The following is a 288358-nucleotide window of genomic DNA, read 5'->3' as shown; positions in this document are numbered from 1 at the left end:
TCTGTCCCTATGGCCCTCTTGCAAAGGGATAAGAGAAGACCATTCAGCCCATATTAGCCTGTTGCTACTTGAAAAGGTGGAAATCTAAAGTATTTGCACATTTTGCCAACAGAATCATTCAAAACGAAGAGATATGTCGCTGCAGCTGTATGAAGTGCTACTGAGAGGGCACCTGGAGTATGTGTATTGTGTTGGTTGTGCTTCTGGAACTGAGAAGGGTTAGACCGACATCAGATACAGTTTAATGGCTCCTCGTAATCCACGGGTGGCTGAGTTATTTAATGTCTCGGGTCTGTTACACAGGGACAGGAAGAGGCCATTCAGCCTTTCCGGTCTATTACAGAGGGCCACGAGGAACCCATTCATCTCGAGCCTGTTATGGAGGGGCAGGAAGTGTTTATGTAACTTTCAATTCTGTTAAGTATAAATATTAGTTTTAAATTAGTTTTGGAATAGGAAAGACCTGATGTAAACATTAAGGTTCTAACTTTGAATAAGGCCAACTTTGAAAGGGTTAGGCGAGCCCTGTGAAAGGCACATTGGGATACCCTATTCACAGGTAAAGGGATGGTTGGAAAACGCAAGGCCATCAAAACTTGGTTTCAGAGAGTCCAAAGCCAACGTGTTCCCATTAGTGAGAGGGGCAACGCTGGTGGGTGCAGGGAGTGCTGGAAGGCTAGATATATTGATGCTCTGGTCAAGGTAAGGAAGGAGGCATTTGTCAGACAAACAGAGTTGAGAATCAAGTGACTCCCGAGAGGTGTGTCATGACAGCAAGTGTACAGTCAATGGGGAAACCGGGCCAGAAAAATATGGACAAGAGATGGCTTTAGACTACGGTAAACGAGGCTTTGAAGAAATTATACAAATGCTTTAATGTCAAATGATTAACTAGGGAGAGAATAGGGCCCCTTAAAGATCAGTAAGGCTACCTATGTATGGAACCACAGGAGATTGGAGAGATACAAAACAAGTATTTCTTCTCAGTTGTAAATGTGGAGGAGTTTACAAGAGCGAGAGAATGAAGAAATATATAGTGATACCTTGAAAGTGTCTATATTACAAGGAGATGTTGGACATTTTAAAACACATAAAGGTGAACACATCCCTGGGACCTGATCAGTTGTATCCCAGATGTTTGTGGGAAGCTAAGAAAGAGATTGCTCAGCATTTTGATGATATATTTGTAACATTGATTTCCACAGGTGAGGTGTCAAAAGACTGGAGGGCTGCTAACTTCGTGTCATTATTTAAGAAATTAAGGAAAAAACAGGTAACCATAGATCGGGTGAGCCTGACGTCAATGGTGACTAAATTGTTGGAGGGGATTTCGAGGAAAAAGATCGATATGCATTTGGAAAGACAAGGTCTGAAGAGGGCTTTGTCCATTGGAGATCACATCCCACTGACTGGGTGGAACTTTTTGAGGAAGTGATGAAGATGATTGATGACGGCAGGACAGTGGATGTTGTCTTTATGGAATTCAGTAAGAAAACCAAAATGTTCTACATTATAGACTGGTTAACAAGGTTAGACTGCCTGGGATCCAGGGAGAGCTCGCCTGTTAGATCCAAAATTTTCTTAACTATTGGAAACAGGGAGTGACAGTGGACATTTGTTCTTTAAAATTGGAGACCTGTGACCAGTGGCGTGCCGCAAAGATCAACAGTGGGTCACTTATACAAATCATTTGCATTTGAGTATATGAAGTATGGTCAGTAAGTTTGTAGATAATACCAAATTTGGTGGTGTCGTCGACAGTGAAGAATTATCTCTCAGACTATAATGGGACTTTGCTTAGGTGAACCGAGGAGTGGCAGATGGAGTTTATTTAGTTAAATGTGAGGTGTTGAATTTTGGCAAGACAAATCAATGCAAGACGTATAGGTATGCTCCTGTCGAAAGCTTCCAATCAAGGAGAACTCCATAGAAGTTATCGAATCCCTACAGTGAGGAAACAGCCTATTCTCCCCATGAAGGCCACACCGACACTCTAACAAGTATCCCATTGGACAAACCCCTACTCTATCACTCTGAGCCTGCATTTCCCCTGGCTAATCCACCTCACCTACACATCCTTGGGTACTTTACGCAATTTAGCATGGCCAATCTACCCTTACCTGTATATCTTTATACACTCGGAGGAAAACATATCATCCGGGGTAAATTCATACAGACACAGGGAGAATATGCAAACTCCACACAGGCAGTCATTCAAGGATGGAATTAAACCCAGATCTCTGCGCTCTGAAGCAGCAATGCGAGTCACTGAGCGACTGTGTCACCTTGTGGTGTAAGTTCTCCGTTCCTTGAAAGTGCCATCACAGGTACACAGCGCAGTGAAGAAGGCACTTGGTGATCTTCCCTTTATTGGTGCGTGCTTTGAGTCTAAACATTTCCATGACGTGTTGCATCTGTACAGGACATTGGTTTGGCCACTTTTGTAATATTGCCTTTAATTCTGGTCTCCCTGCTGTCGGAAAGATGTTGTCAAACTTGAAAGGGTGCAGAAGAGACTTAAAATAATGTTGCAGGTGTTGGAGGGTTAGAGTTACAGGGAGAGTTTGAATAGGCTGGAACTATTTTCAAGTGTTAAGGCTGAGGGGTGACGTTAAAGAGTTTTATAAAATTATGAGGGGTATACATAAGATAAACAGTCAACGTCTTTTACCCAGGAAAGGCGAGTCCAAAATTAGAAGTCAAAGGTTTAAGGTGAGAGTGGAAAGATTTAAAAAGGAACATGAGGGACAACATTTTCACACAGAAACTGCTGTGTGTATGGATTGAATAGCCAAAAGAGGTGGTGGAGGCAGGTAGAGTTAACAACATATAAAAAGGCATTTGGATGGATACATGCATGGGAAGTATTTAGAGGGAGATGGGCCAAGTGCTGGCAAGGGGAACGAGATTTATTTAGGATATTTGGTCGGTATGGGCGATCAGACCGAAAGGTATTTTTCCGTGCTGTACATCTCTGAAACTCTATTACCTCTTGAGTGTATAACACAGGAACAGTAGGAGACTATTCAGCTTCTGAATTCTGTCAGGCAACTTGTTTGTTCAATTGCTGAAAGTAAAATACAAAAATATATCATTCAGATTTTGATGGTGTTTTACAAAAACGGGAGAAAGGCTTTTAGTCTAGAGAAGCTGTAAGGAATGTGAAGAGGCCATTCAGGCCCTCGAATCCATTCCACAGGAGCAGTAGGTGAGCACAGAGCTATTGGAGCCTGTTAGTCAGTAGCAGGAGGAGGACATCTACTTTCGCAAACCATGGATCAGAAGGCAGTCACACAGCTGCTCAAGATTGGGACACATAACAGGACGCAGTCATTCAACTGCTTGAGACTGTGACAAGGGACAGGAGGGAGTCACTCAGAGCTCGAAACTGGGGCACAGGGAAATCTGGAGGTTAGTGAGGCCCAGCATCCTGCTATGCAAGGATAGCAGGAGGTGACTCACTCCCCTCCAGTATGGGACACTGGGAAAGAAGGGGAGTTTGCTTGGAACAAACAGAAATATATGAATAGGTTGCATTCGTGGCCCATTCAATCCTGCCCCAACATTCACTAAGACCACGGCTGATCTGATTGTGATTCCCCCATTCCATTTTACGGAGACTTCCCTCTCTGCAGCCTCTGCTCCGTTTCTTGGTCATGTTGCAGACTCAGATGCTGCAACAACATTCACCATCACTCATCCAGAAGGATGGGTCTAACAGGATAAGTCAGGATTTGAGGGGTCCAATGACAAGAATGAAAACACAAAATAAAGGTATGGTCAAATGTTTTGTACTCTCACATTCGCAATCCAACTCGCATAACAAGCCCATCCATTACATATTCAGGATGAAGACCTGTGTAGATCCGGCTAGTGTACAGCTGTATGCAACCCAGCAATGTCCAGAGTGAAACTCTGTGCAGCCCACACCAATGCTTGATCAATAATCCTGGGCTAAATGTCCAGCGTGGGGAGCTGTGCACTCCGCACTGGTTCATTCATATATAAACCCAGGCTGTTGCATTGTGCGGTAAGACTGTTAGATCACTGCCCAGTGTGGGGAAAAATGTAACCAATGCTGGAAGTGACAGGATGTGCAGTTCTCATCCATTTACGGCTCCATATCTGCACTGTACCTTGACAAGGGGTGCTGCGAATGTGAAAATCAATGTGAGGAAGAGACATAAATGGAAACAGTTTAAATAGTTTAATAGTTCTGATTAAGGCGCATATCACTCTAACATTTAAAGTTGAAATAACTGAAATAATATCCAATGAGGTTTTGTGAACGGTGCAAAGAAGTAAGAGAGGGATCGTGATGTTATAATGGTTGCACTATAAGCCTCCAAATAATTAATGGGACTGGCGAGACTTGCAGGAGCAATAGGGTTGACATAATAGTCGATTCTAATTTTCCTAACATAGACTGCTACTTCCAGATGGTTAAGAACTTAGATGGAACATAATTTGTTAAGTGTGTTCAGGAAGGCTTCCACAAGCAATATAGAGAGGTTCCTATTGGGGAAGGGACAAACACGACCTATTGTTGGGAAATAAGGTCGGAGAGGTGTCGGAGGTAAAGTGGGCGAGCATTTTGGGAATAGTGACTAGAGCTGCATTAGTTTTAAAATAGTAATGGTAGGGACAAAATTGGTCCACAGAATCAAGTTCTAAATTGGGGCAAGGCGTATTTTGTTGGAATTAGACAGGGGATTGCAGGGGATGTTTGGAGTAGTTTGTTTCGAGGTAACATGATCCCGGGCAGGTGGGAGTGCATCAAAAGTGAGATAGCTCGAGGTCAAGGTCTATATGTTCCTGTGAGGATGCAGGGAAAGTGAGGCTGGTAGAGAGAACCCTGGATGACAAGAAATATTGAGGCTCTGACCAGTAAGAAAAGGAGACGTGGCTCACGTCCAGGCAGCTGGGACCAAGGGAATCTCTGGAGGTACACAGGGGATACAGGAGTTTACTGAAAAAGGAACTCAGCAAGGCGAAAAGGGGATATGAGATAGCCTTGGCTGAGCAGATTCGGGTGAATCCAAATTCAGTATAGTAAAGAAAACGAATAAGCAGAGAGAGAATAGGACGTCTTAAAATCCAAAATAGGCACGCATGTGTAAAACCTCAAGAGATGGGTGAGGTCCTCAATTCCCCCTCTGTGTTTACCATAAATAAAGATATGAAGACCTGTGACCTTTGGGAGGTTAATTGTCATATCCTGGTACAGTCAATATCACAGTAGAGGTGCTGATGGACGTATTAGAATGCATAAAGTCAGATAAATCTCTTGGTCCTGACCAGATATATCCAAGAGCACTGCAAGAGGCGAGAGAAGACAGGTCAGGGGCCAACGTCCCGGAAGACTGGGCGATAACAAACGTGCTCTTATTCAAGAAGGGCTGCAAAGAAAAGCCTGGGAAAGATAGACCAGTAAGCTTCATATCTGGTTTCGGTAAGCCGCTTGAGAAGGTTCGGAGATATAAGATATGCATGCATTTGGAAAAACAGAGTTTGACTTGGAGCAGTCAGCATAGCTTTGTGCGTGGCAGATCATGACTTACAAATTTTGTTAGAGTTTTTGAGGAAGTGACCAGGAAGGTTGACAAGGGCAGGGTGGTGGACAGAGTCTATATGGATTTCAGTAAGGCCTTTGATAAGGTTCCACATGGTAGGCCGCTCTGGAAAGTTAGATCGCATGGACTCCAATGTAAATTGGCAAATTGTCGACGCAATTGGCTTGACGTTATGAAGCAAATGGCTGTGGTGGAAGGATGCTTGTCGGACTGGAGGCCTGTCAATAGTGAAGTTCCTCAGTGGTCGGGCCTGGGCTCATTGCTGTTTGTTATCTATATCAATGATTTGGACCAGAGTGCACAATGCAAGGTTAGTACGTTTGCAGATGACACGAAATTAGGAGGCATCAATTAAATGAGGAACATTATCAGAAATTGCAGCAGTACCTTGGTCAGCTGAGGAAGTAGGCTGAGAAATAGCAAATGGAGTTTAATATAGATACGTGTGATTTTTGGCAATTTGAAAAGTCCAATCCAGGTAGGAGTTTCATAATGAATGAAAGGGTCTTAAGGAGTGCAGTGGAACAAAACTACTTTTGAGATCAGGTGCACGGTTATCTGAAATTTGTGTCACAGATAGACAGGACAGTGAAGAAGGCTATTGGCACATTGGCCTTCATCAGCACATTGAGTATAGACGTTGCGACGTTATGTTGCAGTTGTACAGGATGTTGGTAAGGCTGCAGTTGAAGTATTGTGTTCAGTTTTGTTCACCTTGCTCTAGAAAGGATATTATTGAACTAGAAAGAGTGTAGAAAAAATTTACAAAGATGTATCCTGGCCTGAAGTCTCTGAGTTATAGGCAGAGGTTGGACAAGTTAGAACTTATTTCTTTGCAGCGTAGGAAACTGAAGGGGTTCTTATAGAAGTGTAACTCTTATAAAATCATGAGAGGCGTTCATGGGGTGAATACTTCAATTTTGTTTCCTAATCGAGGACTAGAGGACATCCATTAACGTTTGGAAAGAAACAAAATATGTTAAAAGGAACCCGAAGGGCAACGTTTTTACACAGAGCTTGTTACGCATATGGACTGAGCTGCCAAGGGAAGTTATTGAGGTGGGTACAATAACAACATTGAAAAGGCATTTAGACAAATACACAGATAGGTAAGGATTAGAGGGATACAGAGCAAGGGCAGGGAAATGGGGTGAGTGTGGATGGACATTTTGGTTGGCATGGACCAGCTGGGCCAAATGGCCAGCCATACTGGCAGTCTCGTGCAGTATGACTGTAAATGAGTGTGTTTTGGAGTGGATGCAGAGTGGGTGAGACTGAAAAAAATGTCATTGAAGGAGAAGTTCACAGGTTTCAGAATGCTGAAATGAAGACTTTTCGATAGTATCATGCAACACGGGTCAGTATTATGAAGAATTAGTGAAAGGAGTATTGCTGTGAGTTCAGGCGATGGAGAGTTTTGGATGAGCATTTGTTCTGCAGCTTTGTAACTGGGAGTGAGGAAAGCAGAGTCTTCACCTCACTGGGCTGAATCTAACAAAAATCTGTCTCAGTGACATTTTCATAAAGTGTGACAGAGGGGTTGCCTGCACGTGGCCGAGCTAGTTTCCTGGTGCTATCTAATCAAACTCATCTCATTAACTACCCAGCCCACTCCACAGTGTCCCTCTCATACATTGCCAGCCCGATTCTCCCACCCATCATGACTGGAAGTACTCACCATCGCCCGGATGCCCCTGGATATTCCGTGATTCCTGACCCTGGGGCCATCGTAAAAGGCCAATGGGCACACGGTTGAGCTTTCTCAGTTTGTAGCTGCCCTGCACAGTTTACCCCGAGCATGGCAGCTAAGGGGAAATTACACCACGGGTTGTCGACAGCAGCATGGAGGTCCTGGTGGATGGACTAGTACAAAAGGCGACCATTCTCTTCCCAGAGGGATCACACTACCAGACCCACCGAGCCTGGTCTGCGCTCGCCACCCAGCTCAGTGCAGTATCTGCGGTCTGAAGAAATGTCCAGCAAAACAGGACAAGCATCCATGACCTTCCCCACTCTGTAGGGATAAGGGTCACCATATCTTCTCTGCTCCCTCACACTCACTGTATATCTGTTGTAGCACCGACCCCGAACAAGGCTCATGCTCCACCACTCTCACTATTGCATGCAGCACCTCCCCTCTCTTCCTCTCTTGCCTTTCTAATTCCCCCCCCCCCCCCCTCCCCCCCCCCCCACATAGTTATAGAATATTCTGGAGAATGCCAATTATGGATTGTTCCAAATAATGTTTCACCTTATTCCCAATTCAGGATAACGGCTGTGACGCAGTGTTTAACAAGTAAGAGGATAGAGTAGAGATGTACGTTTTTCAAATCACACACAATTAAAATCCATCATTAGGATTCAGTACTTCAAATATGCTCCAATATTCAATGCGTTCGGGGGTGATCAGATGGTTTTCTCAGCTCCATGTTCCAGGAACTTTCAGTCATTCAACCACCAGGTTCCTGTTACTGAGCAGATGGTTCTCAGACACTTTTTACTCCGGGTTTCTTCTAGCACGTGTTCAGAAGGCATTTCCCATGGGGACGGACTCTCCTTACTATATATTTCATCTGATTTATAATTTCTTGCAACAGTCAGCATGCTTGCCACAGACCAATCAAAAACATGCACTTATTTTATGGTTATGAAAGGTTTGTGAAGGTTTGTAGCTCAGGTTGAGGTTTAGGGTGAAGGTTTGCTCGCTGAGCTGCAGGTTTGACATCCAGACGTTTCATTACCTGGCTAGGTAACATCATCAGTGGCGACCTTCAAGTGAAGCGAAACTGTTGTCTCCTGCTTTCTATTTATATCTTTCTCCTGGATGGGGTTCCTGGGGTTTGTGGTGATGTCATTTCTGTTCGTTTTCTGACGGGTTGATAGAAGGCATCTAGATCTTAGTGCTTGTTTATAGCGTTGTGGTCGGAGTGCCAGGGCTCTAGGAATTTTCTGGCATGTCTTTGTTTCGCCTGTCCCAGGATAGATGTGTTGTCCCAGTGTGTAGGGCTACGAGGGAGAAAGGGTCGTGTCTTTTTGTGGCTAGCTAGTGTTCGTGTATCCTGGTGGCTAACTTTCTTCCTGTTTGTCCTTCGTAGAGTTTGTGGCAGTCTTTGCATGGAATTTTGTAGATGACGTTGGTTTTGTCCATGGGTTGTACTGGGTCTTTTAAGTATGCTAGTTTTTGTCTGAGAGTGTTGGTGGGTTTGTGTGCTACTAGGATTCCGAGGGGTCTCAGTAATCTGGCTGTCATTTCTGAAACTTATTTGATGTATGGTTAGGTGGTTAGGGTTTCTGGCTGTTATAGTTATTGATATCCAATCACAATTCGTCATTCTGGTTATTTCACTTGTCTCACCTTATTGTATTCAGGCAAAGACAGCTTCCAAACACTTGTCTCATTACAAAAATACAATTTCTAGCAGAGAACATTTTTATCTCAAATATACCTTTTTCCTTGTCATGAAAATTTTTCTTGCCCTTTGTCTGTGACTGATTCTGTGTTACACAGTCTCCCATTCAGTTGCCTGTTTAGTTGGTTTATGATGTAGAGGGAGGCCACCAGCACAGGTTCAATTCCCCACACTGACTGAGGTTACCATGAAGGGGATGCTCTCTCAATCTCACCCCATCACCCGTGTGGGGACCTTCAACATAAACCACCATGAGTGGTCTCTCTAATGAGAGTTCGGGGGTCGGTGCTATAACAGACATACAGTGAGTGTGAGGGAGCAGAGAAGATATGGTGACCCTTATCCCTACAGAGTGGGGAAGGTCATGGATGCTTGTCCTGTTTTGCTGGACATTTCTTCAGACCGCAGATACTGCACTGAGGTGGGTGGCGAGCGCAGACCAAGCTCGGTGGGTCTGGTAGTGTGATCCCTCTGGGAAGAGAATGGTCCCCTTTTGTACTAGTCCATCCACCAGGACCTCCATGCTGCTGTCGACAACCCGTGGTGTAATTTCCCCTTAGCTGCCATGCTCGGGGTAAACTGTGCAGGGTAACTACAAACTGATTAATCTATCAATGTTAGCATTTTAATTTTTTAACATTTTTTTATTGAAAAATATATTTTTATTATTATATTAAACCAATAACAAAACAACTCTAATAACTGAACAAAATTACACCCATGTGCATGTACATAAAAATAAGTTAAAGTCTCTAAACAGACAGAAGAAAAATAAAAATAAACAATAAATAATAAATAAATAATATGGCTCAGTATAACAAAGTGATAGCTCTCGTTCTTCGAGAGCATTAACTGATACACATTCATACGTTCATAATTCATAATATGTGATTCATTAGACAATATCGTCATGGCTATATGAAAGCCCTTTTTAGAGTGGCAGATAAGCCTGTATCGCAGTAATCCAAAAAGGGTTGCCATATCTTATATAAATCTCTGATTTTCGGTGCACCATGCTGGTGAGAAATTCCAAAGGGATATTCTCCATGACGAGCTTACAACCACCCAACAGACCAGTAGGTTTTTCAGACATCCAACACAACAGAACATTCTTCCTCGCACAGGAAGTATGGGGGAGATATTAAACGAGTATTGTGCATCAGTATTTACTGTAGAAGAGGATATGGAAGATATAAAATGTAGGGAAATAGATGGTGATACCTTACAAAATGTCCATATTACAGAGGAGGAAGTGCTGGATGTCTTGAAACGGGTAAAGGTGGATAAATCCCCAGCACCTGATCAGGTGTACCCAGGAACTCTGTGGGAAGCTCGAGAAGTGATTGCTGGGCCTCTCTTTGAGATATTTGCAATATGGATAGTCAGAGGTGAGGTGCCGGAAGACTGGAGGTTGGCTAACATTGTGCCAATGTTTAAGAAGGGTGTTAAGGACAAGCCAGGGAATTATAGACCAATGAGCCTAACGTTGGTGGTGGGCAAGTTGTTGGAGGGAATTTTGAGGTACAGCATGTTCATATATTTGGAAAGGCAAGGACTGATTAGGGATAGTCAACATGGATTTGTGCATGAGATATCGTGTCTCACAAACTTGATTGAGCTTTTTGAGGAAGCAACAAAGAGGATTGATGAGGGCAGAGGCGTAGAAGTGATCTTTATGGACTTCGGCAAGGGTTTTGATAAGGTTCCCATGGTTAGATCTCATGGAGTACAGGGAGAATTAGCCATTTGGATACAGAACTGGCTCAAAGGTAGAAGACAGAGGGTGATGGTGGAGGATTATTTTCAGACTGGGAGCCTGTGACCAGTGCAGTACCACCAGGATCGGTGTTGGATTCATTACTTTTTGTCATTGACATAAATGATTTGGATGCGAGCATAAGAGGTACAGATAGTAAGTTTGCAGATGACACCAAAATTGCAGTGGTAGCGGAGAGCGAAGATGGTCGCCTCAGATTGTCTAAATGGCCAAAAGGCTGAGAAGTGGCAGATGGAGTTTAATTCAGATAAATGCAAGTTGCTGCATTTTGGGAAAGAATATGTTAGCAGGACTTATACACTTAATGGTAAGGTCACAGGGAGTGTTGCTGAACAAAGAGAGCTTGGAGTGCAGATTCATAGCTCCATGAAAGTGATGTCGCAGGTAGATGGGATAGTGAAGAAGGCTTTTTGTATGGCTTCCTTTATTGGGCAGAGTATTGAGTACAGGAGTTGGAAGATCATGTTGCGGCTGTACAGGACACTGGTTAGGCCACTGTTGGAATATTGCGTCCAATTCTGGTCTCCTTCCTATCGGAAAGATATTGCAAAACTTGAATGGGTTCAGATAATATTTCAAGGATGTTGCCAGCGTTAGAGGTTTGAGCGGCTGAACAGACTGGGGCTGTTTTCCCTGGAGTGTCAGAGCCTGAGGGCTGACATTGTAGATATTTACAAAATTATGAAGGACATGGATAGGGTAAATAGTTTAGGTCTCTTCCCTGGGGTCGGGGAGTCAGAACGAGAGGGTATAGGTTTAGGGTGAGAGGGGAAAGATACAATAGAGAACTATGAGCAACTATTTCACACATAGGGTGGTACGTGTATGGAATGAGCTGCCAGGTGATGTCGGGGAGGCTGATACAAGTGCAACATTTAAGAGACATTTGGATGGGTATATGAATAAGAAGGGTTTGAAGGGTTATGGGCCAGGTGCTGGCAGGTGGTACTAGATTGGTTTGGGATATGTGTTCGGCATAGACGGGTTGGACCGAAGGGTCTGTTTCCATGCTGTACATCTCTATGACTCTATGACTTATATTAATCTCTGTTTTCTGGTGCACCATGCTGGTGATAAAGTCCAAAGGGATATTCTCTATGAGGAACTTACAAAGACCCAACAGGCTCGTGGAGTTTTCAAACATTCAACACCACAGAATATTTTTTCCTAGCACTGCAAGTAAGGACTTATTTTTTTTTTCCCATGTGTATCTGCGTAAGATACTCTGGGCAAGCCCAGGAAAAGAGAAACCGGGTCGATTTCCATTTCGGTCCCCAAGACCACTCTATCACACCTAACACAGTGCTCCAATATGTACAAAGCCTGCAGCAGGACCACATGCAATGAGTAAGAGTGCCTGTAGTCATTCTGCATTTAAGATATGCTGTAGGATAATCCCACTTTGAATTTTGAGAGAAAATCTTAGGTAAGATAGAACCTATGAAGAATTTTCAACTGCATGGAATGGGTCCTATTCTAGATCAAAATCCTTTGAGCATTTTCACAAATATCCTCCCATGTCTCCGAAAAATCTAAACCCCCAACGTCCTCGTACAGACGTCACGAAGCTGCACAGTCTTGTCTGAGGGGACACTCCCCAACAAATGTCACAGGGAACTGACAGAGAGGGTATTCTTTACAATGATCACCAGCTTCTCTGCATCGGATCCATAAGTGTCTGTTAAAATTGTGTTTTTTTAATCAAATCGCTAATCTGGAACAAAAACAGAAGAGGTCTCTATTAAGTAGTACATACTTATGAGTTATTTGATCAAATGATATCATTGTTTCTCCCTCAAGTAACACGTGGTGGCTCATTGGTTTGCACTGCTGACTCACTGCACCAGTGTGGCGGGTTTGGTTCCAGCCCTGGGTAATTGGCTGTGTGCAGTTAGTATATTCTTAACTGTGTCTGTGTGGGCTTCCTCCCCCAGTCTAAAGATGTTCAGGTTAGATAAATTGGCCATTGATAAATCATTCATAGTGTTCAGGGATGTATAGGTTTGGGCATTAGTCAGTGTAAATATAGGATGGTAGGGGAATGGGCCTGGGTGGGTCTTCAGAGAGTCGAAGTGGACTTGCTGGGCCCAAGGACTTGTATCCATACTGTAGGGATTCTACTAATTCTAAATCACTCAAGCAAGGCGCACCCCTGGCTGCCCATAGACTAAACCTGGAATCCATTATCCCCGGCTGACAGCCCGGTATATCAATTATAGGGGTAAGAAACATGAGGGCTGTATTGCCCTCGATCTGACGCATTGTCCTTCAAGTTTTAACAGTATTGATGATAATTAGTTTATGACAATACTTCATAAATGTTGTCATTTTATCTAAGAACAACAGACTAATAAGGGTTCACTTTGTCAAATTGATGCTGAGACCTCAGCCGCCCAGGCACTCACGTACGATGAAAAGAGCTTAATTGATTGCTTTTAATCGGGGAGATCGAGCCCCCACAATCTGTGGGGCAGTACCAATTTTGTTAGCTTGATATAGAATCGCTTATGGGGCCAAATAAAAGAGCTAAACCAGCCATAAAGTCTCCTAAATATCTGTCTGGGAAACATCAAAGGAAGCATTTATACAGGGTATAGCAAATGAGGAAGGACATTCATTTTAATAACAGCTATCCGACCTAGCCAGGATATTGGAAATGCCTCCCATATTTGAAGGTCTTGTTTAATTTTGTCAAACAAATGGGCATAGTTCACGTTAAATAAATGATCAAAGACAGATGTAATTAATATACTGAAATAGGGAAACCACCCCCCGAGACCATTTAAAAGGAATCCTGGATTTGGCCTCAGTGTCAGGTATTTCCCTAAGACCTCCCATAGGCCTGGCCTCCAACTTTGTAAAATTAATCTTATTGCCCGGAAAGGCAACAAGCGAATTAATGCATTGTCTCACGTGAACTACCGAAATTGCGGGATTTGACAAAAACATAAGACCCTCATCTGCATACAATGTAATCTTACGTGACTTCTATCCCACTTCTGGGTCAGATGTGTTGGCATCCCTACGGTAGGCCTCCGCCAGTGGCTCAATCCCCAACGTAAACAACAATGGTGAAAGGTGTCAACCTGGTCGGCTGCCTGGAGAAATATTAATATTACTGGTGGCCACACCATTAGTGAGAACCGCAGCCAGAGGATCACGGTAAATGACCCTCACCCACTTGAGAACAACTTTGTGTAGACCAAACCGTTCTAATGTACAGAAGAGATCCGGCCACTCAACCCAATCAAATGCCTTCTCTCATCCAAAGGGATCAATAATCCCTGGACAGATTGTTGGTGACACTCTTGGATCATATTGAGGAAATTCTTAACATTGTAGGAAGATCTGCGGCCCTTTATAAAGTCCGTTTGGTCCTTTTTGGCAACGGAAGGCAGCAAAGTTTCCAGCCTGATGGTACGGGTTCAGATAGTATTTTGAAACCAACATGTAAAAGTGAGATTGGAGGGTAAGAAGCTCAATCTTCCAGGATCTTCATTTCTTCAGCATCAGAGAGATATGAGCCTCTCTTAAGGATGGAGGGAGGGGTTCGTGACTGTAAGAATGACGGAACATGTTAAGCATCAGCCCTGACAATAGGTTTATAAATTATTTATAAATTTCACTAGGACATCCGTCAGGAACGTGCACCTTTACATTCTGAAGCTGCTTCACACCCTCCTGCGCTGACAATGGTGCATTAAGGCACAGCAGTTCTTCAGGGGTTACTCCTGCAAAACCCAGGTTCTTGAAAAATGACTCAATCTTAATCCATCTATCCTCAAAATGTTCAGTCTGAAACAATTCGGAGAAAAATCTCGGACCGGAGGTATTAATATTTTGGAATTGAAAGTAAGGATCCTAGTACCTTCCCTAATTGAGGTAATGGCTTGAGAGGGGCGCTCGTTTTCCTGGCAAGATAGACTAAATACCTGCCTGGCTTATCACCATGTTCAGACCGCCTTTGTTTTGCAAAAGTTCCTTCTTGGCTGTCTGTGTGAGCGTGGAATTCACTGTAGATCGAAGCGTTGTGATCTTCTGCAGGTTAGCCACTGGGGGTCAATCACAGTATGCACTCTCGGCTACCCTCAGCTGTGCCTCAAACCAGCGTTCCTGCTCCCCCTTCTGCTAAACGCTAAGGAATAATCATTGCCTTGGCATAAGCATTAGCAATTTCTCATAGAGTGGATGAGTTACTGGTTGTATCTGAATTAATGGCTGAGAAAGATCTGAAATCATTGCAGTGGGCGGCCCGGTGGCACAGTGGCACAATGGTTAGCACTGCTGCTTCATAGTGCTAGAAACCCGGGTTCAATTCCCGCCTCAGTTGACTGACTGTGTGGAGTTTACACATTCTCCCCGTGTCTGCGTGGGTTTCCTCCGGGTGCTCCGGTTTCCTCCCACAGTCCAAAAATGTGCAGGTAAGGTGAATTGGCCATGCTAAATTGCCCATAGTGTTAGGTGAAGGGGTAAATGTCGGGGAATGGGTCTGGTGGGTTGCGCTTCGGCGGGTCAGTGTGGACTTGTTGGGCCAAATGGCATGTTTCTACACTGTAAGTAATCTAATCTAAATACTCAATGAACTAACTAGTCTTGACAATAAAGGGGTACATTCGCCAATGTATCCAAACGGCTATATTGCTCTTAATCAATAAGCATACTGCTGCATAGTCAGAAATGGTAATATTCCCAATTGTATAGGATGCCACCAAATCTAAGATTTTTGCAGGGATGGGGAATATATCGTGTGGTATTTCTGCGGGTTAAAGAAGAAAATAAAATCTCTACTTGTGATGTAGATCAGCCTCCAGACATCCACCAGCTCGAGTTCTGCACACAAATCCACTAATTGCTTACATTATAACGAGGGTATTGGAGCACCTTTGGACATTCTGTCCACGGTGGGGTCCATAAAACAGTTGAAATCTTCTACAATTATGTGCCACGATGCAAGATATCTGAGTTTGGAAAATGCATCTACCAGGATTTTAAGAGGGTGCGCCGTGGGACGGGGAGGGGGGGGGGGGGTCAATAAACATTTAAAATACTGTATTATTTACCATAGTTCAAGGCTTTGGGGATCATGAGCCTCCCGTGAGAGTCAAATACGAACTAGTTGTTTAAATGGAAGATTCTTTTTATCCATTATGGCTTCTCCCTTCCTCGTAATATTAAAAGAGGAGAAATAATCCCGATCAAGCCCGCCCTGCTGTAATGTCAAGTGTTCCTTGTCATAAAGGTGCATCTCCTGCAATAGGACAACATCCACCCTCTCTTTTTACGACTAGAAAGTACATTTTTCCTCTTTTCTGGCCAATAGCTCCCCTTAATGCTCCAGGTAGACCATTTAAGCACATCATTACCCAGATCACACTGTAGCAACATTTGAACTCGAGAGAGGAAGTACTCGAATTACTGATCATTAATAAACAAAGTCTCATAAATCTTAAAAACTACACAAACTAAGACTACTGCAACTGCCGACTCTCAAAATTTTCCAAACTAAGCATTTTATGTAAATGGCTGGGATGGAGTGGGTTAGGGAACCACTTTGCCCGTGCTGTGATGCAGAGCCCAACAAAGCAGGCCTTCCAGATCGCCACCATCTTGGATTTCCCCTTAACATTTTATCGATATTATCATTTCATTTTGCACTATATTCCTGGATGTTCTGGAGCAGTGTGATTTTGTACAACTGTCAGCATTTCCCCAACACTGCACATTCCTGCCATTTCCCAATAATCCTTGACTCCGTTATTATTTATGAACCTTCTGTCCATGCCTCAAACATATTCAATATCTCTGCCTCCAATAATCTGCGGGGAATAGAATTCCAAACACTCTCACCACTGAGAAAACAAAAAATAACTTCATCTATGCGAGAGATTATTTTTGTCTCCTTACCTGAGAAAGGATATAATTAAATTGGAAGCAGTTCGGAGATGTTTCACTTAATGTATTCCAGGAATGATGGTCTTATATTATGAAGGCTTTAACAGGTTACTCTTGGAATGAGAGGTGATCTTATTGAAACATACAAAACCTGGAGGAGAGTGGATCAGATAGATACCCACTGGGTGTTTGTATCGTCCAAACTTCTTGTTGTTTTTATAGAATCTCTACAGTGTGGAAGCAGGACATCCGTCCATCAAGTCCACACTAACCCTCGGAACAGTATCCCCTCCTGCACCTGCCCCCTACTCTATCCATGTAACCATGCATTTCCCATGGCTAAACTATCCAACCTACACATCTCTGGGCACTATGGGCAATTTACCATGACCAATCCGCTCTAAGCTGCATATCTTTGGACTGTGGGGGGAAACTGGAACACTGGGAGGAAACCCACACAGAGATGGGAAGAATGTTCAAAATCCACACAGAGGTTTTCCCGAGGTTGGAATTGAACGCAGCTACTTGGTGATGGGAGGTAGCAATTCTAACCACAGATCCACCATGCGCATCTATTAGTTCTGTTAGTTACTTGTGGCTGACTAAAGAAATCTGCCTGACTTGTTCCTGTCACTGAACCTCACCCAGTCTGAGACCTTTATCATCGGCCATATCACCAACCTGGTTACATTTAAAATTTGGTGTGAGCAATTGAAGAGTGGGACGAGAAAAGGAAACAATGACATCCTCCAACCTCCGTCAGAGCAGGAATTAGGAGAACTGCACAAAGTGGGATTTCAGTCAAGTGGGATTTTTTTTTCCCAGAAGTTTGGGATGGCTGGATCTTTATATTATACCGAAGCTGGCTTTGTCTGATTTTCCATGGACAGGTGAATCAGGGATAATGGTGCATGGAAACAAACATACAGCTGGGACCACAATGAGATGAGCCATGACCTTACATACTGGTGGAGTCGTGTGAAAGGGCCGAATGCCCCACTTGTGTCCCTCAGCCCTATGTTCTGATGTTCCATTCAGCCCTCGGACCTGCGGAACAGGGGCATATCGAGGCCACTCCGATGGTTAGGTGTAGTTTTTGAAATGTACTTGGAAAATCCAGGCTGGATCAGGAAGTGACCACCACGCCAACCCCCAGTCTCTGTTTCCAGGCTTCTCCTCTCTGTAACGTCTGCTCCAGATGTAGGTCATGTTGCAGATCTAGACACGCTGGGGATACAGCCACGTACCCCACCCAGGGTTAAAACAACAAATCCCCTGCTCTCCCTGAATGCAACATTGTACAACACGATTTCCAGCAAAATAACCCGTTACTGTCCAAAAGCATGACATGTGAAATTAATAAATAGGAACAGGAGTAGGTCAATCGGTCCCTCAAGCTCACTCTGTCAATTGATAGAACTTGGCTGATCTACCCCAGGCCTCAACTCCACTATCTTGCCGACTCCTTGTATCCCTCCATACCTCTCTGGTTAGGGAATTCCAGACATTCACTATCTTCGGAGAGAAGCCATGACTCTCCATCTCAGATTAAAATAGACGTTCCTTATTCGGTATCTGTATAATCGAGTTCGACAGTTTGCTCAAGAATGGAAACACTTCTCAACATCTACCTTCTCCAACCTCTTCTGTGTCTTGCAGGTTTCAGCAGGATCACTCCTCATTCATTTAAACCCCAATGAGTTATCGCCTCACTGTTTTAGAGATTCTAAATAACTCAACCCTTTCATCCCAGGAATCTGCCTAATGTACCAACCAAGTTACTTGCTGCATCAGCATGCTGATTTTATGTTTCATACACAGGAAGACTTCAATGCCTTTACTGTTCCTTTTCAGGAAGTCCTCCCCATTAAATAACAACCTGCCTTTTGATTCTCAGTGTTATCCTCAAACTCAGATGTATATTGCACGCAGCTCCCTCCTTCAGGCTGTCAGCTTAGATTGCAAATAACTGATGCCAGCAGACTGATATTTGTGGTACTCCAGCAGATACACCTTTACCATAAAGATCTATTAATCCTGACTCTCTGATTTCTGTGTTAACCAATCATCATCCCATGTTAATACAGTATCCGATGTCCTGGAGCTTCTGTTTTGTGTAAAACTTTTGTTTTGTAATACCTTGTGGAAAATCTCTGGAAAGCCTGGTGTCTACCAGATCCCCTTTATCAAGTTCGCTTGTTACATTAACAGGCATCTCCAGAAAAACCTTGCATGATTTTACAGGGCAAAATATCATTTCCCTTTCACAAAACCACACTGTCTCTGCGTGAAGCTTTTCTAAATGCCCATATGTTTGCCAAAATGAGTTTTAAATGTTGTAGCTGTCCTTGCATCTCCCACTCTTCCTCTGGAAGCTCATTCCATTCCCCCCACCACACTCCGTGTAAAAACGCTGCCCTTTAGTCCCTTTTAAATCTACCCTCTTTCACCTTAAACCTATTCCCTCTATATTTGGATTCCCCTATTCTGTGGAAAAGACCTTGGCTATTCACCCTATCCATATCTCTCATGATTTTATAAGTTTCAATGTCACTCCTCAACATCCTACACTCAATCTGATGCTAACTTCAAAAAGAATCGTTTAAAGATAAGCACTGCAAAATTGAAACAATATTAAAAATGACAGGTAACCAACACTCAGCCCAAATGTCATACTGTGATTTGTTTTTCTCCATATTACAATACTAAGGCAGCATGAAACGCTTACTAGTGCCAATAAGAAGTCAAGCACCTGAATTCCTTTGTCTAAAGGGGGTAATGATGACGACAGTGAAGACGTATCTGTGGCCAGATTTATATAATACCACATGATCAACATTTTCCCTCCTGGCCTCCGTATGACTTTGTGTGGTTGTGTCTTCTTTATCTTGCATTCAATCGAGAGAACCCCTTTCCCCCATTCACACCTCAAATTCGACCCATGATACAGAATCTTTTCTTTCACCACTGCTAAAAGTGCGTTTATCTTTTGCCACACCCTCTTTTCTCTGTCACCCATCCACCACTTCTGGCAAGGGACTAAAAGACCATTTTGCAATTGTATTCAGTTTTGAAGAATTGTCACACTGGACTGGAAACGCTAACTCTGTTTCTCTTTCTCTGCAGATGTTGACAGGCCTGCTGAGTTTCTCCAGAAATGAATAGGCACAGAAAGATTTTTCAATTAACCAATAATTATGGATACTGGAAATAAAAATAAAAAAAACATTTGTAGAAGGATCACAGGACCTGAAAGTTTAACTCTGCATTCACTCCAGAAAATTCTGCAACATCTTTCGCAATTTCTTCAGCAATTTCTGTTTTTGAACAATTTCCAACGACATATTGTCAAAGATGCCCAAACATCCTGTCCAACATGGAGCGCCGTTCACTGGGAACTGAACAGTAACGCATGGTGACAAGTTCCTTGACTCCTAAACTGCGTAAGGCTGGCATCACTGATACTGCAGAGCTCTGAATCATGGTCAGGGAGAAAAACAGAAGGAAACACATGCACTTCAAATGCAGAAGATGGCATTACTGAAAGGAAAAGATTCAGATTAGTACCTTAAATGGATATTGTTTCTGTAACAAATTGGAGGCGTGACACCCAGGAAAGACTTCCAGCAGAATGAGAATATGAAAATGGAAGTATGTCCGCATCAGAAACCAGAGTAGGTCACTGAGTAAAGGGCTGATGGTGCATGGGTCTCGGTGCGAACTGGGCGGGGAGGGGGGGGGCGGTGAGGGGGTGGGCTGGCAGTCAATAGAATTGAATTGTAGATCTTGCAGCTAAAACTGGGTTATCATTTGATACTGTATATTTCAATGACAATCTGTCACTTCTCCTCCAGGATAGTCCATCCATCTATCATTTCCATCAAGCCGATCCATGGGTCAGTGACGAGTGTGGGTGAACATGGTCGGGTCGGAATCACGTGCACTTAAACCTGATTACAACCCATTAAAGCTACCGCACTTGACTGGTTACACTACAAACAGCAGGACTAACATCTGATACAGAGGGAGAAATGATGCCAAGACTAACAAATCAGATCGAAGCTCTCTCGTCCTGTCAAATCCATGCATAAAAGTCGACGGACCATTAAACAACTTACTGGAGGAGAGGACTCCACAAATATCCCCATCCTAAATAATGGAACAGCCCTGTGCATCAATGTAAAAAATTCAGTATTTGCACCATCATCAGCCAGAAGTGTTGAGTCGATTACCCACCCCACCCTCACTATTATACCCTCAGAATCACTGATGCCCGTCTTCAAAGAATTCAATTCACTGTACATGACATGAAGCAACAGCTAGACACTGTAGATACGACAAAGGCATTTGGCCCTGGCACCATTCCTGCAATAGGACTGAGGACTTTTGCTACAAAACAAGCCGTGTACCTGAGGAAGCTGTTTCATTCCAGCTTCAACTCTGACAACCCCCGGCAATGTGGGTAATTAGCAACTGCAGTCCTCACTTTCTCCTAATGTGGGTAATTACTCAACTATGCCCCATCCCCTAAGAAGGGAATAATTACAATCGGATCAATTACCACGCCCTCAGTCCCATCACGATAGTCAAATTGGTTGGGTTTTTTTGACAGAGCTGTCACACAGCACAGAAATAATCGGTTCAGTGTGGTTTCCGATAGGCCCCCATGTGGAGATGGTGCTGTTGTGGAATTGTCATTGGATTGCTAATCCAGACCAGGCTAATTCTCTGGCAACTGGTGCAAATTAAAAACAATTAATAAAATATCGAGATCTCATACCTGGTGTCAGTAATAGTGATCATGTATTCAATGTCGATTATAGATGTCGATCTCCTTCCCCAGTGTACTTTCAGGAAGTGAATTCCCTGTACTTTCCTGGTCTGGCCTAAAAGTGACTCCAGACACACAGACATGTGATACACTCGTCAATGGTCTCTGAAACGGCCAAGCAAGACACTCAATTGTATCAAACTGCTCCGAGGCCTTAAAGGATAAACCCGGAGAAAACGGCCGGCACCAGCCTCGTTATCAGAAAAAGGAATGGGAAACACAATCCTGTCGACCCTGCAGAGACCTCCTTCCTAACAGCTGAGAGCTTGTGACAACATTTACAGAGCTTTCCCACACACTGCACAGAAGCATTGGGAAAGGAATACGTCATACAACTCATTGAGCTTTCCACATTCTACTTAAAGGCCGAACATCTCCTCAACGCAGTTTTCCCCATACAATATTCATATCCCTGAATATGTTTAAACATTGTGAAACATAAAATGAGAACTGCTGTAGTCCATTCAGCCCATCAGTTTTGCGCCTCCATTCTATGTACAGGCAGTTCACTGATAATGCGTGTTGATTAAATACAATTTGGCTGCAATGCGATTTATTAAACTTTTTCTATAAAGTGAACTGGCATTTACTGTGACGCGATTCCTTGTCGGGCACCAGCTGAACAGCAAATCCTGCCTCAGAAACCCTCTGTCTACAAAAGGTACAATCAATGTGTTCAGCAAAAACAGGAATGCAATCGGCTCTGCAGGCCTTGAAACTGAGCCTGAAACTGGGAATTGTAGTCTATATTTAGAAAGCACTTTATTTCAAACTGTGGGGAGAATCTTGGGGAGAACTGGAATTTTCCATCGGCATCACATGGTCAGTTAGCCCCCGTGCACTTTCTGGTGAAGATTGTGGTGAAAGGTACAGTGCTCCAGTGAGTGACTGTAGTGTAAAAGTGTTACATTTACAGCACTGTTCCATTACAACATGTAATTTAAAGATTTATTTAGACTGTTCTATTGTCTGTTAGATCAAATTTAATTTTTGGTTTTTACTGATATTTTGGGGGGTTCACCATTTACTCTCTTTTTTCCATAGACCCCATTATTAATATTGCACGATTTTGTACAACACTGTGCTGCACAGGAACACAGTTATTGCGTTATTGGAGAACAACCTGGAGTGATAGCTGATTTTCTATCTTCACACCATATTCCTGCTCTCTCCCTATTCCTTTAGTTTCCAGAAATCCTTATTTATATTCAGCCACTTGACTTCCACAGCCTGATCTGGGAGAGAGTACCCCTGGTTTGCCAGTCTTCGAGTGCAGGCAGTTATTATCATCTAAATGCAAAGTGGCCTATCTGTACCGAATATCGTGGCCCCTTGTTTTCGACGTCCCAGCTAGGAGAATTAACATCCCTGCTTCTAATCTGTCTCGCCCTGTCAGAGTGTTATATATTTCACTGACATTTCCATTCATTTTCGTAAACACCATTAAATACAGGTCCAGTTGCCCCAAACTCTGCTCCCACAACAAGTCTGTCATCCCAGAGATCAGTCTGGTCATCCTTTGCTGCTCTCCCTCAATGTCAGGTTGTTCGTCTGTTAGGAAAAGAGACCAAAACTGCACACAATACTGCACAATGTTCGAGATGCGGTCTCACCAATGCCCTGTACAGCTGCAGTAAGATACATAGAACATAGAACATAGAACATAGAAGAATAGAGCGCAGTACAGGCCCTTTGGCCCTCGATGTTGCGCCGATCCAAGCCCACCTAACCTTCACTAGCCCACTATCCTCCATATGCCTATCCAATACCCGCTTAAATGCCCATAAAGAGGGAGAGTTCACCACTGCTACTGGCAGGGCATTCCATGAACTCACGACTCGCTGAGTAAAGAATCTACCCCTAACAGCTGTCCTATACCTACCACCCCTTAATTTAAAGCTATGCCCCCTCGTAATAGCTGACTCCATACGTGGAAAAAGGTTCTCATGGTCAACCCCTTCTAAACCCCTAATCATCTTGTGCACCTCTATCAAGGCACCCCTAAACCTTATTTTCTCCAATGAAAACAGCCCCAAGTGCATCAGCCTTTCCTCATACGATCTTCCTACCATACCAGGCAACATCCTGGTAAACCTCCTCTGCACCCGTTCCAGTGCCTCCACATCCTTCCGATAGTATGGCGACCAAAACTGCACACAATACTCCAGATGCGTCCGCACCAGAATCTTATACAACTGCAACATGACCTCAGGACTCCGGAACTCAATTCCTCTACCAATAAAAGTCAATACGTCATATGCCTTCTTCACCACACTATTTACCTGGTGGCAACTTTCAGAGATCTGTGTACATGGACACCAAGATCTCTCTGCTCATCCACACTACCAAGTATCCGACCATTAGCCCAGTACCCCATCTTTTTGTTACTCTTACCAAAGTGAATCACCTCACACTTACCTACATTGAACTCCATTTGCCACCTTTCTGCCCAGCTCTGCAGCTTATCTATATCCTGCCATAACCTGACACATCCTTCCTCACTGTCAACAACTCCACCGACTTGTGTATCATCTGCAAACTTGCTTACCCAACCTTCTAGCCCCTCCTCCAGGTCATTTATAGAAATGACAAACAGCAAAGGTCCCAAAACAGATCCTTGCGGAACACCGCTAGTAACTGCACTCCAAGATGAACCTTTACCATCAACTACTACCCTCTGTCTTCTTCCAGCCAGCCAATTTCTAATCCAAATCTCCAACTCACCCTCAATGCCATACCTCAGTATTTCTTGCGATAGCCTACCATGGGGAACCTTATCAAATGCCTTACTAAAATCCATATACAGTACATCTACCGCTTTACCCTTTAGTCACCTTCTCGAAGAATTCAATAAGGTTTGTGAGGCACGACCTGCCCTTCACAAAACCATGTTGACTATCCTTGATCACAATATTCCCATCCAGATGTTCATAAATCCTATCCCTTACAATTCTCTCCAAGACTTTGCCCACAACAGAAGTGAGACTCACCAGCCTATAGTTACTAGGGTTATCCCTACTCCCCTTTTTGAACAAGAGAACCACATTTGCTATCCTCCAGTCTTCTGGCACTATTCCTGTAGACAACGAGGACATAAAAATCAAGGCCAATGGCTCTGCAATCTCCTCCATTGCTTCCCAGAGAATCCTAGGATAAATGCCATCAGGCCCGGATTGGACCTATTCCTACCATAGTCATTCCTTTATTCCTGACATACCTATAGAAAACCTTTGGATTTTCCTTAATCCTACCAACTAAGGACTTTTCATGTCCCTCCTTGCTGCTCTTAGCTCTCTCTTCAGATTATTCCTGGCTACCTTATAACACTCAATCGCCCCAATTGAACCTTCACGCCTCATGTTTACATAGGCCGCCCTCTTCTATTTAACAAGGGATTCCAATTCCTAATTAAACCACGGCTCCCTCACACGATCCTTTCCTCCCTGCCTGACAGGTACATACTTATCAAGGACACTCAATAGTTGCTCCTTGAACAAGCTCCACATATCAATTACGCCCTTGCCATGAAGCCGGCATTTACTCCTGTACTCAAATCCTCCTGAAATGAAGGTGAATACAGCATTTATCTTCCTTCCTGATTTCTGCTCCTGCAATATTGCTTTAAGTGATTGGTGTACAGGGAGATCCAGATTCCTTTAAAAGTTATAGTTCCCCACGTGCTGGGCCTACATACAATGGTCAGCGTGCCAATGCCATTCCCAGTATTGACTTCTGGCTTCAGAACTCACTGCCACACATGGACTCGGAGTGCTCTGCAGAAATAAACAAAAATGCAGCTTTAGTTCATTTATAGTGCAACATTTTTCAACCACTCCTTTTTCAAATGAGAGGCTGCCAGTCCATTGTTCCCATCAAAGTACACAACATCTCATCTCCCCCATTACTCTCCACCTGCCACGTATTTGCCCAGTCACTCCACTTGTCTCAACCACCTTGGAACTTTTTTGCATCCTCCTCATCCATTCACAACCTGACATCGTTTAGTGCTGTCATCAGACTTGGGAATATTGCATTTGCGCCCCTCACCCAAAGATATGATGTGTATTGTGAATAGCTGGAGCTCAAGACACGATCCTTACAATATCCTCCAAGCCTTCCATTTAAAAATAAAACATTGTTTTATTCCTACTCACTGTTTCCTGCCAGCTCTCCCATTGTAAATCTATGACCATATATTAGCCCGAGTCCCATAGGATTCGAATTTGCACAAAAGGCTTGGGGCTTTATCAAAAATCTTTCTGATAATCCACTCGCATGGCATTGATACCTCCTACATAAATTTCCTTAAAGCCACTTTCTCAAATATGATTCCCATTTCATAAATCTCTGTTGACTTTGTCTATGCCCATTAATTTCAGTCCAATGCTTTCTCTAAACTGTTTAGTTGCTACTTTCATTCCAGTCCCTTTTCTCACAAGACTAAAGTTCCCTAGTATTGCTAGGAAGTTTGTTTTTTTTTTATTTGTTTTCTTCTGTGAAGGCATAACTAAAGTATTTGCTCCATAGTTCTGCTATTTCCCGGTCCTCAATTATCTGGTATCAGACTGAAAAAAACTGCAACTTTTTTTCTCTTAATTTTGCCATTGACATATTTCCAGAAAATATTACAAGTTGTCTCTTATCAACTTTGTTAAGATAATCTTCAGACACCCATCAATTCCTACCTTAACCTACTAAATGATTGACCTTCCACAGCCATACAATCACAGAAGCACAGACTCTGTCCTTCCAGAAATACAGCACGGTCTACATTCGGCCCACTTTCCGACACAAGACCTTAGCCGTGAATCTTAAAGCATGTGAAGTGCACAACCGTGTCGTTTCTAATGGTTTGAGGTTACCATGACAACTCCACTCTCGAGAAGTGCATTCCAGAACCCAACCACGCTCTGGTTGTAAAACAATTCTCAAATCTTCAGTAAACCGTAAATCCTTCACTTTAAAAGTGTGGCCCTTTGAGTAAAATCAACAGCTGCTGTCTATCCAACCTGTCCATGTACCTCGTAATCCTATCCTTCTGAATCACAGACCTCTCAGCCTTCTCTCCTCCAAACTGAACAACCTGAGGTTATCCAGCCTCTCTCCATAGCTGATATGCTCCATCCCAGGGAATACCTCTGCACCCCTCCGGTACAATCACATCCTTCCTGTAATGTTGTTCCCAGAACTACACACAGTATTCCATCTTGCCCTCACCAAAGTTCCGCATAGTTCTTATAATCTATGCCTCGATGAATAAAGGCTATGTTTACATTCCCCTATCCTTTCCCAGATTGTGTATTAACCTGTGCAGTCACATTCAGCGATGTCTGGAGAAGACCCTCTGAGCTTTCTAATGTGCTGCCATTCATTGAGTACTCCCCTGACTGGATCCTTCTTCCAAAGTGCATCACCTCATAGTTATCAGGGTTACATTCCATCTGCCATTGATCCACCAATCTGACCATTCCATCAGTATCTACCTGTAACATAAGGCCTTCCTCCGACTGCCAAACACCCGGCCAATCTTTGTATCAAATACAAACTTATTTATTACACACCCGACCCCTCGTCCATATTCACAGCTGCATCATTTATGAATACCACAAATAACAAGGATAAAATTCTCTCAACATCAGTTACATCACATGGTGATGCACGTTGATGAAGAAGCAGCGGTTTCGAAAGCTAGTGTTGCCGAATTAACCTGTTAGACTCTGATCTGGTGTTATGCTATTTTTAGATTTGTCCACCGCAGCCCAACACTAGCACCTCCAAATCACAAATAATAAGGGACCCTGCACTGATGCCCGTGATACAGCATTGGACACTAGCCCCCAGTCACACAAACAGCCTTCTACCACTCCCCTCTTTCTCCTATACTAAAGTTGATTTAGATGCAACTTGGCAAGTCTCTAATGAGTCCTACGTGTTCACTGGTTATTCTGTTCCGCTTCACACAGTTGTAGGTTATCTGGGGATTCTCTGTAATCTTGTCCATAAGACCATAAGACATAGAAACGGAAAAAAGGCCATTCAGCACATCGAGTGCACTCCGCCATTCAATCATGGCTGATGGGCATTTCAACTCCACTTACCCGCATTCTCCCCGTAGCCCTTAATCCCTTGTGACATCAAGAATTTATCAATTTCTGCCTTGAAGACATTTAGCGTCCCAGCCTCCACTGCACTCTGCGGCAATGAATTCCACAAGCCCAACACTCTGGCTGAAGAAATGTCTCCGCATTTCTGTTCTGACTTTACCCCCTCTAATTCTAAGGCTGTGTTCACGGGTCCTAGTCTCCTCACCTAACAGAAACAATTTCCTAGCGTCCACCCTCTCCAAGCCATGTATTAGCTTGTAAGTTTCTATTAGATCTCCCCTTAATCTTCTAAGGATCTAAGGATCATCAGCCGTTCCTCATATGTTAGACCTACCATTCCAGGGATCATCCGTGTGAATCTCCGCTGGACATGCTCCAGTGCCAGTATGTCCTTCCTGAGGTGTGGGGACCAAAACTGGACACAGTACTCCAAATGGGGCCTAACCAGAGCTCTATAAATTCTCAGTAGTACAACGGTGCTTCTATATTCCAACCGTCTTGAGTTAATTGACAACATTGTATTCGCTTCCTTAATCACGGACTCAAACTGCATGTTTACCTTTAGAGAATCCTCAACAAGCACTCTCAGATCCGTCTGTACTTTGGCTTTATGAATTTTCTCACCGTTTAGAAAGTAGTCCATGCTTGTATGCTTTTTTCGTTATTTCTTTTGTCCTGCCTTGGCCCTGTGTTAGTCAGTCCCCTCCACGCGCAGAATTTCCTCCTTTTTCCAGTCTTAAATGGTTTGTCCCTTATTCTGCCATTATGTGCCTTGAATGTGGATTAGACAGCCTGATAAATTTCCTGTTTATTTCCAAATTGCCGTATGTTTTGTGAGTTTTATAAAGTTCACAGTGACCCACCGCTGATTCGTTGAAATTCTAGAGAACATAGGCCGAGTTTCCTCATCACGCAACCTTGCCACCTGAGGGATTTGTCTGGATAATGTCCATTACACTTCCTCTGTGGTCAGTATATTCTTTCTCAGATTCGGTCACCAAAACTGTGCACAACACTCCAGGTACAGTCTCACCAACACTCTGTGAAACTGCTTCAACGTATCTTTACATCTATATTCTGACTCCCTTAAAGGAAGGCAAACCAAACTTTAAGTTTCCACTTACATATATTCCTCCAAATACCCTTCACATCATTGCATTTTCGAACTCACTGCGTGAGTTCTTATAGAAAACCTTCTGATAATCTAAAATTTATACCAATTCTACTGGATCCCCATTATCTATGCTGTAAGAATCAACTTCAAACAATTCCAAAGTTTGTCAAGTATGATTTCCCTTTCAGAAATGAATACTGAGTCTCTCAAAGTTTGCTGTTAATGTCGAAATATCCAATATCACATCCTATATAATATATTCCAACAATTTCCCGACAAATGTCAAGTTAATTTGTCAGCATCACTCCACATTATCTCTTCTTCTCTTTGTAGATGCTTGGACCCCTACCATTCATCTATAGTGCTTGGATCACGTTTACTGATGTGCATTTATCAACACCAGCTTCCAGATTCTGCAAAATGTACAGGAAAATAGAACGCAGTCATCGACAACGCAATCAATACTTCTATTTGTGATTTATTTCTGAAGATTTTGGTATGAAGTACATCTGGTTTGTCAAGCTTAGCAATGCTCAATCCAGCTGCATGTTCAATATTGCCTTGTTACTGATATGAATTGACTTCATGTCTTTACTTCCACAAGTCCTATACGATCACTTCGTATTTCTGGGTGATTTTTTTGGATCTTACTCCATTAAGACAGATGTAAAGTAACTGGTCATTTGCTTTGCCATTTCCCTGTTATCCACCATAAACTCGTCTCTCCCGATTGCAAATTTCCACATTTGACAACTTTTTTTTTCTTTTGAAATATAGATTATAGATTTTTGCAGTCTTTGTGTTCCTGTTTGTTTGCATGCATGTTCGCTTTTTGATTTCCTGATCAGTTTCATGGCTCTCCTTTTCTGGATTGCAATTTTCTGAGAATTCTTAGGATTCCATAATGTCTGGAATTCTTCTGAAGTCACTTCCTGTGATTAATATATTCTTTAATTTGTTATGTTAATCATCATTGTGTCACTTACTCACACTTTGGTGTTTTCACCTGAAATAAGTAGACATATCTTTCAGACTATGCAGTATTTCTATAAATCTCCTGGTACTGACCAGATATATTCAGGAACACTGCAGGAGGACAGAGAGGTAATAGTGGGGGCCCTGGTTGGTACTTATGTATCATCAGTTGCCAACGGATGAGGTCCCGGAGGACTGGAGGGTAGAGAATGCTGTGCCCTTATTCAAGAAGAGCTACAAAGAAAAACCTGGGAATTATCGACCAGTAAACCTGACATCTCTAGTTGATAAGTTTCTTGAGAAGATCTGAGAGAGACAATATACATGCATTTGGCAAGGCAGGGTGTGATTATGAGCAGTCAGCATGTCTTTGTGCATGGGAGATCATGGCTCAAACATTTGTGAGAGTGCTTTGGTGAAATGACCAGTAACTTTGACAAGGGCATGGTGGTGTACGTAGTGTATATGGATTTCAGTAAGGCCTTCAGTCAGGTTCCACATGGTAGGCTGCTCTGGAAGTTTAGATCTTATGGAAATGAGTGGGAGCTGGCAAATCAGATCCAAAATTTGCTTGATGTTAGGAAACATAGAATAATAGTGGAAGCATGCTTGTCGGACTGAAGGCCTGTAATGAGTGGAATGCCTCAGGAGTCGGTTGTGGGACTATTACTGTTTGTTTTATGCATGTATATTGTATATATATATTTACAGATAAGTGTCAGTTCTTTCATTTTAGAAGGTCAAATCAGGGTAGGAGTTTCATAGTGAATGATAGGGTCTTAAGGAGTGTATTGAGACAAAGGGACCTTGGAATTCAGGTTCAAGGTTCTCTGAAAGTGGAGTCACAGGTCGATAGGGCAGTGAAAAAGGCATTTGGCACACTGGCCTTCATCAGTCAGAGTAATGAGTATCGAAATTACGGAGTTATGTTGCAGTTATACAGGATGCTGGTGAGGCAATACTGGTAGTATTATGTTCAGTGTTGTTCACTTTGCTATAGGAAGGATATTATTAAACTGGAAATAGTGCAGAAGAAATATACAAGATGATGCCCGGACTCAATGGTTTGAGTTATAGTGAGAGGTTGGGCAAGCTAGGAGTTTTTACTTTAGAGTGTATGAGACTGAGGGAGATCTGATAGAAGTGTATAAGATCATGGGACGCATGGATAGTGTGAATGCACTCAGTCTTTTTTTCCACAGGATTGAGCAACCCACGGACGAGAGGGCATCAAGTTAAGATCCGAGGGGAAAGAGTAAAAGGGAACCTGAGGGGCAATTTCTTTTACACACAGGGTGGTATGCACATGGAATGAACTGCCGGCAGAAGTGGTTGAGGGAGAAACATTCACAAATTTTAAAATGCATTTGGACAAATACACGGATAGGAATGAATAAGAAGGATATGGGGCAAGTGCAGGTAAATGGGGTTAATGTGAATCGACATTTTGTTTGGAATGGACCAGTTTGGGCTGAAGGGCCTTTCTCCGTGCTGTCGGACTCTATGACTCTCACAATCATTGCTTCTCCCATTGAATGTTATATTATACTTCCCCAATTCATTGGAGCGTACTTGACCCTCTAGCTTCTGGGCTTCCATGATGTTTGACCAGAATGTTCAAACATTTGATATTGTATTCAGACGCCGTGTAAAACTGCAACATATTGATGTCACTATTCCTCCCAAGCTGCTTCAGAGCAAGGTTATTAATTAGTCCTCCTGACCACACAACACCAAATCTGAAATAACCTGCTCCCTAGTTTGGTTCACAACATACTGTTCAACCTACCCAATACACACTTACGGAAGTTTTTCTTCACAGTATTAGTAGTCACTGCCTTTTCGGTGCAACTTGAGACCATCCATTATTAATGCAGCACCCACGATTATTTGTTACTCATTCACAGGATGAGGGCGTCGCTGGATAACCAGTATTTATTGCCTATGCCAGAGGGCAGTTAAGAGTCAGCAGCGTTGTCTTGTGTCTGAAGTCACATGCAGGCCACACCAGGTAAGGACAGCAGTATCCTTCCCTCAAGGACATCAGTGAACCACATGTGTTTTTCCAACAAACGACAATGGATTCCTGGTCATCATAAACCCTTGATTCCAGATACATATTGAATTCAAATTCCACGATGGCAGGATTTGAATTCATGTCCCCAGAATATTACCTGGGTCTCTGGGTTAAGAGCCCAGCGATAATATCACTGTGTCATTGCTCCCCCTTGCATATACTTGCATTCCCTATTTCCAGAGCATATGTTGTAAAGTATTCACGTGACAGATTTGGTTTTGATATATAACACACTAATGTTTACTTCACCTTGCTATTTGTAAGATCCACCCAAACTGATTCTGTGGGAAGTGATGGAAAGGGTCTGTGGCGTTATTACCAATAGACTTGGACAAGACGTTCAGGGAGACTCCCCTCAACGCTGAGATAATCTGAAGAATTGGTCAGCAATACAGGACAAGCATCAATATTATTTCCCCCCACTTTGCTAGGATTTGTGTCACCATATTCTTCTGCTCCCTCGCACTCACTGTATATCTGTTATAACACCCACCCCCGAACAAGGCTCACACGCTATCTCCAAATAAGGCTCAAGCACGACCACACTCACTGTTGAATTCAGCACCTTCCCTCCCTCACTTTTTCTGTCACTGACGCAATAGCCCCGCACACTAATACCACTGCATGGATACAACACTGTGGTCAGACTCCCTCCGGACATCTCACCCTTCCCCTATAACAGCATTAACAGCAGGGACACCCATCCCACCCTCATTCCGTCCCTCCTCTTCTCCCATTGCAGGAGAACCATCCTGGAATAGGACATAAAAGGCCAAGCCGGGTGTTAGAGTGCCCGATATCCGTTCCCTCACCCTCTACATCGACATGTCGGGAGGATCCTGGAAAAAGCCAGAGAGGACCAGGACACCTTGTGTGGAGATTCTGAAACATCGACGTCCCACCAACCAAGTAAGCAGCAATGTTCAGTAAAGAGCAATTCTCAATTTAAACTCGCTGGCATTTCCAATCTCATCTCTCTCACTTTTCAGGCTTAGTTAAAAGACTAAAACTAAAAATAATGTTTATTCTCTTCAGCAAAAACGTTAAAAAGAAAAAAATAAACGATATAAGTTCCTTACGAAAAATCTAAAACATGACGTTCATTCAAAATTATGGGCAATGCTCGTAAATACTCGACATCATTTCTCTCACTAAACCTTCTTACCAGTGTTTGTATTCAAGCATCTGCTTCTTTAATTTCAACGGAATATCGTGCCCTGCTATGAAATGCTCATAGTAAATGTCCCTTCCCCTCTGAACTTTTCGTAAACTGTCAATATATTTCCAAATAACTGGATGTTCCACATTAAGTTCGCACTGTCATCTCCTGTGGGCAGCTTCTGCATTATTGTTTGTTCTGTCCTCATTGTTTAAAGTTCTTTCATATAAATTCCACATTCCAACTGGAAAAAGCGGTGGACGCCGAATATTTCCTCTGTGTGAGCTTCTACCTCCATAGTTATCATCAAACCAGTCCAGCAGCGGCTGCAATTCATCTGGAAGCGCATCAGTTAAATGTTCAATAGCTTCATGAATTTTTTCAATGTGAATAAATGCAAGGCCAATTATCATTTTAGCTCTGAAATAAAGCTCGGAGTCAATGTTATACTTACTCAAGTGTCTTTTTAATATTTTTACTGAAGGGAATAAACATTATTTTTATTTTTATTGCTTTGATTAATGCTTTTATCGAAGCCTGAAAAGGAATAAATATGAGCTGCGCTGAAATAGTTCTGCCCTAAATGTGTCTGCGGCAAAATGGGCTGCACCAAACAGGCCGCACCAAACAGAATGAAGTACTCAGTAAATTACACAGCACAGGGGGACGCCATATAACCATCCCAGGCTGTTATGCAGAAGCAGGGGCGCCCTGGGGAGCTGACAGGAAATACAGAGTATAGATCATTACTCATTTTGTGTTTGGAAAGCTGTAACGAGTGGAATTCTTCGGGGATCTGTGTGAGGTCATCAACAAAATACAATCTGTACTAATGAACCGGATGAAGGAGATGGAGCTCAGTTTGCTCATGCACCAGGATATTCATTCAATAAGATGTCAAATGGAGACAGAGCGTCTGCAATGGGATACAGACAGGGGAGGTCAGAGCGTCTGCAATGGGATACAGACAGGGGAGGTCAGAGCGTCTGCAATGGGATACAGAAGGGGGATGGCAGAGCGTCTGCAATGGGATACAGACGGGGGAGGGCAGGGCATCTGCAATGGAATACAGACTGGGGAAGGACAGATGAACTGCAATTGGATACAGACGGGTGGAGGGCAGAGCGTCTGCAATATGATACAGACAGGGGAGGGAAGACTGTCTGCAGTGGGATACAGACCGGGGGTGGGGAAAGCGCCTGCAATGATATACAGACAGCGGAGGGCAGAGCGAGGGCAGTGCGTCCACAATGGGATACAGACAGGGGGAGGGCAGAGCGTCTGCAATGGGATACAGACAGGGGGAGGGATGCACCTCTGCAATGGGATACAGACAGGGGAAGGGCAGATCACCTGCAATGGGATACAGACTGGGGAAGGGCAGAGCGTCTGCAATGGGATACAGACAGGGGGAGGGATGCACCTCTGCAATGGGATACAGACAGGGGAAGGGCAGATCACCTGCAATGGGATACAGACAGGGGAAGGGCAGAGCGTCTGCAATGGGATACAGACAGGGGGAGGGATGCACCTCTGCAATGGGATACAGACAGGGGAAGGGCATCACCTGCAATGGGATACAGACTGGGGAAGGGCAGAGCGTCTGCAATGGGATACAGACAGGGGGAGGGATGCACCTCTGCAATGGGATACAGACAGGGGAAGGGCAGATCACCTGCAATGGGATACAGACAGGGGAAGGGCAGAGCGTCTGCAATGGGATACAGACAGGGGGAGGGATGCACCTCTGCAATGGGATATAGACAGGAGAAGGGCAGATCACCTGCAATGGGATGCAGACGGGGGAAGGACAGATCACCTGCAATGGGATACAGACTGGGGGTGGGCAGAGCGTCTGAAATGGGATACAATCAGGGGACGGCAGAGTATCTGCAATGGGATGCAGACGGGGGGGAGGAGCATCTGCAGTGGGATACAGACAGGGGGAGGGCAGAGCATCTGCAGTGGGATACAGACAGGGGGAGGGCAGAGCATCTGCAATGGGATGCAGACAGGGGAAGGCAAAGCGTCTGCAATGGGATACAGACGGGGGAGGGCAGAACATCTACAATGCGATAGAGACAGCTGATGGCAGTGCGTCTGTAATGGGATACAGACGGGGAAGGGTAGATCATCTGCAATAGGATACGGACAGGAGGAGGGCAGAGCATCGGCAATGGGATACTGATGGGTGAGGGCAGTGCTTCTGCAATGGGATACAGACGGAGGAGGGCAGTGCTTCTGCAATGGGATGCAGACAGTGGGAGTGCAGAACGTCTGCAATGGGACACAGACTGGGGGAGGGCACAGCAACAAGCAATGGCATAAAGACAGAGGATGGCTGTGAGCAAAGCTTCAGCAGAAAAAAAACAGTACAATATATATGTGATGGAAATTTTCTGTTTTGTGGAAAAGACGAAACAGCAGAAATTTATTTAAATGCAAGGAGAATGCAGAACTTAGTGTTACAGAGGGATTAGTGTGTCTTAGTACATGAATCACATCAAATTAATCTGAAGGTGTAGCAAGTGATTTGGAAGGTAAATGTCATGATCCTGTTTCGTGCAAGGGGTGTTGGGTATGATCTTAGCGATGTTTTCTGCATCAGTACAGGGCATTGCTGAGATTACATCTGTTGTATTATGTGTAGTTATAACTGCTTAAACTGAAAAAAAAAACAAAATTGCTTTCGAAACGTCTCAAAGACGTTTCTCTTCACGCATTCTTGGGATGAATGCATTACGTTATGAAGAATTAACAGTTCGGCCTGAAAATGAGGATGTTTTATTGACCATATAGGATCTTGAGAAGAGGGTAGTTGGTGAATACCGGATGGATATTTCTTCTTGTGTGGGAGAATAAAACTGGGGAAATACTTAAAGAATAAGTCAGGTTCAAAGGAAAGGTCATTGGACAGAAAAATTGAACTCCGAATTCTGTTCCTACATGCTGACAGACAGGCTGAGCTTTACCAGCAATTACTGTATATGTTTAAGAATATTCATTTTAACACAGATATTGTGAAGACATGAAACGCTTATTTTTACATTATGCAAGCACATATTAGCACATCTTAAAAACAAGTAGGACTATTTATTGTTAATGAATTGATTCTGCAATACCGCACTAACCTGGAGTCGAGAATGTGATGGAGTCATATAGATCGGACAACGTTCAAGAAGAGCTCATAGAGCCCAGTGTGGGACTGATAACGTTATTGATTTAACTTACAGATGGAAAATGTAGCCTATCTGTAGAAAAACATTCTATTGCGCTCTTTCTGTTTCCCTGTAGCTCATCACAGCAATGTGTGGGAGTGAAAAAGAGCCTAGTCGTCTTTCCCACTAATGGAGGATTCCGGATGAGGATTCATTGGAATCTCCCCATTGCCTGAAGCAAAATAGTTCAACCAAATTCAACTGTTTCATGAAGAAATCCCATTGTCAGAAGGCTGTGCAAGCAGAATAACTGCAGAAGTAATTATCCGACTCAAAAGTGAGGGGAACAGACAGGAGATTCTCGGCTGCAAATGGGAATCCGGAATGGTGTGTAGCCTCCCACATGCCAGCGTCCAAGATGTCTCAGAGCGGCTGCAGAAAGTTTTCACTGGGGGGTGGGGGGGGGGGGGGGTGGCAGTGGGCGGGAAACAGCCAGAAGTCATTGTGCACATTGGTACAAAGGACAGAGTGACACAGGTAGAAATAGTGATGACATCCTGCAGAGTGATTATAGAGAGCGAGGGAAAAGGATAAAAGAGAGTGGTAATATCCAGTTTACTTCCAGTTCTCCATGCTAGTGAGGGTAAGAATAGGAGGATATGGCAGATAGGAGGGTGGCTAAAGAATTAGTGTAGGGGCAGAGATTTTTGTATTACTGGGATCTTTTGTCAGGCAAGGTGACGTGTTCAGGAAGGACGGGTTGTACCTGAGGTGGAAGGGGGCCAATATACTGGCAGGCAGGTTTGCAACTGCTGCAAGGGAGGGTTTCAATTAGATTGGCTGGGGTTGGGGAGTGGTGGGATCCTCAACAGCAGGAAGGCAAATGTGAGGCTGGAAGGTGATACACTAATCAGAAACAGTAAAATAAAGAGACAGGTCAGGCTCGACAACGACAGGGAGCAAGGAATGCCTGTTGGATTAAATTGCAGCTGTTTCAATGCAAGATTACTGACAGGTTAGGCCGATGAACTCAGGGCATGGATCGGTGCGCGCGACTGGGATATTATAGCCATTACTGAAACATGGCTAAGGGAGGGACAGCACTGGCAGCTTAATGTACCAGGGTACGGTGTTTTATGCGGGACAGAGATGGTGGAAAGAGGGGACGGGGAATTTCATTTTGATTAAGGCGAGTATCACAGCAGTAAACAGAGATAAAATAACTGATGGATTATCCTGTGAGGATTTGTCTGGGGAGCTAATAAATAAGAAGGGAATTGTGATAGGATTTGGATTGTACTATAGGTCCCCAAATAATAAACGAGGAATTAGGGGAACAAAAATATGCAGAAAGACTGGGGAGACTTACAGGGCCAATAGGATTGCATTAGTAGGAGATTTTAATTTTCCTAACATAGCCTGGGAATGACAGAGAATTAAGGACTGAGATGGGGTGTATTTATTAAGTGTATTCAGAATATGTTCCTCAAGCAGTAAGTAGAGGGTGCAACTCGGGAAGGGACGAAACGTGACCTATTCTAAGATCTAGGGTAGGACAGGTGACTGAGGTGACAGCGGGGTTGCACTCTGGGACCAGTGACCATAGTTCTATTAATTTTTAAATAGTTACGGAGAAGGACAAAACTGCTCCACATGTTCAAGTTCAAACTTGGGGCAAGGCGAATTTTGATGGAATGAGACAGGAGCTGGTAGGGGTTGGTTGGAGGAGTTTGTTTGCAGGCGAAAGGACCTCCTGCAAGTGGGAGGTCTTTAAAAGTGAAATGTCTACAGTTCAAGGTCTATATGTTGCTGTGAGGGTAAAAGGCAAGGTTGGCAGGCAGAGGGAACCTCGAATGTCAGGAGATATTGAGGCTTTGACCAGCAAAAAGGAGGCGTGGCTCAGGTCCAGGCAGCTGGGATCGAGGGAGTACCAGGAGGTGTACAGGGGATACAGTAGTTTACTGAAGAAGGAAATCAGGAGGGTGAAAGGGGGACACAAGATAGCCTTGGCTGAGAAGATTAGGGTGAATCCAAAGAGGTTCTTTAAGTATATTAAAGTAAAAAGACTAACTAAATGAGAGTATGACCCCTCAAATTCCAGAGCGGACATGCATGTCTAGAACGGTAGGAGATTTGTGAGATTCTCAATGAATATTTTTCCTCTGCCTTTACCGTGGAGAAAATCATGAAGACTTGGGAGGTGAACAAAGGTCGCAATGTTATCTTGGGGTGAGTCAATATCCCAGGAGAAGACATGTTGGATGCATTAGATTGTATGAAGATGGATAAATCTCCTCGTCCTAAACAGGTGCATCCAAGAACACTGCAAGAGGCTACAGAGGAAACTACGGGGACCCTGGTTGATATTTTTGTATCATCGTTAGCAACAGTTTAGGTTCCAGAATATTGGAGATTAGCAAATGTTGTGCCATTATTCAAGAAGGGAAGGAAAGAAAAATCTGGGATCGATAGACCAGGAAATCTAACATCTTTGGTACGTAGGTTACTGATAAGGCTCTGAGGGATGAGATATACATGCATTTGGAAAGATAAGGTTTGATTAGAAATAGTCTTTTTGACAGATTCCTTACAGTAGGGGAACAGGCCATTTGGCCCAACAAGACCACACCGACCCTCCAAACTAACCCACCCAGTCCGATTCTCCTACCCTATAGTTAACCCTGACAAATGCACATAACATTTAGCATGGCCAATTCACCTGACCGAAATATCTTTGGATTGTGGAAGGAAAGTGAAGCACCCAAAGGAAAGCCACACAAACACAGTGATAATGTGCAAACTCCACACAGAGTCACCCGAAGCTGGAACCAAACCCGGATCCATGGCACTAAGAGGCAGCAGTGCTTACCACTGAGCCACCATTCCAACCTTGCTTTTTTCAACACAGTTCAATGACACAGGGACAAAATCTATTCTGCCCTTCACCCATGATGCACGTTCCAATATCACATACCATGGATAATTTATCCTCCACTGAAAATGTCATCTTATTATTATTTATTAATTAGTTTGTTATTATTAATTTTAATAATTATTATTAATAGTTGTTTTTAGACTGGAAAGATTGCATGGCTTTGTGAGTGGGAGATCATGCCGCTCAAATTTGTTTGAGTTCATTGATGAAGTGACCAGGAATGTTGATGAGGGTAGGGTGGTAGACGTAGTCTATATGATTTTCACGGAGGCCTTTGACCAGGTTACCATTGATATGATGGTCTGGAAGGTTAGAATCGCATGGAATCCAGAGGGAGCTGGCAAATTGGACACACAATTGGCTTCATGGTAGTAAGCAGTGGGTAATAGTGGAAGGATGCTCTCGGACCTGAGGCCTGTGACACATGAAATGGCTCAGGGGTCGCTGATGGGCCCATTGATGTTTGTTATCTGTATCAATGATATTCTTGCGAATGAACAAGGCATGATTGTGAAACTTGAAGATGACACTAAACTAGGTGGTATCGTAGACAGTGAGGAAGTATATCAGAACTTGCAGCAGGATCTTGGTCAAACTGGAGAAGTGGGCCGAGGAATATTTTGGCAACGTTAGATCAAGGTAGGAGTTTGATGGTGATTAGTAGGACCTTAAGGAGTGTAGTTGAGCAGAGGGACCATGGAGTTTATGTCCACCGTTCTCTGAAAGTGGGGTCATAGTTGGACATGGTAGCGAAGAAGGCTTTTGCCACATGAGCATGCATCGGTCAGGACATTGAGGAGAGCAGTTGGGAAGTTATGTTGCAATTATACAGGATGTTGGTGAGGCTGCACTTATAGTGCTGTGTTCAGTTTTAGTCACATTGCAATCGGAAGAATATTTTTACTTTGAAATGTGTGCAGACGGAATTTACAAAAATGTTGCCAGGACTCAACAATATGAATTATAGGGAGAGGTTGGACAAGCGAGGACTTTTTTCTTTCGAGAATAGGAGACTGAGAGGGATCTTATAGAAGTTTACATAGATAGGGTGAATGGATCCAGCCTTTTTTTCCTAGAGTTGGGGAAAGGGCATCAGTTTAAGGTGTGAGGGGAAAGAATAAAATGGAAACTGGTGGAAACTGTTTTACACAGAGAGTGGTACACAAAGGGAATGTGCTGCCAACGGAAGTGGTGGAAGCATTTATATTAACGATAATTAAACGACATTTGGGCAAGTACATGGACATGAAAGGACGAGAATGCTATGGGCCAATGTGTTGGGAAATGAGGTTAGTGTGGTTGGATATTTGGGTCAGCATGGACGAGTTTGGGCCAAGGGGCCTCTCTGCCTCTCTCCATGCTTTAGGACTTGATGACTCCACAAATAGAACAGCATTTGGGTCAAACTCTCATTTTTCCTTCGGTCATGTGTTCGAATCATATTTGGACAATGTACTTTCAAGTTAACTTTGCAGATATTTTGCTTTCCAGTTCGGTATCGACAATACGTATGTGTGTCCGTGCGTGTGTGTGTGTGTGTGTCTGTGTGTGTGTGTGTGTCTGTGTGTGTATTTCTCAGTATTTTTCAAAGAAAACTAGCAATGTACATATTTGCAATATCCTCTCGTCATTCCTCTTTTCATTATAGTTTAAGCAACTTTGTTTTGGTCGTAAACGTGTTGTTTTAGCAGATTAAAGAAATCTGCCTGATTTGTTCCTAACACTGACCCTGACACACTCTGAGAACTATATCATTGGCCATATCACCAACATAGTTATAATTATTTTTTGTGGTCAGTATCAGCCAACGTTAGTGTCGAGGAGTTCATTGGACGGGAGTCTGAGGGATAGGATTTACATCTATTTTGAAAGACAAGGAATGATTAGGGATAGTCAATATGGATTTGTGTGATGGAAATCATGTCTAATTAATGTGATTGAGTATTATGAAGAGGTGACAAAGAAGATTGAATAAGACACTGTTGTGTATTGTTTACACAGCCTTCAGCAAGGCATTTAACAAGGTTTCCCATCGTAGACAGATTACTAAAACTAGGTTATATGTAATCTAGGAAAAACTAACCAATTGGATACAAAATTGGATTGAAGGTAATGTATTGTTTTCCAGACTGAAGACCTGTTGCCAGCGGCGTGCTGAAAGAATCAGTGCTGAGCTCACTGCTTTTCATCACGGCTATAAAAAGCTTTGAAGTGCTTTTCGGAGGCTTGGTCAGTAACTTTACAGATAACATCACCAAAGTGGTGCAGTGGACAGTAAAAGAAGATTATCTCAGAATATAACAGGAGCCTTGACCATCAATGAGCCAAGGACTGGCAGATGGAATTTAATTTAGATATTTGTGAGGTTTTGCATTTTGGTAAGTTAAAGCAGGATAGTGCCCTGGGGAATGTTGCTTAACAAAGAGAATTACGGGTGAAGATTCATAGTTCCTTGTAAGTGGAGTTTAGGTCGGTAGAGTGGTGAGGAACGTGGTTCACATGCTTGTCTTAATCGGTCAGAGCATTGAGTAGAGGAGTTACGGGTAGCGTGTTGCGCTTGTACAGGACGTAGATGAGGGCACTTTAAGAATACTGCGTACATGTCAGTTGAATCTGCTAAAGGATGGATATTGTTAAGGTTGAAAGGGTGCAGAAAAGATTTACAAGAATTTTCTGGAACCTGAGGGATTGAGCTACAGGGAGATGATGAACAAGTTGAGGCTTTTTCCCCTGGACTGTCAGAGTTTGAATGGTGCCATGACAGAGGTTTAATAAAGTCCTGAGGGGCATGGATAGTCTAAATGGGCAAGATTTTCTTCCCAGTGTAGGGGCATCCAGAACTAGACGGCATAGTGTGAATGTGACAGGTCAAAGACTTAGAAGGGACCTGAGGGGAAACTTTTTCACACAGAGGCTCGTGGGTGTACTGTCAGAGGAAGTGGTGAAAGCGGGTACAATTACACATTTAAAATGTAACTGGATAGGTACATAAATAGGAATGGATCATGCGATGTGGGCCAAATGCTGGCAAGTGGGTCGAGATCTGATTAGGATGCCAGATTGGCCTGGACAATTTGGACAAAAGGATCTGTTTCTACGCTGTATGACTCTCTTATTCTCACAACAGGATGAGGGAAATTTCAAAAAGGGCCATTCGAATTGGAATTCTCTTCCCCAGAAGTTTGTGGTGCCTCTTTGATTACAAGTATTCACAGCTGAGTTAGTTAAAGATTTGACAGAGAAGTGTTTCATGGATAATGGGACACAGACAGGAAATGAGACTGAGACCACAATCTGATCAGCGACAATCTTAATGCCTGGTGGAGAAGGCTCAAAATCTCTAATGACCCACTCCTGCTCCTCAGTCCCATGTTTCTGTGTTCCATTCAACCCCGCAAATCTGCTAGCAATGGTTTTCCCTCTTTGTAACTTGTGCTTCATTTGTTGATCATGTTGTAGACTCAAATTCACTGTGAACACGGCCCCCAAATCTCACCCAGCAATGGCTCATAAAATCCGCTGGTCTCCCTGATTGCAACATTCCATAAAAGACCTTCCAGGAAAATAACACCCACTAACTTTCCAATAACAGAATGGGAGAACATCAGAAACAGGGGCAGGTCATTCCCATCCCAAGCCTGCCTTGCCCTTCACTAAGATCAATCTGACCTTCTCCAAGTCTCAAATCTTCCTCAATGTCCAAGTCTTCTTGGGCACTTCCATAGAACACAGAACAAAGAACAGGACTGATTTGGAGATGCCGGTGTTGGACTGGGGTGTACAAAGTTAACAATCACACAACACCAGGTTATAGTCCAACAGGTTTCATTGGAAGCACACTAGCTTTCGCAGCGTCGCTCCTTCATCAGGTGGTAGTGGAGGGCTCAATACGAACACAGAATTTATAGCACAAATTTGCAGTGTGATGTAACTGAAATTATACATTGAAAATTTGATTGTTAAGCCTTTCATTTGTTAGAATACCATGATAGTTTCACTTCTTTCATATGTAAATCACAAAACCTTTTTTTAAAAGTTGCTTTCTCAGGTTAACTGTTAACAATGGTGATATCTAGACAATATGGTGAAGATTTTGGCCCCCTGTGTTCTCTGTCTCGGCCATGATGTTTAAATTGATTCTAATCTAAAAAGTGAGATAACGGAGTTTTACATAAATTCATGCAGTTTTTGAGCTCAGAGTTCTACATGAAGGCATGCAGTTAGGACCTTCAGCCCTCGACGTTGTGCTGTTTATCCTACTCTAAGATCAGACTAACCGACATGCTTCCATTCACTTTGTTCCATGTGCCTATCCAAGAGTCTCTTAAGTTTCCCTCAGGTATATGACTCTCCTACAACTGCTGGCAGTGCACTCGACTCACCCACCACTCTCTGTGTAAAGACTCTACCGTTGATATCTCCTCCAAACCTTCCTCCAATTGCCTTAAAATTATGCCACCTAGTCATAGATATTTCTGCCCTGTGAAAATGCTTCTGGCCATTCACTTTCTCTCTGCCTCTCATCATCTTGTACACCTCCAGTGAGAAAAGCCCTCGCTCCCTCATGGTTTCATCATAAGACCTGCCCTCCAGTTCAGGCAACATCCTGGTAAATCTCTTCCTGGTAAATCGCACTTAACGAGTATTAATTATGACCTCTACACTTTTTGGAGTCATTCACGGCACAAGGAAAGATGATTATCATTGGTGGGTATCAATCATCTCAGCCGTGGGACACATCTGCAGGAGATCCTCAGCGTAGCTTCCTCAACCAAGGCATCTCCAGTTTGTCACCACATAATCCCTACAGTGTGGAAGGAGGCTATTCAGCCCATTGAATCTAAACTGAGCAGATTAGATTCCCTACAGTGTGGAAACAGGCACTTCGGTCCAACCAGTCCACACCGACCCTCCGAAGAGTAACCCACCCAGACACATTTCGGTCTGACTCATGCACCTAACATAATTGACAATTTAGCATGGCCAATTTACCTGGACTGTGGGAGGAAACCGGAGCACCCGGAGGAAACTCATGCAGACAAGTGGGGAATGTGCAAACTCCACACAGACAGTTGCCCAAGGCTGGAATCGAACCTGGGACCCTGGTGCTGTGAAGCAGCAGTGTTAGCTACTGAGCCACCGTGCCAGCAGAAGAGGGGGCATTCACTGAAATTTACAAAAAAATTCCAGGACAAGTTGTCCCTCTTCAGCTCTTGAAACAGCCTGTGACCATGTACAGCAAGACGTGGACAACATTCAAGACCATGCTGTTAAAGTCTGGGTAACATTTATGTAAAAGCACAGCACATTTCCACAGTAAAAGGAGGAGTTCAATCAGCACCTCAATTTGGTTTCACAAAAATGTGGGGAAGCCATTCATCCCACCAAAACTACTGGGCAACAGAAGCATAGACCATTCAGTCCCTCCTGCCTGTTGCACAGGAAGACAGGGAGTCTGCTCTCTCCCACATGTCACGTGCATGGGAACAGAAAGAACCATTTCACACCCGGAGTCACTTACAAAGGAACAGGAAGAGGTTATTCAGCTTGTCAAGCCACTAACACAGGAACAGGAAAGTATCAGAAATGCTCCAACATCACAAACAAATGGAGCAAGGGCTGCACAGACAGACTGCTCCAAATTGATCCACATGGCTTAATTACTCATGGTACATATATGTTACTTCAACATGGTTTTCTGGCAGTCGGAATGAAGCCAACATTTTTTAGCCATTCTCCAAGTTATATTCCATCTCCAAGAAGGCAGTCCCATGGTGTCCGTGGAGGTCAGAAACCGGTGGGGAATAACTAACTGTTTCAGAATGATGGCATTTTGGCTGCTCACAGGATTGTGTACAAAGTGATATTCAATGCAGTGTCACAAAGTAACTGTGCATTAAACTGTTTAGAGTTCATTCAGAGTCTGTACCTCTTTGTCAATCGACATGGGGACTCTGCAGATGCATGTAAACTGCCGTGAATCAAACATCCAAAGGAAAGTATGAAATTTTCACCCTATTCAGCTGTTTGGGACATAATGAGTTTCTGTCCAGACCCATCAAGCTTCAACTTCTTATTCTCTCACAGCGCTACAGATTAAGCACATAGTTACTGCACTGTCTCCTCATGGTAACATCATGCCAGTGTTTAGTCTGGTCAAAATACTTTCCACGCTCTCAGTGACAAAGGAATCATTGTTTATAAAGCAGACCAAATCTTTACACAATGCACCAAATACTCTCTGAACAAAACACGATCAGTGGGAAAGATATTCTAACTTTTGTACTTCAATCATTTTGCATGAAGAGCCACATATCTTTTACTTCCTGCCCCTGTATGAATTCTGTCAGTGACTTATGACCAAGGACATCCAGGTCCTTTTCAACAAAAGCACTCGGCAACCTCTCTACCATTTAATAAATATAAATGTACATGATGATATTTGTTGTTCACATCTGAATCATTTTTATACCTTGTGAACAGCTATTGCCCAAACACTGATCCTGCTGCCACCCATCAATTCTTCAGTCCAGAGAAAAACAGTATTCTTCTCGTATCCCCGTTACTCAATTTTTAATCCATGTGGTATATATTCCACCTCTACCTACCCATGGACTCTGACATTCCCCATTCACCTGTATTCAAACATGTCAACGTCTTCTAAAAATACAAATACTCTACTCCCATTGGTTCTCAACTGTCGATGTCACAACAGACAATCTCCATAAACAGGTTTATCAAAAATCATTTCCCTTTCCTGAATCTAGGCCGAATGTACCAAATTATATAATTATTCTCCAAGTTTCTCGTTGTCACATTCCTTATAAAAGGTTCCATTTTTTTTTCTCACAGCTGACATCAAACTATTTAGTTTTCTGTTTTCCCTCTCCATCCTGTTTTAAACAATGAAGTTTACAATAGTTGTTTTCCAGTCTGCAGCATTCTTTCCAGAATCTAACTAGCTTTGAAGAATAACCAGTAATTCTTTCATTAGCTCTGTTTTCATCTCAATCACTCTGGGATGTAGCTCATCAGATGCAGCAACTTATGAAACTTCAATTCAACTAGATTTTCAATAACATACTCTTCATTAATTCTGGTTTCCTGCAGTTTCCCATTTTTACCAGCCACTCTGTTCCCCAATATTTCTGGAAATTAGTTTCTGTACCTTCCTCTGTGGAGATGGAACCAATGCATTCCTCTCATGAGGTAGATGGCTTCAGTTAGCTCGTGAATACATTGGAGGACTGTACTTCAGAGATGGTACAGTCAGAAAAGTTCCAGAATAAATCAGTTTAATTCATCGTGAGTGTCAGCACAGTCCTGTCCCTGGTATGAAACGACAGGTTATAATGAAGGAGGGGATACAGTGACAACCTCACCTTTGAGACAAGCTGGTTTTATACTTTACGCCTGAATGGGTGCAGCTTGGACAAATGTTCCTAGAAATCCCAGAGAGTTTAGAACAGTGCCCTGCTCCTCCCAGTTTACATAGCTTCCCTTCTTTGTAGTCTCAGCTCCATTTGTTTACCATGGACCCAGACACACTGTAAATGCAGTATTCAGAGTGGGGTCCCCAGACCCTCGGGGCTCCCTGAATGATCCCAGTAGCTGACATCACAATCCTGAGAACACCATCCACAGAGCCTTCACTGACTTTCTAGATGACAGCAGCAAGTCAATTCCCCACACCCATAGTGCATCCATTCAATGTTGAAAATGTCTCGGTCTCCTCAGTTTTGCTTCTTGGCTGAGAAAGCTGTTACATCTCCACACTGTCGCACAGTAACAGTTCCTCTCTCCAAAGAAGCAGTTGACAATGGAATATTACGTTTCTCTATATCTCAGCGACTATAAGTATTGCTGATGGAGTTGATCACTACACTCAGAGACGAGAGATAGAGGGAATATAACTCACGGTAAGCAGGGGCGTCCCATAATAAATATGATATTCAGGAATATGTGAAAAGGGGAAATGTTAGAATAACTTCCCATTCTGTTTTCCTTCCAGTCCATCATCAGCAATCCTTTAGCTTGCTTTACCTTTCTCTCTCTCTCTCTCTCTCTCTCTTACACACACACTCTTTCTCTCTCTCTTTCTCTCTCTCTTGCTGGACATCATCTATTCAACACAAACCTCCCGCTAACCCTTCCAACCATCCCTGATACAATATTACTTTTTCCCAGTTGCATTCAGTTTTGATAGGTTCACTGAACTCGAAACGCTATTTGTGTTTCTTCCGACAGACTGCCATACCTGCTGAGATTCTCCAACATTCTTTCAGACGGTGGAGAATTTTATTTCAGATCACCAGCATTCACATTTCCTTGTTGTTGTTACGCGGGATGCCAGCATCACTGGCAAGGGCAGCATTTGTTGTCCATCCTAACTGCCCTTGATCACGCGGCCATTTGTCAAGGCAATATGGAGGCAACCACATTGTTGTGGATCGGAGGTGACACTTAGTTCAGACAAGGCAAAAATGTTAGGTTTCTTTACCAAAGATTATCAATAAAATAAGAAAAGAAATCCTGATGTTTTGTGGTTACCATGAGTGAAATTAGGTTTCATTCCAATTTTTGTCACTGGAATTTAAATTTAGTCATCGACTATGGTAGGATTTCAGACAATGCTTCTGGAGTCATAACCCGTGCCTCTGAATTACAGTCAGTGACATTATTACTCTGATACAGTGATACAGAGTCCCTGTTGTGAAGTAACTGTAGAGACAAGAACAAGTTTGTGGTCAAACTATTTGTAACTGGAAGAGAGGTCAGTAGAGAACTGGAGCGATAAAATCTGTTGTTAACGAAGGGGTAGATGATGGCGAAGTCAGCAACAGAACTCAGGCAGAGCTGGTGATTGGGGATATTATGAAGGTGGGTGTCGGCAGGTTTGATCACAGAGAGAATATGGAGACATAAAACAGTTCACGGTAAAAAGAAGACTCAAGGTTCCGAACAGTCTTATTCCTTCTCAGTTGTTTATGAGTAAGGAGTTTGGAAATGCAGGAGAAGGAAGTGGCATTTGTGACTGAAAGTTTATGTATTTGTTAAATATAATCAACCAGAATAGCAAAACTTTCAGCACCATTTATAGAATCGACAGAGCTAGACTTACCAGGAACACCAATAATGGCGAGGGTGGGATAGTACCCAGCTTGAATAATCAACAGTACGGCTTCTATCCGCAACTCTAACCGTGGCCAATCCCGAGAAAGATAGTAAAGACCCCAGGATAAACTCCTGTCCATTGTTGGAACGTTCCAGTCTAATATTCTCAGATTCTGATCCATTGTTGGAACATTCTAATGTTCTCAGATTCTGATCTCTCTCTCTTTCTCTGTAGCTGCTGATCCCAGTCTTGTTGAGGTTGACTCTGTGCCAAATATTTTGGCATAACAAGGTGAAGTAAGTCCCTAATTATGGAAGAGGGAAATCGTCCAGTGACCCAGTTAGATCCAGGAAGACCGATATTAATCACAGTCACTGAACAAACAGTTCCAGTTAACCCATTTCACGGCAACTCTGATATATCACAATAATGCTTGGTGTGGCTGGGATTTTGATATCGCTGATTATTGGGCTCATGGCACATCTCCAGTTGTAAACATAGAGGTGAGGGAGAGAGAGACAATTCTTTCTCTTCACAAGCTCGATGATTCTGCTGTGTTTTGGTAGTATTGGAATTGCTGGGCTCCCGAGGCCGTCTGTGTCTGATCACCAGGCTTGCTTCATCTTTCCGTTTTATTTATTTATGTTTAACTTTGACTTTTGTCTGTCCAGCATTAAACGGCTTAGGTGGGATTAGGCATTTTTGAGAGACACGTACAGGGCCATAGACGATGTAGATACAGTCCATTCCTTGTGTTCTTGCAGCCGCACCCTGGTGCTGCGGAGTGATCGTCAAACTCTCACAGAATCAGGATTCTTAGTTTTACCTTTTGCCAGTTATTGCTGGAGTCTTAGCAGAATTGGAAGGCAGGAAATCTCTCCCGGGTGCTACACATTGTCTCTGTGATTTCTCTCCGAACTGTCTTTTGATGTTCTTACCTCCTGGATTGGAGAACTGCATGTGAGACAATCTGTTTCCTGCATTTGTTTTTTGACATTTGTGTGCTTATTGGATGATACCATATTGGAGCAATTACTGTATAGTAGTTAAATAAACTATTATTCTGCTAAGTTTTCCAACAGAATTATGTTATTGCAAGCTCCTCTTCCTTTTGTTGTTGTCTTTTATCAACAGTTTTCGAATAAATTGTGCTTTGCTTAATGTCGAATATTTTGACCAAATAAATTCTATCTCAAACACAGTACCTCACATATACCAGCGGAATGGGCCGAGCTGGGGGAGTGATAATCATGTCAGGAATTATATCGGATACTCAATCCACCTCTCAGATCCAGCCCAGACACGTATAAGCCCAGATGAGATACCTGCTCAGCATGAAGCACTGCGTAGACCAGGCTAGTGTACTGCTCAGCAATCCGTCGAGGATTGAACACTACTTAGAGCTCACCAGTTCACGACTTATCTGTCCAACAGTGCACTGATCTATAAACTTGTACTAGATGATCTGTTCAGCACAGGGCGCTGTACAGAACACACAAAGGCATTGTTCTATACACACGGAATGGATATCTGTGCAGCATGGGGAGCTGTGCAGTGAATAGCGGTGAATTTATCTATTAATCTGGAGCAGTTGCCTTCTCAGTATACACAGCTGTGTACACCAATCGCTGCATTGCTGAGTAACACCGTGTTAGATCACTGCCCAGCGTGGGGAAATTTGCAGCTCATGCTGGAAGAGACAGGATATGCAGTTCCCTCCATTTACAGTTCCATATCTACATTGTGGCATGACACAGGGCTGCTGTGGATGTGAAACTCACTGCCAGAGAGAGATGGGAGGAGCTTGGTTAAAAGAGAGGGGGAGATTGAGATAGAATTTCAGAGAAGGATCTGATGGTAGGTTAAAAATTATGAAAGGAAAACGTTTCGATAGCAGCTTGCAATATAGGCCACTGTTTACAGGAATGGTGGGTGAGCAGGATATTGGTGTAAGTTAAGATGATGGAGAGTTTTGGATAAGCATTTGTCCTGTAGCTTTGTAATTGGGAGTAGGGTCAGAAGAGTCTTCGACTCATTGGGCTGAATCTGACAATAGTTTGTCTCAGCGCCATTTTCATTGAGTTTGACAGAAGGATTGTCTGCACGAGGCTGAGCTAGTTTCCTGGTGTTATCATATCGAACTCACCTCATTAACTATCCACCCCACTCCATGGTGTCCCTCTCATTCAATGCCAGCCCGATTCTCCCACCCATCATGTCTGGAGGTACACAGCATCTCCCGGATGCCCCTGGATATTCAGTGATCCCTGGTACTGTTGCCATCATTAAAAGGCCAATGGGCACACGGTTGAGCTTTCTCAGTTTGGAGCTGCCCTGCATAGTTTACCGAGCAAGGTAGATAAGGGGAAAGTACACCACAGGTTGTCGACAGGGCACGGAGGTGCCTGGTGAATAGTCTAGTACAGAGGGGGACAATTCTCTTCCCAGAGAGAGCTGCACCACCAGACCCACCGAGCATGGTCTGAGCACACCACCCAGCTCAGTGCAGTACCTGCGGTCCGAAGAAAAGTCCAGCAATACTGGAAAAGCACCTTCCCCGCTCTGTCAGGATACGGGACACCGTATTCTCTCTACTCTCTCACACAATCTGTGTATCTGTTGGCGCCTTCACCAGAATAAGGCTCCATGACTCTCACCACTGCAATGCAGCACCTTCTGTCTGTCTCTCTCTCTCTCTCCTCAATCCTACGCAATACCTCCACATGATTATAAAATGTTCTTATGAGTACAGTTTCTAGAATTCTCTGGATGATATCATTTGTACAATGTTCCAGATAATTTTAAAAATAATTCAACTTTAGCAAAATGTTCAACCCCCAGTGTGTGACACATCAGAGGAAGGAGCAGAGTTTTACTTTTTTTGTACAATCACTCAGGATGAAAGTGCATCATGAGGACATTAAGCCGCTCAAATATGCTCCACTATTCAGACAAAGGGAGAACCTAAACACTTGAAGACTCACTCTCTTCTTGAAGACAGGCGCCACATTGGAGTTTCGCCAGTTTCACTGGGACACTCCTGTAATCCCGAGAGTTATGGAATATTTCACACAGTGTCACCAGTCACTCTGCAACCACTTCTATTAAAACAAGCTATGAATTGCTGATGAGCTGTTTACCCTGGTCTTTTCTGTTTGAGGAAAAGCCTTGTTCGTTTTGTTGGAGACAGTGCAAAACTTTCATCTGATTACAATTTTGTTTATAATACGGAAACACGTTGTGCATTCCCCTGTGAGGAAAGATGTAAAATACTGTTTTAAATTCTCTGCGTGTTCCCTGAAACCAGTTCCCCAGTCACATCCTCCAGGTGTCCCATATATTCTTTCCTGCCTTTCTTCCAAGGATCACACGCACATCATGAACGTTTTTTTATTCGATATGAGAAAACTCTTGTGGTTAGTTTTTCTTTTCATATTTCTTGCCAGTTTTGGAAATTTTTTTTGTATTTTGTTTTGTACAATCTGCTTCTGGTTCCAAAAGCAAACTTCCCAAATGTGGCCGACGCTAGAACTCACCAATTTGAATTCTTTAGTTTGTGATTGATTAGTATCCTTCACAGCCTTTGTGTATCATGGGGGCGTTCATCTTCACATCTTCATATCATCTTCTTTTTGACCAGAGTCAATAATAGCTGAGCGATATTAAGCAGTACCTGCTTAAATGTTCCCCCACCCACCACACATCTGCTGACCTTCACCTGTGTCTATTTTCACACTCCGTATTTGATCAGATATATTACATAAATCTGCATTTGAAATGCCTGGCTCTTTTCAGTCATTCAGGGGGAATCTACGTATGTGGCTGAGCACATGGAGAGTGACTCCATTCTCTCAGTTTTTCTCGCTCTCTGATTTCTGTTCAATGATGTCACATTCCAGTGGGAAGCTTCCTACATGACATCCTTTTCTCTCAAACGATAAATCCCCTCATTCTGATGGACTGAGCCTTCAGCTGTGACTATCCCGTCTCCCTTACTTCTGCCCTCACTCCATCCCCTCCTTCGCAGAACAATGATAGATCTCCCCTTGCCCTCACTTCCTACTATTCAACCACAATATAATCTCTCAGTGTACCATTACCATGAAGCTGATCTCCGGTTCAGTGATGAGTGTGAGTGAACATGCCACGGTCACAACTATGTGTAGCTAAACCTGATGACAACCCATTCAAGCTACCGCACTTACTGCTTTCATTAACCAACAACAGAACTAACATCTGATAGAGAGGGCGCCATGACCCCAAGACTGTGACCACTTCTTTTAAAACCAGCTGTGAATTACTGCTGGCCTGTCTACTCTTGCTCTTAACTGTTAGAAAAATCCTTTTTTCTTTTGTTAAAGACGGTTCAAGAACTTCCCTCCTATTAGCATTTTGTTTACATCATTGAAATACTTAGTGTGCCTTCCCCGTGTGGAAAGATATAAAACATGGGTGTAAATTATCTGTCTGTTCCCTGTAGCCAATACTTCAGTCACACCCTCCAATTATCTGCAATATACTTTCCTGACGTAATTTCTACCAAAGGTCACACACTCATCTTGACCTTTTTATATGCTCGGAGAAGCTCGTGCTGCTTGTTTTTGTATTTCTTGCCAATTTACTACATCATGTCTTTTCTCCCCTTTTCCTCGCTTTCTAAATTGATACAGTCACATAGCACACAAACAGACCCTTTGCTCCAACTTGTCCATGCTGACCAGATTTTCCAAACTAAACTAGTCCCATCTGTTTGCATTTGGCCCATATGCCTCTAAACTTTTCCCATTCATATGTTTGTCCTCATGAGTTTTTAATGTTGTAGCTGTACTTGCATCTCCCACTCTTCCTCTGACAGCTCATTCCATATACACACATCACCCTCTGTGTGAAAACATTGACCCTTCGTCCATTTCAAATCGTCCCTCTTTCACCTTAAATCTATGCCTTCTATGGTTGAACTCCCCCATCCCGTGGAAAAGACATTGGCTGGTCACTCTATTCATACTTCTCGTGAATTTATAAACTTCTACAATGTCATCCCTCAACCGCCTACACAATACCTGTCATAACTTTACGAACAAGCATTTAAAGATTAGCACAGCACATTTCCACAGTAAAAGGATTCCCTGAAATAAACATTATAAATCTGGCCCTCCACTAATGCTCATCAATAGTATCCTTGAGAGCTTTTGTCAACCACTGGAGGAGAGGACTCCATAAATATCACCATTCTAAATAACGGGACAGCCCTGTACATCAGTGTAAAAGACATGGTTGTATTATCTGCATCATCCTCATCCAGAAGTGTTGAGTTGATGATCCACCTCACCCTCGCCATGCTGCCTGCAGAATCATAGATGCCAGTCTTTATTCAATCTGATTCACTGTATATGACATGAAGAAACAGGTGAACACAGTAGATATGACACAGGCAATGGGCCCTGACCCCATTCCTGCAATAGGACTGAAGACTGGTGCTACACAACATGCCGTGTCCCTGCGGAAGCTGTTTCATTCCAGCACGAACTCTGACATCTCCCTGGCAATGTGGAAAATTACTCAACTATGTCCAATCCCATAACAAGGTATTAACTATAGTCTGACCATTTACCACGCCCTGAGTCCCGTCGCGATAGTTATGTTGGTGGGAGTTATTTTTGGACAGAGCTGTCAAACAGCACAGAAATAACCAGCTCAGTGTGGTTTCAGATAAATCTCCATGAGGAGATAATGTTGTTGTGGAAAAGTCGCTGGTTTACTAATCCAGACCAGGCTAATGCTCTGGCAGCTGGTGGAAGTTATTATTAATAAAATATCGGGATGTAAAACCTGGAGTCATTAACAGTGACATTGAAGCCAATTTCGATTGTAAACACCAATTTCCTTCTTCAATGTCCTTTCAGGAAGTGTATCTCCCGTGCTTTCCTGGTCTGGCCTAAACGTGACTCCAGACACACAGACATGTGAAGCACTCTTCAATGGTCTCGGAAACGGCCAAGCAAGACACTCCATTGTATCAAACTGCTCCGAGGTCTTAAAAAATAAAATGGGACAGAGCACCCGGCACCAGCCTCAGTACTTGAACGGGAAACACTATCCTATTGACCCTGCGGAGACCTCCTTCCTAACATCTGAGAGCTGGTGGCTTTCCCACAGACTGCACAGAAACATTGGGAAAGGAGTAGGTCATTCAACACACTGAGCATCCTCCATTCTAGTTCATGGTGAAAATATCCTCAAATCAGTTTTCCCCACACAGTGTTCATATCCTTTAGTATGTTTAAACATCGGAACATATAAAATAGGAACTACTGTATTCGCTTTGGTCCATAAATTTGGATCCTCCATTCAATATGCAGGCAGTTATCCAATAAGGTGTGTTTATGAAACGCAATTTCGCTGCAAAACATTTAGTGAATTGCGCCCCTTTCTTTATAAAGCGAACTCCCATTCACTGTTATGGGAGTCCGTCTCTGGCACCAGCTGAACAGCAAATCCCAGCCTCAGGATCCCTCTGATTTCCAATTGCACCCTCAGTGTGTTCAGCTAAAGCAGGAATGTAATCTGCTCTGCAAGCCTTGAAACTGAGCCTGAATGTGGGATTTGTGGTCTACATTTAGAAAGAACTTTATTTCAAACCGGGAGGGGAATATCTTGGAGAGAACTGGAATTCCGCATCGGCATCACGTGGTCAGTCAGCTCGCGCGCTTTCTGGTGAAGATCTTGGTGAAAGGTACAGTGCTGTAGTCAGTGACTGTAGTGATAAAGTGTGACATTTACTGTATTAATTCATTACAATATACGTTTAAAGATTTATGTAGCCTGTGCTATTGTTTGTGTTATACTGACTATTATTTTTGTTTTGATTTTTACTGGTAATTTTGAGGGTTCGCACCGAAGCCTCTTTTTCCCATTGGCCCTATTATTTATATTGCTATAATAAGGTGTTCCACAGGAATACAGCTGCCACATTATTGAATAATTGCCTGTAATGATTGCTGACTCTATATCGCCACACAAAACTCCTGCACTCTCCCCATTCCTTCTGTGTCTTGAAATCCTTATTTATATTCAGTACCTCAGCTTTCACAGCCTGATCAGGGAGAGAATTCCCCAGGTTCACCAGTCTCTGAGTGCAGACATTTAGTCACATCTCAACATACTTTGGCCTGTCTGTACCTAACACTGTAACCCCGTGTTTTCGACATCCCGCCCAGGGGAATTCTCATCCCTGCTTCCAATCTGTCTCACACTGTCGGAGTTTTATATCGTTCACCCCTTTTCTTAAACCTCATGGAATGCAAGCACAGTCACCCAAAACGCTGCTCCCACACCAAGCTTGTCATCCCAGTGATCAGTCTGGTCATCCTTCACTGCTCTCCCTCAATGTCAGGTTTGTCCTTCATTAGATACGCAGACCAAAACTGCACACAGTACTGCACAATGGTCGAGATGGAGTGTCACCAAGGCTCTGTACAGCTGCAGTAAGACACCCTTACTCCTGGACTCAAATCCTCCTGAAATGAAGGTCAGCACACCATTTGTTTTCAACAATGTGTGTTCCCTCTGACAGCTGAGCCTACTCTAACCTGACATGGAACCTAACAGCAGGCTGGTAAAATATTGATGTTGCTATACAGGATCTTAGTGAGATGATATCTAGATAAAGTGCACAGATTTAATCTCCTCATTAAGAAAGGGTATTGGAATTAACTCAGAGATTATTCCCTCAACTGATTTCTGCAACGAAGGTGTTAATCATAGAATCCCTGCAGTGAGTAAGCAGGCCATTTGACACATCGACATGCTGATCCTCCAAAAGCCATCCCATACAAACCCCACTCCCCACCCCGCCTCCCAACTCAATCTCTGCAACCTGGCATTTTCCATGACTAATGCATCTAACAGGCACATTTTGGAACTGTGGGAGGAAACTGGAGTACCCGACAGTGACCCTTGCAGGCACAGGGAGAATGTGCAAACTCCACGCAAACAGTGACCGAGACTGAAATTGAACCCAGATATCTGGTGCTGGGAGACAGCTGTGCTAACCACTGAGCTAACCACTGTGGGCAACGCAATTGCCTGCACAATTCAACACTCGAAATGTGGCAAAACAGCAGGGAGATTCCATAAGTCCCCAAACTTGTCATTGAGCAACAGGAGGAGGACAGCCACAGGACATGCAAGACATCGAAACTATAGTGTAGGAAGACCAGGAGGGCATTCAACCCATCGGGTGTATCCCATTCCGCACTGCTCCCACACTGGATCGCTGTTGTGCCTGGAAGACAGTGGAAAAGAGGAGGATTAGACAGAGCAGAGGGTGTTACAGTGTTTGAGGGAGCTATATGGGATGGAACAGGTTATCTGGGGAGCTAGGCAGACCTGCAGTAACTAAAGAACGTTACTGGAAGATACAGAGAGAGTTGTAGACACTGAAGAAGGCAAAGGAAATAGAGAGATGGTAGCTTGTTCATGACGGAGCTTTGTAGAGTCTAAAGGGCTTTTTCTGAACTGGTTACGGTGATGTGTGGACTTCACAAAAGCAAATTGACATCCAGCAAGTGTTGTCTGACCCTGGAGACTTGATGTGACAAACTTGGATGTAAAAGACTTGGATGTGACAGAGTGAGAAGACTTGCAGTAACTTGTGGGAGTACAAACCTTTGGGGCACTGGTGGTTTTCAAGGACCCCCAGGACACGAGGAGATGCAGAAAATGGGAGCATTCCAAATAGTGGGATTGTAGGGGCTGTAAGTCCTGTGATGTGTAAGGAGGAAGATAATGGCCAAATTTAGCACACGTAACCATTGTAATTACAGAGATTTAGGAAGGGAAGCTGTGCTGTCATTGATTACAGTTATATGGAGAGTAACAGAACCTGAAGGGATTACAATTTTAAAAAGGGAGAGATTTTGGGTGATCAGAAGTTTAAACAAGAATAAAGAAATTTTAGTGATCTCTAGCACAGATGGGAATTGAGGAGGTGAGATATTGTGAGGAACTATAAGAGTTATACGTCGGGGAAGATGTCAGATATAAAAGGGAGAGCTGCATTATCTGTCTGCAGTTACAGACGTGAGGAGTGTTGTAGCGCCTGCTGGAAGGGACACAGATAACAACAGTTCCAAGGTTGGTGCAGTGGCTCAGGAAGGCAGCTCACTACCACCTCCTCAGGGACAGCTCCAAATCAACAATAAATGTTGGCTCTGCCAACACAGCTCATGTCAATGAATGAGTGAAGGAAGGAATAAAATATCTACAAGTAGCACTGAGGTCACTGAGGAAGGCTCTTTCAACAGCACTTCCCAAAATCGAAACCACTATACCCTGGAAGGACATGAGCTCCAGGTGCACAGGAACACCAGAATTTCCAAGGCACGTTCCATCCTCCCAGCACTGTGTCTGGCCCTACACACAAAGGCCTGCAGTGGGTCAGCAAGGCAGCTCACCACCACCTTTTCCAGGGAATTACTGATGGGAAGGTAATGGTGAAACTCTGCCGTTTACAGCCAGACAGAAAAATAAATCCAGCAGTGGGTGTGAAATGAAATTTCCATTTCAGAACAATATGCTGAACATGGATAGAGTATTTGTCTGATTGGCACAAGTCAGAGAGTGTGAAGAAAGGGGTCTTTTTCACGATGGCAACTGGTGATGAGGGGAGCTCCGCAGGGGTCAGTGTTGGGACTACACTCTACACGCTATACATTAAGAGTCTGGACAAAGGATGTGAAGGGGTACGAGAAATGGGTTTCCAAGAAAGATCCCAGGGATGAAATTCGTGCCATATAAGGAGTCTCTGGGTCTGCACTTGATGAAGTTTCAGAAGCTGTGGCAGAATCTCATTCAAACTTACAGAATACTGAGGGGCCTGGATGGAGTGGACGGGAAGAAGACATTTCCACGAGAGGAGAGACTGGGGGTTCAGGGCACAGCTTCAGACTGAAGGGACGACCCTTTCGAATAAAGGGTGGCACAGTGGCTCAAGAGGTGGCACAGTGGCACAGTGGTTAGCACTGCTGTTTCACAGCACCAGGGGTCCCAGCTTCAATTCCAGCATCAGGCAGCAGTCTGTGTGGAGTTTGCACATTCTCCCCTTTTCTGCGTGGGTTTCCTCCGGGTGCTCTGGTCTCCTCCCACAGTCCAAAGATGTGCAGGTCAGATGAATTGGTCATGCTACAATGCACATGGAACATAGTGAGAGGGAAATGGGTCTGGGTGAGTTACTGTTCGGCGGGTCAGTGTGGACTGGTTGGGCCCAAGTGTCTTTTCCACGCTGTAGGGAATCATATTAAAAAAAAGAGATGTGAACGAATTTATTCAGCCAGAGGGTGATGGATCTGTGGAACTGACTGCCTCATGGGGTTGTGAGTGCGAAGTGATTTAGTGTATCTAACTCAGAGATAGCTGGGTTGTTTAGGAGTAAGGAGATAAAGGTTATAGGGAATAAGTGAGAGAATGGTGTTGAGAAACAATTCAGCCATAATTGAAAAGTGGAATAGACCCGATGGAACGAATGGCCTAATTCTACTCCTATAAATGATGGTCTTATGGACTTCGCTTTTTCCATAGGTTTCTAAGTGTGCAGTTATCATTTCTGGCATATCATTTACCATATATTCCAACACTTTCCTGATTATTGCTGTCATTTCTTGGTTTCAGATCAACTGCAGAAAGCTACACCACGGAGTAACGTGGGAATCCTTGTGTATAAATCCTAGTAAGTTGGCATACAGGGCCAGCATGACATAGCGAATGTAAATGGAACGCTGGCATTGATTCCAAAGGGAATGAAAAATAAAAATAATGAATGCTTGTAACAACTATAGAGGACTCCAATCAGCCCACAGTGTGAATACTGTGAACAGGTTTGGTCCCCTATCTGGAGGGAAAATGTCCTTGCATTGGAGGCACCAGGCTGGTCTTCAAAATGGACGGATATTGATGAGAAGAGGTGGAGAAGGTTGAACTTGCGGTCGTTAAGATTTAGAACGAGACAAAAGTATTGATAAAACCGAAGATGCTTGTGTTCTTACACATTCTGTCATATTCTGTACTGAGACATTGTTTCCCAGAGCAAGCATCTGTAACCGGAGATAAAGGGGAATACAGACTCAGAGAAGCTAACAGAGAAAAGTTGGGTTGTAGAGACTGGAGGATGTAACAGAGTTCGGTGGTTTGAGATCACTATTGGTGGTTAGAGATCAGATAGGTTGTCGGGCTGAAAGATGTCAAGGTGAGTTACAGGATTATCAGTCCTGAAGGAGTTACGGAGATAGGGAGGAATATAGGGACTACAGATTACACAGATAGGGTGATCATTGGAGCTACAGAGACGCGGGTGGGGGGTTTGTCGGGACTGGAGATTACACAGATAATGGTGGTAATTGGAGCTACAGGAGATACCGAGACTGGAAGGGTTGTCGAGACTGGAGATTACACAAATAGAGGTCGTATTTGCAGCTACAGAAGTTTTCAGAATAAACGGAGGGTTGTAGGCACTGGAGATTAGACAGATTGAATGGTATTTGAAGCTACAGGCGTTTATAAAGAAGGGAGGATTAGACAGACTAGAGATTACACAGATTGGGGTGGTAATTGGAGCTACACGAGTTTATAGAGAAAGGGAGGAATGAACGGACTGGAGATTAGACAAATTGTGTGGTATCTGGAGCTACAGGCTTTTATAGAGAAAGGGAGGATTGGACGGACTGGAGATTACACAGATTGGGGTGGTATTTAGAGCTGCAGGAGTTTATAGAGACCGGGAGGGTTGGACGGACTGGCGATTACACAGATTGGGGTGGTATTTGGAGCCGCAGGAGTTTATAGAGACCGGGAGGATTCTCGGTGCTAGGAATTACACTGACATGGACAGTGGTTGGAGTTGCAGGAGTGAGTGAGATAGGGAGGGGTGAAGGGGCTGGATTAGTTCACACAGCCAGGGAGAAGTGTAGGGATTGGCGGATCCAGAGGTACTGAGGGTTGTAGAGCTGCTGGAGTTCAGAGAGTTAGTGAGGACTGTGAAGGCAGGTTTGCAGCATTCCCATCAGTTACACAGAGATGCGAAGTGCTGTTCTGGAAGAGGTTACAGAAATCAACAGGGTTGCAGACACTGGAAGATATTACAAAGACTGTGCTGTAGTATTTGAGGAGGTTACATCGACAGGATGCATTGAGGAGTTGGAGGCTGCTACAGGTGTTAAACATGTCACAAGGGATCAATAACCTTACATCGATCAGGGGGATTGGAAGCTCTGGAGATAAAGAATGAGAATTGCAGTAACTGAAGAATATCACAGAGATGGGGAGTAACATATGAGTTAGAGGAGTTATACCATGAGATGAGCTGTATTCAATGGAGTCAGGAAAGATACAGGGAGATCTGAAAGGAACACAAGTGATCAAAAGGACAGTGAGGCTTCTCGTTGTAGAATTGGGGTAGTTTACACAGACAGGGAGCATTTTATGGAATGGTGCTATTTACAGAGATTATGAAGTTGTATAGAATTGAGAAACGAACAGAGATATGGAAGGCTGTAGTTAATGATGACATTTGCTGATGTCGGATGCTGACGTTCTGGAAATTATATGACCGGAAAGCTGGATAATCTGTCAGAGCTTACAGAGACAGGAACAGCAATAGAGCTTGGAGACACTAACACAGATAGGGAGCATTGCACACACTGGAGGAGGTTTCTGTGTTAGGGCTGGTTGTAGGGGAGTGTAAGAGCTGGAGAAGGTTATGGAGATAATTAGATTGGTGGGGAGACTGGAGGAGCTTACATTGACAGGGCGGGTGATAGCGACGGGAGGATGTTACATCGATAGTAAGTCTTGTAGAAACTGAGTGGGAGGGTCAGATGCATTGGGGTTCTTTCCACAGATCGGGGGCGTTACAGGGACCTGAGAGGATTGCGCAGATAGGGAGGATTGGAGGATGTCCACATTTTCAGAGTGTTTCAGGACTGAAAAAGGTTACACAGTTAAGCAGGGATGTCAGAGCTGTCCGAGTTCACAGAGATTTGGAGGTTTGAAGGGTGTGGGGTGGGTTATGGATAGAGGGATATATTTAGGGACAGTGATATGGAACGCAGAGGGAGAGTTTAGATTAGATTCCCTACAGCATGGGAATAGGTACTTCGGCCCAACAAGTCCACACCGACCCTCTAAAGAGTAACCCACCCAGACCCACTTCTCTCTGACAATGCACCTAACACTACGGGCAATTTAGAATTGCGAATGCACCTGACCTGCACATCTGTGGACTGTGGGAGGAAACCGGAGCATCCGGAGGAAACCCATGCAGACACAGGGAGAATGTGCAAACTCCACACAGACAATCACCTAACGGTGGAATAGAACGTGGGTCCCTGGCGCTGTGAGGCACCATTGCTCACCACTGAGCCACCGTGCTGCCCCAAATTGCTGAATTACACAAGAGAGAGTGTTTGAGGTGCTGGGAGGGCTGTAGGGAGTGGAGAAGCAAACAGAGATGTGGAGTGCTATTGTGGTTTGTAAAGGGCCTGGAGGTGCTCAGATAAGGAGCTCAGTAGGGTTGGGAGAAGGTTAATCAGGTTGTGTGATGCTATAGGCCAAGAGGCAGGTGTATTATAGGGCCTGCAGAAGGTTCCAGTGATATCATGTTCTCCTCGGGCTTGAAGAAGGTACGCAGGTGGGTATTTTGATCCAGACTGGAGGATTGTACAGTGACGGGGGCACTGTAAGTATTGTGCAAGACTACAGAAATAGGGATTATTGGACAGACTGCAGGATGTGATTATTGAGATTGGGCATGTTATTGACACTGGAGCAATTTACATTCAGGGAGAGTTGTCAGCACTGGAGTAGGTTTGAAATATACAGCGGGAATAAGGGAGGGGTGGAGGTTATAGAAGCAGGAAATTTTCTGGGAATTACAAACATACAAGATACTGTCGCAAGTGAGTTGGACAAAAAGGTATGTTTCCTTGCTGTATGACTCTATTACATGACAAGAGACAGTGTGAGAGGGGGAATACAGAACAGAAAGATCCCAGGATTCAATGCCCATCTCCTTGCGGGAGGTCTGCTTTCCCTTCTGTTGTACTGATCCTCATCAAGAGAGCACAGGCCTGGATTGATAACTGTCAACTTCCTATATTGACGTAGAAAGGCTCAGTACAGCAGAGATGAAAGTAAACAAGAGGGTGAGGATTGAGCCTGGAACCATCATGCTCTGTGTCCGTGCTACAAAACTGTATCTATGTCATATCTTCTGGACCAAAGTTCGATCCCTTAAATACACTCTGCTCTGTTCACTGTGAGTGATCTTACCTCACTGCAGGATTTACTGAAGGCTCCAGATCTCACTCTCCATCTCTCTGGCTGACCAACTGTCTTCAGTGTGGTGATGGACGAAATAGGTATTGGGAATTCTGCTGAGTCAGAAATATCCTGATAACCTACAGGAGACAGAAAAATGAATAGAATGGGAAATCAGACTGATGCAGTGATGGTTAAACATGGAGAATGGCACCAAGTCCCACAGAGATCTGGAAAATCCCAGTCTCCATCCCTGGTCTGTGCTGCTGCATCTCCCTGGAGTGGAGAATTCTGTTGGTTCAGGATCTGGAGTAACTGCAAAAGGTGCAGTCACCGGCATCAATTAAACCCTCACAGTGACATATAACACATGGAGAGAGACTGTGTGATATCACCAGAGTGCAGGAAGTTATCAGGATCAAATCATGGTCAGGAAGAAGGTGCACACGGATCAGTACTCAGGGATGAGTGAGCTATCAGTGGGCCAGGCAATGGCCTCGTGTTACTCTCACTAGACTGTTCATCCAGAATTTAATGCCAGTAGCAGGGATACCCATATGACTACTTAATACCCTTAAAGTAAGGAAATCTGTTATAGGCTGCCGGTCGAGACTACATATGAATCCAGACCCAGAGCAATGCGATTGACTCTCAAATGCCCTCTGTAATGGTCTGGCAAGCCACTCAGCTCTAAGGCTGGTCAGGGTGGGCATGCGTTGCTGGCCAGCCAGAGACAGCGAAATCTCACGAGTGATTTAAATTCAACACTGTTGGGAGCAATGTCCCGGCCAATCATGTCGGTAGGTTTATAGAGGATTCCGGGACAGGGTACAGGTGAAAGGAGCTTTTCAAATCCATAGAGAAAACGTGAAGCCTCGGAACAGCATGGGAATGTGGCTGAAGACAAGCAGAAAAGAACAGGAAGGGACAGAGTTTAACTAAAACTGTACATCAATGAATCGGTTTCCGATAGGACATTGTGGGGAAGAGGAAATTATAATGTTTTTTTTTGGAATGGACAAAGTATCTACAATAAGGTAATAGACTTGGGACACAGAGATAAATGAGATTTAGTCACCAGACAGACGTGGTTACAGGTTGAACAAAAGGTGGAACATAAATATTCAACAGTAAACAACCTTACAGGATCTCAGGCAGAATGGAAAAGCAAGATGGGAACCCTGACACTAATGGATAACAAAGGTCTCAGATTTTGCAGCTGAATCATCCTGAATGCAAATTCTGGGTGCTGTGTGTCAAAAACATAAGCAGGAGAACAGTTTTTATGCTGCCTTGCAGCATTCCATTTCTCATCCCTGCATTAAACAGGAATTCATTACAAATTGTAGCAAAGGTGGTGTGATAATTTTTGGAGACTTCAATCTTTGTATAATCTGGGACAGACACATTGGCAAGAGTGATATTATCTGAGATCCTCCTTGAATGTTTTTGTCTGTGTTTCTTTGAATAACACATTGTGCAAATAGCTAGGGATGTAACTATCTCAGATCGACCGTTGGGTGATGAAGCTGAGTGAATGAGTAATATCACACCGAGATCCTCCAAGAAATTATACTGGAATTCAAAGAGATTATGACATTTTAAAGTGACCATAAAGCACACCTGAACATCAGTAACAAAGTCCATTATATGATTTTGAGAGAGAACTGACCAAGGTAAACAGGGGACACAGACTGAAATGTCAGTCTGTAAATGAACAGTGGAAAACATTTCGAGCCAGAGAGACCTAGAGACGTACAGCACATAAACGGACCCTTCGGTCCAACTCATCCACGCCGACCAGATATCATTTCCTAATCTCGTCCCATCTGCCAGCACTTGGCCCATATCCCACTAAACCCTTTTTATTCACATGCCAACCCAGATGCGTTTTGAATTATGCAATTGTATCAGCCTCCACCACTTCCTCTGGCAGCACATTCCATACATAACCACACTCTGCGTGAAAAGGTTGCCCCTTCGGTCCCTTTTAAATCTTTCATCTCTCACGTTAAAAATACGCCCTCCATTTCTGGTCTCCACTACCCCAGGCAAAAGACCTTGTCTGTATATCCTACCCATGCCCCTCATGATTTTATAAACCTCAAGAATGTCACCCCTCAGCCTCTGACGCTCCAGGGAAAACAGTCCCAGTGATTTCAGCCTCTTTCGATAGCTCAAATCCTCCAACCCTGGCAACATCCTTGCAAAACTTTTCTAAACACTTTCAGGTTTCACAACAACCTTCCAATAGGAAAAAGATCAGAACTGCACGCAATATCCCAGAAGTGCCCTAACCAGTGTGCTGTACAGCTGCAACATGACCTCCAAACTCCTATAAACAATGCCCTGACCAATAAAGGAAAGCATACCAAACACCTTCTTCACTATCCGCTTACCTGGGTAACATTACGGGGGCATGGGCGTGGACATGGATTGGACGGTGTGTGTGTTGGGCGGGGGGCGGTGTTGAACAGGTTTGGGGACGGGCTGAGGGTGATGGAGGATGTCTGGGAGATGGGGGCAGGCAGCGGGTGGAGGGTGGTGTCAGATGGTTTTGGGGGCAGGATTCGCTGTTGGGTCGGTTTGGGGGGGCGACGTTGAGAGGCGGGTGGGGACAGTGTTGGATGGGTTTGGAGGCGTGCAGGGTGTGCTTTTGGGATTTGACAGGGTGTAGGGGCTCGCTCATGGCTTGCTGCTGCCTAGTCACCTGAACAGGGAGCAGACTGGACTGAAAACTCCGAGCCCCAGAGGAAAGGTATTGAATCGATTAACCGAATAAACAATTATCTCGTTCAGATAATCGAGGTTCCTCGGTAAACCATCTGGACTATAGCCTGGTGTTGTGTGAGTTTTACCTTCACCCAATCAACCCCTGCTCGATCCTGCTGAATGGCCCCAATATTGGCTCAGTTCCAGTTTAAGACCTAAATCTGTCAACCTGTCTGATCTTTTTCCACAACTATGTTAAAACAAAGACAGTTGTGGTGACTGGACGCAATGTGCTCTCCGACTGATACTTCAGTCACTTGCCTGACCTCGTTTTCTGAGGAGAGGTCCAGTGTTGCACCCACCTGAGTAGCATAGAGCCATCTACGTCTTGATTGAGGAAACTTTCTTTAACACATTTTACAAATTCCATCAAGTACGGGCCTTTTACACTCTTGGTGATCCAGTCAATCCAGGGGAAGTTAAAATCTCCATCCAATACTACTGTATCATTTTCATAGGTACCTGCAAACTCACTATACATTTGCTCCTCTCGTACCCGCTGGCTATTTGAGGGTCTCGAATACGATCCCAGTAGACTGACCATCCCCTCTTTGTTTCTAGCTTTTAAATTTACCGCACCATTTGATGACTGCTTAAGAGAATTGTCTCGATGCACAGGTGTTATGTCCTTCCTATTCAAAAGGACAACTCCCCCTCCTCACTTACTTGTCCTTCTGTCACTCCTGTAGTTTCTTTATCCTGGAACACTGAGCTGCCAGTCCTGCCCTTCTCTTAGCCATGTTTCTATTATGGCTATAATATCCCAGTCAGACCTCGTGTGATGAAATAAATGCCCTTTAAACCAGATATCTTTCCCTCCCTCGACTGTGCCCCTGGATATCCTGAATAGGTAACTTGCTCTTGATGGCTGATGTATTTCCCCTGACTTTTCGATGGTCCCTCTCTCACTCAGAGTCTCAACTCCCTGCCAAACTTAGTCCTCATGGGTAACACTAGCAAATCTCCTCCCGGGGATACTTGTGCCTCTTTGCTTCAAGTGCAAACCATCCCCTTTGTACAGGTTCCCTCTACCCCAGAAGAGATCCCAATGACCCAAGAACTGAAAACCCTGCCCGCTACACCAGCTCCTCAGCCACACATCCATCCGGCCTACCTTTCTATTTCTATCCTGACTGGCACTTGGCACTGGGAGTAATCTGGAGATCATTAAGGTCAATATCCTGTTTTTTAACTTCTCACCTGACTCCCTGTACTCATTTCACATGACTCTATCCCTTTGTCTACCTCTGTCATGTGGACCGATGTGCACAATGACCTCTGGATGTTTACCCTCCCCCTTCATAATGTTCAATAATGACTCAGAGACATCCTTGACCCTGGTACCTGGGAGGCAGCACACCATCCTGGGATTTCTTCTGGAGCCACATAGTCTCCTGTCTGCCCCCCTCACAACTGAGCCTCCTATAGTGTCACGATCATTACAGAGGATCTGGCAAACAGAAACAGGGAGGAACTCCCTGCAGTTGGGTCCATGTTAGGAAAGTGGAGTATTATAAAGTGATGCAGTGAGAACGCAGGGCCGGTGTGCTCCTTGAAGTGTGAATAGTAAAGGCAGCAAGTCCAGCGAATACTGATCAAGTAATAACGTGAGTTTGATAAAGGAAATACAGTGCAATAAAATCAGGTGAAGACCTTCACAAGTATAGAGAGTGCAAGGGGATTGTGGAAAATGAGGGACAAACAATGGTCATGAAATATATTTGGCAGACACGATTGTGGAAGAGCCACAAGTATTTTATCAGCATCGTGAGAGTAAGAGGATTCCCAGCGAAAGAGGGAGGCCCACGATGTTGTGCCGAACATTTATCCTAGCTTAAGCACCCATCCATGTATCTATCCAATTGCTGCTTAAAGGTCACCAATGATTCTGACTCTGCCACTCCCATAGGCAGCGCATTCCCTGCCCCCACCACTCTCTGGGTAAAGAACCTATCCCTGACATCCCCCCATACCTTCCATCCTTCACCTTAAATTTACGTCCCCTTGTAACACTCTGTTGTACCCGGGGAAAATGTTGCTGACTGTCTACTCTATCTATTCCTCTGATCAGCTTATAAACCTCTATCAAGTCACCCCTCATCCTTCGCCGTTCCAATAAGAAAAGGCCTAGCACTCTCAACCTATCCTCGTACGACCTATTCTCTATTCCAGGCAACATCCTGGTGAATCTCCTCTGCACCCTCTCCAAAGCTTCCACATCTTTCCTAAACTGAGGCGACCAGAACTGCACACAGTACTCTAAATGTGGCCTAACCAAAGTCCTGTACAGTTGCAACATCACCTCACGACTCTTGAATTCAATCCCTCTGCTAATGAACGCTAATACACCATAGGCCTTCTTACAAGCTCTATCCACCTGAGTGGCAACTTTCAAAGACCTATGAACGTAGACCCCAAGATCCCTCTGCTCCTCCACCTTACTAAGAACCCTACCGTTAACTCTGTATTCTGCATTTTTATTTTTCCTTCCAAAATGGACAACCTCACACTTGACAGGGTTGAACTCCATCTGCCACTCCTCAGCCCAGATCTGCATCATATCTAAGTCCATTTGCAGCCGACAACAGCCCTCCTCACTATCCACAACTCCACCAATCTTCGTATCATCTGCAAATTCACTGACCCACCCTTCGACTCGCTCTTCCAAGTCATCAATAAAAATTAAAAACAGCAGATGGCCCAGAACTGATCCCTGCGGAACTTTACTTGTAATTGGGCTCCGGGTTGAATATTTACCATCTACCTCCACTCTCTGACTTCGACCGGTTAGACAGTTTCTAGCCAACTGGCCAAATTTCCCTCTATCCCATGCCTTCTGATTTTCCGCATGAGCCTACCATGGGGAACCTTATCAAATGCCTGACTAAAATCCATGTATACTACATCCACTGCTCTACCCTCATCCACATACTTGGTCACCTCCTCAAAGAATTCAATAAGACTTGTAAGGCAAGACCTACCCCGCACAAATCCGTGCTGGCTGTCCCTAATCAAGCAGTGTCTTTCCAGATACTCATAAATCCTATCCCTCAGTACCCTTTCCATTACTTTGCCTACCACCGAAGTAAGACTAACTGGCCTGTAATTCCCGGGGTTATCCCTATTCCCTTTTTTGAACAGGGGCACAACATTCGCCACTCTCCAGTCCCCTGGTACCACCTCCGTTGACAGTGAAGACGAAAAGATCATTGCCAATTGCTCTGCAATTTCCTCTCTTGCTTCCCACATAATCCTAGGATGTATCCCGTCAGGCCCGTGGGACTTGTCTATCCTCAAGTTGTTCAAAATGTCCAACACATCTTCCTTCCTAACACGTATCTCTTCTAGCTTGCCAGTCCATTTCACACTCTCCTCTTCAACAATATGGTCCCTCTTATTTGTAAATCATGAAGAACAGTACTCATTCAAGACCTCTCCTATCTCTTCTGACTCAATACAGTCTCCCACTACTGTCCTTGATCGGACCTACTCTCGTTCTCGTCATTCTCATGTTTCTCACATACGCATAAAATGCCTTCGGTTTATCCTTGATCCTACCCGCCAAAGATTTTTCATGCCCTCTCTTAGCTGTCCTAATCCCTTTCTTCAGCTCCCTCTGGCTATCCTGTATCCCTCTAACGCTCTGTCTGAACCTTGTTTCCTCAACCTTATGTAAGCCCCCTTCTTCCTCTTTACAAGACATTCAACCTCCCTCGTCAGCCAAGGTTCCCTCACACGACCATCTCTTCCCTGCCTGACAGGTACATACATATCAAGGATACGTCGTATCTGTTCCTTGAAAGAGTTCCACATTTCCACGACATCCTTCCCTGACAGCCTATGCCCCTCTCTTACAGCATCGTATTTACCCTTCCCCCAATTGTAAAACCTACCCTGTTGCACGCACCTATATCTCTCCATAACCAAGGTGAAAGTCACAGAATTGTGGTCACCATCACCAAAATGTTTACACACTAACAAGCCCATCACTTGTCCCGGTTCGTTACCAAGTACCAAATCCAATATGGCCTCCCCTCTTGTCGGACAATCTACATACTGAGTTAGAAAAGCTTCCTGGACACACTGCACAAACACCGCTGCAGGTATCCCAGGCTGCTATGTCATTCAGAGAAGGATATCTGCCCATCCTCACGTGGTCTGAACGACATACCCACAGCAAAGTATTTGCCTCCCAATGACCCTCTTCAAAGGCCAAGCAAGTTACTCAGTTCAAGGGCAGCTAGGACTGGGCAAGAAAGGCTGGTCAGCCAGATCCCATACATGATTTAATAAATAATCCATTCGGATGGTCCCACTGGAACCGTGTTGGGACAAGGGTCCTGGTAGATCATGTCGGTAGGTTTATGGACAGGGCTTTAAACTGACAGGGAGGATGCTGGGACAGGGTTCGGGTAAAAGGAGCTTTCCAAATCCAAAGAGAAAAGGTGAAGCAATGGAACAGCATGGGGATGAGGCTGAAGACAAGCAGAAAGGAACAGGAAGGGACAGAGTTTAACTAAAATTGTACATCAGCGAAAAGATTTGTGACAGAAAATTGTGGGAAAGAGTAAGTTATGTTTTTTTTTAATGGGCAATGTCACTGTAATAAGGTAGATGGATTTGGGACACAGAGATAAAAGAGATTTAGACACCAGGGAGACAGGGTGAACAAAAATATTCAATGGTTCACAATCTTGCGGAAACTCAGGAAAAATGGGTAACACTAAAAGTAATGGATAACAAAGGTATTACAGAGAAAGCATTTGGCTGCAAATCATGAAGTAGAGTCAGTCTGAATGTAAATTACTACTTGCCAAGGACACAAGCAGCAGAACAGTTTTAGCCACTGAACAGTATTCCATTGCTCATCATTGCATTACATCGGGACTTATTGGAATTTTTTAACAAATGCATTGCGATAATTTTGGAAAACTTCAATATTCGTATAATCTGGGACAACACACGGTCAACATTGATATTGGAAGAGGACTTCGGTAATTTTTTATTCAGTGTTTCTTTGAGCAAAACATTGTGCAACTGGCTAGGGACAAAACTGTCGCAGAGCGACCGTGTGATAAACTTAATGAATGAATCATGTCACCGGGAGAGATCCTTCGGGAAATTGTGATAAAGTGCAGTTTAAATAAATATAAAGTTTTAAAGTGATTCACAGAGGACACGCTACAATAAAAACAAAAATAGCCAATTACATGTGTTTGAGGGGAGAAATGAACAAGGTAAACTGGCTAAACAGACTGAGACATGTGTCTGTAAATGGACAGCAGAAAACATTTGAGGGAACAGTGTAAAACACTCAACAGAAGGACATTCCATTGAAACAGTATAAACCTCAGCAAGAAATTCACACTGGTCCCGCACTCAGGACAAAAGGGATCATACTAGATTATGAGGCTGAGAAGATCCCCAAAAAGTTCTTAAAATCCTGAAGTGAGGGAGTGTTTTAGGAGTAAATGTTAAATAGATTGCAAAGGGTTTGCTAGCACGGGGGAAGGCTGTGGGAAGGGAAACCACGGTCAGGGTTTATTGACACAATAGGAACAGGGAGAGGTGAAGGTGCTGGAGGTGGTGAGAGTGTTACAGAGAGTGGTCAGAGTATGAACGGTGTTACAAAGCCAGGACGGATTGCTGCAGCTGGAAGGGTTTGCAGAGGTAGGGAGGGATATATGTATTTTTATTTATTCATTCATGGGATGTGGGTGTCACTGCCTGGAACAACATTCTTTAACCCAACTGCTAATTACCCAGAGGGGAGCTCAGAGTCAGCCAGATTGCTGTGGGTCTGGAGTCAAATGTTGGCCAGACCAGGTTAGAATATTTAATGCCCTTCCTTAAAGGAAGTAAGTGACTAGAGGAGTTCTTCCTCCTGCTCAACAATGTTTTTATGTTGGCCCCACCAATGTCTTTTACAGCCACAACATGAGATCCCAACTCTTACTCTTAATGCTCTCCCCAATGAAGGTAACCATCCCAAAGGCCTGCTTCACTAGACGGTCTACCTGTGAAACCATATTCAAAGAACTGTGTACCTGCATCCCTGGTCTCTGATTGATAACATTACCCAGGGACAGAACATTAACTGTACAAGTCCCACCCTGGTTTGTTTCACCAAAATGGAACACTTCACATTTATCTAATTAAACTCCATCTGCTATTCTTCAGCCCACTATCCCAGCAGTACTGTTCTTCCTGTTGTATCACAGATAACCTTCTTCACTGTCCACTTTACCACCAATTTCAGTGACACCCAAAATCTTGACTTACCAGGAAACCAATACACCCATCCAAACCATTTATCCAAATGACAAACAACAGTGGGCCCACTACACCACTGGTCACATACATCCAGTCAGAAAAACAACATGTCTCCCACCACCCTCTGTCTAAAACCATCAAGCAAATTTTGTATCCAGTTCACTAGCTCCTCCTGAATGCCATATCCTTTTTACACTGATTTGAGCTTATTACCCAGTTCACCACACAGAACGTAGAACAACGAACCCTTCGGCCATGATGCTATGCCAGCCTCTTATCCGACTGTAATATCAAACTCGCCTACATACCCTTCATTTTACTACTATCCATGTGTCTGTCCAAGAGTCTATTAAATGTCCCGAATGTGTCTAATTTTACTACCAACATTGGCAGTCCATCCAACCAGTTACCATTCTCTATCCTCTTATCTGTGTTCCAATCACCTTAAATTTATGCCGCCTTGTAATAGCCATTTATGCCATAGGAGAAAAAGTCTCTCACAATTCACTCTCTCTGTGCCTCTCATCACGTTGTTCACCTCTACCAAGTCACCCCACCCCCTTCTTCACTCCAATGAGAAAAGCCTTAGCTCCCTCAAACTTTCTCCATAAGAAATGCCCTCCATTCCAGGCAGCATCCTGGTAAATCTCCTGTGTACACTCTCTAAAATGTGCACATCCTTCCTGTAAAGATGGGACGAGAACTGAACACAATATTCCAAGTGTGGTCTCACCAGGTCGCTATAAAGATGCAGTAAAACCTCACGGCCCTTGAAATCAATCCCCTTGCTAAGGAAAGCCAACACAACATATGCCTTTTTAGCAACCCTATCAACGTGCGTGGCAACTTTGAGGGATCGATGGACATGGACGCCTTGATCTCTCTGTTCCTCCACGATGCCAAGTATTTTGCCTTTTAACGCTGTATTCTATATTCAGGTTCGACCTTCCAGAATGAATCACTTCACACTTTTCCAGATTGAACTCCATCTGCCACATCTAGTCCAGCCCTGCGTCCTGTCAATGTCCCATTGCAACCTACACAGCCCTCCACATTCCCCACCACCCAACAACCTTCATGTGATTGGCAAACTTACTAACCCACTCTCCAACATTCACATCCAAGTCATTTACAAAAATCACAGAGAGCAGGGTCCCAGAGCTGATTCTTATAGAACACCACTGGTCACTGAGCCCCAGGCTCAATACTGTCCATCTGCTGCCACCCTCTGTATTCTCTGGGCCATCCAATCCTGCATCCAGACAGACAGATTTCCCTGTATCCCAATCATCCTTCTTTTCTGAATGAGCCATCAATGTATTATGTCATATCCTCAAAGAATTCAATAAGGTTTGTGAGGCATGACCTGCCCCTCACAAACCCATGCTGTCTCTAATTTAACTATGGTTTTCCAAGTAGTCATAAATCCTTTCTTTCGAGTCCACGCCAATAATCTGCACGCCACAAACATTAGACCAAATCTGTAATTTCCAGACTTCTACCTCCGTAATATGGTTCAGACGCTACAAATCTTCTCCCCTCTGCCATGTTCCCCAGAAGGGCACTGGAGGGTGGTGGGGATTACAGAGATAGAGAGGGGTATCAGGACAGGAGGATTATGCAGACATTAGGAGGGTTGCAATGCCAAAAGGAGTCTTCAGTAATTGGGAGGTTTCATGGTGATGAAGGCATTTGAGGAGGGAGGGAGGGAGGATTGTAGGGAAATGAGAGGTTTCACGGTTTAGGTGTTTTGTTAGGACTGCAAGAGGTTACTGAGTCGGGGAGCTTTAAGCACTGGAGGTTGTTACATAAACATGGTTTTGGTTGCAATGGCAGGAAGAGGATTCAGGAAGCTGGAGAGTATGGGGTCTGAACGAGGTTACATAAATGGGAAGAGTTGTCAGGAGTGGAGGTGTTCACAGAGACAGCAATGGCCTGATCTGCAGCAGAGGACCCAGATTGGGAGGGATGTGGGGACTGGAGGTGGTTTCACAGGGAAGGAGGACCATAGACCGACAGGAGGTTACAGAAATGTGGAGAGCTGTAGGGCTGATGGGTTCATGGAGTTGGGAATGTTGGGAGGGATAGAGAAGTTTACAGGGATAAGGATGTTTGTAGGACAGGGCTAGATTACACAGACAGGGACTGTTTTAGGGAGCTGAGCAGATGACAGTGATAAAGAGGTTTATATCATCTGGCGGAACACACAGAGATATGGAGGGTCATCATGACTGAAGACGTTTATAGATATAGGAAAGCTTAGGTTCTGGGGGTTATTTAGACATGGAGGCTGTGGAATCTGGATTGGCTTTTGAGAGATTGGGTAGCAAGTTTGGTTGGAGACAGTTTCACAGATAAGGGAGCATAGAACAAACAGAAAGAAGTTCCTGCGGTAGGGAGGGTTTGAGTGGAGAGTGATGTTTACACAAATGGGGGTAGAGCTGGAGAAGGTTATGGAGATGAGTAAATTCAAAGTTTGTGAGAAGATTTGTAGCTCGGGTGCTCGTTGCTGTGGTTCTGTTCGCCGAGCTGGAAGTTTTTGTTGCAAACGTTTCGTCCCCCTGTCAGTGCTTGGGAGCCTCCTGTGAGGCTAGCCACGAAACGACATGACCAGCTATCCCTAGTAGCCACACACGCAGACGACAAGCAACATGAATTCGACTGGGACAACACTACCATTATAGGGCAAGCCAAACAAAGAACAGCCAGGGAATTCCTAGAAGCATGGCACTCATCCACAAACTCCATCAACAAACACATCGACTTGGACCCAATATACCGGCCACTACAGCAGACAGCTGAAACTGACAACCGGAAGCGGCAGGGACAGGCCACTATAATTGCCGGAGGAAACACCACAGAAGCAGTTCACAGGAGGCTCCCAAGCACTGAGGATGTCACCGAGACAGGGGACGAAACGTTTGCAACAAAAACTTCCAGCTCGGCGAACAAAACCACAGCAGAAGATGAGTAAATGTTTGGAGATGCAGGAGGAGCTTACATTGACAGGGTGGGTGATAGTGACGGGAGGATGTTACATTGTTAATGAGTCTTGTAGGAACAGGATCGGGAGAGGCACAGGCATTGGAGAGGGATCTACAGATCGGGAGTGTTGCAGGGACCTGAGAGGATAACACAGATAGGGCTGGTGGTACGGTCTCTAGAGAATGATGGCGTTTTAGGGACTGGAAGAGGTTTGGTAGATAGGGAGTGCTGTAAGAGCTGCAGGAGCTTATGGAGAGTTGAAGAGTTGGAGCAATTTACAGAGGGAGGGTTCTCCGACAGGAGTAGGTCACAGATAGTGAGAGATGTGTGGCCGAAGAAAGTTAAAGAGAGGGGAGTTTTCGGGTCTGGAAGAGGTTACACTGACAGGGACAGTTGAAGAGACTGTAGCAAAAATGCATGGAGAAGGTTACACAGATAGGGAGGCGAGTAGGGACTGAAGGTGAATACATAAACTTGGAGGGTTGTATTGTTAGACAGAGCTTAGAGGGATAGGGACTGGTGTAGGGATTTACACAGATAGGGAAGGTTGTGTTTTTGGTGAAGGTTACACTGATACAGACAATGTTAGGGGGTGTTTCATGGACTACAGAGGAGCTCAGACAGAATGTATTATGGGGAGTGGAGGAGATTACAGACATAGAGATGGCTGTCGGGTTGAAAAGATGTTCTACAGATCCTCAGTGCTGTAAGGCTGAAGGCAGGTTACAGTAATAAGGGTTATCTACACTTAATTACTTTTTGGATATCGAGAAAGTCTCAGAACGGGATTGTCAAAAGTAAGTATAGACAGTCTAGATGAGTTTACAGAGATATAAATGTTTTTGGGGGTTTCAGGATGGAACAGTGATTGGGAGTGCTGTAACGAATGGCAACAGTTATAGAGAGGGTTCTAAAAGCAGGAAGAGGTGACAGTCATATCGATCTTTGTAAGGACTGGAGAAGCTTACATCGCCAAGGAGTGTTTTAGAAACTGTTGGAGATTACACATATAAGGAGAGTATTGAGGATGAGGCAAGGTTCAAGAGACGGGGATGGTTGACAGGACTGGACAATAACCTGAATAGAATCTCCAGTGTGGAAACAGGCCATTCGGCCCAACAAGTCCACACCAAACCTCTAAAGAGCATCATAACCAGACCCATCCCTTTCCCTGTCAAATAAACCCTGCATTCCTCATGGTGAACTCACCTAAACCACACTTGCCTGAATACTACAGTCAATTTATGATGGCCAATCCACATATCGTGCAAATGTTGGACTATGGCAGGAAACCAGAGCACCCGGAAGAAATCCACACAGTCGGGGGGAGAACATGCAAATTCCACACAGACAGTCAGCTAAGTCTGGAATTGAAGCCAGGTTCCAGGCACAGTGAGACTGATTATACAGAGCACTGCAGAGATTGGACTAGGTCACAAAGTTCACAAGGGTTGATTGGAACAGGAGGAAAATATAGTCAGGAACAGGAGAAGCTTACATAGATGGTGTCCATGAGAGGGACTGGAGGAGGTTAACGCAATAGGGAGGGTTGTGCATTCTCTCGACAATTAGAGGTAGGGACGGTTGGGGAGACTGGATGAAGTTAGTCATACTCAGAGTTGTACACACTCTGAGTGATGGCAGATGGAGTTTATTTCTGATCACTGTGAGGTAAGGCACTATGGGAAGTCTCATAAGCGAAGGATATACATCATGAAGGGTAGGTCCTCCGGAGAACTGAGTAACACCGGGACCTTGGTGGGCAAGTCCCTGGATGTCTGAAGGTGTCAGCATAGGTTGACAGGGTGGGGAAGGCACCTGAACTGGAAGCAGGAGGTGATGGGGCGAATTGTTAGAGCTGCTTGAGAGGATATAATCTAATCTGGCAGGGTGTTGCACCTTAAACAGTCATAAGGCCAGAAAGAAGTTTGAGGTTGGTGACCAAGTTAAAGATAGCAACTTCAGCAGACAAGGCACGCAAGAACATAGCAGGAAATGAGAGAGGGGGAACTGATGATTAAACTGCATTTATTTCAATGTAAGGGGCCTGACAGCTGAGGAAGATGAACTCGGGGCATGGATTGGAACATGGGACTGGGATATTATAATTATTACAGAAACACAGCTGAGGGAGGGGCAGGACTGGCAACTCATTGTTTCAAGGTGGAGATGCTACAGGAAGCATCGAAGGGGAGGCAAGAGCGGACGCGTGGTGGTGGGTTTTGATTGCATGAATCATTACATCAGTACTTAGAGAGGATATTCCTGTAGGATCACCCAGTGAAGCTATGTTAGTGGAACTGAGAAACAAGAATGGGTCATCACTCTGACACGATTGTCCTACTGACCCCGAATAATCAGTAGCAGACTGAGGAACAAACATATCAGGAGATCTCAAATATCAATCATAATAATAGGCCTGTTATGGTTGGGGTTTTTAAACTTTCCAAACCTAGACTGGGACTGCCAGTGTTCACTGTTTGCAAGGGAGGAATTTGGTAATTGTGTTCCAGAAAACTCCCAATCAATATGTAAATGGCCTGAAAAGAGAAAGGGGCAAAACCTGACCTCCCCTTGGGAAACAAGGTAGGGAAAGGGACTGAGGTGTGAGTGGGAAAGCATTTTGCCAAAGTGACTCAAATATATTAGTTTGAAAATAGCGATGGAAAAGGACAGGGCTGGTCCACAAGTTCGAGTTATAAAATGGGGCCAAACCAATCTTGATAATATTAGCCAGGAACTCTCAAAGGGTGATTAGGGAGTCTAGGGAAGGCTGGCAAGTGAGAATATTTTAAAAGTGAGATACATTGAGTGATCACCACCAGCATGTTCCTGAAAAGGGGGCACATGTCAGGTATAGCCAGCTGGATCAAGGGAATCCCTGAGGATATACAGGGACTTTAGCAGTACACTTTGGGTAGAAATCAGGAATGCAGAAAGGGTACATGAAATAGCCTCAGCAGAGAATGATAAGGAGAATCCAAAAGTGATTGTAGAAATATATTAAAAGAGTAACTAGAGACAAAATAGTATCCCTTAAAGATTAATGAGACCATTGGTGTGTGGAACCGCAGGATATGGCTAACACCTTAAACATATTTTCTACTCCAGAACTTATTGTGGACAAAGACTGGGGAACTCAGGGAACAAGAGTAATACGTTAGACCACATTTTGAGTTCTCTGCAATTCCAGTATCCCCGCTATAGGAAGGATGTTGTGAAAGTTGAAAGTGTTCAGAAAAGATTAACAAGATGTTGCCAGGATTGTTGCTGAATAAGCTGGGGTTATTTTCCCTGGAGCATCGGAGACTGAGTGGTGACCTGACTGAGGTTTATATAAACATGAGGGGTATGGATTGGGTAAACGGTCAAGGTCTTTTCCCTGGGGTTCGAGAGTCCAAACCGAGAGAGCATAGGTTTAAGGTTGAAGGGGAAAGGTTTAAACGGCACTGAAGGGACAGCTTTTTTATGCACATGGTGATGTACGTATGGAATGAGCTGAGAGAGGAAGTAGCAGATACTGATACTATGACAACATTTAAAAGGTATCTGGATGGGTATATGAATAATAAGGGTTTAGAGGTACATGGGCCAAATGCTGGTTAATGGGATGGATTTATTTAGATCTTCTGGTCAGCATAGATGAGTTGGACTAAAGGGTCTGTTTCCATGCTGCCCATCTCTACGACTTAAAAAGAGTGCATGTTATAGAAGAGGTGGTGCTGGAGACTTTACAACACAAAGTTATGGAAAGCCCCAGGACCTGATTAAGTGTATCACAGGATATTGTGCGATGCTAGGGTAGAAATTGTGGAGCCGCGAGCAAAGATATTTGTACCGTTGACAGCCATGTGTGATGTGCTGGAAAGGCTGGAGGGTGGCATAGTGGGCAGTGAAGGAGGTTTTTTGAGATTACAAAGGGATCTTGATGAAATGGGTGAATGGGCTGAAAAACTGTAGATGGTATTCAATCTGAATAAATGCGAGGTAGTGCACTTGGTAAAACAAACAAGGGTAGAGCTTATACAATTAATGTTCGGGCCTCGGTTAGTGTTTTAGAGCAGAGGGACCTCCGGGTTCAGGTACATAAATCTTGAAGTTTGCATCACAGGATGGATAAGACAGTGCTTCGCATGCCTGACTATTGCTCAGTCCATTGAGTGCAGGATTTGGGACGTCATGTTGAGATTGTGCAGACATTTATTAGGACTCTTCTGCACTACTCTGTTGAGTTCTGGTCGCCCAGTTATAGGGAGGATATTATTAAGCTGCAGGGTGTTCAGCAGAGATTTACCAGGACATTGTTGGATATGGAAGGCTTGAGTTCTGAAAAATGGCTGGATAGGCTGAGTCTTTTTTCACTGGAGCCTGGAGTTTGAAATGTGATGTTATAAAAGTTTATTTTAAAAAATGAGATATAGATCGATTTAATGGTAGTTGCCTTTTCCGTAGGATGGGGGAGTCTCAAGAGGAGGGACCACATTTTTAAGGTTAGAAGAGAAAGATGTTCAAAAAAAAGACATGGGGGCTATTTGTTACCCAGAGGGTGTTTTGATTGTGGAATGATCTTCCTGGGGAAGGGTGGATGTAGTTACAATTACAACGTTTAAAAGACAGAGATTTTAAAGAATATTTTGCATCAGTTTTTACTGTGGAAAAGGATATGGAAGATATAGAATGTAGGGAAATAGATGGTGATAACTTGCAAAATGTCCATATTACAGAGGAGCAAGTGCTGGATGTCTTGAAATGCATAAAGGTGGATAAATTCCCAGGACCTGATCAGGTGTACCCTCGAACTCTGTGGGAAGCTAGAGAAGTGATTACTGGGCCTTTTGTTGAGATATTTGTATCATCGATAGTCACAAGTGAGGTGCCGGAAGACTGGAAGTCGGCTAACATGGTGCCACTGTTTAAGAAGAGTGGTAAGGACAAGCGAGGGAATTATAGAGCAGTGAGCCTGACGTCGGTGGTGGGCAAGTTGTTGGAGGGAATCCTGAGGGACAGGATGTACATGTATTTGAAAAAGCAAGGACTGATTAGAGATAGAGATTTGTGCGTGGGAGATCATGTCTCACAAACTTGATTGAGTTTTTTGAAGAAGTATCAAAGAGGATTGAAGAGGGCTGAGCAGTAGATGTGATCTATATGGACTTCAGTAAGGTGTTCGACAAGGTTTCCCATGGGAGACTGATTAGCAAGATTCGAACTCACGGAATACAGGGAGAACTAGCTATTTGGATACAGAACTGGCTCAAAGGTAGAAGACAGAGGGTGGTGGTGGAAGATTGTTTTTTCGACTGGAGGCCAGTGATCAGTGGAGTGCCACAAGGATTGGGCCTAAGAATGGTGAATTGCTAAGGGTAAGGGAGTCAAAAACTGGAGAGTACAAACGGGACATGAGACAGCAAAGAATTAAAGAGGGAGCTGAGTGGCAACATTATCCACAGAGGATGGTGCACAGACTTCCAGGGGAACATGGGAGAAACAAGAACAATTACAACATGGAAAAGACATTTGGGCAGGTACATGGAGGGGAGAAAGTTTGAAGAGCTAAGGGCCGAACGCAGGCAAATGAGACTCATTCATTATAGGAAATATGGAGAGCATTGATGAGTTGTACCACAGGTTCTGTTTCTGCGCTGTATCACTCTGTATCCAGTTAAAGAGGATTACAGTACCGAAATAAAGCATGTTGTAGACACTGAAGCAATTTACAGCGATAAGGATGGTAGTCTGGAATGCAGTATGTTTCAAATATGTGGAGGACTATCGGGAAGGGAGGTAGTTACAGGGACAGGAACTAATATAGGAGTTAAAAATTACTGAAGACACTGGTGCACAAACCATGCCAAAAGGCACAGAGTTGCAGAGTAGTGAGCATTAGCACAGTGATGGAGGGAGAACACAGAACTGAAAGATCCCAGGCAGCATTCCCAACATCTCGTCGGAGGCCTGCTTGCCCCTCTGTTGTCCTGATGCTCACTAAGACAGCACAGGCCTGGATTGATAACTATGAACACCCCATGCTGTCTCAGTGCAACGTAAATTAAAGTAGAGGTGGTGATTGAGTCTGGGGTGTGTCTGTACTGTACTGTGCTCCCCCTCCAGCACTGTATCTACGTCATGTCCTGTTAGCGATGTTTGGAGCCCTCTCATTGCTCCCTGCTCTGTGCACTGTAAGTGATCTTATCTCACTGCAGATTTTCAAAGACATCTTAGGAAGTGCTCAGCAAAGGCATATTCCAGTGAAAAGGAAGGACTGTAAGAAAAGGTGGTGGACAAAAGATAGGGAATTCTACACCAGTTAGTTTATTCTCTGTAGTTGGAAAGATGCTTGGGTCTATTATCAAGGAAGAAATAGCAGGGAATCTCGATAGAGATTGTCCCATTGGGCAGACAGAGAATGGATTCATGAAGGGTAGGTCATGCTTGACAAATCGTTTGGAACTCTATGAAGACATTTCGAGCAAGGTGGACAACAGGGACCCAGTGGATGAGGTGTACCTGGATTTCCAAAAGGCCTTCATCAAGGTGCCATGCAAGTGACTGTTGCATTATATAAGGGTGCATGGGATAGAGTATTAACATGGATAGAAGATTGGTTGACTAACAGGAAGCAAAGAGTGGGGATAAACAAGCCTTATTCTGGCTGGCAATCAGTAACTAGTAGTGTGCCTCTAGGATCAGTGTTGGGACTGCAATTATTTAGAATTGATACAGATGATTTGGAGTTGGGGACCACATGTCGGGTGTCAAAGTTTGCATATGAGACTAAGATGAGTAGCAGGACAAAGTGTGCGGAGGACTGGGAAACTCTGCAGAGGAACATAGAAACATTGAGTGAGTGGGCAATGGTTTGGCAAGTGGAATATATGTTCATAAATGTAAAGTCATACTCTTTGGTTGGAGAAACATTAATAAAAAGATTATTACTTGAATTTTAAAAAAGTTACATTATTTGCTATGCAGAGGAAACTGAACATCCTTCTGCAGGAGGGTTGTTCACCAGGTATAACAATCAGTTCAGAAGGCAAATGGAATTTTGTCCTTCATGGCTGAAGGGATTGTGTTTAAAAAGAAAAGGTTATGTTCTAGCTATAGTGGATGCTGGTGAGGCCACACCTGGGGTACTGCATGCATTTTTTATCTCCATACGTGCTCAAGGATGTACTGGCACTAGGGGGGAGTGCAGAGGAGGTTAACTATGTTGTTTCCGGAGGTGAGGGGTTTGGTTTAACAGAGACTGAGTATATTGGGCTTATATTCATTGGAATTCAGAAGAATGGAAATATATAAAATAATGAATGGAATGAATAAAATAGACGTAGAGAGGATGTTTCCACTGGCAGGTGAAGCTAGGACAAGAGGGCATCACCACAAGGTTAGAGGCAGCAAATTTAGGACTGAATTGAGAAGGAACGTCTTGACCTCGATGGAGTGCATTGCCCAGGGAAGTAGTTGATGCTAGTTCAATGAACGTTTTTAAAGCTAAGTTAGCTTTTTAAAAAAAGAAATAATTAATTAAGGAATACGGTGAGAACGTGGGTAAATGGTTCTGCAGCCACAAAATGATCAGCCATGATCTTATTGAATGGTAGAGCAGGCTTTAAGGGCAGGACGGCCTTCTCCTTTTCCAAGATCTTTTGTTCTTATGTTATGCATTCCTCCCTCACTCGTGACTTGGTGTTGGATTAGGATGGACAAAATTAAAATTCACAGAATACCAGGTTATAGTCCAACAGGTTTATTTGGAAGTTGAAACTTTATTGCTGGAACAGCACAGCAGGTCAGGCAGCATCCAGGGAACAGGAGATTCGACGTTTCGGGCACAGGCCGAAAATGGAATGAATAAAATAGACGTAGAGAGGATGTTTCCACTGGCAGGTGAAGCTAGGACAAGAGGGCATCACCACAAGGTTAGAGGCAGCAAATTTAGGAGTGAATTGAGAAGGAACGTCTTGACCTCGATGGAGTGCATTGCCCAGGGAAGTAGTTGATGCTAGTTCAATGAACGTTTTTAAAGCTAAGTTAGCTTTTTCAAAAAAGAAATAATTAATTAAGGAATACGGTGAGAACGTGGGTAAATGGTTCTGCAGCCACACAATGATCAGCCATGATCTTATTGAATGGAAGCACTACTTTGCTGGTCCTTCATCAGGTGGTTGTGTGATTTTTAACTTTGTCCCTCACTCTTGTAACTGAGAAACAGCAACAAAAGCCACGAAGCAGTGCGCATGCTCCAGCCAACAGTTGGTGTTGTGGACAATGAAGAAGGTTATCTCAGAGTACAGTGGGATATTGATCAGATGGGCCAATGGGCTGAGGAGTGGTCGAAGAAGTGATTGATGTCCGCGGCGGACCAATGGAAAGGCAGGGAAGGAGCTGGAGGACCTGGCGGGGCAGTTGGTCCTCCGACCAATCAGTGAATGAGGGCGGGACTAGACTATACCACGTGATCATCCTCGCGGTGGGCGCGGATGTTCGGAGTGTGTGTAGGTGGAGGGCTGTCGGTAAGGAAAGAAATAAACAGGAGGAAGCGGGACGGAAATGGTGTTGGTATGGTCTGAGAGATTTTACAATCATTTGGTACACATCGGAAAATACAAGTTTGAAACTTACAGTACCGTTTTTGCAACAAACGGGAATATGCCTCGTTGAGTAATCGGCCCGAGTGAGCGCCGCCATCTTTATTCGGGGCAATGATTCACTGGACACGTGCGCTGCCGCCAGCTTTGTAGGGGGCAAAGTTCAGAGGGATGTATGTACAGCCTTCCCTGGTAAAAAGAGTCAGAGGGCAGGATTTACACAGAGCACATTCAAACCCAGAGAAATGTATGTTTTTCTGGATTTGTTTCGTCATTCATTTAAATGATTTGGATGTGCACAGAGGCCGTATAGTTAGTAAGTTTGCAGGTGACACCAAAATTGGAGCTATTATGGACAATGAAGAAGGTTATCTCAGAGTACAGTGGGATATTGATCAGATGGGCCAATGGGCTGAGGAGTGGCAGATAGGATATAATTTAGATAGATTAGGTTAGGATATCTGGTTGGCATAGGTTGGACCGAAGAAGTCTGTTTCTGTGCTAGACATCTTTGACTGTAGGGTCATAAAAGTGAACTCTGCTCTGGTTCACCTCTGGGTTCTCTGATGTCCACTTGTTCATTATCTCGCTTCCTCAGTCTCTCATGGGTGTATTTTTGCTCTGTATAGTATTTTACTATTGCTTTCACAGCTGTTTTGTAAATGAATTGAAAAATGTAGAGGTGGAAAAACACAGCATGCCAGGCAACATATGAGGAGCAGGAGAATCAACGTTTCAGACATAAGCCCTTCTTCAGCAATGTAAATGAATTGTCCACTTCTGCCTGGCTCCTGACCATATGCTGTTCCATTATCAGGTTATTTTTTCCACAATATCTTTGACAGTCAAGAATTCTTTTTTCCAATAAGCGAGTGTGTTTTCCTTCAATTTCTGAAAGTCAAATTCTGCACCATTTTCATTCCCTGAAACATCAACTGTGTATTTCTCCTTCCATAGAAACCAGTGATCAATGCCAAAGCCTTGTTGCCTGTGGAGAGGGTGATGTTTGACTTCCTTGTACTGCTGCAGTTTGTATGGTGAAGGTGCTCCCACAACGTGGTTGGGTAAGAGACATTACAGATTATTCACTCATCGATATTGAAGAGTAGAAGATATCTGTACAAATCATCATGGTTTTAATTTCACAAAAATATTATTGAGAACTTTTGACATAAGGCTACAGATGGAGAATATTCTGTCCAGTGACCAAAACCACTGCCAAATAAGCAGTTTTTCAAGAATGCCTTAAAGGAAAAAGAAGATCTTAGAGGGTTAGAGTGGGGATTCCAGACCACGTTCCCTTGGAGTCTATAGAAACAGTCACACAGGTGAACTCAAAAATAAACACATCAATTGAGAGTTTGAACTGAAATGAGTTATTGTGATATGAAAGGGTGTGTGGTGCAGGGAGATAGGAATGATTACAGCCAGGAATTAATTCAAAGGTGCGAAAGTAAATTGTTGTTGCTTATAAATGGGAGTCTTTTGATTGATCAGCAAGGTTTGGTACAAGTGAGCACTTCGGCAGTAGAGTTTTCAATATTCTTGAGATTATCGGGAGGGCGAATGTGGGATGCTGGCCAGGAGTGGCTTTAGATAATGAAATCTAGAGTTCACAAAAGGAATGAATGAGAGTTTCAACAAATGAGCTGAGACTGTGGTGAGGTCAGGTGATATCACTGAAGTGGAAATAGTGGTCTTAGAGGGGGTCTGGCCTGTCATCCTCACCTCATTCAGCTGTTTGTCAGTTTGTGAATCAAGTCTGGAACAAGCTCAGGAGCTGAGTGGCCCTGGCAGAACCCAAACTGGGCATCGCTGAGCAGGTTATTGCTGAGCAGGTGCTGGACAGCACTGTTGATGACACCTTCCATCACTTCACTGCTGAGCGAGTGTGGACTGATGGAGGGGAATTGGCGGGTTGGCTCTGTCCTGCGTTTTTGTGTTGGAACATCCCTGAGCAATGTTCCACAAAGTCAGTAGGTGCCAGTGCTGGAGCAGTACTTGCCTTGGTGGGCAGCAGGTTCTGGAGCACAGCCAACAGTATTATTGGCAGGGCCCATCCCTTTACACTGCTTATCCATTTCTTGATCTGATTTGAAATGAGTTTTCTATCAAATCGATTCATATCTGTGATGTCAGGGACCAATGGAGAAGGCTCATCCGCTAGGCACTGCTGGCTGAAAATCGCTGCTAATACTGTCTTCTTATCTGTTGCATGAATGTGTGAGACCCCTCCATCAGTAAGGGTGGGGATATCTGTGATACTTCCTCCAGTGAGTTGTTTAATTGTCCAACACTACTATTAACTAGGTGTGGCAGAACTGCAGAACTCAGATCTAATCTATTGGTTATGGGATCACTTAGTTCTATTTGGTGTTGCTTGTGCTGTTTGGCCATGCAGGTTTGGTAGCTGCACCAGGTTGGCACCTCATTTTTAGGTATGCCTGGTACTGCTCCTGGCATGCCCTCCTGCATTCACCATTGAACCAGGGTTGATTCCCCTGGCTTGATGATAATGGTTGAGTGGGGGATATCAGGCCATGAGTTTCAGATTGGGCTGGAGTACAGTTCTGCTGCTGTTGTTGGCCCACAGTGAGGCGGAAGTTGCAGGGTCAAGAGGGCTGATTGTGTGGTTGTATTTGCTAATGCATTGGTAGATGTAATGTGGTACATCCAGTTTCATTCCTTTGTTGAGACTGTGTAGTGATTAATACAATGAGTGACTTGATGGGTCGCTGTCGGGTTTCTTTCCCTCAAGGATATTGTCAATGGCAGAAAAACATCCCCAATGGTTCCATGGCAAACAGTAGATTCTTCATTCCAGTTATTTTTTTCTTGACTTCAGAGCCACCCTCAATCAATTTGGGATTGAAACCTGAACTTCAGTTATATATTTTAATATTCTTGATAAATGATAAATACGACAGGTTTGTTCACTTATTTTTAGAATCACTATCACAGGTTGTGTTTATTGTTTTGAAAATAAATAAATATCCATTATCCTGCCTCCTCCATCCTCCCCTCCAACAACAAGAGTGAGGAGCACATGGAGTTTCTCTGTCAATAACATTGAGACAATCCGATCAGCTGCCTCTGCTTCTTCGCTCCTTCTCCACTAGCCCACCGAGCCAAACTGCCTCACAAGGGTGCTCCTCATTTTAGTCCTAAACTTGCATTTCCTAGAGTCTCTTGTCAAGCCTTATTAGAGGTCATCTTGACCATTTACCCGAGTGTAGCTAAATCGTGGATATTCCAAATCTCTGTCTCATCCTCCTGCTTGTCACCACCCTTCCCCCCCCCCTTGCAATTCACAGATATTGTTCCATGATCTGTCTGTCTGTCTTTTCTCGTAATGTCCTTCTCTCCCATTTTGCTAAAACCTAATATTTGACCTCACCATCATTGGAAAATCCTGCTCCATGGACAATTATGGGCGGCACGGTGGCACAGTGGTTAGCACTGCTGCCTCACAGTGCCAGAGACCCGGCTTCAATTCCCGCCTCAGGCGACTGACTGTGTGGAGTTTGCACGTTCTCCCCGTGTCTGCGTGGGTTTCCTCCGGGTACTCCGGTTTCCTCCCACAGTCCAAAGATGTGCAGGTGAGATGAATTGGCCATGCTAAATTGTCCGTAATGTTAGGTAAGGGATAAATGTAGGGGTATGGGTGGGTTGCGCTTCGGCGGGGCGGTGTGGACTTGTTGGGCCGAAGGGCCTGTTTCCACACTGTAAGTAATCTAATCTAATCTAATCTCCACTCTCCCTTTCCTTTCTGAATTTATTGTATTTGGTGTCCCTCCAGGATCTATCCTTGGTCCGTCCTGTTTCTCACCTACATACTGCCAGGAGGTAACATCGCCCAAAAGCACTGTGTTAGGTTTCACATGTACACTGACAGTGTCCAGCTCTCCCTTCCCATCATCCGTCTCCATTACTCCACTATTACTCAGTTATCAAACTGCTTACCACGCTTCGATTAGCTGCAATCCACTCCAATGAAACAGTACAATTGTTAAACCCATTGCCTTCAGTTGCTATTCCAAATTCATTTCCCTTACTGCTGTGTCCCTCCCTCTCATTGGGAACTGTCTGAGGCAGAACTACATTCTTCACAATATTGCTTTCATATCTGACCCCAAGGTGACCTTCTGATCAGACATCTACACAATCACAAACACCAGGAATTCCAATCTCTAAAACGTTGCTTGTCTCCTCCTCACCCCAGCTCCATTGCTACTGAAACCCTAACCTGTGTCGGTGTTGTCTTTAACTTGACAAATCTGAAACAGAACCCTTGATTCCGCGACTGACCCAGAATCTGGTTCAAGACTCACCCGTAATGGGACACATCCTCTCCATATTTACCCTGTCAAACCTCGACAGAATCCTGTATGTTTCAAAGAGATCACCTCTCATTCTTCCGAAGTCCAGTGAGTAGATTCCCAACTTATTCAGCCTTTGCTTACAAGATAATTCCTTCAAAACAGGGATCATCCCAATGGATCTCCTCTGAATTGCCTCCAATAAACTGCTCTATTTCATTAACTAAAGCGACCAAATCTGTTCACGTTACTCCAGATGTGGTCTCACTCGCCATTTGTTTAGTTGTCCTAAGGTATATACTCCAAACTCTTATATGGCAAACTCTTTGAAATAAGGGACAGCATTGGGTGGCATGGTGGCACAGTGGTTAGCACTGCTGCCTCACAGCGCCAGAGACCTGGGTTCAATTCCCGACTCAGGCGACTGCCTGTGTGGAGTTTGCACGTTCTCCCAGTGTCTGCGTGGGTTTCCTCCGGGTGCTCCGGTTTCCTCCCACAGTCCAAAGATGTGCAGGTCAGGTGAATTGGCCATGCTAAATTGACCGTAGTGTTAGGTAAAGGGGTAAATGTAGGGGAATGGGTGGGTTGCGCTTCGGCGGGTCGGTGTGAACTTGTTGGGCCGAAGGGCCTGTTTCCACACTGTAAGTAATCTAATGTAAGTAATCTAAATTCCATTCCCCTTCCTGATTTAATGTTGTAACTGTGTGCTAGCTTTCTGTGTTTCCTGCTCATTTTCCCCCAGTCCCTTTGTGGTGCAGCTTTCTACAGTTTGTCCCAAGTTATACTCTATTTGCCAACTTGTTGCCCACGTTTCCTGTGAATATCTCTCTGTAAGCTGTTTATAATCCTTTTGGAACTTTCCTGTTATGCCTTTTCTAGGAGGTTTCCCCCGTCATTATTCGAAACATTTACTGGAAGCACTGGGCAGTGGGAAGCATGCGCAGTTGCTATCTTTCAGGGATACTCTGTTTCATGACTGGGAGGAGCTTGCTGCCCATGGATCAGAATGGAGACATCTTGGCCATCAAGCTGCATGAGCCTTTCACACCCCATGTCTTATTGAGGAGGCACAGCGGCAGAACGGAAGGAAAGGGAAGCAAATCCTGCTCTCCATATCTCACTGAATCTTGGGACATTCTGTCCTATGTTCAGTCACATGAAGTCCCAAGGTGGAACCTCAAAGAAACCCACATAGATTTGCCCTCGACGTGCCTGCTAACCTCCACCAGGGGTAATGTGTACAGTCATCCTGGGCCAGGAGGAGGGGATTGTATGAGTTTCAAACTTGAACTGACAGTGATGGATTTTATAAACTTATATTACAGGCAGGTATTCAGATGGTAATCTTAGTCATTGTAACGCCAAACTCTGACAGAATTACTCCATTCATCAGGCCCTAGATATTCATATTGTGTGAGAGTATTGTGTTCCAGATCAATACCATTTGCTGAATAAACGTTCTCCTTTGAATCAAACCATCTTCTCAATAGATCTTCCCAAATCTTCAGCATGTGTCCTGTAATCCTTGTATAATGAGCTGATGGGTGTAAGGTTTATTATTATAACGTGTAACTTTTGTAAACCGCTTTGTCACAGCTCCCCAACTTTCCTTTGCTACAAGAAGAACAATCTGTTTTTCCAAACCCCTGATTCCCCAATGTCTGTTTGCTCTCTGTAAGGTACACCTGAGGGTTGTGTTGGAACATTCTCCACTTGCCTGCATCAGTGCACCCCCCCCCCCCCCTCAGCAATATTAAAGAAAGTGAACATCCTCCAGGATAAAGCACTGTACCTGAGTGGTTTCCCGGCACGGTGGCACAGTGGTTAGCACTGCTGCCTCACAGCGCCAGAGACCCGGGTTCAATTCCTGCCTCAGGCGACTGACTGTGTGGAGTTTGCACGTTCTCCCCGTGTCTGCGGGGGTTTCCTTCGGGTGCTCCGGTTTCCTCCCACAGTCCAAAGATGTGCAGGTCAGGTGAATTGGCCGTGCTAAATTGCCCGTAGTGTTAGGTATGGGGTAAATGTAGGGGTATGGGTGGGTTGATCTTCGGCGGGTCGGTGTGGACTTGTTGGGCCGAAGGGCCTGTTTCCACACTGTAATATAATCTAATATAATCTAAACCTTCAGTATTCCCTCTCCCCACCCTCGAGGCACAGTGGCATCACTGTGTAAAAGATCAAGTCAGCATTGTCCTCCCAGACCATAGGACTGCTCTCTCATTAGAGAGAGATATCTGGTAGTGGTTAACCTGAATATTACCACAGCGCAGGCAAGGGGAGAGGTTGAAAAGGAGAGTCCATAAATTGTGGATGGTTATTCTTGATGTGTATTAGCAACACACATGTCATGTGAACAATTAATGTTAAAAAAGTCCCACAAATTCTGCAACTAAGATCCCCCATTCCTTGAACCATCCTGGTAAATCTCCTGTGCCCCCTCTCAGGGACCCTGCCATCCTTCACAATGTGTGGGCGATCTGTGGTTCGCACAGACCCAGCTGCTCTGAACTCTGTGGGTGACAGCATAGAGCAACAGTTGCACTAAACCTCTCTGTCTGGAAGAGAGTGAGAGACAGAAATCCCGATGGCATTTAAAATCTATTTAGGAACACACTTGCAAGCCCAAGGCTGACAGGTCTATGGGCTCTGTGCTGGAAAATGGGATTAAAATAGTTAGCTGGGAGATTTCTTTACAGCAGAAACCCAATGGACCACAAAACCATTTTATGTCATGTAGACCACAGACGGGTAATATAGGAATATGACAAGCCACAATAGAAACCAGGTCAGAGAAGGTGATATTAGAATAGATGATACATGATTGATTCATGTTTTTTGGAGGAAAATGTGACAGAGGTTAAGCGGGACATTGTGGAGCTCTGGGTGCAGGAATCTGAAATAAAAATGGGTTATCCTGAAGGCTGGAATTAAAGAAAGGCACATCACAGAGATTTATGAGGGTGGACAAGATTAAAAACAGAGAGGGTGTTGAGACTGGAGGAGATTAGAGATTGGAGGATGTTGCAGAGATTGCGATGTTTTTGATGCAGAGATAGTGATAGTTCTGAGGCTAGAGAGGAATTATAGAGATAAGGATGAGTTGTTAGCTTTCCCAACACTACCTCTTTACTGATAATGATTGTTTCTCTGTCCTCATCTGCCATTGCCTCCATAGGCCTGCGACAATGAGAGTACACAAACAGTATGTTCCTCTTAAGGCCAAGGCTGGGAGGTGTAGAGAATGTTGCATGACCTGCGAAATTGAGGCTCTGGTCAAGAAAATGAAGGAAAGGATATGGCAGGTACATTTCACTGTGTTTGTGTGAATCCCTAGAGGACTATAGGGCAGTAGGAGTATACTCGCGGGAAACCAGGAGGCAAAAAAGGGGACTTGAGATATCTTTGGGAAATAGGTTTAAGGAGAATCCAAAGAAATTCTACAAATACACTAAAGACAAAAGAATAACTAGGCAGAGAATAGCGACCCTCAAAGATCAACAAGATTGTCTATGGAACAGTAGGAGGTGGGAGAGATTCTCAGCTTTTACTGAAAAGGGATATGGAAGTTAGAGAAGTTGGATAAATAAATAGTGATAACTTGGCAAGTGTACATATTACAGAGGAGGAGGTACTGGATGTCTTAAAATGCATAAAGGTGGATAAATGCCTGGAATCTGATCAGGTGAATCCCAGAACTTTGTGGGTAATTAGGGAAGCTTTTGCTGGGCCCCTCGCTGCGATATTTGTATCATCGATCGCCACAGACAAGGTGCTGGAAGACTGGTGCCATTATTTGAGAAGGGTGGTGAGGAAAAGCCAGGGAACTATCGACCGGTGAGCCTGAAGTCAGTGGCAGAGAAGTTGTTGGAAGGGATTCTCAGGGACAGGATTTACATGTCATTGGAAAAGCAAGAAATGATTAGGGAGAGTCAGCATGGCTTTGTGCATTGAAATCATTAACTTAGACTTTAGGAAGACACAAGGTTTCACATAACACACTGGTTAGCAGGTTCAACGCCATAGAATTCTGGCAGAACTAGCTGTTTGGATACGGAATTGGCTGGAAGGTCAAAGAGTCATAGATGGACAGCACAGAAACAGAGACCCGTCGGTCCAACCAGTATATGCTGATCAGATATCCGAATGCAATCTAGTCCTACCTGTCAGCACCCCCGGCCCATATCTTTCCTATTCATATACACATGAAGATGCCTTTTAAATGTTGCAATCGTAATGGCCTGCACCACTTCCTCTGGCAGCTCATTCCATAAACGTACCACCCTCTGTGTGAAAACGTTGCCTCTCAAGTCTCTTTAAAGTCTTTTCCCTCATACCGTAAACCTATGCCCTCTAGTGCTGGGATCCTACACGCCAGGGAAAAGACTTTGTCTATTTATCCTATCTATGCACCTCATGTTTTTATATACATAGATAAGATCACCTCTCAGCTTCCGACGCTGCAGGGAAAACAGCCCCAGTCTATTCAACCTCTATTCAACCCTCAGCCGAGCTCGAATCCTCCAACCCTGGCAACGTTCTTGTAAATCTTTTCTGAACCCTTTCAAGTTTCACAACATCCTTCCAATAGGAGGGAGACCAGATTTGTACGCAGCGTTCCAAACGTGGCCTACCCAATGACCTATATAGCTGCAACATGATCTCATAACTCCTGTACTCAATACTTTGTCCGATAAAGGAAAGCATACCAAATGCCGCCTTCACTATCCTATCTACCTGCACTCCAAGGTCTCTTTGTTCAGTAACACTCCTCAGGACCTTACCATTAAGTGTATAAGTCCTGCTAAGATTTGCTTTCCCAAAATGCCACTCCTCAGCCCATTCACCCATCTGATCAATATCCCATTGTACTCTGAGGTAATCTTTTTCACTGTCCACTACATCTCCAGTTTTGGTGTCATCTCACTAACTATACCTCCTATGTTCACGTCCAAGTCATTGATATAAATGACGAAAGGTAGTGGATCCAGCAGTGATCATTGTAACACTCCACTAGTCACAGGCCTCCAGTCTGAAAAGCAACCCTCCATCACCACCCTCTGTCTTCTGCCTTTGAGCCAGTTCTGTATCCAAATGGTTAGTTCTCCCTGTATGCCATGAGCTCTAATCTTGCTGAGCAGTCAATGTCATAGTGGAGGGCGCTTTTTGGACTGGAAGCCTGCGATGAGCTGTCAGGCTGGGTGCTGTGTCCACTGCTTTTTGCCATTTATGTAAATGATTTCTATGTGAATATAGGAGCTATGCTGAGTAGGTTTACAATAGACACCAAAATTGGAGGTGCAGTGGACAGCAAAGTTACCTGAGAGTACAATGAGACTCCGATCAAATGAGCTGAGGAGTGGCAGATGAAGTTTAATTTAGATATATGTGAGGTTCTGCATTTTGGAAAAGCAAATTAGGGTGGGACTTATACACTTAATGGGAATGTCCTGGGGAGTGTTGCTGAACAAAGACACCTTGGAGTGCAGTTTCATATTTCCTTGAAAATGGAATCATAGATAGGCAGGGTAGTGGAGAAAGTGTTTGGTGTACTTGCCTTTATTGGTCTGTGCATTGAGTACAGGAGTTGTGACGACATTTTGCAGTTGTACAGGACATTCATTCAGCCACTTCTGGAACTCTGCTTTCAGTCCTGGTCTCCCCACTATTGGAATGATATTGTGAATCTTGAAAGGATTCAGAAAAGATGCTAAGATGTTGCCAGGGTTGAGGGATTGAGCTATAGGGAGAGGCTGAATAGACTGAGACTGTTTTCACTGGAGAATCGGATGCTGACAGGTGACCACAAAGGTTGATAAAATCGTTAGGGGCATGGATAGGATAAATAGCCAGGGTCTTATTCCTGTATAGGTGAGTCCAAAACTAGAAAGCACAGACGTGAGGGAAAAGATTGAAAAGGATTATTAGGTGCAAAGTTTCCAGCTGAACGTGATATGTGTATGGAATGAGCTGCCAGAGAAAGTGTGGAGGCTGGTACAGTTACAACATTTAAAAGGCATCTTACTGGTTATGTGATTGGGAAAGGTTTAGAAGGCTATGGGCCAAGTACTGGCATATGGGACGAGATTAATTTAGGATATCTGGTCGGCATGGACAAGTTGGACTGAAGGGTCTGTTTCTGTGCTGTAAATCTCTATGGCACTAATAAATTAAAATTAAGATAGGTTTCTCTTTTATGGAGAGTTAGCAGAAGGTCAGACAATTCTCCTTGGAGCTCAGAAGGTTAATCAGTGATTTCGACCAGGAGTTGATTAGTTTCCAGGGTATTTCATTTACAGAGAGACAGAGTGAGAAATTTTTAACGTCACAATTTTTAGTAACTATTTTCAGGTAACTGGCAAATAATTCAAAGAAAAATGTGAAGATTATTTTACTCACTAAGTTCTGAGCATCTGGGATAGTTTGAAAGACAGCTGGATGCAGATTCAATAGTTATTGTCAAAACAAATTTGAAATTTAACATTTTTAAGGAAAGATTTGGAGGGCTATGTCCAAATGGGAGGTGAGTTGGGACTGACTGGCACCATCTTCAGAGGGAGAGACTACAGCCCCAATGGGCGGAATATCCCCCAGCCCCTGTGCTCTGTGATACTGACCCATTCACTGTGAATGATGAAGCTCATCACAGGGCAGAGCTGTAGAGATGTACAGCATGATAATAAACCCTTTGGTTAAACTGGTCCATGCTGACCAGATATCCCAACCTAATCTAGATTCATTTGCCAACACTTGGCACATATCATTCTGCACCCTTCCTATTCATAAACCCATCCTGATGCCAAATGGTATAATTGTACCAACATCCTTCACTTCCTGACAGAAGATTCCATACACGCACCAACCTCAGTGGGAAAGAAAATTGCCCCTCAAATCCATTTTAAATTCTTCCCCTTTCATCTTAAACCTATGCCCTCTCATTCTGGACTCCCCCACCCCAGGGAAACGACCTTGTCTATTTATCCTACCCATGCCCCTCATAATTTTATGAACCTCTATGAGGTCACTCCTCAGCCTTTGAGGCACCTGGGAGGATCCCACCACTCAGGTCACAATGGGGCCTGGCTGATTGACACAGCTTCAGACCAATAGGAGAGTCGGCGTGGTCCTCCAGCCAATGGGAATGAATGAGGGGTGGGTCCAGCAGGCCAACACATGAGCATCAGCTGTGCAGGGGCAGAGTCACTGTGAGGGGGGACTGAATGTGAAGGAGTGGGAGAGACCAGCAGATACTGGGAGAGAGATGGAGTTAGTGTGGACTAGGAAGGTTGATAAACACTTTCAGTCTGCTGGACCTGAATTAGATACTCCGAGTAAATTAGAACCAAAAGAACTGCGGATGCTGTAAATCACACACAACAACCAGAAGGTACTGGAAAAGCTCAGCAGATCTGCAGCATCTGTGAAGAGAAATCAGTTCGCATTTTCGATCCAGTGACACTTCCTCAGGAACTGACGTTACTGAGAAAAAATGTCGGCTTTTCTGCAGATGGTAGGGGTTAAGGAGTAAATGATAGGTGGGGATGGAGTCCAAAGAGAGAGATAAGAGCAGTTGGACAAAGGAGTGGATAACGATCTGAGGGGGAGAGTGAATAGCTGTTTATGGGGACTGGTAGTGGCTAACCATAGGTAATGTGTAATGGAAGGCTACGTAATAACAAGGCCTGGTATGTGGGGTAGGGGGCAAAGACACTAGGACGTGGAAGAGTTCAGGACCTAAAATTATTAAATTTGATGTTGAAGCCAGAGGATTGCAGGGTCCCCGAATGGAAGATGAGGTGTTGTTCTTCCAGCTTATATTAAAGTGTGGTGCTGGAAAAGCACCGCAGGTCAGGCAGCATCCAAGGAGCAGGAAAGTTGACGTATTGGGCATGTCAGCACTTCATCAGAAATGTGGGTGGTGGAATACGGCTGAGAGATAAATAGGGAGGTGTGTTTGGGGTTGGGGAAAGGGAGCTAGAGAGGCAATAGGTCGTTGTAGATGGGGGTAGTGGTGAGAGGGTGGAATGGATAATTGGAAAGGAAGATGGACAGGTGGGACTGTTCAAGAGGGTTGTGCCGAGTTGGAAGGTTGAATCTGAGATAAGGTGGGGAGGGGAGATGAGGAAACCTTGATGTCGTGTGGTTGAAAGTTCCCAAGATGTTCTTCCTCCAGGTGTCGGGTGGCTCGGATTTTGCGGCGGGGTTGGGGGGTGGTGTGGGCTGGTAGCTGAAGTGGTCGGCCACAGGGCGATGGGGTTGGTTGGTGCATGTGTCCCAGAAATGTTCCCTGAAATATTCCACAATTTGGCATCCTGAGAGCAAAGGACACAATAGATGAGGTGTTCAGGTGGGCAGGGAAATCTATGCTGGATGTGGGAGGATTCTGTGGTGCCTTGGATGGAGGTGAGGGGAAGGTGTGGGCAAAGGTTTTCCACCTCTTGCAGTGGCAAGGGAAGGTGCCTGGAGTGGAGGATGGGTTGGTGGGGAGCGTGATCTAACGTGGAAGTCACAGAGGGGATTGTCTTTGTGGAATGCTGATAGAAGTGGGGAGGGAAATATATCTCAGGTGGTTTGATCTGGTGGTGGAAATAGCAGAGGATGATGCGTTGTATCTGGGAGGAAGGTGAGGATGGTCGGATTCCAACTTTGTTGCATTTGGAGGGATGGGGTTCAAGAGTAGTGGTTTGGGAAGTGGAGGAGATACACTGGAGGCCATTGTTGACCACATCTGAGGGGAAATTTCAGTCCTTGAAATAGGAAGCCATTTGGTATGTTCTGAAGTGTTCTTCCAGCTTGTATCAAGCTTCATTGGAACACTGCAGTAAGCATGAGACAGAGATGTTGGACAGGGAACAGTCTTGTGTGTTAAAGAGCAGGCAACTGGAAGCTCAGGGTCTTTTTTGCGGCACAATGTAGATCATCAGCCACCATTTCCACCACCGCCACGGAGATGCTCGAAGGTTCCTGTCTCCTCCATTAACAGCTTTCCAACTTCCCACTCCTTTGCCTTTCCAAATGTTCCTGTCTTTCTTTGGACTCTGTCCCCACCTATTAGTTACTCTTTAACCCCTAACTCCTGCAGTCCAAAGATGTGTAGGTCAAGTGAGTTAGCCCAGCATAATTTCCCGTAGTGTTCAGGGATGTGCATTAGTCTGGGGAAATGGAGAGTAATAGGATAGGGGAATGGGTCTGGGTGGGATTAACTTCGGAGGGTGGGTGTGGAATTGTTGTGCCGAAGGGCCTGTTTCCTGAAGAGATTCTAATTTTCCCAGCTGTCATCGGTTCTGAGGAAGGGTCCCTGGACCCATGATGACCCTTGGTGTGTGCAGGAGGCGGGAAGGGGAGAGTGCAGCAGAAACCGGATGAAATGTATCAATGTAGACTGGGAGGGTTTAGTTACACTCTGCAGGTCGTTAGTCTGAATTAGAAACTCTTGGTCCCACGTTTGCAACAAAGGGGAAGATGGCTTGGGCCTCAGTCAGTGAGAGGACCTGGGTTATGGCCGCCATCTTTATTTGGGGTAAGGTAACGCAAGGAGCATGCACGTGTCCTCTTCCTGGGTAGGGGCGGGGTGATTTGAAGAGGAACATTTACACATCAAACACATACCAAGAGAAGTGTTTGCCTTCACTATTCATCCTGCACTGACTGTGAGCTTTGTTTTGTGAATTCATTTTATAGGATATTAATTGAGAATAATTGAGACTGGGATCTCAAAAAACATGTTTTTATATTTAGCGGAGTCATCAGGATCTGAATATCATTGGCATTAAACTGTGGAACGAGAAAGGTTTGTCTGTTCTGTCTGTGGGAAATTATCTTCAATATTTTTGTCAAGCCAAAATCAGAAAGATGTTCAAGTCCATGGTTGTATCACCCTTGGGGTATGTGTTCAATTATTGGCCCTGCAGCTGTGGAAGGAGATATTGGCCCGAGAGAGAGCACAGATTTATCCAAATTGCACTTCGTCTTTTTGCAGGAACTGTCAGATTTAGTCTCAATCATCCATTTTATAATGTAAATCTGTAAACTCCCTACTTCCAATTCTCTGCACGTTTCTCTTTGAAATTCTTTGTGGACTCAAATTCCATCACCATTTCAGATGGAACGTTCCAGATTCTGACAACTGTCTATTCATTCAGAAACTGCTGAAGACCATTTAACTCTGGTGTTACAAAGGGCTAAATTGAAAGATGCAATGCTGGTCCTGAGCTCCCATTGAGGTGCATTGGAACAGTACAGGAGGCTGGGGCAGTGTAGGTGTGAACAGACAATGAAAATGGCCGGGCTGCACTAATAGTGCTGCTTGGCTCAAGGAGATTGTTTTGGAGTTGGGTGTAAATAGTGAGATGAGACACGGAGAAGTTGAAGCTGAAACTCAGTTTTAGTTCAGGCCTTTCAGAAATTCACAGTCCCAATGGGAATAGCCAATTTGTCAGTGATACCTGTGGAGTATTTAAGTTTTTAAAGTATGAAATATCAGCTGAAGTAAAGATTTTTTTTGTTATTATAATGGACATGCTTAAAGTGAAAGAAGATTGCTCACTCTTTTAAATTCGCTTAATGGGAGTAACTAGATGAATGTAGAGAGATATTGTGAAAGGGCACCTCAGAGCCGTGGTGTGCTCGTCTTGCACAATGTGGGAAATAAGGGACGCTTCCAGTGTCCCTGACGGCTGTGTGTGCAGGAAGTGCGTCCATCTGCTGGGAAACTGCTTTTCAGAGTTGGAGCTGAGAGTGGACTCACTGTGGAGCATCTGCGATACTGAGAATGTTATGGACAGCACGTTTAGTGAGTCCGTCACACTGCAGGCGAGGGTTACACAGGCAGAAAGGGAATGGATGACCACCAGATCAAGTAAAAGGCTCAGGAAGGGAGTGCAGGAGTTCCCAGTGGTCATCCCCTTCTCAAACAGATACTGTATACTGCTTGGGATTCTGTAAGGGTGGAAATGGGTGGGGTGACTTCTCGGGAAATCAGCAACAGCCAGGTTCATGACACCACACAGAGCTCTGCTGCACAGAGCGGGAGGAAAGAGAGGAAACACGGCTATAGTGACAGGGGATTCAATGGTCAGGGTTAGGGTGGGCACTGCTGCAGCCTTGAAGAAGTCACACCAAGCACTACAATATCAGTGACACGCTGAGTGCTAGAACGTGGGTCAACAATAAATAGGATCTTGATAACCAGTATGAATATGATGGGGTTGGAAAGTTGACGTTTCGGGTCAGGACTATTCATCGAGACTGACAAAGGGTCCTGACCAAATCATCAACCTTTCTGCTCCTCTGATGCTGCCTGACCTGCTGCACTTTTCCAGATCCACATTGTATTGACCCTGACTTCCAGGATCTGCAACCCTCAACTATCTTCACATCCCAGGAGTCAGGCTGATGGCCCACCTTTACTCTCTCACAATAACCAGGATAGCTCTCCTTGGGAAAGGGGAACAAAGGTACACACAGGTGTGGTCTCACCAAGGCCCTTCCAGCAAGGGATCCCTGCTCCTGTACTCAAATCCTCTCACTAGGAAGGTCACACATCATTTACATTCTCACCTGCTTCCCACTCCTGCCTGCTTCTGAGAAGAGGGAATCTCTGAGAAATACAGAATTAAATGGTGTCAGAGTCTCTGGTAGAAAATTGTTGAATACAATGCCTCCATCTTCTCCATACTGGTCATCAAGCACACATGCCTGGTGTGATCATCTAAACACTTCTTCAAGGCTGCAATGTTTCCTGCATCTGTCACCATTTCAGATGCTGCCAGACCTGCTGAGGATCTCCAGCACTTTCTGTTTTCTCTGTTGTAGAGTACTGAAAGGGGGGATTTGTAGTTGAGAAATTCAAATCGAACTTCATGTTCTGGATCCGTGCCGATCTGAATATCATTGACCTTTTCGTCTGGAATGAAAGGTGTGCATTCTGTCTGTGGGCGAATATTTCAAATGTCGGTGTGGCTGGAAAAAAGTACTGAGACAGCGAAGTCCATGTTAGCGTGGGGACTGAGGAGAGAAATTTCATTGGTTTTTGAAAGTCTAAAAAATCATGGCACATTTCCCAGGAACAGTTCAGCCGCAGATTGGTTTTGTATGAGGACAATTTACCATGAAACCAGAAAGACAAAAGGATTCCTGCATCATGAAAAAAGCTGTGAAAATGGGATTGTTGTAACGCAGTGAATTATCGATCATGGATTGTAATCCATTGGCGTTGTCACATCGGTTCCAGTGCCCCGTGGGGAAACACGGGAAATGTGATGAGTGCAGTGTAGGTTTCAGTTATTCAACTGGGAAGGTGCAGAAGAAATTTACAAGGATAATGCCAGGTCTCAGGGGTCTGAGTTACAGGAAGAGGGTGGACAAGCGAGGACCTTTTTGTTTAGAGCAGAGGAAACCGAGGGGGAATATTTTACAGAAGTGTATAAGATCATGAGAGGCCTGGGTAAGGTGAATGCACTCAGTCTTTTTTCCCAGGGAACCAAGGACTGGAGGGCATCAGTTTAAGGTTAGTGGAGAAAGAATCAAAGGGAAGCTGAGGGGCAACTCTTTTACACAGAGGGTGGTATGTATATGGAATGAGCTGCCAGTGGAAGTGGTTGAGGTGGGTACATTAACAACATGTGAAAGCCATTTGGACAAATACATGGATAGAAAAGTGTCAGAAGCAGATGGACCAAGTGCAGGGAAATGGGGTTAGCGTGGATGGGCATTCTGGTCGCCATGGGCCAGTTTGGGCCAAAGCGCCTGTCTCTGCTGTAGGATTCTACAGCCCTAAGTGTATTTGCTATTTCTCCCACTAACTCTGTTGGTATACTGGAATGTATTCCATCAGGGCAAGGAGACTTGTGTACCTTTAGCTCCATTAACTTGCCCAGCTCTAACTCTTTCATGATAATGGTTGTTTTAAAGTCCTCACCTTCCTCAGTTTCCTTATCAATTACTTACATGTTCTTCGTGTTCTCCACTGTAAAGACTGACTGCTGTGTCCTCATATTCATGAACCCTGCTGGATAGGAATAACTAGGCACAGACTCTGTGAGGTCTTCTTTGAGACTTTATTGATGAGTCATGGTAGTTACCTGGATATTTTACGTGCAAAATGCCTTTCGGCAGCATCAGGTCCAATGTACGGCTCCCATTCTTCTACCTTTGTGGTTTGTGACTTTGAATACAGACTGTCTCTCAATATTATCTACATGACAATGGCAGTTCAAAAGGCTAGTTCAGTTCAGCGCTTTGTGGTTAAACCACACATCCGTCCCCCCACGACCCCGTGGCTCCCTCAAGTACCTGACAGTCGCTTCAGTTTCAGAGGGGCTGTCTATCGGGATTCTGATGTGGAGGAGCTGGGGTTGGGGTGGGGTGGACAAAGTTAAAAACCACACATCACCAGGTTATAGTCCAATAGGGTTATTTGGAAGTACAAGCTTTTGGGGTGTGCTGTGATTTTTAACTTGATCAGGATTATCTCTGTGGTAACAGTTAAGTGCTTCAACAATTACAGAGGCCATATGTTCCCAACACAATAGGTTCCCCTCTAGCAGGGTAAACTGCTATTCCGGCCCTGGGATAGCTACTCATCACTTTTTATCCCCAATCCCATCAAGCTGTCTGTTGATCTTTGAAGTTTTCTAATCTCCTAATTTTTTTCTTGGTGTCTTTGCCAATTTGTATGCCTTCTATTTCACTTTAATAGCTTCTCTTATTTCGTTAGACACCCATGGCAGATTACTCCTTTTCCGACAGTCCTTCCTTTTCACTGATATATACTTTTGCTGAGCACTTCGAAAAATTCTTTGATATTCCTCCACTGTCTGTCAACTGTCCCACCGTAAAGTCTTTACTTCCAGTCTACATTAACCAACTCCTGCCTCATCCTATTGTAGTCTCCTTTGTTTAAGCATAGGATCCTGGGATTGGATTTAATCTTCTCGCTTTCCATCTGTGTTCTAAATTCAACCAGACTTATCACAAGTCTTTTATCCGATTACGAGGTGAGGCGATGCTTCTTGGGTGTTTTGGGTTTCATTGTCAGAGACCTTGGCTTTGTAATAAAGTACAGGATAGATATTCACAACGGAGTATTCTGGACGCTGTGAATGTCCTTCACAATCTAAAACCATAAATCACTGTCTCCCCTCAGTTTAAAATTGCAAAATCATTATCTCCTACATGCTTCCTCACTATCTAATCCACCTAACTATTCTGCTTTTTCCGAAAATCTTTGGTGATGGTGGTGAGTTTTGGATTCAGCTTTCCAGTTATTACCGTAAGAAGGGAAGCACTGGGCACAGCAGAGGCAATGCAGCCCTTCGAACCAGCTCCACCATTCAATACCATGAGGATTGAGCTCACCTCAGTCAGCTGGATTTTCCCGCCTGCTCTCCCTCACCCTTCAACTCATTGCAAATTAAAAATCTGTATCTCTTCGTTAAATTTGCTCATGTCCTGGCATCCACCGCATTTTGAATAGCGAATTCCACAGGTTCAAACACATCGAGACAGATACATTCTTCTTCATGAGAATAGAATAGTCCCCAAAATACAGAAACAGGGTATTCACCCATCGAGTCCACACCCTATGATGAGCATTCCATTTAGACCCATCCATTCCCTGTAACCCTGCATTTCCCATTTTTAATTGCCTAACCGGCTCATGCATGGACCCAGTGGGCAATTTGGCATGACTAATCCACCTCGCCTGCACATCTTTGGACTGTAGGAGGAAACTGGAGCACCGAACAAAACCATGCAGACTTGGGGAGAATGTGTAAACTCCACATAGTTGCCTAAGGCTGGAATCAAACCCGGGTCCCTGACGCTGTGAGGTAGCAGTGCTAGCCACTAAGCCACCTCTGCTTAAAATCTGCTGCCCATTATTAACCTCCCCACCCCGCAATTGGCTGAATGTGTATTTCTTACGTCAGAAATCGGGTTGTCTAAACGGATGTCTCAGTAAAACCCAGTGACAACCCACATGTCCTGTGTGTCTGAACGGATATCCTATACACAACACCCTCCAGCCCACACTTTCTTTCACTTTTCAGAGACAGATCTCCAGAGGCTTCATGGGGACTACAACTCCCACAGTCCCTGAGGCAGGGACCACACGTGTGCGGGGAAAACCAGTACTGTACACGGACAGAATGTCGGCGGGTTTTGGAGCATGTGCTTCGGGGTAACTAAAGGAAAGCATTTCGCACTTTGGCTGGCGAAGGGATTCATCTGCTTGTAGTATTGGATTTGTTGGGTCAAAATATGACTACACCCACATGGGACCAAGTTCCATTCCCAACTTGTCATAACACTGGGAATCGACCAATGGGAAACAAAGAAGGATCTGACCCATTCTCCCAAACTGAAGGTTCCTCTTCTGTCCAGGATCTGCCACCTCCCTTTCTGTTCCCTTTTGTTTCATTCTGCTGTTACATTATTGACTTGCAGCAACTGAAGGGAAAGGAAGTGGACCCAGAAAGGGTGCAGAGTCTAACCAGTACGGGAAGTGGTGGCATGGATCTGTTTATCAGTAACTCCATGAGAATGGGGAGGGTGCACTTTAGGGGGTAGCAGAGTCAGAATGTGGGAGAGAGTAAGTGGGCTGGAGGGTTACAGCTTCGGGGGAACAAAGGGGAAAAATATTCCAGAGAAACTAGAATTATCTGTTCTGAATTTCTAATCTGTACCTATTCCTTTATATAGGGTGCTAGATGGTGAAGATTTGCAGACTGAAATCTCAAAATCCTGTGCCAATCGTGATTGAGTTATCCAGAATTTGACAAACCAAAGATGGGGAATTACTCGGCCAAAGTCCTGCAACACTCTACCTCCCAGCATTGTCGGTCTATCTGCAGCAAATGGACTGCAATTGGTTCAAGACAGCAGCTCAGTACCATCTTCTTAAGGGTACCTAGAGATAGGGAATAAATGCTGGCTGAGCCAGTGATGCCCATATCCTAGAAATGGTTTCTATCTCGAGTTGCTGAAACCCGGTTGATGTTACTGCAGGATGATGAGGGGTGTTGAGTGCATCCTCCAGGAGGCAGCACCATCACATTACTCCTGCCTACACCCACACAGTAACACCGCAACATCACTCGAACAAAAGGCAGTGAAGCCAAAGGAGGACTTAGATATAGTTCTTCGAGGCAAAGTCATCAAAGGGGATTGGAACACAGCAGGAACAGGAGACTGAGCTGGATGGTCAGCTGTTTGCCATTGAATGGTGGAGCACAATCGAATGGCCGCCTCCTGCTGCTATATCCCAGGTATGTATATAGCCATGGAGCCTGGGTAGAAAGAAGTAGGCAGGGCAGGGATTCTCCAGGAGATTGCGCGTCCACATCAGTTTTCAGTGAGGGTTGGTTTGATGGATTTTATTTAACATTTGTCTTTTACATTTAAAAAAAAAACAAATTTGCTAACCTTGTCTTAAAGTTTATTCCACAATAAATAAAAGTAAAAGAATTGAAAATATCTGAATATAACAGTTTTTAAAATTTCAAATGCCCTTTAGAAGAAGATCCTGTCTCTTCCCGGACACCATCACTTTCCAGTTACCCAAACTCCAGGGAAATATTCCCTCCCTGTCTGAACCTTTGGTTTGATTTAACTGCTTTTCGGTTCTTGTTCCGTGAGCTGTGAAGCTTTCTTTATTCCCCATTTCTCCGACCCAGACGTGTTATCACATACAGCTGAGCAACCTTGCCACCATCAAAATCATTATTACATCATTTTTCTTTTTGTTAACCTATTACCTATAATCACCAGCAGTAAACCATTTGTGTAACCAATTGAATATTTATAAACAAAGCCCATTATGGGCAAAGCAAACCATTACAAGTGACAGAGTGGGAAGGGACTAAATCAAAGTAGAGTTGGGGGGAGGAGGGGGCAGCGGTGGAGATAAAGCACTGTATCCCCTGTGGTGCCCACCTCTATCTAAAGGCTTCGAGAGCATTGATACACACCACATGCTCCTTCTCCAAGGACACCCTGCCGTGAAGCCTTTATCCTCAATCATAGAATAGAATCCCGACAGTAAGGAAGGAGAACATTGGCCCATCAAACCCCACCGACCATCTGAAGAACATCACGCCCAGAGCACTCCATCACTGTAATACTGCATTTCCTATGGCTGATCTGCCTAGTCTGCACATTCCTGGTCACTGTGGGCAATTTCGCATGACTGATCCACCTAACCTGCACATCTTTGGACTGTGGGAGGAAACCAGAGCACCTGGAGGGGACCCACACTATAATGGGGAGAATGTGGGAACTCCACACAGGCTGTTGACCAAGGCTGGACTCCAACCTTGTACCTGATGCTGTGAAACAGCCGTGCTACAGTCACAATGTAAATCAAAACAGAAGGTCCCTGCTCCTTGTCACATTGGTTTTTGTGGAGACTTACTGCCCAGAGAGACATCCTGAGGTTCAGAAAGTGGCAATGGAAGTTCAGTCAACTCCAGCTCAGTTAATGTGGTAAACAACAACAACATCAATACTCCAACAGTGTCATCATGTACAAGGTCCACTCCTGACTCTGATGGACAGTAACATCAGAATCAGAGTCCTGCAGTCCACACGGAGCAGGGGGATGACCACTTCCCTGTGAGGACTCACTGGTCTCTCAATCGTGTTGAAGACGCAGCAAATCCCTTGTCATACAGAGGGGTGAACAGCTCCTACCCAGTGTGAACCCGCTGGGGTCTCGGAGGCAGGATGAATCACTGAATCCCTTCTCCCACACTGAGCATCTGAATGGTCTCTCCCCTGTGTTGGCTCACTGCGGTCTCAGTGGGCAGGATGAATCGCTGAATCCCTTCTCCCACACAGACCATCTGAATGACCTCTTCTCCCTGTGTGGGCTCACTGGGGACTTCGCAGGTGTTGCATTTGAGTGAATCTCCCCCCACACTGGAAACAAGTGAACGACCTTTTCCCCAGAGTGAGCTCGCTGGTGATTAAGTAGGTCAGAGGACTGAGTGAATGCTTTCCCACACACTGAGCAGGTGAATGGCCTCTCACTGATGGGAATGCACTAATGTCTCCGCAGGTGGGAGGTTTGAATGAATCCTTTCTCACACATGGAGTAGGTGAAGTGTCTAATTCCTCTGTTCCATCTCTGGTGCCTCAGCAGATTGTAAGATCAAGTAAATCCCTTCCCATACGTGGGGCAGGTGAATGGCCTCTCCGCAGTGTGACTGTGTTGGTGAGTGTCCCACTGGGAGGGGTAAGTGAATTCATAATTCTGATTGAGTACGTCCTCCTGTTTCCTCAGTTGTTATTGACAATCTCATTCCCCTCGCACCAGAACCCGTTCCAGTATTACAGAAACAGCAGAATGGTCAGCTGCAGCTGGTCACCTGACTGATCACTGGACACGAACGGTTCACTCTCCACAGATGCTGCCAGAACTACTGAATTTTTCCAGCAATTTCTGATTTTGTTTCTGATGTCCCAGCATTTGCAGATGTTTAGTTTTACAATACTCATCTTGTCTGTTGCAGAGGAGTTTATTGATGAAATTAGAGGGTTTTGAAAGTTGTACGTGAGGTCACACATCAGCTATGATCATCATGAATGGCAGAACAGAGTTGAGGGGCTGAATGGCCTCCTCCTGTTCCAATGCAAGTTATCCATCGGCAGCTTGTGATAACATTTCCCCTCATTGCTCACTTAACCTCCATGTCGAACACACTGTTACTGACTGAACAAACCTCCTGTGTTTGAACTAAACCTGCTCATGTTCAGTGGCTCCCTCTCCTGCCACCCAGATTTAACTCTCATCATGGAATGCTGTCTTGTATTACTGCGGGAATGCTCACAAGGACAAATCCTGGAGTCTGTACCCCCTGGGATCCACAATCACCGTTTATTTCCTTCTTCCTCTCTCATTCTGGCTATTGTACTCTCGGTTTCAATCCTTTCTCCTGTCATGCTATTCAATATGCCCATGTGGGAGGACTAGAGATAGCTGGAAATTAAACAAGGGAAGTGGGGATGAGGCGGAAGCACGAGGAGCGGTGACAGCAAAGACAGCTCTCATTGTATCGGCAGAGTTTCTCCATGACCCAGTGAGTGGTGAGGCAACCGAGATTGTGGGGGAGACAGATTCAATCAGGGATTTGGTAAGACACTCAGACATTGACCTGTCAATCTGATTGTTAACTCAGATAGAGAGAAAGATGCACATTTAGATAGCACCTTTGATGATCTGGGGCAATGAAAAATCCTTCCAACCCAATGATTTCAACCACAAATCTCTGGAAACACAGACACAAAGCTTTCTACTTGTACCAGGCTGTCTCTGAGCCTCCTCTTTTCTTGAGAAAAGCGTTTTGTGCTGTTCAGCCTTTCCTGGTGATTATAACCGCTATGTTCCTGTAAGAATTGTGACTGAATCTTTATTTTCCTGTTCCTTGGGAGTGATGAAAGTAGCAGAAACATTTCCTGACCTGTGAGGAGTTTCGCTTGCAGTATTAATATTTAGAAATCCATTCCCACCCTCACACACACTGTGAAATTGATGTACAACTGAAGGGAAGGAGTGAGTGAGCACCCACAGAATTATATGTATCTGAGTTGAATGAACCTGGCATGAGGAAAATGGGACAACAATCACAACTAGTTGGAATCTCAGAATCCACTGGGTGCAGAAAGAGTCTATTCGGCCCATCGAGTCTGCAATGTCCTGCTCACCCACCCTACCCAGATAACCCTACATTGAACATGCCGAGCCCAACCCATCTAAATTGCACACTGCGCCCATGTTAGCATAGCTAATCCAGTAACGTTACACATCTGTGGGAGGGTCACAAATTCCATCCAAATGCTCGGAATTGTGGATGAAGGCTCACAAATACTTGACTCTGAAACAAATGCACTGCTTTTCAAAATAAAATCTGGGGAAACTGCAATCGGAAAGATTTCTGATTATCTTAGGAGGAAGAGAATTCAAACTCGCGCCATTGACCCAGGGGACGCAGTGAAAGTTACAGAGGTCTGGGAACCAACAGAAATGTAACAGGTTGCGAGCAAGGTGGGGCTGAGACAAGGACAAAAAGACAGTCTGTCAAACGTGGGAAGGCAGGAGAGATTAAACAACAGAAATGGTCGTCCTGCAAGGCCACGGGGAATGGCGTTAGGGCTGGGAAAGAAACCAGGAAACAAGGTATGCAGCTGTCAAAGAAATACATTTATAAAACAGATTATAAAAGCATATTTGGCAGAGATCACAGTCTGAAATTGTGGCTTTCAATGGTGAGTACAAAAAGCTGTAAAGCCTGGGGAGTTCTATTACAGCCAACACATACAGGATGGGACAAGTGGCCTCGACCTGTGCTGTAACTTCCTGATAATTTTTTTTTCTGACATTTGTAGTTCAATACTGATGATGCTATTAACTTTTCAAATTGTACTGGAGTTTAATATTCTGGAGAAAAGTCAAATAAATCACATTGATCAAATTCTACAGATCTTAGTCCATAACCCTGCATGTTCCAGCATTTCAGTTGCATCCATGTCCTGCCGGTGGGACAGGACATACAGGGATAGTGACGGTGGTGTCTAGGACATTGTAAGCTACGATTCTGTGTGTATGACTGTGTTAGGTTGTTGCTTGACTCGTCTGCATTCAAGCTCACACAATAAGATGTTAGCAGGGTGAGACACTACAGTTGGAGCTCCTCTGCTCGCCAGTTCCTTTCCTTTCTGCTTTTTAAAAAATGTCTTTCTCTCTCACTCTCCCCTTTGCAGACTCTGACACAAGTGTCTCAAAATTGAATCATAACAAAACTTTTGAAAAAATATCCCTACAAGAAAATCAATGGAGGAAAATATATTATTCTTGCATCAACTGCATTTTTAAACAAAAACAATCCTGTTCAATAAACGCTCTCTTTTTTTCCTTAAATTCTATCAAGCGAGTTATTATATTTTGTCCCTCAGTTTACCGATCTTAATAAATATCCAATCAATTTCAGAGCAACATGCTGACAAAGTATTGAACCAATTTACCTGTTTAGGTTTTAGCATTAGTTATTAAGTCATTACCATTACAATAATTGCATAATAATTGGTCTGGGTAACAAGTATACTGAGGTTCACAATTTAATTTATTGAATGTTTGAAAAAATGGTACAATATATCTTTTTTTTCAGAATTCTAAGAGTAATTATTAAGGCATTTGCATGATAATAATTATTATATGCTTTAGTTAAGTCTTGCTAACAACTACAGTGAATTTTATGTCTGAATTTAATCCAATCTCTCCTAGTACCTATACAGGAATATAAAAATCAATTTTAATTCCAATCAACACACCTACAAAAGAATCCATTATTTCTGATGCAACACGCACTGTTAAAAGTATGACTTTTGCTCATTTGAATGATCTGTGTAATCCCAGCCTTATAAATTTAGAAAAACCTCATTACTTTTCCCTGCAACAATTCCTGTTCATTTTTGCAGATAGCACAGTCAAATAGCAAGATCAAATTTCTCATTATACTTAAGTATGCGAATAGAATTTTGAAAATATATATTACTAATATATTATTGTTCATTTCAGTCCATAGACTATAGAACAGTATAGCACAGTACAGGCCCTTTGGCCATGATGTTGGTCGGATCTTTTATCCTACTCTAAGATCAAACTAACCAACATGCCCTTCATTTACTGTCATCCATGTGCGTTTCCAAGAGTCGCTTAGATGTCTCTGATGGATCTGAATCTACTACCACCACTGGCAGTGCATTCCACGCACCCATCACTATCTACAAATAAACTATCTCTGACATCTCCCCACGACTTCCCCATTCACCTTAAAATTATGCCACTTTGTGGGGAAAAGTCTTTTATTATCCACTCTATTTATGCCTCTCATCATCTTACACAAAGCTATCAAGTAAACTCTCATCCTCTTTCACTGCAATGAACAAAGCCCCAGCTCCCTCAACCTTTTTTCATAAGACATGCCTTTCAATCCAGAAAGCATCTTGATAAATCCCATCTGCACCCTCTCTCAAGCTTCCGCGTCCGACGTACAATGAGGTGATCAGAACCGAACACAACATTCCAAGTGTAGTCTCACCAGGGATCCATAGAGCTGCAGCATAACCTCGTGGCTCTTAAAATCAATCTCCCTGCTAATGAAAGCCAACACACTATACACCGTCTTAATAACCCTATCACCTTGAATGTCAGTTATGAGGGATCTATGGACGTGGACCCTGCGAAGCCTCTGTTCCTCCACATTGTCAAGAATCCTGCATTTAATTCGAAAATATGCATTAAAATTTGAAGTTCCAAAATGAATAACTTCACACTTTCCCAGGTTGAACTCCATCTGCCATTGCTCTCCATCCTGTCATTGTCCTATAGCAACCTACAAAAGCCCTCCATACTATTCACAACTCCACCAACCCTCGTGTCATTGGCAAACTTCCTAACCCACTCTTCCACTTCCTCATCCAAGTCATTTATTAAAATCACAAAGAGCAGAGGTCCAGAACTGATCGCTTCAGAACACCATTGGTCATCGTGCTCCAAGCTGAAAACTATCTATGTAATCTCACCCTGTCTTCTATGGGCCGGCCAATTTATTATCTAAACAAGCTGGTTTCTCTATATCCCATTCCTCATTACTTTCTAAATGAGCCTACTATGGGGAACCTTATCAAATACATTGCTAAAATCCAGATACACCACATCCACTGCTGTGTCCTTACCAATGGGTTTGTCACATCCTCAAATAATTCAATAAGGTTTGTGAGGCATAATCTGCCGCTCCCAAAGCCATGATGACCATCTCTAAGCAATCTATGAATTTCCAAATAATCATCAATCCTGTCTCTCAGAATCCTCTCCAATAATTTGCCCACAACTGATGTAAGACTGACTCATCAATGATTCCCAGGATTATCTCAATTGCCTTTCTTGAATAAGGGAATAACGTTTGCCACCCTCCAATCATCTGGTATGACTCTATTGGACAGTGAGGATGCAAAGATCATTCCCAAAACACAGTAATCCCTTGCCTCCCTTCCCATAACAACCTAAGTTATATCCTTTCTGGCTCAGGGGACTTATCTATCCCCATGATTTTTCAATATTTTCAGCACATTCTCAGCCTTAACATCGACCTGTTAGACCATATCAGCCTGGTTAACGCTGTCTTCGCAAAGGACAACGTCCCACTCACTCATGAATACTGAAGCAAAGTACTCATTAACGACCTCCCTACCTGCTCTCACTCCTGGCACAAGTTTGCTTCACTATACGGGATATAAATGTGGAATTATGTCTCAGCACTGAATTAATGTAAAGATATTGCAGTGTACAATCACTCGATTACTTTGAATATTGAACTGTATTTTAACTGAGAAAACACAGTTGAATTGATTTGATTATATTTCACTTCATGCTAACATTTATTGTATTTCGAACCACAATAAGAGATTCCTTTTTATGTATATAAAACATACTTAAAATTCATCGCACGTTTATGTGCAGAAAATAGAATTAACATCTGCTTGTTCCTTCCTTTATCGATGGCCGTTCAGTTTGAATTTGTGGAAGTTGTACATTGTTGAAAGGAAGGGAAATTGTCTTCAACTGAATATTCACATTCAATGACTGATGCATTTTTTAAAATCAAAGTACAATGAGCACGCAGTTTTGTCAATTTGTCTTTCAAAGAATTGTCATGAGATTCCTGTTTATTTAAGACCACCATTCCTTTATTCTATTGTTATTGCAAAATATTGTTTAATTTCCAGTCCATAACACACAGAAAGTGTCTAATTAATTCCCATTCAAATTACTACAATAAACAGCTGATTAGTTTTCATTTGAGTAACCACATTAAACATAATATTACAGTCCTGCCCGTCGTGAGTGGGGAAATTATGAAAGGAGCTTGAGTAGCTGCGGTAGTGTCTCTATTACTAGACCCGAGGGAAGGTTTCAAATCACACCTTCAACAGAAATATATCAAGAGCCGCAATGAATGTTAATTAGAAAGTACCTAAGCACAGATTGAATTGCTTATTAATCCAACATCAAATCTGCTTCTATCTTTTATATCAATGATCACAAAATCTGATACTTATTCGTGTCAGGTTACCAAGAAATATATGTACAGGTATTCTCCCACTCTTGGACAGTTCGGTTTCGCCATTTTGCTTTTACAAAATACTTACATTTGTCCCCATTTTCTCTAACTGAAAGGAATCCGGAGAGAATTTTCACTTTTATGGAGAAAGGGGAGATGTTTCCCATATAAATTAATGATTCTTCGATTTATGCATTTTCAGCTTATGAAAAGCTTTACTTTCGGATAGTGTGGATACCTGTAACTAATTTTGTTGCTTATAAATTCCTGGGGAATATTTGAAAATGTTGCAGAATTAAAGATTACAATGTCTAAGTAATGAGATTAATTTTTTGTTGCAAAGGGGCAAGTCCAAACAATTGAAACACATTAAACATTATTCCCTCGTGCTATAAATTTGAAATAAAGTTGATATCATCTTCAGTAAACTAATAAATGCTACCACCTATTACTTGTCAGTCAGCTGGTTAGCTACTTTGTAACTAAATGGTGTGATTCATCTAACTATTACTCTGTCGTTTGATCAAAGTGAATTTGTAATTGTTGTCCAATTTATGAATTGTCAGAAAATTATTTTTATTTTTCCATTCACCTGTTCATTTCGACTGTAAGGTTGAAATGCTTTGACAATATTGGAGTGTGTTCATTTAAAAATAGGTTCTGCACATCTGTCAAATATCTCACTTCTAGCATTATAATTCAAGAATGTTTCCTGGTGGAATTCTACTAAATTCCAAACATTTGTTGACTTCAAATAAGATCTTTCACACCTAATTATCGATCTGTTGTTAATTTTCCAGCTGTTTACATTGACATTTATTCGGAACTCATTCAGAGAGATCAACTGACAATTATAAACTATTTGCAGGATTATTTAATTGAAAGAAAGATACAAACGTGCAAACATTTTTTGGAAGGAATTGCTTTTTCATTCAAATACGTCGGCTGCTCAAGAATTCTATATCGCCTTCCATTGGTTTACTTGTCGAGAATGCAAATTTGTAATTCACGTGAATTTTAATCTGTTCTGTATTTTGAGATTTGTATCTGATGTAAGAAGAAAACGAGGATCAATTAATAAGAGAACTTCAGTGAATAGAAAGCATAGTAAATTAAAATGACAGAGGCAACCTTTCGTATTATCTATGAATATTCAGTCAAATATTTCTAATGTCAAGAGCGTGGTGCCGGAAAAGCACAGCAGGTCAGGCAGCATTTGACGAGAAGCAGAATCGACGTTTTTGGCATAACCCCTTGATAAGGAATCTTTTCTAATGATGGCCTAATGCCGACAGGTCGGTACTCCTGCTCTTTGGATATGCCTCGCCTTTTCCAAAGCCACACTCGTGGCTCTGATCTTCAGCTTCAGCTTTCCTTACTTTCTCCAAATATGTTTAATTAACATGAACTGAAAATGTTAGCATCAGCAGTTAAACAAGAACAAATTAACACATTTGTTTGCAATATTTATAGTGAAAATTGGTTTGAGAACATTCAACAAATCAGATCGAACAACATCTCTTGCCTCTAGAACCCTTGGCCATTCATACTAAAGAATAACCATGCTTTGAACAACCAGTATGGTGTATAACTACTGAACTGAAATACCAGAGGGACAACGATTGCATTTATTGGAAGGAATAATAACCAGATCCTTACTGTGATAGTGGTGATCGATCTCAGGAAAAATAAGATATTCAAAGTTTGTGAGAAGATTTGTAGCTCGGGTGCTCGTTGCTGTGGTTGTGTTCGCCGAGCTGAAAGTTTTTGTTGCAAACGTTTCGTCCCCTGTCTAGGTGACATCCTCAGTGCTTGGGAGCCTCCTGTGAAGCGCTTCTGTGGTGTTTTCTCCGGCATTTATAGTGGCCTGTTCCTGCCGCTTCCGGTTGTCAGTTTCAACTTTCCACTTTAGTGGCCGGTATATTGGATCCAGGTCTATGTGTTTGTTGATGGAGTTTGTGGATGAGTGCCATGCTTCTAGGAATTCCCTGGCTGTGCTTTGTTTCGCTTGCACTATAATGGTAGTGTTGTCCCAGTCAAATTCATGTTGTTTGTCGTCTGCGTGTGTGGCTACTACTGGACTTGTGCCTCACAACACACTTCACATTCAAAAACCAGATATACGAACAAATCAACGGAACACCCATGGGCTCACCGATCTCGAGACTCATAGCAGAAGCAGTAATGCAAAGGTTAGAACAAACAGTCTTACCACAAATTCAACCCAAACTCTTGGTCAGATACGTTGATGACACCTTTGTAATCATTAAAAACACGGATATAGAGAAAACACCCCGGATCATCAACGCCACACTCACAGGAATCCGATTCACGAGAGAGGAAGAAAAGGACAACCAACTCCCCATTCCTAGACGTGAGGGTACAGAGAACACCAAATGGAGAATTCACCACTAAGGTACACAGGAAAGACACACACACAGACCAAGTCCTGAACTATGAAAGCAACCACCCCAATGCACACAAACGAAGTTGCATCAAGACATTATTCAAAAGGGCCACAACACACTGCAGCACACCAGAACTGCAAAAAGAGGAAGAGGAACACGTATACAAGGTATTCACCAAAAACGGATATCCTCGCAATTTCATCAGCAGATGCCTAAGGGAAAGACAACAGAATGAGGACATGCCGCAACCCAAAGGACTAGCCACACTACCATACATCAAGAAGATCTCTGAAATGACAGCCAGAGTACTGCGACCACTAGGACTTATAACAGCACACAAACCAACAGCCACTCTCAGACAACAACTCACCAGAACGAAGGACCCGATACCAAGCATGAACAAAACTAATGTAGTGTACAAAATCCCATGCAAGGACTGCACAAAACACTATATAGGACAAACAGGAAGACAGCTAACACACATGGAGCAGGTGGTGTCTAAATCCTCTGTGCCATCTCTGGTGCCTCAGCAGATTGTAAGATCGAGTAAATCCCTTCCCATACGTGGGGCAGGTGAATGGCCTCTCCGCAGTCTGACTGTGTTGGTGAGTGTCCCACTGGGAGGGGTAAGTGAATTCATAATTCTGATTGAGTACGTCCTCCTGTTTTCTCAGTTGTTATTGACAATCTCATTCCCCTCGCACCAGAACCCGTTCCAGTGTTACAGAAACAGCAGAATGGTCAGCTGCAGCTGGTTACCTGACTGATCACTGGACACGAACGGTTCACTCTCCACAGATGCTGCCAGAACTACTGAATTTTTCCAGCAATTTCTGATTTTGTTTCTGATTTCCCAGCATTTGCAGATGTTTAGTTTTCTAATACTCATCTTGTCTGTTGCAGAGGAGTTTATTGATGAAATTAGAGGGTTTTGAAAGTTGTACGTGAGGTCACACATCAGCTATGATCATCATGAATGGCAGAACAGAGTTGAGGGGCTGAATGGCCTCCTCCTGTTCCAATGCAAGTTATCCAGCGGCAGCTTGTGATAACATTTCCCCTCACTGCTCACTTAACCCCCATGTCGAACACACTGTTACTGACTGAACAAACCTCCTGTGTTTGAACTAAACCTGCTCATGTTCAGTGGCTCCCTCTCCTGCCACCCGGATTTAACTCTCATCATGGAATGCTGTCTTGTATTACTGCGGGAATGCTCACAAGGACAAATCCTGGAGTCTGTACCCCCTGGGATCCACAATCACCGTTTATTTCCTTCTTCCTCTCTCATTCTGGCTGTTGTACTCTCGGTTTCAATCCTTTCTCCTGTCATGCTATTCAACATGCCCATGTGAGAGGACGAGAGGTAGCTGGGATTTAACGAAGGGAAGTGGGGATTAGGCGGAAGCACGAGGAGCGGTGACAGCAAAGACAGTTGTCATTGTATCGGCAGAGTTTCTCCATGACCCAGTGAGTGGTGAGACACCTTAGTTTGTGGGCGGAGACAGATTCAATCAGGGATTTGGTAAGACACTCAGACATTGACCTGTCAATCTGATTGTTAACTCAGATAGAAAGAAAGATGCACATTTAGATAGCACCTTTGATGATCTGGGGCAATGAAACATGCTTCCAACCCAATGATTTCAACCACAAATCTCTGAAAACACAGACACAAAGCTTTCTACTTGTACCAGGCTGTCTCTGAGCCTCCTCCTTTCTTGAGAAAAGCGTTTTGAGCTGTTCAGACTTTCCTGGTGATTATAACCGCTATGTTCCTGTAAGATTTGTGACTGAACCTTTATTTTCCTGTTCCTTGTGAGTGATGAAAGTAGCAGAAACAGTTCCGGACCTGTGAGGGGTTTCGCTTGCTGTATTAATATTTAGAAATCCATTCCCACCCTCACACACACTGTGAAATTGATGTAAAACTGAAGGGAAGGAGTGAGTGAGCACCCACAGAATCATATGTATCTGAGTTGAATGAACCTGGCATGAGGAAAATGGGACAACAATCACAACTAGTTGGTATCTCAGAATCCACTGGGTGCAGAAAGAGTCTATTCGGCTCATCGAGTCTGCAATGACCTGCTCACCCACCCTACCCAGATAACCCTACATTAAACATGGCTAGCCCAACCCACCTAAATTGCACACTGCGCCCATGTTAGCATAGCTAATCCAGTAACGTTACACATCTGTGGGAGGGTCACAAATTACATCCAAATGCTCGGAATTGTGGATGAAGGCTCACAAATACTTGACTCTGAAACCAATGCACTGCTTTTTAAAATAAAATCTGGGAGAAACTGCAACTGGAAAGATTTCTGATTATCGAAGGAGGAAGAGAATTCAAACTCGCGCCATTGACCCTGGGGACGTAGTGAAAGTTACAGACGTCTGGGAACCAACAGAAATGTAACAGGTTGCGAGCAAGGTGGGGCTGAGACAAGGACAAAGAGACAGTCTGTCATACGTGGGAAGGCAGGAGAGATTAAACAGCAGAAATGGTCGTCCCGCAAGGCCACGGGGAATGGCATTAGGGGCTGGGAAAGAAACCAGGGAACAAGGTGTGCAGCTGTCAAAGAAATACATTTATAAAACTGATTATAAAAGCATATTTGGCAGAGATCACAGTCTGAAATTGTTGCTTTCAATGGTGAGTACAAAAAGCTGTAAAGCCTGGGGAGTTCTATTACAGCCAACACATACAGGATGGGCCAAGTGGCCTCGATCTGTGCTGTAACTTCTTGATAATTTTTTTCTGACATTTGTAGTTCAATACTGATGATGCTAATAACTTTTCAAATTGTACTGGAGTTTAATATTCTGGAGAAATGTCAAATAAATCACATTGATCACATTCTGCAGATCTTAGTCCATAACACTGCATGTTCCAGCATTTCAGTTGCATCCATGTCCTGCCGGTGGGACAGGACATACAGGGATAGTGACGGTGGTGTCTAGGACATTGTAAGCTATGATGCTGTGTGTATGACTGTGTCAGGTTGTTGCTTGACTCGTCAGCATTCCAGCTCACGCAATAAGATGTTAGCAGGGTGAGACACTACAGTTGGAGCTCCTCTGCTCGCCAGTTCCTTTCCTTTCTGCTTTTTAAAAATTTCTTTCTCTCTCACTCTCCCCTTTGCAGACTCTGACACAAGTGTCTCAAAATTGAATCATAACAAAACTTTTGAAAAAAATATCCCTACAAGAAAATCAATGGAGGAAAATATATTATTGTTGCATCAACTGCATTTTTAAACAAAAACAATCCTGTTCAATAAACACTCTCATTTTTTTCCTTCAATTCTATCAAGCGAGCTATTATATTTTGTCCCTCAGTTTACCGATCTTAATAAATATCCAATCAATTTCAGAGCAACATGCTGACAAAGTATTGAACCAATTTACCTGTTTAGGTTTTAGCATTAGTTATTAAGTCATTACCATTACAATAATTGCATAATAATTGGTCTGGGTAACAAGTATACTGAGGTTCACAATTTAATTTATTGAATGTTTGAAAAAATGGTACAATATATCTTTTTTTCAGAATTCTAACAGTAATTATTAAGGCATTTGCATGATAATAATTATTATATGCTTTTGTTTAGCCTTGCGAACAACTACAGTGAATTTTATATCTGAATTTAATCCAATCTTTCCTCGTACCTATACAGTAATATAAAAATCAATTTTATTTCCAATCAACACACCTACAAAAGAATCCATTATTTCTGATGCAACACGCACTGTTGAAAATATGACTTTTGCTCATTTGAATGATCTGTGTAATCCCAGCCTTATAAATTTAGAAAAACCTCATTACTTTTCCCTGCAACAATTCCTGTTCATTTTTGCAGATAGCAGTCAAATAGCAAGATCAAATTTCTCTTTATGCTTAAGTATGTGAAGAGAATTTTGAAAATCTATATTGCTAATATATAATTCTTCATTTCAGTCCATAGACTATAGAACAGTATAGCACAGTACAGGCCCTTTGGCCATGATGTTGGTCGGATCTTTTATCCTACTCTAAGATCAAAGTAACCAACATGCCCTTCATTTACTATCATCCATGTGCGTTTCCAAGAGTCGCTTAGATGTCTCTGATGGATCTGAATCCACTACCACCACTGGCAGTGCATTCCACGCACCCACTACTATCTGTAAAGAAACTATCTCTGACATCTCCCCACAACTTCCCCATTCTTCTTAAAATTATTCCACTTTGTGGGGAAATGTCTTTTATTATCCACTCTATTTATGCCTCTCATCATCTTACACAAAGCTATCAAGTAAACTCTCATCCTCTTTCACTGCAATGAACAAAGCCCCAGCTCCCTCAACCTTTTTTCATAAGACATGCCTTCCAATCCAGATAGCATCTTGATAAATCCCATCTGCACCCTCTCTAAAGCTTCCCCGTCCGACGTACAATGAGGTGATCAGAACCGAACACAATATTCCAAGTGTCGTCTCACCAGGGATCCATAGAGCTGCAGCATAACCTCGTGGCTCTTAAATTCAATCTCCCTGCTAATGAAAGCCAACACACCATACACCGCCTTAATAACCCTATCACCTTGGATGTCTGTTATGAGGGATCTATGGACGTGGACTCCGAGAAGCCTCTGTTCCTCCACATTGTAAAGAATCCTGCATTTAATCCGAAAATATGCATTAAAATTTGAAATTCCAAAATGAATAACTTCACACTTTCCCAGGTTGAACTCAGATCTGCCATTTCTCAGCCCAGCTCTGCACCCTGTCAATGTCCTCCAGCAACCTACATAAGCCCTCCGTACTATTCACAACGCCACCAACCGTCGTGTCATTGGCAAACTTCGTAACCCACTCTTCCACTTCCTCATCCAAGTCATTTATTAAAATCACAAAGAGCAGAGGCCCAGAACTGATCGCTTCAGAACACCATTGGTCATCGTGCTCCAAGCTGAAAACTATCTATATAATCTCACCCTGTCTTCTATGGGCCAGCCAATTTATTATCTAAACAAGCTGGTTTCTCTATATCCCATTCCTCAATACTTTCTAAATGAGCCTACCATGGGGAACCTTATCAAATACATTGCTAAAATCCAGATACACCACATCCACTGCTGTGTCCTTACCAATGGGTTTGTCACATCCTCAAATAATTCAATAAGGTTTGTGAGGCATAATCTGCCGCTCCCAAAGCCATGATGACCATCTCTAAGCAATCTATGAATTTCCAAATAATCATCAATCCTGTCTCTCAGAATCCTCTCCAATAATTTGCCCACAACTGATGTAAGACTGACTCATCGATGATTCCCAGGATTATCTCAATTGCCTTTCTTGAATAAGGGAATAACGTTTGCCACCCTCCAATCATCTGGTATGACTCTATTGGACAGTGAGGATGCAAAGATCATTCCCAAAACACAGTAATCCCTTGCCTCCCTTCCCATAACAACCTAAGTTATATCCTTTCTGGCTCAGGGGACTTATCTATCCCCATGATTTTTCAATATTTTCAGCACATTCTCAGCTTTAACATCGACCTATTCGACCATATCAGCCTGTTTCACGCTGTCTTCACAAAGGACAAGGTCCCACTCACTCATGAATACTGAAGCAAAGTACTCATTAACGACCTCCCTACCTGCTCTCACTCCTGGCACAAGTTTGCTTCACTATACGGGATATAAATGTGGAATTATGTCTCAGCACTGAATTAATGTAAAGATATTGCAGTGTACAATCACTCGATTACTTTGAATATTGAACTGTATTTTAACTGAGAAAACACAGTTGAATTGATTTGATTATATTTCACTTCATGCTAACATTTATTGTATTTCGAACCACAATAAGAGATTCCTTTTTATGTATATAAAACATACTTAAAATTCATCGCACGTTTATGTGCAGAAAATAGAATTAACATCTGCTTGTTCCTTCCTTTATCGATGGCCGTTCAGTTTGAATTTGTGGAAGTTGTACATTGTTGAAAGGAAGGGAAATTGTCTTCAACTGAATATTCACATTGAATGACTGATGCATTTTTTAAAATCAAAGTACAATGAGCACGCAGTTTTGTCAATTTTTCTTTCAAAGAATTGTCATGAGATTCTTGTTTATTTAAGACCACCATTCCTTTATTCTATTGTTATTGTAAAATATTGTTTAATTTCCAGTCCATTACACACAGAAAGTGCCTAATTAATTCCCATTCAAATTACTACAATAAACAGCTGATTAGTTTTCATTTGAGTAACCACATTAAACATAATATTACAGTCCTGCCCGTCGTGAGTGGGGAAATTATGAAAGGAGCTTGAGTAGCTGTGGTAGTGTTTCTATGACGAGACCCGAGGGAAGGTTTCAAATCACACCTTCAACAGAAATATATCAAGAGCCGCACTGAATGTTAATTAGAAAGTACCTAAACACAGATTGAATTGCTTATTAATCCAACATTAGGTATGCTTCCATCTATTATATCAATAATCACAAAATCTGATACTTATTCGTGTCAGGTTACCAAGAAATATATGTACAGGTATTCCCCCACTCTTGGAATTTTCGATTTCGCCATTTTTCTTTTACAAAAGACTTGCATTTGTCCCCATTTTCTCTAACTGAAAGGAATCTGAAGAGAATTTTCACTTTTATGGAGAAAGGGGAGATGTTTCCCATATAAATTAGTGCTTCTTCGATTTACGCATTTTCAGCTTATGAAAAGCTTTACTTTCGCATAGTGTGGATACCTGTAACTAATTTTGTTGCTTATAAATTCCTGAAGAATATTTGAAAATGTTGCAGAATTAAAGATTACAATGTCTAAGTAATGAGATTGATTTTTTTTTGTTGCAAAGGGGCAAGTCCAAACAATTGAAACAGATGAAACATTATTCCCTCGTGCTATAAATTTGAAATAAAGTTGATATCTTCTTCAGTAAACTAATAAATACAGTAAACTAATGAGTGCCATGCTTCTAGGAATTCCCTGGCTGTTCTTTGTTTCACTTGCCCTATAATGGTAGTGTTGTCCCAGCCAAATTCATGTTGTTTGTCGTCTGCGTGTGTGGCTACAAGGGATAGCTGGTCGTGTCGTTTCGTGGCTTGTTGATGTTCGTGGATGCGGATCGTTAGCTGTCTTCCTCTTTGTCCTATATAGTGTTTTGTGCAGTCCTTGCATGGCATTTTGTACACTACATTAGTTTTGCTCATGCTGGGTATCGGGTCATTCGTTCTGGTGAGTTGTTGTCTGAGAGTGGCTGTTGGTTTGTGTGCTGTTATAAGTCCTAGTGGTCGCAGTACTCTGGCTGTCATTTCAGAGATCTTCTTGATGTATGGTAGTGTGGCTAGTCCTTTGGGTTGCGGCATGTCCTCGTTCTGTTGTCTTTCCCTTAGGCATCTGCTGATGAAATTGCGAGGATATCCGTTTTTGGCGAATATCTTGTATAGGTGTTCCTCTTCCTCTTTTTGCAGTTCTGGTGTGCTGCAGTGTGTTGTGGCCCTTTTGAATAGTGTCTTGATGCAACTTCGTTTGTGTGTATTGGGGTGGTTGCTTTCATAGTTCAGGACTTGGTCTGTGTGTGTGTCTTTCCTGTGTACCTTAGTGGTGAATTCTCCATTTGGTGTTCTCTGTACCCTCACGTCTAGGAATGGGGAGTTGGTTGTCCTTTTCTTCCTCTCTCGTGAATCGGATTCCTGTGACTGTGGCGTTGATAATCCGGGGTGTTTTCTCTATATCCGTGTTTTTAATGATTACAAAGGTGTCATCAACGTATCTGACCCAGAGTTTGGGTTGAATTTGTCGTAAGACTGTTTGTTCTAACCTTTGCATTACTGCTTCTGCTATGAGTCTCGAGATCGGTGAGCCCATGGGTGTTCCATTGATTTGTTCGTATATCTGGCTTTTGAATGTGAAGTGTGTTGTGAGGCACAATTCCAGTAGTCGCCACACACGCAGACGATAAACAACATGAATTTGACTGGGACAACACTACCATTATAGGGCAAGCGAAACAAAGCACAGCCAGGGTATTCCTAGAAGCATGGCACTCATCCACAAACTCCATCAACAAACACGTTGACCTGGACAGCTGAAAATGGCAACCGTTAGCAGCAGGGACAGGCCAATATAAATGCCGGAGAAAACACCACAGAAGCGCTTCACAGGAAGCTCCCAAGCACTAAAGATGTCACCTAGACAGGGGACGAAACGTTTGCAACAAAAACTTTCAGCTCGGCGAACAGAACCACAGCAACAATAAGATTTTTTCCGTGATTATCCCACTGAACAGTAATTAGATCGTCATGAAGATCTTTGTGTGGCTTTCTGTGCTGTGTTTTGTTTGAACATTGATTTCAGTAACATTGAGATAGTTTACAAGATTGACAATTGACAGTTAAAGATAAGTTTTAAAGGTAACATTTTTAAAAAAAAAATGTCAGTTTTGTTTAATGAAACACAATTCTAAGTTTACGGAATCCCGACTGTGTGGAAGCAGACCATTTGGCCCATCAAGCCTACAATGACCTTTCAAAGAATAATCCACTCAGAACCATTCTGCTCTCAAATTACTGGACATTTACTCCTGACTAATGCACCCAGCCTACACATCGCTGAACAGAACATGGCCAATTTACCTAAACTGCTCATCTTTGGTTTGTGGGAGAAAACCAGAACATGCAAACTCCACACAGACATGTGACCGAGGATGGAATTGAATCCCAATGCATAACGCTGAAAGACAGGACTGCTAACCACTGATCATCTGTTCTCAAACCCCAGCCCCCATGCAAGAAGTGAGATAAGTGAGAGACGTGCAAGGTCAAATTTCAAATGAACACTCTCTGATATTGCCAACGCGTCTTAATCTTACATTCAATATGAATAGGTGAATAGAAAACAAAAAAAAAACTCCCTGACAAATCATGAATGAACAATAATTAGAAAATTAATATAGTCAAAGGACACAACAATATTCAGGAAAATTGCATTGTTTCACAACAAATTTGGGAAAGAGCTAACTAATGAATAACGGCAAGTGGCATTTGTTTATTTTACTGATGAAGCAATTGACTTGCTTTTCATCTTAGTAACACTACAGAATAGAGATTTATGTGTCTAATATGTTTGAATCACGTTCTTTCCAATAAAAAAATCAGTACAATCACATAGACTGCTTCATCTTTAAGACTGCAACACTCTCAAATACTTTCCAGGAATTTAGAACCAACAGAATTAGTTAATTTGGTTTCTTGGGAACTCGAAGAGAATAAACCGCAGATTCTGTGAATTAGTCATTCAATGCGATTATTCAGCTGAAGACAACATCACTTCTTTGCAAAAATTGTCAACTTTGAAAAATTCAAAATGCATTATCATTGTTTAATGAAACAATACAGATATGTTAATTATTTTTCATTTGACTTAACAAAACTCAGGAATTTTACATGATTTTGTTGCATGCAAAATACTTAGATCTTATTGTAATTAAAAATACAATCAGTGTTCGCATCGAAGTGAAGTGTATTGAAATGAATTCAACTATGTTTCCACGGGTAAAATAAGAATTAATATTAACAATGATTGAGAGATTGTACACGACAATATATTTAGTTATTCATATAACGAGCCGAAATTCCACATGTACGGCACGTACTGGATCGAATAATTGTTACGTATGAGCAACAACTGGATTATAAAATTCGATCAATGAATTTAGAAATAATGAGTAATCTCGTTTTGCTATGTGACTGAGGAATATGTGCAAACAAACAGGAATTATTGCAGTGAAAAGTAATTGCTGGTCTGTGAATTTAAAGACTGTGATTATAGTGATCATTCAGGTAAGCAACAATTAGACATTTACAATTAATGTTGGATGGGAAGTCCTTGGATCCATTGTGGGATACTTGACCTGAAAAAAAGTTTCATATTGCAGTGTTGGTACTCAGAAACAATTGGTTAAATTAAAATGTGAATCTCATTTTACTTGTTCAAAAGACTTTCTTAAATAATTGCTCAATTATTGTCATGACAGTGACTTGATAATTAATGTTGTAATATTGGCTGGAATGCTAAATGTCTTCAAGGCAGAAATTGATAAATTCTTGATGTCACAAGGAATGCGGGGAGAATGCAGGTAAGTGGAGTTGAAATGCCCATCAGCCATGATTGAATGGCGGACTGGACTTAATGGGCCGAATGGCCTTACTTCCGCTCCTATGTCTTATGGTCTTGTGGTCTTATGAGCAATTAAAATGATTCAACATTTCAAAAACACTTTGCTGTGATGTTGATTGGATATTTATTAAAATTGGTAAATTGTGGAATAAAATATAGTCACTAGCTTTATGAGTTGAAGAAAAAGTGAGCCATTCAGTGATTATAGAACAATGTTTTCTTTCTTTACTAAAGAATACAGATAACACAAGAAATATGAATTTGCATCAAATGGTTTCTTCACAGAGACATGTTATTTTAATTTAGATAATTAATATTATGATCAGAGTTCAGAAATGTAAATTTGGAAGAAAATTAATAGATAATGAAAGTGAGTATGAAAGTGAACAAATGATGCAATGATATTTGGTATATAAAGAAATTATAATAATTGTGTCATTATTGTCCAATGATGAATAATGTTGGAATAGAAAAGACAAAAAAAAAATCAATATGTTCAAATCAGTTCTTTCCTTACAATGAAACCAATAATCATTTTGCAGAGAGCATGATTTGAAAATAAAACAGTCATTTTATGTGTTATATAAACTGAAGACTACTTCCAGTTTGCAAAAATGGATACTTCCACAAATTCAAAATTTAGGTTTGCTGAATTATGCAACAAAAATGGTTGTAATTTGGAATATCTCTTGCACACAAATTTAAAATAAGTACACTTAAAGATTTTTAGAATGACAAAACGTTTGTTGTATACATGATTGTAATAGTCAATATCTGTGATAAAGTAGAAGCATTGTTTTAAGCAACATCGTCATCTTTAACTACTGAACTGAAATAGAAGATATCAATTGCTCTTGTTGCGTGGAATAGTAAACAAATGCTTGTCATTGGTTTCAGGAGCAATAAGGATCATACTCAGGTTATTCTACTGAACAATAATCAGATGGCGATGAAAGTCTTTGTGAAGCTCTATGTGTATTGTTTAGCGTGAACATTGGTTTCAATAAAATTGAGATATTTACATGAATTAGGAACAGATTGATAATTGGGTGTGAATGAAATGATTAAAAATCAGACAGTTTTTTATATTTACTAGGATTGCTGAGTGAAACTTTCTTAAACCATCATGCAATCAATGGGATAAGTGAGAGTTTGCAAATCCAACTTTCAAATGAACACAACCTGATATTTTCACACCATTTCAATGTCACATTCAATATAAATAGATGACTGGAAAGCTAAAATCAAATCTCACACAATTCATAAACTGACCAGTAATTTAAAAAAATGATAAATAATATCAAGTGGCATTTGTTTATTTTACTGAAGAAGTAATTGATCTTTTCTCATATTTATAGCACTGGGACATAAAATTCTATGTGTTGTTTTAACTAAGATCTACAGAACAAGAGAAAATTAGTGACTATCATGACTTTGTATATTTCAGCTTTATGACTGCAACATTCCTAATATTTTCCGAGGACTATTGATTGAATGGAATTAGTGTCCAGAAGAAAGTGTATAGCAGATACTGTGATTATTGGAATGAACGATGATACCTCCATATAATCTCCTGATATTGTGATTGGATATACAGTAAATGTCAGCATCGAAATAAGTTATAATCAAATCAATTTAAAATTTTTCCATGTTTAAAGTAAAATAAATACAATATTCACAATGATTGAGAGATTGTAATTTGCAATGTCCTTGCAGTATTTATTGTACGGAAGCATAATTCCACATTTGTATCCCTTACTGGATTGCAAAATTATTATAAATAAGATATATTAGCAACAAAGGGATTTTAAAAATCATATTCATGAATTTGAGAATAATGAGATATCTCATCTTGATATTAGACTGAGTAATATATAGAAATGAAGAGTAATATTGCAGGGAAACATATTTGGAGCTCTCTGAATTTGAAAGGGTGAGATAATTGTTATCTTTCAAATGAGCAAAAATCAGATATTTACAAAGAATTTTGCAAGGGATATTATTGGTCGTTTTGTATTTGGATTGGCCTGAACAAATAGGTATTAATATCGTAGCGTTGATAATATGAAATAATGAAAGAAATTTTAAAAATCACTGCATTTTTACAAAGTCTAAGTTAAATTGTTGTGTAATTATGTATTTGATAAATGCCTTTATAATCCTGATAGATAAATAGACTTAATATTTTGAAAGCACTTTGCTTTGATTTTGATTAGATATTCATTAAAATTAAGAAACTGGGTAAGGAAAAAGCCTCCGGGAAAACAAAAGAAGAAAAAAACAATTGAAATGGAGGCGGGGTCCCTTACAACATTCCTCCTGAAAGCCCTTAGGGCAGGATTTTGTGGAATTGGAGAAATAATACTTGTACAAGGGAGAATGATGTTTAAATATTGTTGCTTTGTATGGACTAAGGAATCCATTCTTCGTCCCGATGTCTTCTGGCCAAAGTACAGGTCGGACGAAGACTGGGTTTGTAAATATCTGAATTTATATGTCACTGAATGAGAGAGAGAGAGAATGCAAAGAGCTGTACAGCTGGTAGAAAGTTTAACCCTTTGTGATTTGGTTTGAATGAACATTTGTTTGTTGGTAATTGAATGTTTGCGTTTTATTCCCTGGAGCTTGACTTCCAGGACTGTTTTAAATCTGATTTTTATTATGGTAACTTAACATGATTTCTTTTAAGGTTAAGGATTCTATCGAGATTATGAAGAAAAAAGAATAACTCCTGTTCTTTTTATAGATCATGACTGCCTTACTATCAGTTTCTAACTAATCTCTTTTATCATTACATAAAAGCGATTTATGGAGGACAGTTGAAGTTTCAATTCCACATTAGACTGTAGTAAAAACAAAATTCTATGGTTAATATCTGTGGCCTTGGATTCGGTAATTGTTCATGCATTAGGAGTTTTTTTTTAAACTTGAATAGACAAATTCTTTTAAGGCAGCTCTGATGATTTCACGACCTATATTATTGTAATTGAGCAATGATTGGTCAGGACTACTTAAGAAAACTAATCTTGGATTTAAATTAAGGGACTAAAACTGGTTGATTACAGTGGATTTCAAAATTGGGAACTGTGTGCATTTTACATTTTAAATATTAAATACTGAATAAATGAACATAAATATATCAATCTATTTACAAGTTAGGAACAGGCTTTAAAGTTAGTCAAGCATGAATTGATGAAATGGTGGTTGAAGTTATGGGGAGCTAGAAATATTGCAAGATTTCTTTAAGAGAGAAAAAAGGGAAGAACGTAACGACTTATCCCCTTCGGGAGGTACCAATAGGGGATAAAGAGATTGGGTTTGTGAGTGCCTCCCTCACCAGTGTGGAGGTCAGAACATTTAAAAAGGAAATGAAGTTCCTGGTTGAGGATCCGATGGGGTTGTCTGAATAACTTGATCAATTTATGGGGCCCAGTCTGTCGAAGTGGGCTGAGTTAATGTCTATTTTGAATATCCTATTTACTGGGGAAGAAAGGGGACGTATACGAGGAGCTGCCATTAAAATATGGGACAGGGAACACCCGATTGGAGATGGGGATGCTGGACAGGGAGAGGTGAAGTTTCCCCTCAGAGACCCCCAGTGGGAAAACCAAAACCCGGAACATACAGAAGAAATGAGGGAATTGAAAGATCTGATTCTAAAAGGGAGAAGAGAGGCAGTTCCGAAGTCGCAGTATCTGACGAAAGCCTTTGAAGTTAGACAGGAGAAAGATGAGACTCCCTCAGCTTTCTTGCAAAGATTAAGAGACTCAATGCAGAAATATTCTGGAATGAACCAGGGTCATTTGAAAGTACATTTTGTGACAAAGGCATGGCCCGACATACAGAGAAAGATACAGAAGGTAGAAGGGTGGAGTGAAAAACAATTAGATGAAATGTTAAGAGAGGCACAGAAAGTGTTTGTAGAGAGGGAGGATGAGAGACAAAAACAGAAGGTGAAAATGATGGTAGCTACGGTTGATGAGGTAGTTAAGGAAAAGAATTGAACCAATAGTGAGCAACTGGAGTGGCGGGTGGCAGCATGTCGGACAGAGAGGAAAGGGGACATTGTCTGTGAACGACAATACTCTATTTCCATAAGTTAAACAAGGACTGCAGCCAGTAATTGAGTGATTGATTAGAGATTAAGTAAGATCCCTCATGATCATAAATGGTTTAGAGTAATAGATTTAAAGGATGCCTTTTGGGCTTGACCTCCTCTTTATTTTTCCTCAGAAAACAGGGTCTATTGGCACAGACTTCAGCCCTTGAATTCACCGTTCACCCCATCTGGCCAGGTGATTGGATCTTAGTAAAATCATGGACAGAGACTAAATTTCAGCCGGACTGGGAAGGGCCGTATCAGGCTCTTTTGACTACCGAAACAGCAATAAGGACGGCGGAGAAAGGCTGGACTCATTACACTCGGATCAAACGGCCAGTGGACCCTCCAGTTGAGGAAGAAGTATGGACAGCTGAATCAACGCAAGACCCGCTGAAACTCAGGCTAAAGAGACTTTGAGTAACTGACTATACAGTGGCGGCGCGAGCGCGGGATTATTTCTGTAAGATTGTATATTAAGCCTTTTTGTGCTTCAGCATGATGATTAGAATACTGGGAATGTTTAGAGTTATGATGCTAACCCTCTTAGTATTGGGATTTTGTCAAATATCATTTTCATATGTATTATTAACGGTTCCGGAGTCTGATCATCCACAAGTAATAGATGCTGATGCATGCAGCTTAATAAATTGTGGGGATGTAGATAATCAGACACAGTACCGCAGCTCTGAGATACATCTTAAATCCTATGGGGATGGTACTTGGTATAATGGTCTCGTCACAGTATAGTGGGCTCCTTTCGACCAGCTCGCGATTGTCTCGATAAAAAGTGTAACCCAATATACCTAACAATAAGGAAAACCACATGGCATGAAGCAAGTCTGGGGGTGGGGGGCACCTATGAGATACAATTAAATGAATCATTTCGGATCGAAACGAAAGCAAATGGGAAGGATTTCTTGGGCTGTTATTTTCGAATTAGCATAGGACAGGGTAAACGGGTAGAATTACTGGGTAATAAGATATAACCTTTCACCCCTCCTGATGATCCTAAAGTTGTAAAAATTATAGAGGTAAAGCACTTGAAACAGACCATCGAAATAGAAATTGGGTACTGCGATGCAAATGCCTGGGTTGAATGGGTAAAGTATACTGTAAAACGTCTGAACAAAAGCATTTGCTGTGCATGTGCCTCCGGTAGGCCAGTGGCCCAGGTGGTTCCCTTTCCACTCGGGTGGAAGCGAGACAGGAAGGGCATGGAATGTATGATAGCCATGTCTCAGGATGAAACTGCATGGAGTGATAGGAATTGTACCTCCCTATCTCTGATTTTCCCTCCCTTGGAGAAGAAAGATGCACAAGATCCCCCCCACACACACACATTTTACACCGCAGATGGAAATCACACGTCGTGTGTGCATAGACGAGGTACAAGTCGTTCGAGAGATTTAGGGGAACTGAAATTATGTACAGAGATTAAGAATGTTACCGAAACGGAGAAGGGAAGGAACTACTCAGCACTAAAGGCTCCCCAAGCGGATCTGTGGTGGTACTGTGGAGGCAAAATATTGAGACCCATGCTACCTCCAGATTGGAGAGGGATATGTGTAATTGTACAATTGGCAATTTCATTTACCCTGGCATTTGAGAAGGAAAATATAGTCGGGAAAAAGGGAAGGGGTAAGAGATTACTGTTAGACACTTCTTTCGATGCCAGGATTTATCTTGATTCGGTAGGAGTCCCTAAGGGAGTACCTGATGAATTCAAAGCTCGTAATCAAATTGGAGCAGGCTTTGAGTCAGCTCTCTTTTGGTGGGTAACAATAAATAAAAATGTAGATTGGATAAATTACAGCTTCTATAATCAACAGCGGTTTATAAATTATACAAGAGATGCGGTTAAAGAAATTTCAGAACAGCTTGATGCGACAAGTAGGATGGCATGGGAAAACAAATAGCCCTTGATATGATTTTAGCAGAAAAAGGGTGTGCCTGTGTGATGTTAGAAGGAAGCTGTTGTACCTTTACACCTAATAACACTGCACCTGATGGTTCAATTACTCGGGCCTTAAGGGGAATGACTACCTTAGGAGAGGAACTTGCTGAGAATTCAGGAGTAGACACATCTCTCACGGGGCTGCTTGAATCCTGGTTTGGAAAATGGAAAGGGGTGGTGATTTCTATCCTTACTTCCCTGATAGTAGTAGTCGGGATATTGGTGGCCATTGGCTGTTGTGTCATACCCTGTATACGAGGACTCAGCCAAAGACTGATTTAAACAGCCTTGATGATACAGATGCCCCTAAAAGGGAATCAGACAGAGGAACTTTATTGACTAAATAATGAGGAGATGAGTGAAAACAAGATGGACGAAATCTCCGGAATGATGCTTGCGAATTTCGGGGGCGATGTTTAAAAAAAATTGCAGAAGATAACAAATAATAATTAAAGAAAAAGGGAAAATTGTGGGATGTGGGTGAAATAATGTTACTTCTGCAATTCCATTTACTTATACAAAGTAAATGAACTCACACCAGTGTGTAATTGATTTAGCCAAGAGCTGAGTCAACAAGAATGGAAACTGTATGGAGGAAATACATATTTTTTTTGTATTAGCTAAAATTGTATGCCAGCATGAAACGTGATTGCAAAACAATCGTAGATATTATGGGCAAATAGATAAGATGTTGTGAGGGGATGAAGTTAAGCTAGATACGCCTGTACAAACAGTAGGTATAAACATCTGTTTCCCACTTTTACGGAGACACAGGAACAAACCCCAATTAAAGAGGTCATAGGCCATGACCTCGGGAGAGGCCCAGATGGAGAGAGTAGATACTGAAGAAGAAAGAATATGCCGAACAATCACCTGCAGCGGGATGAGGTCAAATGGCCTTGTGAGGGCAGAAAAAAACATTTTGTCACAGACAAGGCAGGATAAACAGGAGTAATCGGGCCAGTCTTAGGGAAGGGGAGAATGTAAACAGGGGAGGTGCAATGTAAAACAAAAGAAATCAAATGATATAAATATTGTAGTTGAATTGAATTTGGTGTGTATGTCCTCTGCCTCATAGGCACTGAGCATCACACCCACTTGCAAGTGTAAAATAAAGGACACAATTGATTCAGATTTTGTCTCGGACTGCAATTATTGAAGGCTGTGGGCTTTGTTCGTCAGAGTTATAATATCCCAGTCCCCAGAGCCAATCCATGCTTTGAGCTCGTCTGCCTTTCCAGTCAGACCTTGTGTGTCGAAATAAATGTTCTTTAAACCAGAAGACTTTTCCCTCCCTTGACTGTGCCCCTGGATAACCTGGATAGAAAACATGCTTTCGATGGATGATGCATTTTTCCCTTGACTGATCAATGGGCCCTCTCTTCCTCAGGATCCAAATCCCTGCCAAACTACTTTAAACCCTCCGGGGTAAGACAAACAAATCTCCCCCCAGGGATACTGGTGCCTCTCTGGTTCAAGTTCAACCCGCCCCCTTTTTTCAGGTCACCTCTACCCCAGAAGAGATCCCAATGATGCAAGAACTGAAAACCCTGCCCCCTCCACCAGCTCCTCAGCCACGTATCCATCTGACCGATCTTTCTATTTCTACCCTCATTGGCTTGTGGCACTGGGAGTATTCTGGAGATCACAGCCCTTGAGGCATTACTTTGTAACTTCTTTCCGCACTCCTTGTACGTATTTCACAGGATCCCATCCCTTTGACTAACTATGTCATGTGTACCGATGTGAAAATGACCTCTGGGTATTTATCCTGCCACTTCAGAATGTTCTGTAACTGCTCAGAGACATCCTTGACCCTGATACCCGGCAGGCAGCACACCATCCTGGGGTCTCTTTTGCAGCCACACAGTCTCCTGCCTGTCCCCCACTATTGAGTCTCCTATCAGTATCACTATTAATACAGAGGATCTGACAAACAGAGACTGGGTGGACTATCTGCAGTTGGATCTATATTTGGAAAGTGGGAGAATGTTAACGTGATACAGTGAGAATTCAGGGCCAGTGTGCTCCTGACGAAAGAAAACTAAAGGCAGCATATCCAGCGAATACTGATCAAGTGATATTGTGAGTTTGCAAAGAAAATACAGTGCAATAAACTCCAGTGAAGCCATTAGAAAGTATTGGGAGTGCAAGGGGATTCTTGAAAAATGAAGGACAAACAATGGTCATTAAATATCCTTGGTAGAGAGTGTTAAGGAAAAGCCACAAAGTATTTTAGCAGTATAGTTAGAATAAGAGATTTACTGGGGAAAGAGTGGAGCCTGTTAGAATCTAAAAGGACAATCTGTGCACGGAGCCAGAGGAAGTAGGTGAGGTCTTCAACGAATACTTCCCATGTGTATTCACACAGGAGAAAGACATTATCGCTGGGGATGTCAGTTGGGATGGCGAGTTTCTCAAACATGTTAAGATCAATAAGGCGGAAGTATTGAATTTTTTCACATGCATAAAGTTGGAGAAATCCACAGTGGGCAACGAAATGCTTCCCAGGCTGCTATGGGAGGTAAGGGAGGAGATTGCTGGGGCATTGGAGGATATGCTTAATAGTTTGCTGGACACAGATGAAGTGCCGAATGACTGGAGGATCACTAATGTGGTTCCTTTGTTCAGGAAGGGCAGCAGGGATAGGCCAAATAATTACAGAGCAGATAGTCTGACAGCAGGGTCAGGGAAATTATTGGACACAATTCTGAGGGACAGGGTGAAACAACATTTGGAAAGGCAGAAACTGATTAGGGCTACTCATCATGGATTTGGTAGAGTAAGATCCTCTACCAAATTAAGCTGAGCTTTTTGCTTGAATTTACGATTGAGGATTTTGATGAGGGCAGTGCGGAAGATGTGGGTTACATGGAGTTCATTCAGGCGCTTGACAAGGACCCTCACGGATCGCTGTTCCAACAGACCAATGGGATCCAAGGCAATTTGGCTGCCTGGATCCACAAAAGTGGAGGTATGGTTTGTGCTTGAAATTCTTTCACCAGCGGGTGTACTCCAGCGGGAATCTGTGCAGCAACCATTGCTGTTTATTATAGAACGTAGAAAAGTACAGCACAGAACAGGTCCTTAGGCCCACAATATTGTGCCGAGACTTAATCCTAATGTAAAATATAGTAACTTAACCTACGCAACCCTCAACTCACTGCTATCCATGTGCATGGCCAGTAGTTGCTTACATGTCCACAATGACTTCATTTCCACCAGCACCATTCCAGACATTCACAACTCACTGCGTAAAGAACGTACCTCTGATATCTCCTTTATACCTTCCTCCTAATATCTTCACACTATGACTCCTCGTACCAGTCAATCCTGCTTGGGGAAAAGTCTCTGGCCAATTTCCCTATGTATTCCTCTCATTACTTTGTGCAGTATTATGTACATTTATGAGTTGGATGTGAAAGCAGAAGGTATCATTAGTAAGTTTGCAGATGACATGAAAGGTGAGGGTGTTGGTCTCAGGCTACAGTCTGAAGGTTGAGTCTGGGACAGAATTTCAAGACAGCAATTTAAATAGAGGCAAGACAGATCAATTAAAGTACATTTATTTCAAAGTAAAAGGCCTAACAGTTAAGGCAGATGAACTCAGTGCATGGATGGGAACATGGGACTGGGGCACCATAGCATGACAGAAACACAGCTGAGGGAGGGACATGACTGGGAGTTCAATGTTCCAGGGTACAGAACAGGAGGTGATAGAGGAGGAAGAGTGGATTTTTTGATCAGTGAAAACATTACAGCAGGATTTATAGAGGATATTCCTGGGAACGCCCAGTGAAGGTGCAACTGAGAAATGAGAATGGGTCATCAGTTTGATATGACTTTACTACAGGCCCTCAACAGTCGGTAGGAATTTGAGCAGTAAATATGTCGGAAGATCTCAGAGATCTGTAAGAATGATAGGGATGGACTGGTCGGGGATTTTAACTTTCCAAACCTAGACTCGGAGTGCGAGAGTGTTCAGAGCTTGGATGCGAGGAATTTATTAGTCGTGTTTAAGAAAACTGTCTCACTTAGAATGTAGATGGTCGGACTGCAGAAAGGGGTAAAACCTGACCTCCCCTTGGGAAACAAAGAAGGGAAAGGGACTGAGTTATTAGTGGGGCAACACTTTCGCAAAGTGATCACGATTCTACTAGTTTGAAAATAGCGATGGAAAAGGACAAGGTCCACAAGTTAAAGATCAAAACTGGCCTTGCTTCAATTCAGAAGGTATTACTCAAGAACTCTTAACAATTGATTGAGGAGGCTAGTTCCAGGTAAAGGGACGTCAGGCAGGTGGGAAACTTTAAAAGAGAGATAAAATGAGAGGTCAGGGCCTGTTAGTGTGGATTACAATGCTGACACAAGTCAGGAACATTAGATAAGCGGGGGGGGGGGGGGGTATTGAGGCTCTGGGCAACAAAAGGGGGCACATGTCACTTATGGCCAGCTGGATTAAGGGAATCCATTGAAGAACATTGCGGATGGAGTAATACATTTAAGAGGGAAATCAGGATGGCCAAAAGGAGACCATAGGAAGCTTTGGCAGATCAGGCTGAGCAGAATCCAAAGAGATTCAACATGTATGTTAACAACACAAGATTAACGAGGGGCAGAATATGGCTCCTTGAAGATGAATGGGGCCATCCACAGGAGATGGGTGAAATACTAAGCGGAAATGTCACATTTGAACTTACTGTGAAGGAAAACTGGGGACGTTGGGGGGGAAAAATGTGACGTCTTCAAAAGACTCCACATAAAAGAAGGTACTGGAGGTATTAAAATGCATATAAGGGAGACAAGTCCTTGGGAAATAATAAAGTATATCTCAGGATATTGTGGGAACCTCAGGAAGAAATTGAGGAGTCCCATATAGTGATTTCTCTATCACTGATAGCCAGAGATTATCAGTGTCTCCAGAGAGCCTGGAGGGGGGCTAATGTTGTGCCAGTGCTAAGAAAAGGCTACGAGGGAAAGCCAGGGACATCAACACCAATTGGCTTGATGTCAGTGGTGCATTCGTTGTTGGAAGCAGGTCCTCGGGACAGTAGTTATATGTATTTCCAAAGACAAGGATTGATTAGGGATAGTCAGCACAGCTTTAGTGTACTGCGTAGAATTCTGATCAGCCTGATTTAGGAAGCATTTTCTGAAACTGTAAATGCTGCAAGGATTGACGAAGATGTTACTGATACTAGAGGGTGTGACATAAACGGAGAGGCTGGATAAGCTGGAAAGCAACATGGGGGTGAGGACATAAGATTGTTTTGGCAAATAAGGTAAAGGAAAATGCAAAGAGTTTTCTACAGCACAAAAGTACAAAAAACAATTGGACAGACACTGGGGCCCCTCAAAGATCAGTGAGTCCATCGATGTGTGGAACCACAGGAGATGGGCAAGAGCCTAAATGAGCATTTCATGTCAGAACAGACTGTGGACAAAGACTAGGAAACAAGCGAAATAAACAGTGATGGCTTATAAAGAGTCCCTATTACAGAAGAGGTGGTGCTGGAGGTCTTAAAACACAAAGGTAGAGAAAGCTCTCGGTCCTAAACAAGCGTATCCCAGAACATTGTGACAATGTAGTAGCAGGGACACGAGCTGGGATATTTATATCATTGTCTTTCTCATTTCCATTGTGTGTAGGTGGCTGAGGGGTGACTTTACAAAGGTTTAGAAAACCATGAGGGGTACAGGTAAGTTGATTAGCCAACATCTTTATTGCTAGAGCATGTATCAAAAAACTCAGCTAATGTTCAGTGGAGACAGGTTTGAATCCCACGTTCAGAACGGGGGGAATTTTAAATCAATCAATACAAAAAAATGCAACTAACAATTCATGAATAAGTATGAAACCGTTGCTGATGTCCAAAATAATCTTTGTTCATCAAAAAGACACTGGTTCTTTTGAAAATGACATCTGCCTATCCTCACGTGGTCTGCACGACATACCCACAGCAAAGTGTTTGCCTCTTAGTTACCCTCTGAAAGGGCCGAGCAAGTTACTCAGTTCAAGGGCAGCTAGGGCTGGGCAAGAAAGGCTGGTCAGCCAGAGACACCCTGGTAGGTTTATGGACAGAGCTTTAAACTGACAGAGAGGATGCAGCGACAGGATTCAAGTGAAAGGAGCATTCCAAATCCAAAGAGAAAGAGGGAAGCATCAGAACAGCATGAAGACAAGCAGAAAGGAGCAGGGTGGAAAAAGTTTAACTAAAACTGTACATCAGTGAATAGGTTTGTGATAGGAGATTCTGGGAAAGAGTAAATTATGTTTTATTTTGGATTGGACAAAATATTTTCAATATGGTAAATGGATTTGTGACACAGGGATAAATGGGATTTAGGCAGTAGAGAGACATGGTTACAGGACGAACAAAAGGTGGAACGTAAATATTCAATGGTTCACAATCTTGCAGGGTCTAAGGCAGAATGGGAAAGGACAGTTGGGTAATACTGACAGAAATGGGTAACAAAGGCATTACAGAGAAAGCATTTGGCCATAGATCATGAAGTAGAGTCAGTCTGAATGTAAATTCTGGCTACTACTTGCCAAGGACACAAGCAGCAGAACAATTTTTGCCACCGAACAGCATTTCATTGCTCATCACTGCATTAAACAGGAATTCATTGGAATTTTTAACAAAGGCATTGTGATAATTTTGGGAAACTTCAATATTCGCATAATCTGGGACAATCACACTGACAACAGTGATATTCAAAGACGAGAACTATTTTTTCCTCAGATATCACATCGAATATCACATTGTGCAACTGGCAACGGAGGCAGCTATCTCAGAGCGACTGTTGTCTGATGAAGCTAAGTGAATGAATAATGTCACACAGACAGATCCTCTGTGAAACTGGGATAAATTGAAATTTGATTAAGTCTAAAGCTTTAGCGTGAATCACAGAATGGACAAGATACAACTGGAAACAAATTAACCCATTTACATGGGTTTGAGAAGAGAACTGACCAAGGATTAACAGGATGAACAGACTGAAATGTGTATCTGTAAATGAACAGTTGAAAAACACTTGAAGAATGGTGGAAAACACTCAACAAAAGGACATTCCATTTTAATTTCCATCAAAACCTCAACAACGAATTCCTACCTGTCCCTCACTCAGGACAAAATGGATCTTATTAGATTATCAGGCTTAGAAGATCACCAAAAAGTACTAACAATTCTAAAGTGAGAGAGTGTTTATGCAGGAAGTGTTAGAGAGATTGCGAACTGTCTGCTAGCAGGAGGGGTGCAGTGAGAAGGGAAATCATTATCAGGGTTTTATGAGATGATAGGAACAGGGAGAGGTGAAGGTGCTGGAGGTGGTGAGAGTGTTACAGAGAGTGATCAGGGCCTGAACGGTGTTACAAAGCCAGTACGGATTGCTGCAGCTGGAGGGGTTTACAGAGGTATGGAGGGACATATGTATTTTAATTTAATCATTCAAGGGCTGTGGGTGTCACTACCGGAACCAGCATTCTTTGCCCCACTGCTAATTACCCAGAGGGCAGTTCCGAATCAGCCATACTGCTGTGGGTCTGGAGTCACATGACAGCCAGACCCGTTTAGAATGTCAGATCGCCTTCCCTAAAGGATGTAAGTGAACCAGATGTCTTTTTCCTACTGATCAACAATGCTTTTATGGTGGCCTCACCAGTGTCCACCACAACATGACATCCCAACTCCTACTCTCAATGCTCTGACCAATGAAGGTAACCATCCCAAACGCCTGCTTCACCAGCCTGTCTACCTGTGACACCACGCTCAAAGAACTGTGTACCTGCAGCCCTGGGTCACTGACTGACAACACTACCCAGGGCTCGAACATTAACTGTACAAGTCCCTCCATTGTTTGTTTTACCAAAATGGAACACTTCATATTTATCTAATTAAACTCCATCTGCTATCCTTCAGCCCATTATCCCAGCAGTATTGTCCATCCTGTTTTATCACAGTTAACCTTCTTCACTGTCCAGTATATCACCAATTTTAGTGCCACCCACAAACGTATTTACCAGGAAACTAATATTCTCAGCCAAATCAATTATCCAAATGACAAACACCTCCAGTCAGAAAAATAAAATGACTCCAACTGCCCTCTGTCTTATACCATGAGGTAAATTGCATATCCAGTTGACTAGCTCGTCCTGGGTGCCATATCCTTTTTTCTTGATCGGAACGTATTACCCAGTTTTCCATCCGGAAGGAGAACATAAAACAGTACAGTATAAGGCCCTTGGGCCCTCAATGTTATGCCGACCTTTTATCCTCCTCCAAGATCAAACTAACCTGCATACATTTCATTTTACTACCATCCATGTGCCTTTCCAAGAGTCTATTAAATGCCCCTAATGTATCTAACTCTACTAACACCACTGCAGTACATTCGACGCACCCACCACTCTTTGGAGAACCAAACTCTGAAATCTCCCCTAAACCTTCTTCCAGTCACCTTATTATTATACTCCCTTGTGACAGCCATTTCTGCCATGAAAAAAAAAAGTCTTTCACCGTTCACTGTGTCTGTGCCTCTTATTATCTTGTTCACCTCTACCAAGGCGTCCCTCATCCTTCTCCACTCCAATGTGGAAAGCCTTACCTCCCTCAACCTTTATTCATAATACCTGTTCTCCAGTACAGGCAGCATCCTTGTAAATCTTCTTTTTACCATCTCTAAAGCTTCCACATCTTTCCTGTAATGAGAGAACCAGAACTGTATGAAATATCTAAGTGTGGTCTGAGCAGAGCTCTATATAGCTGCAGCATAGCCTCACGGCTCTGAAACTTAATCCCCCAACAAATGAAAGCCAACACAACGTATTCCTTCTCAACAACCCTATAAGCTTGGGTGGCAACTTTGAGGGATCTATGGAGGTGGAACCCAACATCCCACTGTTACTCCACACTGCCAAGAATCCTATTTTTAACCCAATATACTGAATTCAAGTTCGACCTTCCAAAACGAATCACTTCACACTTTTCCAGATTGTACCCTTTCCGCCACCTCTCAGCCCAGCTCCCCATCATGTCAATGCCCCGTTGCAACCAGCAACAGATATCCACACTATCCACTACTCCAACAATCTTTGTGTCATTGGCAAACTTACGAACCCAATCTTCCACTCCCATATCCAAGTCATTTATAAAAATCACAAAGAGCCTGGTTCCGGGAACTGATCCCGGCTGAACACGGCTGGTCACCGAACTCCAGGCTGAATGTTTTCCATCTATCATCACTCTCTGTCTTCTATAGGCCAGGAATTCTGTATCCAGACAGTTAGGTTTCCTTGTATCCTATGCCTCCTTACTTTCTGAATAGCTGGAAGTAATGAGGTGCTGTATGAAAGGATTGAGAAGGGCTGGGGGACTGGAGAAGGTTGCAGTGATATCATGTGCTGGAGACGCTGGATGTTACAGACAGAGTGGGTTGGAGTTGCTGGACAGGATGACAGACATTAGGATATTTGTGGCGTTTTGGGGATAGTGGACACAACACTAAGTGTCAAAGTCATTTTGGAAGGAGATAAGGATAGTGCAGAAGTGAAGGTGCCAAATTTGTAGCAGCCCCCTAATCATTAGAATGTTACTGTGACTGGGGGCTTTGTCATTATCACGAGACAGGAGCTGGCAAACACAGACTGGGAGGAAGTATTTGCAGTTGGGTTCATATTCGGATCAAGGAAGAAATTTAAAGTGATACAGTGAGAATTTAGGGCTAGTGTGCTCCCAGAAGAGAAGAGTGAAATACAACGGCAGTAACTCCAGTGAATACTGGTCAAGCGATATCGTGAGCTGGATAAAGGAAGTACAGTGCGATGAAAACAGGCGAAGCACTTCAAAAGTATAGAGAGTGCAAGGGGTCCTTAAAAATGAGGAGCAAAGAATGGGTTTGAAATACCCTTGGGATATACTGTTAAGAAAAGGCCACAAGGTGTTTTATCAATACAGTTAGAGGAAGAAGATTACTAGTTAAATAGTTGTGCCTGTTAGAAACCAAAGGGATAATCTGTGCATGGAGCCAGAGGAAGTAGATGAGGTCTCCAATGAATACTTCCCATCTGTATTCACACAGGAGAAAGACATTGTAGCTGGAGATTTCAGTTGGGATGCCCAGGTTCTACAACATGTTAAGATCAATAAGGAGCAAGTAATAAATGTCTTCACAGGCATAAAGGTGGAGAAATCCCCAGTGCCCAATGAAATGTATCGCAGGCTGCTATGGGAGGTAAGAGAGGAGATTACTGGGGTCCTAGTGGATATATTTCATACTTTGCTGGCCACAGGTGAAGTGCCGAATGACTGGAGGATCGCTAATGTGGTTTCTTTGTTCAAGAAGGGCAGCAGGGATAGGCCAGGTAATTACATAGCAGATAGTCTGACAGCAGGTGAAGGGAAATTTCTGGAAACAATTCTGAGGATGAATAAACGCTTGAAAAGGCAGGGATCAACTCGGCTGAGTCATCACGGATTTGGCAGAGGAAGATCCTGTCTGAGGAATTCAGTTGCGTTTTCTTTTTAAATGATCTCTCAAAATATTGATGAGGGCAGTGCAGATGATGTGGTTTACGTGGACCTGAATAAGGCCTTTGACAAGGTCCCACATGGAAGGCTGGTCCAAAAGGGAAGAGCCACTGGGATTCAAGGCAAGTTGGTAAATTGGATAAGAAATTCGTGGATAAACCTCTTCGTGTTGAAATTCATTCACCAGTGGCTGTACCACAGGGATCTGTGCAGGAACCATCGCTGGTCAGTCTGTCGAATAATAACTTCGATGTGAAAGCAAAAGTAATCATTAGTAGGTTTGCAGACGACATGAAAGATGAACATGTTGTTCACAGTGAGGTGGCTGGTCTCTCGCTGCAGTCTGATGACGATCAGATGATAATCTCAGCAGAGTTCAGTTCTGATCAATGTGAGGTCATACCCTGTGGGAGGTACGATAAGCGAAGCGCAGACATAATGAATGGTTGGTACTTGCCAACTACTGAGGAACACAGCGACCTGAGTGGACAATCCAAATATCCCTAAAGGTGTCAGCACAGGTGGACTGGGAGTAGAAGGCACCTGAACTGGGAGTGTGTGGGGGACCCACATCCTGGTGGGGTGAATTGTTAGATCTGCTTGAGAGGATATAATCTAATCTGGCAGGATGTTGAACATTAAACAGTCACAAAGTCAGAAAGAAGATTGAGACTGTTGCACAAGTTAAAGACAGCAATTTCAACAGACAAGGCAGGCAAGAACATAGCAGGGAATGGGGAAAACTGATGATTAAACTGCATTTATTTCATTGCAAGGGGCCTGACAGATAAGGAACATGAACTCAGGGCATGGATTGGAACATGGAACTGAGAGATTATAGTTATTACAGAAACACAGCTGAGGGAGGGGCAGGACTGGCAGTTCATTGTTTCAAGGTAGAGATGCTACAGGAAGCATCGAAGGGGAGGCAAGAGAGGACACGTGGTAGTGGGCTTCGATTGCAAGAATCATCACAGCAGTACTGAGAGAGGATATTCCTGTGGGATCGCCCAGTGAAGCTATGTTAGTGGAACTGAGAAATAAGAATGGATCATCACTCTGGACACGATTGTCCTATTGACCCCGAATAATCCGTGGCAGACAGAGAAACAAATATGTCAGGAGATCTCAAATATCGATCACAATAATAGGGCTGTTATGGCAGGGGTTTTTAAACTTTCCAAACTGAGACTGGGACTGCCAGTGTTCAGTGTTTGCAAGGGGAGAATTTGGTAATTGCGTTCCATAAAACTCCCAATCAATATGTAAATAGACTGAAAACAGAAATGGGCAAAACCTGACCTCCACTTGGGAAACAAGGTAGGGAAAGGGACCGAGGTACTTATATTAGTTTGAAAATGGCTACGGAAGAGGGCCATTTTACAATTGAAGTTGTAAAATGGGGCCAGACTAATATTGATCGTATCAGCCAGGAACTTTCAAAAGGTAATTGGAGAGTCTATTTACAGGGAAAGCGAAATCTGGCAAGTGAGAATATATTAAAAATGAGATAAATTGAGCGTTCAGTGCCAGCATGTTCCTATTTGCGTTCAGGTCAATGCTGAATGCATTTTGAAACATTGGTTGAGGATCTGGTCAAGGAAAAGGGGGCACATGTCAGGTATAGCCAGGTAGATCAAGAGAATCCACGAGAATCACAGGGGCTTTGGGAATACACTTTGGGTGGAAATCAGGAATGCAGAAAGGGTACATGAAATAGCCTCGGCAGAGAAGCATAAGGAGAATCCAAAAGTGATTGTATAAATATATTAAGAGAAAAAGAGTAACAAGAGACAAAATAAGGGCCCTGAAAGATCATTGAGGCAATTGATGGTTGGAACTGCAGGATATTTCCTAAGACCCTATTCAACTTTTTCACTCCAGAACTTACTGTGGAGAAAGACTGGGAAACTCAGGGAACAAGAGTAATATGTTAGACCGCAATTGGGGTTCTCTGCAATTCCAGTATCCCTGCTATAGGAATGATGTTGTGAAATTTGAAAGTGCTCAGAAAGTATTTACAAGATGTTGCCAGGATAGTTGCTGAATAAGCTGGGGTTATATTCTCTGGAGCATCAGAGACTGAGGTGTGACCTGACAGACGTTTATATAAACATGGTGAGTATGGATTGCGTAAACATTCAAGGTCTTTTCCCATGGGTTGAGGAGTCCAAAACGAGAGGGCATAGGTTTAAGGTTAGAGGGGAAAGGTTTCAAGGGACTGAAGGGACAGCTTTTTCATGCACATGGTGATACGTGTATGAAATGAACTGAGATAGAAAGTAACATAGACTAATACAATTACAACATTTAAAAGGTATCTGGTTGGGTATGTCAATAACAAGTGTTTTGAGGTACTTGGGCCAAATGCTGGTAAATGGGATGGATGCATTTAGATCTTCTGGTCAGCATAGATCAGTTGAACCGAAGGCTCTGCTTCCATGCTATCCATCTCTATGACTTGAAAATAGTGCATGTTAAAGAAAAGGTGGTGCTGGAGGTTTTAAAACATAAAGGTATGGACAGCCCCAGGACCTCATTATGCGTATCATAGGACATTGTGGGATGTTAGGCAAGAAATTGTGGAGCACCGAGCAAAGATATTTGTACAATTGACAGCCATGTGTGATGTGCTGCAAGACTGGAGGGTGGAATCGTGGACTGTGAAGGAGGTTTGCTAAAATGGATGACAAAGGGATCTTGATAATATGAGTAAATGGGCTGAAAAATCGTGGATGGAATTCAATCTGAATAAATGCGAGATAGAGCACTTGGCAAAACAAACAAGGGTAGAGCTTATGCAATTAATGTTCGGGCCTCGGTTAGTGTTTTAGAGCAGAGAGCCCTCTGGGTTCAGTTACATAATTCTTGAAGTTTGCATCACAGGATGGATAAGACAGTGTTTGGCATCCTTGACTATTGCTCAGTACATTGAGTGTAGGATTTGGGACATCATGTTGAGATTGTATAGACATTGGTGAGGCCTGTTCTGCAATACTCTGTCCAGTTCTTGGCACCCAGTTATAGGGAGGATATTATTAAGCTGCAGGGGGTTCAGAAGAGATTTACCAGAATGTGGCTTGGTATGGAAGTCTTTAGTTCTGAAAAAAAGCCTATCCAGCCAGTCTTTTTTTTTTCACTGGAGCCTGGAGGATGAGAGATGGCCTGATGGAAGTTTATGAAAAAGATGAGGTATATAGATAGAGTTAATGGCAGTTGCCTTTCCCTCAGGTTGGGGGAGTCTCAAGTGGAAGGGCCACAGTTTAAGGTGAGAAGAGGGATATGTTAAAAAATAGACATGGGGGCTAATTGTTGCACAGAGGGTGGTTTGGAAGTGGAATGAACTTCCTGAGGAAGGGGGGAATGTGGGTACAAATGCAGTGTTTGAAACACATTTGATCAAGTACAGGAATAGGGAGGGGTTAGAGGGATATGGGCCAGCAACAGGCAGCTGGGATGTGTTTAGTTTTAGGTCATTTTTGGTACCAACTGAAGGGTCAGTTTCCATGCTGTATGGCTCTATGACAAGAATATAGTTTTAGTCCATTATTTAAGAAAGGCTGCAATGGAAAGCCAGGGAACTAAAGACCAATTAGCCCAATGTCAGTGGTGGGTAAGTTGTGAAAGTGATTCTGCCAGACAGGAGTCACGTTCATTTGGAAAAGCAAAGATTGATGAAAGATAGTCAGCAGGGCATTGTGCATACAAAGTCAGGGCTCACTAACTTGATTGCTTTCGTTGAAGTTGTGACCATACATTGTATACACCAACGTCAGAAGGGTCTTTGATATGGTTTAGCATGATATACTGGTTCGTGAGGTTAGATCACATGGGATCAGGGAGAGCTCGCCAACTGGATACAAAATTGGCTTGACAGTAAGAGCCAGAGGGAGGTGGGAGAGGATTGTTGTTCAGTCTGGAAGCCTGTGACCAGCGGTGTGCTATAAGGATCAAGGCTAGGTCCACTGATGTGAATCATCTTCATAAACGATTTGGTGAGAATATAGGAGCCATTGTTTGTAATTTTATGGATGATCAAATTAATGTTGTAGTGGGCAGTGAAATCGGTTATCAAAGGGGGTCTCGACCAACTGGGGCTTTGGACCAAGGAATGAAAGATGGAGTTGAATTCAGATGTTGGATTTTGTAAAGAGAAACCAGGGAGGACTAACACAGTTAATGGCAGGGCCCTGGGCAGTGTTGTCGAACAGAGAGAGACTAAGAGCTACAGTTACATTGTTCCTTGGAAATGGCAATCACAGGTGGACAGCTTGGAGAAAGCAGCATTTGCTACACTTGCCCTCATTGGCCAGCACTTTGACATATGAGTAGGAGATATTTGCAACATTGTCCTCAATATTTCCCATGGGCAGAGGCTATGGGGTGAATTTATCAAGGTTTACAAAATCTTGCGGGCGCTGAGTAAGGTGAATAGCCAAGGGTAGGTTAGTCCAAAACTAGAGGGTATAAATGGGAGGTGTGAGAGCAAGGATTTAAAGAAGGAGCTGAGGAGCAACATTATCTACAGAGTGTCGTGCATAGACGGAACGAACTTCCAGGGGCACATGGAGAAACAAGAACAATTGCAACATGGAAAAGACATTTGGGCAGGTACATGGAGAGGAGAAGGTTTAAGCGGATATGGGCCAAACAGAGGATGAAGCGATTCGTTCAGTTTGGTAAACCTGGTCAGCACGGACTAGTCGGACCGAAGGTTATGTTTCCCTGCTGCATGCCTCTGTCTCCAGTTATTGGAGGAGGAGACTACTGAGATAAGGCATGTTTTAGACACTGAAGCAAGTTACAGAGACAGGGATGGTAGGCTGGAATGCAGTACATTTCAAATATGTGGAGGGACGAAAGGGGAGGGGGGAGGTTACAGGGACTGGAACTGATGTAGGGGTTACACAAGGTTGAAGACACTGGTCAAGGAGATATGACATAGATACAGTGTTGGAGAGGGAGCGCAGAACAGAATGACCCCAGGCAGCAGTGCCACCCTCTCGTAGGAGGCCTGCTTTCCCCTTTGTTATACTGATGCTCACTAAGCCAGCACAGACCTGGATCGATAACCGTGACACAGTACAAAGTAAGTTACAATAGGAGCGGTGATTGAGCCTGGGGTGTGTCTGTACTGTGCTCCCCCTCCAGCACTGTATCTATATCATGTCTTGTTAGCCGATGTTTGGAACCCTCTCATTGCTCTCTGCTCTGTGCACTGTGAGTGATCTTAACACACTGCAGGATTTATTGAAGGCTCCAGATCTCCCTTCACTTTGTCTCTCTGGCTGACCAAACATCTTCAATGTGGTGATGGACGAAACACCCAGCAACTGGGAAATCTTCTGAGTCATTTACATCCTGAGTACGAATAGGAGACTGAAAGATAGATGCAATACGAAATTAGACAGAAGCAGTGAGGGTTACATAGGGAGAATGATACTGTGACCCACAGAGATCTGGAAAATCCCAGTCTCCATACCTGGCCTGTGCTGCTGTATCCTTATGGAGTGGACAATTCTGTTGGCTCAGGATGTGGAGTAGCTGCAAGAGTGAGAGATGCTGACAGAGGCAGCAATTAGACCCACACAGTGAAGGATACCACATGGAGAGAGACTGAGTGATATCACCAGAGTTCAGGATGATTTTAGCTTCATGAAGCACTTCATGATGGGTCAGTGCTCAGGGTTGAGCAACCGGTGAGCAGGTGAAGTGCTGGCCTGGTATTATTGCTGGAGCATGTATGCCGATCCTCAGCGAATGTTCTGTGGAGGCAGGTTTAAATCCCACCATGAGAAATGGAGAAATTTGAAATCAATACCCAAAACAAATGGTAATTAACAATCCATAAATACATATGAAAACATTGCTGATGTACAAAAAAGCACAAACACTTGTCTTTTAGAGAAGGACATCTGCCCATCCTCATGTGGTCTGCAAGTCATCCCCACAGCAAAGTGTTTGCCTCTCAATGACCCTCTGAAATGGCCAAGCAAGTTACTCAGCTCAAGGGCAGCTGGGGCTGGGCAAGAAAGGCTGGTCAGCCAGGGACACCCACATCCCATACCTGATTTAAAATAATTCATTAGGATGGTCCCACTGGAACTGTGCTGGGACCAGTGTCCTGGCCAATCATGTTGGTAGGTTTATGGACAGGGCTTCAAACTGACAGAGAGGATGCAGGGACAGGGTTCAGGTGAAAGGAGCTTTCCAAATCCACAGAGAAAAAGTGAAGTATGGGAGAAGCATGGGAATGTGACTGAAGACAATCAGAAAGGAACAGGATGGGACAGAGTTTAACTAAAACTGTGCATCAGGGAATCGGTTTGTGAGAGGAAACTATGGGAAAGAGTAAATTATGTTTTTTTTTTTGAATGGATAATGTCTCTTCAATAAGGTAGATTCATTTGTGACACAGAGATAAAAGAGATTTAGAAACCAGAGAGACCGTGGTTACAGGACGAACAAAAGGTGGACATAAATACTCAATGGATTACAACCTTGCGGAAACTCACGCAAAATGGGCAACGCTAACAATAATGGGTAACAAAGGCCTTAGAGAGAAAGCATTTGACCTCAGATCATGAAGTAGAGTCAGTCTGGATGTAAATTCTGGCTACTACTTGCCAAGGACACAAGCAGCAGAACAGTTTTTGCCACCGAACAGCATTTCATTGCTCATCACTGCATTAAACAGGAATTCATTGGAATTTTTTAACAAACACATTATGATAATTTTGGGAAACTTCAATATTCCCATAATCTGGGACAGTCACTCTGACAACAGTGATATTGAAAGTGTAGTTCAGATAACTTTTTTCAGTGTTGCTTTGAATAACAAATTGTGCAACTGGCTAGGAACATAACGATCCAGAGCGATCGTTGTGTGATAAACTTAGTGAATAAGTAATGTCACCTGTAGATATCCTTTGGGAAATTGTGATAAAGTGCAGTTTAAAGAAAAATAAAGTTTTAAAGTGAATCACAGAAAGGACACGCTACAACTAGAAACAAAAACAGCCAATTACATGAGCTTGAGAGGAGAACGGACCAAGTCAAACAGGCTAAACAGACTGAAACATGTGCCTGTAAATGAACAGTGGAAACCATTTGAACGAACACTGTAAATCACTCAACGAAAAAACATTCCACTGAAGCAGACTGCGTGAAATTCCCACCGGCCCCTCACTCAGGACAAAATGTATCATATTAGATTATGAGGATGAGAAGATCATCACAAAGTACTTAAAATCTTAAAATGAGAGCGTGTTGATGGAGTAAGTGTTAAAGGGACTGCAAAGGGTCTGCTAGCAGGGGGAAGGCAATGGGAAGGGGAATCATTGTCAGGGTTTAATGTCACAAAATGAACAGGGAAAGGTGAAGGTGCTGGAGGTGGTAAGAGTGTTACAGAGAGTGGTCAGGGCATGAACGGTGTTACAAAGTCAGTATGAATTGTTGCAGCTGGAGGTGTTTGCAGAGGTAGGGAGGGACATATGTATTTTTATTTATTCATTCATGGGATGTGGGTGTCTTGTTAATTACCCAGAGGACAGCTCAGAGTCAGCCATATTGCAGTGGGTCTGGAGTCACATGTTAGTCAGACCAGGTTAGAATGTCAGATGTCTTCCCTAAAGGAGCAGATGAGTTCTTCCCACTGATCAACAATGCTTTTATGGTGGCCTCACCAATATCTTGTTCAGATACAACATGATGTCCCAACTCCAACTCTTAATGCTCTGGCCAATGAAGGAAACCATCCCAATCGCCTGCTTCACCAGCCTGTCTACTTGCGACACTACTTTCAAAGAACTGTGTACCTGCATCCCTGGGTCACTGATTGACAACACTACCCAGGGCCCAAACATTAACTGTACAATCCCGCCCTGGTTTGTTTCACCAAAATGGAGCACTTCACCTTTATCTAATTAAACTCGATCTGCTATTCTTCAGCCCACTATCCAAGCAGTCCTGTTCATCCTGTTGTATCACAGATAACGTTCATCACTGTCCACTTTACCACCAATTTCAGTGTCACCCAAAAAGCTTACTTAACGGGAAACCAATATTCCCATCCAAAACATTTATCCAAATGACAAACAACAGGGGACCCACTACACCGCTGGTCACATGCCTCCTGTCAGAAAAAACAACATGTCTCCCATCACCCTCTGTCTCCTACCATCAAGCCCAATTTTCTGTCCAGTTGACTAGCTTCTCCTGAATGCCATATCCTTTTACACTGATCTGAGCTTTTTACCCAGTTTAAGATACTACAGGTAGAACACAGAACAGTACAGAACAAGACCCTTCGGCCATGGTGACATGCCAATCCTTTATCCGACCGTAAGATTAAAAAAAGAGTGACAGATAAAGTTTAACTCAGATAAATGGGAGGTGCTCCATTTTAGGAAAGTACATCTTAACAGGACTCAAACACTTAATGGTAAGGTCCAAGGCAATGTTGCTGAACAAAGAGACCTTGGGGTGCAGGTTCATAGCACCTTGAAAGTGGAATCGTAGGCAGATAGGATAGTGAAGAAGGCGTTTGGTATGCTTTCCTTTATTGGTCAGAGTACCGAGTACAGGAGTTGGGAGGTCATGTTGCGACTATACAGCACATTAGTTAGGCCATTGTTGGACTATTGCGTGCAATTCTGATCTCCTTACTATCAGAAAGGTGTTGGGAAACTTGAAAGGGTTCAGAAAAGATTTACAAGAATTTTGCCAGGGTAAGAGGATTTGAGCTACAGGGAGCGTGTCAGAGGCTGAGGGGTGACCTTATAGAGGTTTACAAAATTATGAGGGGCATGGATAGGGTAAATAAACAAAATCTTTTCCATAGGGTGGGGGAGTCCAGAACTAGAGGGCATAGGTTTAGGGTGAGAGGGGAAAGATATGAAAGAGACCTAAGGGGCAACATTTTCATGCAGAGAACGGTACTTGTAAGGAATGAGCTGCCAGAAGAAGTGGTGGAGGCTGGTACAATGGCAACGTTCAAGAGGTATTTGGATGTGTATAGGAATTGGAGGGGTTTGGAGGGATATGGGCCGAGAGCTGGCAAGTGGGACTCGATTGGGTTGGGATATCTGGTCGGCATGGACGGGTTGGACTAAAGTGTCTGTTTCCATGCTGTGCATCTCTATGACTCTAACTTCCATACCCTTCATTTTATTATCATCCATGTGCTCATCCAGAAGTATATAAAATGTCCCTAATGCATCTAATTGTACTGCCACCACTGGCAGTGCATTCCACTCAGCCACACGAGCCTACCTCTGAAATCTCCCCTTAACCACCCGCTAATCACCCGAAAATTATACTCCCTTGTAATATCTATTTATGTCAGGGTAAAAAAATCTCTCTCTATTCGCTCTATCTATGACTCTCATCCCCTTGTTCACCTCTGCCAAGTCACCCCTCACCCTTCTTCACTCCAATGAGAAAGCCTTAGCTTACTCAACCTTTCTTCATAAGACATGCCCTTCAGTACAGGCAGCAACCTGGTAAATGTCCTCTTTACCGTGTCTAAAGCTTCCACATCCTTCCTGTAATGTAAAGACCAGAACTGAACACAATATTCCGAGTGGGGTCTAACCAGGGCTCTATAGAGCTGCAGCATAACCTCACAGCTTTAAAACTCAATTCTCAAACTAATGAAATCCAACACAATATATTCCTTCTTAACAAGTGTATCAGCTTTGGTGGCAACCTTGAGGGATCTATGGACTTGGAACCCAAGATCCTTCTGTTTCTCCTCACGCCTCAGGATCCTACCTTTAACCCTGTATCCTGCATTCAAATTCAATCTGCAAAATGAATGACTCCACACTTTTCCAGATTGAACTCTATCTGCCACTTCCAGCCCAGCTCTACATCCTGTCATTGCCCCATTGCAACCTACAACAGCCCTCCACATTATCCACCACTCCAACATCCTCCTTGTCATTGGCAAACTTATTGACCAACTCTTCCACTCACACATCCAACTTATTCATAAAATCACAAAGAGCAGAGGTCTTGTAACAACTCCCTGCAGAAAACCACAGGTCACTCAGCTCCAGGATGAATTGTTTCTGTCTACCATCACCCTCTGTCTTGTGTGGGCCAGTAATCCCGTATCCAGACAGACAGGTTTCCCTGTATCCCATGTCTCCGTACTTTCTGAATGAGCCATAAGGGTGTTTCATCACATTCTCAAAAGATTCAATAAGACTTGTAAGGCATGAACTGCCCATTACACAACCATACTGACTACCTCTAATCAAACTATAGTTTCCCAAGGAATAATAAATCCTGTCTCTCAGACTCCTCTCCAATAATTTGCACACCACAGACATAAGACTGACAGGTATGAAATTCCCAGGAATATCCCTATTCCCTTTCCTGAACAAGGGACTAATGTTTTCCTGCCTCCAATCATCTGGTAAGATTCCAGTGGACAGTGAGTGTGCAAAGGTCATCACCAGGTGTACAGCAATCCATTCCCTCGCTTCTTGTACTAACTTTGGACGCATCTCGTCTGGTTCAGCGACTTATCTGTCCTTATCTTTTACGAAATTCTCAGCATATCGTCCTTCTTAACATCCACCTGTTCACGTACATCAGCCTGTTTCACGCTGCCCTCACAAACGACAAGACCCTTCTCAGCAGTGAATACTGAGACATAGTATCCATTAAGGACCTCTCATTAAGGAGATCCTTTCTCTCAGAATCTCCTCTAACAACTTCCCCATCACTGGGCTCATGGGGCTGTAATTTCCTGGCTTTTCCCTGCAGCCCTTAAGTGACGGAACAGCATTAGCAACCCTCCAGTCTTCTGACACCTCACTGTGTCTGTTGATAATATAAATATCTTTGTGAGGAACACTGCAATCTCTTCCTTTGCTTCCCACAATATTCTAGCACAGACCTAATGAGCTCCTGAGGATTGATCTACCTTTATTTGTTTTAAGATTCCAGCACTTTCTCTTCTCTGGTGAGGATTCTTTCCATAACATCACTATTTATTTCCCCAAGTTCCTGAGCTTCCATGTCTTTCTCCACAGTAAATATTGTAAAGTCTATTTTGTATTATATCTCACCCACCTCCTCTGGTTCCACACAAGGGTGACCTTATTGATCTTTCTGGGGACCTATTCTCTAACAAGTTGCTCATTAGCCCTTATTGAAATTGTGTAAAGGTTTCTGATAATTCAAATACACGATATCCCCTAAACCACAACGCCCCTCCTACACCCTTACAATTCTGCCATTTATATTCATACCAACAAATTAAATCCAACAGGCTTAAAAACAAATTATTTTATCAAATGTGTTTCTAAGTGGCCAGTTATTGTCTCTTGACATTTCATTTCTAACAATTTCAGTATGCTGGGGCAGATGCTGGGAAGTTAGAAAACTTAAGAGTGCAGCAAAGAAACAGGCTATTCGGCCCACCAGGTCTATGCTGTCCATGATGTTATTCTAAACGAGTCGCATCTGTCTGCACATAGTCCATATCCCTCTATTCTAAACTAGTCCCATCTACCTGCACATGGTCCATATCTCTCTATTCTAAACTAGTCCCATCTACCTGCACATGGTCCATATCCCTCTATTCTAAACTCGTCCCATCTACCTGCACATAGTCCATATTCCGCTATTCTAAACTAGTCCCATCTATCTGCACATGGTCCATATCCCTCTATTCTAAACTAGTCCCATCTACCAGCACATGGTCCATATCCCTCTATTCGAAACGAGTCCCATCTACCTGCACATGGTCCATATCTCTCTATTCTAAACTAGTCCCAACAACCTGCACATGGTCCATATCCCTCTATTCTAGACTAGTCCCATCTACCTGCACATGGTCCATATCCCACTATACTGAACTAGTCCCAACTACCTGCACATGGTCCATATCCTTCTATTCTAAACTAGTCCCATCTACATGCACATGGTCCATATCCCTCTATACTGAACTAGTCCCAACTACCTGCACATGGTCCATATCCCTCAATTCTAAACTAGTCCCATCTACATGCACATGGTCCATATCCCTCGATTCTAAACTAGTCCCATCTACCTGCACATGGTCCATATCCCTCTATTCTAAACTAGTCCCATCTACCTGCACATGGGCTATATCCCTTTATTCTAAACTAGTCCCATCTACCTGCACATGGTCCACATCCCTCTATTCTAAACTAGTCCCATCTACCTGCACATGGTCCATATCCTTCTATTATAAACTAGTCCCATCTACCTGCACATGGTCCATATCCCTCTATTCTAAACTAGTCCCATCTACCTGCACATGGTCCATATCCCTCTATTCTAAACTAAATCCCATCTACCTGCACATGATCCATATCCCTCTATTCTAAACTGGTCCCAACTACCTGCACATGGTCCATATCCCTCTATTCTAGACTAGTCCCACCTACCTGCACATGATACATATACCTCTATTCTAAACTAGTCCCATCTATCTGCACATGGTCCATATCCTTCTATTCTAGACTAGTCCCATCTACCTGCACATGGTGCATATCCCTCTATTCTAGACTAGTCCCATCTACCTGCACATGATCCATATCCCTCTATTCTAAACTAGTCCCATCTACCTGGACATGGTACATATACCTCTATTCTAAGCTAGTCCCATCTGCCTGCACATGGTCCATATCCCTGTATTCTAAACTAGTCCCATCTACCTGCACATGATCCATATCCCGCTATTCTAAACTAGTCCCATCTATCTGCACATGGTCCATATCCCTCTATTCTAAACTAGTCCCATCTGCCTGCACATGGTCCATATCCCTGTATTCTAAACTAGTCCCATCTAGCTGCACATGGTCCATATCTCTCTATTCTAAACTAGTCCCATCTACCTGCACATGATCCATATCCCTCTATTCTAAACTAGTCCCAACTGCCTGCACATGGTCAATATCCCTCTATTCTAGACTAGTCCCACCTACCTGCACATGGTACATATACCTCTATTCTAAACTAGTCCCATCTACCTGCACATGGTCCATATCCCTCTATTCTAAACTAGTCCCATCTACCTGCACATGGTCCATATCCCTCTATTCTAAACTAGTCCCATCTACCTGCACATGATCCATATCCCTCTATTCTAAACTAGTCCCAACTGCCTGCACATGGTCAATATCCCTCTATTCTAGACTAGTCCCACCTACCTGCACATGGTACATATACCTCTATTCTAAACTAGTCCCATCTACCTGCACATGGTCCATATCCTTCTATTCTAGACTAGTCCCATCTACCTGCACATGGTGCATATCCCTCTATTCGAAACTAGTCCCATCTACCTGCACATGGTCCATATCCCTCTATTCTAAACTAGTCCCATCTACCTGCACATGGTCCATATCCCTCTATTCTAAACTAGTCCCATCTACATGCACATGGTCTATATCCCTCGATTCTAAACGAGTCCCATCTGCCTGCACATGGTCCATATCCCTCTATTCTAAACTAGTCCCATCTACCAGCACATGGTCCACATCCCTCTATTCTAAACTAGTCCCATCTTCCTGCACATGGCCCATATCCCTCTATTATAAACTAGCCCCATCTACCTGCACATGGTCTATATCCCTCTATTCTAAACTATTCCCATCTACCTGCACATGGTCCATATCCCTCTATTCTAAACTAGACCCATCTACCTGCACATGGTCCATATCCCTCTATTCTAAACTAGTCCCATCTACCTGCACATGATCCATATCCCTCTATTCTAAACTAGTCCCAACTACCTGCACATGGTCAATATCCCTCTATTCTAGACTAGTCCTACCTACCTGCACATGGTACATATACCTCTATTCTAAACTAGTCCCATCTACCTGCACATGGTCCATATCCTTCTATTCTAGACTAGTCCCATCTACCTGCACATGGTGCATATCCCTCTATTCTAAACTAGTCCCATCTACCTGCACATGGTCCATATCCCTCTATTCTAAACTAGTCCCATCTACCTGCACTTGGTCTATATCCCTCTATTCTAAACTAGTCCCATCTACCTGCACATGGTCATATCCCTCTATTCTAAACTCGTCCCATCTACATGCACATGGTCCATATCCCTCTATTCTAAACCCTTTTCAAATCTTCCACATCCTTCTTATAAGGCGGTGATCAGAACTGTACACACTACTCCAAGTGCGACCGCACTAGTATTTTGTAGAGCTGTAGCATAACCTCATGTTTCCAGAACCGATCCCTCGATTAACAAAAGCTAAAACACAGTATCCATTCTTGACAACCCTGTCAACCTGGGTGGTAACTTTCAAGGATCTGAGTACCTGGACACCGAGATCTCTCTGCTCATCTACACGATCAAGAATCTTACCAATAGCCCAGTACTTTGCATTCCGGTTACTCTGACCAAAGTGAATCACCTCACACTTTTCCGCATTAAACTCCATTTGCCACCGGTCAGCCCAGCTCTGCAGCTTATCAATGTCTCTCTGCAACCTACAAGACCCTTCGTCACTATCCACAACTGCACTAACATAGTGTTGTCTGCAAACATAACAGCATTGTGATCGCTATCACCAACGTGCTCACCTACTTCCAAGTCTAATATCTATCAAGAGAAGAGTAAGGGGACTCGGGAATCAGTATTCCCTCTGGTACTCAACGGTTCTCTGTATTGCATTGAATGGATCCATGAACCCCTCTGACTCTACAGAGAAAGCAAAAATTTTGTGGACATTTTAAATTCCCCGATCGATATTGTTTGTTTTTTGGTTTTTTACATGTTTAGTTTTGGAACGTTTTGAGTGCTTGTCCGTTGTTATATTTTTAGTTTGTGTAGTTTTTAAGCTCGATGAGACTTTGTTTTTTCTGATCAGTAATTCGAGTTCCTCCTCTCTCACATGTTGCTACAGTGTGATCTGGATATTGATGTGCTTAAATGGTGTACCTGGAATATTAAGGGGAGCCATTGCCCAGTCAAGAGGAAAAATTTACTTTCTCGTCTTAAAAGAGAGAGGGTGGATGTTGCCCTGTTCCAGGAGATGACAAGGAACAGTTGACATTACAGCAGGGTGGGTTTGATCGGGTTCATTTCTCGTCTTTTAATACTAGGAGTAGGGGAGAAGCCATACTGGATAAGAAAAATCTTCCATTTAAATTACTAGATTGTATTTGAAACTAACGGGAGGATCATAATCCCCAAAGCTTTGAATTATGGTAAATAATCCAATATTTTGAATGGTAATTGAGACCCCCCAATCCCCCCCCCACAACACCAACCCCCCCCCCCCCCACCCACACACACACACACACACACACACCTGCACCCGGCACACCCTCTTAAAATCCTGGTAGATGCATGATCCAAATTCAGCTATCTTGCAACATGGCACATTATCGGATAAGGAGATTTCAACTGCCTTATGGACCCCATGGTTGACAGAATGTCCAAAGGTCCCCCAATACTCTCGTTGTAATGCAAGCAATTAGTGGATTTGTGTGCAGAACTAGAGCTGGTGGATGTCTGGAGGCAGGTCTATCTCACAAGTAGGGATTGTATTTTCTGTTGTGGTTGTGTTCGCCGAGCTGGAAATTTGTCTTGCAAACCTTTCGTCCTTGTCTAGGTGACATCATCAGTGCTTGGGAGCTTCCTGTGAAGCGCTTCTGTGATGTTTCCTCCGGCATCACAGAAGCGCTTCACAGGAAGCTCCCAAGCACTGATGATGTCACCTAGACAGGGACGAAACTTTTGCAAGACAAATTTCCAGCTCGGCGAACAGAACCACAACAACGAGCACCCGAGCTACAAATCTTCTCACAAACTTTGAATTTTATTTTCTCCTTTAACCCGCAGAAATGCCACACAAGGATTGATCTCTTCCACATCCCTGCATCAATCTTAGATTTGGTGGCATCCTGCACAATTGGGAATATTAGCATTTCTGACCATACTTATTGATTAACATTAAGTGCAATATGACAGATTTGAGATACTGGCGGATGTATCCCTTTATTCTTAAGGTTAGTTAGATCATTGAGTATTTCTCTAATGAATTCAGATCTTTCTTAGCTATTAATTCAGATTTAACCAGTAAGCCATCCATTCTATGGGAAATTGTTCAGGCTTATGCCAGGGCAATAATTATTCCTTAGGATGCGGCAGAAGCTGGAGCAGGAACACTGGCTTGAGACACAGCTGAGGGCAGCCGAGAGGGCATACTTTAATTGACCCACAGTGGCTAAGCTGCAGAGCATCACAATTCTTCGGTCTACAGTGAATTCCACGCTCACACAGACAGCCAAGAAGGTACTTACTTTTGCAAATAAAAGGGTGTTTGGACATAGTGATAAGCCAGGCAAGTATTTAGCCTATCTTGCCAGGAAATCGAGCGCCCCTCTCCAGCCATTACCTCAATTAGGGAAGGTACTGAGATCCTTACCTTCGAATCGAAAAAGATTAATGCAGCCTGTCAGAGATTTTTCTCAGAATTATTTCAGCCTGAACATTTTGAGGATAGCTGGATTAAGATGGAGTCATTTTTCAAGAATCTGGGTCTTCCAGGAGTAACCCCTGAATAAGTGTTGTGTCTTAATGCACCATTGTCAGCGCAGGAGGGTGTGAAGCAGCTTCAGAATGTAAAGGCGCACTATCCTAACGGATTTCCGAGTGAATTTTTAAAATAATTTATAAAGCTATTGTCAGGGTTGATGTATAACACGTTCCACCAAACATACAATCACTAACACCTCCCTCAATCCTTAAGAGAGGCTCATATCTCTCTGATGCTGAAGAAAGGAAGACCCTGGAGGATTGTGCTTCTTACACGCCAATCTCACTTTTAAATGTTTGTCTCAAAAACCTGTCTGAGATCCGTGCATTTAGGCTGGATACTTTGCTGCCTTCCGCTGTCAAAGAAGACCAAACAGGCTTTATAAAGGGCCACAGATCTTCCTACACTGTTAAGAGGTTACACAATATGATCCAAGAGTGTCAACAACAATCTGTCCAGGGATTATTGATTCCTTTAGATGAGCGAAGGCACTTGATTGGGTTGAGTGGCTGGATCTCTCTTCTGTACATTAGAACGGTTTGGCCTACGCAAATTCTTTATCAAGTGGGTGAGGGTCCTTTACCGTGATCCTCTGGCTGCGGTTCTCACAAATGGTGTGCCAACCAGTAACATTAATATTTCTCCAGGCAGCCGACAAGTTTGACACGTTTTGCCATTGTTGTTTACTTTGGTGATTGAGCCACTTGAGGAGGCCATCTGTCGGGATGCCATCGTATCTGACCCAGAAGTGGGATAGACGTCACGTAACATTACATTGTATGCAGATGAGGGTCTTTTTTTGTCAAATCCCGCAATTTCGGTAGTTCATGTGATACAATGCATTAATTCGCTTGTTGCCTTTCTGGGTGATAAGATTAATTTTACAAAGTTGGAGGCCATACCAATGGGAGGTCTTAGGGAAATACCTGATACTGAGGGCAAATCCTGGTTTCCTTTTAAATGGACGCGAGGGTGGTTTCCCTATTTCAGTATATTCATTCCATCTGTCTTTGATCATTTATTTAACGTGAACTGTGTCCATTTGTTTAAAAAAATTAAACAAGACCTTCAAAGATGGGAGGCATTTCCAATATCCTGGCTAGGTCGGATAGCTGTTATTAAAATGAATGTCCTTCCTCATTTCCTAGCACCCGTGCGAATGCTTAGGATACTTAGGAAACATAATGGCGGGTTTAGCTCTTTTATTTGGTACCACACGTGATTCTTTATCAAGCAAACAAAATTGCAGCTGCCCCACTGATTGTTGGGGGTAAATCTCCCCGATTAAAAGCTATCAATTAAGCTCTTTTGTCATCCTATGTTAGTGCCTGGACCGCTGAGGACTCGGCATCAATACGGCTAGACATTGAGCCCTCTCAGATGAAGTGAAACCTTAACAGTCTCCTATTCTTAGATAAAATGACAATATTTATGGAGCATTGTCAAAAACTAATGATTATCAATACTGTTAAAACTTGAAGGACAATGCGTCAGATCGAGGACAATACAGCAAAAACTATGTTTCTTACCCGCTTAATTGGTATACCAGGTTTTCAACCTGGGATAATGGATTCCAGGTTTAAACTGTGGGCAGCAAGGGGGGGGGGGTACCTTGTTTGGGTGATTTAGAATGAGTAGAATCCCGACAGTGTGGAAACAGTTCCTTGGGCCCAGCAAGCCCACTTCGATCCTCTGAAGAGTAACCCACCCAGACCCATTCCCCTACCATCCTATATTTACCCTGACTAATGTCCCAACGTACAGATCCTGGAACACTATGAGCGATTTAGCAATGGCTAATTCATCTAACCTGCACATGTTTGTGACTGTGGGAGAAAACCTACGCAGACACAGTTGAGAATATACTAACTTCACACAGCCAGTCACCCAAGGCTGGAACCAAACCCGTGACCCTGGTGCTGTGAGTCAGTGCAAACCACTGAGCCATCACGTGTTACTTGAGGGAGAAACAATGATATCATTTGATCAAATAACTGGTAAGTATGGACAACCTAGTAGAGACTTCAATTTTTTTTCAAATTAGAGATTTGATTAAAAAAAACTTTTAACACACTCTTTCAGATCCGATAGAGAGAAGCGGTTACTTATTGTTAAGAATACACTCTCTGGCAGCACCCTTTATCATTAGTTGGATAGTGACCCCTCACAAAAGATTGTGCAGCTTCATGACATCTTTGCGAGAGAGTTGGGGATTCAGATCTCTTCGGAGACATGGGAGGATATTTGTGAAAATGCTCAAAGGATTTTGATCGGTAATAGAAACCATTCCATGCAGTTGTAAATTCTTCATAGGGTCTATCTGACACCAGAGTTTCTCTCAAAATTCGAAGTGGGATAATCTTCAGCATGTCCTAAATGCAGAATGAGTACAAACACTCTTACTCATTGTATGTGGTCCTGCTGCAGGCTTCGTATATATTGGAGCACAGTGTTAGGTGTGGTAGAATGAGTCTTGGGGAATGAATTGGAGATGGACCCGATGTCACTTTCCTGGGCATGCCCAGAGCATCTTCCGCAGATGCATATGTGAAAACAAAATCCTTACTTTCTGGATAGGAAAAATAATCTGTTGTGTTGGATGTCTGAAAACTCCCCGGGTCTGTTGGGTCTTTGTGAGCTCATCATGGGAATATCCCTTTGGACTTTCTCACCAGCATGTTGCACCAAAAACAGAGATTAATATAAGTCATAGAGTCATAGAGTCAGAGATGTACAGCATGGAAACAGACTCTTCGGTCCAACCCTTCCATGCCGACCAGATATCCCAAGCCAATCTAGTCCCACCTGCCAGCACCTGGCCCATATCCCTCCAAACCCTTCTTATTCATTCAACCATCTAAATGCCTCTTGAATATTGCACTTGTATCAACCTCCCCGACATCACCTGGCAGTTCAATCCATACACGTACCATTCTCTGTGTGAAATAGTTGCCCGTAGTTCTCTATTATATCTTTCCCCGCTCACCCTAAACCTATATCCTCTCGTTCTGACTCCCCGACCCCAGGGAAAAGACTTTACCTACTTACCCGATCCATGCTCCTCATAATTTTGTAAACCTCGATAATGTCAGCCCTCAGCCTCCGACGCTCCAGGGAAAACAGCCCCAGTCTGTTCAGCCTCTCTCTATAGCTCAAATCCTCCAACACTGGCAACATCCTTGAAATCTTTTCTGAACCCTTTCAAGTTTCACAACATCTTTTCGATAGGAAGGAGACCAGAATTGCACGTAATATTCCAATACTGGCCTAACTAGTGTCCTGTACAGCCGCAACATGATCTTACAACTCCTGCACTCAATATTCTGACCAAAAAAGGAAACACCTTCTACCTATCTACCTGCGACTCCCCTTTCAAGGAGCTATGAACATGAACTGCAAGTTCTCTTTGTTCAGCAACACTCCCCGCGACCTTACCATTAAGTGTATAAGTCCTGCTAAGATTTTCTTTCCCAAAATGCACCACCTCGCATTTATCTGAATTAAACTCCTTCTGCCACTTCTCAACCCATTGGCTATTTGGTCAATGTGAGGTGACCCTCTTCGCTCTCCACTACACCTCCAATTTTGGTGTCATCTGCAAACTTACTAATTGTACCTCTTATGCTCACATCCAAATCATTTATGTCAATGACAAAAAGTAGTGGATCCAGCAGCGATCCTTGTTGCACTGCACTTGTCACAGGCCTCCAGTCTGAAAAACAAACCTCCACCACCACTCTCTGTCTTCTACCTTTGAGCCAGTTCTGTCTCCAAATAGCTAGTCCTCCTGTATTCCATGAGATCTAACCATGTCATTCAATCTCCCATGGGGAACCTTATTAAACCCTTACTGAAGTCCATATAGATCACATCTACCCCTCTGCCCTCATCAATTCTCTTTGTTACTTCCTCAAAAACTCAACCAAGTTTGTGAGGCATGATTTCTCACGCACAAAGCCATGTTGACTATCCGTAATCAGTCCTTGCCTTTCCAAATGCATGCACATCCTGTCCCTCACGATTCGCTCCAACAACATGCCCACCACCAACGTCAGGCTCACTGGTCTATAGCTCCCTGGCTTGTCCTTAACACCCTTCTTGTACAATGGCACAACGTTAGCCAACCTCCAGTCTTCCGGCACCTCACCTGTTACTTTCCATATTACAAATATCTCAGCAAAAATCCCAGCAATCATTTCTCTAGCTTCCCACAGAGTTCTAGGGTACACTTGATCAGGTCCTGGGGACTTATCCACCTTTACCCGTTTTAAGGCATCCAGCACTTCCTCCTCTGTAATATCAACATTTTGCAAGGTCTCGCCATCTATTTCCCTACAGTTTATATCTTCCATATACTTTTCCACAGTAAATATTGATGCACAATACTCCTTTAGTATCTCCCCCATACTTCCTGTGCTAGGAAAAATATTATTTTGTGTTGGATGTCTGAACCCCCCCCCCCCCCCCCCCCCCCCCCCCCCCGGGTCTGTTAGGTGGTTGTAAGCTCGTCATGGAGAATATCCCTTTGGACGTTCTCACCAGTATGGTGCACCAAAAAGCAGAGATTTATATAAGATATGCCAAACGTTTTTGGATTACCGCGATACAGGCTTATCTGCCACTCTAAAAATGGCTTTTATAAAGCCATGACGTTATTGTCTAATGAATCACATATTCAGAATTATGAACGTATGAATGTGTATCAGTTAATGCTCTCGAAGAACGAGAGGTTTCATTTTGTTACGCTGAGCCATATTACTTATTGATTATTTGTTGTTTATTTTTGTTTTTCTTCTGTCCGTTTAGAGACTCTAACTTATTTTGTATATACATGCACGTGGGTGTAATTTTGTTCAGTTATTTGAGTTGTTTTGTTCTTGGTTTAATATAATAATAAAATATATTTTTCAATAAAAAGATTTGCTAAAAAATTAAAATGCTAACATTGCTAGATTAGAGTCCCAAATAACTATCATTAGAGAGACCACTCATGGTGGTTTATGTTGAAGGTCACCACACGGGTGATGGGGTGAGGTTGAGAGAGCATCCCCTTTACGGTAACCTCTGTCAGTGTGGGGAATTGAACCTGCGCTGGTGGCCTCCCTCTGCATCACAAACCAACCATCCAGCCAACTCAGTGGGAGACTGTGTAACTGTTACACACAGAATCAGTCACAGAAAAAGGGCAAGAAAAATTTTAATGTCAAGGAAATAAGTGTATTTGAGATAAAAATGTTCTCTGCTAGAAATTATGTTTTATAATGAGACAAGTGTTCGGAAGTTGTCCTTGGCTGAATACAATAAGGTGAGACCAGTTTAATAACCAGAATGACTAATTGTGATTGGATATCGATAACCATAAAATAAGTGCATGTTTTTGATTGGTCTGTGGAAAGCCTGCTGACTGTTGCATGAATTTATAAATCAGATGAAATATATTGTTAGGAGAGTCCGTCCCCATGGGAAATGCCTTATGAACACATGCTCGAAGAAACCCGGGGTATGAAGTGTCTGAGAACCGTCTGCTCGGTGACAGGAACCTGGGGGTTGAATGACTGAAAGTTCCTCTAACATGGAGCTGAGAAAACCATCAGATCACCCCCGAACGTATTGAATGTTGCAGCATATTTGAAGTACTGAATGGATGGATTTTAATTGTTTGTGATGTGAAAAACGCACATCTCTACTCGATCCTCTTACGTGTTACACACTGGGGCACAGCCGTTTTCCTGAAACTGGGAATAAGTTGGAACAATACCTGGAAAATTCCATAATTGACATTCTCCAGAATATGCTGTAACTATGTGGGGAGGGTGGGGAATTAGAAAGGCAAGAGAGAAAGAGAGGGAAGGTGCTGCATGCAGTAGTGTAAGTGGTGGAGCATGAGCCTTGTTCGGGGGTCAGTGTTCTAACAGATGTACAGTGAGTGTGAGGGAGCAGAGAAAATATGGTGACCCTTATCTTGACAGAATGGGGAAGTTTATTGATGCTTGTCCTGGTTTGCTGGACATTTCTTCAGACCGCAGATACTGCACTGAGCTGGGTGGTGAGCTCAGACCATTCTCGGTCGGTCTGGTAGTGTGGCCCCCTCTGGCAAGAGTATGGTCCCCTTTGTGCTAGCCCATCCACCAGGACCTCCGGGTTGCTGTCGGCAAACCACGGTGTAATTTCCCCTTCGCTGCCATGCTCGGGGAAAACGTGCAGGACAGCTCCAAACTGAGAGGCGCAAACGTGAGCCCATTGGCCTTTTAAAGATGGCACCAGTGTCAGGGATCACGGAATATCCAGGGGCATCCGGACGACTGTGAGTACCTCCAGTCATGATGGGTGGGAGAATCGGGCTGGCATTGTATGAGAGGGACACTATGGAGTGGGATGGGTAGTTAATGAGATGAGTTTGTTAAGATAGCACCATGAAACCAGCTCGGCCTCGTGCAGACAACCCCTCTGTCACACTCAATGAAAATGTCACTGCGACAGTTTTTTGTTAGATCCAGCCCAGTGAGGCGAAGACTCTGCTGTCCTCACTCCCAGTTACAAAGCTGCAGAACAAATGCTCATCCAAAAGTCTCCATCGCCTGAACTCACAGCAATATCTCTTTCACTCATAATTCTTCGAAATACTGACCCGTGTTGCATGATACTATCGGAATGAATTTATTTCAACATTCTAAACCTGGGAACATATCCTTCTATGACAATTTATCTCAGTTTACCCGCCCCCCTACCCTGTCTCCACCCAAACACACACTGATTTACAGTCATATTGCACGAGACTGCCAGTGTAACTGGCCATTTGGCCCAGCTGGTCCATGGCAACCAAAATGTCCATCCAGACTCACCCCATTTCCCGGCCCTTGTTCTGCATCCCTCTCATCCTTTCCTATCTGTGTATTTGTCCAAATGCCTTTTCAATGTTGTTATTGTACCCACCTCAATCACTTTCACTGACAGCTCCGTCCATATGCGTACTACACTCTATGTTAAAAAGTTACCCCTCAGTTTCGTTTTTACATTTTTTATCCTTTCCAAACATTAATGGATGTCCTCTAGTACTCGATTCACCAACCTTAAGAAAGAAAATTGACATATTCGCCACATGCACGCCTCTCATGATTTTATATGGGCTACACTTCTATAAGAACCCCCTGGATTTCCTACGCTGTAAAGAAATAAGTTCTAACCTGTCCAACTTCTGCCTATAACTTAGAGCCTTTAGCCCAGGAAACATCTTTAGAAATGTGTTCTACATTCTTTCTTGTTCAATAATGTCCTCTCTAGAGCAAGGTGAACAAAACTGAACACAATACTCCAATTGCAGCCTAACCAACATCCTGTACAACTATAACATAACGTCCCACCTAACTTCTATACTCAATGCGCTGATGAAGGCCAATGTGCCAACAGCCTTCTTCACTGTCCTGTGTATCTGCGACTCAAATTTCAGACAACCGTGCACCTGATCTCCAACGGCCTTTTGTTCCACTACATGCCTTAAGGCACTATCATTCGTCATTAAACTCCTACCTGGATTTGACTTTCTTAAATGCAAGACGTCATACTTATCTATATTAAACTCCATTTGCTATTTCTCAGCCCACTTCCCCAGCTGATCAAGATACTGCTGCAATTTCTGATAACGTTCCTCACTGTAAACGATGCCTCCTATTTTAGTGTCATCTGCAAACTTACTAACGTTGCGTTGTGCACTCTGGTCCAAATCATAGATATAGATAACAAACAGCAATGGGCCCAGTACCGACCCCTGAGGCACTCCACTAGCCACAGGCCTCCAGTCCGACAAGCATCCGTCCACAATAGTCATTTGCTTCATAACGTCAAGCCAATTGTGTCGCCAATTTGCCAGTTTACATTGGAGTCCATGTAATCCAACCTTCCAGAGCGGCCTACCATGTGGAAACTTATCCAAGGCCTTACTGAAATCCATATAGACTATGTCCACCACCCTGCCCTCGTCAACCTTCCTGGTCACTTCCTCAAAAACTCTATCAAAATTTGTCGGGCATGATCTGCCAGGCACAAAGCTATGCTGACTGTTCCAAGTCAAACTCTGTCTTCCCAAATGCATGCATATCTTATATCTCAGAACCTTCTCAAGTGGTTTCCGGAAAGAGATGTGAAGCTGACGGGTCTTTGCACGCTTTTCTTTGCAGCCCTTCTGAATAAGGGCACGACGTTTGCTACTGCCCAGTCTTCTGGGTCCTTGCCCCTGAACTATCTTCTCTTGCCTCGTGCAGTGCTCTTAGATATATCTAGTCAGGACCAAGAGATTTATCTGACTCTATGCATTCTAATATGTCCAACAGCACCTCTACTGTGATATGAACTGTACCAAGATATCGCAACTAACCTCCCAAAGATCACAGATCTTCATGTCTTTCGTCATGATAAACACAGAGGGGAAATTGAGGACCTCACCCATCTCTTGAAGGTTTACACATGCATGCCCATTTTGGATTTTAAGGCGTCGTATTCTCTCTCTAGTTGTTCTTTTTCTTTACTACACTGAATTTAGATTCATCCTAAACTGCTCAGCCAAGGCTATCTCATACACCACTTTAGCCCTGTTGATTTCCTTCTTCAGTAAACTCCTGTATCCCCTGTGTACCTCCAGAGATTCCCTTGGTTCCAGCTGCCTGTACCTGAGCGACGCCTCCTTTTTTTCTGGTCAGAACCTCAATATCTCTTGTCATCCAGGGTTCTCTCTTCCAGCCTCACATTCCCTTCACCCTCACAGGAACATATCAACCGTAAACTCGAGATATCTCACTTTTGAAGCCCTCCCACTTTCCCGGCATCCTTTTACCTGGAAACACACTACTCCAATCAAACCCTGCAATCCCCTGCCTAATTCCAACAAAATTCGCCTTGCCCCAATTTAGAACTTGAATCTGTGGACCAATTTTGTTCCGACCATACCTATTTTAATATTAATACAGCTCTGGTCACTTTTCCCAAAATGCTCCCCCACTTTACCTCCGTCACCTATCCATCCCTATTTCCCAACAGTAGGTCCAGTTTGTCCCTTCCCAAGTAGGATACTCTATATATTGCTTGTGGAAACTTTCCTGAACACACGTAGCAAATTACGTTCCATATAAGTTCTTAACCCTCTGGAAGTCGCCGTGTATGTTAGGATAATTAAAATCACCGATTATGACAACCCTATTGCTCCTGCAAGTCTCGCCAGTCTCCCTGAATATTTGTTCTTCTAATTCCCATTGATTATTTGAAGGCGTATAGTACAACCACCATAACATCACCATCCCCCTCCTACTTGTTTGCATCAGTTACAAAATCTCATTGGATATTATCTCAGTTATTTCATCTTTAAATACTAGAGTGACATGCGCCTTAATCAGAGCTATTGGTATTTAAATTGTTTCCATTTACATCTCTTCCTTGCAGTGACTCTTACATTCGCAGCACCCCTTGTCAAGGCACAGTGGAAATATGGAGCTGTAAATGAATGGGAGCTGCACATCCTGTCAGTTCCAAAATTGGCTGCAAGTTGCCCCTCACTGAGCTGCGATCTAACACAATGTTACCGAACAATGCAACAGCCTGGGTTTATATATGAATGGACCAGTGAGGACTGCACATTATATATGAATGAACCAGTGCGGACTGCACAGCTCCCCAAGCTGGACACTTAGCCCAGGATTATAGATCCAGCATTGGTGTGGGCTGCACAGAGTTCCACTCTGGACATAGCTGGGTTGCATTCAGCAGTACACTAGCCGGATCTACACAGTGCTCCATCCTGAAAGTATAATGAATGAGCTGGTTATGTGAGTTGAATTGCGAATGTGAGAGAACTAAACATCTGGTAATACCTTTATTTTGTGTTTTCATTCTTGTGATTGAACTCTTCAAATCCTGACTCATCCGGTTTGACCGATCCCTCTGCATGAGTGATGGTGAGTGTTGTTACAGCATCTGTGTCGGCAACATGACCAAAAAATGGAGCAGAGGTTTCAGAGAGGACAGTCTCCGTAAAATGGAATGAGGGGATCACCATCAGATCAGCCGTGATCTTAGTGAATGTTGGGGCAGGATTGAATGGACCACTAATGCAACTTATCATATATTTCTGTTTGTTCCAAGCAAACTCCCCTTCTCTCCCAGTGTCCCATACTGGTGGGGACTGAATCACCTCCTCCTGTTCCTGTGTAACAGGATCCTCTGGCCTCAGTAGCCTCCAGTTGAGTGACTGCCTCCTGTTCCTGTGTCTCAGTCTCGAACAGTTGAGTCTCCTGTTCCTGTGTCCAGTTTCAAGCAGTTGAATGACTCCCTCCTGATCCCAAGTTTGTGAAAACACATGTCATCCTCCTGCTCCTGAGTAACAGGTTCCAATAGCTCTGTGCTCACCTGCTGTTTCTTTGGAATTGAGGTGAGGGACTGAATGGCCTCTTCACATTCTTTTCAGCTTTTCTTGGCTAAAGGCCTTTCTCCTGTTTTTGTAAAACACCATCATATTCTGAATGATGTATTTTTGTATTTGACTCTCAGTAATTGAGCAAACAAGCCGACTGGCAGTATTCAGATGCTGAATAGCCTCCTCCTGTTCCAGTGTTATACACTGAAGAGTCAATAGACTCTCAGAGATGTACAGCAAGGAAAAAGATCGTTCGGTCTGGTCATCCATATCAACCAAATATCCTAAATTAATCTCGTCCGCCTTGCCAGCAGGTGGCCCATCTCCCTCTACACACTTCCCATGCATATATCCATCCAAATGCCTTTTAAATGGTGTAACTGTACCTGACTCCACCACCTCTTTTGGCTGTTCAATCCATACACACAGCAGTCTCTATGTGAAAATGTTGTCCCTCATGTCCCTTTTTAAATCTTTCTCCTCTCACCTTAAACCTTTGTCTTCTAATTTTGGACTCGTCTATCCTGGGAAAAGACATTGACTGTTTGCCTTATCTATGCCCCTCATGATTTTATAAACCTCTTTAAGGTCACCCCTCAGCCTCAACACTTGAAAATAGTCCCAGTCTATTCACACTCTCCCTGCAACTCTAACCCTCTAACACCTGCAATATTCTTTTAAATCTCTACTGCACCCTTTCAAGTTTGACAACGCCTTTCCGACAGCAGGGAGACCAGGATTAAAGGCAATATTACAAAATTGGCCAAACCAATGTCCTGTACATACTTATCATGTCATGCAAATGTTTCGACTCAAAGCACGCACCAATAAAGGGAAGATCACCAAGTGCCTTCTTCACTGCGCTATCTACCTGTGACAGCACTTCCAAGGAACAGAGAACCTGGATCACTAGTCTAGCTTTGCTGCCTCACAGGGCAGCGACCTGGGTTTAATTCCATCCTTGAATAACTGACTGTGTGGAGTTTGTACATTCTCCCCGTGTCTGCGTGAGTTTCCTGCGGGTGCTATGTTTTACTCCGACAGTATAAGGATATACAGGTAAGGGTAGATTGGCCATGCTAATTTGCGCACCGTACCCAGGGTTGTGTTGGGGAGGTGGATTAGCCATGGGAAATGCAGGCTCAGAGGGATAGGGTAGGGGTTTGTCCAGTGGGATACAGTTTAGAGGGACGGTGTGGCTTCCATGGGCCGAAAAGCCTGTTTCCTAACTGTAGGGATTCGATAATTTCTATGGAGTTCTATCATGTCTTACCTTGATTTGTTTTGCCAAAATGCAACACCGCACATGAAACTAAAATATACTCTATCTGCCACTCCTCGGCTCACCTAAACAAGGTCCCATTATAGTCTGAGAGATCATTCTTCACGGTCGACGAAATTTGTTATTATGTACAAACTTACTGACCATACTTCATATACTCAAATGCAAATGATTTGTATAAGTGACAAAGACAGTGGACCCACTATTGATCTTTGCGGCACGCCACTGGTCATAGGTCTCCACGTTTAATTAAGAAATTTCCACTGTCATGTCCTGTCTCCAAAATCCAAGAACATTTTGAATCTAAATGCCGAGCTCTCCCTGTATTCCAGGCAGTCTAACCTTGCTAACCAGTCTACCATGTAGAACATTTTGGTTTTCTTACTGAATTCCATAAAGGCAACATCCACTCTCCTGCCTTCATCAATCACCTTCATCACTTCCTCAACAAATTACACCGAGTCAGTGGACGTGATCTCCAATGTACAAAACCCTCTTCAGCCAATGTCTTTTCAAATGCATACACATCCTTTCCCACAAAATCTCCTCCAACAATTTAGTCACCATTGACGTCAGGCTCAGCGATCTATGGTTACCTTTTTTCCCTTATCTTCTTAAATAATGACACTATGTTAGCAGCCCTTCAGTCTTTTGACACCTCACCTGTGGAAATCAATGATACAAATACATTATCAAAATGCTGAGCAATCTCCTTCCTGACTTCCCACAAACGTTTGGGATTCAACTGATCAGGTCCCAGGGATTTGTTCACCTTTATGTGTTTTAAAATGTCAAACACCTCCTTGTAATATAGACACTTTTCAATGTATCACTATACATTTATTCCTTCTCTCGCTCTTGTAACCTCCTCCTCATTAACTACTGAGGAGAAATGTTTGTTTCGTATCCCTCCAATCTCGTATGGTTCCACACATAGGTAGCCTTACTGACCTTTAAGGGGAGAAAGTGAGGTCTGCAGATGCTGGAGATCAGAGCTGAAAATGTGTTGCTGGAACAGCGCAGCAGGTCAGACAGCATCCAGGGAACAAGAGAATCGACGTTTCGGGCATAAGCCCTTCTTCAGGACTGAAGAAGGGCTTATGCCCGAAACGTCGATTCTCCTGTTCCTTGGATGCTGTCTGACCTACTGCGCTGTTCCAGCAACACATTTTCAGCTCTGACCTTTAAGGGGCCCTGTTCTCTCCCTAGTTAATCTTTTGCCACTGAAGGATTTGTAGAATTTCTTCAATGCCTCGTTAACCCTATTTTTAAAGCCATCTCATGTCCACATTTTTCTGGCCCGATTTCCGCATTGACTATGCACTTGCTGCACTTATACATCTCTCTGGATTTACTTGATCTCAGCTCTGTTTACCTGACCAATGCCTCTTTCCTTACCTTGACCAGAGCATCAATATATCTAGCCATCCAGCACTCCAGGCAACCACCAGCGTTGCCCCTCTCACTAATAGGAACACATTGGCTCTGGACGCTTTGAAATGAGGTTTTGATGGCCTTGCATTTTCCAACCATCCCTTTACCTGTGAATAGCGTATTCCAATTAGCCTTTCACAGGGCTCGCCTAACACTTTCAAAATTGGCCTTGTTCAAAGTTAGAACTTTAATGTTTACATCAAGTCTTCCCTATTCCACAACTAATTTAAAACTAATATTTATGCGTAACAGAACGTTAAAGAAACACTTCCTGCCCCTCTGTAACAGGCTCGAGAGGCTGAATAGGCTCCTCGTGGCTCACTGAAATAGACTGGAAAGGCTGAATGGCTTCCTCCTGTCATTGTGTAACAGACCCGAGACATTAAATGATACAGCAACCCATGGATTATGAACAGCCGTTAAACTGTATCTGATGGAGGTCCATTCCTTCTCAGTTACAGTAACACAACCAACGCAATGCACTCCAGGTGCCTTCTCAGTACCACCTCATACAGCTGCAGCGAAACATCTCTTTGTTTTGAATGATTCTGTTGGCAAAATGTTGTCAAAAATGTATTGCTGGAAAAGCACGAAACATCTATTCTCCTGCTCCTTGGATGTTGCCTGATCCGCTGCGCTTTTCAAGCAGCAAATGTTTCAGCTCTGATCTCCAGCATCTGCAGTCCTCACTTTCTCCTTATTGGCAAAATGTGCCAATGTTCTAGATTTCCACATTTTCAAGTAGCAACAGGCTAATATGGGCTGAATGGCCTTCTCTTATCCCTCTGTAAGAGGTCCATAAGGACAGAATTGCTTCGGCCTGTTGCTGAGCAGCAGTCTCAATGCTCTGTCTCAAGATTATGAAAGGATTTGGTAGCAGGACACTTAAAACCAGGAGTACCCTCACATTGGTCAATAAGGAATCTAGAAACTTGCCTACCTGAGTTTTCTTTATGCAACCGATCTGTTATTTTATAACTGTCTCTTTCATAAACAGAGTGGAACATATATAGACCCCTGCAGTGTTCTGTTAATACTCTCATTTCCAAGTTTAAAAAAAGATTTAAAGATTTATGGTCCATCCCTCAGCAACCCTCATCCATTCCATCCAAACTCAGTAAATGTTCTCTTTTGTAGTTATATGAAAAGTGATGTGTGGAACTGGTTAATTGAGCCTGTGTGCTCAGTCGTGATTTGGATTTGCCGGTGTTGGACGGGGATGTACAAAGTTGAAAATCACACAACACCAGGTTATAGTCCAACAAGTTTAATTGGAATCACACAAGCTTTCGGAGCACCGCTCCTTCATCAGGTGATAGTGGAGGACACACTTCTAAGACACAGAATTTATAGCAAAAATTTACAGTGTGATGTAACTGAAATTATATCTTGAAAAATACCTTGATTGTCTGTTGAGTCTTTCATCTGTTCGAATACCATGATAGTTTCACTTCTTTCATGTGTAAATCACAAAACCTTTGTTAAAAAAAACGTTGCATTCTCAGGTTAGCTGTGACAGTGAGTGTTAGCTAGACAAAATATTTGAAGGTGTTATCCCCCTATGTTCTCTGTCTATGCAATGATGTGTAGATTGGTTCTAATCTGAAAAGTGAGATAACAGAGTTTTACATGAATCCATGCAGTTTTTGAGCTCAGAGTTTTACATAAATTCATGCAGTTTTTGAGCAAAATACAATGTAACTCCGCAAGTACAAATTCAACCCACAAAATATATGTGTGCATGTGGGTCTTTATCGGTTTGTATATGTGTGTCTGTGTCTGTCTGGGTTGGGGGCTTGTGAGTGTGAGAGAGAATGTATATGTGTGTGTAGTGATGTAGAGTGTCTTACGTCTGTGAGGGGGTGCATGTGTGAGTGTGGGAGTGTGTGTGCGTGTCTGGGGTGGGGGTTTTGAGTAACAGTGAGAGAGTGTGTACATGTGTGTGCATGAGTGTAGAGTGGTCTAAGTCTCTGGGAGAGTGCCGTGTGAGTGTGGGAGTGTGCGTGTCTGTAAGGGTGTGTGTGAGTGTCTGTGTACGTGTCTGTGAACATGTGTGTCCGTATGTATGTGTGTGTATAGGAGTGCCTGTGTGTGTGTGTCTAGTGCAATGGTGGTCACCTGTAATGTGACATGAACCCAAGGTCCCGGTTGAGGTCCTCCCTATGTGTATGCAAATTCGCTATCAGCCTCTGCTCGGCCACTTTTCGCTGCTGCCTGTGCTGAAGTCCGCCTTGGAGAATGGTCACCAGAAAGTCCGAGGTTGAAGATCCTGGACCACTGAAGTGTTCCCCAACTGGGAGGGAACACTCCTGTCTGTTGATTGTTGTGCGGTGCCCATTCATCTGTTGTCGTAGCCTTTGCTCGATTACCCAGTGTTTGTTTAGTGACTGTGATTAATGTCAATCTCCATGGATTCTAATTATTCCAGTGGAGGGTTTCCATCTTTAAATGCTAAATCGGCGCCGTTCAATGTGTTATCCCATAACATGAGCGGGACCACCACCGACAGCACTGACAGGGATCAGCAGATTTGGAGAGAGGGGGAGGAGAGATCAGAATCTGAGAACATTAGACTGGCATGTTCCAACAATAGACATGAGTTTATCCGATGATGTTTGGTATCTTCCTGCATCTAATTGGTTGTCACTAATATCACGGATCTATTATGCTCTTCTCAATTTTCAATATTTTTATTATCCTTTCCTGGCTATCTTTGGTGTTCCTGGTAAGTGTCACTGTCCAGATTTTGTTTTCTCTTTATAAACCAGTTATGACTGTATTACAGTTCTTGTCACTATTATTTTCCTGTTGAAACTCTTGATCCACATATTCACTCTACAGGCCCCTACTAACTACAACAAGGAATGTGTTCAATTCCTGTCTCCCTCTCTGCTCTGGCAGTGTTACTCATGGGTCTCTATGTTGACCTACTCAGTTTGAGCGGAGAACTACAATTTATTGTATCATTGCCTTTGTTATTTAAATATTAACAGAATGGAGATCACTCTCCACTGTTCTGGTTACAAACTCCACTTCCTGCCACTGGTTGCATCTCATCCCTGACCAATATCTGCGGCTGAAGCAGACAAGTCACAACTGTGGGTGATCCCTTTGACCATGAGCTGATTCCTGACACCATTCCCTGACCATTTCTAACTTGAAATACTCACCACTCCAGAATATATCTCACTGGTTTAGTCCATCTGCTGTTTGACCCTTGAGCAATGAGGTACAGTCTTAAGGAAGCCAATAATGTGCTGTTGACACTCCCGGTTTCAAACCTGCCGAAGCAAATCTGATTCGAACTCACACCAAACTCCCATCCATTTGTCATTCATGTGTATGCCGATGTATGTTGCTATTGTGTCTTTGACATTCTCAAACACATTATCTCATCTGTCCATCAAACTTCTCTCGTTCTCTCTCTGTCTATTAACAAAACCCTGCTAGTTGTTCTTATTTAAAATAATTTCCTCCATGTGCGTTCCTTCACAAACAATGAGTTTTGCATTCAACTACGCCTATGGCACACACACACACGCACAGTCCCTCAGGTTCTGGTGAACACACACACACGCAGCAAACCTTCCTATTGTAGACAGTAATCTGATACGAGTATAGTTTGCATATGATAGTAAAGTTTGCAATGCTCTCTATGCTGGGCAGATAGTGCAGTTTACTGAGCAACACACTAGCATGATCTGCACAGCTCTCCATGCTGGGCTGTCATGTTGTCCCAGTTTATATTGTTTTGTGGTATTCTGTGAAGCAGATTCAGAACTTGATGGAAACAACCATTCCAGTTGATCTGAAAATGCCTTTATTCGATGTTTTCATTCTTGTCATTTTAATCTCAAAGATCTCACTTCTCCAGTTAGTCCCACTGCCCTGTCTTTTTCCCATATTTCCACAACATCTTTTCAGTTAATTAACTGTCTCTTTCTGTCTTTAATGTGAATCTTTCTGTCCCTCTGTATCTTTCCCTGGCTTTAGCTTTTGGTTCCCTAGTGTATCGGGTGTAATCATTGTGAAGCTGAGAAGCAGTGAAATGGTGTGTGTCAGACTGTTGTTCACTTCCCGCTATGTCCCACGTGATGGTCCATGGACAGGGGTGTTTCAGAAATTATGAGACGCATCCTTGTAACTTGGTCTGTACCTGAATTTGTCCCTCTCAGGTGACTTTGCGATCAGTAGCGCGAGGAAGCCCCTAGAGTAAAGGACCAGGCATCTAAATTGTGTGACAATGCTGACACGTTAAAAAAAGTTATTTTCTCCTTTCTTTAAATAAGAGATCTTAAAGGCCAAACTGCCTGCTGAAAATGGCTCAAGTAAATAACTTACGACACTTTTAGGGTTTTTAATAAATAGTAGTAACAACGGCCTAGTAACTTATCTCCAGCTGCTACTCTCTCTCAAACCTGACTTGATGCTGATTCCTCCTGGATTGGAGAACTGTATGCAAGAATGCATGTCTGAATGTTCTTTTTGGCCAAGGAGTATGTTTACGTGATGTTAGTATATTGGAACAGCTCATCTGTAGAAGGTACTGTATCCATTATTCGGTTAAGGTTTCCATAGTTAAATTATTCTAAATTCCTCGTCATTTTGAATGGATTTTCATTAGAGTGTTTAAATACATTGTGTTTTACTTAATGGTGAGTGGTTTGACTAGTAGCATCACATCTGGAACACCCACTTCACATCTACCATTAAAATAAGAAAAGGTTGGCATCGAAGCTACCCTCTTAAACTCGTTTGAGGCAGTCTGGTTGGTCCATATCGCACTGGGAACTCTTGTCTGGTTCTAAATCGATAATACCAAATTGGGTTTAGAATTACAATCCCTACAGTCTGCAAACAGGCCAATAGACCCAACAAGTCCACACCGACCCTCTGAGGAGTAACCTACCCAGACCTTTACCCTATTATTACACATTTACCCCGACAAAGGCACCCAACCCACACATCCCTGAAAACTATGAACAATTTAGCATGACCAATTTACCTGACATGCACATCTTTGGATTGTGGGAGGAAACCAGAGAATCCTGAATAAGCTCCTGCAGACACTGGAGGTTATGCACCGGGAGGCTATTGCGTTCAAAGGTCGAGTATGGTAGCTGTTTGCGTCTTTTGTTCCAGATGTTGAATTCGGTTGGTTTAAACAGTGTTTTGTGTATAAAGATTCTTTCAGTCATTAAGAGTTTTCTGGGTGTGGAGAAGTGAAGTTGGGGGTTTTACAAAAGGTAATGAAGACAAAGCTGTAGGAATTGACCGACAAGCTGGAGTTGGGGTTGTGTTTGTCTGCGAGAAAATGAGAGATAATTACAGCTATAGCTCGGCAATTACATTTGGTGGAACCGCCATGAGACTCTTTGGAAATGGCTAGAATTCAATTTCAAATGAGGCACTTTGAACATGAGAAGAAATTGAAACGGTTTGAATTATGATGAAAAGTAGAAATAAAAGAAAATGAAAAAAATGAAGAAGAAAGAGAGAAAAGGACAGAAGAAGAGCAGAGAAATTCAACTTAAAAAGTTTGCAGTTAGAGAGGAAAGTTGACATAGAAGGCGGAGATGAAGGTAGACGGTCGGTGGGATGAGGAGAATAGAGAGGTTGAGCAACCCTATTGTAAGAAATGGTCTAATGGGGTTCTGTTGAAATACATCCAGACATTATCTAAATTTGATGAGAAGGATGGAGATGCCTTTGGAATTTCATTTGAGAAAGTGATTAAACAAATGCAGTGCTCAGTGACCATGTGAAGTTAGCTGATCCAAACAAAGCTGGTAGGTATTTGCATCCCTATCGGAGGAGGTATCTGGGGATTATGAGGATGTGAAGAAAGCCATCTGAAGTGCATATGAGCTTGTGCCAGAAGCTGACAGACAGCGTTTCAGGAATCTGAAAAAGGGTCCCTGGTTAAACGCACATTGAGTTTGAAAGGACCAAACAAAGTAATTTTGAAAGGTGGTAAGGGTATTAAAAACACAGCAAACCTATGACACTCTTAGAGAGATTCTTATTTTGGAGAAGTTCAATAATTTACTTCCTGCAGTCGTGAGAACTCGCGTGGAAGAGCAGAGAGTAACAATGGCAAGATTAGAAACCGAAATGGCTGATGATGATGATTAAGTTTAGAAATCAAAGTTTGGTTTCTGTGAGAGATTGAGAAGTATGTGCGATATCTTCTTAAAACATGTACCTGTGAGAGTAAGGTTTATTGGCATAGGCCAGGAGTAGCAGGTAAAAAGATTAGAGCATTAAGTATGTAACTCTTTTATGCTGAGACAGAAGGAGCTATGTCATTCAGAAGGACGATTGGAGAGATGAAAAGTGCTCCATTATGTAACGTGTGGTTGGAGTGTCCAGTGGAAACATCAACAGATTTATTCCACAATGGGGAAGGAGGCCTTGAGCTTGGTGTTGGCGTTACAACATTTCAGCATTTAAATTGCGAATAACATATATGAGACAAATTTTTATCACTGATCGTGACCTCTTCAAGATTTTGGAGACGGTTAGGGAGAAAACTACCAGTCTGTTTCGATTGAGCTTATTATTGCTGCCATTCAATTTGAAATTATACAGTTGACAGGGCGAGAAAACCTCCGTTTTGACACGTTCTGGAGACTTGGATGAAGAAAGACAAAGACATTCTGTGGCAGGAGTAAAATGTCTGAAATCCAAACAAGTTGTGAACATTTGTATGCTCACAGTCAATGTGAAGTAAATGCATTTCAGTCCACTAATAGAAGGCAATTAGGAGGTCTAAAATGAATCCACCTTTGTATATTGATGGATTATTTTATTAAAGATGGAGTTGTGAGAATATCACCACTGTATTTTCTCTTGGTTTTTTTTTAAGAGAGGTTTTAAAGGCAGAGGAGCAGAACTGCTGTCGGAAAACAGACCAAGTACATAACAGAGAAAGCCTTTCGGTTTCATTAAAACGGTCATAACAATGGAAGGGCAGTGGTCAGCTCTCCCAGACCAGGGTTTCTCATTTTGTTTTTAGCTGAAGCATTCAGAAGCTGCTGGAGTTCCCAAAAGGGTTGGAAGTTTTATTACAGGATACCTAGCTGCTTTTTTCTAAGATCTCTGTTGATGTTGTTTCCCCCTGGATTGGAAAACTGCTGTAAGGATCTATATTTGAATATATCTTTGTGCCAAGCGGTGTATACCAAGAAGGTACGGTATCTAATGTTTGTGTAAGTGTTCCAATATATAAGCTATCCCAAAATGTTCTTTCCTTTGATTGTATTTTAACTAAAGCATTTGAATAGATTATATTTTGCTTAATGTTGAGTGGTTTGAGCAGTCACAACATATCTGTAAGGCACACTTCCCATCTATATTCAAAATAAGGAAAGGTTTGTGTCTAAGCGGCCTTCTTAAAACATTCTGGGGGGATCTGGTCTGGTCCACAACATTGGTCCCGAGTGGTTTCTGACTGGCTCCTGTAATTGAAAAGTTAGTGGAGGGGCTGGGGATGGTTTTTCTGGAGGTTGTACTGTGAGCTGCCTCAGACATTCAGGGAGACCTGAGGATTTGTTGACCCAACTCTGTATGGAACATGGGGACTGTAATAACAACATCTGGGTCTGCAACATGAACAACAAATGGAGCAGAGGCTGCAGAGAGGGGAAGCTCTGAAACCACGCAGTGAGTGTGTGTGGGGAAAGGGATCTGCTGTATCCACATTGGGGTTTTCCAGGAACATCTTCCCAAGCTTCACGTCACCCAGGAGCAGAGTGTGAGGGGACCCTGACTGAACAAGGAGCTGGTAACAGAGCGGTGTCACCTCCTTCAACACGACCTGCAGCTTCACACCAGGGGGAGGATGCTGCTGCCAGTGGGGTCACTGTTTTATTCAGCTTCTATGATCCAGAACTTTCCAGGCAGGACTAGGTGACATATCCATCATCTGCCAGTATCTCAACATCAATGTCACCATTCGGTGATGGAGGATATATTTGGTGGATGAGGTAAATAGATTGTTTCTCACACAGCGGGGAGCTGCCGGGTGTATCCAGTACAGTGGGATTCCCGATGGTGTACATAGCACCTGCAGAGTACTCATGTCAATGGGGAGAGGTAGAGGAACGATAGGAGCTCTCTCTCTATTCATGGTACAGTGTACCCATGCACAGTACATCATGTTGGTGAATACCCACTGTCCTGGCAGCAGTCACGGCCTCTTCATTCAGAAGCAGTCAGCCATTCCCATCGTCATCGGGTCTCCACGTGGAAAGAAATGAATATATCTTGGATAAAGGCCGTCCACTTGATGCACGTTTCAAAACACCATTCCCACCACCAATCAACCACATCAAAGTATTCCATGTGTACGGAGAGCAATGGGGTCACTTGGAGTGTCTGGGAGCTGACGATCAGGGATGGAGCAAAACTTCCCATGTCTGAACGGATCTGAGTGAACCCCCCCCCCCCCCCCCCCCCAGTACACAGTTTCATAAAGTCCTGTAATCTCTCTCCATTTCAGTAACATACTGCCTTCCATTATTCCTGTATATGAAATGACAGGTTATATCATGTTAAATTCTACCTGCCAAACTATTATCTATTGTCTTTATCTCTCTGAATCTATTTGCAGACTCTCCACCCTCTCTTGATAATTTAATCTCTTGCTTATCACAGCGACATAACAATTCTTTGAAGAGGTGACAAGTAGGTTAGACCAGGGAAACCCAGTGGATGTGGTCTATCTAGACTTCCAAAAGGCCTTTGATAAGGCTGCTGAGTAAGGTGAGGGCCCATGGTGTTCGAGGTGAGCTACTGGCATGGATTGAGGATTGGCTGTCTGACAGAAGGCAGAGAGTTGGGATAAAAGGTTCTTTTTCGGAATGGCAGCCAGTGACGAGCGGTGTCCCGCAGGGTTCAGTGTTGGGGCCGCAGCTGTTCACGTTATATATTAATGATCTGCATGAAGGTACTGGAGGCATTCTAGCGAAGTTTGCCGATGATACGAAGTTAGATGGACAAGCAGGTAGTACTGAAGAAGTGGGGAGGCTGGAGAAGGATCTGGACAGTTTGGGGAGTGGTCCAGGAAATGGCTGATGGAATTCAATGTGAGCAAATGCGAGGTCTTGCACTTTGGAAAAAAGAATACAAGCATGGACTACTTTCTAAACGGTGAGAAATTTCATAAAGCCAAAGTACAAAGGGATCTGGGATTGCTAGTCGAGGATTCTCTAAAGGTAACCATGCAGGTTGAGTCCATGGTTATGAAATCGAATGCAATGTTGTCAATTATCTCAAGAGGGTTGGAATATAAAAGCAGCGATGTGCTACTGAGACTTTATAAAGCTCTAGTTACGCCCCATTTGGAGTACTGTGTCCAGTTTTGGGCTCCACACCTCAGGAAGGACATACTGGCACTGGAGCGTGTCCAGCGGAGATTCACATGGATGATCTCTGGAATGGTAGGTCTAACATACGAGGAACGGCTGAGGATCATGGGATTGTATTCATTGGAGTTTAGAAGGTTAAGGGGAGATCTAATAGAAACCTACAAGATAATACATGGCTTGGAAAGGGTGGACGTTAGGAAATTGTTTCTGTTAGGTGAGGAGACTGGGACCCGTGAGCACAGCCTCAGAATTGGAGGGGGTCAATTCAGAACAGAAATGCAGAGACAATTCTTCAGCCAGAGAGTAGTGGGCCTGTGGAATTCATTGCCGCACAGTGCAGTGGAGGCCGGGATGCTAAATGTCTTCAAGGCAGAGATTGACAAATTCTTGATGTCACAAAAAATTAAGGGCTACGGGGAGAATGCGGGTAAGTGGAGTTGAAATGCCCACCAGCTATGATTAATGACGGAGTGGACTCGATGGGCAGAATGGCCTTACTTCCACTCCTATGTCTTATGGCCTCATGGTCTTATGGACATCACCAAACTCGGCATCTGTATATCTCTTCCATCCTCCTGATCATTAATATAGACTGTAAATAGTTGAGAACCCAGCGCTGGTCACTGTGTGACCCTACTGGTTACGTTCTCTCTAACTGATTTATCCTGAGTGCCTGCTTCCTGTGTGATACCCAGTCCTCCCCCATTCCTGGGCAACACAGTCGAAGGGTTGAATTAGAACAAGGAGCATCTGTGGGGTATCCAACCCCTCAATGAGGCTGATGTCAACGCGGCCTCTGTTCCACTTTCCTGCCATCTCTCCATTCTCAAACTCTAGTCTCTTGTTGTAGATTGTGCCACATGAAAAAAATCCACTCCACATCTCACTTTCAATTACTTTTAGCATTTTACAGACCGCAATGAGATCTCCTTTCATTGTTATAAACTCGAGAGTATAGGCCAAAACTGCTCAATTACTCTTCATAAGACAAACACATCAAATAAGGAATCAATCTAATGAAGGTCTTCTGAATGGCCTCCAATGGAAAACCTCATTCTGCAGGACACACAAACTGTACTCCAGTTGCAGCCTCACTAATGCCTTGCATAGCTACACCAACACTCCCTACCTTTCTACTCTATCCTTTTATAAATAAACACTGAAATTATGCTTGCATTTCTCATTACTTTCAGTACCTGCAGGCAGGTTTTCTGTGATATACCCCGATCCCTCTGCAAATAAGCACTTTGAACTTTCTCTCCATCTAGATAATAATTTGACTTTCTATTATCCTGGCCAACTTGAATAGCCCTATATTTGTTCACTTTAATTTTCCTTGCTAAATGTTGGCCCATTCTCCCAACCTATCCATATGTTTTAAAATCTCTGACATCATCACTCCGAAGTGATTTCCCACCGATGTTAGTGTCATCTGAAAATGTGGCATCTTATTTTCTCTCACATCAACCGAGTACAGTAATGCTATCGATTGCAAATGCTTGAGGCATGAGTATTGAAATCAATGGCACAAACTGCATTTGCCAAAAGAAAATGACACATTTATTGCATCTGACTCCATTTTGTTGGTTAACCAATCCTCCATCCAAGCTAAGAAATTACTCCTAACCCCATGTTGTCTGACCTTACCACTTACTCTTTGGAGAAGCGACATATCCAATGCCTTCAGGAAGACCAGATATGTTCCATCTCCAGGATTCCCACTATCCACCTTGTTTGTGACATCTTCAAATAACTCAATCAAACAATTCAAACACGATTTAGCCTTCGTAAAACCATGTTGACTCTGACGAATTGTGGTTTGAGTTTGCAAATGTCCTGAACAATGGACTCTAAAAATTTGCTTTAAATTACAATAGTTTATTGTTACACTTTACTCCCTAATGTATGCCATTATTACAAGCTCTTCCCTTTTGAAAACCTTTACGTTTTCTTTGAATTCCTGTTTAATGGTCACAAGGCATTAAGAGATCTGCTCCAATTGCTGAGTAAGAGCCATGTGTGGCTGAATGGACTCATCATCCTGCTGGTGTACAAACTTGATGGGCTGACGTCTTTCTGGTGTTCCCATTTTGCCATCTCCAAGGCCAGAATGACCTCCTCCTGTTGATGCTTTAGATGATTGGGAGATTATGGAATCTTCCTGTTGCTATGTAACATTTTGAGGGGCTGATGGGTCTTCTCATACTTCTCCATAACAGGTGGAAATACTGAACGGTTTCCTCATGTATCCCGGAGATGGGACCGAGGGACTGATTGGTCTTCTCTTGTTCCCATACAACAGACACGTGTCTAAATTACCTCTTCCTTTCTCATGAAAGAAGTCTGAGATAGTTTTTATCCTATCCAATTACCTTGCAATAGGCTCGGTGGATCTGAATGGCCTTCTGTTATCCCAGTGTAACAATCTCCAGTCACTGTGTGACCTCATCCAGTTCCTATGTTACAGACTTGAGGAGGCTGAATGGACTGATCCTGTTGCTGTTTAACAGGATACTGGTGCAGCATGGCCTACTGTTATAGGCTCGAGTGGCTGATTGGCGTCCTTCTGTAAATGTATAGGGGTTGAATAGCCTCGTTCTGTTTTGGTGTAACAGGTTCGAAGGCCTGAATATCCTCCTGTTGTTCTTGTGTAACAGGCTGGTGAACAGAATGGATTCCTCCATTATCTGTGTAATTCACTTCACTTGTTAACTCCTTCTGTCAGCTATGTTCAAATAAGATCATCTTTAACTTTTGTAAACTCCAATGGCTACTGGGTCAACCTGATCATCCTTTTGTTATAAGCTCACACCTTCATTGCAGGAATCAGTTGAGGGAACCATCTCTGAGCTGCTTCCAATATAACAACATCCTTTCTTCATTGAAGACATTAAATCTGTACACACTACTCCAGATGAGATCTCACTAAGACTCTGTACAGCAGCAACAACACTTTACCAGCATGCTGTAAAGTTCCCACCAGGTTGGAGCTGTCTCAGCTCTCTGGGCGAATACAGAGCATTATTGGAAGATCATTGTCCTTCTCTACTCCATCAGCATAACGGAAGATCTGGAGAAGTTAAAGTTGGAGAAGATCATAAATGATGTGAGAGATGTCTATCATTAATCTCCCCAGAGCCCACGTCGCTCAGATTCCACAGAATCTAGTAAGGTGGAGCGCAAAAACAGCATGGAGGAGCAAACAATGATGGGAGTTATATATCAAAGTGAAAACTGCAATACAAATACTGGACGTGTTATAAAACAGGAAATGGGATATTTACATTTGTGGGTACTTCAGTAATAATGTACTGTTTAAATTAGATCTAAACTGTGTTAACCCAATTGAATGCTAATGCTGGGAAAAATGGATTTCATGACCACGTGTGAGATGGTTTACATTAACATTATGTCGGGAAGCGCGGGCGGCACGGTGGCACAGTGGTTAGCACTGCTGCCTCACAGCGCCAGAGACCCGGGTTCAATTCCCGACTCAGGCGACTGACTGTGTGGAGTTTGCACGTTCTCCCCGTGTCTGCGTGGGTTTCCTCCGGGTGCTCCGGTTTCCTCCCACAGTCCAAAGATGTGCAGGTCAGGTGAATTGGCCATGCTAAAAATTGCCCGTAGTGTTAGGTAAGGGGTAAATGTAGGGGTATGGGTGGGTTGCGCTTCGGCGGGGCGGTGTGGACTTGTTGGGCCGAAGGGCCTGTTTCCACACTGTAAGTAATCTAATCGAGATCAGGTTATTTAGGAATTGGTGTTGAGTGATCAGAAGACCTAATTGAACATTTTGCTATAAAGGACCTTTTGGGAATAGTGAAGGTGTGAGGAGAAAGTGGGGGCTACAGATGCTGGAGATCAGAGTCGAAGAGTGCGATGCTGGAAAAGCACAGTCAGGCAGCATACTAAGGGCACATAAACCGATGTTTTGGGAATAAACCCTTCATCAGGAATGAAGCTTATGGGACAAGGGGGCTGAGAGATAAATGAGAATGGGGTGCAGCGGAGGTAGGTAGCTGGGAATGCGGTAGGTAGATGAAGGTGGAGTTGAAAGTGATAGGTGATGAAGGGAAACAGAACTCTTCATCTACTGCATCCATTAAACCCAATGTGATCTTCTCTACATTGGCGAGGCAGGAGGTCAACTTGTAGATCATTTCAGAGAATATCTCTGGGACAGCCACATTGAACAACTCCATCGCCTTGTGGCTGAGCACTTTAACTCCCCTTCCCACTCTGCCAAGGACATGAGGGTCCTAGACCTGCTCCATCGCCAAACCGGAGCCACCAGAAGCCTGGAGGAAGAAATCCTCATCTTCTGCCTTGGGACCCTCCAACCACAGTGGATCATAGTGGATCTCCCCATTTCCCCATTTCCCCTAATCCCATCTTATCCCACTCCAAACTTCCAAGTCAGCACCGCCCTTTTGAACGTTCCTATGTGTCCACCTTCCTTCCAATCAATCTGGTCCACCCTCCTCTCTGACTATCTCTTTCAAATCCACCTTTATCCTCCTATTAGATGAAAGGAGCAGCTTAGAAAAATGCCAAGTGTTGTAGTAAGTCAGTGGATTCAGAGAGATGTAGGACCCAACAAAGGATGACCAAGAAACTGAGAAGAAAATCAAAAAGAGAAAAAGCATGCAAACCAAAGAAAAAGATAATGACTGCTTAAAGGCGTCTATCAATGTATGAAAATAATAATAAAAACAAGGTCAAATGTGGAACAGTTGGTGCGCGTTCAGGATAATATATTGCAGAGAACAGAGAAATAGCAGGGAAAAGAAACAGTTTCTTTGTGTCTATCTTCATGGAAGAATGTCCAGAAATTCTTCCAGAAATACCAAGTGACATGGGACTTGTGTAAGTAAAGTCTAAGATCATTCTTATCAATGTTGGGGTCATCTTTGTAAAGAAAGCTGGATTGAGTATTTATAAATCTGACAGACTAGATAAACTTCATACAAGAATTTCAGGGGAAGCAGCAATAGACATGTTGATTGCAACGCGGATTTTCACTTTATTTTCCGACACATTCCCGAAAGGTATTTAGCCAATCTTGACAAGGCAAAGGTTATAAATATTATCCAACAGTTTAAGAAAGGATGAAGATGGAGAGTGGAGAACTACAGACCAGTAGCTTATTATCCGCAGTCGGGTGTCTGTTGGACTCGATTACAAGGAATATGCTACTAGATATATAGAATGTAATAATATAACTGGGGAGTATGGTAATGTATCGATGAAAGGAAAACCAGAAGTGGAAAACGTTGTTTTCAATGGTTTGAAGATTATTATTGTGGACATAGGCAAAGAAGAACCATTGATAACGTATAGTTGGATATTCATGGGCTTTTTATAAAGGACTCACAAGGTAAGCTCGTGAGAAAAGTTAAAGCAAGAGGTATTGAGAAGAACATATGCAAATGGGAAAGTAGAAATTAGGTTTACATTCATGTGAATGTAATTGGAATATAGAGGATGTAGTGCACCAGTTGAATCGAGTGTTCATGAGACTACACTTAGTGCATTGTGTATCGTTCAGAGTCCCAATCTAAGAAAGAATGTACTGACTACAGAGGAACTGCAAATGGTATCATCCAGAATAATCCCTAAAATGGCAAGATTGTCTGATGTGGAAACTCAGCCTGTGATCTCGAGTTTCAAAACATGAGAGGTGATTGCAGTGAATCTTAGAAACATAGGGGGGACTGAATAACAGAGGGACATGGAGAAAGACATGTCGGCGAGATCAGGGAGAATCCCACGATATTCTATACGGACAAGTAGAACAGAATAATCAGCAGTTAGTGTCCATTAGGAAACAAAGTGGAGGGAGGGAGGGAGAGAGAGAGAGAGCGAGGGGATAGAGAGCGGGAGAGAGAGAGGGAGAGAGAGAGAGAGAGCACGGAGGGGTGGGAAGGTGTTATACAGTGAGTGTGAGGGAGCAGAGCGAACATGGTGAGCCTATTCCTGACAGAACGGGGAAGGTTATTGATGCTTGTTCTGTTTTGCTGGGCATTTCTTCAGACGGCAGATACTGCACTGAGCTGGGTGGTGAGCTCAGACCATGCTCGGTGGGTCTGGTGGTGTGGCCCCCTCTGGGAAGAGAATGGTCCCCCTCTGTACCAGCCCAGCCACCAAGGCCTCCGTGCCCCTGTCGACAAACTGTGGTGTAATTACCCTTTATCTGTCATGCTCGGGGAAAATGTGCAGGGCAGCTCCAAACTGAGAAAGCTCAACCACAAGGCCCTTGGCCTTTTAAAGATGGCACCAGTGTCAGGGACCAAGGAATATCCAGGGGCATCGGGGCGATAGTGTGTACCTCCAGCCATGATGGGTGGAAGAATCGGGCTGGTATTGAATGAGTCGGACACCATGGGGTGGGGTGGGTCGTTAATGAGGTGAGTTTGATACGTTAGCACCAGGAAACTAGCTCAGCCTCGTGCAGACAACCCCTCTGTCACACGCAATGCAAATGGCACTGAGACAGTTTTTTGTTTGATTCAGCCCAGTGAGTCATAGATTCTGTTGAAACCACTCCCATTTACAAAGCTGTAGAACAAATGCTCAAATATCCCATTTTCCCATCTTTCCTGGGAAGACTGGCTCATGTTACAGGATGCTATCGAAGTGTCCACACTTCAGAATTCTGAAACCTGGGAATACATCCTTACATGGCACTGTCTATCAGTATCCCCCATCTCTGTCTATTTCACAAATTCCTTACATGTGACGGTAGTTAAACTGATTCCACCGCCATCTCTCTCTGTGACAGTGATGTTCACAACCACAGAACCCCCTTGTCGGGGCACAATGCATATATGGAGAGGTAAAGGGGTGGGAGCTGTACATCCTGTCACTTCCAGCACAGGATGCAAGAATACCCACGATGGGCAACGATCTAAGACAGTGGTCCCGAGCAATGCACTGGGGTGGGGTACATAGTCCTACAGGCAGGGAGGGTGACTGCTCCTGGTTTACAGATCAATGCACTGGGGTGGTGTACACGGTCCTACATACTGGTTTGGGGAACTGCTCCTGATTTACAGATCAATGCACTGGGGTGGTGTACACGGTCCTACATACTGGGTGGGGAACTGCTCCTGATTTACAGATCAAAACACTGTGGTGGTGTACAAAGTCCAACATGCTGGGAGGGTAACTGCTCCTGGTTTACAGATCAATGCACTGGGGTGGTATACAAAGTCCGACACGCTGGAAGGGTAACTGCTCCTGGTTTACAGATCAATTCACTAGGGTGGTGTACACAGTCCTACATACTGGGTGGGGAACTGCTCTTGATTTACAAATCAATGCACTGGGGTGGGGTAGACAGTCCTACATGCTGGGATGGTATCTGCTCCTGGTTTACAGATCAATGCACTGGGGTGGGGTACGCAGTCCTACATGCTGGGTGGAATAACAACTCCTGGTTTACAGATCAATGCACAGGCGTGGTGTACACAGTCCTACATTCTGGGAGGGCAACTGATCTTGGTTTACAGATCAATGCAGTGGTGTGGTGTACACAGTCCTACATGCGGGGAGGGTAACTGCTCCTGGATTTCAGATCAATGCACTGGGGTGGTGTACACAGTCCTACATGCTGGGATGGGATCTACTCCTGGTTTACAGATCAATGCACTGTGGTGGGGTACACAGTCCTCCATGCAGGGCGGGTAACTGCTCCTGGTTTACAGATCAATGCACTGGGGTGGGGTACACAGTCCTACAAGCTGGGAGGGGAACTGCTCCTGGTTTATAAATCAATGCACTGTGGTGGCCTACATAGTCCTACAAGCTGGGAGGGTAACTGCTCCTGGTTTTCAGATCAATGCACTGGTGTGTTGTCTACAGTCTTACATGCTGCGAGGGTAACTGCTCCTAGTTTACAGATCAACGCACTGGGGCGGTGTACACAGTCTTACATGCTGGGAGGGTAACTGCTCACGGTTTACAGATCAACGCACTGGGGTGGTGTACACAATCCTACATGCTGTGTGGGTAACTGCTTTTGGTCTACAGATTAATGCAATGGGGTGCTGTACACAGTCCTACATGCTGGGTGGGGAACTGCTCCTGATTTACAGATCAAAACACTGGGGTGGTGTACAAAGTCCTACATGCTAGGAGGGTAACTGCTCCTGGTTTACAGATCAATGCACTGTGTTGGTGTACTCAGTCCTACATGCTGGGACGGCAACTGCTCCTGGTTTACAGATCAATGCACTGGGGTAGTGTATGCAGACCTACATGGAGGGAGGGATGCTGCTCCTGGTTTACAGATCAATGCACTGCGTTGTTGTACAAGGTCCTACATGCTGGGACGGTAACTGCTCCTGGTTTACAGAACAATGCACTGGGGTGGGGGACACAGTCCTACAATCTGGAAGGGTAACTGTTCCTGGTTTACAGATCAATGCACTGGGGTTGTGTACACAGTCCTCCATGCTGGGGGATAACTGCTCCTGGTTTACAGATCATTGCACTGGGTTGGTGTACACAGTCCTAGACGGTAGGAGGGTAAATGCTCCAGGTGCGCAGATCAAAGCAGTGGGGTAGGGAACACGGTCCTACATGCGGGTGGCTAACTGCTCCTGGCTTAGAGATCAATGCACTGGGGTGGTGTACACAGTCCTACATGTTGGGAGGGAAACTCTTCCTGGTTTACAGGTCATTCCACTGTGGTAATGTATGCAGACCCACATGCTGGGAGGGTAAATGCTACTGTTTTTCAGATCAATACCCTAAGGGTGTGGTACACTGTCCAACATGCTCGGAAGGTAACTGTTCCTGGTTTACAGATCAATGCACTCGGGTGGTGTACACAGTCCTTCATGCTGGGAGGGTAACTGTTCCTGGTTGACAGATCAATGCACTGTGGTTGTGTACACAGTCCTACGTGCTGGGAGGGTAACTGCTCCTGGTTTACAGATCAATGCACTGGGGTGGTGTATACGTTCCTATATGCTGGGATTGTAACTGCTCCTGGTTTATAGAGCATTGCACTTGGGTAGTGTATGCCGACCTAAATGCAGGGAGGGTGACTGCTCCTGGTTGACAGATCAATGCACTGGGGTGGAGTACACAGTCCTACATACTGGGTGGGGAACTGCTCTGATTTACAGATCAAAACACTGGGGTGGTGTACACAGTCCTACATGCTGGGATGGGATCTGCTCCTGGTTTACTGATCAATGCACTGGGGTGGTGTACACAGTCCTACATGCTGGGAGGGTAACTGCTCCTGTTTACAGATCAATGCACTGGGGTGGTATACACAGTCTGACATGATGGGAGGTTAACTGCTCCTGGTTTACAGATCAATGAACTGGGGTTGTATACACAGTCCTACATACTGGGTTGGGAACTGCTCCTGATTTACAGATCAATGCATTGGGGTGGGTTACACAGTCCTACATGCTGGGCTGGTATTTGCTCCTGGTTTACAGATCAATGCACTGGGGTGGGGTACAGTCCTACCTGCTGGGTGGAATAACTGCTCTTGGATTACAGATCAATGCAGTGGGGTGAGGTACACAGTCCTACATGCTGGGTGGGTAACTGCTCCTGGCTTAGCGATCAATGCACTGGGGTGAGATACACAGTCCTACATGCTGGGATGGTAACTGCTCCTGGTTTACAGGTCAATGCACTGGGGTTGTGTACATTGTCCTACGTGCTGGGAGGGTAACTGCTTCTGGTTTTCAGATCAGTGCACCTGGGTGTTGTACATAGTCCTTCAAGCTGGGAGGTTAACTGTTCCTGGTTTACAGATCAATGCACTGGGGAGTTGTACACAGTCCCTACATGCTGGGAGGGTAACTGCTCCTGGTTTACATATCAATGCACTGGGGAGTTGTACACAGTCCCTACATGCTGGGATGGTAACTGCTCCTGGTTTACAGGTCAGTGCACTGGGGTTGTGTACATTGTCCTACGTGCTGGGAGGATAACTGCTTCTGGTTTACAAATCAATGCACTCGGGTGGTGTATACAGTCCTACATGCTAGGAGGGAAAGTGCTACTGTTTTTCAGATCACTGCACTGTACATAGTCCTTCATGCTGGGAGGGTAACAGTTCCTGGTTTACAGATCAATGCACTGGCGTGGTGTAAACAGTCCTACATGCTGGGAGGGTAACTGCGGCTGGGTTACAGATCAATGCACTGTGATGGTGTACACAGTCCTTCATGCTGGGACACTAACTGCTCCTGGTTTACAGATCAATACACTGGGGAGTTGTACACTGTCCCTACATGCCGGGATGGTAGCTACTCCTGGTTTACAGATCAATGCACTGTGGTGGTGTACACAGTCCTACATGCTGGGAGGGTAACTGTTCCTGGTTTACAGGCCAATGCACTGGGGTGGGGTACACAGTCCTACATGCTTGGATGGTAACTACTCCTGGTTTACAGGTCAATGCACTGGGTTGGTGTACACAGTCCTAGACGGTAGGAGGGTAAATGCTCCAGGTGCGCAGATCAAAGCAGTGGGGTAGGGAACACGGTCCTACATGCGGGTGGCTAACTGCTCCTGGCTTAGAGATCAATGCACTGGGGTGGTGTACACAGTCCTACATGTTGGGAGGGAAACTCTTCCTGGTTTACAGGTCATTCCACTGTGGTAATGTATGCAGACCCACATGCTGGGAGGGTAAATGCTACTGTTTTTCAGATCAATACCCTAAGGGTGTGGTACACTGTCCAACATGCTCGGAAGGTAACTGTTCCTGGTTTACAGATCAATGCACTCGGGTGGTGTACACAGTCCTTCATGCTGGGAGGGTAACTGTTCCTGGTTGACAGATCAATGCACTGTGGTTGTGTACACAGTCCTACGTGCTGGGAGGGTAACTGCTCCTGGTTTACAGATCAATGCACTGGGGTGGTGTATACGTTCCTATATGCTGGGATTGTAACTGCTCCTGGTTTATAGAGCATTGCACTTGGGTAGTGTATGCCGACCTAAATGCAGGGAGGGTGACTGCTCCTGGTTGACAGATCAATGCACTGGGGTGGAGTACACAGTCCTACATACTGGGTGGGGAACTGCTCTGATTTACAGATCAAAACACTGGGGTGGTGTACACAGTCCTACATGCTGGGATGGGATCTGCTCCTGGTTTACTGATCAATGCACTGGGGTGGTGTACACAGTCCTACATGCTGGGAGGGTAACTGCTCCTGTTTACAGATCAATGCACTGGGGTGGTATACACAGTCTGACATGATGGGAGGTTAACTGCTCCTGGTTTACAGATCAATGAACTGGGGTTGTATACACAGTCCTACATACTGGGTTGGGAACTGCTCCTGATTTACAGATCAATGCATTGGGGTGGGTTACACAGTCCTACATGCTGGGCTGGTATTTGCTCCTGGTTTACAGATCAATGCACTGGGGTGGGGTACAGTCCTACCTGCTGGGTGGAATAACTGCTCTTGGATTACAGATCAATGCAGTGGGGTGAGGTACACAGTCCTACATGCTGGGTGGGTAACTGCTCCTGGCTTAGCGATCAATGCACTGGGGTGAGATACACAGTCCTACATGCTGGGATGGTAACTGCTCCTGGTTTACAGGTCAATGCACTGGGGTTGTGTACATTGTCCTACGTGCTGGGAGGGTAACTGCTTCTGGTTTTCAGATCAGTGCACCTGGGTGTTGTACATAGTCCTTCAAGCTGGGAGGTTAACTGTTCCTGGTTTACAGATCAATGCACTGGGGAGTTGTACACAGTCCCTACATGCTGGGAGGGTAACTGCTCCTGGTTTACATATCAATGCACTGGGGAGTTGTACACAGTCCCTACATGCTGGGATGGTAACTGCTCCTGGTTTACAGGTCAGTGCACTGGGGTTGTGTACATTGTCCTACGTGCTGGGAGGATAACTGCTTCTGGTTTACAAATCAATGCACTCGGGTGGTGTATACAGTCCTACATGCTAGGAGGGAAAGTGCTACTGTTTTTCAGATCACTGCACTGTACATAGTCCTTCATGCTGGGAGGGTAACAGTTCCTGGTTTACAGATCAATGCACTGGCGTGGTGTAAACAGTCCTACATGCTGGGAGGGTAACTGCGGCTGGGTTACAGATCAATGCACTGTGATGGTGTACACAGTCCTTCATGCTGGGACACTAACTGCTCCTGGTTTACAGATCAATACACTGGGGAGTTGTACACTGTCCCTACATGCCGGGATGGTAGCTACTCCTGGTTTACAGATCAATGCACTGTGGTGGTGTACACAGTCCTACATGCTGGGAGGGTAACTGTTCCTGGTTTACAGGCCAATGCACTGGGGTGGGGTACACAGTCCTACATGCTTGGATGGTAACTACTCCTGGTTTACAGGTCAATGCACTGGGGTGGGATACACAGTCCTACATTCTTGGAAGTTATCTGCTCCTGGGTTACAAATCAATGCACTGTGGTGGGGTACACAGTCCTACATGCTGGGTGGAGTAACTGTTCTTAGTTTACAGATCAATGCAGTGGGGTGTTGTGCAGAGTGCTACATGCGGGGAGTGTATCTCCTTCTGGTTTTAAGATCAATGCACCGCGTTGTTGTACACAGTCCTACAATCTGGAAGGGTAACTGTTCCTGGTTTACAGATCAATGCACTGGGGCGGTGGACAAAGTCCTCCATGCTGGGGGATAACTGCTCCTGGTTTACAGTTCATTGCACTGGGTTCGTGTACACAGTCCTAGACGGTAGGAGGGTAAATGCTCCAGGTGCACAGATCGGTGCATTGGGGTGGGGAACACAGTCATACGTTCTTGGTGGGGAACTGTTCCTAGTGTACAAATCAATGCAGAGAGGTAATGTACATAATCCGACATGCTGAGAGGGTAACTGCTGCTCGTTTTCATATCAATGCACTAGGTGTTGTATAAAGCCCTTCAAGCTGGGCAGGTAACTGCTCCTGGTTTACAAATCAATGCAAAGGGGTGGGGTACACAGTCCTTCATGATGGGGGGCTCACTGCTGCTGCTTTACAGATCAATGCCCTGGGGTGTTGTACACAGTCCTTCATGCTGGGAGGGTAACTGCTCCTGGTTTACAGATCAATGCACTGGGGTCGTGTACACAGTCCTACATGCTGGGAGGGTAACTGCTCCTGGATTACAGATCAATGCACTGGGGTGGTGTACACACTCCTACATGATGGTAGGCTAACTGATCCTGGTTTACAGATCAATGCACTGGGGTGGAGTACACAGTCCTACATGCTGGGAGCGTAACTTCTCTTAGTTTACAGATCAATGCAGTGGGATGGTGTATACAGTCCAACAAGCTGGGAGGGTAACTGCTCCTGGTTTACAGATCAATGCACTGGGTTGTGTACACAGTCCTACATGCTGGGATGGTAACTGCTCCTGGATTACAGATCAATGCACTGGGGTGGGGTACACAGTCCGACATGCTTGGAAGATATCTGCTGCTGGTTTACAAATCAATGCATTGTGGTGGGGTACACAGTCCAACATGCTGGGTGGAGTAACTGCTCCTAGTTCACAGATCAATGCACTGGGGTGGTGTGCACAGTCCTACATGCGGGGAGGGTGTAACTTCCCCGGTTAACAGATCAATGCACTGGGGTGGTGTACACAGTCCTACATGCTGGGAGTGTATCTCCTTCTGGTTTTAAGATCAATGCACTGCGTTGTTGTACACAGTCCTACATGTTGGGAGGGTAACTGCTCCTTGTTTACAGATCAATGCACTGGGGTGGTGTACACAGTCCTACATGCTGGGCGGGTAACTGCTCCTGGTTTACATATCAATGCACTGTTATGGGGTACATAGTCCGACATGCTGGGAGGGTAACTATTCCAGGTTGACAGCACAATGCACTGGGGTGGTGTACACATTCCTCCATGCTGGGGGATAACTGCTCCTGGTTTACAGTTCATTGCACTGGGTTGGTGTACACAGTCCTAGACTGTAGGAGGGTAAATGCTCCTGGGTTACAGATCAAGGCTCTGGGGAAGTGTACACTGTCCAACGTGCTGCGAGGGTAACTGCTCCTGGTTTAAATATCAATGCAATGTGGTGTGGTACACAGTCCTACATGCTGGGAGGTTACCTATTCCTGACTTACAGATCAATGCACTATGATGGGGTACACAGTCCTACATGCTTGGAAGGTATTCTCTCCTGTTTTACAAATCAATGCACTGTGGTGGGGTACACAGTCCTACATGCTGGGTGGAATAACTGCTCCGGGTTTACAGATCAATGCACTGGGGTGGTGTGCACAGTCCTACATGCGGGGTGGGTGTAACTTCCCCTGGTTAACAGATCAATGCACTGGGGTGGGGTACACAGTCCTACATGCTGGGAGTGTATCTGCTTCTGGTTTTAAGATCAATGCACTGCGTTGATGTACACAGTCCTACATGCAGGGCGGGTAAATGCTCCTGATTTACAGATCAATGCACTAGGCTGGGGTACATAGTCCTACATGCTTGGAAGATATCTGCTGCTGGTTTACAAATCAATGCACTGTGGTGGGGTACACAGTCCTACATGCTGGGTGGAGTAACTGCTCCTAATTTACAGATCAATGCACTTGGGTGGTGTGCACAGTCCTACATGCGGGGAGGGTAACTGCTCCTGGATTACAGATCAATGCACTGGGGTGGTGTACACAGTCCTACATGCTGGGAGGGTAACTGCTCCTGGTTTACAGATCAATGCACTGTTATGGGGTACATAGTCATACATGCTGGGAGGGTAACTAATCCAGGTTAACAGATCAATGCACTGGGGTGGGGTACACAGTCCTACATTCTGGAAGGGTAACTATTCCTGATTTACAGATCAATGCACTGGGGCGGTGTACACAGTCCTCCATGCTGGTGGATAACTGCTCCTGGTTTACAGTTCATTGCACCGGGTTTGTGTACACAGTCGTAGACGGTAGGAGGGTAAATGCTCCAGGTGCACAGATCAGTGCATTGGGGTGAGGAACACAGTCCTACATTCTGGGGAGGTAACTGCTCCAGGGTTACAGATCAATGCACTGGGATGGGGTACACAGTCCTACATTCTTGGTGGGGAACTGTTCCTGGTTTACAGATCAATGCACTGGAATGTTGTACACATTCCTACATGCTCGGGGGGGGAACTGTTCCTGGGTTACAGATCAATGCAGAGACGTAGTGTACACAATCCGACATGCTGAGAGGGTAACTGCTGCTCGTTTTCAGATCAATGCACTGGAGTGGTCGACGCAGTGCTACATGCTGTCGTACATTCTTGGTGGGAATTTGTTCCTGGTTTACAGATCAATGCAGAGAGGTAATGTACACAATCCGAAATGCTGAGAGGTAACTGCTGCTCGTTTTCAGATCAATGCACTGGGGTGTTGTATAAAGCCCTTCAAGCTGGGAGGGTAACTGCTCCTGGTTTTCAGATCAATGCACTGGGGTAGTCTACACAGTCCTTCATGCTGGGAGAGTAACTGCTCCTGGGTTACAGATCATTGCACTGTGGTAATGTATGCAGACCTACATGCTGGGAGGGTAACTGCTATTGTTTTTCAGATCAATGCCCTGGGGTGTTGTACACAGTCCTTCATGCTGGGAGGGTAACTGTTCCTGGTTTACAGATATTTGCAGTGGGGTGGTGTATGAAGACCTACATGCGGGGAGGGCAAGTGCTACTGTTTTTCAGATCACTGCACCTGGTGTTGTACATAGTCCTTCATGCTGGGAGGGTAACTGTTCCTGGTTTACAGATCAATGCACTGGGGTCGTGTACACAGTCCTACATGCTGGGAGGGTAGCTGCTGCTGGGTTAAAGATCAACGCACTGTGATGGTGTACACAGTCCTTCATGATGGGAGGGTAGCTGCACCTAGTTTACAGATCAATGCACTGGGGTGGTGTACACTGTCCTACACGCTGGGAGGGTAACTGCTCCTGGTTTACAGATCAATGCACTGGGGTGGTGTACACTGTCCTACACGCTGGGAGGGTAACTGCTTCTGGATTACAGATCAATGCACTGGGATGTGTACACAGTCCTACATGGTGGGAGGGTAACTGCTCCTGGTTTACAGATCAATGCACTGGGGTGGTGTACACTGTCCTACATGCTGGGAGGGTAACTGCTCCTGGTTTACAGATCAATGCACTGGGTTGTGTACACAGTCCTACATGGTGGGAGGGTAACTGCTCCTGGGTTACAGATCAATGTACTGGGGTGGTGTACACAGTCCTACATGGTGGGAGGGTAACTGCTCCTGGATTACAGGTCAATGCACTGGGGTGGGGTACACAGTCCTACATGCTTGGAAGATATCTGCTGCTGGTTTACAAATCAATGCACTGTGGTGGGGTACACAGTCCTACATGCTGGGTGGAGTAACTGCTCCTAGTTTACAGATCAATGCACTGGGGTAGTGTGCACAGTCCTACATGCGGGGAGGGTGTAACTTCCCCTGGTTAACAGATCAATGCACTGGGGTGGGGTACACAGTCCTACATGCTGGGAGTGTATCTGCTTCTGTTTTTAAGATCAATGCACTGCGTTGTTGTCCACAGTCCTACATGCTGGGAGGGTAACTGCCCCTGATTTACAGATCAATGCACTGGGGTTGTGTACACAGTCCTACATGCTGGGCGGGTAACTGCTCCTGGTTTACAGATTAATGCACTGTTATGGGGTACACAGTCCTACATGCTGGGAGGGTAACTATTCCAGGTTGACAGATCAATGCACTGGGGTGGTGTACACAGTCCTCCAACCTGGGGGATAACTGCTCCTGGTTTACATTTCATTGCACTGGATTGGTGTACATAGTCGTAGACTGTAGGAGGGTAAATGTTCCTGGGTTACAGATCAAGGCACAGTGCTACATGCTGGGTAGGGAACTGGTCCTGATTTACAGATCAAAACACTGGGGTGGGGTACACAGGCCGACATGCTGCGAGAGTAACTGCTCCTTTTTTACAGATCAATTCACTGGGGTGGTGTACGCTGTCCTACATGCTGGGAGGGTAACTGTTCCTGGTTGACAGCTCAATGCACTGGGGTGGGCTACACAGTCCTACATGCTGGGGGATAACTGCTCCTGGTTTACAGTTCAATGCACTGGGGTGGGGAATACAGTCCTAGGCGGTAGGAGGGTAAATGCTCCAGGTGCACAGATCAGTGCATTGGGGTGGGGAACTCAGCCCTACATTCTGGCAGGTAACTGCTCCTGTTTTTCAGATCAATGCACTGGGGTCGTCTACACAGTCCTACATGCTGGGAGGGTCACTGCTCCTGGTTTACAGATCAATGCACTGGGGTGGTGTACACAGTCCTACAAACTGGGAGGGGAACTGCTCCTGGTTTACAGATCAATGCACTGGGTTGTGTACACAGTCCTACATGCGGGGAGGGTGTAACTTCCCCTGGTTAACAGATAAATGCACTGGGGTGGGGTACACAGTCCTACATGCTGGGAGTGTATCTGCTTCTGGTTTTAAGATCAATGCACTGCGTTGTTGTGCACAGTGCTACATGCAGGGCGGGTAACTGCTCCTGGTTTATAGATCAATGCACTGGGTTGGTGTACACAGTACTAGACGGTAGGAGGGTAAATTCCTCCAGGTGCACAGATCAGTGCATTGGGGTGGGGAACACAGTCCTACATTCTGGGTAGGTAACTGCTCCAGGGTTACAGATCATTGCACTGGGATGGGGTACACATTCGTACATTCTTGGTGGGGAACTGTTCCTGGTTTACAGATCATTGCACTGGGATGTTGTACACATTCCCACATTCTCGGGGGGTAACTGTTCTTGGTTTACAGATCAATGCAGAGGGTTAGTGTACACAATCCGACATGCTGAGAGGTTAACTGCTGCTGGTTTTCAGATCAATGCACTGGGGTGTTGTATCAAGTCCTTCAAACTGGGAGGGTAACTGTTCCTGGTTGACAGATCAATGCACTGGGGTGCGGGTACACAGTCCTCCATGCTGGGAGGGTAACTGCTCCTGGTTTAAAGATCAATGCACTGGTGTACACAGTCCGACATGCTGGGAGGGTAACTGCTGCTGGTTTTCAGATCAATGCACTGGGGTCTTGTATACAGTCCTGCAAGCTGGGAGGGTAACTGCTCATAGGTTACAGATCAATGCACTGGGGTGGTGTACACAATCCTACATGCTGGGAGGGTAACTGTTCCTGGTTGACAGCTCAATGCACTGGGGTGGGCTACACAGTCCTACATGCTGGGGGTAACTGCTCCTGTTTTACAGTTCAATGCACTGGGTTGGTGTACACAGTCTTAGGCGGTAGGAGGGTAAATGCTCCAGATGCACAGATCAGTGCATTGGGGTTGGGAACACGGTCCTACATTCTGGGGAGGTAACTGCTCCAGGGTTACAGATCATTGCACTGGGGTGGGGTACACAGTCGTACATTCTTGGTGGGGAATTGTTCCTGGTTTACAGATCAATGCAGAGAGGTAATGTACACAATCCGAAATGCTGAGAGGTAACTGCTGCTCGTTTTCAGATCAATGCACTGGGGTGTTGTATAAAGCCCTTCAAGCTGGGAGGGTAACTGCTCCTGGATTTCAGATCAATGCACTGGGGTAGTCTACACAGTCCTTCATGCTGGGAGAGCAACTGCTCCTGGGTTACAGATCATTGCACTGTGGTAATGTATGCAGACCTACATGCTGGGAGGGTAACTGCTACTGTTTTTCAGATCAATGCCCTGGGGTCTTGTACACAGTCCTTCATGCTGGGAGTGTAACTGTTCCTGGTTTACAGATCAATGCACTCGGGTGGTGTACACAGTCCTACATGCTGGGTGGGTAACTTTTCCTGGTTTACAGATCAATGCACTGGAATGGTACATGCAGTCCGACATGCTGGGAGGGTAACTGTTCCTGGTTTGCAGATCATTGCACTGGGGTAATGTATGAAGACCTACATGCTGGGAGGGGAAGTGCTACTGTTTTTCAGATCACTGCACCTGGGTGTTGTACATCGTCCTTCATGCTGGGAGGGTAACTGTTCCTGGTTTACAGATCAATGCACTGGGGTCGTGTTCACAGTCCTACATGCTGGGAGGGTAGCTGCTACTGGGTTACAGATCAATGCACTGTGATGGTGTACACAGTCCTTCATTCTGGGACGCTAACTACTCCTGGTTTACAGGTCAATGCACTGGGGTGGTGTAAACAGACCCTACACGCTGGGAGGGTAACTGCTCCTGGATTACAGATCAATGCACTGGGGTGCTGTACACACTCCTACATGATGGGAGGGTAACTGCGCCTGGATTACAGATCAATGCACTGGGGTGGTGAAGACAGTGCTACATGCTGGGAGGGTAACTGCTCCTGGTTTACAGATCAATGCACTGGGTTGTGTACACAGTCCGACATGCTGGGATGGTAACTGCTCCTGGATTACAGATCAATGCACTGGGGTGGGGTACACAGTCCGACATGCTTGGAAGATATCTGCTGCTGGTTTACAAATCAATGCACTGTGGTGGGGTACACAGTCCTACATGGTGGGTGGAGTAACTGCTCCTAATTTACAGTTCAATGCACTGGGGTGGTGTGCACAGTCCTACATGCAAGGAGGGTAACTGCTCCTGGATTACAGATCAATGCACTGGGGTGAGGTACACAGTCCTACATGCTGGGTGGAGTAACTGCTTCTAGTTTACAGATCAATGCACTCGGGTGGTGTGCACAGTCCTACACGCGGGGAGGGTGTAACTTCCCCTGGTTAACAGAGCAATGCACTGGGGTGGGGTACACAGTCCTACATGCTGGGAGTGTATCTATTTCTGGTTTTAAGATCAATGCACTGCGTTGTTGTGCACAGTCCTACATGCAGGGCGGGTAACTGCTCCTGGTTTATAGATCAATGCACTGTTATGGGGTACATAGTCCTACATGCTGGGATGGTAACTATTCCAGGTTGACAGATCAATACACTGGGGTGGTGTAAACAGACCCTACACGCTGGGAGGGTAACTGCTCCTGGATTACAGATCAATGCACTGGGGTGGTGTACACAGTCCGACATGCTGGGCGGGTAACTGCTGCTGGTTTTCAGATCAATGCATTGGGGTGTTGTCGACAGTCCTGCAAGCTGGGAGGTTAACTGCTCCTGGTTTACAGATCAATGCACGGGGGTGGTGTACACAGTCCTACATATTGGGTGGGGAACTGGTCCTGATTTTCAGATCAATGCACTGGGATGATGTACACAGTCCTACATGCTGGGAGGGTAACTGTTCCTGGTTGACAGCGCAATGCACTGGGGTGGCCTACACAGTCCTACATGCTGAGGGATAACTGCTCCTGGTTTACAGTTCGATGCACTGGGTTGGGTGTACAGTCCTAGGCGGTAGGAGGGTAAATGCTCCAGGAGTACAGATCAATGCAGTGGGATGGGGAACACAGTGCTATATGCTGGGTGGGTAACTGCTTTTGGCTGAGAGATCAATGCACTGGGGTGTGTACACGAACTTACATTATTGGTGGGGAACTGTTCCTGGTTTACAGATCAATGCACTGGGAAGGTGTATGCAGTCCTACATGCAGGGAGGGTAACCTCTCCTGGTTTACAGGTCAATGCACTGGGATGGTGTACACAGTCCTACATGCTGCGAGGGTAACTGCTCCTGGATTACAGATCAATGCACTGGGGTGGTGTACACAGTACTACATGCTGGGAGGATGACTGCGTCTGGTTTACAGATCATTGCACTGGGGTAGTGTATGCAGACCTACATGCTGGGAGGGTAAATGCTACTCTTTTTCAGATCACAGCATTGTGGTTTTGTACACAGTCCTTCATGCTGGGAGGGTAACTGTTCCTGGTTTACAGATCAATGCATTGTGATGGTGTACACAGTCCTACATGCTGGGAGGGTAGCTGCTGCTGGGTTACAGATCAATGTACTGTGATGGTGTACACAGTCCTACAAGCTGGGACGCGAACTCCTCCTTGTTTACAGATCAATGCACTGGGGTGGTGTACACAGTCCTACATGCTGGGAGGTTAACTGTTCCTGGTTGACAGCTTAATGCACTGGGGTTGGTCTACACAGTCCTACATGCTGGGAGATAACTGCTCCTGGTTTACAGTTCAATGCACTGGGTTGGGGAATACAGTCCTAGGCGGTAGGAGGGTAACTGCTCCTGGTGTACAGATCAATGCACTGGGGTGGTGTACACAGTCCTACATGCTGGGAGGGTGACTGCGCCTGGTTTACAGATCATTGCACTGGGGTAGTGTATGCAGACCTACATGCTGGGAGTGTAAATGCTACTCTTTTTCAGATCACAGCATTGTGGTTTTGTACACAGTCCTTCATGCTGGGAGGGTAACTGTTCCTGGTTTACAGATCAATACACTGGGGTGCTGTACTCAGTCCTACATGCTGGGACGCGAACTCCTCCTTGTTTACAGATCAATGCACTGGGGTGGTGTACACAGTCCTACATGCTGGGAGGGTAACTGTTCCTGGTTGACAGCTTAATGCACTGGGGTTGGTCTACACAGTCCTACATGCTGGGGGATAACTGCTCCTGGTTTACAGTTTAATGCACTGGGTTGGGTATACAGTCCTAGGCGGTAGGAGGGTAAATACTCCAGGAGTACAGATCAATGCAGTGGGATGGGGAACACAGTCCTAAATGCTGGGTGGCTAACTGCTTTTGGCTGAGAGATCAATGCACTGGGGTGGTGTACACCGTCTTACATTATTGGTGGTGAACTGTTCCTGGTTTACAGATCAATGCACTGGGAAGGTGTATGCATGTCCTACATGCTGGGAGGGTAACTGCTCCTGGTTTACAGGTCAATGCACTGGGATGGTGTACATAGTCCTACAAACTGCGAGGGTAACTGCTCCTGGTGTACAGGTCAATGCACTGGGGTGGTGTACACAGTCCTACATGCATGGGAGGGTGACTCCGCCTGGTTTACAGATCATTGCACTGGGGTAGTGTATGCAGTCCTACATGCTGGGAGTGTAAATGCTACTCTTTTACAGAACACAGCACTGTGGTGTTGTAAACAGTCCTTCATGCTTGGAGGGTAACTGTTCCTGGTTTACAGATCAATGCACTGGGGTGGTGTACTCAGTCCTACATGCTGGGAGGGTAGCTGCTGCTGGGTTACAGATCAATGCACTGTGATGGTGTACACAGTCCCACATGCTGGGAGGGTAGCTGCTGCTGGGTTACAGATCAATGCACTGTGATGGTGTACACAGTCCTACATGCTGGGACGCGAACTGCTCCTGGTTTACAGATCAATGCACTTTGTAGTTGTCCACAGTCCTACATGCTGGGACGCGAACTGCTCCTGGTTTACAAGTGAATGCACTGGGGTTGTGTACACAGTCCTATGTGCTGGGAGGGTAACTGCTCCTGGTTTACAGTTCAATGTACTGGGGAGTTTTACACAATCCTACATGCTGGAATGGTAGCTGCTCCTGGTTTGCAGATGAATGCACTGGGATGGTGGACACAGTCCTACATTCTTGGTGGGGAACTCTTCCTGGTTTACAAATCAATGTACCTGGGTGGTGTACACAATCCGACATACTGGGAGTATAACTACTCCTGGTTTACAGATCAATGCATTGTGGTGGTGTACACAGTCCGACATGCTGGGAGTGTAACTGCTGCTGGCATTCACATCAATGCACTGGGGTGGGGTACATAGTCCTACATGCTAGGAGGATACCTGTTCCTGCTTTACAGATCAATGCACTGGGATGGAGTACACAGTTCTACAAGCTGGGAGGGTAAATGTTCCTGGTTTACAGATCAATGCAGTGGGGTGGAGTACACAGTCCTACATGCTGGGAGTGTAGCTGCTGCTGGGTTACAGATCAATGCATTGAGATGGTGTGCACAGTCCTACATGCTGTAAGGGTAACTGCTCCTGGTTTACTGATCAAGGCACTGGGGTGGGGTATACAGTCATAAATGCTTGGTGGATACCTGCTCCTCGTTTACAGTAAAATGCACTGAAGTGGTGTACATAGTCCTACATGCTGGGAGGGTAACTGCTCAAGGTTTACAGATCAATGCACTGGTGTGGTGTACACAGCCCCACATGATGGGGTGGTTCCTGGTCCTGGTTTGCAGATCAATGCACTGGGTTGTGTACATTGCTCTAAATGCTGGGGAGGCTGCTGCTGCTGGGTTACAGATCAATGCACAGTTGTGGTGTACATAGTCCTACATGTTGTGTGGGTAACAGCTCCTGGTTTACAGATCAATGCACTGGGATGGTGTACACAGCCCTACATGCTGGGAGGGTAACTGCTCCTGGTTTGCAGATCAAAGGACTGGGGTGGGTTAGACAATCTTAGACTCTGGGAGGGTAACTGTTCCTGGTTTATAGATTAATGGACTGGGGTGGGTGAGACAATCTTAGACTCTGGGAGGGTAACTGCTTCTGGTTTACAGATCAATGCACTAGCGTGGTGTACACAGTCCGAGATGCTGGGAAGGTAGCTGATCCTGGTTTACACATCAATGCACTGGGGTGGTGTACACAGTCCTACGTGCGGGGAGGGTAACTGCTCCTGGATTACAGATCAATGCACTGGGGAGGTGTACACAGTCCTATATGCTGGGAAAGTAACTGCTGTTGGGTTACAGATCTATGCACTGTGGTGGTGTACACCGTCCTACATGCTGGGAGGGTAACTGTTCCTGGTTTAAAGATCAGTGCACTGGGGTGGGGTACACAGTCCTAAAGGCGAGGAGGGTAACTGCTCCTGGTTTACAGATCAATGCACTCCGTTGGTGTACACAGTCCGAAAGGCTGGGATGGTAAGTTCTCCTGGTTTACAGATCAATGCACTGAGGTGGTGTACTCAGTCCTTCCTGCTGGGAGTGTAACTTCTCCTGGTTTACAGTTCAATGCACTTGGGTGGGGTACACAGTCCTAAATGCTCGGAGGGTACCTGCTCCTGGTTTACAGAGAAATGCATTGATATCGTGTACATCGTCCTACATGCTGGGAGGGTAACTGCTCACGGGTTACATATCAATACACTGGGGTGTTGCACAAAACCCTACTTGCTGAGAGTGTAACTGCTTCTGGTTTACAGATGACTGCACTGGGGTGGTGTACACAGTCCTACATGATGTGAGGGTAACTGCTTCTCGTTTGCAGATGAATGCACTGGGATGGTGTACACCGTCCTACATGCTGGGAGGGTAACTGCTCCTGGTTCACAGATCAATGCACTGGGGTGGGGTACCCAGTCATACATGCTTGGAGGGGAACTGCTCCTGGTTCACAGATCAATGCACTGGGGTGGGGTACCCAGTCATACATGCTGGGAGGGGAACTACTACTGGTTTACAGATCAATGCACTCCGTTGGTGTACACAGTCCTAAAGGCTGGGATGGTAAGTGCTCCTGGTTTACAGATCAATGCACTGAGGTGGCGTACACAGTCCTTCCTGCTGGGAGTGTAACTGCTCCTGGATTACAGTTCAATTCACTGGGGTGGGGTACACAGTCCTAAATGCTTGGAGCGTACCTGCTCCTGGTTTACAGAGAAATGCATTGATATGGTGTACATAGTCCTACATGCTGGGAGGGTAACTGCTCAAGGGTTACATATCAATACACTGGGGTGTTGCACAAAATCCTACATGCTGGGAGTGTAACTGCTCCTGGTTTACAGATGACTGCACTGTGGTGGTGTACACAGTCCTAAATGATGTGAGGATAACTGCTTTTCGTTTGCAGATGAATGCACTGGAGTGGTGTACACCGTCCTACATGCTGGGACGGTAACTTCTCCTTGTTTACAGACCAATGTACTGTCGTGGGGTACACAGTCCAACATGCTGCTCGGGTAACCACTCCTGCTTTAAAGATCAATGCACTTGGTGGGGGTACACAATCCTACTTTCCAGCCGGTTAACTGCTCCTGGTTTACAGATCAATGCACTGGGGTGGAGTGCCTCGTCCTACATGCAGAGGAGGTAACTGCTCCAGGTGTACAGATCAATGCACTGAGGTGATGTACACATCTGTATGTGCTGGGAGGGTAGCTGCTGTTGGGTTATAGATCAATGCACTGGGGTATAGTACATAGTCCTACATACTGGGAGAGTAACTGCTCCTGGGTTACAGATCAATTCACTGGGGTGGTGTACACAGTCCTACCTGCTGGGGGTTAACTGCTCCTGGTTTCCAAATCAATGCACTGGGGTGGTGTACAGAGTCCTTCGTGCTGGGAGGGTAACTGCTCCTCTTTTACGGATTAATTCATGGTGATTACTGCACAGTTCGCTGTGCTGGTCAGAGTAACCGGTTGAGGTTCATCGATAATGCAATGGTGTCGTTTGTGCTGCTCCACATACTGGATGGATAATTCTTTCAGGTTCACACATTAGTGCACTGCTGAATTCTTCACAGCTCCCAGTGCTGGACAGATATCTAGTCTGGGTTTATCGATCAATGCACTTCCGTGGGCTACACAGCTCCCCGTATTCCTGTGTAGCAGTTTTGGAATGCTTATGTTCCCTTCCATTTCCTGTGTAAGCGGTCTGAGAGATTAAAACATCTGCTCCAATCGCTGAGTAACAGACTCCAATGGCCGAATGGCCTCATTCTATTCCTGTGTTATACTCTTGATGGGCTGAATAGCCTGTTTCAGTATCCGTGCAGTTGTGAATGGTGCTGAATATTTTGAAACCATCAGTGAATAGCCCACTTCTGACTTTATGATGGAGGGAAGGCCATTGATGCTGCAGCTGCTGCTAGCCCACAGTGCCTCATGGATGGCCAGTTTCCATGTGCTCAGTCCTTTAGAAGTCTGTCCTACTTCACAGGAGGGAGTGCCACATCACACAGTGAGCAGTCCGCCTAACATGATTTATCTCTCCATCCCGGAGTCTCTCAGCCTCATTCGTGATGAAGGTTTGCTGCCCGAAACGGTGATTTTCCTGCTCCTCGGATGCTGCCTGACCGGCTGTGCTTTTCCAGGAACACACTAATCTTGACTTTGTCAAATATGAGGCTGAGACTTTCCCTCCACCAGGACTGTGTGCTGGCTGCTCCTACAGATACTGTCAGCAACAGATCCATCTGGGACAAGGAGTTTCGTGAGAATGTTTCCCCCAAGTCTGGCTGTTGTGTATTGAAGCCTGTCCTGCTCAGGCATCGGCGGGCCTGTGAGGACACTCCTGGTGATGGACATTGAAGTCCCACACCCAGAGGACGGTCTGCGTCCTTGTCAGCTTCAGTTTTTCCTCTGATTTGTTTTCAACATCGAGGGGAAGTGAGTTATCACCGAGGGGAGGGGTGGGGGGCAGGAGATAACCATCCTCAGGCGATTTCTTTAACCATGATCTGTTACCATGAGATTTCCTGGGTTCTGGAATCAATGTTGGGGAATTGCAGGGTAACTCCTTCCTGAATGTATCCCAGGGTGTCCCCACCGCTGGTGGGTCTGTCCTGCCGGTGGGACGGAATATCCCCAGGGATGGTGATGGGGCTTCATGAAACACTCTGGGTGACACGGTGGCACAGTGGTGAGCACTGTTGCCTCACAGCGCCAGAGACCCGGGTTCAATTCCCGCCTCAGGTGACTGACTGTGTGGAGTTTGCACATTCTCAACGTGTCTGAGTGGGTTTCCTCCGGGTGCTCTGGTTTCCTCCCACAATCCAAAATAAATGTGCAGGTTAGGTGAATTGGCCATGGGAAATTGTCCGTAGTGTTCAGTGAAGGGGTAAATGTAGGTGAATGGGTTTGGGTGGGTTGTGCTTCGGCGGGTCAGTGTGACTTGTCGGGCAAAAGGGTCTGTTTCCACACTGTAAGTAATCAAATCTAAGCTAAATTGCCCATCAGGCCTGATCCGGTGAGTATGACGGTGTCGGACTGTTTCCTGACTAGGAGTGTGGTGCTAGAAAAGCACAGCAGGTCAGGCAGCATCCGAGGAGCAGGGGAATGAACGTTTCAGGCATAATCCCTTCATCAGGAATGAGGCTTGTGGGCTGGGAGCTTAGAGATTCATGGGAGGGGGCTGGGCAGGAGCTGGGGCTGGGTGGGGGGGAAAGGAGCTGGGCTGGTGCAGGAGCTGGGGCTGGGGTGAAGGGAGCTGGGAATGTGATCAGGAGACGGAGATGGGGGAGAGGTGATATGTCAGAGAGGAGGGTGGGGTGGATGGTGGGGAAGTCATGGAGAGGTCAAGGAGTTCTCGGGAACATTCCGTTCCCGACATTCTATAACTGACATTCCCCAGAATGTTCTGTCCCTGACATTCCCCGGAACGTTCTGTCCCTGACACCTGTTTGTGAACGGCCGGACGTCAGTGAATTGAACAAACGATAATATCCCGAGGGAAGAGATCCCGTTCCAGGGAGAAGGAGGCACTGTTCCGAAGGCCCCTCAGGCAGTTAAAAGGGGGAATACGTTTTCCCTGCGTTTACATTTCTTCCACAATTTAGACGAAAATACAGGAATTCCCAAACTCCGTTTGTCTTCAGGAAACTGGGAGAGAATCCTTCAGGACAGCGATGTTTCCACCCTCCGTATTAGGATCTGGGAAGGAGTGACCTGTGTCTGCTCTCGAGTGATCGAGTGTGTGGGAATGTTCTAGAAACCATCTGTCCTGATGGATGTGTCTCTGTGTGTTTGGGGAGGGAGGGTTTCTTGTGGTTTAAGTCACATTTTTGTCAGTAATTCCAACCTTACCATTTGTTATTCCAGCTCCAATTATTTTAATAAATCCCTGAATACAGGGACACATTTGAAAATCTCACTGGGTCCCCGATCAAACGGGTCCCTTTGCCTCCAGACTGATGGATAATGGGTTTGTTTTCCTTCCTCACAGTTAACGTAGTGACCATCTACGTCCTGCTTTATAAAGATTGTGGATTGTCTCCCTGTGTCAGACGTTACCTGGGGGCCATGGCAGCGGCGGATCTCCTGGTCATTATCCTCGACCTGATCCTGAGACACATTCCCATTGTTTATTGGGAACAGTTTTATTTCCTGAGGGTCTCCGTCCCCGTGTGTAATATCCACGCCGTCCTGCTTTATGCAGCCACTGACTGCTCTGTCTGGTTCACCGTCACTTTCACCTTTGATCGGTTTGTGGCTATTTGTTGCCAGAAGCTGAAAAGTAAATATTGCAGTGAGAAGACGGCGGCTGTGGTTCTGGGAGCAGTGACTGTGCTGAGCTGTTTAAAGAACATTTCCTGGTATTTTATGTTCACGGCTTGGTATGACCTGGGGAACCTCCCCTGGTTTTGTTATGTAACAAACGCTGTTCTATTCTCCATTGTCTGGGTCACGATCGAGTTCCTCCACAACATTCTAACCCCGTGTGTCCCATTTCTCCTGATTCTGCTGCTCAATGTTCTCACCGTCAGACACATTTTAGTGACCAGCAGAGCCCGCAGGAGACTCCGTGCTCACACCAATGGGGACGCTCAGTCTGACACTGAAATGAGAAACCGAAAAAAATCCATCATTTTACTGTTTGTCATCTCGGCCAATTTCATCCTGTTATGGTCAACATTAATGCTGTATTCTATATGGTACCGGATGGATGATATTGGGTATACCCCTGTGTATCTCCATCCCTTTGTTCAGGAATTGGGCTTCATGCTGCAGCTCCTCAGTTGCTGCACAAACACCGCGATTTATGCCGTGACCCAGACTAAGTTCAGGCAGCAGCTGAAGAATGTGCTGAAATATCCCTTCACCCAAATCCATCCTTCCATCAAATTCCCTCATTAATCAATCCATCCGGGATTTTCTCTTTTCAGTTCAGTGTTTCGGCGATGGAGCAGAATGTCACTATGGTAACAGACTGAGGGTAGCGCTGGTTTGTCCATCCTTATCCCACAGGGGGGTTACAGGGACACATTTCAATATTTCTCACAACTCAGGGGCCAGTGAGAAAAGGCACCATCCCACTGACTGAATCCATCACTTCCACTTGTAAACAATAAAAATGTTGACTAAAGCGTGCCGAGCAGCAGAGTGACCGATGTTGTTGTGTGTCTTTGTGTTGGAGAAACTGAGCTGGAGAGAGACAGACTCAATAACAAGTCCTAGTCCACAGGGAAGGGGAGGGCACCGCGCCCTGAGCTCAGGAGCTGGGATTAACTTCCTCTGTCCTTACTTTCACCTCTGGGTCTCCCACTGCAACTTGGCTCTCAGCAGAATTCACCTTACTCCCTTTGTCACTCTCTCTCTCCGTATATCCCTCCCACTCTCACACTGCACTGCTATTTCTCTCTCCTTTTCCCATTTACACACTCAATTCCACTGTCGTTGCCTTCCCCAATCTCATTCACTCTCTCTCCATCTTGCGATCATAACCTCGCAATGCTACCATCTTCCTCGAATCCTTCAGTGCTGGGGGAACAGAAGAGGGTTGTCGATCCTCAGGCCGATGTTAGGGAACAGAGATTGGGACGCCATATCAGGCCATTGCCAGGGCAACATTATGGAGCTTGGGCCAAATGCCATTGCTCCGGGACATAGTGGGTGTGAGAACATGAGCCATTACTGGGTAACAGGTGGAGTGGCACCGTAGGCTGTGGCTGAGACTGGTATAACAGGATATCACAAACAGAACACATTGTGTGGGACATAAAACATAGAACATAGAAGAATACAGCGCAGTACAGGCCCTTCGGCCCTCGATGTTGCGCCGATCCAAGCCCACCTAACGTACACTAGCCCACTATCATCCATATGCCTATCCAATGCCCGCTTAAATGCCCATAATGTCTGTTACTCAGGGAATAGAATGGGGATGGGGTCAAAGGCCATTTAGAGGGGATCAACTGGGTCGGTGTTCACAGGCAGGAGCTCAGTTAAGGTGTGAAAGGCGTGTGATGGTGGGAGACTGCGTGGGCATGTGAGTGTGATGGTGGGGGAGTGTGCGAGGGAGTGAACGTGATGGTGGGGGAATGTGTGAGGGAGTGAGTGCGATGCTGAGCGACTGTGTAGGTGAGTGAACGTGACGGTAGGGGAGTGTGTGGGAGAATGGGGGATTATGTGGGGGTGAGCGTGAAGGTGAGGGTGGTGTGGTGCAGTGTGTTGGGGTGAGCGCGAAGGTGAGGGTGGTGTGGTGCAGTGTGTGGGGGTGAGCGTGATGGTGGGGATTGTGTGGGGCAGTGTGTGTGTGTTCTGGAGTGTGTGGGGCTGAGGATGACGGTGAGGGTGGTGTGGGGCAGTGTGTGTGAGAGTGGTGGCGTTTGTGGGGCTGAGGATGACGGTGAGGGTGGTGTGGGGCAGGGTGTGTGATGGTGTTGGAGTGTGTGGGGCTGAGGATGACGGTGAGGGTGGTGTGGGGCAGTGTGTGTGATGGTGTTGGAGTGTGTGGGGTGAGCGTGATGGTGGAAGTCGTGTGGGGCATTGTGTGACGTAGTGAGTGTGAGGGGGTCAGGGTGTTGGTGATGGAGTGAGTGTGAGGGGGTCAGGGTGTTGGTGATGGAGTGAGTGTGAGAGGGTCAGGGTGACGGTGATGGAGTGAGCGTGAGGGGATCAGTGTGACGGTGATTGAGTGAGTGTGAGGGGGTCAGGGTGTTTGTGATGGAATGAGTGTGAGGGGGTCAGGGCGGTGGGGATGGAGTGAGTGTGATGAGATGAGTGTGATGGTGATGGAGTGAGGGTGAGGGAAACAGGGTGAGGATGATGGAGTGAGAGTGAGGGGGTCAGGGTGAGGATGATGGAGTGAGAGTGAGGGGATGAGTGTGACGGTGAAGGAGTGAGAGTGAGGGGATCAGCGTTAGGGTGATGTAGTGAGTGTGACGGGGTCAGTTTGACGGTGATGGAGTGAGTGTGACGGGGTCAGTTTGACGGTGATGGAATGAGTGTGACGGGGTCAGTTTGACGGTGAAGGAGTGAGTGTGTGGGGGTCAGTGTGACAGGGATGGAGTGAGTGTGAGGGCGTCAGGGTGATTGTTATGGAGTGAGTGTGAAGGGGTCATGGTGACGGAGAAGTTGTGAGTGTGAGGGGGTCAGCGTGATGATGATGGAGTGAGTGTGAGGTGGTCAAGATGACGGTGAGTGAGTGAGGGTAAAAGAGTGTCAGCGTGATGGTGATGGCGTGAGTGTTTGGGGGTCAGTGTGACGTTGATGGAGTGAGTATGTGGGAGTCAGGGTGACAGTCATGGAGTGACTATTGGTGTTGTCAGGGTGACGGTGATGGAGTAAGTGTGAGGGGGTCAGGGTGATGGTCATGGAGTGACTGTGAGGGAGTCAGGGTGATAGTGATGGTGATGGAGTGATTGTGATTGTGTCAGGTTGACAGTGATAGAGTGAGTGTGAGGGGGTCAGTTTGACGGTGATGAAGTGAGTCTGAGAGAGTCAGTGTGACCGTTATGGGAGTGAGAGTGAGGGGATCAGGGTGACGATGATGGAGTGAGTGTGAGGGGGTCAGTGTGACGGTGATGCAGTGAGTGTGAGGGGTTCAGGTTGACGGTGATGGAGTGAGTGTGAGGGGGTCAGAGTGATTGTAATGGAGTGAGTGTGAGGGGGTCAGGGTGACGATGATGGAGTGAGTGTGAGGGGGTCAGTGTGACGGTGATGCAGTGAGTGTGAGGGGTTCAGGTTGACGGTGATGGAGTGAGTGTGAGGGGGTCAGAGTGATTGTAATGGAGTGAGTGTGAGGGGGTCAGGGTGACGGTGAAGGAGTGAGTGTGAGTGGGTCAGTGTGACTGTGATGGAGTGAGTGTGAGGACGTCAGTGTGACGGGGATGGAGTGAGTGTGAGGGCGTCAGGGTGATGGTTATGGAGTGAGTGGGAGGGGGTCAGGGTGACGGTGAAGTTGTGAGTGTGAGAGGGTCAGGGTGAAGGTGATGGAGTGAGTGTGAGGGTGTCAGGATCACGGTAATGGAGTGAGTGTGAGGGGGTCAGAGTGATGGTGATGGAGTGAGTGTGAGGGGGTCAGTATGACGGTGATGGAGTGAGTGTGAGGGGACCAGGGTGACGGTGATGGAGTGAGTGTGAGGGGGTCAGTGTGACGGTGAAGTTGTGAGTGTGAGGGGGTCAGGATGACAGTGAAGTTGTGAGTGTGACTGGGATAGGGTGACCGCGAAGGAGTGAGTGTGAGGGTGTCAAGATGTCGGAGAAGGAGTGAGTGTGAGCGGGTCAGGGCGATGGTGATGGAGTGAGTGTGAGGGGGTCAAGATGACGGTGAGTTAGTGAGTGTGAGAGTGTCAGGATGATGGTGATGGCATGAGTGTGAGGAGATCAGGTTGACTGTGATGGAAAGATTGTGAGGGGGTCAGGAGGGTGGTGATGGGGTCAAAGTGATGGAGAAGGAGTGAGTGTGAGCGGGTCAGTGTGACGGTGATGGAGTGAGAACGAGGGGATCAGGGCGACGATGATGGAGTGAATGGGAGGGAGTCAGTTTGACGGTGATGGAGTGAATGTGAGGGGGTCAGTGTGACGGTGATGGAGTGAGTGTGAGGGGGACAATATGACGGAGATTTAGTGAGTGTGAAGGACCAGTTTGACAGTGATGGAGTGAGTGTGAGCGGGTCAGGTTGACGGTGATTCAGTGAGTGTGAGGGGGTCAGGGTGACGGTGATGGAGTGAATGTGAGTGGGTCAGGGTGACGGTGAAGGAGTGAGTGTGAGGGGGTCAGTTTTACAGTGATGGAGTGAGTGTGAGGGGGTCAAAGTGACGGTGAAGGAGTGAGATTCAGGGGGTCAGAGTGAAGGTGATGGAGTGAGAGTGAGGGTTTCAGTATGACGGTGATGGAATGAGTGTGAGGGAGTCAGGGTGACAGTGATGGAGTGAGTGTGAGGGGGTCAGGGTGACGGTGATGGGGTGAGTGTGAGACGGTCAGTTGGACGGTGATGGAGTGAGTGTGAGGGAATCAGGGTGACGGTGATGGAGTGAGTGTGAGGGGATCACTGTGACGGTGATGGAGCGAGTGTGAGGGGATCACTGTGACGGCGATAGAGTGAGTGTGAGGGGGTCAGGGTGACAATGATAGAGTGGGTGTGAGGGGGTCAGTGTGATGGTGATGAAGTGAGTGTGAGGGAGTCAAGGTGACGGTGATGGAGTGAGTGTGAGGGTGTCAGGATGACAGTGATGGAGTGAGTGTGTGGCGGTAAGCGTGAAAGTGATGGAGTGAGTGTGAAGGGGTCTTGGTGACGGTGTTGGAATGATTGTGAGAGGTTAAGGGTGACGGTGATGGAGTGAGTGTGAGGGGGTTAGTGTGACCGTGAAGGAGTGAATGTGAGGTTGACCGTTTGATGGTCATGTAGTGAGTTTGAGGGGATTAGTGTGATGGTGATGGATGAGCGTGAGGAGGTCAGTGTGATTCTGTTGGAGTGAGTGTGAGAGGGTCAGCGTGACGGTGATGGAGTGAGTGTGAGGGGGTCAGGGTGATGATGATGGAGTGAGTGTGAGGGGTGCAGGGTGAATGTGATGGAGTAAGTGTGAAGGGGTCATGCTGACGGTAATGGGATGACTGTGCAAGGTTAATTGAGTGAGTGTGAGGAAGTCAGTGTGATGGTGATGAAGTGAGTGTGAGGGGGTTAGGGCGACGGTGATGGAGCGAAAGTGAGGATGTCAGGGTTTCAGTGATGGAGTGAGTGTGTGGCGGTAAGCGTGAAGGTGATCAAGTGGGTGTGAAGGGGTCTTGGTGATGGAATATTGAGAGAGTTTAAGGGTGACGGTGATGGAGTGAGTGTGAGGGGGTCAGGGTGACTGTGATGGACTGAGTGTGAGGGGATCAGTGTGACAGTGAAGGAGTGAGTGTGAGGGTGTCAGGGTGACGGTGATGGAGTGAGTGTGAGGGGGTCAGGGTGACTGTGATGGACTGAGTGTGAGCGGATCAGTGTGACAGTGAAGGAGTGAGTGTGAGGATGACCTATTGACGGTCGTGGTGTGAGTGTGAGGGGGTCAGTGTGACTGTGATGGAGTGAGTGTGAGGGGTTCAGGATGAAGGTGATGGAGTGAGTGTGAGGGGGTCAGGTTGACGGTGATGGAGTGAGTGTGAGTGGGTCAGGGTGACTGTGATGGAGTGAGTGTGAGGGGGTCAGGGTGACGGTGATGGAGTGACTGTGAGGGGGTCAGGGTGACGGTGATGGAGTGAGTGTGAGGGGGTCAGGGTGACTGTGATGGAGTGAGTGTGAGGGGGTCAGGGTGACGGTGATGGAGTGAGTGTGAGGGGGTCAAAGTGACGGTGATGGAGTGAGTGTGAGTAGGTCAGGGTGACTGGGATGGAGTGAGTGTGAGGGGGTCAGGGTGACGGTGATGGAGTGACTGTGAGGGGGTCAGGTTGACGGTGATGGCCGAGTGTTCGGGTGTCAGTGTGATGGTGATGGAGTGAGTGTGAGGGGGTCAGTGTGATGGTGATTGAGTGAGTGTGAGGGGGTCAGCGTGACGGTGATGGAGTGAGTGTGAGGGGGTCAGGGTGATGATGATGGAGTGAGTGTGAGGGGTGCAGGGTGAATGTGATGGAGTAAGTGTGAAGGGGTCATGCTGACGGTAATGGGATGACTGTGCAAGGTTAAGGGTGACGGTGATGGAGTGAGTGTGAGGGGCTCAGTGTTAGAGTGATGGAGTGAGTGTGAGGGGATCAGTGTGATGGTTCTGGAGTGAGTGTAAGGGGGTCAGGGTGACGGTGATGGAGTGAGAGTGAGAGTTTCAGGATGACGGTGGTGGAGTGAGTGTGAGTGGGTGAGTGTGAGAGTGATGGGGTGAGTGTGAGGGGTCTGGGTGACCGTGATGGAGTGTGTGTGAGGGTGTAAGTGTGACTGTGTTAGAGTGAGTGTGAGGGGATCACTGTGACGGTGATGGAGTGAGTGTGAGGGGCCAGTGTGACTGTGATGACATGAGTGTGAGGTTTTCAGGGTGAAGGTGATGGAGTGAGTCTGATGGGATCAGTGGGATGGTGAAGGATTGAGTGTGAGGTGGTCAGGGTGATGGTGATGGACTGGGAGTGAGGGCTTCAGCGTGACGGTGATGGAGTGAGTGTGTGGCGGTAAGCGTGAAGGTGATGGTTTGAGTGGGAAGGGGTCTTGGTTACGGTGATGGAATGATAGTGAGAGATTAAGGGTGACGGTGATGGACTGAGTGTGAGGGCATCAGTGTGACAGTGAAGGAGTGAGTGTGAGGTTGACCGGTTGACGGTAGTGGAGGGAGTGTGAGGGGATTAGTCTGACGGTGATGGAGTGAGTGTGAGGGGGTCAGTGTGATGGTGATTGAGTGAGTGTGAGGGGGTCAGCGTGATGGTGATGGAGTGAGTGTGAGGGGGTCAGGGTGAAGGTGATGGAGTGAGAGTGAGGGTTTCAGTATGACGGTGATGGAATGAGTGTGAGGGAGTCAGGGTGACAGTGATGGAGTGAGTGTGAGTGGGCCAGTGTGACGGTGATGGTGGGAGTGTGAGGGGCTCAGGGTGATGGTGATAGAGTGATTGTGAATGTATCAGGGTGACAGTGATAGAGTGGGTGTGAGGATTCAGTGTGACGTTGATGGATTAGTGTGAGGGGATCAGTGTGATGGTGCTGGTTTGAGGGTGGGGAGTGTCAGGGTGACAGTGACGGAGTGAGTGCGAGGGAATCACTATGGCGGTGATAGAGTGAGTGTGAGAGGGTCAGCATGACGGTGATTGAGCGAGTGTGAGCGGATCAGGGTGACGGTGATGGAGCGAGTGCGAGGGGGTCAGGTTGAATGTGATGGAGTGAGTGTGAAGTGGTCATGGTGACCGTGATGGGATGATTGTGAGGGATTAAGGGTGACGGTGATGGACTGAGTGTGAGTGGATCAGTGTGAGAGTGATGGAGTGAGTGAGAGTGTGTCAGGGTGACAGTGATGGAGTGATTGTGAAGGGGTCAGGTTGATGGCGTTGGAGTGAGTGTAAGTGTGTCAGGTGACGGTGATGGAGTGAGTGTAAGGGGGTGAAAGTGATGGAGTGAGTGTAAGGGGGTGAAAGTGATGGAGTGAGTGTGAGGTGAACATTGTGACAGTGATGGAGTGAGTGTGAGGGGATCAGGGTGACGGTGGTGGAGTGTATGTGAGGGGGTCAGGGTGGCATTGATGGAGTGAGTGTGAGGTGATCAGTGTGAGAATGATGGAGTGAGTGTGGGGGGTCTGGTTGTCGGTGATGGAGTGAGTCTGAGGGGATCAGGGTGAAGGTGAAGGAGTGAGTGTGAGGGGGTCAGTATGATGGTGATGAAGTGAGTGTGAGGGGGTCACGGTGGCAGTGATGGCGTGAGTCTGAGGGGGTCAGGGTGACGGTGAAGGTGTGAGTGTGAGGGGGTCAGTGTGATGGTGATGAAGTGAGTGTGAGGGGGTCACGTTGGCAGTGATGGTGTGAGCCCGAGGGGATCAGGGTGACGGTGAAGGAGTGAGTGTGAGGGGGTCAGGGTGATGGTGATGGAGTGAGTGTGAGGGGGTCAGGGTGGCAGTGACGCAGTAAGGGTGATAGTCATGCAATATGTGTGATGGGGGAGTGTGATAGTGACGTAGCAAAGTTTGGGAGAAGATTTGTAGCTCGGGTCCACGTTGTTGTGGTTCTGTTCGCCGAGCTGGGAATTTGTGTTGCAGGCGTTTCATCCCCTGTCCAGATGACATCCTCAGTGTTTGGGAGCCTCCTGTGAAGCGCTTCTGTGATCTTTCCTCCGGCATTTATAGTGATTTGTATCTGCTGCTTCCGGTTGTCAGTTCCAGCTGTCCGCTGCATTGGCTGGTATATTGGGTCAGAGTGCATCCAAAAAGTGCAACAACTACTTGCAGATACCAACACCTACCAAAAGAGGGAGTTTGACCCCACGCCACAGCTCACCAATAGGATAAAACACTGTTTTAAAAAAAATTCTCAAGGTCAGGTTCGTAGGAGAGTAGTCTGACACAGAACAAACGACCAAGAGGCGAGTCTGCTAGAATATGGGCATTTTATTCCCCGCAGCGTCGCCACAACCAACGGGTCTGGCTTATACTCACTCTACATGTTACCGGAACTGGGAGCCGTCAGTTCTCGTAGAGCGGTTGCCAACAACCCACGCTCGGCGGTTAAACGTAACCCCGGAGCAGACTCACCGAACTGGAGACTTTTCCAGCTGATATACTCTTTTCCAGATATAAACATTCATGTGAACAGCAGAGCAAGGCTAAAAAACACATTCCATTCTGGTTACATACAGATAAGAAGATTCACACGGGGAGGTGTGTAATAAGATTCACACGGGACTAAGCAACACCTCCATTCCGGTTAGATTCACACATGTATTGGGACATAATTTTTAACCGTTTCACCACATTCCACTGCTTGGAATTTTACACCACACACACTGAGGAACCTACAAAAAAACGGACAAATAACCAGGTTTGACCTAGAGAGAATGAAACCTGAAAGCAACAGCACCCTCAGATTCTATGGACTACCTAAATTGCACAAACCAGACATCTCACTCAGACCCATCGTATCGTTACCAGGGACACCATTACACAAACTGGCTAAAGAACTACAGCAGAAACTGAAACACCTGATCTGCGGATCCAGACACTGTACAGTCAACACATCAATTCTTGGACATCATCAAAAATACACACATAGACAAGGAAGAAACTATGGTCTCATTCGATGTCACGGCACTGTTCACCTCTATCGACAAAACCTCAGCCAGAGAAACAATAGCCAACCTGCTGGACATACAGACAGACAACAGGACGGTGAACCTATCAACAAAGACGGCATACTCAAACTACCGGACCTGTGCCTCACAACACACTTCACATTCAAAAACCAAATATATGAATAAATCAACGGCACACCCAGGGGCTCACCCATCTCTGGACTCATAGCAGAAGCAGTAATGCAAATATTAGAACAAACAGTCTTACCGCAAATTCCACCCAAACTCTGGGTCAGATATGTAGATGGCAACTTTGTAATCATTAAAAACACAGAAATAGAGAACACACACCGGATCATCAACGCCACACTCACAGGAATACGATTCACTAGAGAGAAAGAAAAGGACAACCACCTCCCATTCCTCGACGTGATGGTACAGAGAACACCGATCGGAGAATTCACCACAAAGGTATACAGGAAAGCCACACACACAGACCAAGTCCTGAACTACAAAAGCAACCACCCCAACACACCCAAAACAAGTTGCACCAAGACACTGTTCAAAAGGGCCACAACACACTGTAGTACACCAGAACTGCAAAAAGAGGAAGAAGAACACCTATACAATGTATTCGCCAAAAACGGATACCGCCGCAATTTCATTAGGGATTGTCTGTATGGATTTGCGAGAAGACTGTCCTCTGATATTGATGAGGGCCGTGCAGATGATGTGGTTTATATGGAGTTCATTAAAGTCTTTGACAAGGTTCCACATGGAAGGCTGGTCCAAAAGGGAAGATCCCATGGGATCTAAGGCAAGTTGGTAAATTGGGTCCTCAATTGGTGGAGGTTTGTTTTTTTGATTGAAAGCCATTGTCCAGCGATGTACCACAGGGATCTGTGCTGGAACCATTGCTGGCTGTTACGTACATTAATAACTTGAATATCAAAGCAGAAGGAATCAGGAGTAGGTTTGCGGATAACATGAAAGGTGAGGGCATTGTCCACAGTGAGGGGGATGGACTCAGGCTGCAGTCTGATATCGATCAGATGATAAACTGAGCAGAGTAATGGCAGACAGAGTTTACTTCTGATCACTGTGAGGTAATGCACTGTGGGAAGTCTAATAAATAAATGATATACATCATGAATGGTAGGTCCTCCTGGAGTACTGAGGAACACAGGGACCTTGGTGGGCAAGTCCCTGGATGTCTGAAGGTGTCAGCAGAGATAGACAGGGTGGGGAATACACCTGAACTGGGAGCAGGAGGGGGACCCACATCCTGGTGGGGAGCGTTGCTGGAGCTGCTCGAGAGGATTTAAACTCGTCTGGCAAGGCTGTGTGACCCCAAAGAGTCGTAAGGCCAGAAAGAAAGTTGAGGCTGGTACAAATGTTCAAGAGAACAATATAAGTAGACAAGGCAGGCAAGAACATAGCAGACAATGAGGGAAAACTGGTGGATTAACCTGCAGTTATTTCAATGCAAAGGGTTAGACAGATAAAGCAGATGAACCCAGAGCATGGATGGGAACATGGGATTGGGATACCATAAGTATGACAGAAACACAGCTGAGGGAGCAACAGGACCATCAGCTCAATGTTCCGGAGACAGATGCTACAGGAAGGATAGAACAGGAGGCAACACAGGAGGAGAGCTGGTGGTTTTGATTGGGGGAAACATCCCAGCAGTACCTAGAGGGAGTATTCATGCAGGATCGCCCAGTTAAGCGATATTAGTGGAACTGAGAAATAAAAATTGGTCATTCGTTTTCTACGGTCGTACTACAGTGATAGGCAATGGGAGATGAAGGAGCAAATACGTCAGGAGATTTCAGATATCTCTTAGAATAATAGGGTTGTAATGATAGGGGATCTTAACCGTTCCAAACCTGGACTGGGATTGCTACTAAGCTAAGCATTTGGATGGAAGGAATTTGTTAAGTGTGTTCTGAAAACTCCCAGTCATTATGTAAGTGGCCCAACTGGAGAATGGGGCTAAACCTGACCTCCCCTTGGGAAACAAGGTAGGGAACGGGACTGAGGTGTTAGTGGGGGAGCACTTTGGAAAGTTACCACAATTGTATTAGTTTGAAAATAGCGATGGAAAAGGATAGACCTGGTCCACAAGTTAAAGTTATTCAATGGAGCAAGATCGTATTAGACATGAATTTTTAAAGTAGATCTGGGGAGGCTATTTGCAGATAAAGGGAAGTCTGGCAAGTAGGAATATTTTAAAACCGAGATAAAAGGAGCGTTCAGCGCCAGCGTGTTCCTGTTAGTGTGCAGCTCAATGCTGACTGAATTAGGAAACATTGGCTGAGTTTCGAGGCTATGGACAAGATAAAAAGGGGTTACATGTCAGATATAACTGGCTGACTCAAAGGAATCCCTTCAGGTGCATCGGGGCTGTAGAAATACACTTAGGATGGAAATCAGGAATGTAATAAGGGGACACGAGGTTACACATGTAGAATGGCACTGAGCCCCACAGAGATCTGGAAAATCCCAGTCTCCATTCCTGACCTGTGCTGCCTCATCTCTCTGGAGTGGAGGATTCTGTTTGCTCATGATCTGGAATAGCTTCAAGAGTGAGAGACGCTGATAGAGGCAGCAATTAGACTCACACAGTCAGGGATACCACATGGAGAGGTACTGAGTCACATCACCAGAGTGCCGGGTCAAACAATTGTGCGGGAAGAAAGGGTTTTGATTCATGTTGCACTGGGATAGACAAACTATGAGCAGGCGAAGTGATGGCCTATTGGCATTACTGTGTGACAATTTATCCAGAAACTCAGCAAGTGTTCTCTGGACACAGGTCCAAATCCCACCATTGCAAATCATTGAATGTGAAGTAAATGCTTCAAAAACGATGTAAGTAAAAACCTGCAAGTGAGTATTAAACAATTGCTGATGTTAAGAAAAATCCATCGGGTGCATTCCTGTCTTTAGTGTAGTAATCTAAGATGGGACTGGGATATCACAAGTATTACAGAAACAACAGCTGATGGAGGGACAGGACAGGCAGCTCAATGTCCCAGGGGACAGATGCTGCAGGAAGGACAGAAGGGGAGCTGAGAGAGGAGGAGAGCTGCTGGTTCTGACTGGGTGAACCATCCCAGCAGGACTGAGAGAGGATATTCCTGCGGGACCGCCCAGTGACGCTGTCTCCGTGGGATTAATCAGTAACAATGGGTCTTCCCTTTCCTCTGATTGTTCTACAGACCCCGAGAGCCCCGCCCTCCTGCACCTTGACCTTCTCAAGATGGCGGCCCTGAGCGCTCCCTCTTCCCTCAAACAAATGGCGGCCGTGACCCTGGGCCGCTTCCCTGATCAGAGACCGCCGCCTCCTTACCCGGGCCTGAAGGGTGTTTATCGAGTTATTTTTAACCTTTATCCGGGACTTGTGAATTCTCTCCACTCTTTTCTCCCAGCGAGGCTCCCACACACCGGCTCTGAGCGCCGCTCTCTGAAGCCGATCGCAGCCGCTGCCGGAGAAAGCAGCTCCACCTCTCTCTCTCTCTCCTGACCAATGTGACACTGCGCATGCTCCACATAGAAACCAAACTGCGCGTGCGTCTGAGGTTATCAGTGAGTTTATAGAGAATATTTATATCTGCACAGACTGATGGGTAAAATATTAGTCATTAACAATTGCTTTGTCGAGTTATCGTCATAGAGCTGTCTAACATGCAAATTGTCCGTTCCAAATCAACCATACCGGCCAGGTATGTAAATTACCAATTGTTCTGCGAGTTTGAAAAGAAGTTTCTTACTCGAGTAGTGTAAATCGATTGGAAATATGTACGTTATCAGATTTACATTTCAACTACAGTATTTTTTAAAATCTCACATTGATTTATGAGAAACGTTTAATGCTCCACTATGTCGTGAGAATGATCAATCCTGCAAAATAGTTTGCTCTCTGACCAATCTTGAAGCGTTCACTCTCGAGAATGCTTTGGCCCCTCTCCTCATTCACTCTGGTTAGAGGACCGGCCGCTACTCGGTCCTCCTGTTCCGCCCCTTCCTCCCAGTTGCAGAGTTGATTCAGGTGTGACTTAGCAGGCAAGGGGCAAAGGAAGTTCGAGTCGATGTTTTGTGACGCGGTGAAAATATCCCGAATCTTAGACCGAGAGGCCTGGGTTCAATTCAAAGCTTGTGCAGATGTGTGTAATAACAACTTTTAGCAGGTTCATTAGGAAAACCAAGGGAAGTCAGGAACAGAGTGAAAACAAGAGAAAATGCATGCAATGTGGTGGGGCTCTCAATGCTCAGATGATTTGACTCCTTACCAAGCGTTTCAGGGTCCCAGTACAGACTGTTGCACTCTTCTTGGTGCACAGCCAGATACCACGATCATGGGGCAAAGTGGTGGGATATAGAGGTGCTTTTCTGGAAGGCGCTCTGTTTTTGTGGTGAAAACAGTTGAGAAGGAGTCCGGTTTTGTATGGAGCTACCTGTCCCCCTCCTGTTGCAGCCTCTTATTATTGCCCTGACTCTACCTCGTACATGGAGAAAGTGAGGACTGCAGATGCTGAAGATCAGAGCTGAAAAATGTGTTGCTGGAAAAGCGCAGCAGGTCAAGCAGCATTCTCTACCTCGTACTTGTTTGGTAGAGATCAGTGACACTTCGTAAGCCCACAATACAAGATCCATCACTCTGTTTAAGACAGTAAAAATCTCTTGTAGCAGAGAACAATACAGCGCAGAACAGGCCCTTCGATCCTTGATGTTGCGCCAACCTGTGAACTATTCACAGCTCGTCCCCCTACCCTATCCTGAAATCACCCATGTGCTTATCTAAAGGATTGTTTAAATCTCACTAATGTGGCTGAGTTAACTACATTAGTAGGTAGTGGATTCCATGCCCTAATCACTCTGAGTAAAGAACCTGCCTCTGACATCTGTCTTAAATCTATCACCCCTCAATTTGTAGATATGCCCCCTCATACACACTAATGTCATCATCCTAGGAAAAAGACTTTCACTGTCTACCCTATCTAAGACTCTGATCATCTTGTATGTCTCTATCAAATCCTCTCTTAGCCTTCTTCTTGCCAATGAGAACACGTTCAAGTCTCTCAACCTTTCCTCATAACACCTTCCCTCCAGACCACACAACATCCTGGTAAATATCCTCTGAACCTTTTCCCATGCTTCCACATCCTTCCAGAAATATGGGCACCAGAACTGCACACAATATTCCAAATATGGCCGCACCAGTTGTATAGTTGCAGCATGATATTGCGGCTCCAGAACTCAATCCATCTACGAATGAAACCTAACACACTGTATGCCGCCTTAACAGTACTGTACACCTGGGTGACAACTTTCAGGCATCTATGTACATGGCCTCCAATATCCTTCTGCACATCTACACTACCCAAGAATCTTTCGATTGACCCAGTACTCTGCCTTCCTGTTGTTCTTCACAAAGTGCATCACCTTACATTTAGCTGCATGTGCCACCATTCAGCCCAATTCTGCAGTTTATCCAAGTCCCCCTGCAACCTGTAACATTCTTCCACACTGTCCACTACTCCACTGACTTTCGTTTCATCTGCAAATTTACTAATCCATCCATCTATGTCTGCATCTAAGACTTTTATAAAAATGACAAACAGCAGTGATCCCAAAACAGATCCTTGTGGCACACCATAAGACCATAAGACAGAGCGGAAGTAAGGCCATTCGGCCCATCGTGTCCACTCCGCCATTCAATCATGGCTGATGGGCATTTCAACTCCACTTACCACATTCTCCCCTTAGCCCTTAATTCCTTGTGACATCAAGAATTTATCAATTTCTGCCTTGAAGACATTTAGCGTCCCAGACTCCATTGCACTCTGTGGCAATGAATTCCACAGGCCCACCACTTTCTGGCTGAAGAAATGTCTCCACATTTCTGTTCTGAATTTACCCCCTCTCATTCTAAGGCTGTGTCCACGGGTCCTAGTCTCCTCGCCTAACGGAAACAATGTTCTAGCGTCAACCCTCTCCAAGCCATGTAGTATCTTGACACCACTATTAACCACACTGGAAGCTGATTATTTTCCATCTTCCTTCTTTCAGAAAGCCAGTTTCTAATCCAAACTGCTAAATCACACTGAATTCCATGTTGCTGCATTTTCTCTAACAGCCTACCATGTGGAACCTTATCAAAGGCTTTACTGAAATCCATGTATACAACGTCAACTGCCCTACCCTCATCTATATGCTTGATCACCATCTCAAAAAACTCAATGAGGTTTGTGAGACACGACCTACCCTTGACAAAACCATATTGACGATCTGAAATCATATTGTTGTTTGTCATATGATTACAAATAGTGTCTCTTATAATCCTTTCCAAAACCTTTCCTACAACAGAAGTAAGACTCACTGGTTTCTAATTACCTGGGTCATCTCTACTGCCCTTCTTGATCAAGGGCATAACATTTGCAATCATCCAGTCCTCTGGTACTGAACTTGTAGGCAATGATGACTCAATATCAAAGCCGAAGTCTTTGCTATCTTCTCCCTAGCTTCCCAGACAATCTACGGATAAATCCCATCTAGTCCAGGGGACTTGTCTACTTTCAATCCTTCTAGCATGAATAACACCTGTTCGAAACTAACCTCGATCCTTTCTAGTCTAGCATCTTCTACCTCATTATTATCTACAATATTCTAATTTTCCTGAGTGAAAACCAATGAGAAATGTTCGTTTAGCACCTCTCCGATTTCCACAGTATCCACACTCAACTTCCCACTTCTGTCTTTGATTGGCCCTATTCCTACTCTATCCTTTATTCCTCACATACCTATAAAAAGCTTTAGGGTTCTCCTTTATTATATTCGCTAAAGACTGCTCGTGTCCTCTCTTTGCTCTTCTTAACTCTCTTTAAATCCTTCCTAGCTGATCTGTAAGTCTCCATCGCCTTATCTGTACCATTTGTCTCATCAACACATAAGCCTCCTACATCTTCTTAACAAGAGATGCAATTTCTGTGGTAAACCACGGTTCCCTTACCTTATCATTTACTCCTTGCCTGACAGGGACATACCTATCAAGGATATGCAATATCTGTTCCTTAAAACAGCTCCGCATTTCCATTGTCTGCATCCACTGCTACCCCATCCTATGCATCCTAATTCTTTCTGAATCGCATTATTATTGCCACTGCCCCATCGATAAGTCTTCAGCTGTGGCATGTACCTATCCCTTTTCATCGCTAAACTAAACATAACTGAATTATGATCACTCTTTCCAAAGTGATCACCTACAACTAAATCAAACACCTAGTCCGGTTCTTGACCAAGCACCAGATCCAATGTGGCCTCCCCTCTTGTCGGCCCTTTGACATACTGTGACAGGAAACCCTCCTGTACACATTGGACAAAAACTGATCCATCCGACGTACTAGAGTTATAGCATTTCCGGTCAATGTTGGGGAAGTTAAAGTCCCCCATAATGACCACCTTGTTACTTTCACTCCTACCCAGAGTAGTTTTGCTAATCCTCTCTTCCCCCTCACTGGAACTCTGTGGCGGTGTATAAAAAATCCAAGCAGTGTGACCTCTCCTCTCCTGTTTCTAACCTCAGCCCATACTATTTCAATAGACAAGTCCTCATTAAATGTTCTCTCAGCCACCGTTATACTATCCTTGACTAACATGACATGCATGGGCCCATTGCGGTGCTTCAAACTCCATGAGGCAGCCATAATATCTATGACAGACAGACTCAGTTTGGAACCTCCTCTATCCTTAAGACCTTATGCACTGCCTGCGCCCTTCCATTTCCCCTTTGTACATTCCCTTTTCAACCCACCCCACCTGCGTCATTCCACAATTGGAGTTGTCAAGGGAAGAAGTCTGTGGAAAACCCTCCCTAACCTTCTCTATCCTTCTTTAAGATGTAATTTAAAATCATTCTCCTAAATCAATGTTTTGATCATCCATGAAGCACCTTAGGAGATTTGCCATTGAGAAAGATTCCATACAATGCAAGTAGTTGTTGTTATTGCTGTACGTTAGGAGAAACAGGAATGATGCTTTCAAAATTCTAACAAGAAATTCACTGATAGGCGCAGTGTGTAGGCATCACATTGGGATGGGCAATAAACAAAGAAATAACTAATGCCTGTAAAAATGGCATGTCTATTACCATGGGTGATTTTAATCTACATGTAGATTGGTTGAACCAGCTCAGTCAGGGTAGCCTTGAGGAGTTCATTAAGTGTATCCATGATAGGTTTTTTGAACAGTATGAAATGTAACTGACAAGGCGCAATCTATCCAAAATCTGGCCCCTGTGCAATGGGACAGGAATAATTAATGATCTCAGAGTTCGGGATCCTCTTGGAAGAAGTGATCACTGTATGGTTGAAGTTAGAATACATATGGAGAATGTGAAGATAAAATCTAATACCTTGGTCCTGTGCCTGAACACGGGGAACTAAAATAGAATGAGGGAGAAACTGGATAAAGTAGACTGGAAACAAAGGTTTTATGGTGGGACAGTTGATGAGTAGTGAAAAGTTTTCAAAGACATTTTAGGAAGTGCTCAGCAAAGGCATATTTCAGTGAAAAGGAATAACTGTAAGAAAAGGCGGCGGACAAAAGATAGGGAATTCTACACCAGTTAGTTTATTCTCTGTAGTTGGAAATATGCTTGGGTCTATTATCAAGGAAGAAATAGCAGGGAATCGCGATAGAAATTGTCCCATTGGGCAGACAGAGCATGGATTCATAAAGGGCAGGTCATGCTTGACAAATCGTTTGGAATTCTATGAAGACATTTCGAGCAAGGTGGACAATGGGGACCTAGTGGCTGTGGTGTACCTGGATTTCCAAAGGCCTTCAACAAGGTGCCACGCAGGTGGCTGTTGCATTATATAAGGGCGCATGGGATAGAGTATTAGCATGGATAGAAGATTGGTTGGCTAACAGGAAGCCAAGAGTGCGGATAAATAAGCCTTATTCTGGCTGGCAATCAGTAACTAGTAGTGTGCCTCTAGGATCAGTGTTGGGACTGCAATTATTTAGAATTGATACAGATGATTTGGAGTTGGGGACCACATGTAGGGTATCAAAGTTTGCATATGAGACTAAGATGAGTAGCAGGACAAAGTGTCCGGAGGACTGGGAAACTTTGCGGAGGAACAGAGATACATTGAGTGAGTGGACAATGGTTTGGCAAGTGGAATATTATGTTCATAAATGTAAAGTCATACTCTTTGGTTGGAGTAACATTAATAAAAAGATTATTACTTGAATTTTAAAACGTTGCATTATTTGCTATGCCGAGGCACCTGAACATCCTTCTGCAGGAGGGTTGGTCACCAGGTATAACAATCAGTTCAGAAGGCAAATTGAATTTTGTCCTTCATTGCTGAAGGGATTATGTTTAAAAGCAGAGGTTAATGTTCTAGCTATAGTGGGTGCTGGTGAGGCCACACCTGGAGTACTGCATGCAGTTTTTATCTCCTTACGTGCTCAAGGATGTACTGGCACTAGAGTGGGGTGCAGAGGAGGTTAACTATGTTGATTCCGGAGGTGAGGGGTTTGGCTTAACAGAGACAAAGTAGATTGGGATTATATTCATTGGAATTCAGAAGAATGGAAAAATATAAAATAATGAATGGAAAGAATAAAATAGAAGTAGAGAGGATGTTTCCACTGGCAGGTGAAGCTAGGACAAGAGGGCTTCACCACAAGGTTAGAGGCAGCAAATTTAAGAGTGAATTCAGAAGGAACGTCTTGACCTCGATGGAGTGCATTGCCCAGGGAAGTAGTTGATGCTAGTTCAATGAATGTTTTTAAAGCTAAGTTAGTTTTTTTTTTTAAAAAAAAGAAATAATTAATTAAGGAATACGGTGAGAACGTGGGTAAATGGCTCTGTGTCCACGAAATTATCAGACATGACCTTATTGAATGGTAGAGCAAGCTCAAAGGGCAGGATGGCCTTCTCCTGTTCCTAGTTCTTATGTTATGCATTCCTCCCTCACTCGTGACTTGGAGATGCTGGTGTTGGATTAGGATGGACAAAATTAAAATTCACAGAACACCAGGTTATAGTCCAACAGGTTAATTTGGAATCACAACTTTGCTGGTCCTTCATCAGGTGGTTGTGTGATATTTAACTTTGTCCCTCAGCGCCGAATCCCCCTCTTGTAACTGAGAAACAGCAGCAAAAGCCACGAAGCAGTGCGCAAGCTCCAGCCAACAGTTGGTGTTGTGGACAATCTCAGAGTACAATGGGATATTGATGAGATGGGCCAATGGGCTGAGGAGTGACAGATAGGATTTAATTTAGATAGATTCGGTTAGGATATCTGGTTGGCATGGACAGGTTGGACCGAAGAAGTGATTGATGTCAGCGGCGGACCAATGGAAAGGCAGGAGAAGAAGCTGGAGGACCTGGCGGGGCAGTGAGTCCTCCGACCAATCAGTGAATGAGGGCGGGACTAGACTATACCACGTGATCATCTCGCGGTGGGTGCGGATGTTCGGGGTGTGTGTCCACAGAGTCCTGTCGGTAAGGAAAGAAATAAACTGCAGGAAGCGGGAGGGAAATGGTGTTGGTATGGTCTGAGAGGTTTTACAATCATTTGGTACACATCGGAAAATACAAAATTTGAAACTTACAGTCCCGTTTTTGCAGCAAACGGGAATATGCCTCGTTGAGTAATCGGCCCGAGTGAGCGCCGCCATCTTTATTCGGGGCAATGATTCACTGGACACGTGCGCTGCCGCCAGCTTTGTAGGGGGCAAAGTTCAGAGGGGTGTATGTACAGCCTTCCCTGGTAAAAAGAGTCAGAGGGCAGGATTTACACTGAGCACATTCAAACCCAGAGAAATGTATTTTCTTTTCTGGATTTGTTTCGTCATTCATTTAAATGATTTGGATGTGAATAGAGGCCGTATAGTTAGTAAGTTTGCAGGTGACACCAAAATTGGACGTATTGTGGACAATGAAGAAGGTTATCTCAGAGTCCAGTGGGATATTGATCAGATGGGCCAATGGGCTGAGGAGTGGCAGATAGGATTTAATTTAGATAGATTAGGTTAGGATATCTGGTTGGCATAGGTTGGACTGAAGAAGTCTGTTTCTGTGCTAGACATCTTTGACTGTGGGTTCATAAAAGTGAACTTTGCTCTGGTTCACCTCTGGGTTCTCTGATGTCCACCTGTTCATTATCTAGCTTCCTCAGTCTCTCATGGGTGTATTTTTGGTCTGTATAATATTTTACTATTACTTTCACAGCTGTTTTGTAAATGAATTGAAAAATGTAGAGCTGGAAAAACACAGCAGGCCAGGCAGCATCCGAGGAGCAGGAGAATCAACGTTTCGGACATAAGCCCTTCTTCAGGAATGTAAATGAATTGTCCACTGCTGCCTGACTCCTGACCATATGCTGTTCCATTATCAGGTTATTTTTTCCACAATATCTTTGACAGTCAAGAATTCTTTTTTCCAACAAGCGAGTGCATTTTCCTTCAATTTCTGACCGTCAAAGTCTGCACCATTTTCATTTCCTATAATTTATATTGCACTCCCTGAAACATCAACTGCAATATGAGTTCTCCTTCCACAGAAACCAGCGATCAATGCCAAATCCTTGTTGCCTGTGGAGAGGGTGATGTTTGATTTCCTTGTACTGCTGCAGTTTGTATTGTATGGGTGCTCCCACAACGTGGTTGGGTAGGAGACATTACAGATTATTCACTCAGCGATATCGAAGAGTAGAAGATATCTGTACAAATCATCATGGTTTTAATTTCACAAAAATATTATTGAAAACTTTTGACATAAGGCAAGAGATGGAGAATATTGTGTCCAGTGACCAAACCCATTGCCAAATAAGCAGTTTTTCAAGAATGCCTTAAAGGAAGAAAGTAGATCTGAGAGGGGTAGAGTGGCATTCCAGACCATGTTCCCTTGGAGTCTATAGAAACAGTCACACAGGTGAACTCAAAAATAAACACATCATTGAGAGTCTGAACTAAAATGAGTTATTGTGATATGAAAGGGTGTGTGGTGCAGGGAGATAGGAATGCTTACAGCCAGGAATTAATTCAAAGGTGCGAAAGTAAATTGTTGTTGCTTATAAATGGGAGTCTTTTGATTGATCAGTAAGTTTTGGGTACAAGTGAGCACTTCAGCAGTGGAGTTTTCAATATTCTTGAGATTATCGGGAGGGCGAATGTGGGATGCTGGCCAGGTGTGGGTTTAGATAATGAAATCTACAGTTAACTAAAGGAATGAATGAGAGTTTCAGCAAATGAGCTGAGATTGTGGTAAGGTCAGGTGATATCACTGAAGTCAAAATAGTGGTCTTGGAGTGGGACTGGGCTGTCATCCTCACCTCATTTAGCTGTCTGTCAGTTTGTGAATCAAGTCTGGAACAAGCTCAGGAGCTGAGTGGCCCTGGCAGAACCCAAACTGGGCATCGCTGAGCAGGTTATTGCTGAGCAGGTGCTTGACAGCACTGTTGATGACACCTTCCATCACTTCACTGCTGAGCGAGTGTGGACTGATGGAGGGGAATTGGCTGAGTTGGTTTTGCCCTGTGTTTTTGTGTTGGAACATCCCTGAGCAATGTTCCACAAAGTCAGTAGGTGCCAGTGCTGGAGCAGTACTTGCCTTGGTGGGCAGCAGGTGCTGGAGCACAGCCAACAGTATTATTGGCAGGGCCCATACCTTTACACTGCTTATCCATTTCTTGATCTGATTTGAAATGAGTTTTCAACCAAGTCGATTCATATCTGTGATGTCAGGGACCAATGGAGAAGGCTCATCCACTTGGCACTGCTGAAAATCGCTGCTAATGCTGTCCTCTTATCTGTTGTATGAATGTGTGAGACCCCTCCATCAGTAAGGGTGGGGATATCTGTGATGCTTCCTCCAGTGAGTTGTTTAATTGTCCATCACTCTTCTTGACTAGGTGTGGCAGAACTGCAGAACTCTGATCTAATCTATTGGTTATGGGATCACTTAGTTCTATTTGGTGTTGCTTGTGCTGTTTGGCCATGCAGGTTTGGTAGCTGCACCAGGTTGGCACCTCATTTTTAGGTATGCCTGGTACTGCTCCTGGCATGCCCTCCTGCATTTACCATTGAACCAGGGTTGATTCCCCTGGCTTGATGTTAATGGTTGAGTGGGGGATATCAGGCCATGAGTTTCAGATTAGGCTGGAGTACAGTTCTGCTGCTGTTGTTGGCCCATAGTGAGGTGGAAGTTGCAGAGTCAAAAGGGCTGATTGTGTGGTTGTATTTGCTAGTGCATTGGTAGATGTAATGTGATCCATCCAGTTTCATTCCTTTGTTGAGACTGTGCAGTGATTAATGCAATGAGTGACTTGATGGGCCACTGTCGGGTTTTTTCCCCTCAAGGACATTGTCAATGGCAGAAAAACATGCCCAATGGTTCCATGGCAAACATTAGATTCTTCATTCCAGTTATTTTTTTCTTGACTTCAGAGCCACCCTCTACCGATTTGGGATTCAAACCTGAACTTCAGTTGTATATTTTAATATTCTTGATAAATGATAAATACGACAGGTTTCTTCACTTGTTTTCAGAATCACTATCACAGGTTATGTTTATTGTTTTGGAAATTAAAAAAATGCCCATTATCCTGTCTCCTCCATCCTCCCCTCCAACAAGAGTGAGGAGCACATGGAGTTTCTCTGTCAATAACATTGAGACAATCCGATCAGCTGCCTCTGCTTCTTCGCTCCTTCTCCACTAGCCCACCGAGCCAAACTGCCTCACAAGGGTGCTCCTCATTTTAGTCCTAAACTTGCATTTCCTAGAGTCTCTTGTCAAGCCTTATTAGAGGTCATCTTGACCATTTACCCTAGTGTAGCCAAATCATGGACATTCGAAATCTCTCTCTCATCCTCCTGCTTGTCACCGCCCTCCCCGCCTTGCAATTCACAGATATTGTTCCATGATCTGTCTGTCTGTCTTTTCTGGTTATGTCCTTCTCTCCCATTCTGCTAAAACCTAATGTTTGACCTCACCATCATTGGAAAATCCTGCTCCATCTCCACTCTCCCTTTCCTTTCTGAATTTATTGTATTTGGTGTCCCTCCAGGATCTATCTTTGGTCCGTCCTGTTTCTCACCTACAGACTGCCAGGAGGTAACATCGCCCAAAAGCACTGTGTTAGGTTTCACATGTACACTGACAATGTCCAGCTCTCCCTCCCCATCATCCGTCTCCATTATTCCACTGTTACTCAGTTATCAAACTGCTTACCACGCTTGGATTAGCTGCAATTCACTCCAATGAAACACTGTAATTGTTCAACCCATTGCCTTCAGTTGCTATTCCAAATTCATTTCCCTTACTGCTGTGTCCCTCCCCCTCACTGGGAAGTGTCTGAGGCAGAACTACATTCTTCACAATATTGCTTTCATATCTGACCCCAAGGTGACCTTCCGATCAGACATCTACACAATCACAAACACCAGGAATTCCAATCTCTAAAACGTTGCTTGTCTCCTTCTCACCCTAGCTCCATCGCTAGTGAAACCCTAACCTCTGTCGGTGTTGCCTTTAACTTGACAAATCTGAAACAGAACCCTTGATTCCGCGACTGACCCAGAATCTGGTTCAAAACCCACCCGTAATGGGACACATCCTCTCCATATTTACCCTGTCAAACCTCGACAGAATCCTGTATGTTTCAAAGAGATCACCTCTCATTCTTCCAAAGTCCAGTGAGTAGATTCCCAACTTCAGCCTTTGCTTACAGGATAATCCCTTCAAAACAGGGATCATCCCAATGGATCTTCTCTGAAATGCCTCCAATAAACTGCTCTATTTCATTAACTAAAGCGACCAAATCTGTTCATGTTACTCCAGATGTGGTCTCACTCGCCATTTGTTCAGTTGCCCTAAGGTATATACTCCAAACTCTTATATGGCAATCTCTTTGAAATAAGGGATAGCATTTCATTCCCCTACCTGATTCAATGTTATAACTGTGTGCTAGCTTTCTGTGTTTCCTGCTCATTTTCCCCCAGTGTCTTTGTGGTGCAGCTTTCTACAGTTTATCCCAAGTTATACTCTATTTGCCAACTTGTTGCCCACGTTTCCTGTCAATATCTCTCTGTAAGTTGTTTATAATCCTTTTGGAACTTTCCTGTTATACCTTTTCTAGAAGATTTGACCCCTCATTATTCGAAACATGTACATGTAGTGGGAAGCATGCGTAGTTGCTATCTTTCAGGGATACTCTGTTTCATGACTGGGAGGAGCTTGCTGCCCAATGGTCAGAATGGAGACATCTTGCCCATCAAGCTGCATAAGCCTTTCACACCCCATGTCTTATTGAGGAGGCACAGCGGCAGAACGGAAGGAAAGAAAAGGAAGCAAATCCTGCTCTCCATATCTCACTGAATCTTGGGACATTCTGTCCTATGTTCAATCACATGAAGTCCCAAGGTGGAAACTCAAAGAAACCCACACAGATTTGCCCTTGAAGTGCCTGCTAACCTCCACCAGGGGTAATGTGTACAGTCATCCTGGGCCAGGAGGAGGGGATTGTATGAGTTTCAAACTTGAACTGACAGTGACGGATTTTATAAACTTGTATTACAGGCAGATATTCAGGTGGTAATCTCAGTCATTGTAATGCCAAACTCTTGACAGAATTACTCCATTCATCAGGACCTGGATATTCATATTGTGTGAGAGTATTGTGTTCCAGATCAATACCATTTGCTGCATAAAAATTCTCCTTTGAATCAAACCATCCTCTCAATAGATCTTCCCAAATCTTCAACATGTGTCCTGTAATCCTTGTATAATGAGCTAATGGGTGTAAGGTTTATTATTATAACGTGTAACGTTTGTAAACCGCTTTGTCACAGCTCCCCAAATTTCCTTTGCTACAAGGAGAACAATCTCAGTTTTTCCAAACCGCGAAATACCCAATGTCTGTTTGCTCTCTGTAAGGTACACATCAGGGTTGTGTTGGAACATTCTCCACTTGCCTGCATCAGTGCACCGCCCCCCCAACAACATTAAAGAAAGTGAACATCCTCAGGATAAAGCACTGTGTCTGAGTGGTTTCCCATCCAGCACTTGCAGCATTCCCTCTCCCCACCCTCGAGGCACAGTGGCATCACTGTGTAAAAGATCAAGTCAGCATTGTCCTACCCAACCATAGGACTGCTCTCTCATTTGGGAGAGATGTCTAGTGGTGGTTAACCTGAATATTACAGCGCAAGCAAGGGCAGAGGTTGAAAAGGAGAGTCCATTAATTGTGGATGGTTATTCTTGATGTGTATTAGCAACACACATGTCACGTGAACAATTAATGTAAAAAAGCCCCACAAATTCTGCAACTAAAATCCCCCATTCCTTGAACCATCCTGGTAAATCTCCTGTGCCCCCTCTAAGGGACCCTGCCATCCTTCACAATGTGTGGGCGATCTGTGGTTCGCACAGACCCAGCTGCTCTGAACTCTGTGGGTGATAGCATAGAGCAACAGTTGCACTAAACCTCACTGTCTGGAAGAGAGTGAGAGACAGAAATCCCGATGGCATTTAAAATCTATTTAGGAACACACTTGCAAGCCCAAGGCTGACAGGTCTATGGGCTCTGTGCTGGAAAATGGGATTAAAATAGTTAGCTGGGAGATTTCATTACAGCATAAACCCAATGGACCACAAAACCATTTTCTGTCATGTAGACCACAGACACGTAATATAGGAATATGACAAGCCACAATAGAAACCAGGTCAGAGAAGGTGATATTAGAATAGATGATACGTGATTGATTAATGTTTTTTTGGAGGAAAATGTGACAGAGGTTAAGCAGGACATTGTGGAGGTCTGGGTGCAGGAATCTGAAATAAAAATGGGTTATCCTGAAGGCTGGAATTAAAGAAAGGCACATCACAGAGATTTGTGAGGGTGGACATGATTAAAGATAGGGTGTTGAGACTGGAGGAGATTAGAGATTGGAGGATGTTGCAAAGATTGTGATGTTTTTGATGCAGAGATAGTGATAGTTCTGAAGCTAGAGAGGAATTATAGAGATAAGGATGAGTTGTTAGCTTTCCCAACACTACCTCTTTACTGATAAATGATTGTTTCTCTGTCCTCATCTGTCATTTCCTCCATAGGCCTGTGACAATGAGAGTACACAGACAGTATGTTCCTGTTAAGGCCAAGGCTGGGAGGCGTCGAGAATGCTGCATGACCTGCGAAATTGAGGCTCTGGTCAAGAAAATGAAGGAAGGATATGGCAGGTACAGACCACTGTGTTTGTGTGAATCCCGAGAGGACTATAAGGGCAGTAGGAGTGTACTCGCGGGAAACCAGGAGGCAAAAAAGGGGACATGAGATAGCTTTGGGAAATAGGTTGAAGGAGAATCCAAAGAGATTCTACAAATACACTAAAGACAAAAGAATAACTAGGCAGAGAATAGCGACCCTCAAAGATCAACAAGACTGTCTATGGAACAGCAAGAGGTGGGAGAGATTCTGTAAGGATTTCATGTCAGTTTTTACTGAAAGGGGGTATGGAAGTTAGAGAAGTTGGAGAAATAAATAGTGATAACTTGGCAAGTGTACATATTACAGAGGAGGAGATACTGGATGTCTTAAAATACATAAAGGTGGATAAATCCCTGGAATCTGATCAGGTGTATCCCAGAACTTTGTGGGTAATTAGGGAAGCTTTTGCTGGGCCCCTCGCTGCGATATTTGTATCATCGATCGCCACTGGTGAGGTGCTGGAAGACTGGTGCCATTATTTGAGAAAGGTGGTAAGGAAAAGCTAGGGAACTATAGACCAGTGAGCGTGAAGTCAGTGGCAGAGATTCTCAGGGACAGTATTTACATGTCATTGGAAAAGCACGAAATGATTAGGGAGAGTCAGCATGGCTTTGTGCATTGAAATCATTAACTTGGACTTGAGAAAGACACAAGGTTTCACATAACACACTGGTTAGCAGGTTCAATGCCATAGAATTCTGGAGGAACTAGCTGTTTGGATACGGAATTGGCTGGAAGGTCAAAGAGTCATAGATGGACAGCACAGAAACAGAGACCCGTCGGTCCAACCAGTACATGCTGATCAGACATCCCAACGCAATCTAGTCCTACCTGTCAGCACCCGGCCCATATCCTTCCTATTCATATAAACATGAAGATGCCTTTTAAGTGTTGCAATCGTAATGGCCTCCATCACTTCCTCTGGCAGCTCATTCCATACACGTACCACTCTCTGTGTGAAAACATTGCCTCTGAAGTCTCTTTAAAGTCTTTCCCGTCATACCGTAAACCTATGCCCTCTCGTGCTGGGATCCTCCATGCCAGGGAAAATACTTTGTCTATTTATCCTATCCATACACCTCATGTTTTTATAAACCTCTGTGAGGTCACCCCTCAGCCTTTGATGCACCTGGGAGGATCCCACCACTCAGGTCACAATGGGGCCTGGCTAATTGACACAGCTTCAGACCAATAGGAGAGTTGACGTGGTCTTCCAGCAAATGGGAGTGAATGAGGGGTGGGTCCAGCAGGCCAGCACATGACAATCAGCTTTGCAGATGCAGTGTCACTGTGAGGGGGTACTGAATGTGAAGGAGTGGGAGAGACAGCAGACACTGGGAGAGAGATGGAGGTGGTGTGGACTGGGAGGGTTGATAAACACTTTCAGTCTGCTGGACCTGAATTAGATACTCCGAGTAAATTAGAACCAAAAGAACTGCGGATGCTGTAAATCACACACAACAACCAGAAGGTACGGGAAAAGCTCAGCAGATCAGGCAGCATCTGTGAAGAGAAATCGGTTCGCATTTTCGATCCAGTGACGCTTCCTCAGGAACTGATGTTACTGAGAAAAAAATGTCGGTTTTAAGCAGAAGGTAGGGGTTAAGGAGTAAATGATAGGTGGGGATAGAGTCCAAAGAGAGAGATAAGAGCAGTTGGACAAAGGAGTGGAATACGATCTGAGGGGGAGGGTGAATATCTGTATATGGGGACTGTTAGTGGCTAACCATAGGTAATGTGTAATGGAAGGCCACGTAATAACAAGGCCTGGTATGTGGGGTAGGGGGCAAAGACACTAGGACGTGGGGGAGTTCAGGACCTAAAATTATTGAATTTGATGTTGAAGCCAGAGGATTGCAGGGTCCCCGAGTGGGAGATGAGGTGTTGTTCTTCCAGCTTATGTTAAAGTGTGGCGCTGGAAAAGCACAGCAGGTCAGGCAGCATCCAAGGAGCAGGAGAATTGATGTATTGGGCATGTCAGCACTTCATCAGAAATGTGGGTGGTGGAATACGGCTGAGAGATAAATAGGGAGGGGCGTTTGGGGTTGGGGGAAGGGAGCTAGAGAGGCAATAGGTGGTTGTAGAAGGGGAGGTAGTGGTGAGAGGATGGAATGGTTAATTGGAAAGGAAGATGGACAGGTGGGACTGTTCAAGAGGGTTGTGCCGAGTTGGAGGGTTGAATCTGAAATAAGGTGGGGGAGGGGAGATGAGGAAACCGTGATGCCGTGTGTGTGAAAGTTCCCAAGGTGTTCTTCCTCTAGGTGTCGGGTGGCTCGGATTTTGTGCTGGAGGACTTACATGTCCTTAACAGCGTGGTGGCGGGGGGGCGGTAGCTGAAGTGGTCGGCCACAGGGCGATGGGGTTAGTTGGTGCATGTGTCCCAGAAATGTTCCCTGAAATATTCCACAATTTGGCGTCCTGAGAACAAAGGACACAATCGGTGAGGTGTTTGGGAGGGCAGGGAAATCTATGCCTGGATGTGGGAGGATCCTGTGGTGCCTTGGATGAAGGTGAGAGGAAGGTGTGGGCACAGGTTTTCCACCTCTTGCAGTGACAAGCGAAGGTGCCTGGAGTGGAGGATGGGTTGGTGGGGAGCGTGATCGAACGTGGAAGTCACAGAGGATATGGTCTCTGTGGAATGCTGAAAGGGGTGGGGAGGGAAATATATCTCAGGTGGTTGGATCTGATGGTGGAAATAGCAGAGGATGATGCGTTGTATCTGGGAGGAAGGTGAGGATGGTCGGATTCCATCTTTGTTGCATTTGGAGGGGTGGGGTTCAAGGGCAGTGGTGTGGGAAGTGGAGGAGATACACTGGAGGGCATTGTTGACCACATGTGAGAGAAAATTGCAGTCCTTGAAATAGGAAGCCATTTTGTATGTTCTGAAGTGTTCTTCCAGATTGCATCAAGCTTCATTGGAACACCGCAGTAAGCATGAGACAGAGATGTTGGACAGGGAACAGTCTTGTGTGTTAAAGAGCAGGCAACTGGAAGCTCAGGGTCTTTTTTGCAGGCACAATGTAGATCATCAGACCCCATTTCCATCACCGCCACTCAGATGCTAGAAGGTTCCTGTCTCCTCCATTAACAGCTTTCCAACTTCCCAGTCCTTTGTCTTTCCAAATGTTCCTGTGTCTCTTTGGGCTCTGTCCCCACCTATTAGTTACTCTTTAACCCCTATCTCCTGCAGTCCAAAGATGTGTAGGTCAAGTGAATTAGCTCAGCTAAATTTCCTGTAGTGTTCAGGGATGTGCATTAGTCTGGGTAATTGGACAGTAATAGGATAGGGGAATGGGTCTGGATGGGATTAACTTCGGAGGGTGGGTGTGGAATTGTTGGGCAGAAGGGCCTGTTTCCTGAAGGGATTCTAATTTTCCCAACTGTCATCGGTTCTGAGGAAGGGTCACTGGACCCATGATGACCCTTGGTGTGTGCAGGAGGCGGAAAGGGGAGAGTGGCAGCAGAAACCGGATGAAATGTATCAATGTAGACTGGGAGGGTTTAGTTACACTCTGCAGGTCGTTAGTCTGAATTAGAAACTCTTGGTCCCACGTTTGCAACAAAGGGGAAGATGGCTTGGGCCTCAGTCAGTGAGAGGACCTGGGTTATGGCCGCCATCTTTATTTGGGGTAAGGTACCGCAAGGAGCATGCACGTGTCCCCGTCCTGGGTGGGGGCGGGGTGATTTGAAGAGGAGCATTTACACATCAAACACATACCAAGAGAAGTGTTTGCCTTCACTATTCATCTTGCACTGACTGTGAGCTTTGTTTTGTGAATTCATTTTATAGGATATTAATTGAGAATAATTGAGACTGGGATCTCAAACAGGTTTCTACAGTCAGCGGAGTCATCAGGATCTGAATATCATTGGCATTTAACTGTGGAAGGAGAAGGGTTTGTCTGTTCTGTCTGTGGGAAAATATCTTCAATATTTTTGTCAAGCCAAAAGCAGAAAGATGTTCAAGTCCATGGTTGGGTCACCCTTTGGGTATGTGTTCAATTCTTGGCCCTGCAGCTGTGGGAGGAGGCATTGGCCTGAGAGAGAGCACAGATTTATCCAAATTACACCTCGTCTCTTTGCAGGAACTGTCAGATTTAGTCTCAATCATCCACTTTATAATGTTAATCTGTAAATTCCCTACTTTCAATTCTCTGCAAATTTCTCATTGAAATTCCTTGTGGACTCAAATTCCAGCATCATTTCAGATGGAATGTTCCAGATTCTGACAACTGTCTGTTCATTCAGAAACTGCTGAAGTCCATTTTGACTCTGGGGTTACAAAGGGCTGAATTGAAAGATGAGGTGCTGGTCCTGAGCTCCCATTAAGATGCATTGGAACAGTACAGGAGGCTGGGGCAGTGTAGGTATGAGCAGACAATGAAAATGACAGGGCTGCACTGTGAGGGCTGCTTGGCTCAATGAGATTGTTTTGGAGTTGGGTGTAAATAGTGAGGTGAGACAGGGAGAAGGTGAAGCAGAAACTCAGTTTCAGTTCAGGCCTTTCGGAAATTCACAGTCCTAATGGGAATAGCCAATTTGTCAGTGATACCTGTGGAGTATTTAAGTTTTTTAAGTATGACATATCAGCTTAAGTAAAGATGGTTTCTTTGTTATTATAATGGACATGTTTGAAGTGAAGGAAGGTTGCTCACTCATTTAAAATATCGTAATGGGAGTAACTAGATGAATGTAGAGAGACATTGTGCCAGGAGCCCTCAGACCCGTGGTGTGCTCCTCTTGCACAATGTGGGTAATAAGGGCCGCTTCCAGTGTCCCAGACGGCTATGTGTGCAGGAAGGGTTCCCATCTGCAGCTACTGGGAAACTGCTTTTCAGAGCTGGAGCTGAGAGTGGACTTACTGTGGAGCATCTGCAATACTGAGAATGTTATGCACAGCACGTTTAGTGAGTTAGTCACACTGCAGGTGAGGGGTACACAGGCAGAAAGGGAATGGGTGAACATCAGATCTAGTAAAAGGCTCAGGAAGCGAGTACAGGAGTCCCCCGTTGTTATCCCCTTCTCATACAGATACTGTATACCGCTTGGGATTCTATAAGGGTGGGAATGGGTGGGGTGGCTTCTCCGGAATTCAGCAACAGCCAGTTTCATGACACCACAGAGAGCTCTGCTGATCAGAACAAGAGGACTGAGAGTGGCAGGGCTATAGTGACAGGGGATTCAAAAATCAGGGGTACAGCCAGGCACTTCTGTGCCCACAGACTTGAATCCAGGATGGTATGTAATCTCCCTGGTGCCAAGATCCATGATATCATGGAGTCGCTGCAGGACATTCTGGAGCTGGAGGGTAAACAGCCCGTGGTTGTGCAACACACAGATATCAACGACATCGCTAAACAGAGGGATGAGGGCCTGAAAGCTGGACATAGGGAGAGCAGAGATGCATTAAAATGTAGCTCCTGAAATGTAATAATGTCAGACTTACTCTCAGTGCCATGTGCTAATGAGAGCAGGAATGAGAAGGTAGATCAGCTGGATGTGTGGCTGGGGAAATGGTGTACCAGAGAAGGGTTTTGATTCTTCAGGCACTGGGACTGTTTCTGGGTTAGGTGGGACCTATACCAGCCTGACCGGTTACCCCTGGGCAGAGCTGAGACAAATCTGGTGGGTGGTTTTGCCAGTTCTATTGGTGAGTTTGTAACTAGTCTGGCTGGGGGATGGGAATTAAAGTGTCGGCTTAGATGGGTCAGATTCAGGTCAGGGAATGGGAGGTAGAATATTAGTGATGCAGTCAGCAGCTCAGAAAGCCAAAGAAAAGGAGGATTAAACGAGGATTGAGTCCCTCTTCAGCCATCAGTCCTGCCATCTCAGAAATGTGAGTGAAGAAAATATGGAGCTGTATACATGTCTATGACTCTCGGTGCTTCAGCAAAATGGTGGAAATCTACAATAAGAACATAAATTGCTGGACATCCTAAGCAAGTCTGTCAGCATCTGAAATGGTGACAGATGCAGGAAACATTGCAGCCTTGAAGAAGTGTTAAGATGATCACACCAAGCACTACAATATCGGTTACACGCTGAGTGCCAGAAAGTGGGACTAGAATAAATAGGCGCTTGATGACCAGCATGAATACGATGGGGCTGGAAAGTTGATGTTTCGGGTCAGGACTATTCATCCGGACTGACAAACTGGCCTGACCCAAAACATCAACTTTCCTGCCCCTCTGATGCTGCCTGACCTGCTGCACGTCCCCAGATCAACTCTGACTTCCATCATCTGCAGCCCTTAACTATCTACACATCCCAGGACTCAGGCTGGTGACCCTCCTTTACTCTCTCTCAATAACCAGGATAACTTTACTTGGGAAAGGGGAACAAAGGTACACACAGTACCCCAGGTGTGGTCTCACCAAGGCCCTTCCAGAAAGGGATCCCTGCTCCTGTACTCGAATCCTCTCACTAGGAAGATCACACATCATTTACATTCTCCACTGCTTCCCACTCCTGCCTGCTTCCGAAAAGAGGGAATCTCAGAGAAACACCGAATAAAATGGGGTCAGAGTCTCTGGTCTAAAACTGTTGAACACAATGCCCCCATCTTCTCCATATTGGTCATCAAGCGCACGTGCCTGGTGTAATCATCTAAACACTTCTTTCAGGCTGCAATGTTTCCTACATCTGTCACCATTTCAGATGCTGCCAGACCTGCTGAGGATCTCCAGCACTTTGTTTTCTCTGTTGTAGAGTACTGAAAGGGGGGATTTGCAGTTGAGAAATTCAAATTGAATTTCATGTTCAATTTTGATAGTTACTGGATCCGTGCCGATCTGGATATCATTGGCCTTTTCATCTGGAACGAAAGGTGTGCATTCTGCCCGTGAACGAATATTTCAAATGTCAGTGTGGCTGGAAAAAGTACTGAGACAGCAAAGTCCGTGTTAGTGTGATGACTGTAGAGAGAGATTTCATTTGGTTTTTGAAAGTCTAAAAAATCATGGCACATTTCCCAGGAACAGTTAAGCCACAGATTGATTTTGTATGAGGACAATTAACCATGAAACCAGGAAGACAAAAGGATTCCTGCATCATGGAAAAAGCTTTGAAAATGGGATTGTTGTAATGGAGTGAATTATCGATCATGGATCGTAATCCATTGGTGTTGTCACGTCGGTTCCAGCACCGTGGGGAAACATGGGAAATGTGATGGATGCAGTGTAGGTTTCAGTTATTCAACTGGAAAGGTGCAGAAGAAATTTACAAGAATGATGCCAGGTCTCAGGGGTCTGAGTTATAGGGAGAGGTTGGACAAGCGAGGATTTTTTTGTTTAGAGCAGAGGAAACCGAGGGGGAATATATGAAAGAAGTGTATAAGATCATGAGAGGCATGGGTAAGGTGAATGCACTCAGTCTTTTTCCCAGGGAACTAAGGACTGGAGGGTATCAGTTTAAGGGAAGAGGAGAAAGAATAAAAGCGAACCTGAGGGGCAACTGTTCTACACAGAGGGTGGAATGTGTACAGACTGAGCTGCCAGTGGAAGTGGTTGAGGCGGGTCTGTTAACAACATGTAAAAGGCATTTAGACAAATACATGGATAGGAAAGTTTCAGAAGCAGATGAGCCAAGTGTAGGGAAATGGGGTTAGCATGGATGGACATTCTGATCGGCTTGGGCCAAAGGGCCTGTCTCTGCTGTAGGATTCTATGACTAAGTGCATTTGCTATTTCTCCCCCTAACTCTGTTGGTATCCTGGGATGTATTCTATCAGGGCAAAGAGACTTGTCTACCTTTAGCTCCAATACCTTGCCCAGCTCTAACTCTTTCATGATAATGGTTATCTTGGTCCTCACCTTCCTCAGTCTCCTTATCAATTATTGGCATGTTCTTCGTATCCTCCACTGTGAAGACTGACTGCTGTGTACTCATATTCCTGAACCCTGCTGGATAGGAATAACTAGGCACAGAACTCTGAGAGGTCTTCTTTGAGTCTTTATTGATGAGACATGGTAGTTACCTGGATATTTTACGTGCAAAACACCTCCAGGCAGCATCAGGTAACTCCCCGCCTGTCCGATGTACGCCTCCCATTTTTCTACCTTTGTGGTTTGTGACTTTGAATAGAGTCTATCTCTAAGGATTATCTCCATGGCAACAGCAGTTAGAAAGTCTAGTCCAGTTCAGCACTTTGTGGTTAAACCACGCACCCCTCCCCCCACGCCCCTTTGGCTCCCTCAAGTGCCTGTCAGGCGCTTCAGTTTCAGGGGGCTGTCTGCCAGGATTCTGATGTGGAGGAGCCGGGGTTGGGGTGGGATGGACAAAGTTAAAAACCACACAACACCAGGTTATAGTCCAACTTGTATTTGGAAATACAAGTGTTTGGAGTGTGCTGTGATTTTTAACTTGATCAGGATTATCTCTATGGTAACAGTTAAGTTCTTCAACAATTACAGAGGCCATATGTTCCCCACACAATAGGTTCCCCTCCAGCAGTGTAAACTGCTATTCTGTCCCTGGAGATAGCTACTCATTACATTTTATCTCTAATCCCATGAAGCTTTCTGTTAATCTTTGAAGTTTTTCTAATCTCCCAGTTTCTCCTTGGTCTTTACCAATTTGTATGCCTTCAATTTCAATTTGATAGACTCCATTATTTCCTTAGCCACCCATGGCAGATTACTCCTTTTCCTACAGTCCTCCCTTTTCACTGACATATGTTTTTACTGAGCACTTTGAAAAATTGCTTTGATATTCCTCCACTGTCCATCAACTGTCCCACCCTAAAGTCTTTGCTTCCAGTCTGCATTAGCCAACTCCTGCCTCATCCTATTGTAGTCTCCTTTGTTTAAGCACAGGATCTTGGGATTGGATTTAATCTTCCCGCTTTCCATTTGTGTTCTAAATTCAACCAGACTTCTCAAGTCTTTTATCAGATTACGTGGGGAGGCGGTGTTTTGGGTTTTATTGTCAAAGACCTTGGCTTTGTAGTAAAGTACAGGATAGATATTCCCAACAGAGTATTCTGGACGCTGTGAATGTCCTACACAGTCGAACACCATAAATCACTGTGTCCCCTCAGTGTGAAATTGCAAAATCATTATCTCCTACTCTCTTCCTCACTATCTAAGTTTGGAACGCTAATCCACCTGAGTATCCTACATTTTCTGAAGGTGGTGATTTTTGGATTCGGCTTTCCAGTTATTACCGTAAGAAGATAAGCACTGGGCACAGGAGAGGCAATGCAGCCCTTCGAACCAGCTCCACCATTTATTACAATGATGATTGAGCTCCCCTCGCTCTCAGCTGGATTTTCCCGCCTGCGCTCTCTCACCCTTCAACTCATTGCAAATGAAACATCTGTATCTTTTCATTAAGTTTGCTCATTGCCCTGGCATCCACTGCATTTTGAATAGGGAATTCCACAGATTCAGAACACATTGAGATAGGTACATTCTTCTTCATGAGAATAGAATAGAGTCCCTACAGTGCAGAAACAGGGTGTTCACCCATCGAGTCCACACCAACCCTATAGTGAGCATCCCATTCAGACCCATCCATTCCCTGTAACCCTGCATTTCCTGTTGTTAATTGTCTAACTGGCACATGTGTGGACCCTGCGGGCAATTTAGCATGGCCAATCCATCAAACCTGCACATCTTTGGACTGTGGAAAGAAACCGGAGCACCCAGAGGAAACCCACGCAGGCATAGGGAGAATGTGTAAACTCCATACAGTCGCCGAAGTCTGGAATCAAATCCGGCTCTCTGACGCTGTGAGGCAGCAGTGCTAGCCACTGAGCCACCTCTCTTAAAATTTGCTGCCCCTTATTAACCTCCCCACCCCGCAATTGGCTGAATGTATATTCCTTATGTCAGAACTCGGGTTGTATAAGCAGATGTCTCAGTAAAACCCAGTGGCAGCCCACATGTTCTGTGTGTCTGAATGGGGATCCAACACCCTCCAGCCCACAATTTTCATTCACTTTGCAGAGGCTTCATGGGGACAACAACTCCCACAATCCCTGAGGCAGGGACCACACATGTGTGGGGAAACCCGGCACTGTACATGTACGGAATGTGGGCGTGTTTTGGAGCATGTGTTTTGGGTAACTAGCGGAAAGTATTTCACACTGATTGGCTGGAGAAGGGACGCATCTACTTATAGTATTGATCGGTGGGGGGAGGGGTCAATGTGCCATCACACCCACGTGGAACCAAGTTCCATCCCCAACTTGTTGTAATGCTGAGAATCGACCTATGGGAAACAAGGAAGGATCTGACACCTTCTCCCAGACTGAAGGTTCCTGTTCTGTCCAGGATCTGCCACCTCCCTGTCTGTTTCCTTTTGTCTCATTCTTATGTTACATTACTGACTTGCAGCAACTGAAGGGAAAGGAAGTGAACCCGAAAGGGTGCAGAGTCTAACCAGGGACGGGAAGTGGTGGCATGGATCTTTTTATCAGCAACTCCATGAGAATGGGGAGGGTGTACATTAGGGGTAGCAGAGTCAGAATGGAGGGAGAGAGTAAGTGGGCTGCAGGGTTACAGCTTTGGGGGAAGAAAGGGGAAAAATATTCCAGAGAAATTAGAATTGTCTGTTCTGAATTTCTAATCTGTACATATTCCGTTATACAGGGTGCTAGATGGTGAAGATCTGCAGACTGAAATCTCAAAATTATGTGCAGATCGTGATTAAGTTAACCAGCGTTTGAAGAACCAAAGATAGAGACTCACTCGACCAAAATCCTGAACACTCTCCCTCCCAGCATTGTCAGTCTCTCTGCACCAAATGGACTGTGAATGGTTCAAGACAGCAGCTCACTACCATCTTCTCAAGGGTAACTAGAGATCGGGTATAAATGCTGGCTGAGCCAGTGATGCCCATATCCTGGAAATGGGTTCTCTCTCTAGTTGCTGAACCCCGGTTGATGTTACTGCAGGATGATGAGGGACGCTGAGTGCATCCTCCAGGAGGCAGCACCATCACATTACCCCTGCCTACACCCACACAGTAACACCGCAACGCCACTGAAACAAAAGGTGGTGAAGCCAAAGGAGGACTTCGATGAATTTACCTCGAAGAACTATATCTAAGGGGATTGGGACACAGCAGGAACAGGAGACTGAGCTGGATGGTCAGCTGGTTCCCATTGGTTGGTGGAGCAGGATTGAAAAGCCGAATAGCTGCTTCCTGCTCTCTCCCAGGAATGTATGTAGCCATGGAGCCCGAGTAGGAAGAAGTAGGCAGGGCAGGGATTCTCCAGGAGATTGCACCTCCACATCAGTTTTCAGTGAGGGAAGGTTTGATGGATTTTATTTAATATTTGTCTTTTACATTAAAAAAATAAATTTGCAAACCTTGTATTCAGGTTTATCCCAGAATAAAAGTAAAAGAATCGAAACGATCTGAATATAACAGTTTTTAAAATTTCAAACGCCCTGTAAAACAAAATCCTGTCTATTCCCGGAAACCATCACTTCCCAGTTACTCAAACTCCAGGGAAATATTCCCTCCCTGTCTGAACCTTTAGTTTTATTTAACTGCTTTTCAGTTCTCGTTTTGTGAGCTGTGAAGCGTTCTTTTTACCCCCATTTCTCCGACCCAGAAATGTTATCTCACACAGAGCTGTGCAACCTTCCCACCATCAACATCATCATTACGCCATTTTGCTTTTTGTTACCAGCAGTAAGTCACCCGTGTAACCAATTGAATATTTCCAAACAAGACCCCTTACAGGCAAAGCAAACCATTACAAGTGACAAAGTGAGAAGGGACTAAATCAAGGTAGAGTTGTAGGGAGCGGGCAGCGACAGAGATAAAGCACGTATCCCCTGCGGTGCCCACCTCTGTCTAAAGGCATTGAGAGCATTGATACACCACATGCTCCTTCTCCAGGGACACCCTGCTGTGTAGCGTTTATGATTTTAATCATAGAATAAAATCCCTACAGTGTGGAAGGAGAGCATTGGCCCATCAAATCCCACCGACCATCTGAAGAACATCCCACGCACTGCACTCCATCCCTGTAACACTGCATTTTGTATGGCTGATCCACCAGGTCTGCACAGTCCTGGACACCATGGACAATGTCGCACGACTGATCCACCTAACCTGCACATCTTTTGACTGTGGGAGGAAACCAGAAGACCCACACTATTGTGGGAGAATGTGGAAACTCCACAATGGCCGTTGACCAAGGCTGGCCTCTGACCTTGTATCTGGTGCTTTGAAGCAGAGGTGCTTCAATCCCAATATAAATCAAAACAGATGATCCATCCTCATTGTCACATTGCTATTTGTGTCGCCTTGTGCTCAGAGAGACATCCTGAAGTTCAGAAAGTGGCAATATAAATTCAGTCAACTCCAGCCCAGTTAATGTGGTTAACCCCAACAACAACATCAATACTCCAACAGTGTCATCATGTACAAGGTCCACTCCTGACTCTGATTAACAGTAACTGCAGAATGAGAGTGCTGCAGTGATGTGTGAACTCTACCCCACACGGAGCAGGGGGATGACCACTTCCCTGTGTGCACTCACTGGTCTCTCAATCATGTTGAAGATGCAGCAAATCCCTTGTCACACTGAGAGGTAAACAACTCCTACCCAGTGTGAACCCTGTGGTGTATCAGCAGGAGGGATGAATCACTGATACCCTTTTCACACACTGAGCATCTGAATGGCCTTTCCCCAGAGTGGGCTCACTGGGGTCTCAGCAGATCAGAAGACTGGGTGAATCCTTTCCCACACATGGAGCAGGTGAATGGCCTCTCCCCGGTGGGAACGCACTGATGTCTCTGCAGGAGAGAGATCTGAATGAATCCTTTCTAACACATGGAGCAGGTGAAGAGTCTAAATCCTCTGTGCCCTCTCTGGTGCCTCAGCAGATTGTAAGATTTAGTAAATCCCTTCCCATCCATGAGGCAGGTGACCAGCCTCTTCCCAGTGTGACTGTGACTGTGAGTGTCCCGCTGGGAGGGGTAAGTGAATTCCTTCCCACAGTCCCCACGTTTATACAACCTCGCCCTGGTCCTATCACATTGGTGTCTTCCCAAATCACATTCATTCTGACTGCCAAGAAGATGGTCCAGGGTCAACCCCATTATTCAGGGTCTGGATTCACATGTAGGCTGGTCAAGGTCAGAATTAACACAGTTTCTGAGACCCAGTGACATGAAGAGTTGATTTCTGGCCTATTATTTATGTAATGATAATGAATAATTTTTGCAGTTGAATTAAAAGTGAAAGACCAAAATGTGTTTTATTCTGATTGAGCACATCCTCCTGTTTTCTCAGTTGTTATTGATAGTCTCATTCCCCTCGCACCAGAACCTGTTCCAGAGAGTGTTACAGAAAAGGCAGAATGGTCAGCTGCAGCTGGTCACCTGACCGGTCACTGGACCCGAAAGGTTCACTCTCCACAGATGCTGCCAGACCTGCTGAAAATTTCTTTTTTTATTTCTGATTTCCCAGCATTTGCAGATGGTTAGTTTTTCAATATTCATCTTGTCTATTGCAGAGGAGTTTATTGATGAGTTTGGAGAGTTTTGAATGGCGTAGCAGGGTTGAGGGGCTGAATGTCCACCTCCTCTTCCAGTGAAAGTTGTCCATCTGCAGCTTGTGTCAACATTTCCCCTCGCTGCTCACTTCACATCCATGTCTAACACACTGTTACTGACTGAGCAAACCTCCTGTGTTTGAGTTAAACCTGCTAATGTTCAGTGGCTCCCTCTCCTGCCACCCGGGTTTAACTCTCATCATGGAATGCTGTCTCGTATTACTGCGGGAATGCCCACAAAAGACTCAGCCTGGAGTCTGTATTCCCTGGGATCCACAAACCCCGTTTATTTCCTTCTTCCTATTTCATTCTGGCTATTGAACTCTCGGTTTCAATCCAATCTCCTGTCATGCTCTTCAACATGCCCATGTGGATGGGCTAGAGGAAGCTGGGATTTAATGAAGGGAAGTGGGGATTAGGCGGAAGCACAAGGAGCGGTGACAGCAAAGACAGTTCTCATTGTAACGGCAGAGCTTCTCCATGACCCAGGGAGTGGTGAGGCACCTGAGATTGTGGGGGGAGACAGATTCAATCAGGGATTTGGGAAAACACTCAGACACTGACCAACCCATCTGATTGTTAACTCAGACAGAAAGACAGAAAGAAAGATGCACATTTAGATTGCACGTTTGATGACCTGGGGCAATAAAACATGCTTCCATCCCAATGATTTCAACCACAAATCTCTGAAAACACAGGCACAAAGCTTCCTACTTGTACCAGGTTGTCTTTCAGCCTCCTCTTGAGAAAAGAGTTTTAAGCTGTTTAGCCTTTCCTGGTGATTATAACCTCTGTGTTCCTGTAAGATTTGTGACTGAACCTTTATTTTATTGTTCCTTGTGAGTGATGCCAGCAGCAGAAACAGCTCCTGACCTGTGCGGGTTTTGATTGGAGTTTTTGTATTTACAAATTCATTCTCACCCTCACGTACAGTGTGAAATTGCTGTAAAACAGAAGGAAAGGATTGAGTGAGAACCCACAGAAACACAAAGGCAGCGTGTGTACCTGAGCTGAATGAACCTGGCATGAGGAAAACGTGACGACAATCACAACTAGTTAGAATCACAGAATCCCGTAGGTGCAGAAAGAGGCTATTAGGTCCATCAAGCCTACAATGACCTGCTCTCCCACCCTACCTCCATAACCTCTCATTTACCATGGCTAACCCAACCCGCTAAACCTGCACACTACAGGCCATGTTAGCACAGCCAATAGAGCAAACGTGCACATCTGTGGGAGGGTCACAGATTACATCCAAATGCGCGGAATTGTGGATGGAGCCTCACGAGTATTTGACTCTGATACTGATGCTCTGTTTTTAAAATTAAAATCTGGGAGAAACTGCAACCAGAAAGATTTCCAATTATCTCTGGAGGAAGAGAATTCAAAACTCGTGCCATTGACCCAGGGAACACAGTGAAGTCACAGAGGTCTGGGAACCATCAGAAATGTAACAGGTTGTGAGCAAGGTGGGGGTGAGACAAGGACAAAAAGACAGTCTGTCACACAGGGGAAGGCAGGAGAGATTAAACAGCAGAAATGGTAGTCCCTCAAGGCCACAGGGAATAGAGTTCAGGCTGGGATTGAAACTAGGAAACAAGGTGTGCAGCTGTCAAAGAAATACGTTGTAAAACAGATAATAAGAACATAGAGGGCAGAGTTCACAGTCTGAAATTGTTGCTGTCAATGGTGAGTACAGAATGCTGTAAAGCCTGGATAGTTCTATTACAACCAACACATACAGGATGGGCCAAGTGGCCGCGATCTGTGCTCTAACTTTCTGATAAATTTATTCCGACATTTGGATATCAAGTCTGATGATGCTCATAAATTCTCAAATTCGACTTGAGTTTAATATGCTGGAGAAATGTCAAATAAATCACATTGATCCCATTCTGCAGACTTTAGTCCGCAGCCCTGCATGTTCCAGCATCTCAGTTACATCCATGACCGTTTGTCCTAATGTGATGCTGGTTACTGCCTCTGCCACCCCATCAGTGAGTTCCTGCTCCCCACCATCTCCGAGTGAAATGAAGTCTCCCCTCCCCTTCTTTCTGAGAATTAGTTTCAATCTAAAGCCTTCAGTTTCTGACCTCTCAGTTAATGAATAGCTCCTTCCTATCCACTCGATCTGGATTCCTCAGCATTTTATCACTTCAATTAAATCTGAGCTCACCCTCCTCGGAAATCATCCCCAGCCTATCCAACTTTTCCTCAGAGCAGAAATTTCCAATCGGAGAAACATTCTGATCAATCTCCTCTGTACCCTCTCTGGTGTGATCACATCAACCCTGGAATGTGGGGATCAGAAATGTGTGCAGTACTTTAACTGTGGTCAAACGAGTGATCCTGACATTTCCCGTGTCACCTCCGTGTTCTTGTGGTTGTCGCTCAGACAAGAAGTGTCCTGGATTTCCCACATGGAACTGGATGTGCACTCCATGAGGCTGGGATTCCCTACCATGTGTTTATTTGTTAACTAATCCTAAATTAGCTTCAGATTAAAACAAGATTATCGGCTACCCACCAATCAACTTCTTCCATTATATTCAAGTCACCTTTTTAAAAAATATCTTTAAAATTATTACTATGTAAACACAACAGGCTTTAATGTGCTGAACAAGTGTTCAGATGTCTCCACTGTTACAATCACTTGAAGATTATCTTTACATTCAGCTGCATTTGGTGAACTGAACATTGATTGTAAATATATGAATAACAAAAGGACTTGAGTTTTATGATAATTAATCCAGTCTGACATTCTTGTTGGTTAATATCTTGAAGAGAACTGTCCTCAGAACTCCAGCTGTGTTCTGACTTCATTCACAATAGTCCATGGTTGGACTGCAGAGCTTCGATCTGTTCTGTTGTTTCCCAGATTTCTTCGCCTGTCTATCACTTGCTGCTTATGCTGTTTGGAACACAAGTAGTCCTCTTTGGTAACTTCATCAGGTTAACACCTCATTTTTAGGTATTCATGCTGCTTTTACTGTAAGTTTTGTTGGAGTACAATTTCGCTGCTGTTGGTGGAAGGAAAGAGCTAAACTCTTACACTGTCGGCCCCATACACAAGAAGCTACATGCCGTATCATGAACACTGAAAGGCCAAGACATGAAATACGAGCAACTCTGTACAATGATGCAGGATCACAACTGCAGCAAGGGGAGTTTAAGATCCAACCCGACATAGGAGTATGGAAAGAAGCAGCTGATCAGATTGTCTCATTCAGAGTCACAAAGAGACTCGGTGAGATTATTGTATTGTTGGGGGTGAGGATGGAGGAGGTTGGGGAGATGGAGAGTCCTTCAAAAGAAACTAAATCTGAGAGTTATGGGATTGACTTGATTGCCATGCATTTAACAGAAAGCTAATTGAAACTGTTTTTATCCCCAATAGATAACAAGGCATCAGAAACAAATCCCAGAATACATGGTTCAGAGCTGGATGTCAATAGCTCATCAACATCTAACTCTTGCAATGAATAAAGGAAAATAAAAGTCTCTACCCAGTGTGAATCTGCATGTTCAACGATGTTGTGAACATTTCCAAAACTAAGTTCTCTATATGCATAACTTTATGAACTGCCAAAACCATTGTTCATTACTTGGTGTGAACAAGAGAAAAAAAATCCTTCAACTTGTGGTTATGAGTAATTTGACTGGTGTCTCAACAGGATGGATGCCTGAGTGAATCCCTTCCCACCCACCCACCACACACACACACACACACACCCACACACAGAGAGAGCAGGTGAACAGCTTCTCCCAAGTCTGACTGGTTTGGCCAGTTTCCAGGTGGGATGGGTAAAGAATTCCCTTCTGGCATTCCCCACATTTCCAGAGTCAGTCCCTAGTTTGGCTGCACTGGTGTTTTGCCATTTCAGATAAATGCTGGCAGACTGTTATACACACCGTTACACCCCCCTCCCTTCCCCCACCCCCGAACCCAGTATAAAATAGTAAACATTATCTCTTGCTGTGGAAGGACAGACTGTATTAGTCTGAAGAGGAACACTGAGCAGATTTACCTCAATGACAATTTAATCGGTGACCAGAGCAAGTTAAGCAAGTCCAAATAAAATGCATTATAGCACAGAAAGAAGCCCATCAGATGCAAACTGGCTCTCTGTCGCAGAATCCCATATTCGCACTCCCTATACTTCCCCCAAACTCTGCAAGTTTACTTCCCTCAGATCTGATATAATTGTTTTTATCAATTATTCATCTTCTCCTCTGCCTGCACCACCATAATAGGCAGTATGTTCTGCATATTTCCAGCCAATACAGGCAGCAGAAACACTGGCTTATCTCCCACTGTCTCAAAGTGGGGGTGGCGTTTTTGCCAGTTTGATGGTGAGTTTGGTGTTAGAGCGGATGGGGGTGGAGGTTTTTGTTGGTTTGATGGTGAGATTGGGGAGGCGCACTGGTAGTTTGGCACACTGATCTTTACACCGCTGAGGCTAAACGCCAGCTCACGAACACCTCCTCCTACTGCCCCCTTGACCATGACCCCACCACCTCCCACCACCAAACCATCATCTCCCAGACCATCCATAACCTCATCACCTCAGGAGATCTCCCATCCACCGCCTCCAACCTCATAGCCCCACAACCCCGCACCGCCCGTTTCTACCTCCTGCCCAAAATCCACAAACGTGACTGCTCCGGCCGACCCATTGTCTCAGCCTGCTCCTGCCCTACTGAACTCATCTCTGCATACCTCGACACGGTCCTGTCCCCCTTAGTCCAAGAACTCCCCACCTACATTCGGGACACCACCCAAGCCCTCTACCTCCTCCATGATTTTCGCTTTCCCGGCCCCCAACGCCTTATCTTCACCATGGACATCCAGTTGCTGTACACCTCCATCCCCCATCACGAAGGCCTTCAAGCTCTCCACTTCTTCCTTTCCCGCCGACCCAACCAGTACCCTTCCACTGATACCCTCCTTGGACTGACTGAACTGGTCCTCACTCTTAACAACTTCTCCTTTCAATCCTCCCACTTCCTCCAAACCAAAGGAGTAGCCATGGGCACCCGCATGGGCCCCGGCTATGCCTGCCTCTTCATCAGATATGTGGAACAGTCCATCTTCTGCAGCTACACTGGCACCACTCCCCACCTTTTCCTCTGCTACATCGATGATTGTATTGGTGCTCCCACGAGGAGGTTGAACAATTCATCCACTTTACTAACACCTTCCACCCCGACCTCAAATTCACCTGGACTATCTCAGACTCCTCCCTCCCCTTCCAAGACCACTCCATTTCTATCTTGGGCGACTGACTCAACATGAACATTTACTATAAACCGACCGACTCCCACAGCCACCTAGATTACACCCCCTCCCACCCTGTCCCCTTTAAAAACGCCATCACATATTCCCAATTCCTTCGTCTCCGCCGCATCTGCTCCCAGGAGGACCAATTCGAATACCGAACAACTCAAATTGCCTCCTTCTTCAAAGACCGCAATTTCCCCTCTGATGTGGTCGACGATGCTCTCCATCACATCTCCTCAACTTCCCGCACCTCTGCCCTTTAACCCCACCCCTCCAATCGCCACCAGGACAGAACCCCACTGGTCCTCACCTTCCATCCCACCAACCTCCGGATACATCGTATCATTCTTCGTCATTTCTGCCACCTCCAGACAGACCCCACCACCAGGGATATATTTCCCTCTCCACTCCTATCAGCATTCAGGAGAGACCACTCCCTCCGCGACTCCCTCGTCAGATCCACACACCCCAGCAACCCAACCTCCACTCCCGGCACCTTCCCCTGCAACCACAAAAAGTGCAACACTTGCGCCCCCACCTCCCCCCTCACCTCCCTCCAAGGTCCCAATGGATCCTTCCATATCCGTCGCAAATTCACCTGCATCTCCATACACACCATTTACTGTATCCGCCGCACCTGATGTGGTCTCCTCTACATTGGGGAGACAGGCCGCCTACTTGCAGAACGTTTCAGGGAACACCTCTGGGACACCCACACCAACCAACCCAACCGCCCCATGGCGGAACACTTTAACTCCCCCTCCCACTCCACCAATGACATGCAGGTCCTTGGCCTCCTCCATCGCCAGCCCCTGGACACATGACGGCTGGAGGAGGAGCACCTCATCTGCCGCCTAGGCATCCACCAACCACGAGGGATGCATGTAGATTTCTCCAGCTTCCTCATTTCCCCTCCCCCCACCTTATCTCAGTCCCAACCCTCGGATTCAGCACCGCCTTCTTGACCTGCAATCTTCTTTCCGACCTCTCCGCCCCCACCCACTCTCCGGCCTATCACCGTCACCCTCACCTCCTTCCACCAATTGTATTCCCAGCACCCCTCCCCCAAATTCCCTTCCCCCTACCTTTTATCGCGGCCCGATTGGCGCACTAGTATCATTCGTGCAGAAGGGCTTATGCCCAAAACGTCGATTCTCCTGCTCCTCGGATGCTGCCTGGCCTGCTGTGTTTTTCCAGCACCACATTTTTCAACTCCTGCTGTCTCAAAACCTTACATCTGATCTTAATTCTTATGCCATCACCTATCGAATACAGATATTTTTGTCTGCTATGTCTAGGTCTGTTATAATCTTATACCGCTCTATCAAAAATTTATTCTATTTCTTCACTTCAAAGAAAATAGCAATTTCTTCAAATCAATCCAGTGACAGCATTTTCTTCATCAGTGAACCTCTCCAGTAAGTCTGTACTCCACACTCTGAAGATCACTCATATCCTTCATTGTTGATGTCTATTTTGTTCCACAAATCCAGATGACACAAGTTTTCTGCACAACAGCAGTAGCTTTTTTATTGGACAGCCGGCGAGAGTTTCAAAGCATCTCTAAAGTAGCTGTCTACTTGCAGAGGCTGTTCTTCATGAATCTCTGCCTTACCCACAGAGACAGTATATTTAAAAGGAATTAGAAAAAAGGCATACTAGTCACATGGGCAGTTGTCATTACATAGTTTAAAGTAGGTAATTATGACCTTACAAAGCTTGATGAATGACCATGTCCTGTGATAATGTGTGATGGATTACAGAAACTGATTATCGTATTGTTCATTTTTATGTGTTGATGGGAAGAGATTAAGGCAGAAGGGTTCTTCCTTCAGTTAATGGGGCATTCACTTACCTATGCTCATATGGAGGGGATGTAAGACAATGGAGCGGGTGGCAGTTTAACAGGGTTGTGCCCAGGGCTCTCAGTCTTGTCTGGCAAGGGCAAATTTGTCTGTCTGGGGTTATGGTGGAATCCACATGTCCTGAAAGAGAAGCAAATTATGGAACTGGCCCCTCTGTGGTATTTTAACTTCCTCATTCTGATCAGAAATCTGTTGACCAGAATTGGATGCAATGATTGTCTGTGACCTAACTAGAGCTTTGTCAAGGGTTAGCATCTTTTCCGTGTATAAAGTTAAAAATCACATAACACCAGGTTATAGTCCAACAGCTTTAATTGGAAGCACACTAGCTTTCGGTGCGACGCTCCTTCATCAGGTTTATGTTGGACTATAAGCTGGTGTTGTGTGAATTTTAAATTTGTACACCCCAGTCCAACACCGGCATCTCCAAACCACATTTTTTCCGTGAGTTTGTTATTATTCCCCCATTAGTGAAGCGGAGCATCCCACATGTTTTCCTCAAAACAATTTATGTTCTCTCTCCCTTAATGATTTGTACACTTTGTTCCCCATTCCTGCTGTCACGCTCTCTGTTTCTGTGCCATTCAAATTATATATTCCCTTTCTACATTGCTTCTCTCAAAATGCATCAACTTACTGTATGTTCTAAAGAAGAGACATATTCCATTCAAAATATTAACTGTCACTCCATACATTCTACCGCCTGGAAAACAGAACAGCACAGCACTGGAATAATCAGCCCACTATGTCTGTGCGGATCATGATGCTATTCCAAACTAATTCAATCTCCCTGTATATGATCCATATCCCTGACAACCCATGCCCGCTTATGTGCCTGTCCAAATGCCTCTTGAACGTTGCGATTGTTTCTGCTTTTACCGACTCCCAGGAGAGTACATTCTAGTCACTCACCACCTTCTGCTCAAGAAACTTGCCTGACACAGCTTCCTTTAAACTTGCAAAGATGCTGTTGGAAATGCTCACCAGGTCATGCAGCATCTGTGAAGAAATTCAGTTAATGTTTCGGTTCTGGTCACACTTCAACAGAAACGTTAACTCTGATTTCTCTTCACAGGTGCTGATAGAACTGCTGAGTTTTTTTCCAGAAACTTCTGGTTTACAGCATCTGCTGTTCTTTCGGTTTTCATTTCCTTTGAACTTCCCCCTCTCCCCTTAAATCTATGGCCTCTAGAATTTATCATTTCCACCATGGAAAAAGATTCAGATTATTCACTCTGTCTGTGCCTCTCGGATTATTCCGCAGCCACTGACTTTCCAAAGGCAGCAATTCAAGATTTTCCAACCTCTCCCAATCCAGGCAACATCCTGGTAAACCTGTTTCCACTCTCTCCAAAGCCTCCACATCCTCATTATAACGTGGTGATCCAAACAGCACAAAATCCTCCAAAGGTGGCCTAATGACAGTTTTATATTCACTCCCCTGACAGAAGAAAGCTTTATTCCTGATGAAGGGCTCTTGCCCAAAACGTTGATTTTCGTGCTCCTCGGATGCTGCCTGAACTGCTGTGCTCTTCCAGCACCACTAATCCAGCAGAAGGCAAGCCTGCCATCCACCTTCTTCACCACATTCAGGGAGCTGTGAACTTGCACCTGAAGATCCCTCTGTATCCCAATGCTGCTCAGGGCCCTTCCGTTTAGTGTGTACATTCCTCTTACAATGAGCCTCCCAAAATGTATCACCTCACACTTATCTGAATTAAAATCTGTCTGCAATTTCTACACATAACCTTCCACCTGCCCTCTTCCTTGCTGTATCCTTTGACAACATTCTTCATGTACCATGTACCATCGACAAACTTGCAAATTAAATCGTTTACATTTTCAAACTAATCATTTATATACATTACAAACAACTGATGTCCCAGTTCTGATCCTTGTGGAACAGCACTAGCCACAGACCTCCAGCCGGCAACTTGCCCCAGCACAACTGTTGTTGGGAGAAATATCAAAGAGGAGCCTTCAGTTCTGTGCTGTGCAGCATGACCAATGTTTATTCAGAGCTTACTAACGCATGATGGGAGAGTTCCCTCTCTGGCTCCCCCAACCAAATCCAGCATTCTGCTGCATTTCCTTCATACGTTCCGGTAATATATCCCCCCTGACCCAATCTCCTGGGTTTGGGATGTCAGCTTGGAGGTTTCTCTGCTCCCTTTTCCAGTTTCTGATTCTCTACCGTTCTGCAACTTCCCCTCTCAGCTCATGCAGTTGCTTATCCAGTTCTTTCACAAATTGTTTAACCCTATCCTTACCATTGCACATCTCTAGCCCTCCCACTGCCACGCCCTCTGGTAGCTGCATAGTCCATTCAGTCACTAATTCAAAGGTAAACAGTCCTGTTTCCTTTGCTGGGGTTGCCCTCAGTTTCATTGGGATGATGGGGAGTACTCTAACCCATCCCTGCCTGTCTCTGTCAGGGCCTTAGTCAGACCAGCTGTCAGTGTCTGCTTCATTCCTTCTGCTGTACCTGAGCACTGGGGGTGGTGTGGGAGATGGGATTTCTGTTCAGTATCAAACAGGGCACAGATGTGTTTAACTGTGTGTCCCTTGGTCAGAATCTGCAGGGGAATGCTTTCACCCACTGCGTAAACCTATTTATTAAGATCCAGCAGGATTTCCTTCCCTGGGCTTGGGATGGAGGTGTATGAAAATCCATCTTAATTATTCCCATGTCCTTCTGGGTCTCAGCTGCTCGATCCACTTTACCCTGATTGCTTTCTCTGGCTCACACAGTGTACAGACTACACACCTTCGACAAAACCTCTCCCTGTTCCAGGTCACCACGGCAGTGGGTCATCTGATATTGCATGTATCCTGCCCAATATGGTTCAGCCCATGATATGTTTTTAATAATGTTTGTCTTATACAGTGTAGTGGCACTGCTGGATCATCCAGACTCTGTCGTGTCCTATTATTGCCCCACCCTTTTCCTGTTCCTGTTTCTCCAGTTGTGTGACTGTTTCTAAGAATGTCTTTAAACTTTCCTTTCTCGCTTCTGTAGCTACTGTCACTGTCACTCCCCAAATGTCTGCACTGTTTCAGTCAGTATTTTACCTGCCTTACCCACATACTCACTGCTCTGTTGGTGTGGAGTTTCTACTTTTGTGAGCTCTAATCTTCATCATTGTTGCTTCACTGGGAAATTTAGCTGTTTCCACTAAGTCTCTGACCTGTTCCTCATGCTCTATGTGGCCACCAGAGGGTGATGTACCCTCACCGAGCCCAGGCCAACACATGGTCATGAACAATGTCAAAGGCATGCTGTGTACGTGTTTCCTCCCTGTCCCCTGGCTAATGCCAGTGCTTCTTTCAGGGCTTTAGATGGCTCTACCAATTCTGGATATTACTTACAAAATTCCCACAGTAGTTAAACAATCCTAAGGTTTGCCTTACGCCCTTCACGGTGTGCGGGTGGACAGTTTTAATATCATAGTTTTTGGTTCTGCTGGGACTGTCCCCTCACGCTTCATGATTTGATCTCCCCAGTATGATATCCCTACCTCCCCAGTTGCACTCTCTGTGAGTTAATTTTAAGCCCAGCCTGGATGACCTGACCCAATACTCTGTTTAATATCCAGAGATGTTCTATCTCACCGACTGAGGTGATAAGGTGTTGGTAAGATCAATTTGACTAACTCCATCAGCCATATACCGGTGGGATATACTGGAATATTGTGGGATCCCTGAGGTAACTGGATCAAGGTGTACTGTTTCCTCAGACAGCTATCCGGCTTCTGTCAATTAGTAAGGGATACTGTCAGTCTGATGATTCTCTACTTCTCTCAATCTGTTACTGTCACAATTACTGCCTCCTCAGCCCCAGCTTTAATTGGATCCTGTTTGTGTGGGGAGTGAGAGAGCCCTCAATCTTGACAGGATCTACAGATAATAACCCACAATCCTGTATGGGTTACCCACACCGCTGAGTGGGTCCTAGCTGTAACTCCCAAGATTCCCTGACAGTCCCACTCTCCCTGCAATTCAGCTACTTTGGTGATGTCGCCTCTTATTTTCTTCCTGTCCCATTACTGGCTGGAGCGTCCCTATGTCATAGTCCAGGTCTCTACATCAATAGTTGCTCCTAATTGTTCTAAAATGGCAACTCCCAGAATGGTCCTTTCCTCAGTTTCACACTCCCATATCTGAATGCATTTTGTCATATTCCTGATCTACATCAGGATAGCTTCCTCCAGCTTCATCCAGCTTCCTCAGTTCCCACTCCGACTGCTCTCATTTTAGTAATTGAAAGGGTGAGGGGTAAATCCATATCAGTAACTGATATAGATGCGCCTGTGTTAACATCATGTGTTGCTAGAGCCCTAACAGCGTGTCAATAAATATTTATGGGCTATGCATGTGCACACGTGAACACAGGCCACACACAATGTGAACACCTATCTCCCTCTCTCTGCCTACGTTCCTTGTCTATATGCGCTTTTCTGCTTCCCTTGCAACATTGCGAGTCTGGTTCCCCTCCCTGTACTGCAGCTATTCCCTTGTGTTTCTGAGTTTGCCTCAGCTCTCATGGCCCAATTCAGAATTTGTTTAGAATTATCTCCCACTGGGAGTCCCATGTTTATAATTACAATTACATGGTGTCCCATGTCATCTTTTAAATACATCAAACAAATTTCATCACCACAGGTTGAGGATTGGTAATTCCCCCGTGGTCCTTATACACCTCAAGCTTCCTCTCTGTACGATCGTTGATATTACCCTTGCGGCCCTGAGTCACTAAGGTTATTTTAGCCCATTCAGCCTGTCCCCTCCCCAGTGTGTCCCTGTAATATCTGTAAATGCCTGGAGCCACTGATCGGCTGTGCACTGAAGGGAACCGGCTCACACCCCCACCCTCTCATTGCAGGGACAGATTCTGCTGTACACGTCAGGGCATCTTGGCCTGAAAGGTTTTAGCCTGACATCCTCATCAGTGAGATTGTGTACTTCAATTAATTCATCCATATTCTCCCAATAAGACCCATTATTACCATTTCTCTATCAGGCTGGGTGTTCATTCACCAACATCTATCATTCAGCCAGGTAAACAGTTCAGGTTTAGTTTCTGTCAGTTCCCTTTGTTGCCCCCTCCTGTCTGTCCAAGTTTGAGTTTTGATGCCAGGCGGTGCCATAGACACGGCCTTCTGGACTTTACAGGGCGGTGGGTCATCCCACCCAATGCCGGCCCTCTCTCTATACATACAGTCATAGAGACATAGAGATGTCCAGCATGGAAACAGACCCTTGGGTCCAACTCGTCTGTGCTGACCAGATAACCCAACCCAATCGAGTCCCACCAAACCTTTCCTATTCATATACCCATCCAAATGCATTTAAGTGTTGCAATTGTACCAGCTTCTAACACTTCCTCTGGCAGCTCATTCCATACACATACCACCCTCTGCATAAAAAAGTTGCCCCTTAGGTCTCTTTTATATCTTTCCCCTCTCACCCTAAACCTATGCCCTCTAGTCCTGGACTCCCCAACCCCAGGGAAAAGACTTTGTCTATTTATCCTATCCATGCCCCTCATAATTTTGTAAACACCTGGAAGGTCAACCCTCAGCCTCCGACACTCCATGGAATACAGACCCAGCCTGTTCAGACTCTCCCTATAGCGAAAATCCTCCAACCCTGGCAACATCCTTGTAAATCTTTTCTGAACCCTTTCAAGTTTCACAACATCTTTCCGATAGGAAGGCAACCAGAATTGCACACAATATTCTAACAGTGGTCTAACCAATGTCCTGTACAGCCGCAATATGACCTCCTAACTCCTGTACTCAATACTCTGACCAAGAAAGGAAAGCATACCAAAAGTCTTCTTCACTATCCTATCTACCTGCGACTCCACTTTCAAGGAGCTATTAACCTGCACTCCAAGGTCTCTTTGTTCAGCAACACTCCCTAGGACCTTATCATTAAGTGAATAAGTCCTGCTCAGAATTGCTTTCCCAAAATGCAGCACCTCGCATTTATCTGAATTAAACTCCATCACTACTTCTCAGCCCATTGGCCCATCTGGTCCATATCCTGCTGTAATCTGAGGTAACCCCCTTCGCTCTCCACTACACCTCCAATGTTGCTCTTATCTGCAAACTTACTAATTGTACCTCTTATGCTCGCACCCAAATCATTTATGTAAATAACAAAAAGTAGAGGAATCAGCACCGATTCCTGTGGCACTCCACTGGTCAGAGGCCTCCAGTCTGAAAATCAACCCTCCACCACCACCCTCTGTCTTCTACCTTTGAGCCAGTTCTATATCCAAATGGTTAGTTCTCCCTGTATTCCATGAAATCTAACCTTGCTAATTAGTCTCCCATGGGCAACCTTATCGAATGCCTTACTGAAGTCCATATAGATCACATCTATTGCTCTGCTCTCATCAATCCTCTTTGTTACTTCTTCAAAAAACTCAATCCAGTTTGTGAGACAAGATTTCCCATGCACAACGCCATGTTGACTATCCCAAATCAGTCCTTGCCTGTGATGGCTGTAATAGAACTACCCAGGCTTTACAGTATTCTGTACTCACCAATGAGCAATAATTTCAGACTCTGAATTCGGCCTTTTTTTTCTGTTTTTGTTTTCATTGACAGCTGCATACCTTGTTTCCTTATTTGTTTCCCAGCCCTAACTCCATTCCCCGTGGCCTTGAGGCAATACTATTTCTGCTGTTTAATCTCTCCTGCCTTCTCCCGTGTGACAGACTGTCTTTTTGTCTTTGTCTCACCTCCACCTTCCTCACAACCTGTTACATTTCTGATGGTTCCCAAGTCTCTGTGACTTCACTGTGTCCCCTGGGTCAATGGCACGAGTTTTGAATTCTCTTCCTCCAGAGATAATCAGAAATCTTTCTGGCTGCAGTTTCCCCCAGATTTTATTTTCGAAAACACAGTATTTGCATCAGTCAAGTATTTGTGAGAATTCATCCACAATTCCAAGCATTTTGATGTAATTTGTGACTCTCCCACAGATGTGCAGTTTTGCTCTATTGGCTGTGCTAACATGGTCTGGAGTGTGCAGGTTAGGTGGGTTGGGTTAGCCATGGTAAATGTGGGGTAATAGGGATAGGGTGGGAGAGCAGGTCATTGCAGACTCGATGAGCTGAGTAGCCTCTTTCTGCACCTCAGGGATTCGAACGAGTTGTGATTGTCATCACATTTTCCTGATGCCTGGTTCATTCAGCTCAGGTACACATGCTGCCTTTGTGTTTCTGTGGGTGCTCACTCACTCCTTTCCTTCTGTTTACATCAATTTCTCACTGTAGGTGAGGCTGAGAATGAATTTGTAAATACAAATATTCCAACCAAAACCACTCACAGGTCAGGACCTGTTTCTGCTGCTGCCGTCACTCACAGGAACAGGAAAATAAAAGTTCAGTCACGAAACTTACAGGAGCATAGAGATTATAAACACCAGGAAATGCTGAACAGCTCAAAACTCTTTTCTCAAGAAAAGAGGAGGCTGAGAGACAGCCTTTTACAAGTAGGAAGCTTTGTGTTTTTGTGTTCAGAGATTTGATGTGGGGATCATTGGGTCTGGAGCATGGTTCAATGCCCCAGGTCATCAAAGTTGCTACCTAAATGTGCATCTTTCTTTCTGTCTATCTATCTGAGTTAACAATCAGGTGGACAGGTCAGTATCTGAGTGTTTTCCCAAATCCCTGATTGAATCTTCCTCCCCCACAATCTCAGGTGCCTCACCACTCACTGTGTCACGGAGAAACTCTGCCGTTACAATGAGAACTGTCTTTGCTGTCGCCTCTCCTCGTGCTTCTGCCTAATCCCCATTTCCCATCATTAAATCCCAGCTGCCTATAGCCCACCCACATGGGCATGTTGAAGAGCATGACAGGAGATTGGATTGAAACCGAGAGTTCAATAGCCAGAATGAAATAGGAAGAAGGAAATAAACCGGGTTTGTGGATCCCAGGGGATACAGACTCCAGGTTGGGTCCTTTGTGGGCATTCCCGCAGTAATACAAGACAACATTCCATGATGAGAGTTAAACCCGGATGGCAGGAGAGGGAGCCACTGAACATTAGCAGGTTTAGCTCAAACACAGGTTTGTTCAGTCAGTAACAGTGTGTTAGACATGGAAGTGAAGTGAGCAGTGAGGGGAAATGTTGCCGAAAGCTGCAGATGGGCAAATTTCATTGGAACAGGAGGAGGCTATTCAACCCCTCAACCCTGCTCTGCCATTCAATAGATCATGGCTGATTTCTGGCCTAACTTGCAATGTTCAAAACTCTCCAAACTCATCAATAAACTCCTCTGCAACAGACAAGATCAACATTGAAAAACTAACGATCTGCAAATGCTGGTAAATCAGACACAAAAACAGAAATTGCTGGAGAAATTCAGCAGATTTGGTAGCATCTGTGGAGAGTGAACCTTTGGGGTCAGGTGACCAGCTGCAGCTGACCATTCTTCCTTTTCTGTAAACTATCTGGAAGAGGTTGTCTGTGAGAGAGGGATGAGATTGTCAATAACAACTGAGCAAACAGGAGGGCATGCTCAATTAGAATAAAACCCATTTTGGAAAAAGTGAGGACTGCAAATGCTGGAGATCAGAGCTGAAAATGTTTTGCTGGAAAAGCACAGCAGGTCAGGCAGCATCCAAGGAGCAGGAGAATCGATGTTTCGGGCATGAGCCCTTCTTCAGGAATGAAGAAGGGCTCATGCCCGAAACGTCGATTCTCCTGTTCCTTGGATGCTGCCTGACCTGCTGCGCTTTTCCAGCAACACATTTTCAGCTCTAAAACCCATTTTGGTCTTGCACTTTTAATTCAACTGCAAACATTATTCATTACCATTTCCAAAATAGGATAATAGATCATAAATCAACTCTTAATGTCACTGAGTCTAGGAAACTGTTACTTCTGACCTGGTCCAGCCGGCATGTGAATCCAGACCCTGAATAATGGGGTTGCCTCTGAACCATCTTCTGTGCAGTTAGAATGGATGACAAATGCTGCCCCAGGAAGTGATGCCATGATCCCATGAACAAACAAAATAAATCCGATCACTGTGGTTACCTGTGAACTCGCCGGTGTTTCATCAAGCTGGATATCTGAGTGAATTTCTTCCCACACTGAGAGCAGGTGAATGGCCTCTCCCTGTTGTGTATTCACTGGAGTACAGTGAGGCTGAATAATGTCCTGAACCCAATCCTAGAATGAGAGCACCTGAATGGTCTCGCACTGCTCTCCTGTGACCGGGAGAGATGTAGACACTATCCCAGGGTATGGTGGGTAAAGATATCTCCAAAAGGGATCTAGAGAGAGTAGATCAAGACAAACTGTTCACATGCATGAAAGAATCAATAATGAGGAGGCACCGCTGTAAAGGGATTGACAAAAGAAGCACATGGGACATGAGACAAAATGTTTTCATGCAGAGAAAGTTTATGGTCAGGAATGCACTACCAAAGAGTGTGGTGGAGTCAGGTACAATGAAGAGGATAGAATTGAACAGTCATTGGAAGAGGATGAATGGGAAGGTTTATGGGGTAAAGGCAGAAAAATAGCATTCAGTGAGGTGATCCTTTGGAGAACTGATAAGCCAATCAGCCTCCTTTTGCACAGTAATAATTCTGTGAACAATTAATTCTGAGCCCTCTAAGGAAATATCAGGGCAGGGTTTGCAAAGAGGTCAGATTGAATGAGGGTCTTGGTGAACAAAAGTGAGACACAGATACAGAAAGGTTTTGGGATGGATTGAATCAGATGTTATCAATTTGCACAGCCACCAACATTACAGCAGTTACAAACAGGGGTGATCAAGAGCATGGAATAAGAGCAGCAACTAAATCTAAACATTTATGCAGCTGAAGGGGTGCTGGGTAAAGATAACACCGTTAGCGCTTATTTCATTCCAGACACACCAGCCAGGGAGCACATCCTTGCTGTATTTATCCCATCGAGCTCCTGAAGAATTTTGTTCATTTCAAGTGTTTCATTTTAGATACTCCAGAGAAGACAGTTTCATGCTCTGCAATCTCTCCTGCCAGGGCAATGCTGTTGTTAGAATTCAATTCACTGCGGCATGTTACTGGCTGCTTCATGGACTGGAACTGACAATTGAGACTGTAAGGTTACTGTATAAAATATCTTCAATTGTATTGCCAGATTGCCGGACACATGAGCGGCTTTAAGAAAAATGACAACTTACGGGCATTGAGTGTCCATTGTGGGGGCATCCTGTTTAGATAAAATCTATTGATAATTGTTAGAATTGACTTGCACTGGCTCCGGTGAAGTGGTCGGAGCATTATGACTGTCATCGGAGCTGGCAACAAACTTCCCATGAATTAGAACTCGTACATGATAGAATAGGTGTGGGTCCTTCTTGTAAAGTTATTCAAAATGGTCCTAATTTACTTTCAGAAACAAGTGAGAGAAAGGCACATTACTGAGGTCATTGCATTAGTCCAAAATTAGAAATTCAGGAGAACTGAAGGGAGAGCTGGTGTTGGGAGTTGTATTAATGATATGGAGAAACTTTTTTTTTACAGAGAGAAAGTTCCACATGGGAAACTCAGCTTTAACATCACATCAACTGCAGAGTCGTCCAATTCCGCAGGTCCTGATCCTTATCGGTAATATGGAAAGGGAAAGCAGCATGCCTAGCCCAGAGAAATAATTCCTCTGCTCTGCATGCAGTTGAATATTTAACCGGTCATGTGATTTGCGAAGACACCAATGGGACGGGACCAGGGCTAGGGTATGTAAATGTGGGGACTGTGGGAAGGAATTCGCTTACCCCTCCCAGCAGGACACACACTGACACAGTCACACTGGGGAGAGGCCATTCACCTGCCCCACGTATGGGAAGGGATTTACTCAATCTTACAATCTGCTGAGGCACCAGAGAGGGCACAGAGGATATCGACCCTTCACCTGCTCCATGTGTGAGAAATAATTCATTCAAATCTCTCACCTGCAGAGACATCAGTGCATTCCCACTGGGGAGAGGCCATTCACCTGCTCAGTGTGTGGTAAAGGATACACTAGGTCCTCTGAAATGCTGAAACACCGAGCTCACTCTGGGGAAAGGCCATTCACTTTCTCACAGTGTGGGGAGACATTCACTCAAATGCACTACCTGCAGTGACCCCAGAGAGCTCACTCTGGGGAAAGGCCATTCACTTGCTCCCAGCGTGTGGGGAGAGATTCACTCAAATGCATCACCCCCCGAGACACCACTGAGCCCACACGGGGGACAGGCCATTCAGATGATCAGTGTGTGAGAGGGGATTCAGTGATTCATCCCACCCCCTGAGACCCCAGCGAGCCCACACAGGGGAGAGGCCATTCAGATGCTCAGTGTGGAAGAGAGGATTCAGTTATTCATCCTGTCCCCTGAGACCCCAGCGCGTTCACACTGGGTAGGATCGTCACTGCGTGACAAGGGATTTGCTGAGTCTTCAACACGACTGAGAGCCCAGTGAGTGGACACAGGGAAGTGGTCATCCACCTGCTCTGTGTGGGGTAGAGTTCACACATCACTGCAGGACTCTGATTCTGATGTTACTGTCCATCAGAGTCAGGAGTGGACTGTGTTCATGATGACACTGTTGGAGTATTGATGTTGTGGTTGTTAATCACATTAACTGGGCTGGAGTTGACTGAATTTATATTGCCACTTTCTGAACTTTGAGATGTCTATCTGGGCAGTGAGTCTCCACAAACAGCAATGTGACAATGAGAAGGGGCCATCTATTTTGATTTAAATTGTGATTGTAGCACTGCTGCTTCACAACATCAGGTATAAGGTCGGAGTCCAGCGTTGGCCAACGGCCTGTGTGGAGTTCCCACATTCTCCCCATGATAGTGTGGGTCCCCTCCCGGTGCCCTGGTTTCCTCCCACAGACTAAAGATGTGCAGGTTAGGTGGATCGGTCGTGCTAAATTGCCCATAGTGTCGAGGATTGTGTAGACTAGTGGATCAGCCATGGGAAATGCAGTGTTACTCTGGATTGCTCTGGGTGGGATGCTCTTCGGATGGTTGGTGGGATTTGATGGGCCAATGCTCTCATTCCACACTGTAGGGATTCTACTCTATGATTGAGGATAAAGGCTACACAGCAGGGTGTCCTTGGAGAAGGAGCATGTGGTGTGTATCAGTGCTCTTGATGCCTTTAGATAGAGGTGGGCACCCCTTTATCTCCAGCGCTGCCCCCTCACCCCCAACTCTACTTTGATTACGTCCTTTCCCACTCTGCCACTTGTAGTGGTTTGCTTTGCCCATAATGGGCTTTGTTTATAAATATTCAATTGGTTATTCAGGTGGTTTACTGCTATAATGGCGAAATGATGATTTTGATGGTGGGAAGGTTGCTGTGATAACACTTCTGGGTCGGAGAAATGGGGAAAAAAGAAAACTCCACAGCTCACACAACGAGAACTGAAAAGCAGTTAAATCAAACCAAAGGTTCCGACGGGGGGGGGGAATATCTCCTGGAGTTTGAGAAACTGGAAAGTGATGGTGTCCGGGAGTCGTCGGGATTTTGTTTTATACGGCGTTGAAATTTTAAAACTGTTATATTCAGATCGTTTTGTTTCTTTTCTTTTTGTTTTATTTATCGTGGAATAAACTCGTACATGTTTTAAAACCAAATTTACAAACTTTGCATTAAAGACAAATGTTAAACAAAGTCCATCAAACCATCCCTCACTGAAAACTGATGTGGAAGTGCAATCTCCTGGAGAGTCCCTGTCCTGCCTACTCCTTCCTACCCGGGTTCCATGGTTACATACAGACCTGGGAGATAGGGGCAGGAGGGGGGCTTTCGGCTTTTCAATCCTGCGCCACCATTCAATGGGAAACAGCTGACCATCCAGCTCAGTCTCCTGTTCCTGCTGTGCTCCAATCCCCTTTGATGCCTTTACCTTTGAGAACTATACCTAAGTCCTCCTTTAGCTTCATTGCCTTTTGTTCCAGTGCCGTTGCGGTGTTACTGTGTGGGTGTAGGCAGGGGTAATGTGATGCATGCACTCATCATCCATCATCATCCTGCAGTAACACTCAGGTTTCAGTAAATAGAGAGAGAACCCATTTCCAGGATATGGGCATCACTGGCTCAACCAGCATTTATTCCCCATCTCTAGTTACCCTTGACAAGATGGTAGTGAACTGCTGTCTCGAACCATTTGCAGTTCATTTGGCGCAGATAGACCGACAATGCTGTGAGGGAGAGTGTTGCAGGATTTTGGCCGATTGACTCTCAGTCTTTGGTTCGTCAAATGCTGGTTAACTTAATCACGATCTGCACATGATTTTGAGATTTCTGTCTGTGAATCTTCACAATCTAGCACCCTATATAAAGGAATATGTACAGGTTAGAAATTCAGAACAGGCAATTTTAGTTTCTCTGGAATATCTTTTTCCCAGTCTTTCCCTAAAGCTGTAACCCTGCAGCCCACTTACTCTCTCCCTCCATTCTGACTCTGCTACCCCCTAATGTACACCCTCCCCATTCTCATGGAGTTGCTGATAAACAGATCCATGCCACCACTTCCCGTCCTGGTTAGACTCTGCACCCTTTCTGGGTTCACTTCCTTTCCCTTCAGTTGCTGCAAGTCAATAATGTAACAGCAGAATGAAACAAAAGGAAACAGACAGGGAGGTGGCAGATCCTGGACAGAAGAGGAACCTTCAGTCTGGGAGAATGGGTTAGATCCTCCTTGGTTTCCCATTGGTCGATTCCCAGCATTATGACGCATTGGGGATGGAACTTGGTCCTACGTGGGTGTGGTGACACCTTAATTCCCCGGCAGATCAATACTAAAAGCTGATATGTTACTCCTCCAGCCAATCACAGTGTGAAGTACTTTCCGCTAGGTACCCCAAAGCACATGCTCCAAAGCCCACCCACATTCTGTACATGGACAGTGCCGGGTTTCCCCACTCACGTGTGGTCCCTGCCTCAGGGATTGTGGGAGTTGTAGTCCCCAGGAAGCTACTTGAGCCCTGTCTCTGGAAAGTGAATGAAAAGTGTGGGCTGGAGGGTGTTGTCTATCAAATCCCCATGCACACACACAGGACATATGGGCTGTCATTGGGTTTCACTGAGACATTCGTTTCCACGACCTGATTTCTGACGTGAGGAATATAGATTCAGCAAATTGGGTGATAGAGAGGTTAATAAGGAGGAGCAGAGTTTAAGCAGAGGTAGCTGAGTGGTTAGCACTGCTGCCTCACAGCGTCAGCGACCTGGGTTTGATTCCAGCCTTAGGCGACTGTGTGGAGTTTACACATTCCCCCCCATGTCTGTACGAGTTTCCAACCGTGCTCCAGTTTCCTCCCATAGCCCAAATATGTGCAGATTAGGTGGATTGCCCATGTTAAATTGCCCAGTTTCCATGCATGTGCTGTTTAGGCAATTAGCCACGGGAAATGCAGGGTTACAGGGAATGGGTGGGTCTGAATGGGAGGCTCATCATAGGGTTGGTGTGGACTCTGCACTATAAGAACTCTATTGTATTCTCATGAAGGAGAATGTACCTAACTCAATGTGTTGTGAATCTGTGGAATTCCCTATTCAAAATGCGGTGGATGCCAGAACAATGAGCAAATTTAATGAAGAGATACAGATTTTTAATTTTCAATGAGTTGAAGGGTGAGATAGAGCAGGCGGGAAAATCCAGCTGAGACCGAGGTGAGCTCAGTCATCATGGTATTAAATGGTGGAGCTGGTTCAAAGGGCTGCATTCCCTCTCCTGTGCCCAGTGCTTATCTTCTTACGTTAATAACTGGAAAGCTGAATCCAAAAATCACCACCTTCGCCAAAGGAGATTTTCGGGAAAAGTAGGATAGTCAGGGGGATTAGCATTTCAAACTTAGAAGATGAGGAAGCGTGTAGGAGATAATGATTTTGCAATTTTAAACTGAGGGGAGACAGTGATTTATGGTTGTTGATTGTGTAGTAAATTCACACCGTCCAGAATACTCTGTTGTGAATATCTATCCTGTACTTTATTACAAAGCCAAGGTCTCTGACAATGAAAACCAAAACACCCAGGTAACATCATCTCACCTCGTAATCTGATAAAAGACTTGTGATAAATATGGTCAAATTTAGAATACAGTTGGAAAGCGGGAAGATTAAATCCAATACAGATTCTGTGCTTAAACAAAGGAGACTACAATAAGATGAGACAGGAGTTGGCTAATGTAGACTGGTAGCAAAGACTTTACGGTGGGACAGTTGACGGACAGTGGAGGAATATCAAAGAATTTTTTCAAACTGCTCAGCAAAAGTATATATTAGTGAAAAGGAAGGACTGTAGGAAAAGGAGTAATCTGCCATTGATGGCTAAGGAAATAAGGGAGTCTATGAAATTGAAATAGAAAGCATACAAATTGGCAAAGACCAAGGAGAAACTAGGAGATGAGAAAAACTTTAAAGATCAACAGAAAGCTAGATGGGATTGGGGGAGAAAAGTGACGAGTAGCTATCCCCAGGGACAGAATAGCAGTTTACACTGCGAGAGGGGAACCTATTGTGTGGGGAACATATGGCCTCTGTAATTGTTGAAGCACTTAACCGTTACCATAGAGATAATCCTGATCAAGTTAAAAATCACAGCACACTCCAAAAGCTTGTACTTCTAAATAAACCTGTTGGACTATAACCTGGTGATGTGTGGTTTTTAACTTTGTCCACCCCGTTCCAACACCGGCTCTTTCACATCAGAATCCTGACAGACAGCCCCACTGAAACTGAAGCGCCTGTCAGATACCTGACTGAGCCACAGGGGCGTGGGGGAGGGGTTTTGTGGTTTAACCAATCAGTGCTGGGCTGAACTCAACTTTTAAACTGCCATTGCCATGGAGATAATACTGAGAGACAGCGTCCATTCAAAACCACAAACCACAAAGGTATAAGAATGGGAGTGGCACATCGGACAGGCGGGGAGTTACCTGATGCTGCCTGGAGGTGTTCTGCATGTACACTATCCAGGTAACTGCCATGTCTCATTAATAAAGACTCAAAGAAGACCTCTCAGAGTTCTGTGCCCAGTTATTCCTATCCAGCAGGGTTCAGGAAGTCTTCACAGCAGTCAGTCTTCACAGTGGAGAACACGAAGAACATGCCAGTAAATGATAAGGAAACTGAGGAAGGTGAGGAACAAGAAACAACCATTATCACGAAAGTGTTAGAGCTGGGCAAGTTAATGGAGCTAAAGGTAGACAAGACTCGTCGCTCAGATGGAATACATCCCAGGTTGCTACCAGAGATAGCGGGAGAAATAGTAAATATACTTAGAGTCAGAGTCCTACAGCAGAGACAGGCCTTTGGCCCAAACTGGCCAATACTGACTAGAATGTCCATCCACGCTAAACCCATTTCCCTGCACTTGACCCATCTGCTTCTGACCCTTTCCTATCCATGTATTTGTCCAAATGTCTTTTACATGTTGTTAATGTACCCACCTCAAGCACTTCCACTGGCAGCTCAGTCCATATACATACCACCCTCTGTGTAAAACATGTGCCCCTCAGGTTCCCTTTCATAATTTCTCCTCTAACCTTAAACTGATGCCCTCCACTCCTTGATTCCCTGGGAAAAAGATTGAATGCATTCACCTTACCCAGGCCTCTCATGGTCTTATACACTTCCAGAAAACATTCCCCCTCTGTTTCCTCTGCTCTAAACAAAAAAAAATCCTCGCTTGTCCAACCTCTCCCTTTAACTCAGACCCCTGAGCCCTGGCAAAAATTCTTGTAAATTTCTTCTGCACTTTTTCCAGTTTAACAACTGAAACCTACACTGCACTCATCACATTTCCAGTGTTTCCCCACGGCGTTGGAACTGACGTGACAACGCCAATGGATTACAAGCCACGATCGATAATCAACTCCTTTACAACAATCCCGTTTTCATAGCATTTTCCATACTGCAGGCATCCTTGTGTCTTTCTGGTTGCATGATTAATTAAAACTTTGTCCTCATACAAAACAAATCTGTAGCTTAATCGTTCCTGGGAAATGTGCCATGTTTTTTCAGACTTTTAACAACAAATGAACTCTTTCTCCGCAGTCACCACGCTAACATGGTCTTGGCTGTGTCTCAGTACTTTTTCCAGACACACTGACATTTGAAATATTCGCCCATGGACAGAATACACACCTTTCCTTCCACATGAAAAGGCCAAATGATATTCAGATCGGCACGGATCAAGTAACTATCAAAACTGAACAGGAAGTTCAATTTGAATTTCTCATCCACAAATCCGCCCTTTCAGAACCCTACAACTGAGAAGACAAGTTACCACCGTTAACACAGGATGGAAATCCATAAGACAGTGAGAGTATTAAATTGTAGTTTCTTTGTTCCCCCAAAGCTTTAAATCTCAGTCTCACAATTGCTCTCTTCTGTGAACTGAAATCCAAACCAATCTCCTCACCATTTTTCCTCCACACCCAGTTCTCAGACACTCTCTCTTCTCTTTGAAATCAGCTTCCTAGCTCCTGCCTGCAGACTAAGAACCAAAAAAAGGTTTCCTCCCACAATCCAAAGATGTGCAGGTCAGATGAATTGGCCATGCTAAATTGCCCATAGCGTTAGGTATATTAGTCAGAGGGAAATGGGTCTGGGTGGGTTACTCTTCCGACGGTCGGTGTGGACTGGTTGGGCTGAAGGGCCTGTTTCCACACTGTAGGAAATCTAATCTAATCAAATCAATGAGTCTGACTCGGAGCCTCCTGGATGTTGGTGAATCCTCCCCCCATCTCCCAGGCTTCCTTCCTGGTCAGAACCAAACTGATTTTTTTCCCCCAATCTGGAACATTTTATTTATTTCCCCCACACGGACCCTCTGATGAGAACCATCCTGCAAACACTAACCAAATCATATCTGATTGAACTAAGATGAACCAAATTAGAACTTTAATTGCAGGCCCATCTGTGTTGTTTTCCATAACATTCCTGAATATTCACACGAGTTCTGATAACTTTCTGCAAAATGCTCCCCCCACTGATAGCCGACTACTTGTCACGATATCAGGGCAGGGGCCATTTCCCTGAGTTCTGTTCCCAGAGGGAGGAAACTGCCAATGACAGATTAACCCCACACACGCACAGCCTCCCTCCTGGCCCTGACCAGCCCTGCACATACACCAACAATTGCCCAGCACTGCGCCCGTGCACTGGTCTCCCCTCCTACAGCACATGCTCCAGATCACACAGAAGCTGGGTGATTGACAGCAGCCGCTGCCCAATAGGGTGGAGGGGGCAGGGCTGGAGATTGTAAACAATGAATGAATGTGGAGGACACTGGGGGATGGACAGGTCAGTGACGGACAGGAGCAGTGCAGCAGTAGGAGGGAACCCTGGACAAAGTGAGCAATGGGAGAGTCTGACAGGAGAGAAACTACAGGAAAGTTCTGTTGAGGCTCAGGCGGGGACAGCTGGGAGACAGTATGGCCTGGCGGCTTGGTCATGTTTTCCAATCACCCTTTTCAAAGATGCTGTTACTCAACTCTGAGCCCGATCCTCCTGGTTCAGAGGAAAGGACACTACCATCATTTTCTAGTGAGCTAGTGGAAAGAAGGGAAGATTTTCTCAATCTCTCTTACATGAAAACTCCATGAGCTCCTCCCACTTACTGTCTATGGTGGGGATGGAGACAGAGCAGATGGGAGCGGGGTTCTGGATATAGGGACTGCCTTTCAAATGAAACTTACCTGTGTGGGTGATATCAACAAGACTCAATACACAGTCACTAACACAAACCTGATGTACTTGAACTTTATCCAGAATATTAACAGTCATAACTGGGTGACACAGATCCCAATGTACAGAGTTAAGTCCTGGATATTAATAATGGCTTTGTGTATGAGAAATCACGTCACATGTACTTGAGTCAATTTTTTTTTTGAAGTAACAAAGAGGATTCATGAGGGCAAAGCAGTGGAAACGATCTACATGGACTTCAGTAAGGCGTTCAACAAGGTTCCCCATGGGAGACAGATTAGCAAGTTTAGATCTCATGGAATAGAGAGAGCACTAGCCATTTGGATACAAAACTGGCTCAAAGGTAGAAGACAGAGGATGGTGGTGGAAGGTTGCTTTTCAGATTGGAGACCTGTGACGAGTGGGGTGTCACAAAGTATCAGTGCTGGATCCACTAATTTTCATAATTTATATCAATGATATGGATGTGAATATAGGAAGTATTGTTAGTAAGACGACACCAAAATTGGAGGTGTAGTGGACAGTGAAGAGGATTACCTCAGATTATAACAGGATCTTGATCAGATGGTTGAATGTGCTGAGGACTGGCAGATGGAGTTTAATTTAGATAAATGTGAGGTGCTGCATTTTGGGAAAGCAAATATTAGCAGGATGTATACACTTAATGGTGAGGACCTTGGGAGTGCTGCTGAACAAAGAGACCTTGGAGTGCAGATTCATAGCTCCTTGAAAGTAGAGTCGCAGGTAGATAGGATAGCGAAGAAGGGGTTTAGTATGCTTTCCTTCATTGGTCAGAGTACTGAGTATCGGAGTTGGGAGGTCATATTGCGGCTGTACAGGACATTGGTTAGGTAACTCTTGGAATATTGCGTGCAATTCTGGTCTCCTTCCTATCAAAATAATATTGTGAAAGTTGAAAGTGGCCAGAATAGTATTAGAAGCACATTGCCAGGGTTGGAGGATTTGAGCTACAGGTAGAGGCTTAATACACTGTTTTCCCAGGAGCGTCAGATGCTGATAGGTGACCTTATAGAGGTTTATAAAATCAGGATGGGCATGGATAGGGGAAATACACAAGGTCTTTTCCCTGCGGTGGGGAGGAGCCAGAAGGGGGAGACCGAGAGCGGAGTGTGACGGTTATTTTGTAGAGCTACAACACAACCCTGTTCCTGTTTTCTCCCCATTCCCTTCAATCCCTCTGAAGGGCTCAGAACAAGTGCACAGGCCCTGAAAGGTAGAGCTTCAGGGTGATTAAGTGCTGAAGGTTGCATTTGGGACACTGACCTTTATTGGTCTGTGCACTTATCAATAAATGGACCTAGGTTCAATTCCACTGTCCTGGATTCATGTCTGTGGCCACAGACGCGCCTGTCTCTGACATTGACTACTGCATCCCCTGTCACTACAGCTCTGCCATTCTCCTTCCTCCAGTTCTGTGCAGCGGAGCTATCTGTGGTGTCATGAACCTGGCTATTGCTGACTTCCCCTGAGAGTCCACTCCACCTGATCCCCGCTTATAGAATCCCAAGCGGTGCACAGTATCTGTTGGAGAAGGGGAACGATGACTGGGGAGTCCTGCACTTCCTTCCTGAGCCTTTTACTTGATCTGATGGCCACTCATTCCCTTTCTGCCTGTGTAACCCTCACCTGCAGTGTGACTAACTCACTAAACGTGTTGTCCATAACATTCTCATTATCGCAGATTCTCAACAGTGATTCCACTCTCAGCTCCAGGTCAGAAAAGCAGTTTCCCAGTAGTTTCAGATGGGCACTCTTCCTGCACACATAGCCATCACGGACACTGGAAGCGTCCCTTATTTCCCACATTGTATAAGAGGAGCACACCACGGGTCGGAGGGCTCCTGTCACAACGTCTCTCTAGTTTCAGCCAGATACTCCCATTCAGATAATTGAAATGAGCTAGTAACCTTCCTTCACTTCAAACATTTTCATTATAACCAAAAGCCCCGATGTTTACTTAAGCTGACATTTTACACTTTAAAAACTGTTAATAAAAACTCAGCAGGTATCGCTTACAACCTGGCAGTTCCCTTTGGGAACATGTGAATTTCTGAACGGCCTGAACTAAAACTGAAGCTGAGGTTCACCTTCTCCCTGTCTCCCCTCGCTCTGTTTATACCCAACTCCAAAACACTCATTGAGCCAAACAGCCCTCACAGTGCAGCCCAGTCATTTTCATTGTCTGCTCATACCGACACTGCCCTCAGCCTTCTGTACTGTTCCAATGCATCTCAATGGGAACAGCATCTCATCTTTTAATTCAGCCCTTTGTAACCCCAGAGTCAACATGGACTTCAGCAGTTTCTGAATGAACAGACAGTTGTCGGAACCTGGAACATTTCACCTGAAATGGTGCTGGAATTTGACTCCACAAGGAATTTTAATGAGAAGTTTGCAGGGAATTGAAAATAAGGGGTTTACAGGTTAACATCATGAAGTGGGTGATTGGGTCTAAATCTGACAGTTCCTATAAAGAGATAAGGTGTAATTTGGATAAATCTGTGCTCCCTCTCAGGCCAATACCTCCTTCCACAGCTGCAGGGCCCAGAATTGAGCACAAACCGCAAGGGTGATCCAACATCTTTGAACATCTTTCCGCTTTTTGCTTGAAAAAAAGATACTTTCCCACAGAGAGAACAGACACACCTTTCTCCTTCCACAGTTAAATGTCAATGGTATTCAGATCCTGATGACACTGCTGACGATAGAAAATTGGTTTTGAGATCCCTGTCTCAATTATTCTCAATTAATATCCCATAAAATGAATTCACAAAACAAAACTCACAGTCAGGGCAGGCTGAACCGTAAAGACAAATATTTCTCTTGGTATGTGTTTGATGTGTAAATGCTCCTCTTCAAAACGCCCGCCCCCACCCAGGAAGAGGACATGTCCATGCCCCAAATAAAGATGGCGGCCATAACCCAGGAACTATCACCGCCTGAGGTCCACAGCCATTTTCCCATTTGCTGTAACCGTGGAACCAAGAGTTTCTAATTCAGGCCTAACTATCTGTACAGGGTGTAATTAAACCCTCCCAGTCTAAACTGGATCCAACTCCCCTTTCCAGTTTCCTCCTCCTGCACACACCAAGGGACATTCTAGGTCCAGTGACCCTTCCTCAGAACCGACAACAGCTGGGAAAATTAGAATCCCCACAGTGTGGTAACAGGACATTCGGCCCAACAAGTCCACACCCACCCTCTGAAGCGTTTCTCAACCAAACCCATTCCCGACCCTATTATTCTACATTTCCCCTGACTAATGCACCTAACCTATACATCCCTGAGCACTACGGGAAATTTCGTTGGGCCAATTCACCGAACCTGCATATCTTTGGATTGCAGGAGATAGGGGTTAAAGAGTCAATAATAGGTGGGGATGGAGCCCAAAAGAGACAGTAACATTTGGAAAGACAAAGAGTGGATAACAATCTGGCTGGGAGGGTGCATAGCTGTTAATGGAGGGGACAGGAACCTGTGTCGGGCAGCATCTCAGTGGAGGTGCTGGAAATGGCAGCTGATGATCTACGTTCTGCTGCAAAACCGACCCCGAGCTTCCAGTTGTCTGTCACTTTAACACACGAGCCTGTTGCCTGGCCAACATCTCTGTCTCATGCATACTGCAGTGTTCCAGTGAAGCTTGGTGCAAGCTGGCAGAACACTCCAGAACATACCCAAATGCCCTGTATTTCAAGGACTGCAATTTCCCCTCCCATGGGGTCAGCAATATTCTCCAGCGTATCTCCACCACTTGCCTCACCTCTGCCAGTGAACCACACCTCTCCAACTGCAGCAAGTATAGAATCCCCCAGTTCTCATCTTCCACCCAGATACAATGCGTCATCCTCTGCCATTTCCATATATTAACATAGAAATCATTGATATAAATGATGAAAAGCAGTGGACCCAGCATCAATCCTTACACCATATTGCTCATCACAGGCCTCCAATCCAAAAAGCACTACCTTCCGTCTCCAACCTTCCAGCCAATTTGTTTCCAAATAGCTGGTTCTCTCTGCATCCCATGGTGTCTAACTTGCTAAATGTGGAACCTTTTTGAATGTCTTTTTGAAGTCCAAGTTAGTGATTTATGTACAAAGCCATGCTGACTATCCCTAATCACTTCATGCCTTTCCAATTACATATAAACCTATCCTTCAGAATTCCTTCCAACAAATTGTCTGCCACAAACTTCAGACTCACCAGTGTATTGTTCCCTGGTATTTCCTCATCACCTTTCTCAAACAATGGCGCCTGTCTTGCAACACCTCACCTGTGGCTATCGGTGATAGAAATATCTCAGCGAGGGGCCCGGCAATCACTTCTCTAATTTCCCACAAAGATTTGGGGTATACCTGATCAGGTCCCACAGATTTAATCAGCATTATGTATAAGACATCCAGTACAAACTCCTCTGTAATATGGACAGTTGTCAAGTTATCACTATTTATTTCTCCAAAGTCTCTAGCTTCCATATCCTCTTTCAGTAAAAGCTGACATGAAATCCTCGAGACCCATGATGGAATGCATCCCATGGGACTAAACGAGATGGTGAAGGGTCTATTGTACTTCCTTGCTAGAGGGATGGTTATGCTGCAGCTGTACAGGGTGCTGGTGAGGCCACACCTGGAGTACTGTGTACAGGTTTGATCGCCTTACTTCAGCAAGAATGTACTGACACTGGAGGGGGTGCAGAGGAGGGTCACTAGTTTGAGTCGGGAGTGGAAAATGTTGGTGTATGTGGAGAGATTGAATAGACTGGGACTATACTTGTTGGAATTTAGAAGAATGGGAGGTTGTATTGGAAAAACTAAAATTAAGAAGGGAATAGATAAGATAGAAGCAGGGAGGTTATTTCCACCTGGGGGGGGGGGGGGGTCAACCTAGAGAGTATAGCGTCAAAGTAAGGGGGTATCTGATTTAGGACAGAGTTCAGGAGCAACTTCTTCAGCAAAAGGGTTATGAATCTGTGGAATTCCCTGCTGAGTGTAGCAGTTGATGTTATCAATTTGAATGTCTTTAAGGCAAAAGGTAGATTTGTGAACAGGAAAGGAATTAAGGGTTATGGTGAGAGAGCAGGAAAGTGGTGCTGAGGCCATGATAAGCTCAGCCCTGACCTTATTGAATGGCAGTGCAGGCTTGAGGGGCCAGATGGCCTACTCCTGCTCCTATTCCTTCTGTTCTTATGTTCCCACTTTCCAGCCGTCCCTTTACCTGGGGGGTTGCAAAGAAATATTGAAAGTTCTTGCCTTGTACCGTGAAAATTAATCTTTGTCCAATTTTGAACAACAACTTTTAGATCTGGTCTATTATTTTCTGAAACTATTTTAAAACTAATAGAATTATCGTCAGAGAATTACCAAGTGTGGAAGCAGGCCATTCGGCCCATCACATCCACACTAATCCTCAGAGTCTCCTGTCTTAGCCCTGTAACGGTGCATTTCCCATGACCAATCCCCCTAGCCTGCACATCCCTGAACATTGTAGGCAATTTCGCATGGCCAATCCACCCAACCTTCACATCCCTGAACAATATGGGCAATTCAGCCTGGATTATCCCACCCAACCTGCACATCTTTGGACTGTGGGAGGAAACCAGAGCACCCGGATGAAACCCACACAGACAACCTCAATAAGGTGATCATCCTGTTCCTATTTCCCAGTTCCACCCAAGTAAGTTCACCGGGCGAACTCCCATGAATATCCTCCCTAAACACAACAATAATGTTATCCCGAATCAAAAACACCATTCCACCTTCTCTCTTATCCCCCTTTCTATCCTTCCTCTTACATCTATTCCCTGGAACATTAAGCTACCTGTCCTTTCCAACCTAAAACACGTTTCTGTGATACCCACTATATTCCAGTCCCATGTTCAAAACCATATCTTAAGCTCATCTGCTTTCCCTGTAAAACCACGTGCATTGAAATAATTGCAGTGGAGTGCTATCAAAAGGACAGTCTGATGGGCAGAGGGGGTAAGATGGCCCTGTTGGTGAGGGATGACGTTCAGCCCTTTGCGAAGGGGGAGACACAGAGTCAGGAGATGTAGAGTCAGACTGGAGGGTGGCTAATGTTGTCCCACTTTTCAAGAAAGTTGGGAGAGAGAAAGCAAGGAATTATAGACCAGTTAGCCTGAGGTCAGTGGTGAGAAAGATGCTGGAGTCAATTATAAAAAATGAAATTATGGCTCATTTGGAAGCGGTAATAGGATTCGTCAGAGTCAGCATGGATTTACAAAGGGGAATATACTGACTTGGATTGAAAATTGGCTGGCTGACAGGAAGCAAAGAGTAGTGATAAACGCTTCCTTTCGGAATGGCAGGCAGTGACTAGTGGGGTACGACAAGGTTTGGTGCTGGGACCGCAGCTGTTTACAGTTGAAACTTTATTGCTGGAACAGCACAGCAGGTCAGGCAGCATCCAGGGAACAGGAGATTCGACGTTTCGGGCACAGGCCCTTCTTCCTGAAGAAGGGCCTGTGCCCGAAACGTCGAATCTCCTGTTCCCTGGATGCTGCCTGACCTGCTGTGCTGTTCCAGCAATAAAGTTTCAACTTTGATCTCCAGCATCTGCAGACCTCACTTTCTCCTCGCAGCTGTTTACAGTAAACATTAATAATATAGATGAACTTATTAAAAGTAATATTAGCAAATTTGCTGATGACACAAAGCTGGGTGGCAGGGTGAAATGTGAGGAGGATGTTATGAGAATACAGGTTAACTTGGATAGGCTAGGTGAGTGGACGGATGCATAGCAGATGCAGCTTAATGTGGATAAATGTATGGTTATCCACTTTGGAAGCAAGAACAGGAAGGCAGATTACTATCTAAACGGAGTCAAGTTTGGTTAAGGGGAAGTACAACGAGATCTAGGTGTTCTTGTACATCAGTCAATGAAAGCAATCATGCAGGTACAGCAGGTAGTGAAGAAATCTCGCTGCATGCTGGCCTTCATAACAAGAGGAATTGAGTATAGGAGCAAAGAGGTCCTTCTGCAGCTGTACAGGGCCCTGGTAAGACCATACCTGGAGTATTGTGTGCAGTCTTTGTCTCCACATTTGAGGAAGAACATTGTGGCTATTGAGGGAGTGTAGGGTAGGTTCATGAGGTCAATTCCCGGAATGGCGGAATGATCATATGTTGAAAGATTGGAGCGACTGAGCTTGTATACACAAGAGTTTAAAAGAATGAGAGAGGATCTGATAGAGACCGACAAGATTATTAAAGGGTTGGACACTCTGGAGGCAGGAAGCATGTTTCCACGGATGGGTGAGGCCAGAACCAGAGGACACAGTTTAAAAATAAGGGAGAGGCCATTTAGAACAGAGTTGAGGAGAAATGTCTTCACCCAGAGAGTAGTGGACACAGGGAGTGCACTGCCCCAGAAGGCAGTGGAGGCCAAGTCTCTGGATACTTTCAAGGAAGAGATGGATAGAGCTGTTAAAGATAATGGAATCAAGTGTTACGGAGATAAGGCAGGAACAGGATAGTGATTGTGGACGATCAGCCATGATCATAATGAATGGTGGTGCTGACTCAAAGGGCAGAATGGCCTATTCCTGCACCTATTGTCTATTGGACCTTGTCAGTCCGACCTCATTCTGTGCTTTGCCCTTGCCTGTCTAACTTCTAAACTATACCAGTCTCAGACTTGCCTCCTTTCTCACTATCTCTTTAGGTTTACCCCACGCCCTCACTGGTTTAATGTCTCCCGAGTAGCACTAGCAAATCTCCCTGCTTGGATATTAGACACCTTCCAATTCAGATGTAATCCATCCTTCTTATGCACGTCAATTCTACCCCAGCAGAGATTCCAATGATCCAAAAACGTGAATCCTTCTCTCCTGTATCAGATCCTTGGCCACGCATTCATCTGCTCTACCCTGATATTCCAACTCTCTCTAGCATGTGGCACCGGGAGTAATCCAGATATTACTACCCACAAGGACCTGCTTATTATACTCCAGGCTAATTTGCTATATTGTCTCATCAGGACTTCATCCTTTTCTCTTATGTCATTGGTACCAATGTACAGCGACCTCCCACTCATCATTCTCCCCTTTCAGAATATTCTGCACCCTCGGAGCCATCCTTCACCCAGACAGTAGGGAGGCACCACCCCATTCTGATGTCTCACTGTTAGCTACAGAAACTGCAGTCTGTGCTGCAGACTAGAGAGCCCCCATCACCATCGATCGCGTGGAACCTGATATACCTCACATTACACTAGGAACTTGGCTGTCAGTGCGATATTCCCCTGAGAGTCTGTGACCCCCGATGCTTTCCAAAACATTATACTTGTTTGAGATGGAAATAACCACAGGAGACTCCTGCACTACTTGCCTTCCACTCCTCCCTTTCCGAGAGGAAACCCATCTACCTGACTGGATCGGCAGTTTTCCTAACTTTCTGAAACTGCCACCTATCACACCCCCCGGCTCCTGTAAATTCTTCATTACCTTTAGCCATCGCTCCATCTGATCCATGAAATCCTACAGGATTTGCATCCTCACTTCCTGCAGACAATCAGGATCATTGAAACTTTCCTTAATCTCCTAAATCCAACAGGAAGAGCACATCACTGTACGAATGGCCATCTCTGCACCTTAACCGTCCACAGACCCAGAAAAAGGCACATAGTCTTACAGCTTTACAAAACACTACCCTAGAATAAATTAGTACCAATATTTTATATTAAAACACTTAATCAAAGTATCATAAGATGTGTACTTAAAGAAATAAACCGCCACCCTACTGAATGTTGTAGCTTTACTAAAATAAAACAGACTAAGATTTATCTTTGAAGAGACCGAAACCCGCTGAGCTGTGAGGCACAGATAAACAGCACTAAACAGAATCTTCGGTCAAATTTGTCTATGCCGACCAGATATCCAAACCTAATCTTATCCCTCTTGCCAGCGCCTGGGCCATATCCCTCTAAATCTTTTCTATTCATGTCAATGTCCAAATGCCTTTAAAATGCAATAATTGTCAGCCTCCACCACTTCTGGCAGCTTATTCCATACACGCACCACTCTCTGCGTGAAAAAGTTGCTCCTTAGTTCCCTTTTATATCTTTCCCCTCTCACCCTCAACCTCTGCTCTCGATTTCTGGACTCTCCTACTCAGAGAAACGACCTTGTCTGTTTACTCTATCCATGCTACCAATGACGTTATAAACCTCTACGGAGGTCACTCCTCAGTCTCTGATGCTCCAGGGAAAGAAAGCCCAAGCCTTTTTGCTCTCTTCCTGCAGCTCAAACCCTGGCAATATCCTTGTAAATTTGTGTTGAACCCTTTCAAGTTTAACAACATCCTTCCGATTGATGGAGAACAGAATTGCACACAATATTCCAAAAGAGGCCTGACCAATGTCCTGTACATGACCTTCCAACTTCTATACTCAATGCTCTGATCAATAAAGGAATGTATTCCAAACACTTTCTTCAATATTCTATCTACCTACAACTCTACGTTCAAGGAAATATGAACCTGCACTGCAAGATATCTTTGTTCATCAACACTATCTAGGAATTTGCCACTAAGTGTATCAGTCCTGTTAAGATTTGCTTTTCCAAAATGCAGCACGTCACATTTATCTGAATTAAACTCCATCTGCCACTTCTCACCCATCTGAACAAAATCCTGTTGTAATCTGAGGTAACCCTTTTCGCTGTCCACTATATCTCCAATTTTGGTGTCATCTGCAAACTTACTAACTATACCTGCAATGCTCATAACTAAATCATTATATATATATATATATATATAAAACCACCACCCTGCCTTCTACATTTGAGCCAGTTCTGTATCCAAACGGCTAGTTCTCCCTGTATTCCATGAGATCTAACATTGCTAACCTGTCTTCCATGGGGAACCTTGTCGAGCGCCTTACTGAATTCCATAGATCATGTCCACCTCTCTGCCCTCATCAATCCTCTTTGATACGTCTTCAAATAACTCAATCAATTTTGTGAGACATGATTTCCCACGCACATAGTCATGCTGACTACCACTAATCAGTCCTTACTTTTCAGAATACACACGCATCTTGTTCCTCAGGATTCCCTCCAACAACTTGCCTAGCATCAATGTCAGGCTCACCGGTCGATAGTTCCCTGGCTTGTCCTTACCACCTTTCTTAAATAGCGGCACAACGTTAACTAACCTCTAGTCTTTCGGCATCTCACCTGTGATAATCAATGATACAAATAACTCAGCAAGAGGCCCAGCAACCACATTCCCAGCTTCCCAGAGTTCTAGGGTTCACCTGATCAGGTGCTGGGGATTAACTAAGCTTTAAGGGTTACAAGACTCCCAGCACGTCCTCCTCTGTAAGATGGACATATTCAACATGTCGACATCTATTTCCCCACATTCTATATTGCCCATGCCCTTCGCCACAGTACACACTGATGCAAAATATTCAGTTAGTATCTCTCCCATCTCCTGCGGCTCCACGCAGAGGCTATCTTACTGATCTTTGAGGAGCCCTATTCTCTCTCGAGTTACCCTTTTGTTCTTAATGTATTTATAAACACCCTTTGGATTATTCATAACCCTATTTGCCAAAGCTATCTCATGTCCCCTTTTTGCCCTCCTGATTTCCCTCTTAAGTATACTCCTACTGTCTTTAATGCTCAGGGTTTTTTGGATTGAAATAAATGCAAATATTACATCTTGATAAAACAAACGAGGGCAGACTTACACTAATTAAAAACAGAGCCTCGAGTAGTGATATGGAACAAAGAGGCCGAGGGGTTCGGGTCTTTCAAGTCTGTGTCACATGTAGACAGGGTGGTTAAGAAGGCGCTTAGCACACTTGCCTTCATTGCTCAGACTTTTGAGTACAAGAGTTGGGACGTTATTTTGGATGTTGGGGAGGCTTTATCTGGAATTCTGTGTCCAGTTCTGGTCATGCTGATATCGGGAGGACATTATGTAGTTGGAGCGGATTCAGAAGAGATTTACCAGGATGTTAATGGGAATGGATAGTTTGAATTATAACCAGAGACTGGATAGGCTGCGACTTCTTTCACTGGTGCGCAGGAGGCTGAAGAGTGACCTTATTAGATGTTTCTCAAATCATGGAGGTGTGGTATCAGTAATGTGAACAGCAGGTGTCCTTTCCAGGAAGGGACGCGATTCAAGACTGGGTACATACCTTTTAAGGTGACAGCAGAACGGCTTTAAAAAGGCGTTTGGGATTTTTTTTTTATTTTTGTTCAGATAATGGTTTATGTGTGGAATGAACTATCAGAGGAAGTGGTAGTTGTGAATCAAATTACAACTTTAGGGTGGCTCTGTGATTAGCTGTGCTGCCAGGGCCCCAGGTTCCTGCTGCTCAGGAACAGGGAGAAACAGGAGGTAATCACTCAACTGCTCGATTCTGGGACATAGGGACAGGAGACAGTCTTTCAACTGTTTGAAATTGGGACACAGGAACAGGAGGTAGTCACTTAACTGCTCAATACTGGGACACAGGAACAGGAGGCAGTCACTCAACTGCTCGTGACAGGGATACAGCTAAACATGGAGGCTAGTGAGGCCCCAGATTTCTGTTCCCCAGGAACAGGAGGCGGTGACTCACTACCCATCAGTCTGGGACACTGGGAGAAAAGGGAAATCGGCGTGTTACTAACAGAAAAATCTGAATAATTTGCATGAACGAGCCATTTAATCCTGCTCCAACATTCTTCAAAACCATGACTGATCTGATTGCAATTCCATCATTCCATTTTACAGAGATTCCCCTCTCTGAAACCTCTGCTCCATTTGTTGGTCATGTTGCAGATCCAGATGCTGCAACTACAGTCACCATGTTTCATCCATATTTGGATCATCAAAGCCTCTGGTCTTCCTGAAATGCCAGAGCAGTTTAAAACATAGCCTCCCGGAAACCATCCACAGCACTTCCACGAATGTACAAAAACTAGAGTTAAGTCAATTGCCAGTGAAATGCAAGTGAGAAGACTGGTCTGAATCGCTAACAGTTGTGGGGATTCCTCATGTTACTGACCACCTGAGCAGCAGAGAATGATTAAAACAGACGTTCAATGTTAGACACCGAGCAAGTTACAAAGATGTGCCTCAAAACTGCTAAAACCCCACTCTCCAACATGGAGCACAGGGCAGGACACTGGGACAAACACAGAGACAACACATGCACACAGACCCACACGGACACACAGACACATTAGCATCTTGAGGATATAACTAGATAAGTTATGCTGAATCATGGGATCAAGGCTTGTTGTGAGAAGGCAGCAGAATTGGCTTGAAAAGCATGTCAGCCATGATCAGTAGCTCAGTAGACTGGATGGGTCAAATGGCCTTTTATTCTGCTCTAATTATTTACAGTCTACGGTACATGCATTTGTCTGTGCTTGTGCGCATACTTGTATGTGCATGTGTCTGTGTGTGTGACCGTGTTTTTGTGTGTTTGAGTGTGCCTGTGTGTGCATGTCTGTGTGTGTGTTTGAGTGTGTCTGTGTGTGTGTGTGTGTGTGTGTGTGTGTGTGTGTGTGTGTGTGTGTGTGTGTGTGTGTGTGTGTGTATGTTTGTGCTCCTCAGTATTTTCAGAAACGGAAATTTCAATGTACATTTTTTAAAAATGTCTATTCTGTTTGATATTCACTTTTCCATCATAGTTTGAGGAACTTTGTTTTCGTCATGAATTTGTTATTTTAATAAATGAAGGAAATCAACCTGACCTCTTCCGAGGATGACCCTGACCGAATGTGAGACCTACAACATTGGCCATATCATCAACCTGGTTACAGCGTGAATTTGTTGTGACCAATGGAAGAGTGGCAGTAGAAAATAAAACAGTTACCCAACAACCCAATAAACTCTGGACCAGTGAGCCTGACATTAGTGATGGGTGAGCAGTTGGAGGGGATTCTGAGGGATAGCCAATTGCATGCATTTTCAAAGGCAAGAATTGATTGGGGATAGTCACCATGGCTTTTTGCATGAGAAATCGCGTTGTACGAATTTGACTGAGTTTGTTAAAAAAGTGACAAAGCAGATTGATGAAGGCAGTGTTGTAGATGGTTTCCATACAAACTGGAACAAGTTGTTTGACAAGATTCTGCATATTAGGCAAGTTAGTAAGGTTAAGTCACATGGGAACCAGCGCATCCAAGCCAATTGAATACAAAATAAGATTGAAGGAAGGAACAGAGGTTTGTAAAGGATTGCTTTTCAGACTGGAGGCCTGTTTTAAGGTACGAGGGGAAATATTTTAGAGGGAGGTGTCCATATGGAATTATCTCCTAGAGGAAGTGGTGGAGTCTGGCATCTTTGGTATTTGAATAAGGAGGTTTAGAGGAATATGAGACAAATGCTCTCAAATAAGACTCGATCATAATGGGATGTCTGGGCAGCACTTACACATTTGCATGCTTTATGACTCTATAAGAGGGATGAGCAGAAATTCTAAACAGGTATTTCAAGTGGGAATTCTCATCCCCACAAGTTTGAGATGTCTTTTTGTTTATATTTATTCAACGCTGAGTTAGTTAAATATTGGACAGAGAAGTGATTCTTGGATAATAGCACACAGACAGAAATGTGGAGCTGAGACCACAACTTGATCAGCCACAATCTTAATCCCTGGTAGAGAAGGATCAAAGTGTCCAATGACCCACTCCTGCTCCTCAGTCCCATGTTTCTGTGTTCCATTTAGCCCATCAAACCGACTAGACGGAGCAATTAGAGGCTACTTACTCCTTTCACAGAAAAGGAGGAGACCATTCAGCCCCTCAAAACTGTCAAACCCAGTTTGGACTAGTTAGGAAAGTGTAATAGGAAATCCCAGGCACTGGTATGAAAGAGGGTCCTCATCACTCCTCACTGACCTTCCCCTTTCTGCAACTTGTGCTTCGTTTGTTGGTCAAGTTGTGGACCCAGTTTCACTGTGACTACAGCCCCCATTCCTCACCCTGCGGTGGTCCAGACAATCTGGTAATATTCAACAACAGAGCTTCTAGGAAAATAACAGCCTCTACTTTCAAATAATAGAACGTGAGAAGGCCACAAACAGGGATATGTCATTCATCCACACGCCACCCACCCCCGTCCATCCCCCCCCCCCCCCCCCACCCACAAGCAGGTCTTCTCCCACAATAAGATCATAAGGTCTAATGTCCTCTTTCGTGTCCAATTCGTGTCAGAGCCCTCAATTCTGACTGGTCAAAAAGCACTCCCTGCCCCACACTGTGGCCTATTGATATGAGCAAAATACGTGAACACAAGGGCTCAGGGAAGAGTGACCGGCCCTGTCATCAAGGCATCATTTAACTAAGGACGGTCTCAAGGAGTCTGAGCAGGATTGCACTTAATGGGAATGAGTTG

General features: G+C 44.5%; 2 long non-coding RNA genes across 5 annotated transcripts; one reads left to right on the top strand and one right to left on the bottom strand.

Annotated features, from left to right (window-relative positions):
* Positions 1-84004: 84004 nt before the first annotated feature.
* LOC122552116 (uncharacterized) lies at positions 84005-245771 on the top strand. 3 transcript variants are annotated; one of them, XR_015759296.1, is made up of 3 exons: positions 84005-84112; positions 234438-234563; positions 245184-245771. It is a non-coding gene; the product is annotated as an uncharacterized LOC122552116 (long non-coding RNA). The 3 variants fall into 3 exon arrangements; XR_015759294.1 differs by lacking the exon at positions 84005-84112 and adding an exon at positions 220936-221031; XR_015759295.1 differs by lacking the exon at positions 84005-84112 and adding an exon at positions 228568-228723.
* Positions 245772-268351: 22580 nt separating this feature from the next.
* LOC148148038 (uncharacterized) lies at positions 268352-282594 on the bottom strand. Of its 2 annotated transcripts, none has more exons than XR_015759292.1 (4): positions 282460-282594; positions 272412-272530; positions 271202-271393; positions 268352-268594 (listed from the first exon to the last, which is right to left on the bottom strand). It is a non-coding gene; the product is annotated as an uncharacterized LOC148148038 (long non-coding RNA). The 2 variants fall into 2 exon arrangements; XR_015759293.1 differs by lacking the exon at positions 282460-282594 and adding an exon at positions 276645-276690.
* Between the last annotated feature and the right edge of the window lie 5764 nt (positions 282595-288358).

The sequence above is a fragment of the Chiloscyllium plagiosum genome, unplaced genomic scaffold, assembly GCF_037043375.1.
Source record: "Chiloscyllium plagiosum isolate Xiang-an unplaced genomic scaffold, Cpla_swu_hap1 HiC_scaffold_14, whole genome shotgun sequence".
Taxonomy (NCBI): Eukaryota; Metazoa; Chordata; class Chondrichthyes; order Orectolobiformes; family Hemiscylliidae; genus Chiloscyllium; species Chiloscyllium plagiosum.
The sequence above is the reverse complement of the archived record's forward strand: the minus strand, read 5'-3'. Positions and strand labels throughout refer to the sequence as shown.